The following is a 266,045-nucleotide window of genomic DNA, read 5'->3' as shown; positions in this document are numbered from 1 at the left end:
TAAAATAATACAAAAATTATAATAATATATAAATAGACGAAAACAAAATTACATACATAAATTGATCGTATATAAATTTTATTATTACGTATAAAAACATATTTTGACAAATTTTCATGTAATTCGTGATTACAAAATATATAATTTAACAAATCTATTTTATTAAAGTATTTATAAGTAATATAAAAATAAATATATTTATTAAAATATATATTATATATATAAATATAAAGTATGGAAAAGTATAAATGGGTTTTTATAGCCTCACATGAGGAATTAAAATTTGTTTTAATTTTTAATAAAAGGTAAAGTTGTAATATAATATATATGCATTGCCCAATAACAAGTATTAGGAAACGTATATTAATATAGATATAAAAAAGATAATATTCATCTATATACATGGGAAGTAAGATCATTTAACCATTTATTATTAAGTGAAACCTTTTCCTAGGGTTTCTCAAATAACATTATAGTTTTTATGACACATACTAATATGGTCATAAGTCATCCTAGAAACAAGTTTGTTATTCAATCTACTATTTAAGGAGGGATTTACTATTAAACTATTTGTATTTTTAGTTCAATTTAACTCACTTTTAAATTTAAATTTTTAGTGTAAAGAAAAAATTTAATAACAGCCTAAACCAATAAAATTACAGATCATCTTAAAATTTATGATGTGCAACTCTCCGCTCCTAATTATAATCCATTTATAAGTAAAAAATTATAAGTTCAAGATCAAATCCATTCAAATCCTATCATTAATTTTAAATAAATATAAATAATAAATTTTATATTCAATTCAGTATCAAAGAGTAATTCAATAGTAACAAAGTGAACTGAATTCAACAACGACATAAATTTACCCCATATTTGAAGTTTGAACACTAGAAATTGACTTTTTTAAATTATAGTCTCACCCAATATAAATTATTAGATTCACCTATGTTATTATCTTATTATTTTAGATCTTTCTTTTATGAGATATATAAGGATCAAAACACAATGTATTGGATAGGTGTGCAAAGTTCTCATGTTTGTTTGTTTGTGTGTGTGTGTGTGTGTTTTTTAAAGTTAGGTTTTTCTATGAGAAATAAAGAGAAATTAGGTAATAAGGACACAGTGGGCTAAATATATTTGTAATTTAACAAACTTACTTTTTTCGTATAAACCAATCAAAATGTCTTTTAAGTATACCTGACCTCACCGTATTAAGCTTGGACAGATTTAACTCCAAATTAACTCTTACATACTAAAAAAGAAAAATTTCCCTTATTGGAAGCAATCCGTAAAAACTAAAATTGGTGCGGGATGTGGAAGAGTGACACGATTGCTTCTTTTTGAAGTGAAAAGGCCGCAGTAACGAAAGATGGCCATGGTGGCGGCCAAATGCCAAGGGAATGTGACAGCACGACACTTCCAATCTTAATCAATCACATGGAAAGCTGTCTCATGGCCAAGCATGTGTGCTTCCTTCGCTATGTCCTAGCCCCAAGGCCAACGCCAAGAAGTGCGTTCAGTAGCTGACAAATTGAAGTGATAATGCTAAACGCTAATATATGTATATATTTATGGCGTCAATGGGCCAGCTATCGCTATTCACTATTGCGTGGACCATTTTGCCTCTGGTTGTGGGTAACGGATGCCTACCCAACAACTAGTTCATTAGTTTGCCAATTTTGCCATTCTAAAGGTCGTTGTGCCACAATTTCAACACTTTACAATTCGTTTTAAGTTTTAAGTTTTTTTGTATATAATATCGTAATTATCTATCTAACTAATTGTACCATTAAACTTTGAGGTCGACAATGATGTGAAAAGAATTAATAGGATGATGAGCAACATTTATATTATTAAAAAAAATTAAAAATTGATTATAATTTTTAGTAATTTACTCTAATATGTAATGGGAGTATTTGGCAAAAAAAATCAATTTTTTTTGGTTATTTTCCGTTTAGAATTCAATTTTATTTTGTGTTGATTAGTAATTTCATTTTGTTGATTCTTCTTTCAGCTCCTAATAATGTCTTTCTTTTTAAGGGTGTGGATGGTGGGGTCCAATTTGAAATAATATTAAAATTAAATTATAAATTACAGCTTGAATATATTCCAAATCAAATCAGATTATTTTTAAATAAATTAAATAAAATCATAAAATTAGGATATAGATTGTTTCAAATTGAATATATAAAAAATATTAATTAAAATAATAAATTTAAATAATATTTCTGTTTTTAAATTTGATGAATTACAGTAATCACCATTCATCAACTATGGGGGGGCCAAAGCAGCGCGTTCGGCGGGGCGGGGGAGAGAGTCGTAGATTCGCTTTCATAATTACATAATTACTGAATACTGGCCGTTAATTGAGTGTGATTGGTCGATGTGACATGTAGCCTTATTATCGATTTTCGTTCTTTTTTTATGGGGCAGTACTATAATGCCATTTTATTTAAATAAAAATAAAATTAATCATAAAAAAAGATACCATCAACAAACAAGGTGAATAAATTGTAAAACATATAATTTATTCTCTCCTAAACATAGATTAAACTGTAAAATAAGTGATTAGTCGATATTAGTCAGATGAATTATGAGTTCGATTTTCATATTGTATGATAAGATAAAGTCTCACACTTATAATTTATTTTTTTAACGTAATTAAAAATACAAATATTAAGAATCACATAAAAATAATTATTTTAAAATAGATAATTTATTTAATAAATTTTAAAACCATAACCATCAACATCCAAGTCAACATCCATGTCCGTGTCAGTACCGTAAAAGGGTGGGTTTCTAAACTCAAGTTAATTTTTAATAAATTTTAACATCTAGTAATTCGATTAATATTAATATTTATTAAACAAATTATGACGTCACCAAATTCTATTCTTAAAAGGCCAGCGAAATCGAAATGGTGTATGTATATTTATTATTAAACAGACGGTCCATGTGGGTGTGGGTACGCGGCAACTCAGTTGGAGTTGGAGGTCCACCGCAGTACGGCGGTCGAATATCCCTGTCAGAGTGTTGCGGGTGCAGAATTATTATATAAAAAAGCAAGAGGCAAGTTGTCTACTTATCTGGGTTTTATTTTATTTTTGTACTTGAATCCATGGATGATAATTTATAAAGGCTTTTAAAAAATGTAATAAATCTACTAATTTAGCATTTATATATTAAGTAATTTTTGTCGATGTAGAAATGTAAATTTATAAACAAGTATTACACTCGATTATATCAAAATCCCAACACTACCAACCGTTATAGCAATAGCAAACCAATGATATATATATATATATATACCATAATAGTGTAACTGTAAGTAAGTACAACAACAAGAAAATGCAAATCTAGATTTCGATGAGGCAAGTAGCAACTGGAGAACACGGGTTTGATGGAAACAGCAGTGGAACAGAAACACGATGAGAAGTAGTGAGTAACCGACGATCAAGACACGTTGAAAGTGTTGTTTTGAAGATATTAACATCTTCCTCTAGTCATTGACAAACTCCTGTGACTATCAACACAGATACAATAACCTAATCTGAAGAACGACAACCATGATCGACCGGATCTAGTAGAACTCATAAGAAACTCACTCTTTGTAATAGATTGAACACGAAGGAGAAAATCGAGCACACAAAGACTCTAAAATCGATGACCAAAAAATGAGATTCGACCAGTCTTTTATAGTTGGGTTTAGGCACCGAACAACCTTCGCAATCAAGTTGGCATTGAACATAGGCATAAATGCCTAACACTTGGGGCAATCGAATAGGCAAAAAATTAATAGAAAGTATGTTGAACAGTAGATCGTCTAAAGACGAAGACAAATAAAAATTAAAAAATAATTTTAATTTTTTTATATAAATATATATTTATATAAATTGACCCAATCCACCCGTTCGACCGAACAAACGACGACAAAACACAAGGTTCAAAGGGATTTGTCCGCTCACAAAATCTAAATACCTCTTAAAACTCAAATTCAAGTGAAAGGGAGGAGTATAAATTCTCACTCTCATCCTTTTACACAATCAACGTGGGACACACACCCACACTTACACTTATACTCACACACTTGACTTGAATATACAACAGTTTTTGCTTCTATTTTTACAATTTTTTTTAAAAAATTTATGGCCTTATTTTTACCCCTCCAAGTCCCCAAATATGTAAGGAATTTTTAAGATGTCCTAAGTATGTACTGATATGAAATAATAATACAAAAGATTCATAATATAACAATTTTTATATAATACACAACTTAACTTTTATTATATATCGAATTTTTATTATATAACTTAAACCTTACCTTAAAGATAATGCCCTCGAAGATCGGTGACACGTAACACATAATTTCCTCAATATTTTAATTCCATGATCACCAGAGTTGAAAATTCCAAGGCAATGATATCTCAACGTGACAGGTGCCGTGTCCTTGTCTCGCAATCATCCACCTCTCCCTGCTCTGTTTTCTCCATCAATCTGAAAGACCAATTAGTCTTAGATTTTACTTTTACAAAAATTACTTTTAACCTTCCTCCTTTCTCCCCCATAAATGACGCAACTAACAGCCTACTCCTCCTCGTATTAGAAAAGAAAAATGTTATTGATATATCTTTGTGTACATCTTAAATTATACAAAAATATATCAATGACAAAAATATCTCTTTGAGGTGCATAAAAGCGCGTGAGGCGCATGGAGAAGCGCAGGGTATTTTTGTCATTGATACACTTTGTGTAGTCCAAGATATACAAAAATGATGTACATGTAGCATTACTCATTAGAAAAAATCTTCTTATAAGGGCAAAATAGTAAAAGACGCTATCCTTCTTTCTGGAAAAATAATATTATAATTAATATACTTGAAATATCTAATATTCTTTTTTGTTAATGTTACAACTAAATTTATTTAGGAATCTCCTAAAAGTTGTAAAAGATCATGTATGATATATATTTTTTAAAAAAATTATATTAATCACGTTAGATAACGTAATATTTGCTCGACACAAACAAATTGACAAAGAACATAAGTTTTATTAAAGATGTGAGATCCACACACCCATCTCTACGGCCCGTTGAGCAAGATAACAAGTTTAGTATAGTAACTGCCACAACAAACACCATTATTTAGGCATGAGGGTGTTTTTTATATTTTCTTTATAGCAACAGAAAAAAATTAAATAACGTAATTTATTTACGCATTTGAACTTAGTATTGGGACTAGTAAAAGAATAACTAAAATTTATTGAGATAGTATCTATTAACTAAGATATAAACTAAAACAAATAAGATATATAAAACATTCCAAATAAAAATATTTTTTATCATGTTTATTAAATTTATCTAAAAATAAGTTATATAATTTCTTATTTTAAATTTTTCAGATAAATTTATTTACCTCATCTTTTTAAATAAGTTATCTTAAATTTTATAAATAAATTGTTTTCATTTTAACAAACACTAATTAAATATAAATAATAAACTTAAAGTGAAGTGGACTAATAATATTACTAAATTATTATAGCTCATAATTATCACACTTTCAGTGCTAGCACTCAATTATTACTACGTGCTATCACATTTTCATTGAAAAGTTGAGAAGAAGTCGATAGGGAAAAAATAAAAATAAGACAAAAGTTGGCCATAGATCTGCTCACATGCGGCCCATCCCTTGCGCATAAACATACGATTCGTAATCAACGAGGACGTAAACTAATCTCACTCACACAACAGATGACTCAGCAGCGCGCCCCACTTCACTTATTGCCACTCACGACTGACCTATAATCCTATATAATATTCCAACAACAAAATAATATATAATTTTAAAAATGTTATCAAAGCATTTATTTATTTATATGAAAGAACGTTTTTGTCCGTGAAAGAAAAGGACTTAATATATATTTTAGTCATGTACCAATTAAAAAAATATCTTTTAAGATATTAACTAAATTGTATTCACTATTTATTTATGGACAAAATAATCTTATACACTTTTAGTCCCTGACTTAACCGACGTTAATTGAGACGTTAACTTTGTCTCGTTACGTTGCCACGTCACTCCTCAGCATTGCCACGTCACCACGGTTTAATGTATTTTTTAGTCCCTAGGCTAATAAAAATTTTTTAAGCATATTAACTAAATTATGTTCAGTATTTATCTATGGACAAAATTTTTTTATACACTTTTAGTCTCTGACTTAACTGACGTTAACTGAGATATTAACTTTATCTCGTCACGACTGTCACATCACTGACACGTCATTATCACGTCACTCATAATATCCACGTAGGCTATCCATATTTTAATAATAAAAAAAAATCTACACACACCCAACCATGGCTGCCGGTGGCCATGGGGAGCCCTTTTTTCCCCTTTCTCACTCTCTCCTTGTTCTGGACCGTTCTTGCCTTTGCACTCATTGTCAATTTAGCAATTGCCGGTCGTCTCGGAACGACAGGGGGTTGGGGACCTAAACCCAGCGGTCGGGGAACGGTTGGGGTTTGGGGACTAAGGTTCTGGGGTTTCTCGACCCCCAACAACCGATGACCAGCCGCCTGATTGCTAGGTTCTTGGTCCCAACCACAGTTAGGTCGAGAAACCCAACCTCTCCATGGCTGTGGTTGGGGAGCCCAACTGTGAAGACGTTTTTTTTTTTTTAATAAAAATAAGGATAATAGACATGGATATTACGAGTGATGTGGCAGCATGATGAAGTTTCAGTTAACGTCAGTTAAGCCAGGGACTAAAAGTGTATAAAATTATTTTATCCAGAAATGAACAGTGAGCACAATTTAGTTGATATCCTTAAAGTGATTTTTTTTATTAACCCAGGGACTAAACAATGTATTAAGCCGTGGTGACGTAGTAGTACTGAGGAATGATGTGTCAGTAACGAGGCAAAGTTAACGTCAGTTAAGGCAGGGACTAAAAGTGTATAAAATTATTTTATTCAGAGATAAATATTGAATACAATTTACTTGATATCCTTAAAACTATTTTTTTAATTAATCAAAGTAATAGAATATGTATTAAGCCGAAATAACACCAACGAGGGATGAGGCATAGAAACATTGATTGACCACATGGCATTAACGCCCATGTGCTTGTTAATATTATAGGCCTAACAATTGACAAATTAATAAAGTGAGGTCAAGTTGCACCCAAATATAAATAAAAATACAAAAAAAAATTAATGTATAAATTAAAAAAAAATATTTTGTTTATAAATATAATTTTGAATATAAAAAATATTTAAAACATAATATATTTATCTAAAAATAAATTCTCAAAGTTCACTTAATTCCTACATTCAGATCAAGAGATAACCCTTAAAAAAAGCGTATAGAAACTAAGATTAATGTGAAAGATTTGATCATAAACAACCCACTAGCCATTGTCTTGAACAAGCAAAGCCTCAAGAGCCTGGCAGCCTTCATCGTCGATTAGAACATCCATCTCATCACCAACGAAATCTACTATACCATTGTTTACTAGTCGTCAAACTTGATAAGCCTCTATAAAATCATCAAAGAAATGGTTGCTGTCGACGTTGGCCTCATCCACATCGTTTACAACCTCTCCAAAGGCCAAGGCCTCCCTAGATTCAAGGTCAGCATCGTTTATTCCTACAACCACCCAGTGGTGAAATGCGATTGAAAAATGTTAAGCTTTGGCTTGGTTTCTTTATAGACGTAGCATCTCTTGGTTTCAATGTTCTTCACCGACAATTCATCGACAAATTTTTGATTGGCAGCTTGACAAATTTATGATTTATATATATGGTCGTTGGTTATTCAATCATCTAAAATGCGTTTTTAAAATTTTTCTATAATTTTGAAATGCTCCCAAAACATTTTACAAATTATAGAAATGGTTTGAAAAAAAGGTTTTGCATCGTCTTTATCATTTCTAAAATGAAAAATGTCTCGAAAATTTTGAAATAGCGTCTCTGAACTGTTTTCGTGCATGAGTGATATCAGGTTAAAATTGGGCAATATTGAAATATTATATAAATATTTATATTTAGTGTAAAAACATTAATTATTTGGGCTTTTTCTTTTTGATTTAATGCCAAGGGCAATGAGCGAACGCACACTTCACGCGAGCGGGTCCACAGGTATTATAATAATGATGAGTGATGAAACACAGGCAAAAGCAAAGCTGATCCGAGACAGTTCTAAGATTATGAGAGTTGGTTGGCTAATTCAGATGGCGACGACTGACTTGACTTGGTTACTGGGTACCCAACCCAACCCAACCAACAGCCGCCAGCCAGCAGCATTGAGAGCTTCCTAATTTGTTATTTATTCGTCTCTCTTTCTGTGGCACTGTTTCTTAATCTAAATATATTAAATACTAAAATTTTAATTAAAATTCACTAAATCATAACTTAAGCTTAGAAAACAGCAATATGTCTCCACACTAAATACAAATACTTTGCTTGTTACAGTTAAAATAAATAGAAAGAAAGCTCCCTCCACCAATTAGCTGGCAATGGGCAGTGGGCAGTGGGCAGTCTGCTTTTGCTTTAATTGAAGGAAAGAGAAGGAGAGAGAGAGAGAGAGAGAGAGACTAATTATACTTCGGCAGTAGTTGATGTTTAACTTCACGAGGCAGTGAGTCACTGTCAGTGTAGTGTAAGCCACCTTTGTATGAATATATGAAGAAGATGTGTTTCCTAATATGTCATCTTCCCACTAATATTTTTGAGACTTCAGCACCACCATCTTCTATTTTATTTGTAACCTCACATATATTTGTATCTATTTATTCTATTCTATTAGATAACTAGATATCATATTTTATATTACTAAATATCAAAATTTTGCTAAATTTTTAAAATTTCAATAACACCCTTTGATATTTTTAAAAATAAAAAAGAATGTTATCGACAAGTTTTAAACCAGTGACATTTTGATTTAAAATAAATTTATTTTATTATTACATTAAATTTTATCTTTATTTAAATTTCATTCGTGAAATTAATTAAATTATCTACAACTCCTAATTATTGATATGAGATTGAGTTGTTGGAATTATAAACGAAGTATTAAAACATCTCCTTTAGGCCGCTTAGAATCTAAGAATCTATTAAATTTAAAACTTGTTTTTAGGCTCTGCAAGAACTAACAAAAAGGACAGATAATGTATGCATATATACTTGTGGTTGTGGTTGTGGTTGTGGGTTGGGTACTACTCACTACGTACTATGAATCCTATACTATTATTATAGCCTTGCCATTTGCAGTGCATGTGAGTGTGAAAAAGGTTGATAACTTATTAGTGAAAAAAAAGGAAGAATATGATTATGAAAGGTTGATGAGAAGCTTAAACAAACAAAAAGTAAGGGCCGATGATGTTGAAGAATGTTTGATGGGGTCATGCTTAATTGTACGCAAAAGTTGGCACCCTTTGGCAGCCAGTGTCTGCCCATCACAAAAACTTCACTAGGGTTTTTATTCCGACACCCCATTAGGAAAACATAAAACTAATTGCTTATGGAGAAAAAAAGAGAGAGAGAGAGAGAAGGAGAGAAAACTTACTCGGACTTGAAACCAAACCGCCCCACTAGCTAGCAGGGCAGCAGAGTACGGAGGATGGTATTCCACTTCCACGTTGGAAGCCAGCAATAAATTTATTTATTGCATATTTAAAACATATTGATTATGAGCTTTCATTCATGACATTAAAAAACACACACACACACAACAAAAAAAAAAAAAAAAGGCTTAGCGGTTAGCACTGCAGTTGCAGTTGCAGTTGCAATTTGCAAAAGCAAAGGGGCATCTTGATTTCTGGGGAATGTTAGTTGTTTTCCTAAACCCTAAGAACCACTAAAATTTGGGCACTTTCTTTCTTTTATGTAGTTTTTTTTCTCTCTTACTTTGTAAAACTATAGCATTCTCAGATTTATTATCTTAAAACACTCTGATAGACCAGCTCACATCACTAGATGTTTTCCCTTCAATATATCTGATAATTTAAATCCATAACTAAACCAACGAACAATTTTTGATTCACCATCATTTAGCAGTGGCCGTACACTACGTTCTTTAAAGAGATCTGAAGCGAATAGATTATTAAAAACACACATGAACTCATTGGTCATAGCGTCACGTATATTTCCATTCAACTATCTTCGGTAATCTTTTTAACTTCTTTGTGTAATCGTGGGGGATCAGGATATTTAATATCAGCTGACAGCAGCTGCATCAAACCCAAGTTTAGAAATTGACCCAAGTTGAAGGTCACAGGCAATCTAGGCTTGTGTCAACCTCTTGGATATATATAGAAGCCCTAATGCACATGCAATTTCCGGGTCATGGTTTTAGCTAGCATTTTATCCTCATTGGCCCAATTCATTTTACATCCAGCCCACACCATGCAGGCCGTGCGTGCTATTTTTATTTATTTTTTCAACAAAGGCAGGCCACAGCATAAGGTCTGGACCAGCACGGCCCGTCACTCTTCATGCCGACGCCATTTGGAATGCCTAAGAAACCTTTATCATTCATTTATGCATTTTTAACAAAACACATGACGCCACAATCCGATCCGATATACATTTACATGTTTATGGGTTCTAATCACATTATTCAGGAATATAATACAAAAACATATATCCACACGTTCTTGTTAATCACTGATCTCCAAGTAACAGGAACAGAAAAAGATTGGCAATACGTTCATATAACTGGCATTTTTTTTTTCTTTTTTCTAAAAGACGGATTGGAATAGAAGAAAGTGACCAAAGGGAATGGGATGGTGTGTGGATCAATGAGCGCTGACAAGGAACGGATGCTGACAAACGCTGCACTCTATTGTTTCAGAACCCGACACCGGAACCTGGACCTGCAACAAAGCCAACCCCCAATGAAATACATTACCGTTTTAAGACATTTTGTGATTGTGATCAAAACATACCAACCAACTATTAGAAGAATAAAAGGAGAGCTTTACTGAATTGAGGAGAGATTGATTGGCAAACCTGCAGATGGACTGTGCAAGTTGGACAGGCAACTTCCTTCATCCGCGTTCCAGATGCATCAGATGTTAAACCTGCAAAATCGTGTTTTCTCAGTCTAGCAGAGTGTGAAGTAGTCTTCTGAGATAATAGCATCACTTAGTAGTACAAGCTGTAAGATTAGGGCTTCTGAAAGCCTCATGGCATACTTTTTAGATACATTAGTTTACAGGAGACCCGAGGTTGAAACGGAGGATCAAGCAGCAGCGAGGAAAGGAAACTGGCTATGCGGTTATATCTGACGGGCCCCTTGGCAATTGCCGAGTGCCACTAGGCAGACAAGGAGATGCTATTGCATTAAATTAAACAATATCCACCACAGTTTCCTTTCATTTTTATTTTCCTTTCTATTGATTCCTTTCATCCTTAAAATTATGTTAAGAAATAAAGCAAAATAAAATTATCATGTCCCCCAAGTTTGAAACAAGAATGATCAACAAGAATATTTACCGCTGGAGGCTTTGCGATTCTTTTCCATCTCCTCCTGTCAGATATCATAAACCACATTGGCAAAAAAGTGTTAATTAAAAAACGCATTAATATAATACTGACAGTCTTCCAGAGAAATATAAAAAAGAATTCTTTCACAAACTAATAATAAAAGAAAATATCATAGCAGCTGCACTTAACGCAACAAGAGAAAACTGAGTACTTGCCACCATGCCATGCTACGAATGCCCTCTCATTTCATTCAAAGATTAATAGTAGCAGTATGTTACTACATGGCAGGTTAATCTGAATGCACGAGTTTATCAATACTATTTTTTACAGCCTCTTTGCAAAAAAGAGCATGGAATAGGCTGAGTACATGGATGCTATTTACGTATGTTCTTAGAACAAGAAATGGTAGGTTTGGAAATATTGTAATTTTGGAACTTCAGATGTTAAACATGAGGAATGCTTTATGTTACGCATTTTTTAAATTTTGGATGTTTATTTATGTTTATGTATTTTTGAAAGGGTTAATTACCAGAAAAATTACCAAACTTTGGCCAATGTATCAATTCTACAACAAACTTTTAAAACTTCTCAATTTTACATTTTAAACTTCAACTTTGTATCAATTCTCCAACACCACTAAAACTTGAATGACTAATTCTCTTTTGATGTATTAATTATTGATTTTTCTTCTTATTTTTAAATTTAACCATGCACATAAAATTGACAAGTTTTAAAGCTTGCTACAATGATATACCAGTCAAAGTTTAGTAATATTTTAGTAATTAAACCTTTTTGAAATAGAAGCACTTCAGAAAAATTGTTATTTTGTCAAGTTATGTTGGATTAGCTGTTCAGGAAAAATTAAGCAAAAATGCAAATGTTATCTATGTTTCTGTTGATTAATTGATTTTGAACTATTTTCATTTTATAGTTAAATTTTTTATTTGGGCAAAATTGTTATTTTGTTTAGGTTATGCATGTTAATGTTGAGTTATGCTATTCTTTATTGAAAATTTTATTATGTTTATATTTTATAATAATTTATATTATTAATTTATTATAAATTCAAATCAATACCTTGGTACCACAATACATACCTGCACCAGTGGCAAATCCAATAATCTTGTCTAGTACGATATTAACAACTATGAGTTTAATATATAGTGTTAAACATAACAACTGCAATAGGACCCACCTCTCACCTCTCTATGTGACACCTAAATGGAGTAGGACATGAATCTGTGGTGTGACTTTATATAGTCATAGTCATAGAATTTCCTTAAACCCAAACCCTTAATATAGAGTGTATATGCATCTAAAAGTTGAGCGCATAATAAACATATTGAAATTTTATATACTTAAAAATTACATGAAATTTAGGGGGAGAAGGGGGATTTCAGCCTCCCATCCATATGAGAGGCAAGAACATTTTCTTTGCTGTCAAATGTTAGATTCCTATTTCTCAAATAACGTCAAAGATAAGAGGTTTAGGTTGTCTAATTTGGGTATAGGGGTCCAATACACATTCTACACCCAAACTCATCATATTCTGTCACAGGCACACAAGAAATAATAGAACCATCCATATAACGGGATATACATGCTCCAATGCCAGAAGTTTGTGTAAAACATACACCCATGGTAAAGTCAAATAGGTAATTTAACAGCCGTGTAGGAGATGAAAATGGACTCCAGCTTAATTATAGTTGATAAATAACCCTCCAAAAACCATAAAATAGCAGCACATTTTACCCAGTATAAAATCTCAAACAAGGCACCTATGTGTGCACCCCCCCCCCCCCCCCCCCAAAAAAAAAAATAAAAAAATAAAATAATAATAATAATAATAATAAACACAAACAAAAAGGGCTTTACTACAGAATATTTTGCAGCTTCATTTTTACTTAAAAGAGTTTAGAGACCAACAATACACAATTTTTAATTTCAAGTTAAAGCAAGAACTAGGCTTTATATATGCCCAAGAGCTTGATGTTTGAGAGATCATTTCAATATGAGATTTGGGATTATATTGCTGTCATTATATAATTATTATAAATGGGGCTACACTGTAATTAGGCTTTCTGTATCCATAGCATCCAGAAACATTTGTAGAGCCATAATAAAATCATCACAGATGCAAGTTCACTGAGGGAAGAAGTAGTACAGACAAGAACTAAAACCAATACAGCACCAACTGTGAAAATAAATTGCTAGTGTTGCACTCGCTAGATAGACATAGATCATCTTCCTAAAAATAATAAAACCAGACCATGCACTACTACAAAATCGCATGCCTGCAAGATATATAAGGAAAATGTACTGATTATGATGGCAAAATTTTACGCCACATGTCCCTCCTCATGCAACCCTCTTGTGAGAGAATGTTGAGATAAAATTTCAGCACCATCATCATATGAATTTTTTTTTATGAGATGACAGTGAATGAAGATAATTAATGTGGTCATGCTCCATCATAACAGGGAGGAAAGGCTGAGTACTTACGGATCTAGACAGATGAAATTGGCTCTGTAGTCAATAACTATATGCATAAGTAAAATGCCTATCCTATAATAGAAACATAATATATAAAACAAAACATGAGAAGGAATATTCAAATGATGCTAGACATTATGTAAAAGAAGTATAAGCTTACCTTAAGTTTTTTTGCAAGATCCTCGTGACTTTGTGGTGGAGTTACTTTTCTATTGGGATTAGCCAGCCTTTGAGAAACTTCTGCCTGGAAAAAAGACACAAGGCACGGGGGGAAAAATTAGACAATACAAGACCAACTGTAAAGATATGCAAACTTCAAGTTTTTCTTTTTTTTCAAAAATCATGCTATACAAGTCATGCAGATAAGACAAGCCCATTATAAGAGGATCTAATTAACACCACTAGGAGATTGACCCCCTCAACACTTCGAGTGTTGAAGGTGTTCTACTGTTTCTCTTATTCACAGTTGGTCCCAAGCTTGGATAAAGGAGGGTTCCTTAGGCCTTAGGTTGCCGACAGCCAATGTAAAATTTATTATGTATTATTAGAGCATTTGAATTATTCTGCAGAAAATTAGACCACAAATAAAGAGAGGTTTGATATGCTAGATTGAAATTAAATACAGCCACAGGCATCATCCATGAAGTCTCGGGGGTTCTCACACATTGCATGGCTAGCTATCAATCTTTATTATCATCTGATGGCATCATGGTTTGAACATGATGCATATTATAAAAGAACGTGCCATAGGAGGAAGGATGTTGATGGAGATAGTTGCATCTCTGGTGCGGACATTTCTATTAGCAATCTAGTCAGTTATAGGGCACCCTAAAATACCTTTGTTTGAGGATATGCAACTACAGTGATGTGGGGCTGCCATAAGAAACAATTGGATAGTGCCAGCAGAGGAGTGTAGGATAAGATTAAAGAACTGGAACACATTAGTGACCAATGACAGCATTCAAGCAGTAGTTTGGGTATTTAGTTGCAGGGAGGTTTTTCTAATACAATCTTTTCATTTTAATCCAATTTCATTCTCCCAACAGTCATGAACAACCGAGCAACTTAATAGAATGGGAAACCCCATGAATTAGGGGAAAGAAAGTAGTGTATACCAATAAGAGATACGGATCCATTAGCCAAAAAAAAGGCATAAGGATCTCAAACAGAGACATATTCAACAAAAAGGTGCAGTTTGGGGGAGGAGTGAAACTCAAATTTGAGATAGTGTCATTCATTAAAAGGTTAATTCTGCAAGGATGGATTTCTAGGTCCTAGAATTTATACCAGTTATTTCTGTTTTGTCCTTATCATCTTTTAGCTCCTTTAATTTCAACAATCATTGTCCCAACGTCAAAAATACATGACCAACAAAGAAGATAGATTGAATGCTATGAGATGGCACTGACTTGATGTTGCTCCAAGGATAAGCCAAGAAAAAATATCTGCCAATGCTAAGTAAAACAACAATGATGGAATACAAAATTCACAAGTATGAGAAAGAAACAATAATATATCAAAGAGCCAATATGAAATTTCATGCTTATGTGATTCCAGAAAGTTTAACCAAGATCACTTGTAATGCCACATAATGGTTTGACAAAATACAAAAGGAATTGTAGTAGTTCAGAAACTGTCTTTTGCTCTTCACCTCTCTAGCCATATTTTACGCACAAAACATTTGATCATGTCCCATGACCAACCTAGATCCATAACACATTCAACCTTACCATTCCAACTAGCACATTTACGATTACCATTATAGAGATAGGGAGAGAGATTGATTTTGTTTGGTTCCAGTAATGTAATTTTGAAAAGAACACTTAAAAAAACAAAAGAGCAAGTGTCATATGTGAATACCATGCATCGATCACAAACTCGAACTGGTACTGCATACTGATCTGCTGTGAGAGCAATTCTACCTTGGGTACACTTGTCACAGAAAATATCCCCACAGTTCCTACAGTGATGCTGAAAAGGAAAATGACAAAGAAAAAACAAAACAAAACCAAGAATGGGGCCATGAGTTTCGCTCCAATCAAGCAAGGTAATTATTTTCAACAAAAAGATTTATATTTTATTCTAACCCTTCGGATAAAAGCATTAAATTGTGTCCCACATGACGAGCACTTCACAACTGCTTCATCAGGAACCTACAGGAGGAAAGGAGAGCCATACACACTTGGAATTAGTAATTCCAGCAGTCTATTTGTAAACATAGAAAGCCTAATCAGCAACTGCTAACAACAGAGTAATTAACATGTATAACAAATCTTACCCAGTGATCTTTCTCCTCATTCTGGGGCTTCATTATGTTCATCCAATCAGCAAGGCCCTTCTTCCTCTCAGATGGTTGTTGCTCATATGCATTAAGAATATCAGAAGGTTTATTGCTTCCCCCAATCTCCTTGAACTGATTGCCAGTGGAGAATATAAGTTGCATTTCAAATACAGGAGCGAATATAGTTAGTGTAACCACACTGCACGCATTGATGCATTTGTTATACTGCACGTGTGTGAAAGCTGGCACTATGATGTGTGTGAGTGTGATTGATGCATTAGATGAAATGGGTTGGCAGGGCATTTATATTTGCATGCATGGCTTAATAATGCCTGTTGGAACATGGAAGTAAGCACTGCAACTTGAATTAGTATCACAAATAATGACTGCAGGACAAGTAGTATAGAGGTTCGGGGATGCGCTGCTGGACACCTATGAAACTTAGGACAGCAGGCTGGTTAATGGCCATATTTTCGTATGATAGGAGTTGGCATGTCCAAGAATGGGAAATGGGGCAAGGTTGGGTCCAACCTGATCCTACAGTACCCAAATTTGTCCCATTTAAGCCTTTTAATAGGTATAATGATTAGGTTGTGATGAAAACAGGTACCAACCCTTAATTTTTTGAAACCCCTTTTACCTACTCATGACCCGCGCGAATCAGTTTTGAGAATAACCATTTTTATTTACAAGATTACCACAGGTATAAAACGTCTTGTTGGCACCATCAGGGTTTAGAAATCCTCCCATTCTCTTCAGCCTTAGTCTCTCCTTTGTAACCGTGATGGTTGTTGTTACTGTCATAGTCATTGGACACGATGAGTCGTCATCCTTGACCACCATCACTTGTTGATGATTCATTTTGTGAACATTGACATCAACGATTGACCCCCCTCCACTTGCCTTGGATAATCAAAGAAGAATCAAGCTAATGAAAAATGTTTTTTTAAGCCCCATAGTTTCTGTGGATAGAAACTACAAATATAGGAAGACAAGATCTGTCCCAAATCTGTAGATCTAGTGTCAGCACAATTCTTTTTTTTTTCTTTTTAATCTTAAGATATGTGCTTAAATCTGAGCTGAATATACATATTTTTTTATTATCTTCAGATATGCTCATTCGCTCATCCCCTTCTCTGGGTTGAGCACTTTTTTGTTTTATTTATTTCTAGTTCTCATATCTACTCATCCCCTTCAGCTGAGAATTTTTATTTTATTTTTATTTTTTACCTTAAAACTGAGAATAATTTTATATTCTTATAAGGCATAAGCATATGAAGGAGAGAGAGAGAAGAAGAATAGAGGATAAACTGAACTGAATGCATGAAAATGGCGATTTGAATTTTTATCTTATTGAATTACTATTACGTGCTTATCAATTGACTATTGGTTGTCCTCTAGCTTAGGGTTTTGGCCATTGGTATCTCTGTTATTTTCCTTTCAAATGCTTGATGGATTTGATGGAAAAGCAAACATTGAACCCAATCTCCAATTTTTACATTTCTGATTCAGTTTTATGATACAAACTAATATATGATACAATCAATACCCAATAATCAAAATCAGGAAAAAAGCAAAATAGAATCATGAACATAATAAGGGAGAAACAAAGATCAATCTTACTTACAGAAAAAAAAAAAAGAAACAAAGATCAATCTTAAATTGTTGTTAACAAAAGGAATATGGGAATTTTATGACTTATATAAAACATTCTTCTGTATCATGGTTGCTATTATTTGGTCTCACTTATTTGCCAGGTTTTGCTTAGTTATTTTTTGTTTTAGATATGGAAATCTTCATTCATATTTGAAGATATTTTTTTGGTACTTGTCATTGTAGAGGAAATTTTGGGTTTCTCTTAATGGGAGATTTTGTTTTATATTACTTATTTTCTTTATGGAAAGCATGATATTTAAAAGAATTTTAAATTGTTTGTCTTCTTTGGTAGGATTCTATCATGTACCGCCTAAATAATTGATTGTAATTCGGGAATATTAGGAGGGAAAGGGGGTAACAAACGCACACATGCTTGTTGCAAGGGCACCTGGGTAGTTAGGATGCAAGTTGTTCGTTTGGGTGGGAGATTTCCCATTTGATTGTGGGGGACACCCGATGAAAGGCATGAATGAAATCACTTCCAATTTAGAATTCTCTCCCTCCAATTCTCTCATCCTTTCCCCCTAATTCTATCTCCCCCTCTTTGTTCTATTTCCAAGAATTCTCGAGAAACTCTTGAGAATTCCAGCATCAGATCATTAAGCTCTGACAATGTGAGTAGCCTCCTCTCAAATCTGATTGACCGCTCCATCCAACTTGCGATCAATGGAGATGATCACCTTGTGATTGCAATTGGATACAAGCTCCTTCCAATTGATCTACTCTTGCCTGCAGATCCGACACCGTAGAACCAAATTGCTACAATTGCATCTCCATGTTTTTCATCCGCGTACCCTTCAACATCTTCCAAAATTCATCGTGATCGGAATTGGCCAGAACCTGGCTCTGATACCAAATTGTCAAAGCTTAATGATCTGCTGGAATTCTCAAGAGTTTCTCGAGAATTCTGAGAAATAGAATAGAGAGGGGGAGATAGAATTAGGGGGAAAGAACGAGAGAATTGAGGGGGAGAGATAGCAGAGAATTGGAGGGAGAGAATTCCAAATTGGAAGTGATTTCATTCATGCCTTTCATCTGGTGAGATTAGTCTTATTTATACTGATCTCCCCCACAATCAAATGGGAAATCTCCCACCCAAACGAACAACTTGCATCCTAACTGCCCAACGCCCTTGCAACAAGTATGTGCGCATTTGTTACCCCCTTTCCCTCCTAATTTTCCTAAATTACAATCAATTATTTAGGCGAGATACATGACAGATTCTTTATACAAAGAAAGGATTTTCGGGTACAGATTTGATGTGGGACAACCTACTTAAATAGAGATTTTGAAATATGATTTGCAACTTATGTTATGTTTCAACGTGATTTGCATTAGTATACACACCAAGAAAAGTAGTTCACAAAAATCAAGAAAGGCAAAATAGTTAGTTTTTTTTTTTTAAAAAAAATTTACAATATTGCTTACTCTTAAGGGCCAATAAAGTGCAAAGGACAATTCTAGAGTTTTTTTCTTGACAAAGTGAAGTGCAAAGGAGAAAGCCTCGTGCGCTTTTTTGTTATGTATGATGCCCTTAAGCACACATATTTAGTTGTTTTTTTTACTATTTTACAATTAATAAAAAAGTTGTTATCCCAATAAAAAAGAACACACCCATCTATCATAGCGTCAAAGGTGTGCCTGAAGCGCACCACTAAGGCACAACATCATGCTTGAGGCACTACCTGGGCACATGAGGTGCACATCTCATGCAAGGTGCAAGGCGCATGCTTTGTATATATAAGTGTATTAAAACCTATTTCTTGTCCATTTGTCATCTTAGATCTTATTTCTTGTTGATTTGATTGCACATTCTTGCATGTTGGTGAGAGGAAAACCTAGCAATGTAAGCCTAAGGTCTTTTGGATCTCCCACTCGCGATAGGGATCCTTTGACAGTGTGTTCACTTGTTGGAGAACTACTTATATCTACGTTCTACTTCATTTTTCTTTCAGTCTACTCATTTCTTTTGCAATTTTGAAGAAACTAACTCTTTGGTGTAATTTTTTTCGCTGTGTGTTCTACTCTATTTTTTTTTTTCTTTCTTCTAATTTCAATTGCAATTTAAAATAAACTAATTGCGAAGAAACAAATGTTTTCATTGTGTGTTCTACTAATTTTTTTATCTCTTTCGTAATTTCTTTGGCCATTTAAAAGAAACTATTGCAAAAGAAACTAATTGTTCTGTACCTATTTTGTTGTGTGTTTGCAGTAATTTTATTTTTCTTCTTCTAATTGCAAAAAAAAATTAGGACAAACTAATTGTTTTCTTGTAATTGTTTTTTGCACTGTGTTCTACTATAACTTTTCTTTCCTCTAATCTCTTTTGGAGTTGGAAGAAATTAATTGTTTTTCTAAAATAATATTAGTTGTTATCATAGGGTTGGTTATTTGTCATTTATAATTTTAAGACTTTGCATCTACCTCCTTATAAGTACAAATTGAAAAGAATAGTGTATAAGTATTTTATAAGCATTTTGAATAAATGTGTGCCTCATGGGCTTGAGGCTCGCACTTTGCATTGTGCCTCAAGCCTAGGCCCCAATGACTAATTTGGGCTTCAATGTGCCTTTTATAAGTATCCCGACTATTATATAAATATCTTGGATTGAACAAACATGCTTTGTGGGGGTAATTTTTGTGCACAAATTTACCCTTATTTTGTGAAGAGGCTGTAAATACAATTATTAAATTTTAATGTTTAATATTAGGATTTAGGTTTGATTTGAATTGAATCTGGATTTTGGATTTAAACTTTTTATTACTATTATTAATTTTGTTAGGATAATTGCAGCTAGGGTACCTATAATTGGATATTTAGGGGTTGTCTAGTTGTGGGAAATGATTTCCAGTTTTTTATCTCCAATTTTCTATAAAATTTCTAGTTTTCATTTTCTATAGAAAATTTGAAAAAGGCATTCAAATATTAGAAATACAGAAACTAATTTCCAATCTAGAAAAATAGAGCATATGTTAAAAAAAAAAGAGAGAGAGAAATGTCTTAATTTCTTTGTGTAACTTGTGTTGTCGAAGGAGATGAAGATGATTTGTGAAAATTTTTAGCAAAAAGCATTTTCCAAATCTCCAAATTAACAAGGAAAATTTAGAAAACTGCACGTTTTCAAATCTCCATTTTCCATTTAGAAAATTTTGGGGCATGTTCAGTCGTAGAAAACATTTTCTATTTTCCAATTCCAGTTTTCTATTTAATAATTGAATCTTCCATTAGAAAATAGAAAACTCACTTTTTTAATTTTTCAACTTTATAATATGAATTTAGAAATCATCCTTTTTGTTTTCTAAATTTTCTAAAAATGAATGCTATGGCCTTTTGAATTATAAAATTGGAATTCAAAACAAGAAAATGTTTTCTGAAATTAAATGGGGCCTTTGTATTTGAACAAGTTTCTAGTTTTCCATTTTCTGTGGAGTAATTTTCGGGAAAACTGAGACTGTTTTCCACAACTAAACAACCCCTCAGTTATTCATCTCATTTTATCTTATGGTAGGCAATATGATACACAGATGAATTTGAAGTCATCCTAACTCCAAATCCCCATTTGTAAGTCCGGTGACTTCCTAGAGTTTTGCTTTGATTCACTAGCAGTGGAGAAGAAAAGGCAGAATGAGAAAAAAAAAGAAGAAGAATAACGGTTGGCGATTCTAAATATATGTTTTCAAGATTAAAGAATAAAACAAAAATGAATAAAAAGGACAAAAAATATATGTTGTCAAGATTAAGGGCAGTATTGTCAATATTAATTGAATTATTACATATATTTAATCGTCCAATCAAATAGAGAAAAATTGTAGAAAACACTATATTCAGTTTTTATTTTCAAAATTTTGAAAACAAAACAATGTTATGAAACAGTGTGTCAAGTTTTTATTTATTAACAAAAAAATGAACCCAAAAAAAAAAAAAAAAGAAAGAAAACTGAAAGCTCAAACAGGCTCTTAAAATCCTAATCTTTGCCTCTTCATGAATGTTTCTGCTGATTTAACAGCACTGGTGCCTGTAGAAAATTTAACTGATTATCTTAAAATCTCCAATAGATTAATACCATGAAGTCATTTATTATCTCCCTATATCAAGTAGAAATAGTAAAAGAAATTTACAAAATTCAAAGTCAACGGCTCCAGAACTTGCTACATAACTAAAATACTAAGCTAAACTCAAAAACCATGTTTTACTAAGCTAAACTCAAAAACCATGTCGGCATTTTATATGCTTTGCACATTTGGAAACCTAGGATCCCTGGCTACATTCCAGCAATAAAGAGAACGAAGTTTAAGTCCCATCCATTTTACATTGTAAAAGCATTGACAGTTGCATCTAGGACATCTTGCAGAAATGGACTTCCAATAAACGTGTAAGAAGTCATTATAAATTATAACCAAGCAGAAAAATCCAACAAGAGAATAAACCTGACACCAGGGGGACAGATAAAACATTCCAAACCTGAAAAGTTGCTGCCGTCACTGTGTCCAGGATGTTATTTGAGGTATAGCTGTTTGATTTCAGCCTGATTCGTTTCGGTTCAATGTCAACGGAGCTTTGAGACCAAAAAGCAAATATATATGAATCCAGTATCTGAAAGAGAATGACAGAATTCTCAATGCCAATTCACCAAGTATGTAGTCCTATTATGGATGCTACAAATAAGACAAAGCAAGGAGCTTACTTCCCATCTTGTGACCGTTTCAAGTGTATAAATTCTGAGTGTCCGACTAGTTGCTGGATCAAGAATTCGGATCCCATCCAAACCAACCTGGAAAATCAAGAGGCCGGATAGCAATTTTTTAATTTAATAATTCCATACTTGTTCTTCGAAAAACTTAGACAGACAACCTGTCAAATTCAGTTCATCCTTTACTGCTTCTATATTCTTAACCAGTCTTTGGGAGCAAACAGTAAACGCCAGTATTAATTAAGTTCCTTAATCGGGCCTTCAAGCCTTACAAACACAACTTTATCAAGCAAATGTTTAAAATTCAGCTAATTTTAGAGTAAAACAATATCAAGTGTTTACCTGGCAAAGAACATCCATGTCGCTCTGACCTGCCCCTTCACACAACAGCTTCACGCGAAACTTCTGCACGCCACTGCCCATGTCCTGCGTCGGCTCAGTCTTAGGGATTGCTTTCACAACCTTACCCACTCGTCCCGACCCATTTTGCTCCTTCCCATCTGAAAACCCTAGTGGCCTCCCATAATCATCAAAAATCACACGAGAAGAAGCCTCAGAGCCACTGCCTCGAGCACCGTACGGCTCCTTATTGCCCCCATTGTATGCATACACGCCATCACCACCAACACCATCGCTAAACCCTCCGTATCCCATTGCAACATCCGGCCTCTGCTTACCCGCACCGCCAAACAAGCCTTGTTCGCCATAGCTACCATAATTGGTCCCACTTTCGTACAAACTCTCGTAATTGGCTACTGGTGAATAAGAATTGGCTGGGAATGACGAATTAGGATTGGAATCGGGACCAGGGTTCCCATGATCATAATTCAAAGCCGCTTGATTATGATCATAGGGATAATACGGCGTCGGTTGGGGGTTGAGATGAGGGAAAGCGTAAGGCTGAGGAGAAGGGTTGGAGTAGGACTGAGAGCCAGGGTTTGCTGGGTGCGTGAGGGGAGAAGGATTTGGGGTATGGTCTGCGTATTGGGGATACGAAGAATAAGTGGAATAATCGGACGAAGGGTAATTGGACACAACCGGAGGAGCCGATGCGTGGGTTGCAGGGAAGGGATTGGGATTAGGATTGGAAGGATCATTTGGAGGTGCAAAGCTGGGATTAGGGTTTTGTAGGTGAGGCTGGTAGTATGGATGATACGAAGAGGTATCGCTTTGTTGCATGTTGCGAGCTCGGATTGATCTTCGATTGGCTTCGATCGGTGTTCTTTTGGGATTAAGGTTAGGGAATTAAGGATCGGAAAAGATCGATGCGGAGGACTATTCAGCAAGCTTCGAAGCGATCGAAGGAAGAGGATGGGAAGCAAGAGAAGAAGAAGAAATAAGTTACGAAAAAGAGAGAGAGAGAGAGAGAGAGAGAGAGAGAGAGAGAGATGCCCGCGAAACGGGCAGATTCGGGTCCGGAACCTTATAGGAGTTGGGTCTTGTGCTGTGCCGGGGTGAATTCCAACCCGGTGCCACTTGGTTTCGATTTTTATTTTTTATTTTTTTTAGAGTTCAATAACGATGGTTGAACGTTGGCGACAATTGATCGCCAATGAGGTGCTCTCTTTCACCATCCCCGCCCCCCTCTCTCCCTTTTCTTCTCCTTTTTTTTTTTTTTTTAATTTTCAAATCTTATGCATATATTAGTTTTTTTTGTATATTTTCTATAATTATAAAATATGGCTTTTAAATATGTTTTTAGTTAAATCTATGGTAGATAGATAAGAAATTTAAAATACATTATATAGATTTCAGTAACATTTATCTATTTTTTAAATTTATAAACCGATAGACATAAATTATCAAATCATTATTATAATCTTTTGATGAAAAAATAAAATGTGCTATATGACAAAAAAAAAAAAAGAACACAATAAAATATAGTGTGTGATATAATCAAGTAAAAATTTATCAATATAAACGACCATGATCTTGTCTCAATAAAATATATATATTAAAAGGGTGATTTATATTATGTACGTTTAAAAAAATAAAAATTTATTAGCTAGTGTTTCACAACTACAATTTTTTTAATTTTTAAATAGATTTTTAAACAAAATAAACTTTGATGTAGTAGTCAAATTAATTAATATTTAAAGTTAGATAATAATAATATAAAAAGATGTATAGAAAAGGTGAGTATATATATATATATATATTAAAAGGGCTAAGAAGAAGGCCTGTAATTAGATGCTAAGAGGGTTAATTTGACTGGCCGTAGTAGGCCCAGCCCATTCAATAAATGGGCCAGGCCAAGCCTAGCCCTTTTAAATTGAGGGAGGGCTTTGGACATGGGCTTGATGGGCTTACTCCTTTTGACTTATAAGCTTTCAGCGTTAAATTTTAAATATTATTTACTTAAAAAAATATTTTGGAATAATGTTTCAGATCGCTGAATTTACAAGCTAAGAATCCTTAAGCCCGGCCCAACACCTAATAGCAGGTCGAACTTGGCCCAAAACTCCTTTGCTATCTCTATCTACAATAAAACAACAAATCTAAGTATAGGCAAATAAATCAATCTGAGAGAACAAATTATTATTAAAGAGGGCAATCTTAACTGTTGTCTTAGACAAAGGTTAAATTGCAGCAAAAACATATTATTTATAAATAATATGTAAATAATTGTAATTTGTTTTTTTATTTTAAATTATTTTTATTAATTAACAAAATATTTCAAAACAGAATACATTTAGTTGAAAATAATAAGCAATAAATGTATTTTTCTTAAAAATAAAATATGTTTATTACATTTTAACCATTAACTGTTATCGAAAGACAATAATTAGTAGTACCCTTATTAATTTTCATATTTGAGGTTTCAATGATCTCCTTCTTGCTTATTGATTTTCAAACTTCTTAATCCTTAGAAAGTATATTAAAACATTATCAAAACACTAAAAATTATTTTGAGTTAAGAATGCATCTTCATAAATTATCAACTATTTATTAAAAATTATAAACACTTTAATTTTTAAAAATTAATTAATATTTTTTATAAAAATAATAGTAATTACTTAAAAAATACTTATAATTTTGTAATATATGTCAAACATAATATCAAAACACAATATACAAATAATATTACCATACATTCTATTCATTCAATCAAGACGAGTGGATTACACCTTATATTTATAATATGCAATGTATTAAAATTAAATATAAAATAAAATATTCAAATTTCATATCCAAATATCATTTCTGGTTCCTAATAAGTTAACAGCTTTCATTTGCTTTTCGGCGGGACGGTCATCAAACGCGTATGTGTGCATCAAACGCGCATGTTTGCTTTCCTCCCCCCGCTTGACCGGTTGGCCGTAACATACAGCTAGTCTACGACCAAGTCTAGCCACACAGTGGGAATGAATATATATATATATAAGCTCAGAAAAAGTAGTGGAAGCCCTGCGCGATTGTGATATTTAACCTAACCCTCCTTGAAAAGTAAACAATCAAACCACTGTAGATCTGTGTCTGATGAAGATGTAGCCGACTTTCTCAACAGGCCGCGGTGGCCCATCCAAAGTCGGCTGCTTAATCAAGTGGTTTTAGCTAAAAGACAAGTCGGCTCTGATATTTCCCGGAAAATTCGCAACACCGAGAAAATTAACGGTTTCGACTCATCCTTCTCTCGCCACCGCCCTTATCATCCCATCGCATGGGCCCTCCCCTCTTGCCACCTGCTACTAACTCACAAACTTGATTAAGTGCATGTATTCATGCATTGATGCCCTCTTATCCCTTCGCTAGTTAACGGGTCGCATCGCCATTAGCCAGCAACTTATCAACGCGTAATTTCATCATTGATCTCGCCGCCAATAACACAGAAAAGGCGATTAGGTTCGGACACTGCCGGAGTTAAAACGATGGCGTGGGAGTCTCTCTCGTCCACCTGTACCCATCCCACTCGTGGCAGCTTCTGGCATGCCACGTACTGTCGCTGTTGCGGCTCATCGTCTTTAACTCTATAAATAGAGGATGGCTTTCGTACATTCTCGTCGTTCCCAAACAAGTCAATTAAGCTGCTGGTTTGAAATTCTGCTGTTCGATGGGTGCTTTGGACTATATCTCCGATCTCTTCCCTAGCAGTTACCGTCGACGTGGCAAGAAGCTCAAGAGACGCAATCAACTCCAGGTGTGTATATATACGTATATTAATGTATTAATATATATATGAATGATATTGATCTGTGATTCTAATTAATTAACTAATTATGGGTTTTAATTTGGTGGTGATTTTAGACGGTGGAGATAAGGGTGAAAATGGACTGCGAGGGGTGCGTGAGGAAGGTGAGGAAGTCGGTGGAGGGGATGAAAGGAGTGAGCCAGGTCGATGTGGATCAAAAGCAGCACAAGCTGACGGCGACCGGCTACGTCGACCCGCAGAAGGTGCTGCGGCGGGTGAGGCTCCGGACAGGGAAGAAGGCGGAGATGTGGCCTTACGTGCCGTACGACATGGTGGGGCATCCGTATGCGCCGGGGGTGTACGACAAGAAGGCGCCGGCGGGGTTCGTCAGGAACGTGGACATGCAGGACCCTCGCGCGTCCGGCTTGGCGCGCGCTAGCTCCACCGAAGTCAAGTACACCACCGCCTTCAGCGACGACAACCCGAATGCTTGCTCAGTGATGTGATCGGGTCTAAGTGCTAAATTGCCAATATAATATAATATAGTCTTTTCTGTGTAATATAGTCTTGGGCTTGGCTTAGCAGTAAACGCAGCCTCCCAAGTGATCATATAAGGCAATATTCATATATGTAGTAGGAAGGGAAAAGATCGAGTTATATGTATGTACATAAATAGCATACGAAATGCAATATTACCGTCTTAATTTGTGTATATATCTGTCTTGTTCATGTATGTAAAGAGTGTACACAAGTAGATGACTCAACTAATCAAAAGCTATTATTATGATGTTCTATGTTGAGTTATATTTTCAAATAATTGATAAACATAAATATACAACTTTAAACTTTTTAACATCAATGGGATGAATTAGAGGGATGGAAGGCTAGAATCGCATGGGGTTCATTGCTTGGACATCCCAGTTAAGAAGTGTAAGCTCATCTAATTGATAGATAAGAGGAGGGGCCGGTGATGTGAATGTCCAAATGTTTTGTGTGATTGCGTTCTAGTTCGCTACTACTCACTTCCAACGACAATTGGGTTGGCTTGAACATTAAAAATAACATACTTTGGTTTCTTTTGTTTTTATTAATTGAAAATTTTAAAAACAATGTTTTCACAATTTTTATTTCGTTTTTATTTTATGCTCCTCTCGTAAAGTAAAATTCAATAACACTAGATTATCACCAAAGTGGTCACCAGTAATTAGGTCATTGAATCTGATTTCGTCTAGACCCACACCAGTACAAATAAATTAAGATTCAGACCAGATCCATTTGGTACAAGTTAAATTTGTCAAATCCAATTTTTAAATGGATTAGATGTGAACCACTTTGATAATTTCATGGATTTTTTGTCAAACCCATTTCTTAATTACAGTTGCTTGCAGGTCAATTTCTATCTCCATCTTCATCTTCATTTGTCAAACCCTATGTCTCTTCCCATCCCTATCGATTGGTGTATTTATACCAGCATCATCATTCTTATTCGTATCTCCATTTTAATTTCTCATTTATCATTGATCATCAATAAGTCTCATGTTTATCTTACTCTCTCTAATTGTGTTTACACCTCCTTTATTTTCTCTCACTTGTGTCGTCAACAACTTTGTGGAAGAAGATGTAATGTTAAAAGTCTCATCTTTGTAAGTATGGCAATGGTATAACTAGGGTCTGTTTGATTGGAATTGTTTTCCATGAAAAATGTCACATCATTAATGCAAAATTTTACATGTTTGTATGTTTGATTGCTTAACATTTTCCATAGAAAATTTTCATGGTCATATTTTGACTCATTTTCCATAGAAAATTGCAACTAAAGGGAGGTGAGAATTATTTTCCATAGAATTGAAACATTTTTTTTTATATATTTTTTTTTCAATCAAACACATCCTAAAAATGCTATCTTTCAATTTAGTTCAACGGATTTCTCTATCTCATTTATTGAACTCCACTATGAATTGCTATACTTTTTAGTCTAGAATCTAATGGTTGTCATTAACGGTGGTCCCATCATCAATTTTTTTTTTATTTTTGAATGATTTTCTATTTTTTATTTTTTGAGAATATTTATTTTTAATTTTCAAAAGTATTTCTTTTTTATTTTTTGAAAGGATTTCAGCTTTTATTTTTTATAAATTTCCCTCTTTTCTTTTTCTATTTTATTTGTATGAGAGAAATGAGAGAATAGGGAGAGGGAAAAGATGTGAGAGAGAGGGGGGGTAAATGAGGAAAGATTTTGAAAAGATGTTGGCTCTAAATTTAGTTTAAATCTAGTACATTTTAGTCCAAATAAAAATAAATCTAATTAGTCTATTAATTATTGGATCTGGATTAAAGTTGGTCCATACCCAAATTATTTACAATCCTATATATCGACAATCATTAAAAACCTTGCTTTTGGAGTCACTCTCAAGATAAGTTATAAATATTTTGTTTGTTGCATCATAGATTGATTGAGTTTTCTAAATCTAACAATAATTTACTTGTTTTATGGTTGGTCCAACAAATAATCAAATGATCCAATATAAGCTTTATGTGCTTGTGTGATAGTGCAAAAGTTAACTAGTGAACTAGAGAGAACAACCTAGACAGAGTGAAGTTAGGTGCTTTGGAATTCTTTGTGTTTTTTAATGATCTTAGATGGTGTTATTGTGTTAGCAATAATAATTAATAATGATAAACTTATTGTGGTAAGAGACCTATTAGAATTCGAAAGTCAAGGGTCATAGTTTGTGATCTTCACACCCACTTCAGTTATCCATAATTATAGTAGATGTAAGAGAAAATTAAAATATATCTTTTTTAAAAAATAAAATTAAAATTAAAAGACAAAGAATTACAAATAAAATTTGAAAAATAAAAGGCTAAAGTTAAAATATTGTCCAACGCAAAACAAGCATCTCTCGTGAAAAGAAAAAAGATAAAAGAAAATCAAGGATTTCACGTGGGCTAGTTGAGCAAAGACTTTTTGGTATCATTTTACATACGTTTTGCTACTTTGCCCTTTATTTAGTTGTCACAATAACATGATATCGCCCTCTTTATGTGTTGGTTTAGACACCCTACATTTTTAGTTGGACGTTATGCACAGGGGTGGAGCCACGTGAGGCCCACTGGGCTAGATTTTTTTTATTTTTTTATAATAATATATTATTAGAAATACAAAAATTATATTATATTTTAGTAATTAAAATAAAAATAAAAAGTAAGAAACAAGTTTATAATGATCCAGTAGTAACCATTATAGCATTTTTTACGATTTACTCATGTCGACGTCCTGATTTGATCGACCGTGATTCGTTTTGTCCGTTCAGAGAAATGAATGCGAAAAGGGGAAAGAGAAGACGCACCAAGGAGATTTGAATGGTTCGGTCAGCGTTCCAACGACGGGCACTTACAAGCACTCCGATGCCCAAGTAAGTAAGGGAGTATGTTGTGTATTAGCAAGTCAAAGAGTGAGAGTGTACATTGGCTCTGCAGAGAGCTGGCAAGATATAGGAGGAGGAGATGTCCTCTCCACGTGTCTTGTGCTTTTGCCGGTGATGAGATTGTAGACCGGCGCTGATGAGGTTTCCCAGGTGGCAGGATGACATTGACTGGTCCCTCATTAGTGTGGATGGGATCTGAGATGGGCGCACGAATACCTAGTAAATGCTACAATAATATTGATGGAGGATGGTATGGGGCTAGGATGAGACCGTCATGGGCGGAGAGAGAGGCCAAATTGGGGCCCAGACGACTCAGCTAGAATGATGTCTAGCCCATCATTATTCTGCGATCTCTTCGCTCATACGAGCTGATTAGTCGATCTGCGAGCTGATAGCGTCGCTAGGAACTCGAACTGAATGATCCTGATGTCTGCGAACTGAGAGTGCCATTGAGAGCTCGCATGGTTCGCGATTCGAGCTCAAAGTTAGGTGTCGTGCGACCTGGAACTAACAACCTCGAGCTTGGGCCCGTTGGGCCTCGGGTGATTGGACAGGCCTGCAAGGTCGAGTCCAGCCCGCTTCATGCAAGCAGAAAATATATATAACATAATGTTAATTTTTAAGATCAAATTAGAAAAAATTACTTGCAAAGAGGTTTGTCTCAACCTTAAAATCAATACGATTTATTTCAGCTTAGTTTAATGAATTTAGTAATTAGTTGGAATATAGTATAAGCAAATATGTTGCACTTTGCTTGTACTATTTTTTTTTTTAAATAAATAATGGAGAACAAGGAGATATAATTATTTTGTGAAATAAGGATTTAGTAATTTAAAATAATAATAATAATAAGGACTTTAACTTCATATTGGAGAGGCTAATGATACACACAATTAAGTTTGAAACAATCGTGAAATCTTAATGAATCAATAGTCAAATATTGTGAAATTTTTTTCAAACAATCAAAACAAATACTGTGTGATTATTGAATTTGTTTGAATGCATCAATTGATTATATTTGACTTATTCTACGACAAAACTAGCAATTTTATGACTATGACGAGTCTAAAAATTCAAATAATCAAGATAAATTTCTTGAACAAATACAATTTGTAGTATTAAAAGTCGTAAGATATAATTATAATATTTTTATTTTAATATTATAATTATTATATAATTTTTAAAAATATATATTTTTTATATTTAAATTCGCTCTCACTTAATCAAAATATTGGTTCCGCCTCTAGTTATGCACCATACTCATTTTATATATCCTGGGAAAAATAAAAAATCACAATAAGATAGTTTAGAAATAAGTAGTTAGTGTTGTAATATTGAATTCTCTCCTTCAAATTCCATATTTTTTAGGGCCAAATTAGTCATTTCATATTTTATTGGATTGAGACGAATTAACTAATAAGGACTATATATACTAGAAGCCTTCAAGGTGTTTAACCAAATCATGCTTATCATCATGGATCGAGCTGTATGCATAGTACCCCTTGATCATTCAAATTGTATTTTTTTACCACGCTAAAAAAAAATAAACCACTCAGGTAGTAGCCCAATGGTAAAAAGGTGTGGACGTGCTGAGAAAGTCTTATAATTTCAAGTCCGAATCTCCTCGTAAAATACATCTCGCTTGTGACCTTATGTTTCATCGACCAAAATTCAACAGCCATGAACGATCAAGTGCCCAACTTCAATCCCTCATAAGCGAACCCGTAAGCGCGCCCGTCTGGCTTACGTGGTTAGAGGACAGACAGGCTCGCCGCTTGCCGCTTACAACCCAATTATTTGCGTCAAGCACTAGGATCTGCCAGGGCCAGGGCTCGTATGAGCGAAAGACTTGACGGGCGGTTGAGGGCCAACTGAGGCAACAGGTCAAACTCAATTTCCCTCGATTGCATCTGATCGGCACTCCCAGAGAGAGAGAGAGAGAGAGAGAGAGAGAATGATTCCCGACGGAGTCGAAGACGAAGAGAAATGGCTCGCCGCCGGCATCACCGGACTTCAGCAGAACGCCTTCTACATGCATCGCGCACTTGTAAATCTCATTTCCCTCTTTCTTTTTCTCTCAGTCCCTCCAATTACGCGTGCGTAACCCTAATTTGTATCGATTTGGTGATCAGGACTCCAACAATGTCAAGGACGCCCTCAAGTACTCCGCCCAGATGCTCTCCGAGCTTCGCACCTCGCGGCTTTCCCCTCACAAATACTACGAGCTCTGTAAACTCTTTGCCCTGTTGTTCGATTCGATCCCCTAGATTAATTTTGATTTGGCGATGTCCGACTATACATAGCAGTTTCTGATTGGTGACGTCTGTGTGTGATTGGTTAGACATGCGAGCGTTTGATGAGTTGAGGAAGCTGGAAATGTTTTTTGAGGAGGAGACGAGGCGTGGTTGCTCCATTATCGATCTGTACGAGCTTGTGCAGCACGCCGGTAACATATTGCCCAGATTGTAAGTAGCAATACTTGCTCATACAATTCAATTTGATCTTAATTAGGGGATAATTATTCATTTACCGTGGGTTCTACTGAATGGTGTGGGGAACGACACATTTCGGTTGTATGATTACCCAAACATTTTTCTGTTTTTATAAAGCGTTTCTGCTAATACATGTTCTAAGTTATATTAGGTTTTTGAATAACAAGATGAAAATGAACACTTAAAACCCATAGAAATAAAAGTGACAAAAAATGTGACTGGCCTACTGTAGAGTCCTCTAGTGGCTAAGTTTTATACGACTCATTGGTATTGGAGATTAGCGGGTTTTGGTCCTCATTTTGTGCTTCTTTGCCTAAATTTTGTAGTTCAAAGGCTTCAATAACTTCCAGCAGGAAGCAAGAACCCTGTTTCATTATCCTGGAGTTTTGGAATGGTTCTTAATGTAGCTTTTGAGATGCCGGGTGGCACTCCATGGCACCCTTCCCCTGTGAAGCAACTACTTGCATGCTGTTTTCTCTCTCTTGAATGGGTCACCAAATTCCTTTGCACTGTTGATTGGGAAGGTTTCTTGGGAATCCTCTCAAATCATTGACTCTTGAGTGAGTTGGTTTTTGGGTAAAGACCAAGGCGAAACAATGTTCTAAGGCTCATTAGTATTAAATTAAGCAAGAACTGAAGATTGGGCTAATTCTGGCCTTGAGCGAGCCAAGCCTTGGCCAAGAAAAACTTTGGTTGCCCCCAGGGCATAGGTTCGAGTGGTCAGATGAGCAATATGCCGGTATTAATCTGGTGGGTTGCGAGTTCGATTCTCGCCCTGTACAAGAGCCAAAGGCCCAACCTACGAGTTACCTCCCTGGCATAATCGAGAGCACGAGTATCGGAAGCCGCGCAAAGACGGTCATTCCAAAAAAAACTTTGGTCAGTGCATCCTTGGCCAAGCCCACCTCCATCCAAGTGAGGCCTCAACTGAGCCAACCCTTTGCCACATCAAGTCCTAGCGAAGTGAAAGCTTGAGTCCGGCCTTAGTGAAGGTCCTTGCCTGTTCAAGGATCCACAGCCATGTGGGCCTGGCGCCTTGCACTCCACATACAAGCTTATTTATAGCTTACATAGGTGAAGTTGCTCAAAAGTCTAAATTTGATGCAAATGGACAAACGCAACCAGCTCCAATTCCATGCTCATATCCTTAGGTGTGATTGGAAATGGTTGTCATTGGTGGCTCATCCAACTATCTGTGGCACCTGGAAATAAATTTGGATGGCTTTTCTTATCAACTGAATGTTGTTGAGTTGTATGGTATTAAGGTTTTCATTATTATATGTTGCAAAAAGAGTTGATTGTGTTAAAAGCCTTGCTGTCTCCTAACATGTGGTGGAACAGTGAGGACAAATAAGGATAAACTGGACTTAGTTAGCCTTTATTTACCACTTCAAAATTAAAATACATTGCTGCTTGTGTAATTTATGCAATGGCAATATGAATTTATATTTTAAACTGCCAACCATGAAAAAATTTGTCATGCTTTGCCTTGACTAGCAATGCTCCTGTGGGTCTTCTACGAGAGATCAAAAGTGAATCTCCAACTATGTTGTAAATTTTCCACAATCTAGCATATTGAGTTACGTGCATTTTATTGTTGACTATTAACAGTTTTTGAGTATGTTTACTTTGATTCCTTGACCGGGATTATTTCTGTTTGACTAGCATCCTAAGGCATTAGATAAATAACTTTGGCTTTGTTTGGGAGATATTTAGTAATGGAATGGACTGAAAATAAGTATGCGGTCAGTCCGTGATAGGGTCGTCCACCTAATTCTGATGTGAATTAGGAGGCTCAAGAACAGAACAAGAACAGAGAGAGATAGAAAGAGAAGAAGACAATAGAGAGAGAGAGATTTGAGAAGAGAGAAATTCAGAATTCAATTCAACAATAGTCTCCCAAGAGAGCCTTGGAGAGAATATACACTCAATTGTGGGAGGGTAGGCCCGCCCGCTGCAGCAGATCCTACTCCCTCATTCTATTGTAACCAACGTTTTTGTCTTTTTCTAGCTACTACATGTGGGCCCTAGAGGCTAACTAATTCTCAATAGAAAATGACAGTAAGATAAACTAACAAATTACAATAATAAGGAAATAACAAGAGTTACAGCCATAAAGAAATTAAAGATCAGTAAGCTGGGTTCTTCTTGTGACAATTCTCCCCCCTTAACAGATTTCTTGTCCTCAAGAAATCATGAGGAGACTGGCAACTCTCGAAAATTGTTTGAGCAATTCAAGCAAGTATTCCCATGAGTTGTTCTCTACTAATCCTTCCTTCCATTTTACTAACACTTGAATGAGTGGGGCTCCCTGATTGTAAATTACCCTCCTGTCCAATAAAGTCTCTGGCTCTTCCACCCTATTCCCTTCCCTAGGAAGGGATGGCAATGCTGTATTCACCGGTTCAGTACCCACTTCCCTCTTTAAGAGAGAGACGTGAAAAACGTGGTGAATTTGGGACTCTTTAGGAAGCTGCAACTTGTAGGCCACCTTTCCCACCTTAGCCAATATAATAAAGGGGCCATAATATCGGGGACTGAGCTTCGATACCTTCCCTTGTGTGATTGATTTAAGATGGGAGTGTTTTAGCCTCAAGTACACTTTCTCTCCCATTATAAACTCCCGATCACTCCTCCTCCGATCTGCCACTTGCTTCATTCGGTTATGAGCTGATGCCAACTTTTGTTTCAGTTGCTCTTATACCCCTCTCCTCTATTGTAAATACTCCTCAACTGAGGCTGCAGTGGTATGATTCCCTATAGTAGGTAGGAGAGGCGGTTTATACCCAAAGAGAGCCTCAAATGGTGACATTTTTAGAGATGAGTGGTGATTAGAGTTATACCACCACTGGGCTAAAGACAACCACCTATGCTAGGCCGTGGGTTGTAGGATACACGCACATCTCAAATGTGTTTCCAAACTCTGATTCACCCTCTCAGTTTGCTCATCCGATTGAGGGTGATAAGCTATGGACATATTCAGTTTAATTCCCAATGCCTTCATGAGTTTCTGCCACAACAGGCTTGTAAAAATCTTGTCACGGTCTGAAATTGTCTTAGGAACCCCATGTAATGCTACCACATGATCCAAGAAAACCCTAGCCACCTCTTTGGCTGTGTACGGATGGGCAAGCCCTATAAAGTGGGCAAATTTGGTTAACCGGTCTACAATTACCAAAATGCTGTCCTTCCCTTCTGATTTTGGTAATCCTTCGATAAAATCCATTGATACACTCGACCAAGCTTGTTCGGGTATTGGCAGAGGCTGCAATAGTCCTGGGTAAGTTATATTTTCATACTTGCATCTCTTGCAAGTGTCGCAAGTTAGGACAAACTCCTTTACTTCTGTCTTTAATCTTGCCTAATGGAATAGTTGTTTCACCTGTAGATATGTGTTTTGAATCCCAAAATGTCCCCCCAATGGAGATTCATGTAGGGCTTGCAAAATCTTCCTCTTGAGACTGGCACAATTACCTATTACAATCCTGCCTTCATATCTTAGTAACCCATCCACCAATGTATATCCCTCCAATTCCTCAGATCTCACAACCAATCTTTCCAACACTTCATCCACCTTTTCATGTCCTTCATAGCTGTGTATTACCTCTAGGCACCAATCCGGAATTACAGCAGTCATAGCTGCACTATTGCCTTCTTCATGACACCTCAACAGTGCATTTGCTGCTCTATTTTCCTTGCCCTTCTTATACTAGATTGAGTAGTCCAGACCCATTAACTTGGCCATCCCCTTCTTCTGCAGCTGGGTTTGAAGTTTCTGTTGCAGTAGAAACTTCAAACTTTCGTGATCGGTCTTGATCACAAACCTGCCTCCTTCCAGGTAATGCCTCCATCTATCCACTTCCATTAAGACCGCTATGAATTCCTTCTCATATATGCTGAGCCCTTGATGTTTAGGACTCAGGACCTGACTTAGGAACACCAACGGTCTTCCATCCTGTACCAACACTGCACCAATACCAGTCCCACTTGCATCCTTTTCCAGCACAACGGGTTTAGTGAAATCTGGCAGTCCCAATACCGGCACCTTGCTCATGGCTTCCTTCAACTTCTCAAAGGCTTCCTCCGTTGCAATACCTGCAATACCCCAGCTGAACCCCCCTTTCTTAAGCAACTCGGTTAGAGGTTTGCTAATGGTCCCATAGTTCTGCACAAACTAACGGTAGTAACCGGTTATTCCTAGAAATCCCCTTAGGGCCCTCACTGAGGTTGGCCTTGGCCAAGTTACCATAGCTTCTACCTTCTTTGAGTCAGTGCTAACTCCTTCCTTTGATATAATGTGCCCCAAATACTCCACCTGTCCTTGTCCAAATACACACTTAGATTTCTTAATAAAGAGCTGGTTGAATCTGAGGATTTCAATGGTGATTTTAAGATGAATCAAGTGTTGATCAAAGGTAGGGTTATAGATAAGTATGTCATCAAAGAATACAAAAATAAATTTTCGAAGATGGGGTTCAAAAATTCTGTTTATGAGGGATTGGAAAGTAGTTGGGGCATTGGTGAGCCCAAATGGCATCACCAAGAATTCAAAATGCCCATGGTGTGTCCTAAAAGTTGTTTTGTAGATATTTTCGGGTTTCATCCTAATTTGGTGATAACCCGAATGCAAATCCAGCTTAGAAAAGTATTGAGCATGATGAAGTTCATCCAAAAGGTCCTCCACCAAGGGTATAGGGAACTTATCCTTGATGGTCATGGCATTAAGTTGGCGATAGTGTACACAAAATCGCCATGATCCATATTTCTTTTTAACTAATAGGACTGGAGAAGCAAAAGGACTTTGGCTAGGTCGAATGATGGATTGTTGAAGCATGTCTCTAACCATCTTCTCAATCTCATTCTTTTGAATTGGGGGATAACGATAGGATCTACTGTTAACAGGTTCTATATTGGGTTTTAAATGGATTGAATGGTCAAACAATCTGGTTGGGGGCAAGGATTTAGGTTCAACAAAAAGATCCTCAATACTCTACTAGCAATTTAGTAATAATCTCTAAGTAGTGTACCTGGTTTGGACTTCCCTGGGGTGTGCTAATAGTAAGGCCGATCTCACCCTACATCATTTCGTCTTCTGATCCTTCCTCTATGGCCACCATTGAGAAAAATTGCGCTAGCTGAGTCCACCTTCCTTTGAACACTCTTTGTAGCATTTTTCCAGAGATCATCTTACAAGTTCCAATCTCTTTATTCCCCGATAATGTCATCCTCCTCCCTTCCTTCTCAAAGGATACCTCCATCTTGTTTTGCTGATGGGGCTTACCCCCTTCATCCAATCCACTCCAAGAACCACATCACAACCCCCCAACTGTAGCAATCTCAAATCTGCCTCAAACTTCTCTTCCTGCATCTCCCAGCAAAAGCCATTGTAGGATGACCTGCTCAACACCTTTTGACCATTGGCCACTGTCACGGTCAAGGGAGGTGTTCCTGAGAGTGGACACTTCATTTGCCTAGTGCTTTCATCAAGAAAGCTGTGGGTACTCCCACTGTCAATTAGGATCATGAGATTGCCTCCCTTAACTTGTCCCTCCACCTTAAGGATTTTGTTGTTAGCTACTCCCTTTAAGGCATGAATGGAAATCTCACCATTGTCTTCTTCTTCCATAACCTCACAATCCACTTCCTTCGTTCCTTCTACTTCCTTATCTTCATTCCCTTCTAATAGGAGAATTTGTCTTTTGCACTGATGCCCAATGTGGTATTTATCCCCACAACGGAAACAAAGGCCAACTAACCTCCTTTGCTTCCTCGATTGATCCCCAAACGGTATTGAGCTTGAGCCCATTCCACTCCTACTCCCACCGTTAACCTTCATAGGTTTTCTGCCATTTCCCTTTCCCCCCATATTAGAGGCTCCAACCACCATTCCCTTTGTTTGCTACCTCCATTTTTTTAATAAAGCCTCCACCGCCAATTCTTGTAGACGAGCATTCTCTGCTGCTTGTTCTACAGTTCGAGGCCTCAACACCTTAACCATTGGTCTAAGCTCCTCATCGAGTCCACTTAAATAGCTAGACACGAAGTAGGTTTCTGATAGATGAGGATTGTGCTGGATCATGAAGGACCTTAGCTCCTCAAAACGCACTTGATAGGATTCCACATTCCCGATCTATTTAAGTTTGTTGAACTCTTCTATGACATCCACCATGCTCCTTTCTCCAAATCTTTCACACAATTTCTCTAAGAACTCCTCCCAAGTATAATTCCTCCTCAGCCTTATGCTCCCTTGATATTAGGCATAGGTTGATGCCAATGACACCCTCTGCCCTCTGGGAATGTTATACCACTCAAACATCCTTTCACATTTTCTTAGTCACCAACGGGGGTTCAATCCCTCGAATGTGGGAATTTCCAGCCGAGGCATGGGAAATCCCGGGTGATGTTGATTTACTGGTCCATTTCTTCCCCGGTTCAATAACCCTTCCACTTCTTCCTCTGGGTCAACCTCAACCTCTGAGGTACCCGATTCTCTATCTCTCCTATTTCCTTGTAGGATTGGTTCTGTTCTCTCTCTAGGCGGAAATTCGGGAGATAAACTTACCATGTTCTGGTACTCGAACATTACCATAAATTGTTGCATTTGGGTTGTCAAGTCCTCTCTTACTCGCATTATAAAGCCTTCTAATCTTCGCTCCAGCCCTTCCATGGATCCTTCGACCTTGTGATCCATCGTGACAATTGCTTCATGACTCCGATTGGCTCCTAATTCCAACTGCTCTATCCGATTCTGTGTGTCAGGCATAGTTGAGCTGAACTGATGCAGTTGCGACTCTAAGGCCTTCATGTGAGTTCCTTTCGCCATTGTATTTGTTTCAATGCTCGGCCGAGGATGATGCTCTGATACCAAATTGTCACGGTCAATTCGTGACAGGGTCGTCCTTTTAATTCTAATGTGAATTAGGAGGCTCGAGAACATAACAAGAACATAGAGGGATAGAAAGAGAATAAGACAATAGAGAGAGAGAGAGAGACCTGAGAAGAAAGAAATTCAAAATTCAATTCAACGATAGTCTCCCAAGAGAACCTTGGAGAGAATATACACTCAACTATGGGAGGGTAGGCCCGCTGCAACAGATCCTACTCCCTCCTTCTGTTGCAACCAACATTTTTGTCTTTTTCTAGCTACTACACGTGGGCCCTAGAGGTTAACTAATTCTCAACAAAAAATGATAGCAAGATAAACTAACAAATCACAGTAATAAGGAAATAACAAGAGTTACAGCCATAAAGAAATTAAAGATCAGTAAGCTGGGTTCTTCTTGTGACAATAAGTTGAATGGAAAAGGCTGAAATGCAATGTAAAATATTTTCTCCTCATGAGGAAGAGTAGGGGATGGAAAGTAATGGAAAATGTTTCTTCTTGTTTGGGAGAGCAATGAAAATGGATGGAGTGGAAGGAAATTAATCATCAAATGAACCATTATACACTTTTAATGAAAAGTTAAATTGTGATAAAGTTAAGGATGAATTTGAACCTTTTGCTCCTATTATGAACTCACAAAACATGCCCAATAAAAAGTGCCCTGGCATATGTTGTTTTTGCTTTTGACATTGTCTTAATGGATGAGACAAAGGAAGGCATGAATAATGAACTTGAATTATGGGGAAAAGAACCCTTAGAATCCAAATGTTAAACTAAGTAGGTCAAAGCTTGAGTATGTGGAATGTAAATTTAATAAAAACACAAGTATCAACAATATTATTGTGAAACTTAGAAATCAGGTTATCTAAGAAAAATATCAATTTTGATATCTTGGATCAATTGTTACAAAAGAAAGGGAGAATACTATTGAGGAAATAGACTTAGGATGGTTAAAGTGGAGAAGTGTGCTATTTACATGGACTCTGCATTTTCAAGCATTTTATTGATGTCGACATGACATGGCATTAGTATTGGTATGGGATATACGTCGAACTCTTAATTTTTTAGGCTATGTGTTAATTCTTGGTTTTTATGTATTTAATTTACTTTTAATTTAAAATAGTAAAAATTAACAATTTATTTTGATTTATTATTTTTGTTAATATGTTTTTAGCCTTTTAAAATATATGTTTGTATGAGATCACCCAAATTGCTTACCTATCAATTTATCTTATATGTATAAGTAACATACCCTTATTTTTAGTTATAAAACTAAAAGATAAAAAGATTTGTAAGTGCAGGGGTAGGGTAGTAAGAGTTTTTATTCTCTGCGTTGTATCCCAATACCCATGTCCTACGTTCAAACACATATCCCCATGTCTTAAAATTCATGAAATTGACAAATCCAACCTTTAGGTACATACTCCTATCTAACACCCATATAGGAAGTATGTCCAATATTTTATGTGATTGTAAAATTCCTTCAAAGCTAAAGCCTGAAAGAAAAATTGTATTGGAAGACTGTAAGATCATCTTTGTTGTATATTTTGAAATGTTGGGTAGTTAAGTGCCAACATATGCAAAATATAAGCATAGCTAAGATTATAATGAATTTGTGGCTATACAAGAAAAAATTGGAAATGAGGTTCTAAGTGGAGTGATGCTTATTGAGGTTAAGATGAGGGAGTTATAATTAAGATAGTTTGGACATGTGCAAAAAGAAGGCCAACAGAAGCATTTCTAAGTCAAGTGTGAATGGAGAAAATTTGTAACAAAAGAGGGAGAGAAGATCGAAGAAAACTTGGTAGGAAACCCTTAGACATGACATAGGATATAATGGCCTCTATATGCATGGATGAAATGGTCGAAGATCTACAATTCATGTAGTCAATGCCACTTGGTGGGATTAAGGCCTGTGATTGTTATTGTTTTTGGTACTTTCTTCAATGCACATGTGCTGGAAAAATGATTTATTCATAGGGTGAGCTTCCCAGAGAGGATGTTTACTTAAATTAAAAGGTTATGAGTTAGAAATAGTCTAACAGGAGGAAATTACTAGGTGCAACATGAAACTTGACCTTTATCACTGAGAATTTGATTGTTGGTTTGTTGGGAGTGGAAATTTATATACATACATACATATATATACATATGAACATATGCATGGCACAGCTGTTGCTGATTCCTGCTAATTATGGAAACAAATTTCATGAGTGTATGAGGGCTACAGATTATAATTATATTATTTGTATAGGTGTCAAAGCATAGTTGTTTGTGGTTTCCTGCAATTTTTTAAAATTGTCATGCCATAATTACTATCAGAACTGCCATCTTGATAATCACTGAATCTATCAAATACTTTTGTTGTCTCTAGCTTCATGATTTTAATCGACTGATAGTGTAACATAGACAAGAAGAGATGTGATTATTTTTTAAAACAGGTAATATAACTATTAATTGGACTGTCTTGTTTTTGCTTCTCTATATTATAATTTCCTGAGTGGCCAGTATACTCTGGCGCATGCATGAAGTTTTCAGTGAGGTAATCAACAACACATTTCATTTTCTTAATTCATCTACATGAGCTTTTAAGATTAATGCACTTTTTTTTTTTTCCTGAAATGTGTTCATTATTGGCTGTACTTTTTTACTGTTTTTCCAGATAAACATGAGTTGATCAAATTTCAGTTTACAATTATGTATTTTTACTCAAATCTTGTTATGAGCCAAACCGTAGGTTCTCTTTGTTTCTCAAATATTTGTCTGCACCAAACCCTTAAGTGCTCTGATTTCTTGGTTCTCAGGTATCTTCTTTGTACTGTGGGATCTGTGTATATCAAATCCAAGGAAGCTCCTGCAAAGGATGTCCTTAAGGATCTTGTAGAAATGTGCCGTGGCATACAAAATCCTGTACGTGGGCTTTTTCTGAGGAGTTATCTTTCTCAGATCAGTAGGGATAAGTTGCCAGATATCGGTTCAGAATATGAAGGGTAAGGAGACTAGTTGGTTATATTTTCTGCTTCATAACAAACTTGGGTAAAAGAATTTTGTCAAAATTTTGTTATTTCAGTGAAGGACTATGCTTACCCATGGTGAGATCGTATGGAATGATGGCCATTTTCTGGGCCACTAAAACATTGTTGGGAGTCTGATGGTCTCTCAGCATGATTTAAATGGACTGGCAAGACTGTTTAGCTTTGAAGTTTGGTGCCATTTTTGTATTCATCCAATAGCAGCAAGTGGTATTAATAACATAACTCATTCATGAGAACTTCGAGAAATAAAAAGGGGTTGTTCAGTTGTGAAAAACAGGATTTGTTCCATGAAAATAAAAAACTAGAGAACATGTTCACATGAGAAAATTTCCCTAATAGAAAATAGAAAACTCTAATTTTCAGTTTTCCAAATTTATAATAATGGTGAGAAAACATTATGCCATTTTCCTCTGCTTTCTTCACAAAAAATATGTTCTTTTTTTTTCTGTGATTTCCAAATATAGAAAAAATGAGTTTCGAATCCAATCAAAATAAATATTAATTACTTATATTAATACAATATAAATAGTGAAAATATTTAAAATTTAAAAGTAATATATAATATAATATAAAATATGAACAATCTATTATTATTATTAGTAAAAATTTAAAAAATAGTACAACTAATAATCAATAGTAAAATGTTAATAATAGCATATTAGTATTATAAATTCTAAAATTGTGTTAAAGAATTAGTTATCATTCCTATTATAATATTATAAATATCATAAATATTGTCTAAGTAATTTAATCTTATAACATTATCAATCTAATTAATTTATAATTCTAATATAAAATAGTATTAGTTTTACTGTTTTTATAATTACAATTTTTATTTTAATACTATATTAATATTATTAATAACAAGTTATTGCTTTGATATAACAATTGGATGAAAAACTATGTTAAACATATTTTTCAGTTTTCAAGATGAGATATGTTATTTACAATTAATGATTGAACTCATTCTCCAAATTTTCTATGGTAAAGGACAATGGGAGATCAAGTGGAAAATTGGAGATGAAAAACTAGAAAATGTTTTCCGTAACTGAACAGCTCCAAGATGTCCCATGTGTTTTAATTAATTGAATACCAGAGATGAAAGAAATAGATGGGTCCACATTCATAAGGGTTCAGTATTCTGATTCATGAAATCTTTCTGCCTTCTGTTGTTCATCTTGTAAGATATGTTATTTGGTTGATAATAAGTAGTGTATTATATGTCCTTAATCTGGTGGAAAGGAGTGGACTTCATCTTGAGAAGTTATCTATACTCTGGCAGGGATGCTGACACTGTGGTTGACGCTGTAGAATTTGTACTTCAAAACTTCACAGAGATGAACAAGCTTTGGGTGCGGATGCAACATCAGGTTAGCTGAATATCTGCTGATTGTGTTACCTATCATGCTTAGACATGTATGGGGATTTTCAAAAAGAGCGCAAAAAATAAAAAAAGGCTTAAGAGTTTTATGGTACCACCAGTGCTTGCATGTCGTGGAGGTAAAAAAGAAAAAGAAAAAAGAAATCATGAGGGCATGATTTGTGCTCATGCAGGTGTTATAGTGGTTGTCAATCATTCATACTCTTTGGTGATCTTGAGTTGAGGATAGCAATCGGCCTTTCTGGTCTGCAGGGACCTGCTCGGGAGAAGGAAAGACGAGAAAAAGAAAGGAGCGAGCTTCGTGATCTTGTAATGTCAATACCCTGAAATCAGTTCATATACTTTTTCACGTTGGTGGTAGAGGATTATTGCTATCCACTTACGGAAGGTTATTCTTCTACCTCTTTCGTGTTCTCATAGGTCGGGAAGAACCTCCATGTCCTCAGCCAGATTGAGGGTGTTGACCTTGATATGTACAGAGATACCGTGCTTCCCAGAGTCTTGGAGCAGGTTCAGTCTGTTATTATCTTAATTCATTCTGTTTTTGTGTAAGACTTACAAAATATTTTACCTTAAATGATATTTATCTTCAGTTGAAATTTCGATCTCAAATCACTCGTGCAGGTTGTCAACTGTAAAGATGAGCTTGCACAATACTATTTGATGGATTGCATCATTCAAGTCTTTCCAGATGAGTACCACTTGCAGACTCTTGAGATATTGTTAGGTGCTTGCCCCCAGCTTCAGGTGGGTTGCTTTTTTTTGTTTATAATTGTATTTACAGTACTTGGCATGAGATGAATATTAGAAGCTATGTTCTTGATATATTGGATTAACCTACTACTAATTTGCCATAAATTAGAGGACTTTCGTGTTTGGTCTTTTTTGCTCACTGATCTTATTGTTGGATGTTGGTACAAGTTTTTTCTGATACTTAAAGTCTGTAGCAGATGCATCATGTACATTTCTAAAACACAGAATTTTTTACTTTTTCTGAAAAGTAATAGAAGAAGAAACCACCAAAGAGGGGTGAACTTTATACAATAGAAAGAAAAGCGAAGCAAAAAGAAAACTGGTATATCTGTGCAAAAATTAAAAAGAAAAAGCTTGAGAAAGTAAATTTGAAGGAATGCCATATCTCAACCATCAAAAAAGAGAAAAGAGAACAGTTCTCTCTAGTGACAAACTACATAAAAACTGGACTGATTTTCCAAGTGTGCCTCTATCTCCTACTCGGATGGCTCATACCTGGTGAGAACATTAATTCCAATGCAAGAGTTTAGCATCACTAGTTTAGGTTCTCTAATCTATATTTTTCTTCTTTATGCCTCTTTCGCTCCACTATTTTAGAACAAACAAATTGCATATTGGGAAGGGACGAGCTTTACGTTTTTTTAACCCCACTCTTCCTTCCAGAGTTGTGTTGCATAACTTTTAAAGTGGCAAAACTTCTTCCTAGACCATGCAGTAATATTTAAGCATTAGTGGAAAAAGTCTGCCATCTTGAATTCTGAAAAAAGAGTGTTGAACTTACACCTCAGCTGCAGGATCCTTTGACTCATAAATTTTTTCCGGCATTTTTTGTGTGTCTCAGCCATCTGTTGATATCAAGACAGTGCTTTCACGGTTAATGGAACGGCTGTCAAATTATGCTGCTTCAAGTGTTGAAGTGAGTAATTAACATCCTGGTTTCCTGGCCTCAAACATCCACATAATTGTACTAATTATGATGTTATAATGCAGGTCTTACCTGAATTCTTACAAGTAGAAGCGTTTGCAAAACTGAACAGTGCCATAGGGAAGGTAAATCTTGTTATGCCATCTTGGAAAGAATCTGAGGATATTTCACCTTGGCTATCAAAAAGTTTTTTGACCATGGAGAAAATAGGGGTCCTATACTTTTTGATATATTAACTTGATTTTGTTTGTTTATTTTTCCATCATGGATTAAGTTCAGTATTCGCTGAACTTGCAGAGGTAATGTGCACATTAGGTAGAGGATGGTAGGACTTCTTCCCATTCAGTGTGTGTTTGCATGTCTCTCTACATTTCTATCTCGTTGTTTAAACATGGAGAAAAGGAAGCTTAACTGATTTAGCAGTCACATGGTTGTAAACATGAAATCTGATACTGATTTTTGCTGAAAATGCAGATTAAACTATCCTTATGGAAATGCTAGTTTACATGTTTGTTTAATTAGAAGAACATAAAGCTAGTATCTTGTTCCTTATATTACTTCGACTTCACTATTAAACTTGTAGACCTCTCTCTTCATGCAAATTTGATGTCTCTATGATGATGCAGGTGATTGAGGCACAGGTTGACATGCCGATAGCTGGCGCTGTGACTCTATATTCTTCCCTCCTTACATTTACTCTTCATGTTCATCCTGACAGGCTTGATTATGTAGATCAAATATTGGTATGTGTCTTTTGAAGATTGCTCTTTCTTTATCCATCACACACATGTATTCTAGCGCACAGACAAATGCTGGAAATGAGTCATTTGAGCCCTCTGATCTGGGTCATTTTTTCCCCCCAACATATAGGAAGCAAATTTTAGTAATTGGGTTTTTCCTCTTATAGTGCATTTTTTTTTCATGCTTATGGATTCTGTTCCATACCTGCCAGTACTGATCAATATGTACTGTACTAGCACATATCTGGGTACAAAATTTCTGTTATTCCATTCTGGTTAAAATACCTCTCAGTGCCAGTGGTACCAGAGGCTATCAAACAAAATTATCAGGTCCTGGTGGCACCCACGGTATCATATTTTTTACTTTCTTACACAACCAAACTGGCATTGACTCCTTCACTTAATGTCCTGAGGACGCAAGGGCCCTGCCTCCCTGACATCTGAAGGATGAAAGGTCTCATTTGACAGGGTCCTTGTCCCAATAACATAGTGGGTCAGGATTAAAGAATGTACATCATTCTGAATAAGGTTCTGATTGAATTTTGCAGTGGTTGCATATGTTTGTTCTGTGGAACACGTTGATGACAGGTCTTATGTGGCTGCATCCTCTTTCAGATGAACTCAACACTGAGTGAATTTTTGCTTTCTCTCTTGTACAGGGAGCATGTGTAAAGAAACTCTCTGGGAAAGGAAAGCTGGATGATAGCAAAGCAACAAAGCAGATTGTTGCTCTTCTGAGTGCTCCCTTGGAGAAATATAATGATATTGAGACTGCCCTGAAGCTTACAAACTACCCCCATGTAATGGAGCACCTTGACAATGGAACAAATAAAGTCATGGCTGGTGTTATCATTCAAAGCATCATCAAAAGCAGGATTTGTATTTCTACAGCTGAAAAGGTATGCTGTTATTAACAAATTATTCTGCTCTCTGAAAGCTGCATCTTCAAAATTTGTATTCTTTGTCTTTGTAGGTTGGGGCATTGTTTGAATTAGTAAAAGGCCTTATCAAGGATTTGGATGAGAATCTTCACGATGAGGTAATTCATATTTCTGCTATGTATTGTATGTTTAATTAATGCACTATATTTAAATCTTGTTGGTTACAATTGTATGCCAAGGTTTTGCATTGTTCTCTTAATCAAGTCATCAATTTTGTTGTGACATTGGGTTATGGGAAAATATCCTTTTAGAGGTAATAACTTTTCTTTAAAATGGTTTTGTAGTTATTACATAACTTTTTTTTTTCCTTCAGCTTGATGAGGAGGATTTTAATGAGGAGCAAAATTCTGTTGCACGTCTCATTCAGATGCTGTATAATGATGATCCAGAAGAGATGCTAAAGGTATTAACGTCCATTTTTAAGTTCTTGATAATTTTTTGGATATTTTAATAGCATGTTTATGTGGGCTTGATTCAAATTTACATTGGACCATTCTGGACATCTTTGTTTGATGTGTCTTCTTCACATTTTCCTCCTTGTAAAACTTTCTATGGTAAATTTAGTTCTTATATCAAGGTCCTAATTCTAGGCTCTTATGAGGAGAGTGGATGGAATGAAATAAATTTTTCTATGAAGAGGTAGAGGAAGACCAAGAAAAACTTAGTGGGGAACTCTTTGGTACAGTGCGTCCTTTCAGAGGATATGGCCATAAATAGAAATGATTGGCAAGCCGGAATTCATGTATCGGACCCCATCTAGTAGGATTAAGGCTTGATACATTGTTGTTGTTGTCAAAGTCTTAATTCTCTCTCCTCTACCTAGAAATATGTCCGTGCATATAAATGAGCATGCAGGTAATTGGTACCATAAGGCAGCCTCTGGGATAAGAACAAATGAGGCAGAAATGAGTCCACTTTTTAACTTTTTAGGGTTCAAGCTTGCTAGATCTTAGGGGGCTGTGTGATTTCTGGTTCTAGACATGAGACTAGAGTATTGCTTAGTGCTTTGGTCATGAGAATGAAGCAAAAAATGATCACTTATTTAAATGTGGATGCTCTTTATTATTCAGTGCATGAATAATAGGGATTGATGGCATCTCCTGTGGTTATAGATGTAGAACTGGAGTACAACCTGATGTTCTTATTCAATCTGATGATGATGAGCTGATATTTGAATGGATGATCTTTTTATTCTTTTGATAAGTATTCCTAAAGGGGGTGAATCGTCAAAAAAAGAGTAAATATGGAAGGGAATGCCTAAACATCCACAAAGGCATTCAAATTGGCATGTGCTTTTGTGGTGGCAGTGTAGCCATGCATGCTTGATGTTTCTTTCTGACAGTTTATCTGCGTTCTCTACTCATGTATTCCTCTAGTCCTTGCATATTTTCTCTCTCTGACGGTTGTTGATTTTAACTCATTTGCTTTTTTGGCAGATCATATGTACTGTAAGGAAACATATCCTGACTGGAGGGCCTAAGAGGCTTCCCTTCACTATCCCTCCCCTTGTCTTTAATTCTCTTAAGGTATGCTTATTCAATTTCTATTGTATTTTGATGTCTTCTTACTACCCTAACAAGTTGAAAGTGTGACAACCAATTCTAAAGCATATTTTTGTATTGGATTTCAATAACCAGTTTGCTTCAGGATGTAGCTGCATGTAGTTACAGAAACAACATCTGGAACATTTGAAATTGCACCAGAGAAATTTAAAATAATTGATTATTTTATCCTAATATTCTTTTGTGGCACATAGAAGCTGAGAACCAGATTTAGAATAAAAAAAAATCACATAGAATGCTAGAATAATTTTGCACCCGGTAATGAACTCTCACTTAGATTGTATTTATATTATATTTACATAAGGATTTGATGAATGTGCTTATAATCTGTTGAAAATCTAAGTAATGTTTAAGGTAAATCATCTCCAACTATGATGGACAAAATACCTGTTTGGTGTTTAAATTTCCATAGGCCATGTATGGTTGATGTTATATCTTAATGGGGGAAAAAAGTTACAGTTCATGGGTGTTGCTACCTTAGTTGTCTAAGGCTCAAGGTGCTCTGAGGTGCAAGAGTGCTTGGAGGCCTAGGTGCAAGGCGTAAGCGCGAGTCTTTTGGATGTGAGGCACACATTTATTAGATACCTAATGGGGTGTTTCTATTGTTCTCAATTTCTTTTATTTTTTTCCCTAGTTACTACTAGTTAGATTTTAACAAGTCCATCAAAAATTAAAATAAAAAAAATTATGACAGGTGTAAAAGGCATGCATCCTGCTCTTTAGGGTGAGGCACACAGTTTTGAGCCTAGGCGTGTGCCTCATAGAGTGAGGTGCCCTCAGCTGAGCCTTGAGCCTAGGTGCACTTCAGGTGTGCTTTTGACAACTATGGTTGCTAAAATTCATAAACATTCTGAATTTGTGATACAGTGATCATTTGTTGAATGATAACATCGCAATCGTTTCTGAATGACGTAGGCAGTCTACAGAAATTAGGTGGATGTCTCCAGTTGGAAATCATTAATTTGTCAACTCTTTGTATTGGGTACAATATTTTAAGGCCAGTCATGTTCATTCCTAATATCAAGTGATTGATAGTTTGGGGAATTGGGGGAGAATCAAGTTTAGAAAATTTATAGACTTTTGGATGCTGTGCGTGAAATTGCTTGTGAGGGCAAAATATAAAATTTAATATGATGAAAAATATGAATACATTGCTTGCATGCACAAGGTGAATATCATTTAGCCTATATTCACACTATGTTATTTTATTTGTTATGTCCAGTTGGTTAGACGACTACAAGGGCAGCAGGAGAATGCTGCTGCTGAAGAGGTAGCCCCTACGCCAAAGAAAATTTTCCAGCTTCTGAATCAGGTGATTTAACTTCTTCTTCCCCCATTTTCTTTCTTTTTTATTTTTTTGATAAGTAAACAAATATATGAAAGAAACAGCCAGTGGGGGAAAACCCTATGCAAAGAGTTATCAGAATTTACATAGCAAAAGCTCATCCATAAAAAGAAGTGTCTTGAAAAGAGGTGTTGAGTTGACTTAGGCTGTGTTTGGGCGAGATTTAGTAATGGAATGGATTATAAATGGATGGAATGGAAGATTGTTTCTCTTTGTTTGGGAGAGGATAGGATGAAAAGTAATGGCATTGGATGGAAATAATGGATACGTGAGGCTATTTCCATCTAATCTCCTCCAATTTGGAGGAGACAAAACAAAGAAAATCTGTTTCCATCCAATTCCATTATTTTCCATCCTCCCAAAACACATCCTTAGGTTAAAAGATTTAATCGGGTGATTGACTTCTAGAGATGGGCTTGTATGCATATTTCCCATCTAAGCGGCATTAATATGAACTTGCTACACACTATTGATTGATAGCAACTACAAATTTTTAGCATATAATAGGTTCATCTGTATAGGTTTTTAAATGTTGTACTCCGTTTGATTCCTAGTGTCATGAGGCCAGCCTGTTACCCCATGTGGTGCCCCAGCCCCTCAACAATAGAGGAGCAAAGCCAGCCTTACTCTTACTCTATGGGCAACAAGGAGACCACTCTGAGTGTACGGCTGACCTTCAACAATAGGGAGTCCTGGGACAAAATAGTCACCCACCCACTTCCGCAACACCCTCATCGCACGGCAACCCTTGCCTACTCCTTTCCCTCAAAGCACTTGGCATGTCAATGTTGGGTGGACCCTACCTACTCTTTTTCTTCGGAAGCACTTGGTGTGTCAATACTTCTAGCCCATCACTTCGACTCCTATACAAACCATCAGAGATGCGCACACAGATACTTGTCAACACTTGACACCAAGATCTCGCAGTGCATGCCTCTATGCTGCCCGCATGTTACCCTGCACTGTGCCCCATCCCCTCGACAATAGAGGGGGCAGAGCCAGTGTTATTCCATGTGTGACAAGTATGTAACATGAAACATAAAGCATCCCAATGGCACATACCTACGACCCTAGCAGATATGTCAATAAACCCATGGAAACATTGGAGACCGCCCTTAGGCACTGGGCAGCCACAACCATGAAATTAGCAATGAAACATTCATGTTCTCTCTTCCATTTTTTTCTTGGGTGATTTGACCTTCATCTTGCTATCAGTAAATGTCTTTCGAAGGTGCTTAGACACCTGTGAGCTTGCAACTCGCTGTTCTCTCAAAATAAATTTATTCTGAACTAAAGAAAAAAGAAAAAAGATTATTATGGTTATAATTTGCTTACAGTTCTGTCTTGCTTCCACATATTCTTTTTAAAATTCCTAGTAGCTGTAAGTTCTTTTAGGCTTCTTTAGCTCTGAATTAGTCCATCATGCTGAATGCCAGTCTCAATATCTTGGTTTCAGCATATTTTTTGTTTTCTAAATTACTTATAAGGTTGTGTATTTTACTTTTTTTCCAGACAATTGAAGCTTTATCAACTGTACCAGTACCTGAACTGGCATTGAGGTTGTACTTGCAATGTGCTGAGGTACTAGAAAACGCTTTGCCATTTGCCATTTTCAGGATTGATTGCACAATCATGTTATTGCTGACCTGTGCTTGCCTTTTTTTCAACTTTTTCTTCTTTATCTGGGCTTAAACATCAGGCTGCAAATGACTGCGATCTAGAACCTGTTGCTTATGAATTTTTCACCCAAGCATATATACTATATGAAGAAGAAATTTCGGTACTTGCATACTGAACTGAGTTCTGTTTCTTTGTTTCTGGCTCATTTTGTCCTCTCTTTGGGAACCAAATGTCATTTTCTTGAGGCTTTTTTAAGAATAAAATTATACTTACTTCTTCCTGCATGCATGCCTATTAATGTTTAACAGGACTCCAGAGCACAGGTGACTGCGATACATCTGATTATAGGGACTCTTCAGAGGATGCACGTCTTTGGTGTTGAGAACAGGGATACATTGACACACAAAGCCACGGGGGTAATAATATAATTTTTTCTATTCTGACTGCGTCCCCCTATTTGGTCAAAAAATTGATTGGAACTTTTCCTTTGGAGCAGTATTCTGCAAAGCTTTTGAAGAAGCCTGATCAATGTAGAGCAGTTTACGCATGTTCACATCTCTTTTGGATTGATGACAATGACAGCGTCAAGGATGGAGAGAGGTGCTTACCTATGCACTTACATCATTTATGGAAACCCATAAAAATTCTATACCTGTTCATGGCTAGTTCATTTCATTTGTCAAATATGAGATTCTGAATCAACTCTGGACTTGTTAAATTTTCTGTTTTGAGCGTTGAAATTTCCTGTTGCTTGGCTTTTTGCTAATCTGATGAATTTACAACCTTGATCCAGGGTATTGCTTTGCTTAAAGCGTGCTCTTAGAATTGCTAATGCTGCTCAACAAATGGCCAATGCAACACGGGGTAGCAGTGGATCAGTCATGCTCTTCATTGAAATACTAAACAAGTAAATAATTCCATTCGCCATGTTTCCATTTCCTTAACATCGCTCTTCTTCGGTGATTTGTATGTTATTAGTGAAAATCTTTTCTTTTCTATGAACTCAGGTATCTGTACTTCTTTGAAAAGGGGAACCCAGAGATAAATGTTTCTGCGATCCAGGGTTTGATTGAATTAATTACAACCGAAATGCAGAGTGACAGTATAACACCAGACCCAGCTGCAGATGCTTTCTTCGCGAGTACATTGCGGTACATCCAGTTCCAGAAGCAGAAAGGTGGTGCAATGGGCGAGAAATACGAACCCATTAAGGTGTGATTGGCTGGATGAACGATGACAGAAGCAGTCTGTTTTTTGTTGGTTTGGAGTTTCAGAAACAATATATTCAGCTTTGGGCTTCGTGCACGGTCAGAGAGAGCTGGGCACAAGTCGTGCTATGTTTCTGGTGGGAAGGAGCTTTGCCTTCATGCCCAATTTGATCCAATCTGAAGTTAAGTGAGCTTTGTTCTGTCTGAGGAAAATTCTGTAGTCTGTACCTAATAGAGCTTCTATATTGTCATGTGGAGTTAATGCGTTGAAGTATTCAGAATCATGGCAATAACATCGTTGATTTTAGTGAATAAAGTTTCCTACTTGCCATTCGTAAGTTGTGCTTTCTTCATTTGTTGAATTCAACAGAGCAGAATCCAGTCAACTTCCTTTGCTTATGGAACTCACTCGTACTAGAAGACTTGACTTTTCAGGATAGCAAATTGCTTGTAATAGAATACGCTTTAAAGATAAATTGTCTGATTTACACTGTTTGCAATTTAGCTTTGTTTTTGCGTTCACTTATATTGTGCATTCCAAAAAAGAAAGAAAAAAGAAAAAAAAAGGCAAAAGATGATATGAACTGAGCCATTTGAAGGAAACCGTTTCTAACACACACACACACACACACACACACACATATATATATATGTATATAAACACAAAAAAAAGAAAGCGATTCTTCTTCAAAGTTGGCGAGACTTCTAAGGCCTCCAATGCAGTTTTCTATTCTATTTACTATTATATTATAAATAATTCATTTTTTATTTTAATTTTATCTTGAAAATCACTTCTTATTCTCTTTCTTATTTCACTCCTTATTTTATTTATTTATTAATAAACTTTAATTCTATTTATTTTATCTAACTTATAATTTTTACTATTATAAAAAATTATTATTTATTTTATAATTTAATCAAATACATAAAATAATTAGATACACAAACACAAAATTAATAATTAAATATATAAATTAATAACTAAATACGTAAATACATAATATTATTTATCTAATACACAAATAAATAAAAAATTCAAAAGCACAAACCCAAATCTGTGCAAGATGATGAACAACACGCCACCACTCATCCCTCTGCCCCTCGTCGCCGACGGCGCTTTGCCGCCTCCGCTTCAGCTGCTTGCGGCAGCCACCGGATCCTCGATTTCCTCTTCTACCGCATCTGCAACCCACGTTCCCAGCTGACTTCATCTTTTGCTGCTTATGGTATGGCATCTTTTGGCGTTGATGGCTGTTGTGGGGGAAGAGATGGTAAGGGTGGGTTGGCAGATTTCGCTTGTCAAACTTGGCAAGGGTTTTGGGTTTTGGCGATGGCGAGCAACGTTGGAGATGGGATTTTTCATTTGACGAGCAAGATTTTGGCTTGGTGAGCGATTTAGCTTCCCCGTTAGAGATGGCCTAACAAGGTTTTGCTTTCACGAGAAAATGAAGAATGGTCCTAATATTATTGTGCGAAACAAGTTGTCTGTTTGGTAGTTAATGGACTGTTTAACAACTAACTACGCCCCTTTGGTGTTCTAATTTAGTATCTAGGACCGTAGCGCACAAGGATTCGGACCGATTTCTTTAGGAGAAAAACAATTCCATCACCCAGTAGTTAGTTAACTGGTAAATATTATGTGGATCGGTTGTAGTTGTACCAATGCCATTTGCAATTTCCCTCGCATGTTTTTGTCAAGTCTCGATATTTATGGGCCTTCATTCATTCCTTAATTATCCAGATGATCTTGAACAAAATAATCGCACCTTGTGCCATAATTTTAATGACTATGATGTCTATGAAAGGAGCCAAAAAGGAAACGGAACAAACTAATACATAGATGAATTCAGTATACACTCCAGATATCATAGCCTAGGCATTTTACAGTGACGTAGTGCAACACATGACTTGGAGCAACATCACTCTTTTAACTTTCCATTACCATCAATAACATCTTTTAACATTTCTAGTCCACTGGGCCCTGAGATACAAAACGGAGAAAAAAAAAATACCATTGGATCACGAACATTTCCAACATCTTCAAATTGGATACAAAACAATAAATATAACTGCATCATTGTAACACACAACTTGTTCTCATAACTGGGATCTTCCCGTCAATTACACCAAACAAATTAAAACCGGGTGGGGAGAATGAGCTGTGTACAACATAGCGTGTGTATCTACGAACAATACAGAATAAAATCCTCCAACTCATAGTTTAAGAAGACCCCTAAACTGTAGATGGAGACCACATACCGGGACCTCCTGCTTCCTGAGAATAAAGGACGAAATATTATGAGAATGGCTCCTTTGGCGTCCTCTTGTTCACAATATGGAGCAAGCTTTTTGTGCCTTGCTTTTCTTTTTCTTCTGCTTGGGTGGCTGAAGCACAACTTTGATGGCAGCATCAAAAACGCCCTTCACATTCTGCCATAACAAGGACATTGCTCACAAGTCCTTGAGCAAAGACACAAATTTCTGTAAGAAAGCAAGAGTCCCTAGAAGTCATACCTCCTGTGTTTTTGAACTACATTCAAGGTAATCAGGTGCTCCAATCAACTTCCTTAGCTCCTCCCCCTTAAAGCAGAAGGTAGCAAACAGCAAATCAGAAAGAAATGAAGGAAAATTTGATAGAAAACAAGCTACAATGCAAACCTAATTGACCAATCACTATGAATTTGATAGTTTTTTTTACCTGAGCGGTTGTAATTGGCACAGCACCAGGATGGTCTATAAAGAATTGCTTATCGTCCCGAAGATCTGAGGGCATTATCATCAAAATCATAACAAAGATCTTTATGGTTGGAACTCAGTCAAAATGATATCAGAATAGCCTTAAAACTAAAAGAAAAAGAATAATAAAATTTTGACTAATATAAAGACTGTAACTCCACCTAGTGGAATTAGGTTTGTGATTGCTGCTGTAGTTGCTTGACCAAAAGAAGTTTAGATACAAGGTATAACCGAATGTAAAAAGTCAAACTTAAGTGCATGCTTCATAATGTGCTGATACAGATTTCAATTATTAGAAATGGTATGGTTTTCTCAAACAAATAAAAAATAATAATGTGCTAATACAGATCTTTACTCTGCATTTGAATATAAGTCACGCCAAAAAGTTCACTCTTCAGGTAATATGCAACAAAATCACACTTTCTCGTAGAACTTCATAAACAAGCAATGCCACTGGATTTATATATATATATATATATATATATCTGTTAACTGCACTTTATCAAAAACTCTACCACAAACGTAGCAGACAAGCAAAAGATCAAAGACTATAAAATTCTAGCAAAAGAGATCATCAAAATTGCCACAAAGATCAAGGAAACTTATAATTTGGCCGCCAAACAGATTTTTTCATAAAGAAAACAAAATCAAACATTCATTTCATGAGATGAAAGAAAATTAGATTTTTGGGATCAACACAAATAGATAATCTGAATGAGAATATGAGATAACCGAAGACTAACCAAGTTTTGTTCCAACAAGAACAATTGGGACCCCTGGAGCATAATGCTTCAACTCAGGAATCCACTGAAATACAAGATGTAAAGACAAAAGAATTCATTAAAACTTAACAAAAGTTTTGGTGTTGCATGCAACAATGTTGTGGGTATGAGAAAGAGCGAGGGAGAGCCTAATCACGAGTTTTCACCTTCTTAGAAACATTCTCATAGCTAGCTTTGCTAATGAGAGAAAATGCCAGGATGAAAACATCTGCCCCACGGTAACTCAATGGTCTTAACCTATTGTAATCCTCCTGTCCTGTTCCACAGAATCAGAAACAAAACCCATATCAACAATTTATGTATGGCACTACACATGCCTTACGCTGCCAAAGTAACATTATTATGCAAGAATTAGAGTGCAGAAAAGGAAAATAAACTGGTGAAATTACTAACGTACCAGCAGTATCCCATAATCCAAGGTTAACCGTACTTCCATTGACGACAACATTAGCACTGAAATTGTCAAATACAGTCGGCACATAATCCTGTTCCCCATTAAAAAATAAGTTCCAGTTTCAGGGTATGAAAAGTATGGCCAAACATAATTTCATAATTCCCAGAGGATCACATTGATAAAAATGAATTCACAACACAGTTATGGAAAATATTCCAAAGTCAAATAAATCCAAATTTAATTCCAAGAAAGCTGGCATTGCTTTTCCTTTTCCGTTCTGTGTCCTTCCCGCAATCATTGCAATTATCCATGACAATTATACCAAACAAGATGGCAGTGCAGAATTGATTCCCAAAATAAAGCCAGAAACAGACATGTATGACTTAAGCCAGCAACCAATAAGAGTTATACAATTTACAAATTTATGAGAAAATAAATGGAAAAGAGTGGAAAATCTTGAAATTGTGGAAGAAAAAATAGAAAAGGAGGGACATTAATAAAAGTTTGATTTGAAGGTGAAAAAAGAAAAGGCAAGCCAAAGGGAAAATATACAAATTAATTTATCATAATTTTCCCTTCATTTTCTTCTCTTCTTCCTACCTATTAAATTTTTCCTCCTAACCTTTTGCATCAAAATAGAGAAAATTCGTTTGCCTTCACTTTCTTTTCTTTTTCTTGCCGATAAAAGCAGAAGAAATTTTCCTTTGCCTCCCAACATTTTCCCCCCAGCCACTTTCCGCTCTTTCCATGTAACAATAATTAAAGATTTTTAATATAACGAAAAAGAAAGAAACGAATGAAGTAAAATGGGGACCCAAAAGAAACTCACCGTAGGGAAGGTGTTGCTGGTGTACGAAATCAAGAGACAGGTCTTGCCGACGGCACCGTCACCAACCGTGACGCACTTTATGAACCTCGAAGCACTCATATTTCGGTTTTCAAATGAATCCTCAGATCTTCTTCAGAAGACCTGATCACAGCCCACACTCCAACGCGCGCCCTCCGTTTCTCTCTCCCTCCTCTTCCCGGTTTCCCCAATATTGCAATTCTGACAAATGGGAAAAGGACAACCCTGACAGGAAGGCGACTCAGAGAAGAAACCCTAACCCTAAGTGAGAATCAAGGAAGGAATGGGGAAGCAGCGACATGCAGGAAGAGCTGAAAATTGAAGGAAGAATAGGAATGCGGAAACTTGTAACCCTAGAGAGGAAATTGGGAGATCAAGATCAAGAAGATCTAGAGAGAGAAAGAGGAATAAGTGGTGAAGGGGAGCTCATTTTAGCCGGGAAATATTGCCGTTGAATCGTTCGCTGCCTGCGGCCGACCAACCAAACCACCGTACTGTTTTTACTGGCTTTCATTGGCCATCTTCACGGGATTGTCGCGACCCGCTCTGGGCCCTGCCATTTCGGCCCACCAGCCCCAAAGCCCACTTCGCATCTTTCTAATTTTTTCATTATTTTTACACATTTAAGTAATTACAACAACGCCACTTTATTCTAGCTACTTGTTAAAAGGATTTTAATAAGGATGCGTTTGATTGTAAGCATGAAAATTATATGAAAAAAAAATAAATTTTAGACAATTCAATTACCTATAAATTATTTATATAGAAATGATCAATTGAGAATGTTTGACTACATTTTATTTTCTATAAAATTCTCTCCTCAAAAGCCGTTGGTCTACTCCCTCCTCTTTTCATTTGTCTCTCTCTCTCTCTCTCAAACTCACTTCTCTTTCCTGCTTTCCCTTATTGTCGTTGTAGCGACCATCGTTGTCGCCATCAAAGGTTGTAGCAGCTATCACCACCGCCATAGCAGGTTGCAGCGACCATCGCCCCCTCGCTGTGGCTGCCAATCTCTCTCTCTCCCAAACCCATTTCTACTCCCTGCCTCCCCTCATCGTCGTTGCAGCGACCATCGCCGCCGCTATCAAAGGTTGCAATGGCCATCACCCCCTTGCTGTGGCTGCCCATCTCTTTCCCCTCTCCTCCCAAACTTGCTTCTTCTCCCTGCCTCCTCCTATCGTCACCACCACCGCTTTCTCACTCGCCCTCTCTCTCACTCACTCACTCACTTCGTCAATCCACTTTCGCCTCCTATCACCGACCAATTCCTCAAGTTGACATCACCAGTCAGCACTTCAAAGCCAACATCACCCAGGCGATCCATGTTATTTCTTGTTCCTCAAAGCCACTGGTCCATCCTTTCTTGCTTTTTAACAATTTCTCTGCCCCAAAGAAATTAATTTTTTAGAAAAAGTAAAAAAGAGTCACGTGACCCTAAGTGAGAAAATATTTTCTATAAAAAATTTAACTAATCAAATACTCCAAAAGTTAAAATTTAAATAAAAAATAATCATTTTACATGAAAAAAATAGCCAATCAAACAGGCCCTAATATTCTTTGTGCATAAAATTTCAATGAATGAGTTCCCAAAAACATGTAGTATGATTATTAATAAAAAGTCTTGTCTTTTTACCAATTTAATAGATCCTACTAGGGACAGAGAATACAATTTCACACGATTGATTGGAGATAATTAACAAGTTAAAATTTATGGAATAAAAAAGGAATTAAAGTTTGATAGGATGTTGGATTCAAAACCTAAGAAAGGAGTCAGAAGGTGAAAGAATCACAATTGCATCAACATCTCCCTCTTATTGTAAAGCTCTTAAAAGAGGAAGGTGCAATACGAAAGAATGTACGAGGAGCAGAAAAGTAGAAAACTGTTTATTGATTAGGGCAAAGCCTTAAGAGGGTGACGGGGTAGAGCTACAAAGGACCCAAACAATAGGATTAAACAAGAAAAAGAGGAAACCAAAAACACATGGAAAAACCTCTTAATGCAACATACATATATATAATTACATCAACTAACATTTACTACAACATTTAATAGTTGCCAACATTGTAAGCCACTCAAATTTAGGACTCGCAAAATGCGCCAAGGGTTTCATCCAGAGCCTTTCTGTCATAATCGCCGGTAAAAACACAGTTTCCTAGGGGACCTTTCAGGAGAATAAGCCTTAATAGTCCATCAGCCACCTTCTTATCGACCTATCATCCGAAACAATAATATAACTCAAGAAATAATAAACAGTTAAAAACTTAGCAAATCCACTCTCTCTCTCTTACCGCCATGACAGACTTGAACATCTCGACTGTTATTGTTTCAGGAGGAGCAGTAGGCAATTTAGCTTGCTTTAAGATGCTGTGAACCCGCTTTACAAGTGATTCATCAATCCAACCAAGGCGGTATGACATGTCAACAGCCATAACCTGAAGAGCGGCAAATAATCACCATCAGCATAATCTTTTCTTCCTTACTTGTTCTTTTTCTTTTTTATGAAAAGATGCACTATATTTCATGCGAGACTAGGGAACTCATACCATGCCAGCTGCAACAGCCTCACCGTGAAGCCACTGTCCATAGCCATACCCAGTCTCTATAGCCTGCAAAAATGCACCAGATTATGAAAAAAAGACAGCTCGAATAATAAATATGTCCTAGGACCAAACAAGTTAAAACAATGACTAAAAGCACCAGTGATCATCAAGATTGTTTTAAACAAAGATCAGATAATGTGCACATGAAGTTAAAAAAAAAGGGGGGGGGGGGGGGGGGGGGGGGGAAGTGAAAGAAAAGACAACAAAAGAGTTTAGATCTAGCCATTATGTTTCACTATCCCTTTCCTTTTTGCATTATTTTCTCTGATAGGAATTGTAGCAAAGAAGGATTTAAGTGCTGATAAGTGTCTTTTATACACTTATTTTGGTCTATAAACTTAGCATTTATACATTCAATGAACATGATTTTTACTTGATTTAGTTCTATATGTGGTTATGTAGATGTGGAGCATGTGTTGAAGACAATTGGAGCAAAAAGTGATGATGATGTTGCATTTTTGGAGCTAAACTGGGCATTAAAGGCAAGGTCAAAGGTCCACTCGAGGTCGAGATTGAGGAGGTCGTAAAGCATCGAAAGGAGGACGTCATTGGTGAAGTGTTGGAAAGCAAGGAGAAATGGCTCATGGTGCTATCATGCAAAGCATTGCGTGGTAGGGTCGTGGTAAGAAGTCCTTTCTGTGGCTTACGGTGTTATCACGCAAAACATACCGTGGTAGGGTAGTGGCTGTTAAAACTTTATGTGGCTCACGGCCTTATCACGGAAAACATTTTGTGGTAAGGTCGTGGTTGAAAAATTATTATGTGGCTCACAGTCCTATCGCGGCAAACATTCTGTGGTAAGGTCGCGGTAAAACTCAAAGCTTCGCGAAAAGACTGTTTTAAGCCCGTTTTATTCCAAATCAAGTGGGGATGGACTCCTTGAAGAAGAATTCTTAGAAGATTTGGGAGCTTTTTGGAGAGGGAGAAGACGGCAAGTCGAAGAAGAAGAAAGAGATTTTCTTGAAAATCTTCAGTTTTGATTGTATTTTTCTATTCTTTATTCTCTCTAACATCATGAACTTTGTTTTTATTATTCTTTCATTGGTTGAAACTATGTTAGGCTAAGTACTTTGTGGCTACGCTGATTGATGAAACCTAGTTCAAGGATAGTTTAATTAAAAATATTCGGGTTTTATCATATTCTTGTCTTTCGGATTGATCATTTGTTATGCACTAATTCCGTTTTGATACTTGGCCGCCATTAGAACGTATTTATGATTTATATTGCTTTCGAGAAATTCAATATAGATTAGCAGTTGGTAATAAACGACATAAGGTTCGATAGTAGGTAGAGATACCGTTATGCCTTGTGAAATCTTATTTAGATGATCATTGTGGATAAATGCATATTTGTGTATTTGTCGATTAATTAGAGATAATTAATCTCATATGTGAACATAGATTCGATTGACCATCGAGAGAAACTTTTGATTAACTTAAGATCATCGATTTTCAGCTCAAAACAAGAAGTATAAAACCTGATCACTGGAAGATTAAACCAATTGAAGAACTACGGTGGATTCATGAATCCTAGAGCATTAGATTTCTACATTCAAAAACCTAAAGAATTGTTTTGTGTTTTCCATTTAGTGAATTAGTTTGAATTAATATAATACTTACAGTGAGTATTCTTTTAATTGTGTGTGGCTTATTAAAGTTAGTAGTGGTTAAAGTAGGGATCAAAAGTTAATCCTCGTGGAAACGATACTCTATTTATTATTATATTACTTGTTACGATTTCATTTACTTGCGGGAAAGAATACGTGAATAGGTGCCTAACCCTATCAGGGTCGCTTCACAAATCAAGAGCAATATTGTTGTCCACGAACTTTACTTGGTTGTCACCTCTTTAGTAATGAATAAATGAGAACAAATGCTCAACAAATAATGCAATAAATAACCAGTTTCCTCCCCACATTTTTGTTTTATATTGCAGCTTCCTTCATGGTAATTCAATATAAAGATTAATTCATTTCAAAGAGAAGAAATATCTTTTCCAGAAAATTGAAGGCAGCCAAAGATCATCAAGCAGAGTCAACCATAAAAATGAGAGAAAAATTCAAATAAACCTTCAAACTAAGTTCATCATAGCAGCAAACTGCTTAAGATAAGGCATCAAGAATATGCATAAAAGGAGACAAGTAACTACCCCATCTAGTGAGATTAAGGTCTCAGGAGATAATATTATATATAAAGAATAAAAATAAAATACAGGATGTCACACAAATCCAGGACTTACATGACCAAAAGTGTGACCCAAGTTCAATGTTGCCCTGAGTCCACTTTCCTTCTCATCTAAGGATACAACCTCAGCCTTGTTTTCACACGATCGCTTGATAGCATAAGCTAGAGCACTTGGGTCCCTATAAAGGAGCAAACAATTCTACTTTTGCATAAGATCTCTCAGAAACAAAAATAAGAGCACAATTTATTTCTCTTTTTGTTCCTTTTTTTTTTTTTTTTTTTTTTTTACAAATGATGGTTAACATTTTACATAATGATGATGATGGCATAAAGTGGAACTATTTTGAACTTCATTTCTCACCCTAGGCCCATCAATCTAGTTTCTTAATCTTATTATTATTATTTTTTTATTTTAAGTACATCTAAGCCATCCCCTCAAAAACGAAAATGATCACTAAGAAAGAGTATGAAGCAACATCTGCATTATGATGACATCAATTATTTTCACAATATAACAGTTTCACATATGAATCGTATGGGACAAGGACAAAGATATCTTTTACCTTGCCATCAGTGCCAGCATATTCTTCTCTTGCCACTCAAAAAATTCAGCATCTCTGATGAGCCCATATTTTATAACCTCAGCAAACCCTGACGCTAGTTCTCTATCTGGCAATGTATTTAAAGTGTCGGTATCTACAAGCACGCATTGAGGTTGATAGAATGCACCAATCAGATTTTTCCCAAGACGGTGGTTTATTCCAGTTTTTCCCCCAACAGAAGAATCTACCTGAAAAGAGAAGAATACTATGACGAGACAGCATATGGAAAGACAAGTAAACATGCATGATTCAAGCAATAGAACATGAAACCAGTTTTTCCCCCAACAGAAGAATCTACCTGAAAAGAGAAGAATACTATGACGAGACAGCATATGGAAAGACAAGTAAACATGCATGATTCAAGCAATAGAACATGAAAGGATTTGCGAGCAGCTTTATAACCTGTGCCATAACAGTAGTAGGAATTTGAATAAGATTAACTCCTCGGAGGAAGGATGCAGCAGCAAACCCACACATATCACCAATGACGCCACCACCCAGGGCAACAAACGTACATCGTCGATCCAATCTTGACTCAATAGCCTTGTCAAAAACTTTCATAAGAGTGTCCTTTCAAAGCCACAGCAATAAATCAAGTTAACCAGCATTTCTCCAAAAAAATTTAAACATAATATGCCAGAAAACAGAACCTTGTGAAATGTACCATGTCCTTGTATTTTTCGCCATCAGGTAAAATTACAGTCTCAACCGAAACATTTGGGTTCCCAGATGTTAGAGCACTAATAACTTTATCCAAGTAAATTGGTGCAATTGTGGTGTTAGTGACCACAAGAACTCTCTTCCCATGAACATGCCTGCAGAATACATGCAAGTGGCTAAGAAAATGAAGTTATGAACCAGAAAAGTCATTAAAACTGCAAAACATGAGTTCACAAAAGTTGTCCCACCCTTTATGCCTCCATGTTGAGGAAACAATAAGGACAAAATAAAAGGCATAAACGAATGAGAGAGAGAGAGAGAGAGAGAGAGAGAGAAGAATGCCAAATTTTGATCATAAACTAAAGTTGAAGTCTCAAAATCCCCATATTTCAGTTGTCTAATTCACAGAGAGACAAAATTATAAAAAGGATAAACTTGAGTTAATTAATTACAGCTATTCTTATCTATTCCTTGGCCCCTTAACAAGGGCAAAATAGCAGTAAACCAACAAACTCACGACAAGGACAAAAGAAGAAAATTAAACATCTGAAATTTACAAAGACATCCCACAGTTCAAGTTAACCATGTCTAGGAGCAATAATGCTATGACCAGAAGAGGTGATGTCAAAAAGACCAGAGAAACTATAATCAATAGTCATCTTGTAAATCCTTGTGAATTTGCAGCTTAACAGAAAATAGCAGCTCGTGAAGAGGGCTCCAGACAAGTGTGTCAGGCATCTAGTACAACTACCTAAATAACCTGGCAGGATTTGGAAAAGTAATGCTAAAACCACAAAAATGACTATGCATCTCCCTTAAAAGCCCACACACCAGTTGGAAACATCCATTTCAACATCCATAAGTAAGCCTCCCTCTCGTGTAGAGACCTTGACCATTTAACTGAATTTCAACACACCACTATTTCACCTACCCAATCTCAGGCCAAGCGTTTGATGCTAGCATGACCTGGACGGCATCCTGATTCGGACCTAACTAGTTCAGGGGAAAGATCATCAAAAATAAACTTACAACAGTTATTATAATTTGAGCAGTCCTCCAGGAATGCCAAACAAACTAAAACACATCAGGGCTCACCTTCTGTCCTTGAGTTCTAACAGATAATTTCAAGTGCGTACAACTAATAGCATTCAATCCACTCAAAACTGGCATTACCTCTCGCTTCCTTCATTACTTCCGTTTCTTTTCAACCATAAGGACCAAATAGATTGAACACGCCGCTACCAGATTAACAAGCTCTAATTGAACTGACTAAATGACCATTCGATCAGAGCGTAACCCTAATTGATCATGATTACTACCTATAATTAGCCATCAACAAAAGAAAGCCGAATGGCGACTAAGCGGAAAAAACGAAGACCTCTGAAGAAGATGCGGCTGGTGAAGAAGCCCGGGTCCAATGTAGATCGGGTAGCTCCGGTCACCCAAGTCGGCCTCCACGGTTGTCAGAACGCCCGAATTCGCCTCACTCGGCGACCGGTCCATCACTTGAGGAGCCGAACCCGCCGACGCTCGGGAGGGCACTCTGTATGTCCGGTTCAAATGCGATGACAGAGAAGGACACCGGATACGGTCGAAACCGGAGCTCCGGAGCTGGAGAAAGGAACCGGTGAGGAAAAGAGAGGTGCGGCGGGAAGAGAGAGGAAGAATCTGTTTCAGAGAGAGAGAGGGAGAGGATGAGGAAGCCATGGAAGAGAGAGAGAGAGAGAGAGAAGGAGAGGCGGCGTGGTGGGAAATGGAGGGTAGGTCTGGTTTAACATATTGAATCTGTGAGTTTTGGTTGTTGGGCTTCTACCAGAACCAGAACCAGAAAGCGAGTGTTGTTAGGTGAAACGGGAAGCATCTGGCCGTGGAATTTCTGGTGCCACTCTCCCCACTCTTTTTTTATTATTATTATTATAAAATGCTAAATAACTCATTATATTTTATAAAATAATTAAATAAATTATTTGTATTTTTATAATTGAATCAAAATTTATTATTGTATTTAAAAAATAAATAAATCACTATAATTTCAAATATAATAATGTTAACCTTTTGTCTCCAATCAAAATAATTTCGTAGGATCATGAATTCTTAAATTCATCCCCAAATTCATATGTAATCTTGCATAATTATAATTTGTATATTTTTTAAATATAATAATTAATTTAACTTCAATTTTTTAAATATAATAATTTTTAAAAACATAATAACTAATTTAACCCCAAAATCAACCCACATTAGCCCTTATTGTTAACTTTAGTAAATTTGTATTTATTGCATTTGTAATTATTTAAAAAAATAACTATCTAAATGCAATTATCTACAATGATAAATTTTAATTTAAAAATAAATTATAAAAAATAATCTATTGCTAACAAAATGATATACAAATTATAAAAATGTTTTTAAAAGGGTATTTGTGTTAATGCATAATTCGCAATTCATATAAATTGAGTAATATTTACATAATATATTTATATGATTTGTGTAATATTTTTATGAATATTATAAGTTATTTCACATTTAGACATTATTTGCACAATATTTATATATTAATATGAGGGCAAATTTATAACGTCATATTGTGTTAATATAAGATTTACTTCTCTAATATGCAATTCACAATGTTGGGTTAAGTTACGATTCTAATGTGATAATTATAATAAATTTGAATTACTTCATGTGATTTGGTTTTGAAGAGATTATAAAATATTGTAATATTATCTTTATTTAGAGTTTTGTATACTCAGTAAATAAGTGATATTTATTTAAAAATAATTAATTATTTTTTAAACATTATAGATTTAATTTTTAAAAGATAGTTAATAATTTTTAAAATAAATATTATTAATTCCATATAAATGTAATTATAGAGTGTAATATATTTACTTATGAAATGTGCATCAAAATATATTTATATGAGGTAAGGCTAAGTGTATTTATTATATATTATTTTTAGTTTATAAACAGTTATATTAGTTAATTAAATAATTCAAAATATAATATATTTATTATTAACTAATATAATAATTTGAAGGTTGAAAACAATACAAAATAAATCTATCTAATATAAAAATAAATCAAGTATTTCCCAAAATATATAAATTTATTAATTAAACGTGATAATAAATCACATTTATTAAACATGATAATTATAATAAATTATACAAAGAATAAAATTACTTTCAGTTTGAATTGAATTATTTTTTTTTTTAATTTACACATTTAAAATATTTCATAATCAAAACTACAAGTGTAAACGTAATCCAAATTAAAAATATTTTATATATGATTATGCATAATAATAATATTATTATACAAAATATCGACATATTTATGAAAACTCAATTATATATAATATAAGAATAATGTTATTAGTACATCTTTGTGTACACTTTAGACTACACAAAGGTATACCAATGACAAAAACATTCCTCATGAATCGTACAGAGGTGCATAGAGACAAGGGGTATTTTATTCATAATACCCTTTTGTGTAGCCTAAGATGTACAAAAATGATATGGGAAATTTGATCTCCAGCTCGACAAATTACTCTCTATAGCCCACCCCATGCAAAATTCTATCAAAATTTTAAAATTCTCATTTTAACCCCGTCCATTACTTCCCTTTGACCATCTCAACCGCCACCTCACCTCTCTCTTTTCCTCCCACACTATATGCACACATACACACAAACACATAAAGAGAGAGAGACTGAGAGTGGGTCGGCCATGCACACACACATTTATATATATATATATACACACACGCATGGTCGCGACCATGGACTCAAACCTCTGCAGCCGCGGCCATGCAACCGGCAGCCGCACACACACACACCCCAACCAGGAAGCACACACACACACACCAACTAGGAAGCGCGCACACACACACATATATATACTATATATATATATATACACAGCATGGTCGCGACCATGAAACCTAACACACACACACAAAAGCATGGCTGCGGCCATGAAAACCGCAGCACCTCGCGCACCGTGAGGTGCGGGGATTTCAGCAAACCCCGTATCTCGCGATGTGGGGACACGGTGCGGGAATTTCAGAAATCCCCGCATCGCGAGGTGTGGGGATTTCAGCAATCTCCGCACCTCGCGGTGCAGGGGTTTCTAAAACCTCCGCACCGCGAGGTGCGGAGGTTTTCATGGCCGCGGCCATACTTTTGTGTGTGTATATATAATAAAAATCATGCGTGTGTATATATATATATATGTGTGTGTATATATATATAAATGTGTGTGTGCGGCTATGGCCGACCCACTCTCAGTCTCTCTCTCTCTCTATGTGTTTGTGTGTATATAGTGTGGGAGAAAAAGAGAGAGGTGAGGTGACGGTCGAGATGGTCGGAGGAAGTAGTGGGCGAGGTTAAAATGGAAATTTTAAAATTTTGATAGAATTTTGCATGGGGTGGGCTGTAGAGAATAATTTGTCAGGCTGGGGATAGAATTTCCCAAATGATATACATCTAGCATGATTTATAATATAATATGAATAATGTTATTGGTATACTTTTATGTACACTTTTAGCTACACAAAGGTGTATCAATGACTAAAAAGTTCCTCATGAGACACATAAAGACGCGTGAGGAGCATGAAGACGAGAGATATTTTAGTTATAATATCCTTCAATATAGCTCAAGATATATAAAAATAATGTACAAATAACATGATTTTTCGTATAATATACCCGAAATATGCAAACGTTTTTCCATCGACACTAGCTTCTCCCCTACGCTGGTCTCTTCTTTCGAGAGCCCCCGCGCTTTTCAGAACTCACACGATCGCGCCCCGTTTCCTACTAGGCTACTACGATAGACATTAGAGATGTCTCTTGACTCTCTTCCATTTCGCGCACGTCCATCAGAGCACCACTTCCCGTGACTTACAACTCTGCATCATCACTCGAGCATTATCGGACTAGGGTTTCAACGATTTCCCTTCGGGCTATTGGTTTTGCTCTGGATTTCCTTCGGTTATGGGAAACTTAGCCGCTAATTTCTTCGGTATCAAACCCCTAAGCTAGGGTTGTGTATCGGCGGTGATGGGGAAGAGGAGCGCCATTGTTGTAGTATCATCAGACGACGAGGATGGGGACTTCTCAATGGGTTATAAGTTGAGCCATTCGAGCGCCAAATCAAGGCCGTCCTCGGTTCCACATCCTAGTAATAGAAGGACGAAGAAGACTCGCCTTTCTGATCCTTCTGCTCTGTCGCGCACTGCATCCAATGGGTTTGATGAGGTATTCTTCGGTTGTAGTCGAAAATTCTCGAGTTTTAATGTTCTGTTCGCTGGTGGTGTAACATTTTTGAACTATTGGATGTGTTAGGCAACAAGGATATGCATGGGCCGCCGAATTGGCATTGCAAGTGCATACTGTTTAGCTTAAACCTTTTTTATTTTTTCCTCTTTGCAAATTCCAGTTTCAATGCTCGGATGTGTTCTCAGATTTATCTCTTGAGTAATTTATGTGAAAATGAGAGTGCAAAGTGATATCTGAAAATACACTACTAACTGCATGAACGTGCGTGCGCGTGTGTCACAGAGAGAGAGAGAGAGAGTTGGTTCTTTGTTTGTTTATATATTATTGCAGTTTGGGTATAGCCTAATTCGAGCATGGTTCATTAACCTGAGGGAAGACGGGAGTTTTTGCACTAGTTTGGGCATTCAGGAGCCTGAATTATGCCCTTGAACTTTTATTTTTGTGATCTGATCTTTCCCACATGTATGCATTTTGTTTATCGTGTTCTCTGTCAAGTCACAGTTCTAAAATTATTATTTTTTCCTGCAGCTTAAACTTTTCTACGATGACTTTAAAGAAAGTTTTAGCGGTTTCAAGATATCCACTGGTATGCCGTCAGTATACTTTTTTCCTTTTGTACCAATAGCATTTTGTAGAGACTGTTTTTATTCTCTTCTCATTTACTACTGATCCCTTGGTTTTCTGCATGAACTGGGGCTTAAACCTTATGTTGCACTTGTTCTTTACCATGTCATAATTCTGTTGCCATGAGTGATATTGTTTGTTATGGTACTTCATTGTCTGTATGTGTGTGCAGTTGCATTATGGGCCTGCTAACAGCCAGGAAAAGGATTAGGAAACATTAAAGTGCCTCTTACATTCATTGTTACTCAGTCATGCACTTGCTTTTTTTAGTTACTCTTTTTCTGCCGATACCTTGGATGAAATGTGACATTGGATTTGGGTCCAAAAATAACTTAGCTATACAGGATATCAATTTGACTGTTGAATTCTTTTCAGGGCTAAACACTATAAGTGGCTTTGGGGATATTTTCATTGATATGAATAAATATCTTTGCCCCAATTTTGTCTTTGGCTCATTTTCCTCCCTTTTCATTAGGTAGGGAAATTATATTTCTAGCTCTTAGCTCCCTGAAGATGGGGAAAATGTGGAGTATTCTTCCATCTCAATGTGTCTGTAGCATGTACTGGATTAGGTTTTTGGCCCTAGTAAATAATTATCTAGTTGGATTTCAGGAATTGCTTTAACGAACTTGTGACTTTATTTATCAATATTCCTGGACAGATTTTCAAGGAGCACCATGATTTTGATTATATGTCTTAGAACGGATCTTAATCAATGCTAAAGTCTTGTCTTAAAATTGTCCCCAAATGCCACGCAATCAGGTTGTTAAAGTATATTCCAAATTTACTTGTTTCACTTGTTATAAAACCTAATTATAGCTATGGTTTTCTAATGACATTTGTCTCTTCACTCCTTTTGTTTTCTTATAGTTTCAATGTTCCTTCTTCTGCCGTTATCCTTCTTTCTTATGTTTAGATAGTTTGGCTGCTTCAGTGCTGAGGTGATGTTAAATGGGAATTAGGTTCTGGCAGGAGCAATGAAAAGGACCTATGGGTGGACAAATATAGGCCCCATTCCTTGGAAGAACTTGCTGTTCACAAAAAGAAGGTACAATTTGATGTTAAGTGCTGTTGTGCATTATTTAGAGTGTTATTTCCCTCTTTCTCTGTGCAGGCTGAAGAAGTTAAAGTGTGGCTTGAGGGAAGATTGAGAAAGGACAAGGTACTGTTTTGTCATGAATGCCATGACTCTTAAGGTCTTTTAGAGCAATAAATGTGATCATTCTATATTTTTGTTGAATCCATTAAAGCTGTAGTTGATATATTGCAATTTTATTCTTACCAAAGTGTTGAGAATAACTGTTCACATGCATTAAACTCTGGATATATTTGTTTTCATTTTTCTTTCCCCCTTTTTTGTGTGTTTCTAGAGGCAAATTAAAAGTTGATTGCAATTATAAGGTGGTGGTGATTATTTCTGTTGGAGGTGCTGTTAGCTATATTCCACAAAGATTAGCTATAAAATGTCATTCATGCCTTGGATGTCCTTGGAATCAGGATACCCAAAAAAAGTACAATAAACAACAACAATCACATGCCTTATTCCCACTAGGTGGGGTTGGCTATATACATATTTACAAGTGTCAAGGGGTTAGAGAGAGTTCTTCCATATGCCCATGATGTTAATTTCACATAGAAGGAAGAATTGTAATTGATGCATACTTGCATGAAAGAGCCTTAGGAAGGGTATCCTTACCCCTTGTAAATGGTAAAAGTGGGTTGAATTTATATTTCCCTTGTATCAGCTTGGTGCCTGAAGAAAAAAATCTTTTTTGTTTGAGGTATTTCTTGCTCTACTTTTAAGTTTCTGTTTCTTCCTCTAGTTTTAAGCTTAAAGGGAAGCCCGCACTTGAGCAAAGTGAAGTGCACATAAATGAAATAAATAGTATAACTTTATAAGCATAAAAAATATAAACTATTGAAAATGAAATCATTAAAAAAATCTAAATAAGAATTAGGCTGCAAATTTAACAAATGATTATATGCCATTTTTCATTTATATTTTATACCCGTCTTTATGTTATACAATCATTAAAAAAAAGCATAAGGAAAAAAAGTCATCCATAATTTATACCTATCCCCAAACAATTAACCCCTAATTTACAACAAGCCCTAAACGATCAATCCCTAATTTACAATCAATCAACAATCCATAATTTATAGCAATTAGGAATCAATAATAAATCCCTATTTTACAATAACTAAGAATATATTAGCAATCCCTAATTTACACTTAATTACGTGTTTCCATCAATATTTTTTGCTTGGTCTTCTTCTTCCTTTTTTTTTTTTCTTTGTTTAAATGCATATATGATTTTATCAGATCTTAAACAAATATTTTTGGGTAAGGTTTCCATTCAAGCAACCACATCATTACAAAAATTTAAACAAATCCATCCATTCATATTGTCTTACCCCCCCCCCCCCCCCCCCAAAAAAAAAAAAAAAAAAAAAGTGTATTTCTGCTCTTCAAAGCTCAGGTAAAAGTGCAACTTAAGTGCGCGCAGATAAAGTTGCTGGGCTTCACTCACAAAAAACCCTAAGCATGCTGTGCTTTGGGCTTAAGCATGCTTTTTTAAACACTGGTTGAGTGCGATTAAAGCATGCATAAGTTGCGCTTTTACTTGAGCTTTGAATTGCTATAAGGCATGCTTCAGAGATAAACTTGGTTGTTTTTAATAAACAATATGAATTGCTGGATTTGTTTAAATTTTTGCAATGTTGTGGCTGCTTGTATGGAATCCATACCGAAAAGCTATTATTAAATCTTAGAAAGATCTAAATAGAATCATATATACATTAAAAAAAAAAAGATTCAGCCATATTTAATGAGCAAAAAAATTGAAGGAAACATGTAATTTGGTGTAACTTGGGGTTGCTAATTTATTCCTAATTGCTGAAATTAGAGATTGATGATTGATTCCTGATTGTTGTAAATTAGGGATTGCTGTATATTAAGAGTTGATTAATATAAGGGATTGTTGTAAATTAGGGATGATTTTTTTATCCTTTTTCTTATATGAGATCCTCTGTATAAATAGTCTTAATGACATAGAAGGTTTTTTTGGCCAAACTTTTACAAAAAACAAAGAAGACCGAGCAAAATCTAGAAATAAAAAAGAAGCCTTGGCATATTCAGATCCTTTCAACTAAGCGTTCATACCAGTTTTTCTTTCAAGTTCCATCAGGACCAGCAGCTGACCAAATTGAATCTTTTTATATATCCCCTATCTGATTCTGCCATGGTTGCATGAATATGTAAATGGGTATAAAATATAAATGAGAAAAGTTATCTCATCTTTTGTTAAATTTGCAGCCCTCATTCATATTTATGTTTTTTTTTTTAATGATTGCTTTTTTAATAGTTTATATTTTTTATGCTTATAAAAGTTTATGCTCTTTATTTTATTTATATGTGCTTCACTTCCCTTAAGTGTGCACCTCGCTTTGCACTTAAGCTTCGTAGGCCTCCTGCACTTAGCTCTTTTCAAAACACTGGAACACTGGAATCCTATCAGTTATAGGTATACTGCCAAGCGTTTGTACAATTAAGTGCAAAGCTATAATACAGAAGTGCACATTTTTTCTTCATGCTGTGTATTATTTGCTTTCATGGACACTCCAACTTATATTTTCATTTATTGCAGGAAGAGTTTCCTAATAATGTCCTTGTCATTACTGGACAAGCTGGAGTTGGAAAATCTGTATGTTGTTGCTCTTATTCTTCCATGTATTTAGATCTTTTTAGCAGTAATCATTCACCGCAGGACTGGAATCAACTGGTGCTTTATATTACTAACATCTTTGGATATTGTTTCACCTTTTAGGCGACTGTCCATGCGATTGCATCTCATCTTCAAGCCACTGTGTATGAATGGAAGACACCTACTCCAACAATTTGGCATGAACATTTGTATAACAGCAATTCAGGTACATCAAGTATCATAATATGCAGTGTTGCATTTTTTGCTGGCATGCAGGTGCATAAGAAACATCTCCATCAAAGTGGAGACATCACTCTTTGTTGATTCCCACTTGTCTAATACTGCAAAGGCTTGAATTATGCACAATGAACTGTGTCATTTTGAAATAAATAATTTAAGACTTCATGAGAATAGAGAATTTATAAATAAATTTAAAATTCTAGAAAGAAGTAAACATGTAAAGTCTTGAGTTGTTTCATCTTTATAGCCAAGAACAGAAAATTATTCAATTTGTAGACAAATAAATTTAACACTGCTCTTTCTTCCAAATAACCTAATGGACTGTAATTCAGCACAAATTTTATTTACTGGTTTTTGTCCTATATGTGTATGTTTATCGGTTGGTTGGTTTGATTGGTGGGAACATGCTTTGACACACTCTTGTGCCAGTCTAGAAAAGTTGATTGTTCTTAAAGTTATTGAATTCCAGGTTCTAGGTCCCTTCTTTCTGGTGTCAAGTTATGTGGGAAAGTGCAGCAGTTTCCTAACAACCTCTTCTCTCTTCTCTTTGGATAACAAATTAGTCTGTGTCATCTAATATGCTAACCAGTGTATCCTCCTCTTGGATTTGGATTAGAGGTGTAAACGAGCCAAGCTCTGTGAAGAATGTTCGAGCTTGATTCATTTATATATTTCCATGTTTGCGTTTTGTTTGTTTAACTTAAATGATCCATTTTTTGAGCTTGTTCATGGACAATAAACCAGTGTATTCAAAAGATAAATATCTTCATTGGCAAAAAAATAAAATTGTTCATGAAAAGAGAATATATTATATGTACTATAATATATAAAATATAAGTATATAATATTTTAATGAACAATAAATGATCTTTAAATGAATTATAAACAAGCTTGTTCATGAACATAAAGTAAGCCTGTTCATGAACATAAATGAGCAGAACAAGCCTTTGTTCGAGCTTGGCTCATTTATTAAATGAGCTGGATTTTTTGTTCAAATTCATTTGTTTACTTAATAAAGGAACGTAAACGAGCTCCAACTGACTTGTTGCAGTTACCATATTTGAGAAGGATAAAGATACATAATATGCTGAGAGTTACTCTGATAGATCGTCATCTCTTATCATATTTTTAGAATATGCAGGCCAAGTTAAATTATTGACTTCTTTTTTGTTATGGTAAAATTCCAGACCAAATAGCCGTTTCCTGTTTAGTGGTTATTATATGCTATAGACAAGATTTCATTGTTCTCATTGTACACACATTTTGGCTCTAATCTTGCAATTACTAGGGTTATGCTACACTTCGAAGCTGGATGAGTTTGAAAGCTTTGTTGAGAGGATAAGGAAGTATGGATTATTTCCCTCTTCCTTAAATGGAGGATCACAAACATCAATCATACTTCTAATTGATGATCTTCCTGTAGCAAATGGAAAAGTTGCTTATGAAAGATTAAGCAGGTGCTTGCATCTTCTTGTGCAATCTGCTCCAATTCCAACAGTCATATTGATCACGGAATGTGGAAAGGTGGAGTCTTCGGATATTAGCTCACAGTCCTGGGAAGAAATTCAGTTATCTCTTCAGAAAGCTGGTGCTTCTAAGGTCTAGCATTTTGGCCTGATTGGTTCATAGTTGATATGTTTAGTTTACCCAACACTTATTTCGAAGTACTTTGGGGAATATTTCAGGTGGCTTTCAATCCTATTACAGTAAATTCCATTAAGAAGACGCTTTTTAGATTATGCAGGGAAGAGCATTGTAACTTGAATGCTGAACAGATTGATCTAATAGCAAAAGCAAGTGGAGGAGATATCAGACATGCGATTACATCTTTACAGTACTTCTGTGTGAAACCAAACTTGAGGGTGTCACCCTTTTCCAATGGCACTGACTCTTCTTCAAAAGAAAGATCAGATGAGCTCAACCATTTGGATGACAGGTTTTCTTTACCCTTTGGCAGAGATGAGACTATTTCTCTCTTTCATGCCCTGGGAAAATTTCTTCACAACAAAAGAGAGGCACAAAATTCATTCTCATTGGGTAAGTTCTGAAAGTTATTATTTTAGATTGTAGGCAATATACAAAATTCCGACGGTCTCTGCATTATTCCCCTTTGACAGCAGCTTTAATGCTATTGCACTTGTCTGTTGTGGATGTACCATAAAGATGGAATTTATTGTACATTAAACTATTCAAAGCTTTAATATTGCAGGCGTCTAAAACTTTACGGGATTATAACTATGGAATTTATGGAGATAAAAAAGAAGAATCTATTCCAGTTTATACATGTCTGGTGATAAGATTTTAGATAATAGTGGTGGAAGTACCATTACCCTATTCAAAGCTTGAGCATATCTATTAGAAGCATTTTTGTAGAAAAAAGAGTTTCATCATGCCATGTTAACAGAAAATATGCTAGTGGTAACTCGGTTACTTTTAATAAAGTGCCACCAATTTGTTAAAATACTAGTGTATTGGGATTCCCATGAGAAGTCTGTTCTGATTCTGTTTGTAATGCAGCTTAGTGTTCGAAAATTCGGCCTAGGCGGCCGTTTAGGCGTTGAGTGGCCACCAGCCGCGGCGATTTAGGGCTAATCGGCAGCCCTATGCGCCATGCCCGACTAATCGGGCCGCGGCGCTGCCTAGGCGGACCAGGCGGCGCCTAACCGCCTGGGCAGCCGCCTGGGTCGCACACGACCTGGGCCACCTAGGTCGTGCGTGTCTTGGGCTGACCTTATTTCCCCCTCCCTTTCTCTATTTCCCCTTTCCCTTTCTCTCTCTGGTTGTGTTCATCACGGCTCCTCTCTCTCTCGCCTTCAATCTTCTCTTGGTCGTTCGCCGCCGCCATCGATCTCTTCTCTTGGTCCTGCTCTCGTTGCCGCCAACCTCACCTGTTGGTCGTTCTCTCTCGTTGCTGATCGCGTCTTGCTGTGGTATGTATCCAACTATCCATCTTCCTCCGCCAACGCAAGCTTGCGTTGCTGCTTGTTGCAGCAGCAAGCAGCAACGCAAAGCTGCTCGTTGCTCGCTTGCGTATTGCTTGCTTCAACAAGCAGCAATCAGCCGCAACTTGCTGCTTGCTTGCTGTTTGTTGCAGCAGCAAGCAGCAACGAAAATATCATTTTTCCTAGTCGCCGCCTAGGCGCCCTAGGCGCTAGGCCCCAGCCTGGCACCCGACTAACGCCTAGTGCGTTTTTGAACACTGATGCAGCTACATTTCTATCATGGATCCCCTAGTTTTGTTGTAAAATGCTTTCTAAAACAAAAGGATTGATCCAGCTTAGCTGCAATACCTGAACATGACTTCTAGGTTTATGTGCTTTACTCAAGTAAAATCAATTTCTTACCAAATGTTTTCTGAAAATTTGTGCTAGAAATTCTGGTTCCAATTATGGCTAGAATAAGCATACTTTTTAATATAAAGGTAAGGAAATTAAAAATTAATGGTATTCACATATATTGATTATTGACATTTGAATATATGGTAAAGGTTCACTCCAAGAAACATGTATGCCACAGTCTTCTGTGGGTATTGAAAGACCAAGTTCTCAAGTGTTTATTGAACTTGTCAAACGTGATGACCTTCCTTTGATTTCTCTTACTTTTCTGTTGCAGAGCAAGATACATTTCTTGTGAAGAAGAGATTTGCCAGGCCTGCATTGAAAATGGAAGCCCCAGAAAAGGTTCTCTGTAAAGCATATGGGCAAGCAAGGCCAGTTGCTGATTTTCTACATGAAAATGGTAATATTTCTACTGCTTGTCTTCACCATGGTCTTCTGTTGTTGCTGCTTGGTGTTATTTTCTGTTTGTTATACAGAATGATGTAACGATGTATATGAACTTGCATCTACATGAAAATGGTAATATTTCTACGGCATGCCTTCACCATGGGTGTTCTGTTGTTGCTGCTTGCTGTTATGTTTTGTTTGCTATACACTATGATGTATATGGACTTGCACGACATTTGGTGGTTTCTTTTTTCCTCTTTTTGGCTAGATATTGATGGTTTATAAAGTCAGTAAAATACAAGTACTTGAACCTTATGTCTTACGGGGTCTACTGACTTTTCTAGAATGACTTGGGATTATTGAAGTGATAAATAAGAAGTATATAACTTCATTGAACTATAATCTTTAATTTGGTTCTTTTTCTCCCTGTAAAATAATGGATACCACCACCACTAAGGCAGCTTTGTGACTTTGTTGAACATGTGTTTTGGCATTATCCAAGAAATTATGATGGTGAACTACAATCTTTAATCTGATTCTTTTTCCCTGTAAAATAACGGATACTGCCACCACTAAGGCAGCTTTGTGATTTGGTTGAACGTGTGTTTTGGCATTGTCCTAGGAACGATTTTCATCACCACTAGTTATTTGAACAAAGCTGTGTACCCCTTTTTTTATGTGATTGCATGCCTAAATGAGGCCCATATTCCATGGTTTGCTAGGTAACTCACCAGGAAAATTATTACCCATCCACCTAATAAAAAAAATGTTGAGTTGGAAGGAATGCTCATACATTTGTAATTTATCAATGATTAATTCTGTTACTAGATGAAAGTTCTATGCGCTGGCTGGGGCACTCATGTTCAATTTCATGCAGTTCTGGATTTCCTGAGCGAGGAAGCCATTGATGATGCATGGATTGTGTCTTCATACTTGAGTGATGCTGATTTCCTTCTTGCTTCACTTAGAGGGGTGCTCAACAGAAATTATGAGGCAGAGAATGTTATACAATCTTCAGCTGCTTCAGTAGCCGTGCGAGGGGTACTTTATGGAAATTCTCATCCGTTGCCTTCCAGGTATATATTTATTTGAATGTATTCTTATTTTATTATTGTTCTGAACTTCCAGCTGTGACTTGCATAGATTGAGTATTTTTAATCATGAATTATTGTGAACATTAAGGTGGCACGCAATTCGACGTCCGAGTCTTTGGCAGGCCGAACAATCATTACGGCACAATAAGGTCTGTTTTTAATGTAGGTGCGTTTTTGTCATTTCCAACATCACACGGAAAACTGAGCATTACCTCTATTTGCACCCCTTCAAATAAAGTATCTAATAGGATGTTTTAAATGATCTTGTTTTGTTTGAGTTGCTTCATTCATAAAAAGTGACTTAGTGAGACGTGTCTTTGCTGGGACAAAGGAAAATTGCCAGGAGACAGTCGATCTGTCTGGTCTTTATGTTCGTATGAAGCTTACTTCACTGCCATGCTTGCAAGTTGCAACTACTAGCTATCACGTACTTTATTATCTTAGAATGCCCTAATTTCTCTTGTTTCCATGACTTCTTCCTAAGAAAGAGTGATGAAAATGCCATGTGTTCTTTTGCATCATCCATTCAGTTACTTTCTTTTGCACTTTTGATTTCCCTGCTTACATATATATATATGGTTTTGCTTCTCATCGGATGATCTCTCAGCTGGAGCTGCTAACCAAGAGATTTGTTGCTTACGAGGGCATGAGCTTAACTGACGTGTCGGTTATTGCTACCGACTTTAAACCCGTCCTCAAATGGATCGGTTTTAGAGAATCTGAAGGTCCTGAAGTGGACCGTGTATCAAGAAAGGATAGCAGGACGCCAGACGATGAAATCTGTGTCGGTAGCAATTTGGACAGTGAAGATAGTGAAACCACGGATGATGAAATAGAAGATTGGTGAGTCAAGGTGGGTGGGTTTTGCATTTGTAAATATTGTAAAATTTATTAGATTTTAGGGCGACTTCCCATTCAGCCAGTTTTTTTTATCATTCTAGTGGTTTTTGGAATTTCCGAGTCCCAACTGCCTGGAAATTCTTAATTTTGAAGTGAATAGCAGTTGCCGTCTTCAGTTTTGATATTGCAAATTGCAAATGTTCCCTGTTTGAACTCCCAATTAATGCTGGTTTGTGTCAAATGTCGATATTAGAATATCATGTCAAATACTAATAGAGCAAAAGCCATATAAACTTTTACTATTCAATGTTACCGATAAAATGAATACAAACAACGCACGCGACAAATGTAGTGAATATGTTTTGCTCTTTTACGGTGTGTTTATTTATGTTGCACGGAAATAATAAAGAGAAACGTTTTTTTATAAGAAATAGAAATGTAGGAACGGATATTTTTTTTAATAAATAAGTATAAATAGGGTTTAAAATGAGAATAGAAAATGTTTTAGAAATGAAAAAATGACTCTTATATGATGTTTTCGTGTAATATAGGGGTTTATTATATATATATATTAAAAATGATATCTTTTATTTCAATTTTTTAATAATAAAAAATATAATTCAATTATAGCCTAATTTTTCTTGTGTTTAATTTAGTTGTGGAAAATATTTTATAATCTTTTATAAAATTTTAAATTTTTAATGTTTATAAAAAATTGGAAAAGAGATTTTAAATATCAACTTATAGAAAATTAATTTTTGATATAAAAATTAAAATATATGATAAGAAGAAGAGAATAAGACTTTTTATTTGTTGTAAGTTGTGTAAGAAAAAGGGTGGGGAATGACTTGAAAAATTATTTTGTATTAAATATTTTTTCAAAAAAGTTAAAAAGTATAATATTTGATAACATTATTAATATTTGTTTTAAATGAACAGATTGATCTACGAGTCGATCTTGTTAAATTAATTTATTTAATATTTTTACTAAAACGCAAATTAATGATGATTATTGAATAAATAATTTTTTGTTGGGTAAAAAAAACAAAAATGAGTAATCAGACATAATTTGTATTTTAATATAAAAAATTAAAATAAAAAAATGAATAACAAAAGCAACCGAGCCTAAAACAGAACCTAAATTTATTGTGGAAAGTGGGGCCTGGGCGAGCGAAAGACTTGCTGGGCGCACGTAAGCGAAGTGGAAGGAGCGAACTTCAATTTGTGAAGAAAGCAGTTGCCATTTCCCACAATCAGGGATATGGAATTCGTAGGAGGAATGGGCAACCCAGAAAAGGTTGGTCGGTTGGGGCTCTTCTAAGAGGCGAGTTGTTGATTTGCTGCCCATCTGTTTAACTATTAATTCGTAACCTCGTTCTTATTTCTCTGATCATCTATGCAAGTTTTGGGATTCGGAACCCTGTCGCTTTTATGGGATGCCTTTTGCGTTCCAGTTGTACAGTCAGCTCTCAGATTGTTTTCAGCGAAATAATTATAAATGAAATTAGGGCTTTGATTAGTGAATAGTAAATTTGTTTTTCACTCTTTCTTTTCTGTTTCCTGATTGTTAAATTAATTGTTGGATCAGCGCTGCAGGAAATTTCAAACGCTTCGACGACGAACCATAATGTTTGCGAGCTATTTTGAATTATCTTATCCAATTGATTTTTAGGAAATTTGGGTCTGAATGTGTTGATAAGTACTTTTTAATTTAGGACTTAGAGGTTGCTGGAATTTGCAGGGATACTTAAGTAGCTTGGAATTAGGGGATATAGAAGCTGTAGAAGCTTAATCGGATTGCACTAGAGGATGAGTACTGCAAGTAGTAACTTGGAGGTGATAGTGGAATACTTTGGTTCAAGGATGAGATAAACGTAGATTGGATAGAGGCAGAGAATATTAGGATAATTTTTACAGAATGCCAGTCTCCCTTCTGGTCTGAGCCCTACTATATGCCTTTGTGGGCATGAGAGAACCCTGCATTCATACTGAGCCCTAGTGTACGCTGGCAAGGTGGCAGAGACCTCTGTATTTATATGCCATTCACACATGGGTATCCCAAAAATGTGTCATTGGGACCATGGAATGTTCTAAACTCTAATTTTACCAGGTTGCGCTATGTACAAGGCCAAGAAATCACGGTGCCTCTTCCATGTGAGTTAATGCCTCTATTTGGGCCAATACGATGGGGATTTCCATATCTGACTGGAATAATAAAATTAGTCTGATGCCTATGCTTATACAGAAAACCAACCTGGAGGTGGATGGCAATCTTGGCTAGGGACAAAGTCTGTACTTTGTGGAATATGTTGTCCTCCTCAGGGACAAGACAAACATTTCTGCCTTCTCCTCATTGCCCTTAGCTCATCATCGATCTAATTAAGCTTAAGGTCGTTTCATCTATCCATAAGGATCCAACTCTAGGTTGAGCAGTTATTGGTGACCTTTGGCACAATAGATGCCTTGGTGGTGCAGGACCAAAAGATGATGATAAGGAAAAAGAAAAAGAGAAGAAATAAGGGGAAAGCAGATCTGACAACAGCAGCGGAAGAAGAAGAAGAATTAGAGAAGTTAAAGAAAACCTAGAAAAGGGATTAGAAACTGAAGAATTAGAGAAGAGAGGAAGATAATATAGAAAAAGGGGAAGGAAAAGTATTAGAGAAGAAAGGAAGATAATCTAGAGAAGGGATTGAGGGGCCATCGGCCCCTTTTGGAAGTTCTCAGCCCTTGCCTGAATTTTTTCAACATTGCTGGCATCTAAAATTGAAAGGATTCTTTGATCTATTGGTTAGAGAAAGATGATAGATGCTTCTTTAACCCTTGACCTGGCACATTTTATCAACCCATCAAGACTATGATGATATGTGAAGGGAATATTTCCATGACCCAAGGTCCAGAAATTATGCTTGCTCATTTCTCTTTATTTTACATATATTTCCTCCATAAATTTTAATTGATGTATTTTTTTATTATTTATTGTCATTTATATAATAAAACAAAGAAACTACAAAACTAGCTTATGGCAACACCTTATATCTTACATTCTACGCCTTACACACCTACATGCTTATATCTTACATACCAACACACTTATTTTTTTCACACATACACACTTATTTCTAGCATAAGCTCTCAATATATCTTACACACATTTTCACTTATTTCTATCACACTTTCACACTTCTCTTTCCATTTTTTTAATGGTAGGGGCAATCCCTGGGTAGGGGTCCTTGTTGGTGGCAGTGCTCACATGGCAGTCCAAGAAAGAGAAGTTCAGGGACTAGGAAAGGGGTGACCTAGGTGTAGTAGCAAGAGGGGATGAAATCTCAACTGTGGCATTCTTGCTTTGTTTTTCAGATGTCTTGTCCTGTATGGGAGGCACACTGTCATTTTGAAGTTTGAACCATTGTTCAATTTCCCACATCTGCTTGTATCCAGAATTGGGATCCCCAATGATCAAAATATATTATACTTCCCATTGTTGTCCATTGTCCCACTTGAGAGCACTTATGAGTCCCATGTCAACCTTAGTTAAAACTCGTAGTAACAAAGAATTTTTTTTTGTAAACTTGGCTCTAATACCATCTTTCTTTTACTTTATGAAGGTACAAGCCAAACAGAATGAAAAAGCAAATGAAACATGAATATGGAGAAAGGGATATGACATTGTGGAATGGTTTGCGTTCTTTAAAAATCAGTCATGTAAAGCCACATTAGACTTTTTGTCCAACAATCACATGCTTGTTTCAAGTTTCAACTAAATTGTGATATATCTTTCAACAAGGACAAAAGCAAAATGACTTTCTCTAACACAGCACAAGAGCCATTTATCTTGCAAAATCTCGAGCAACTTTTTAGTTAACATAGCAAGAAGCTGCATCATTAGGATTTTTGAATTTGGTATTGTGGGGCAACTTCCACAATACAAAATGTTCACATTACTGGTGATGCGTAGTGGGTTCTGTGAGTCAACCTTGTTTTGATATCTAACCCTCCTTTATATAATGTTTGAAAATATATAGCTTTGTGATATTTTTGACATGTACTTTCTTTTAAGTGAAGGAGCAACTGAAGATTGGTGTTGAAATCATACAATTGCTAACAAACCCAGCCAAGATGCCCTTCTGCCTCATGTTGACAACCAACCATAATCTGTCATGAAATAGTTGATGAAGAAAACACTAGACAACTCGGAATGGTGGTGCTAATGGTTAGTTCCCTGGCAGGGGGAAAATTGTGGGATGTGCCTGCCTAGAAGGCTAAAGATGCTGAGCAGTAAGTATTTCAGTGTTTAGGTGTCAACCGAGGTTTTAAGATGAGCTACCTGCATTTGGATGATAAGAAGAGATTCTGGGATCTATAAGGTTTCCTTCATAACAGGTTATGAACCAACAACATATCAATCCGTATCACACTATGTGAGGTCGGTTACATAAATTCTAATTTTTCATTCATTTTTATCTGTCGTCATATCTTTTATAAGGCCCATATACTTAATATCAAACCTAAGTATATTCCACCAAGTTTTTTTTTTTTTTTGGGGGGGGGGGGGGGGGGTCGGTCTTCCTTTACGAGCCTAGATTTGTTCCCCCCCCAAAATAAAAATCAGCCACATCACCCAATTAATATACATCATCAAACAATGATTATTCCAAAAAAATTATAAAATCGTATATGTTGATCGTATATGCATTATCTTTTTTTGTTTGATTTTATAATTTTTTTAAAAATAATTACTGTTTGATGATGTGTGTTAATTGGGTGATGTGGCTGATTTTTATTGGGGGGGACAGCAGATCTGGGCTCTTCCTTTACTCTTTTGCTAGCTACTTGTTCCATTTCATCGACTCTCATTAGAGGAGCCTCTATCAGTCTTCTCTCACATGACCAAATCATTTTAATTTTTTCTTCCACATCTTACCTTTAATAAGAGCTACTTCGATCTTATTATGAATAACCTCATTTTTAATTTTATTTTTCTTGTATGGCTCAACATCCATCTTAGAATTCTCTTCTTGATTATGCTCATATTTTGCACATGTTGGTATTTTACTATCCAAAATCATGTGCCATTTAACAAAGCTAGTCTTATAATTGTTTTATAAAATTTCCTTATAGCTTTAGGGGAATCTTACTATCACATAAAATGCCAGATGCTCTTTTCCATTTTGATCAACTAGCTTTAATTTTATGAGTGACACATCCTCATTAATCTCCCCATCTTTTTTGGATGATTTATCAAGATATCTAAATTGGTCTTTTCTTGGTATGATTTAATTTTCCAATTTTACGATAATATCATCCACACATATTAATGTATATTCTTACTAAACTTCCATTCCGTGTATTTAGTTTTCATCTTAATTTAATTCCTTTAGTGAATTCGTCCATTACTAGGGGCCTAGGGCAAATAGGTAAGCATTTAATGCAGATCCTTGATATAATCTGTTTTATTATGAACTAGAACGCTGCATTTTTATTGAAGAGAAGGAAAAGGAAGAGAAAAAGAAGAAGAAAAATTGAAGGAAAAAAAATGAAAAGACAGATATGCCCTTATTGTGTTGTGACTTTCTATCAACTCTAGGATTTTTATTTGTCAGTACAAACAACTGGATATGGTTAGAGTAATCTTATTGTTGATTCATAAAAATAAAAGGTGAAGAAAACTGCTTTCTGAGTGTGTATTCTATAGACCCTTGAGGAAGCTTAATTATGAATCGATTGTTTTCTTTTAAACATCTATTTACTGCTTTGCATATAGTACTTGACATCGGTGATTGTATGGGCTCATTCTTTGCGTTCAAGTTTCTTTATTCTCTGGAAGTCTTTGCTTATTTTCGGGTTACTATGAGTGCTGCATTTATTTCCTATCAAATTTTGTTGTGTGAATATGTAGATGGCTACTCGGTCAACCCGGTTGAGGAGACCACCTCCCCAGCAACAGCCAGAACAACAGTCAAGGGCAAAGTGGACAACACCCCTGACTAAGATACTTGTAGACTTGATGGTCGAGCAGGTTCACAAGGGGAATAGACAAAACCATTCTTTTGGTAAGAAAGCATGGAATTCCATTAGTGATGATTTCTGCCAGAAAACAAGTCTTAAATGGGATAAAGAACAGTTGAAGAACCGGTATGCTGTCTTGAAGAGGCAGTATGGCATTGTGAAGTTGCTTCTTGATCAAAGTGAGTTTATGTGGGATGAAGCCACAGGCACCATCTTGGCTGAGGATGAAGTTTGGGAGAGAGTCCTTAAGGTATATTCCGGCCCTTGTTCTGTTATCACTTACAAATGAAAATCCACACCTGCCTGACTTGGAGGAACAACATCGTGAGCCTCTTAGTCGGCAGCAGACGTTTTTGGTTCCTAAAACCCTTCACTTCATGATATCCGAAGGATTATTCAGAAAAAAAAAAAGTGACAGAACAATTTATTTCAGCGATTTATTTTCACATCAAGTGCTTTAAAATTTGCTCTAGCCGGCTAAGATTGGTGCTTTATTAAGCATCCATGATAAACTTTCGTGGTTTATGCTCTTACCAGGAGCATCCTGATGCCGAGACCGTGAGAAGTTCTGGCTGTCCAATCTACAGACAACTGTGCACAATATTCTCAGAACGAGGGTCAAATGGGCTACACAATGGATCAGCTGAAGCGGAGATTTCTCTTGCAGAACCGTTGACCATGTTCAAGAAGGAGCCCACATCAGAATCAGAGGATGCGGCTGATATGGAAGACGAGCAGGATAATTTGCAAAGCTCAGCCCCTTCGGGCGTTGCTTGTCGTAAGAGAGGGCGGAAGGGGATTGATGATGTTATTGCAAGTGCCATACTGGAGATGGCAGCAGCTTCAAAGCTGAGGACAACTGCCATTCAGCAATACAATGACAGATTCTCCATAACAAATTGCGTCAGGGTTTTGGATGAAATGCAAGGCGTCGAAGAACAAGTCTATTATACTGCTTTGGATTTGTTTGACAATCCTAATGCAAGGGAAACATTTTTATCGCTTCAAGTCGGCAAGCGATTGGCTTGGTTGTGTAGTAAGTGTTCTGCCTTTGCTAGTTTTGTTCAATCATAAGTTACCTGCGTGTGTTGTGAACAGCAGCAGGTCGAACTAGGAGAAACCTGTAAATTCTCTCTGCCTTAGGCTATTTAAAGATGCATTCTATTTCTTGCTCCGTTTTCTTTCTGCTTCCCTTTTACATGGAATCCATCCTTTCAGATTTGTATAGATCTTGGCCAAATAAACACAGCACAAATATCTAAAGCAAAATAAGATAACAAATATACACCGTGGCCTGGAATTTGATTTGGTTGAACAATTTAGCTGGAAAATAGTCGTTGGCTTATCTTGCCGTCTTTATAGTATAATCATGTTCTTCTTGGCGTTGAAGTTACAATTTAGCCATTCTTACAAGACTATCAGAAAATGGTAACACGATAAGATGGGAATTCATCCTCCATAAAGATTTGAAAACATCTAGAATCATTCACAAAGGCACCCCAAAAGCATGGATAAAACCCAATGCCAAAAACAAAACTCCTACTCAGCATCTCTACCAGACAAGGTGATCCACCAATTCTGAGCTACAAGCTTTACCTCCACCGGAGCCTCAAACAACACTGCCCACAGATTTACCTTGTATTTTCTCTTCCATAAGACTTCATTTATCCAGAAACCTGCTTCACAGGTGCATCTTGCCATGATAAATATTTTCTAGGTTCAGTCAGCCCAAATCCAAAGCTCAATGCACACATCTGTACACAAAAACCAATTCTAGATTGCCTGTACTTTCTGGGTCTAGCTACCAAGTCAACAGTATATGGGACAGCAACTTCTAAGGGAGTAGTCGTCTCTTCATATCATGGGCCTCATCGGTATTTTTGGCCTGGTTGCATACCGATTCAAATGCATGGATGCAGACGTTGGCAAAACCCGTTATTGCCTCAAAGACATGCGGCAGCCCCATTTGCAGGTTGTTCAGTGTCATTGCCCTTGTTACACTAACAGACTTTTCATGCTTAGCCTTCTCTTCCTCTGCCTTTGCCCTTAACATCTCCACCTTCGCTCGTTTCACTGCAATTGGATTCTTGTGTCTAGTACTGCTGGAGGATTCGGGCATTGAAAATGGGCCATATTTGCTTTCTGATGATCTAAGCTCACCTGCCCTTTTCTCAAGCTCTTTGCATACTGATTCTGACTTCTTCTTTTGCTTTTGCTCTTCTGCCTGTTGAACTACAATGGCATGGATTACCGTCAAGAAGCTCTTAATCCCTTCAGATGCTACTTTGTCTGGGATGCGATCCACTGCAAGGTGCCATTCTTCACAGAGAGTATAAATTGCAGAATCCTTCCCAGTTTTGGACAGCGAATTGTTGCTAAACTGGAAGAGGCTAAGCCGGAGCCAACCTGTGAGTGACTGGATATAGTCACGTTGAGCCTTCACCAGGTTGCAGAAGGCAATGTGCCATTGCTGGACTTCCAGCTCCAGCTGTAGAGTCGACTGCCGGTGAATTTCAGATGTCGGTTCTGTAGATGGAATGGTCTTCAGGTACTTGAGCTGCTTGACTATGTGTGTCTGCACCTGATGGTATTCATACAAGCTTCTCCACATGCTCATCAATCTGCAATTGAGACAAACAAGACGTAGATAACTGTGATTTCTTTCTTTCAGAATCTTTCTCCTCCTTTATCCTCTCCTTGATTGAGCAAATATAAAATCTGCAAGGCTATACATGAGCTAATATATATGCACTATAACCCATTATAACCCTGACTGAGCAAATTAATGAAAGCAATGATAATATCATGATACCAAAGAGTTTAAAGCAACCAGAATATTTTAAGCTGCCGATCTGCTTTTGGTATATCTTCTGACCCATAATATTACTAGAGCTGGCTGGATCTGAAAGTGTACAAGGATGAAAGCTCCCTCAAGTGGAGCACATTATTGTATCATGAAGGCACTTTTACCTTTTAGGCCTTTTTTTTTAACATCATTTTCTGTAATGACTATGAACTACTGTTTATCCAAGTTCTCAACTGTCCCGATGAGCATTTCTAATTGCCATCAATTTAGAGTTTGGTTGTCCTTTGCAAGCAAAAAATTCATATAGCCAACCCAATATGGTGAAATAAAGACTTGACATGTTGTTAGTAGGCATCTAGGCTTTAAGTTTTGAGAGTCACCTAATCAAATTCCAGCAATACTGTGTGGATCATTTTTCTGAGTCCAAGAAAACACTGAAAAGTATGAATATATTGATGGGCAACAGATGGAAATTTCACGGACTGAAAGCCCTCTAAAGTCTGAACACCTAAGCCATGTGAATGGAGTGACTTGAATTTCTAAGGCACATGCTCTTGAGTGTTAATAGGTAAAAGAAGTCGACTAACCCTTTAACAAGCTCAACAAGTTGGGGGTAGAGTTCCGATTCCCTCAATTTGATAATTTCAGCAGATGTAGTCTCAATGGCCTGTGAAGCGACTATCATTCTCGACTCCAACTTCTCAACCTCTTTCTTTGTTTTCTCTGTCTTCACATAGTCTGCCCTCTTCAGCTCCATCCTCCTCAGCTGCGTACTCCTCTTCTCATGCTCCATCTTCAAAGTCTGGGCATTCTGAAACCCCACCAAAACCCACAAAAAAATATATGTATATATCAATTACCACTCCCATGTCAAATTTTCTTACTTAATTTGCAACTGCGCCACATTCTGTTCGTTGTTTAGCCAATTCTTTACTCCTAACAAGAAGTCCAGCATTTAAGTATAATTCTTGGGCACTTAAAGCAATCAAATTGCAGAATATAATACTACTGACAGAAGAACGATTGCATGTGTTATCAAGGTCATGCCTACATCACTTTGTTGAAGATAATTTTGGAACACAAAGAATACGTACTCAAATTCTGAATCAAGACACGAGAAACTCCAGATTTTTTGGAGCAAATCAATGGAAAAACTGGTTGAGTGAGAGTGTGTTTACCTTGACCTCCAGGTACAATTTCTTCTCCCAAGCATATAGCCTGTCCACAGTAGAACAATGGCTTCCATTGATGGCATCTCCACCGCTCACATTGCTTCCAAAACCATCCAGTTTTTGACAAGATCCCCACGTCCGCAACAGTGGGCTCAAGCTCTTCCCATACCCATAAACCTTACCTGCTGCAAACCAAATGCAATGAACAAATTGATATGATCTAGGAAAATGGGGACCTAGCTCCACATGTAAATTAATGCATATCATAAATATATATATATATATATATATGTACCGTTCGGGTGGCTGTGATACCGCTTGTTAGGATCGTATTTGACTCGTCACAACATATTCAGCTCTCCAGAAAATAGAGAATAATCTCTATGGGATGGGGCCCCTCCTATACCTAATTATTTATATATGACGTGTATGTATAATTTATGAGTACCTGATGATACTTGTTCTGGAAAACCACAAGATGGGATTTCCAAGAGCGACGAGAGTTGGGAACCAGCATCGGCTGCTTTGAGAAAGTACTCGTCGAGCTGTTTGATGATCTCAACCAGATCCTTGCTTGTGGTGGACACCACCAGGGCGAGCTCACTGGTGCTGGCCTTCTTCGAAAACCCACTCACCACAGACGGCGGTGCGGTCACACTCGCCGCCCCGATGGTGTTGGTCACCGCCACATCCGACGCGCTCGTCGCCGCCTCCCATTCCTCCTCGGTAACCGGCCGGGAAACCGAGGGCATAAACGGGTCCCAGAAATCCCAGCTCGACGTCACCGGCGGCGGGGGCGGGGGCGGCAGGGCGGTGGAGGCCGTGGTCGAGGACGTCCACGTGTCGGACGTGGGGCTCATGAGGGGAGGCGGCGGCGGAGGCTGGGGAGTGGCCGGTTGCCGGGTCGGCGAAGGCGGAAGAGGCGGAAGGTGGTGGCGGTGATGGTGGTGGCTCTGATGGCTGACTTCGGCGCCGGCGAACTGAAGCAGAGCCGAACCGGTGCTCCGAAGCGATCTCAAATACATACTGTGCGAAGCCGCAAAGGCTTGTCTAGCCTTCACAAACTGTTTCATGTATCTCTTTCGAGCCCTGCATCTCGAAACTGTTTCCTCTCTCTCCAATCTTGAAAACCAACAACCCATCTCTCTCTCTCTCTAGAACTCCATGCCTTTCATGCGACAGTACCCTACTCTTTCTTCTCTGTTTTTCCCTTGGCTTTCACTTCCTCGTTCCAGATACACAAGGGATTAAGACTGAAGAACCAAAAAGAAGGAAGCCACAGAGAAAAAGCTGCGTGCTTTGCGTTTCTGCAGCATAAGCGTGGCTTTGGGCCTCAGAAGCTTTCACGAAAGAAGTACTAACAGATGCTGCAAAAGTCGCTCTTCTTCTCTCACTCAAACAGTTATGCTGCCAAGCCTTGATGCTGCTTCTGCTTCATCTCTGCCAAACCTCCAAACCCAACCCAACCCTCCCCTTCATTTCTCAATTTCATTTCCCCTCAAAATTTCTCCCCCCCCGCCTGTCTCTCTCTCTCTCTCTCTCTGGGCAAGAGGCAATGGATTGTTGGGAACACAGCCCACAATTTTATATTTGAATTTGGGTGACCAAAATGTCCCAGGTGAGGTCTCAGACGTGTCAAAGGTTTATATGGAAAGTTCGAAGGGTAATTCGGTAACTTCGCAACAATCCACAATTTTATATTTGAATTTGGGTGACCAAACTGTCCTAGGTGAGGTCTCATGTATGTCAAAGGTGGTACTTTGGTAACTCGAAATTTCAACGGCCATCATCTCCTTTTTATGGTAATATCTTCGTAACTGCTAGAGACCATTAAATGCCATTCATGTCTATCCATAAATGGGTTGAATATGAGACTCTTTCGGGGATAAAATGCTTCTACTGATATATATTTTTTTTTTAACGATTTAAATTTTTTTAAATTTATAATATATATATATATATAAATTTTGGTAAATTTATTCGCGCTTACTAAATTTACTCAATGAATTACATATAATAGAGAGCAGTGGTCATAAAATTTTATGTAACAAATATAAAATATATCGTCTCATATGTTATGTAAATAATAAATTCTTATTAAGTTATTATAATTAATATCAAATTTAAGTATCCCATCCTTAATTTTTTTATTTTTTTTTAAATATTTATTTTATTTTATCTATCTGTATTAATTTTTTATGTAATTAAATTGTTTTAATCATATCTTATAAACCATAAATATCTGAATTCAATTTGAATTTTCACACCATTTTGGAATTTCTTTTGGAAAAGGTAACCATTTTAGGAAGTATTATATAAACAGATATATTCTTTTTACCTGAACTGCTGAGGTGGCAGAATTTGGACGTTACTGGAGATTAAATTGTGGGGGGAAATAAATTACTTGGCATTTTCATGGGGAACTGTGACAATGGGATGCCGCCAGGTCATCATCCCATGGCGCATTTGAGGCCGAGTGCCAAATACCAAATAAATCATCTGATATTTGACAAAACTACCCTCCTCTTATTTGGGAAATTGTGGGCAAAAACATCTTGTTTTAAGTTTCTTGGGCGCCATGAATAATTCTCATGAATGGTCTTGTCACCGGGATAAAAAGGTAAAACAATAATTCACATTCACTTCAAAAAAAAAAAAAAAATCTAAAAATGATGCGAGATATAGAGTGGGTGTATTGGTCCAAAGGTGAAATCGCTCACCCCAAGTACTCCACACCCGGCCCGACAAGACGTGAGGGTTAATTATGGTGACCCAGCAAGACGCAGTGGCTAGATTCGGGCTCACCGCGCACAAAGAGCCCCTTCACTTTGGAAAGAAATGCCCTCACACTGTCGCTCGCGAGACTCAATTTTCGATCTTGGTCCAAGATTCATCACGAAAGACATTTTGTGCCTCTCTTCTTGACCAACTAGGCTGCCCATACGAACTAGTAGAGTGGGTGCATTGATCTCACCTCTTAGAGATTTTAACATTTTTTTCATTTTTAACTTATATATATTGAATAAATTTTATATCATTCAATATAAATAACATATAAATTTCTATAACTAATTGAGTGGTGAAAAGATAGATAGATAATTAGTACGATGAAAATTCATCGTACTATGTGGCTCGGTAGTCCAAAAGCATTGAAATAAGGTGTCGGTGTCTGCTGTCTTGATTCATATGGCCTTGTTATTATGTAATTTCACTGTGTACCCCACAAACACAAGGGAACACAATATCTGATGCCAGTTTTGTCCAGTGGTTCCCACGTGGACAGAGCCGCCCCACCTTTTTGCCCCCATTCAATAAGAAAATGTTTCCCTAAATCTGTTGCCCTTCGCCTACTTTCCAGCCTCTGAATTTTGTTTTTCTTATACCTTAATACTTGTAAGGTTCCATATGGTGGTTCCCACATAATGGAGCTTACTATAACTTAGAAGAAACTAACGGCCAAAATTGTACAGTTATAGTGTTGGTGACTTTAAAGCTTATAAGTTTAAATTTTATGAATCTTAATTAATTCTTCACTAAATTCTTAGCATGATCTATCTTATTCTTTAAAAAAAAAAAAGAAAAACCTTAAAACTCCATTTTTGGGCCCAAAATTGCGTGGGGCCCGCCCAATAACGAAACATCACACGGGCAACAAAACCAAGGGGGCCCAAGGGGGACCCCCTTGGTTAATCCATTACATCATCCATGGACCAGACGGACAGAGACCCAAGGGGGATAAGATGGGCCCCGTCTGATGACAAGACCATCTCGAATTTTTTTTTATTATAAATAATATTAGTTTTCCTTAATTATAATTTTATTATTAAAAATTCAGAATGATGTTATCTTACCAAATTGGGATTGGATGTGATTCGAATTTGTATGGAGCAAGACCTCTTTGTTTAACCGATTATTTTTTTATTTTTTCTTGTTTAGTATTGGGACATAGAGAAATTGGAGGGTCTTAATTTAACAAATAAGTCTTTCACCCTTTGTATATCTTAAAAAGACTCTCTAATCTAGTTTAACTAATGAATCTTTAATCTTTATACTTTTAATATTTGATAAAAAATTGATACACTTATTTAATAACGAAATTCTTTTAAAACAATCACTTTATCGATATTGATAGAATAGTATTCAACACACGCTTTGTAACATCTTAACAATATTCAAAACTACGATATGGATAAGAGTATTTGATGTGGCATTACTTAAAATTATCAGAATACCCCTACGCGCTAATAGTCTTGCTCGCCACGTAAATTACCCGAGAGGCTGACATGTGGCAAGTCAGCAATCTTGTGCAGAATCCGAAAGATCCGGGCCGGTCCTCATCAGGTATAAAAAGTTCCACAGCTCTTACATTTAGGACGACTTGCATTTATTCTACTGATTTAAGTGTCGGAGTCCAACCCGGGGGACCCTAGTCCCGCCACTCTGTTGTCTTGTAGGTCCTATCACCGAGGTCTGACATCGCCAAGTCCGAGGTCCGATTCTTGAGGTCTATTCGCAGAGGTGGCACGTGGTGGTCGGTCCCAAAAACCATCATCATTTGGCGCCCACCGTGGGGCCGACGTTTAGACTCGCCAGCATCTTCTTTCCCTACCTCGCGCTTCGGACTTCAACTCCTCACCTTGGACCTCAGTCTTTCCACAGGTATCACACGACTTTCACTCCTGGCCATAACTACCTACATGGCTTCCCGAAGGGATGTGACTCGAAGCCAGGCTAAGGCTAATCTAGAGGCCCCACCGCAAGGGGAGAATCCACCATCTCCGGCCAATCCAATGCCGGAGGATCGACTCACCAGGCTGAAGAATCAGGTCCAACAGTTAACAGAGTTATTGACTGGTTATTTACACCAAAATGAACAACATCGTCTGCACGTGCCCTCTCAGAGGGCGGAGCACCAGTCGCATCCTTCTACTCGGGAGCCTCGTCAATCCAGCCAGTCGGGCCAGGAAATCCACCCCTCTGAGGCGATAGGATTTACTTCTTCCCCCTCACGAGAAGGAGGGACTTTGCAGGAGAGGCGATTGCGTTTTCTAGAGAGGCAAGTTCAGGAACTCAAAAAAGGAAAGGAAGAGCTGCCTCACCTTGGCTCTAACCAACCCTTGAGCAAGGGTATCATGTCGGAGGTCCCACCAGAAAGGTTTCGTATCCCATCCATCAAGCTCTATGACGGAAGCACGGACCCCTATGATCACGTAGAACTTTTCTCCTTTCACATGCTGGTGCAATCGGGGTCCGACGCAATGTGGTGCCGCGCATTTTCAACTACTTTGGGAGGTCATGCTCGGACCTAGTACTCTTGTCTTCCCCATCGTTCCATCAACAGCTGGGAAGAGCTAAAGACCTGCTTCCTAGCCCATTACGCTTTCTTGAAGCGCCACCGGAAGTCTTCCACGGCTCTGGTGAACATCAAGCAAAACTAGGGTGAATCTCTAAGGGATTTCGTGGCTAGATTTAATGAAGAGGCATTGAGCATTGACGAGTTCGATCAGCGGATCACAATGGTGGCTCCAGAATGGCTTGAGAGCGGGACCATTCGCTCAGTCCTTGGCCAAGACTCTACCTCGTACTTTCACAGAAGCCCTTACACGGGCTAATAAGTACATTAATGCGGAAGAGATGATGAAGGTGAAGCGAGCTGAACAACTGATTAGTGGTTAATTTTGTAAAAATTTTGTTATAATTATACCCTTCTTTTGATCTTAAAAATGGTTTAAATTAGATATTAATATATATTTTATGGTTATATGCAAGTTTAAATTGAAAAATGAATGAAATAAAATTTTAAAGTAAAATTTAATAATAATAATAATAATATATAAAATTATATATAATACATATACATCATTATATGCATGCATGTAATATATATATAATATAATCTAATATATATATATGTGCCATGTGTAATACATATATATATAATATAATTTATTAATAACATTAAATTATTTTTTTTAGGCATGAAGAATTCAAGCCCATGAAGACTTAAAATCCATGAAGAATTCAAACCCATGAAGAAATCAAGCCCATGAAAAATTAAAACCCATGAAGAATTCAAGCCCATGAAGAATTAAGGCCCAATTTGAGCAACCCATGGAAGATATTATTTGGAGAAGGCCCAAGAATTATTTTTAATCCTAATGAAGATTAAAAAACCAATTTATAGAAATCTATTTTTATTTTTTATGTGAGAGCTTTATTAGGTGTGTTTTTTAGCTAAAATCCATTTAACTATTAGGTGGATATTATAGCTAAAATCCATTTAACTTTATGAGTGCTTTATTAGGTATGTATTTTAGCTAAAATCCATTTAATATTAGGTGTGTATTATAGCTAAAATCCATTTAACTTCAAGTGTGTGAGTGCCCATTAGATATAATTATGTCTAGTTGAATAATTGAAATTGTGTGGTTTGTATTGTATCTTGTGGCCTATAAATAGGTCACTTGATTGCATTTGTAAGTGTGATTATTATTCTTGAATAAAAGTTTAGTTGTTTCCTTATAATTCTCTTTTTGAGAATTGTTCTTGTTCTTTCTCATTTTCTTTAGTACTTTCTCTTATAATCTTACTTCTTTTTTTTCTTCTTTTAAATTCTTATGTCATTTATTGTCTTTTAATTATTCACCGCCTAAATGGCCGGTTAATTTATGCCTTTAAATTCCTGCAATTTTAATTCTTGTCTTTTAATTATTCATCGCCTAAATGGCCGGTTAGTTTATGCCTTTAAATTTCTGTAATTTTAATTCTTGTCTTTTAATTATCCACCGCCTGAATGGCCGGTTAGTTTTTACTATTTTAATTCATGTCATTTAAATTCTGTTATTTAAATTACGTCATTTAAATTCCTGTCAATTAACTTTCAAATAAAGATGAGTAGCTAAATCTAATCTTGGGTTAAGGCAAGGACAGTGTCCAACGCCAATGATTCCCAAAGAAAGTTGCGCTTTAAATAAATAACATTAATTTAAATTTCAGTATGAATGTGTATTAATTATTGAAAAATCACTAGGTTTGGATTGGAGCGTAAGCCTAACTTAGAGCTTTAATTTAGTTATTTTGTGTATTAATTGCAATTGAATTTATGGTGGTTGCTTAAATTAGAATCCCGCATATCATGTATGGGGATTGCTTAACCTAGAACTATCATCATCTCTAATTGCATTTAATAACAAACCCTCATATTTGAAATTAAATTAATGTTGCTAATCTTTTATGCTAAAATTTGGGAATCAACAGGTTGGTACTGAAATTGTCTTAACTCAAGCACTATCCAAATTCATATTTTTACGTTTAATGTTTATTTCAATTTCTACCTTACTTTATTTTCTAGTATCTGTTGTCTAAAAAAAAAAAACCATAAAAAATCTTGTTGTCAATTTGTCCAAATGCGTGTGCGTGTGTGTGACATTCTTTTTCGTTTGCCATAAATAAATCTCTCAGTGGACGATCTGGACTCATCCAGAAAATATAAATTTAAATTTGGACTATAACTGCACTCGTACACTGGCGAATATAAACCTCTACCTAAATAAAGAAAAAAATATAAAATTTTTATTGTGTTTTGTTTTGTGTTTTAATTGCAGGGTGGGAGTGCAGCCAACAACCAGACAAGAAAGAAAGAGAAAATGAGATGAAAAAGCCGATGGTGGAACAAAAGACGGACTATCACCCCTCCCGAGCTCCTAATTGCTTGGGCTTTGGGGGTGCCCATGGCAACCCGGTGAGTTATACTCCCCTCAACGCCCAATCGAGCAGAAATTTTACTGGCATTAGAGGATAAGGATTATCTGCGGCATCTTCCACCGCTGAGGTCTCCACCCAACACTCGAAGCAAAAGAAAGTATTGTCGTTTCCACTGCGACCATGGTCATGTTACAGAGGACTGCATCCAGTTAAAAGAAGAGATTCAAGAGCTTATCAACCGGGGTTACCTCCGAGATTTCGTTGGCCAAGAAGGCGTGAGTTCGGGTAGAGTTGAGTCCAAGTCAGATAATAGGAGAAGGTCTCCTACTAGGGATCGCTTCCGAGAGCGAAGTTGGACACCGTCCCGGAGAGAAGGAAAACAGCCCGCTGGGGATGGATGAGCTCCGAGACCTATCGTAAATCCGAAGAGCTGCATTACTATGTACTATAATCGATGAGTCCACGCTAGGAGTTTCATGCCATGAGATCTTGTATTGTGACGGTTCGACGTGAGCCATCCTCGAGACGCGAATAAACTAACTCCGAATTGGCAAGGACTGTACCGGGTGATAGAATCCTTAAGTCCGGGGGGCATATCGACTAGAAGACATGGAAAGCAAGTCCTTGAAACATACCTGGAATGTCCAAAACTTAAGGAAGTTTTTTCAATGAGGAGGGGAATTCCTCGAATCTCTTTGTACTTTTTTTTACGACTAATGGCAAGACTTCAGATTCTCTCCATCTAATAGCAATCTCACGAAGGCCAACAGTTCGCCAAAGAAAAATCCAAGGGTTACGAGCCCTAGGTCGTCCCCAAAAGTGGACTAATGGCCACGGAAAAACTCATCCAAGGGTCACGAGCCCTAAGCCGTCCCCAAATGTGGACTAATGGCCAAGGAAAAACTCTAGCCTAACACCCTTCTTCGTGAAGGAGTGGCTAAAATCCAAGGGTCACAAGCCCTAGGCCGTCCATAAGCCAAAAATGGACTAATGGCCAAGGAAAAACTCTAGCCTAACACCCTTCTCCGTGAGGGAGTGGCTAAAATCCAAGGGTCACGAGCCCTAGGCCGTCCACAAGCTGAAGATGGACTAATGGCCAAGGAAAAACTCTAGCCCAACACCCTCCTCCGTGAGGGAGTGGTTAAAATCCAAGGGTCACGAGCCCTAGGCCGTCCACAAGCCGAAGATGGACTAATGGCCAAAGAAAAATTCTAGCCCAACACCCTCCTCCGCGAGGGAGTGGCTAAAATCTAAGGGTTATGAACCCTAGGCCGTCCCTAAAGGTGGACTAATGGCCAAGAAAAAAATTCAGAGCCCAACACCATCTTTCGCATGGGAGTGGCGACAATCCAAGGGTCAATAGCCCTAGGCCGTCTCCAAGAGAAAAAGGGACTAATGGCTGGAAGAAACTCAACACCCTCATTGGTGAGGGAGTGACGAAAATTCAAGGGTCGAGTGCCCTAGGTCGTCCACAAGCCAAAGATGGACTAATGGCCCGAAGAAATTCAACACCCTCCTTCCCGTGGGAGTGGCGACAATTCAAGGGTCAAGTACCCTAGGCCGTCCACAAGCCAAAGATGGACTAATGGCCAGAAGAAACTCAACACTCTCATTCGCATGGGAGTGGCAACAATCCAAGGGTTAAGAGCCCTAGGCTGTCCCCAAGACGAAGGAGAACTAATGGTCGGAAGAAACTCAACACCCTCCTTCGCGTGGGAGTGGCGACAATTCAAGGGTCAAGTACCCTAGGCCGTCCACAAGCTAAAGATGGACTAATGGCCGGAAGAAACTCAACACCCTTATTCGCATGGGAGTGGCGACAATCCAAGGGTCAAGAGCCCTAGGCTGTCCCCAAGACGAAGGCAAACTAATGGTCGAAAGAAACTCAACACCCTCATTCGCGTGGGAGTGGCGACAATCCAATGGTCAAGAACCCTAGGCTGTCCCCAAGACGAAGACGAACTAGTGGCCGGAAGGAAATCAACACCCTCACGGAAGTAGCTAAAATCCAAGGTTTAAGAGCCCTGACTCGTTCTCGAATTAAAGGAATGCAGAAGGTTAGAGAAAAAAAAACCACAGCTAGACACAAAAAAAATGGAGCTCAATAGGCGCGACCTACCTTGGAAAATCTTGAGCCACACCTGCGACAAAGAAAAGCAAAAGAAACGGGTTAGTCAAGTCAAGACTTATTTTGTTATTATTAACAAAAAAAAAATACATATATATTTATATATATTAAAAACAAAAAAAGGGGCAAAAGCCCCAAGGGTCGGCCATGGCCGACCCAATGTGCGCCCATATATATATTTATATATATATATATATCTAAAAAAAAAAAGCAAACAAAAAAAAAAACAAAAAAGTAAGGAATGGGGACAAGAGCCCCAAGGGTCGGTCATGGCCGACCCAATATATCTATATATATATATTTATGTATTAAAAAAAAAAAGTAAAGCGAGTAGGGGGGCAAGCACCCCAAGGGAGGCTGGCCATGGCCGATCTCGGCCAGGCCAGCCCTAGTTGAGGGCGGCCAGGTCAATCCTGGCCACGCCTCAGCCATGGCCGAGCTCGGCCATGCCGAGATCTAGCCTCAACCTTGGCCGAGCTCGGCCAGTCGCTCGACCATGGCCGAGGCTTGGCCAAGCCGACCTCGGCCCCTTTTCCTGGCCGAGGAAGAAGATGCAATTTAAAAAAAAAATAGAAAAAGAAAGATAAAAGCAAAAAATAATAAAATAAAATAAAAATAATATAAATAAATAAAGCAATGGAAGAAATAAAAATAAAAAGAGAGAGGAAAAAACTAACCTCAAGAGTTTGGGGCTTAGTTGTCTCATACTTAAAAATACTCCTGCACATCTCGAGAAAAATTTACAGTTAAATAGCCTCAGAAATTAAGTTACTCTTCGACCCAGCGTGATTCTCAGCTTAGCTCAAGGAGTGGGGGGCAAGTGATGTGGCATTACCTAAAATTACCAGAATACCCCTACACGCTAATAGTCTTGCTTGCCACGTGGATTACCCGAGAGGCTGACACGTGGCAAGTCAGCAATCTTGTGCGGAATTCGAAAGATCCGGGCCGATCCTCATTAGGTATAAAAAGTTCCACAACTCTTACATTTAGGACGGCTTGCATTTATTCTATTGATTTGAACGTCGGAGTCCACCTTGGGGGATCCTAGCCCTGCCACTCCGTTGTTTTGCAAGTTCTATCACCGAGGTCTGACATCGCCAAGTTTGAGGTCCGATTCCCGAGGTCCATTCGCAGAGGTGGCACGTGGTGGTCGATCCCAAAAACCATCATCAATATTCTTAATAATTGAATTAAACAATGTCATTAGATTAGATTAGTTTAGTTTGATTTTTTTTTAAATTTAATTCAATTCTAAATCTAATTTGTTAGACCCAAATAGGATGGTTTGAGTCTAAAATTTTAATTTGACCATCTGTTACAACTAGTTACTTAAATATCTTCACTTAATAATATAACTTTTGATACTATTAATTTATTATATAAAATTTCAAATTAAAAATTTAATTAGATTGATTCATTCATTTAATTATAACTGACCTAGGATGCAAAGGAAATTTGCAAAAATAGGACTCTTAAATTTTTTTTGCAAAATCATGACTTTTGAAAGTTGAATAGACAAAAATGCCCCCACTTTAAAATAGCCCTAGGATCCCTTTGTCTTCTTCTCTCATGCACATCCTAATTCTTTCGTTTTCTTCTCTCATGCGCATCCCAATCGGCCACCAGCCAAAACATCTCTCTTGCTCGGACTCTGTTCTCTGCATTTAGGATTACTGTTTCTTCGTCAGTCGTCGTCTTCAAAGCCGTTGCAAGCATGTATTCATTTTCTTATCTTTGAAAACTTTTGGCCAAAGACGATTGGTATACCGTTTGGGTGATTTCAGTCTTTTACCCTTTTCGATGCTATTTTTGAATAACTAAGTAATGGGTATGCAAATAAGTGTCGCTCTGGTTTTGTATTCTAAAGCTCGATTGAGTGAAGGGTATGTATTTCACTGGTTTGAACATATATCGGCTTACGTACCAGTTAAATATCGATATATGTCAACCGATATAAGTTCAAACCAGAAACATCCCAAAAAATATTTTATGTCGATTACTATATATAAGGATATGTATGCATGTACCGACATCATATATCGGTTGAGAAAGTATACATCGGTTAACGTAAAATTAAAACCGATACAAGTATACCGATATAGTATTTGTCATAGGATATATATCGGTTACTATATATTGATTTATGTTAAATTAAAACCGATACAAGTATACCGATACATGCATACATATCTTTATATATCTTTTCACAACTAATATATGAATCAAACTGATATAAAATATTTTTGGAAATACTTCTAGTTTGAATCTATATCGGTTGACATATATCGATATCTAATCGGTACGTCAGTCGATATATGTTTAAACCAATGAAATGCATACCTTTCACTCAATCGAGCTTTAGAATGCAGAATCAGGGCAACGTTCATTTGCATACTCACCCAAATGGTATACCAATCGTCTTTGACCAAAGGTTTTCAAAGATAAGAAAACGAATACATGCCTGCAATGGTTTTGAAGGCGATGACCGATGAAGAAGTAGTAACCCTAAATGTAGAGAACAAAAGATGAGCAATAGAGATGTTTTGGGCGGCGATCGATTGTGATGTGCATGAGAGGGGAAGACAAAGGGATTGAAATGTGTGTGAGAGAGGAAGACGAATGGATTCTAGGGCCAATTTAAAGCGAGGACATTTTTGTCCATTCAATTCTTAAAAGTCATAATTTTATAAAAAAATTTTAAGTGTCCTAATTTGCAAAATACTTTACCGAAAGTCCAATTTTTGCAAATTACCCAGGATGCAAGTAATATGAAAGCCAAACAGTCCTCCTCCGCATGGACACCGTTGCAGAAAGCCGGCCCAATCTTCCAAGAATCAAAGCAAATCAGTGCCTTTCTTCTTCCCTCGAGCCAGGGCATCCATTTCTTTACTTTCCGGCCAGGGCATTTGCACTTTTATATGTATAATATAGATATGGATCCTCGCTGTGTACCCTACCGTCAATTCTTCACTCGATCGTTCGAGATCAGCTTTGAGGTCTTCCGATGGCTGCACCGGTGGTAGACGCGGAGTACCTGAAGGAGATCGACAAGGTTCGCAGGGACCTTCGAGCTCTCATCTCCAGCAAGCACTGCGCCCCGATCATGCTCCGCTTGGCGTAATCTTCTCTTTATGCTTGTTCTCCAAGTTTTCGCTTACTTGTCTTGTTAATTAGGCCGCGTTGTGGTTGTAGCTTCGATTCCTGTTTTTCTTTGTTGTCTTGTTGGAGAGATCAGGGAAAGAGAAAGCGTGTTTGGCCCATTGTTTCTGGAAAATGTTTTGGAGGAATTAGGAACCGAGGAAGTTCGTTTTCAGAGTTCGAAACTCGTTCGCATGCAAAAATCAAAACAATGAAACAATGACGTTGTCGAATTTCTGATTTCTGTCTCGTTTTCGGTTTCCACATTTTGTTGATATTTCTGGCCGTTTTGATTCACTTATAAACCATTTTGTTACTGCTTGTGCCTTGAAAGGATGAATCGCGTTAGTAAATATGGTCTGTTCAGCATCGGATCGACTGAATATTTTCTTTTCATGCTTAAAATATAATTTTATTCTATCTTTTCTCCATAAGAATCTGATGCTTAATTAATCTGTGTAATTGAATTTTTAAGTTGCTGCAGAAAATTAACTATCTTGACGTCATACATCAGTTTATATTGATTTTGGTATATTGCTGCTATGTCAACAATGAAGCTGCAGGACACAAAAATGCAACCTGCTGATCTAACAAATAAAATGTTCTATTTCTGGAGCACACTGCTTTTCTAGTGTATTTGACTTCATTTCTGCATATGTCTGGAATTGTTATTTATGATGCTTGAAGCACTTATTGATTGTGGCCACATAATCACTTTGCAGGTGGCATGATGCAGGCACTTATGATGCTAAAACAAAGACTGGAGGACCCAATGGCTCGATCAGGAATGAGAGAGAGTTAAATCATAGTGCAAATAATGGCCTTAAAATAGCAATTGAATTTTGTGGTTAGCTTTTTGCTTGATTTGTTTTGCATTAACAAGAGGGCAACCTTTCTTCTTTGAGATACAAGTACAATCACTTCTATTCCAGTACTCAAAAATATTTTTCACCGAAATGTTTGGTTGGATGGTACTAATTTCTCTTCACCTTCCATAGCTAAGTGACCAAGTCTTGTGGTCAAGTCTACCCGATGCTGAGAGCAAACCTGAAAGTGATCCCCTTGATTATGATTTAGATGGCCCTTTTTTGGTAAAGATTGCACAGAGCCTGAATTTAGGAAGAAAAAAAATAACACACATTCACTTTCAAATGTTTCACATACTACAACAATCACAACCCTTATTTTCACCTGGAAATGTTTTACGTAGTCTCTGAAATTCTGAAGCATTATCCTTGCTCTGAAACTTCTCCACCCTCTCTTTATTCCCTTTCAGGAGCACTGAAAAACACCGTCCACAATGCAAGAGGCTTCCGCTTTGCAAGGGTCAACTTGTAGCCTTACCTTTGCTTTATAAAGAGGCTATTGTAACTCGAACTCCTCCTGACCTTCTAGTCATAAAGAAGCATCTTACTGTTGCTACCTAGGCTCCCTTTCTTCTGAGTGTTCATCTCCTGCCAAACTGTGTCCAAGATTAAAATACAAAACCCTAGGTACTTGACATGACCAAGAATTAATATTTTATTCTGTATGATTTTAACTAAATCATTAGAATTCCCAAAGGTGTCTGGTTGTTGTAAAATCTGGAATTAACACATCTTTCAGAGCATGGGAGGAAAATATCCACCACCAACATCCCGCTGTCTTCGATCAAATAAAAGTTTACTTCCCAGTATTAAATCTGACTAAAATCACTGAACTATACCAAATTTGGTTTTACAAGGATTTTTTTGGCACTGTTTGCTCATGAACTAATGTCCTATGCATGTGATGTAATTATCCTGTAATTTGCTCTGAATCAGTACTTAATGTAACCTTTTTATGCATCTATTCTTCATACTTTTATGTACATCTAGCTGGAGCCTACTTTTATCTCTTTTTGAGATGAGTCCTGAACACCTTATTATAATATCTTCGGAAGTCTTTTTTAACTGATTTTTTCTCTTGAATTTTTCTTTTTAACAAAAACACTGCAAAGATTTATTTTCTATATTTTTTTTCTATTTATGATATCAGAAGCAGTGAAGGCTAAGCATCCACAAATTACCTATGCTGACCTTTACCAGGTAATCACAATTACTGAAACATCTAAAGTTTGTTTGTATGTTTGTTTTATTAATCTTTTATCCACTTTAAATCAAATTGAACCTGAAGATAGGTAAATTCTCTGTTTGAAAATCACGATGTCTCTAGAGATGAGAAACAAAGAAATGAACAAAAGAACTCAATAAACAGTATTTGTACAAATGGTTCCTGATGATAGTTATATACTTGGCACATCTGATTTATAGTATTTCGAAGATTGTGTTTTGTGAATTTCTCAATATTGAAAAAAGTTACAAGGGTCTCATTATGGAACAAAAACTTCATGCTAGATAAGGTGTCTAGTGGGTTATGGGTCTCATCCGTACATTGTACAATGATGCTCAAACTAAGCTACACCATGGTCTGTCAAAAAAGAGAGAATTTATGTTTTATTATTATATATTCTCATGTCACACTTTCTATTATTGGGCCAAACATGTGTAAGTATTTCAAATATTCTTTTTTTTTTTAAAAATAGCATTTCAAATATTTGTTCTGGTGTACTTCAATTATTAACCACTAACTCATATCAATGCTTAACCTGCAAGAGGAGTGGTAAATATATATATATATATATATATTTTGTATATTATTACCTGCACTCTCAATTGATATTGAAGGTGTTGGCAATATTGACGATTCTGCCATTTTCCAGGCTGTGGAATATTCTGTTTCCTCTCTTTCTTTTTTAACTTTTTTCTTTTTGCTAGACATGGACCATCCTGTTATCAAATACACCAATCTGCCATCTTTTTTCCTGTTCTCCTGTTGATTTTGGCTTGCATCACATCTAACATGGCAGTCACTTCCTCTAAGTGCAGTAACTGATTTTTGTTGCAATTTGTAAGTTGCTTTATTAAGGTGTAAAGTAAGTCGGAATGAACTGGTGGAGAAGCGTACTAGTTAATGCATTTGACTTCGTGGATGTTACAGACATTGATTTTGAAGTCAAAGTTTAAAATCATTTCTGCTTGATATTGGATTTACAGCTTGCTGGGGTAGTTGCAGTAGAGGTCACTGGAGGCCCCACAGTTGACTTCGTTCCAGGAAGAAAGGTATGCTCGAGGGGGAGGTTTTGTCTGCTTGAACATTTGCATTTTTCAGGAACTCTGTTGTACTATTGGTCAGGATTCAGTGGATTCTCCCGAAGAAGGGCGCCTCCCAGATGCTAAACAAGGTTGGTCATGTAGCAAGGGGAAGTGAATTTTAATAAGTTTTGAGTTGGATGCTGTTTCTTTCCTAGCAAAATTCAGTTGCTTCATCTATTTGTCATTGTTCCTGAACAGAGTACTGGTATTTAACTCTCATAAAGGAAGATTAACACCTGCATATGAAAATCTCTGGGCTCATCCAGCACTCAGGATGTCTTCTTGCTGGCTGTCAATTAAACTTGAAAGCTTACTGTGCCCACGATTTCAAATAGTATAATCAATGAAACTTGCTCTATCTGAACTTCTTACTTCCAATTAACCTTGCTTATTACTTGTTACAGTAATTCTGGAGCTCCCTAACCAAATGGATTCTAATTTTTAATCAATTATGAGAAACTTATGACCTGCTTCATATCTTATACCAATTTATGTTGTTTAGTTGAGTTGAGTACGTTTTGAAGTTAAGCTCTCTATCTCTGTTTGTTTTTTTTTTTTTTTTTGAGGGGGGTGGGGGTGGGGTGGGGAGAGAGAGAGAGAAAGGCTTGTTAGTACAACTTAGTGCTTTATCTTCTATGAGTTCTAAGTAACAAATGGGAGTATCAGGGAGCTAGTAAGCTGCATGCCTAGAGTTTTTAACCCTTGCTCACATAGTCCTGCGTCATCTGTAGCACGGCACGTGATGTGCAACTTCACTATTGCAAATGAAGTGGACAGTGCACAAATAGTTTAATCTCAGATGAGTTCATACTTAGTTTGAGCCCATTTTAAGCAAGGCCTGCTTGTGCCCGACTGTCTGCACACAAACCCAGTTTCGGCAATTTCTCCATAGAGATGAATGGCACAGTGTGCTGTCTAATATGATTGTTATCGTGTTTAATGTACATTTCTTAACATACACACTCACCCTGAGCATTAAGGATATCTAATGGTGGCTCTGAAACTTTATTCCCTGCCTATGTTAGAATGAATTCCAATAAGCCATATAATGTGCTGGCTGAAATTTACCCTAAATTCTATTTTCTTACACCATCATTACTAGTTGTGGGCTTTCTTAAGCGAACGAAATTTAACTGGTGCAATTTTTCCTTGTAGGGCCGCCGCATCTCAGGGCGATATTCTATCGGATGGGTCTGTCTGATAAGGATATTGTAGCACTATCTGGGGCCCACACATTGGTAAGTGTCTTGATAATTTTGCAGCTGTTTCGAATAGTTCTTTATAGGAGGTTAAGTTTACATATTTTGCTTGATTTTGGTGCTGCAGGGGAGGGCACATCCAGAGAGATCAGGCTTTGAGGGCCCTTGGACTCGGGACCCTTTGAAGTTTGACAATTCATACTATGTGTAAGATTATGTGAAGAACTTGACCACTTCCATGTTATAATCATTCATTGGAGGGTTTGTTTTACAGAAAACGCATAATGGTATAATTAAATAGGGAACTTCTGAACAAGGAGTCGAATGGGCTGTTAAAACTTCCAACAGACATGGCTCTAGTCGAGGATCCTGAGTTTCGTCAGTATGTCGTACTTTATGCAGAGGTAAGTCAGGTTCTTATTATTTTTGGTACAAGATGATCATGAGAAAGTATTCATGGCTGGCTATCAGAATGGAAGTTGACTTAAACAGGCTTTTCCTAGGGTTGGCTCTTTGTAAGCATGGCTTATCAGCACTGATATCATTACATTCGTACCATTTAACATATTTTTAACCTATTATTAGAAATTTGCTAATGTAAAATGGAACCTCTTTCTGGGATATGATTGGCTTTTGTACTTTTTTTCTATAAAATGAGTCATTGCTGTTAATTTATTTTGACGCTAGCTAATGCAGCGAATAGTGTGATAAAAAAAAAACACTATTTCTCACATAAGCACAAAGCCTCAAAAACTAGGGAAAATTCTTTCATTTGTATGGAATAAAGTTATGTTATTGACCGAATAAAATAGACTTAAGGCTTTGCTATTTATAGAAGGTTTTATAATTCCTATTCTAAGAGAAAAAAAAATTAATTAAGAAAGGAAAAGTAGGGTCGCAAATGAGCTAAATTGTTCATGAGCGGTTTGATAAAAGCTTATTCGAATTTGTTTATTAAGGTAAACAAATCGAGTTTGATCCTAATTTTAAAACTCAATTTATAAACGAGTTGAGTTTGAATTTAATAAATTTTAATTAGTTAGTTTGTGAGCTGACTCGATTAGATAAATTTGATTAGAAGTTTGTGAATAACACATAAACATGCCCGTTATAATTATATTAATAAGTTTATTCATAATTTTATAAATATATTATTTTATAAATAGGTAATATATGTATATATTAAATATATATTTTATAAATATATTATTTAACATAAATACATATCAAATATCATATTTGTATCAGGCTTAGTGGGGGCGCCTTCGCCTGTTCCTATCTACCTCTCGCCTACGTCTCCTCTTCTTCTCCAGGCAATAGATGCCTTCATTTGTTCCTCTCTTCCTATCGCCTGACTCGCCGGCCAACTAACTCCCGTCTCTGCCAGTGCCGGAAGGAGAAGTTAGTGACGGTTGCGATCGTTTATCTTCTCCGATGATGGCGTGTGACTCTGTGCCTGCTACCGCCCACCTTCTCCAGTGAGGGCGGCCACCTGAGGCTGTGACCATTCACCTTCTCCGACCAAAAAAACACCTGCAACCATACGCTTTTTTTGCTGCTTATGACTGCCTGCATGCCTGCAACCATTCACCTTCTTCGACCGAAATAACCCCTGCAACCATTCGCTTTTTTTGCCGCTTATGACCACTTGCATCTGCCTGCAACCATTCGCCTTCTCCAACCATCTGCATTCGCCACCGACACTATCGCTCGCTGTTGCCTCCCACTGCTGCTGCCGCTTGTCAGCAAGCGCTCGAGGTTGACTTGTCAACCCTGAGCCAAGCTCGAGCTCGATTTACATGAACCGAGTTCAATCTTGAGCTGAGCTTTTAAGGCTCAAGCTAAGCTTGAGCTCAAGCCTAGACACTGACTCAGTGAGCCAAGTCTGAGCTTAGTGAAGCTCAACTCGGCTCGATTGGATTGTAACTCTAAGGAAAAGTAAAGTTAACTCAAAGATAAAATAGAAATCTTAAATATTCTAGAACATGGAAAAAATTAAACCTTCTTACAAAATAGTAAAGTAAGCTCTAAAATAATTAAATTATAAAAATTAATAAAATGAAAACTCTGGGTCAATTTAACATAATGAAAAACTGTAGAATGCCTGTATATATATAGTGGATCTATTGGTTCAGGTAAACAGGCATTTGAATTGGAGAATATCTAATGAAACATGGTCTTTCTACAGCTTTGTTTCAACAGCAAGCCACCAAGTATGTCATGGAATTGTTATTAAATCAGTGATAATTTAAGGGACCTTAGAAGTAATGGTAAGGTTGTTATTTTGTGATTGGAAATTCACAAGTTAGAGTTGTGGAAACATGTTTTTTGAAAAATGATAATAATTATAATAGTAATAAAATAAGGAGAAAATTGTGCATAAATATGACATGCCCTCGATCCTCTTAAAACAGAGAGTCTTTCTCATATACTGAGAACATCCTTTATAATGATAATTTAAAAGTGGTAGAGAACTTGTCCTATTTACGAAGGCAACCAATTTTCAACCATATATATTCATTTATTGTGCATACACCTGTCAGTATTTATCAACCATTTTTGTTTATGTATCCCTGCAATTATCATCATATACATCAAATTGGCATTTCTTTTGATAAAATTATTCCCGGGCAATAATAGAAAAGTAAGAGGCAAGATGGTTGGGAGATGTCCTGTAACAACCATCTTACCTACATAAAACGCTCGCTTGTAAAGTTGCAGTTAAAGACAAAATAATTGTTTATGATGATGATGCACTTGGCACAACATTCATCATTAATTTTTCTTTTGAAGGGTTCTTTCCAATTTTCAATAATTTACCTCTTTCTTCTTTATGCCTCAAGTGGCTTGTGCAGTTGCTGTTGCTTCTTTATGCCTGTCATAATAATCAAGAAAGTCTTCCGTTCATGTGGCAGGATGAAGAAGCATTCTTTGCAGACTACGCGGCATCACACAAGAAATTGTCGGAGCTAGGGTTTACTTCTACTCCGCCTTCTTCTGGCTTCAACCTTGCTGCTATGGGAGTTGCTGTTGCCACTGTTGTCTTGCTCCTCGGTTACGTTTACGAAGTTGGCAGAAGAGTGAAGTAGTAAATGGGAGTAATATGGAACATTTATACGGTTCTTCTGCCGCACATGAGATTATCATATATATTTAAGTTTCTAGTCTTACAACATCATCATGAGTCGAACTTGGGCCCAACTGTATATACGATCACATAAATTAATTTAGGTTTTATTGCTTCTTAATTCTATTTGTTTAACAAAAATTAGAAAACAATGCCTGTTATACGTTATTATTCCTCTTTCCAAGACTAATCGAAAAGAAAATGGAATTTCTAATGTTTCTCTCCGGTTTGGTTTCCTCATTTTGTGTCACAGACTCGTATTATTGACATTTTTGGCCGAATGCAGATACACAGATCACAGACTCATTTCGCTCTTCATATAATTTTTTTGCCCAAGTATTTTTGGAAGGTTGAGTTCACTAGTGAAGGAGGAACTGTCAGTGCATAAATTTGAAACTTCATAGAGATGAATATCAATTGTGTCCTTCCATCTCTCACATGGATCAATACAATTCCATGAAACTAATAAACGTATGAGATTTGCATTCACTTTCTCAGCAAGCAAAGAGAGAGTTATTGAAAAATAAATTATTAAGGCTTAAAAGCTCTTTGCCGCATTTGACAAGGCAAACTGCTGAGTGGACAAACACTAGTACCAGAATCATCCTAAGGCATTAATGTGCTTCTTCTACTCATCTCAACTACAATTACTGGATATGATGCTTCCCCCCATTCCTTGGCAGGGAACAGGAGTTGAGGAGAACAAGTTCATCTCCAATCTAGAACTATGATAAATTAGAGAAAATTAAATTAGTTATTGAAATTATATAATGCCGCCTTCCTTCAGGCCTTTGGACTCAGAGATAATGTTATGTCCTGGAAAACCTTCAGCCTCTTTTCGATCTTTCTCTGAAACATCCCATTGTCCTTGCCTGTTTCCAGCACCTTCTTCTCTATAGCTTCACTACTGCTTGTACCCAAAACCGCTGCAATAATGGCATCTTCAAAGTCCTTGCTATCAGGCAGCACCTCTGCCCAGCTGCTACTCTCCCCTGCTTTCTCAGGCGAAATGGATCGCCTTCTTGTTTTATTTTCGGGTTGCCCCACAAGAGGCTTCCAAAACTCTCCTGTTTCGTTTACTCTCATCGAGTTGGAAGAATTTGCAGACCTTGTTCTCTTGAGGCTCTCGTGGAATGGGTTGCTGATCGGTTCCTTGACAAATTTTGATAAATAGAATGGCGGGGCATCGATGTTCAGTGAGTTCCCTTGGGGAGCCATGGGTTTGACACTTCTTTGCCCCGGGAAAGCCACCGAGTTGGCAGTTATATTAGAGTTGATGTTCTCATCAGCAAATTCATCTTGAGGCCTGAACGAATTATGCAGGGTGGTTGTTATATGATGTTCCCTGCAAGGCTGCGGCTGCCAAATGGAGGAAGAGCCCAGCAAGGCATCAAACAGCTTGCTCTGTTCAACGCGATCGCCGCCCTTATTCATGATATCGGACTCCAGGTCCCTTAGCATTTGCTGTGCCCTCTCATAGGCCTTGAGGTGGGAATCCACTCCCCTCGGGCCATCTGCCACTGCCGGCTTCACTCGCCGAAGGGTCTCTTTGGCCTCCGCGATTCGCCCTTGCTTCATCAAGCAAATACCCAGATTGCACATCTTGTTGTTGTCTGGTGCAATAACCAGAGCCCTCCGGTAAGCATCCTCGGCCTCGATGTAGTTGCTCTGCTGCATCAATGCCCATCCCAAGTTCCCCTGAAACACATTTTTCCTCTCATCACATGTCATCACCCGATTGGGAAGTCTTTTTAAGTATATTAATTGTGGTTCAATGAATCCAAAAGCGAACTAACATTTTTGAGTGAGGACCAGTGGTATTAAAAATGACACATCTTATGATACAGAAAACAGAAATAGAGGTAGATGATCTGAACCAGTACCAGTAATCTAGTGGCTTCTTGCTCCACAGAGACCTGAAATTTCTTCCCCTGGGACCGGGCTGTTTTCGTGCGTTTCCCGTTGAAAGCCATCCCTTGGTGAATCAAGTACAACTTGCGTCTCAACAGAGCAATTTGGTCATCCAATCTCCCACATTTCTGCATCAAGTACCAGCATCTGGATGAGAAATGAAAGATCAGAAGAGAAGCAGTGTAAATCTTGAGAACAGGCAACCTACCTTGTACAGGTCCAGAAGGATGTTATCAAGAGATTCCTGGGCTTGATCCGAACACCGACTTCTCAGAGATTTAATCGCCTCGATGGCTTCTTCAGCCCTATTCTGTTGCTTCATTACAATGGCCATATCCTTGAGAGCACTATCCACTCTATCTCCAGCATTAATTGCTGCCCAGAACAGCGGTATCGCCTTCTCTGGATCCTTATCCACTAACTGAAATAAACAAAACACTCAAAACTCATCAACAAGAAAAACACACAAACCAATAACCAAAATTTGGTGGCACATGGTTGAGATCCACAAATTCACCTGAACATTCTTGGCTCTAACATATGGTGTATCCCCAACTGGGACTTTGTGCGTGATATGGAAGGACTCGGAGCGAGTTCGCGACACCCCGAGAGGCTTCGCTGGTGAAGAAGGAGCAGACTTTGTGGGTCTGAAACCTGGTGGAGCATTCCACATATCCTTCTGCAACATCTTTGAATCTTTTGGGTTTTCTATTAGGAACTCTAAGAGAGGGAAGATATGAATGAATAAAGATAATAGTGCCTCTCTGTGAAACTCTGAAGGCCAAAGAAGAGAGGTGCAGAGATCAGAGAGAGGGAGAGAGAGAGAAGAGACAGAGACAGAGAGGCACTGAAGAGAAGGATGGAATTTAGGGAGGTATAGGGTGGGCGAAAATTTGAAAATTTCGACCGTTGCAGACTTATAGCCGTTGGGTGTCCGGTTTATTTTATCGAAGAAGACGGGCTTATAATACGATTCGCCCGTGCCGTGTGCTTTGCCATATTGTACTTTTGTGCCGCCAACAATTTCGTTTTCCCTGTTAGCGTCTTTATTTTTCTACCGTCTTTTCAGCCGTACCCCCCCCCCCCACCTTGTGTTTTCTTTTATTTCAAATTATTTAGACATACTTGCAAAATTTATGTATTTGTGAATGGTTATTATTATTGTTATTTTTATATTTAAAGTTTAGAAAAAAAATCTCAAAACTTAACTTATGAAATGTTGTATTGATATATATATATTTTTTCTCTTTCTCTCTGTTACACACACGCTATGTTGCACGAAAACATCTTATAAAAATCGTTTTTCCGTTTCTGAAACATTTTCGAACCGTTTCGTATTCCCGTTTCAGACCCTCTTTATATTATTTTTTTAGAAGAATGTTCGTTTCCAATCTCATTTCCGTGCAACATAGCACACACGTATATTTAAAATGAATATCTTAAAAATATGTGAACCTAACAAAATTTTTCAATTGTTGATGCATGAGACAATATGTATATTAAATGTTCAATGTAGTAGGATATGTTTATAGAAAATTTAGTCTAAATCCGTGATTGTCTATCACTTTTTAAATGTTATTAATTTATTTTATTTTTTATTTGACACCATCAAGCTACAATATATATATTGGGCAAGATCATTTAAGCACTTTGGATAATGATACCACTCTTTCTCCTTATGATATATCACTTATAACAATTTCTTGTATTTATAAGATTCTTAAGTCTTTCTAGAGCAAATTTATACATTAATTTTTATATACTCACATGACATACATGATTTTATTAGATGAATTCAAATTTTGTTGTATTTGTTTAAATATCAAATAGTTGTTGACTTTTTGAAATTTAAAAATACTGTCTGAACTAAAATTTGTAACGGGCAGCAAATTTCCTGCATGTTTTCATAAAACAACTTTAGCTAATTATCGTGCAACTTACGAACTTCCAAACTTATATTTGCTTGTGAAAACATGACCACATGCAGCACCCAACTCAATGGCACCCGCATTACTGCCTCTCCGGTAATTCATTTTGATTAAGAGGTGTTTGTTAACTAAGATAAAAGGGAGAAAAGATCAGATATGGGAAGCATTCCGGATGTTTGGTCTTTCCAACGTGTTTGTTAAGCTTATCTGACCATTTCTGAAAAAGACATCACGTGACCTCTTATCTCTCCCTTTCAAGATAAATTTATCCGACCTCCCCCATCGGATAAATTTATCTGGCTCTTTCAAAATAAGCCTCAATTACTTATCTATCCCTTGTAAGATAGTTAATGTCATTTAATGCATTTTAAAGATTTAAATTTATTAAAAAACTTATTTATTTATCTCTTATAATTAATATTATTCAATATATTTTTAAATTATTATATGTTTTGACAATTTTTAAAATTTAAATGACATTATTCATTTAATTAATTTTTAAAATTTAAATTTCTCTCTCTCTCTCTCTATATATTTTATTAACTAATATAATTCATTTCATCAATTTTTTAATTATTTTATTTAATTTTATATTTTATTATCTATTATGAAAATATGTTTTGGCTATTTTTAATTATGTAGGTGGAATTATTGTAATCCTAACAATTATTATTTATACTTTTCAACTCTTTTTAAATTTATTTTTGAACTTGAATTTACAAAATAAAATATTATTTTTAATTTTAATCTTAATTTTTTTGACAATTCATATTAATCATAAAATACTATTTTAATCATAAATTTGGTAATAGGGATATTTTGGTAAAAAAAACCCTTATCTTGGTGCTTATCATATGTATTAACAAACACGTGGAAAGAAAAAATACAGTTACCAATGGATTCTAAAAAATTTAACAAACAGTCTGATAGAAATCTTGGAATGCTTCCCGGCTTTATCTTGATCATTCCATATCTTGGTCTGGAAAGTATCCCAATTTTATCTTGATATCACCGAATCTTGCTCATTTTAACAAACGCCCCCTTAGTATAAAGTCTCTCAGATTTTGCCAGTGGAAGAGAGAGTCGGTAACAACAGAAAGAGCTTCCTTCTTTCCACACGCAAGTCTTAATATTAGTGGCGGGTAAATCACACCAAACCTCACTTAAACTTTGACTCTTTCTTAAATTAGTCACTAAATTTTAATTCTTTACAACGTAATTATTAATATTTAATTTTATTTTTTTTTACAATATAGTCACATTTAAAATTCTCCAAGAGAGCCTTGTTGAGTTTGATGATATGGCTCGAAGGTAGCAATTAGAAATTCCAATTACAACCTTAGAGATGACCCACATGTTGATTGTGTAATGAAAACGAATGAAATGTCGTCACGTGACAATAGAGAAACCATTTTTTCCACATCACCCATCTCTCTCTCTCTCTCTTTGCCCTCAACTTCCTCTCATCTCCTTCTCTTCTATCCCTCTCTTCCACCAAGATTGTCAACCACCATCGTTGCGGTCGCCACTGTCATTAACGCTTACACCTCTTCACACTCCACTGTTTGTCGTTTGCCTCCAATCACTACCTCTCTTTCTTTGCCCATTCTTATTCTGTCACCGTCTCTGTTTCTTCAATTGTTCACCTTCGGTCATCTCTTATTCACCCGCCACCTCCAACTAGCTTTGCTTCGCTTGTTTTTTGCCTTGCAAATCACACACATATGTACATATATTAATCTTTTTAATGATAATATTAATTGTCTTTTTCCAACTGATAATAAAGCTCTATTTTGAATTACGAATAAACCGTGTCAAAACACTTTAAACACACATACACAATGAGTTGAGGGTTTGGTTGGTATTAGCTAATGAATTTCTAGTCATCTAAAACGAATGGAACTAGGAGTTCGTAAGTGACTATTTGCTTTTGTCACCTAGTGGATTAAGTTGCTAAGAATCTCTCTCTCTCTCTTTCTATATATATATATACATATATACAAATTAGAGGGAAAAAACCCTCTTATATTTACTTGCAAGGTGAAGAAATGGGAGGCAGCGGGCGAAGCAAAGGTAGTCGGCAACAACAAATAGGTGAAGAAAGAGGGGCGGTGACCAAAGGCGAACGGCAAAGGAGGGAAGAAGGTAGAGGTGTTGATGATGGCAGTAGAGGAAGTCTAGGGTAGAGAGAGAGAGAGAGAGAGATGAGTGACATGGAAAGAGTGAACCCCTGCCATGTGACAATGTTTTATTCATTATCATTGTACAATCAGCATTTGAATCACCTCTAGAATTGTAATTGAGATTGAATCATGCTAGATGTACACTCATTTTGTATATCTTGGGCTACATAAGGAGATATTATGACCAAAATACCCTATACCTCACATGTCGAGAGATTTTTTTGTCATAATACCCTATTATGTACCCCAAGATGCACAAAATAAGTGTACCAATAACATTTTCCATTGAAATTTCTAATTACCACCTCAACACCACGTCATCAAGTCGGAGCTCTTCTCATAAAATTTTAAATGTGACCACGTTATAAAGAATTGAATTTAGTGACATTGATGTGATTTACCCCCTATTTACCACTAATAACTACTACACTTATTGTCCTTTGCTGCTGTTATTTTTTTCTCCCCTTGCCCCTGTTCTTCAGTTCAGATATCCAGCAGGCCTCTCCCATGCTCCGAGACTCTTTCTGCTCTTTGGTCCCTGCTTCTCTCCTTCTCCCCCTGCTGCTGCATCACTTCATTTATTTTTTTTCGGCGGCGGGGGGTGGTAAATAATGGAAAAATCTAGATAACCTAAGACACAACGTGCTGCCTTCTAATTTGATTCCCGCTTTTCTTTGTCTACAATCTAGACACTGATTCATCAGCAACATGAGACCAAAACAAAAAGACAAGAATCGCGCGCCAGAAGATTCAGAACTTTCAGAAACAAAAATGAGCCCTAGGTCATGCCTACCTCTGAAAAAAAGTTAGGAATACATGTTTTCAATAGGACAAGGCATACGTAATCATAGTGAATACCAGTAATGCGATACACAGATTGATTACCCAACAGCGCTAATGAAGCATATTACTTCAAAAGTCCACACTACACTGCTCGGAAGCTGTCTAATTTCTCAAGTCTGGCTGTGCCGGAGCTTGACGACTCACCCAAAGCATCGGGAGAAGCTTCCCTTTGAGATGACTCCCTCTTTAGAGAAGTTGGTAACCCAGAGATTTCCTGATGAAAAAATAGTAAAGAATGTTAAAAAACTGGAAAATATAAAAACACGCCACAACAAAGAATCAGGTAACAACTAAAATTTGTCTTCGTCTGAATTCACCTAAAACTGCACCAACTTCTTCTGTCCAAGCCCCTTACCAGATGAGCATTGTCAACAAATTTACTTTCCAAATGAAAGTGGATACGAATTTATCTCCCCCCCCCCCCCCCCCCCCAAAAAAAAAAAAGAAAGAAAGAAAGAAAGAAAGAAAGTGGATATGGAAATCAGCCAAAAGGAAAACTTAATTGTGTTAGTTCAAGTTTTCCTTCCATGGTATGATATTATATAAATATCTCAACTTTCCAAATTGAAAAACAAAAAGGAAGAAGAATGGCAGGCAAACCTAGGGTCATTATCATTCACTGCCAACCTCATTGACTTACAGTTACCACCCAGAATACTTTAAGGTAAATTCCAACAGATGTTGAAAACTGTCCACGCATTACTTAGCAAAATCAAAAAAGAAAAATGCAGGCAGACTAGAACTAGCAACTATTGTAAAGAAGAAAACCGAGCATGAATGTATGCATTTACCTTCACTAGATGCAACCTCAAGTCACATGGCCGAACTTGATTTCCTATACATGCCATCACAAACTTTGAATATTGAAACAAAACATCAGCAGCGGCTTGCTTCTTTTCTTCGATCTGCATATGTAGTTTATAATCTCAATAAAACATAGATATTATGAACTACCAATGATAAGGAAATTTTTCTAGGAACAAAATGTAACACAGGGGACCCATGCCCTATCATATTTTCTTAAGTATGAAGTATCTGTCTTCTATAGAATACCACTCCAGAAGTAAACAATGTTCAATGGGGCTGCAAGATAAGAAGCGCAGCTCCATTCTCATTTATCTGTATTCCATTTGAGTTTTCATATCAGTAGTATTACTCATCCATAGACATTTAGTCTCTGTTCACCAAATTTTTTACCTCACCATGCTGATGCAAAGACAGATGCTCGAAACAAATTGTAATCCCGTTTCTATTGGGTACAGCAAGATCAGAAATCATGTTTAAAATTACCCTTTAGCAACCCAAAGTTTCATCTAAAATATATATCTTAAATTTTACAGAATGAAAGACAATAACGCCACATTTGGAACCGGGATTGACAAAATAGAAGGAAAATCGTAATTACTTATTCATGAAATCTTACGGATAATAAAACCAAAAAGAAAAAAAAAGGAAGAGTTCTTTACAAATATAAATTCCTCCACTCATTTTCTAAGGTATTTTCTTTTCCTATCTAACATCTTCCCTTGCCTTTTCCCAACAGAACAATGGTATAACCACTTCTGTAAAGGACAACACTTTCTAAAGAAATGAACAAATCCTGAAAGTCACAACAAAATGGATTAAACTTTTTACACAACTAGCGTATAATCCCCGATCCCAAGCCTTCGCGCAAAAAGAAAACGACTAAATTCCAACCGACCGGCTTCGATGATAACCACTAGACAATCTAGGGTTTACACAATAAGAGGCTAATAAGATTCAGAAATTGGATCTCATTAGAACATCGTACATCCAATCCAATTGAATTTATTGGACGAACCGATAGTGCGAACAGAGAAAATAACAATTGATGTTGGTAGTTGGTGGTGCATGCAGGGAAATGATAAAATATCAAATTTACAAAACCAGATAAGCAATCTGAACAAAAACAGAAATCTAATTAATGTGTTTCGACGAGGAAATTAAGTAATCGGAAGGATAAAAGGAGTAGAATTTGTGTTACCTCGTAGTCTTCTCTCATGGCTCTGTCTAAAGCTGTCTTCTCAAAAAATCTCGGTCGCTCGCCATCAAATAGGGCCGGGAGGTCTGAATTGTTTTATATTAAAATATATATATAATTTATTTATTCCAGCTATAAATCGGTGGCCCATTAGCTCAGTTGGTTAGAGCGTCGTGCTAATAACGCGAAGGTCGCAGGTTCGAGACCTGCATGGGCCAATTTCTTTTTTGCGTTACGGTTTGGAAACGATGTCGTATTGTGTTTGGGCTTTTTGAATATAGTTCATCGTTTTTAGAAAAAAAAATGTTATGATATTACAAATAATGAATAAATAGTATAGACAGAAAATGTTATAATATTTTATATTAAATTTTAATTAAATTATATGAGAAAATTTTAAAAATAAAATTTCACACGAAAATAGCAAATAAATGTCTCCAAGTGTCCAAATTTCATAGGAGAGTTTTAAACATATTCTCACTATAATAAAAGTAACTTTTAAATATATTTCATAATTCTTAAGTTTTTAATATATTTCAAGTAGAAACATGAACTCTTATACATGCAGAAATCAATATTAATTGTATCTTATAATAATATCAATACAAAGTAAAAATATAAATTTAAAATTAATACTAGTTAATATTATAATATAAAAATATTAGCAAAATTAATGAATAACAATAAATGGTAAAAATATTAATAATCACAATATTTAAAATTATAGAAATGAAATATAATAATAAGTAATATTTTAATAATTATCATTAATACTGTAACATTAGTGATACGATGAATTTTATGTTTGTAAGATTAATCTTATGATATAATCAATCAAATTCATTCATAATTAAACATTCTAATATTACAAATAAGTTGTTATCATTAAAATTATAATATTAGCAATACCATAAATATTACACTAAAAGTATTAATTTTATAATAATTTTTTAGTATTACAATTATATTTTCAAGAACAATACATTCACCTATAAAAACTGAACATTTCTCTGATATAATCATTAAAACATTCTTTTTAATTTTCAAATTTTATGACAAAGAAAAATTAGTGATAAAGTGAAAAAGTTAAAAAGGTAGAAAATTTAAAAATACTTGGCTGTAACTAAACACTTTCCTTATTTTGAATTAGGAGGAATTATGGACGGGCAAATTCTAATGCATGCCGCTGGCTGTCGCTGATGCTTCAAGAGAAAACAGAATGAATGCAAACTCCAGCTTAAACAATTCAACTTGCCAATTTCCAACAGAAAATGTAGAGCAATTTGCAGAAAATTAAGATAAAAAGTGCAAATTTCAAAGCACAAACACCGACTGATATTACTCTAATCCACATCCATCGGATTAAACCAGAACAGGACTTTTGACATAACAGAATTTTGCTTAAACAATTCATGGAATCATGACGATGGGAGGGATAAACTATGTTTCCTTGGGAGGGCCCCCCTTCTTTGCAGCCTCAGCAGCTGCTTTCTCTGCTTCAATCTCCGCAACTATGGCATCGATCTCAGCTTCATCAAGTTGACGCAGGCCATGGTCCTTTGTCATTACAGCAACTTCAATGTTCTTTCCTCCACTCTCAACTACCTAGTTAAAATGAACACACTTCACAAGTCACAAATAAAGCTTCACAAAAGTCAAGGCATCAATCACTCATCTAGAGACAAATAAACCCAGGAGAAGAAATCCAAACTACATGAAGATTACTATGATTCAAACAAGCCATTGCAGGAACAGAAAAGTAAGGAAACTATTCTGATTATCTCCTTTTGATTAGTTGGTAGTTCTCCAGTCCGTCTAATTCATCCCTATTCTTGTTTTCTCAGATCTGCTCCTCTCCAGTTCTTGAGAACATGTTAGACTCGAGTCCAATGTCCAAGAGTTCTTATGCCAGTATGGACTTAAATGATTTTCGGAACAATACTTTGGATACTTAAACAAAATCCAAAGTTCAGTAAGCTTTATTTGGTGGGCTGTCAGTAATTCATGCCAGTCTTCTAGGTGCGGCAACATAGATAACATTCAGTGCAATGCATATTTAGTAAGGCTTGATCAGATTCAAGTTTACTTAAAGAGGAGAAACACCCCCCCCCCCCCCCCCCCCCCAATGTGATGATGCTGCACACTTTCATGGCATCACAGATCTCCTTTGTTTACACGATCTTTATTGTACTTACCTCTTCTGTTTCACCAATACCGGATATACATCTAAAATTACTGTTTTTTTTTTTTTATGAGATTTTGAAAATTATATATCGTTGCCTGCACCAAGATAACCTTACCCAGCCATAAATGTCAAACCTATACTACATACAACCTTCTCCTGCTTTATTACCAAGATGATCAACCAGTTGATCCTCTTGTAAGAGCATTCTAGTAGTTTATAACTGAGACAGCATAGGCATGTTGCAACACCCTGGGGGAGAAAGGAGATAAAAAGGGGGTGTTATTGAGTAGAATTTGCCCTCTAAACAGAGTATAGAACTCTCCAAACCCCTCAAAAGTTCTCCTATTTTTTCAGTGCCACATACACCAAAAATAGCAATAAGAGATGAAGCCAAAATTATATGCTAGCTACTCTTTGTGTAACCTGACCTCCAAGAAGGCAAAAATCTAACACATATCCTGACATAACCCACCATACACACAATTATATATAAACAAAACTCCCACACCTTTTATTGAATAGTGAAGGAGGAGATGCTCCATGGACTCAGCACTCTCCTTGGACATAGAAAACAAACAATCACTACCTACTCATACTTTCTCAGGTTGTCAAAAGTAAGAATAGCATCTGGGTGGCAATCAAAATTTAGAAAACAACAGTAGGAGGAACAACAGTGCTCCAAATGACATTGCAAGGGGATTTAAGACTCCTTTGCCACAGAAAGCAATATAATAATGAACAAACAACAATCAGATAGCAATGCAATCATCAGGGTGGCTGGCCATTGACCCAAAGGGTTCATTGGTTTATGATTCCACAAATTGTTTTCTAAGTTAAACTAGATAAACTCTGATGAACACCTTTGGACAGCTAATTCTGCGAACCATTTTAAAGAAATTTGTCTCAAAATACTCCAATTTTAGAAGATAAAAAAATATTTTTTTTATTTCAAAAATCATTTTCATGCAAAATTAAAAAAGCAAACGAAGACAATATTATGTTTAAAATTTCATTCTTTTCATTGTCAATAACATCTTCTAAAACAACTAAACCATAACCAAACAGGACCTAACCCCCCCCCCCCCCCAAAAAAAAAAAAAAAAAAAAAAAAAAAAACCTCCTAACCTTCGAAGGAAAAGACAAAAAACAGAAAAGCAAAGGAAAAATAAAATGCTAACAAGCATCCTGATTTGGACAGGGATCTAATCAAGTGTCACATACCTTTGAAAGTACAACCTCCCCCACCCTCCAACCCTTGAAGGAAATAAAGCAATATTAATAACGTTCTTGAGTTTGTTGGTGCAAGATATATAGTTTTCTTTGTTTCGCCTGAAGAATGAAGAAATGTAGTCACTATATAAAGTCCACAGATGGCACCTCCCAGTCCATCCTTCATCCCTCTTAATATCCTGACAACCTACCTCAACCCTACACTACAGAGAATACAGCATCACCATAATATCCTAATCATTGTGGCCAAAAACATTAGATTCCACCTCCCAAAAAATGGACCTTGCTCAAACACCAACTTGCCATCTCAAGCAGTTTCATATCAAGTAGATACAGATTTTTCATTTGTATTGGAAATGTCATCAAAGCTACAGTATATTTCTTATATCATCACTTTAAATTTCGTGCTTGTGTGATTTTTCTCTACCATCCAGGAAGGTTAACTGGAGTGGGTGACTACCTCTTCAAGCAGCTAACTTGAAATTCCAAAATGCACAAGTTAGTCTGGGATTTCAACCAAAAGAAAGTTATAAATTCTTATATCACAAGAAAACCACACAATATACATCTTCACATCAAACTAAAATGTCTAATTTAGGTGATTCAGAAATTCTATTGGTTTCAAGCAAGAGATTGAGGAAGATCAAGGAAAACTTGGTGGAAGATACTTATGAGATCAGAGGACCGCATAGAAGATAAAACCATACATAAAAATAACTGATAAGCAAAAATTCATGTAGAGACCCCACAGTGGAATAAGGACTTGATATCCTGTTGTTTTATTCTCTCTCTCAATAAAGTTGCAAAAACAATTTTACCGCAGATCTTGGAACTTGGATGTAATTTTTTTTTTTTTTTTTGCCAAGTAAACTTATGAACTTGGATGTGATTTTCTGACGCCATTCCCTTTCCACGGTAGTATGTGTGGGATGAGATATAATTAAGCTTGATGAATTTGTGGCCTTGCAAGTGTGCTGTGGCACCTCCCTGAGTGCCCTCAAGGATTACCAATTGAATTACTAGAAACAGAATTTGGTTTGAGTTTTGGTAGAATAGGAATTCCCATCTTTAAATGATATTAGTAGTTATCACATAATAGTGGCCAATGGGCAGCTTGATCACTTTGGGATCACGAATTCACAATACCAAGAAATGTCAGATAGAAAATAGGGAGCTCCACCAGAAAAAGTAGCTGTTTAGTGCAAGCTTTACAAAAGCACCAAAGGATGCCCCTTAGTAAACAACACATGTATGCTAAAGAACCATTAAAGTTCTCACTTGGGGAAACATCCAAAAACACAAGCGATCATAATTTTAAATTACATCCTAAATCAACATAAATAGACAAATAACTTGGAGAGTTGGGGAAAAAAATTACCAGGCATCTGGACAATGACTCAATAATTATGTGTGAAACAAAAATAATCAGTCTGGAGCAATTAAACAGTTAGAAGTAAATATAAAAATGGAGAATCCATTACCAAGGAATTTTTTTTAAAAAAATGGTTCAAAGATTCTTACTTCTAGCAATGCACGAATTGCAAGCTTCACAGTTTCTTGTCCAGATGTTTCCTTATAGTTTTTCTCCAGAAATTCTCGAATTGAATTAGAATTCCTTCCAGTTGCATTAGCTTTCCATGCAGAAAATGTACCTGAGGGATCTGTCTGGTATAGTGACGGAACACCAGTATATGGGTCAAAGCCCACAATTAAAGTTGAAAGACCAAATGGTCTTACACCACCACTTTGTGTGTACTTTTGTTGAAGACCAGCAATATAACGAGTAATATACTCAACAGTAACTGGATCTTCAACAGTAAGCCTGTGACTTTGACACTCAATACGTGCCCTGTTTACAAGGACACGGGCATCTGCTTTGAGTCCTGCACAGGCCAATGCTATGTGATCATCCAAGCTTACAATTTTCCTGACTGATCTGCATAATGAAGACAAACCGTGAGAATATGAATTGTCTCAGGAAGTATCTAGTACTCAAATAAGGTGAAGGGAGGAACCATAAGGAAAAAAGAAAGAACAGCAAGAAAAAGGGCATACTTTGAATTCATCACAAAAATAAAAGAAAAATATTTGATCAGTGGTTGTGTAAGAGAACATGTCTGGATGGGATGGGATCAATAAGAACCCCTTATTAGCAAAAGAAACATGCTCATGTCTTTGTTGGGTTACTATTAGGAACTCCTTTTGAACATAAACAACATTCTGACTTCTGATGCTTTCCACACCCACATTGACCACAACTTAAAAAACGTCCCAACAACTTTCTTAAATTGTACAATTATGATGAACTACTTTTAGGAGCTGAAGTAACAGAACCGGGTAGATTTCTGGGTTTTACATGTCTGTAGGACAATTAACTAGTCTAATGCGGTTCATGCAAAAATAGCACTTTTCAACTTTGAACTGATTTTATATAAGACTATTAACTATATTTAATTTTAACACTACGCTCACAATCTGCATATATTTTTGGCCCGAAAAATCACTTTCCTATCACAATCAATGTACGTAAAGTACCAAAACAAAACATCAGAATACGTATTTATGAGAATAATGTTACACATTTAGCACATATAGCCACTGTCAGGGCCTGTTCTCCTTGTTTAACATTTGGGCTACCGATCACACCGATAAGCCTGGAAACCGCCACCGCTTCTGAAACCATTTCTAAGAGAAAAACAGAAATCCAATTCCGCAATTTTCACCAAATTACAGTAGCCTAAGTAGAACTCCACATTGGGAAATTCAAGCCAACAGGTCTACTAATAAAAAAATTAACAAAGGAAGCTTTTGCCAATTAAGGCCGTCTCTAATAGTTCTTGAACGAGCTCTTGCCAGAAATAACCAGATCCGAATCTGGCAATGCCATTTTAAGATCATAGCAAAGAGGACAGATGAAAATATGAAGAAATGTAAGACCCAAAGTCCGAACAGATCAAATGTAGGGTTTATGCGGTGCGGACTCGCAGAAGCGAGAAAAGTATTTCAAAACCCTACTCTAACCTCAAAATCAACCAGAAGTAAATCAAGGTACAATAGGATAGATGGAGAGAGGGCGGACCTGGTATCTTGGAGTTTGGCGGTGGACTTCTTCTCGACGCCGAGGACGATGGTGTCGGTGCCCCTGACGCCAACGGCGGCGTTGCCCTTCCGGACAGCTTCGAGGGCGTATTCAACTTGGAAGAGGTGGCCGTCCGGGGAGAAAACCGTGATCGCTCGATCGTACCTGGCCATACTGTAACAGTTTCGCTTTCTTCACTTCGTCGTTGATCCGAGGCTGTGTTGTTCCGTTCCTTTCTTATGCTTGGAGGCGAAGCCGACCTTGGGCTTGGGGGGCAAGCCAGCTTCTGGGACTACTTTGTCATATATTAGGCCTATTTTTGTAATTATGTAAACGGTGGACCCCAACCAATAGTTGTTTTTACCGTAATGTTATTTGGTCTTATATTTAATAGTCTTAAATGATAGTTTTATTTTGTTAAATATCTAAAATAATTTTAATTGTTAAATTAATATAAGGATATATTAAATATTTTATTTTATATAGTACGATTATCATTTATTTTTTAACTTCTTAAAATTGTTTTAAATTTTAATAAATTACAAAAAATTATCCCTGAAATATAATAAAAAAACATAAATACCTTAATATTTAAAAAAATTATAAAATCTTCCTTGACATTATTAACTACTTGTGGCTTTCTCCCTTATAATTAGAAAATAAATTTTGATTTTTTTTAAATTATCAAAATATCTTTCTCTCTTCTTTAATTACGAAAATTTTAAAAAATAATATTGATCACCATAACTTGAATAAATCTAAAACTTCATGACTATTATAAATGAGATTAGCGACATAAATTTTAAAATTTTATTTATCTACTTGTATGTCTAAAGTTTTATCCATTAAATCATATTTTTATCTTATTTTCACTCTTTTTAACTATAAATTTTATCAATTTAATTTATTTTATGTCATAAATACTTTTATCAATTTTCTTTTCACATCTCTAAACTATCTAATTTGTTCTAAAGAAAGAACTTGTAAATGACCCTCCATGTATCAAGCTCCATATAGCATCTTGCAATTCTTGAGCTAAATCATCGCCGAATCTGCACCTCATTTTATCATCAAATTCATCTCTAAACTAATGTGTTCTTACAAATTGCAAGTTAGCCGATCTGCGTTTCTTTCATACATGTCAAACATTAGCTTCGACTTCTCGGCTTTCAGAGGCACCACATTTAGAGGTTAGCCAGCCATTTACCATTGTTGATGCAGCATGGCTGCTATATTATGATAATTAATAATAGTGCACGTACTCAATTCAATGAACTAGAAACTCAAGCTTGAGCAAGAAATCAACTAAGCTTTATAACATAGTTTTGTACAACGCGTGTTAAAATGTTTTCCCTCTCTGCTCTGATGGCTTCCCACATTTATACCCTGCAAAACTATTATGTTAGCTCTGGTTTGTGTGATATGAGATGATGCCATTCTGTTGCAGGAGTAAAAGCTAGGTGATCCTCTTAGTCAGCGAAAGGATAGTCGATACCATCAGCTTGCGATCAATTGGCTTTGTTAGATAAGCATCCATGCCCACCTCCAAGCATTTGGCTTCATCCGATGACATTGCATGGGCTGTCAGTGCCACAATTGGGATGTGTGATCTGGTTCCCTGTTCCGATTTCCTGATTGCTTTGGTCGCTTCATAGCCGTCCATTCTTGGCATCTGGTTTGATATCAAACAGAGAAGACAACATCAGCTTGGAGAAATTTATGGGCAAAAAGTTTTCTGATATTTAGAAGTGCAAGGTGCTCAATATTAGAAGAAACACAATCTGCAGGGGTCAAAAATCCTAAAAGAACCATTTTGCCCCTGTAGTGGGTATGTTTTTGTAACTGAAAGCAAGGAAATATTGCATGATCAACGGTGAAAATAAAGAAAAAAAAGGAAAAAAGGGGCTTCTTGGATAATCTTACTTGACAATCCATCAGGATCAAGTCATATGGAGGGCGGTCCTCAATATTGCTCTGAGTTCTTGCATTTCCATCTTCCAAGGAAGATCCCCTTCTACCCTCACCTGCACCTGGTGTTATCTTTAAAGCATCCACTGCCTGCATTCCATCAGCCACAGCCACTACGGTAGCCCCCAATTTTTCGAGCATGATAGTTGCTACTTTCTGGAGAACCGGTGTGTCTTCTGCCAGCAGTACACGTAGGCCTTCAAGAGATTCCTGTACATTAACAACTTTACTGGAACATAAACCACCTTCCTCTCCTGCATAATTCCCCATCAAACGTTGTTCTATGCATTTTGAATTGTCACTTGATGTGGATCTGATTTGAGTTGGATCAATCGTGTTGAAACTATGGTCTTGCACATATGATTGTCTTAAGTCGACAAAGCAATCATTTACAGTTGCATACTGCGATGGACAAGGTTTAGCCACACATTCTCTTTGCTTCTCAGTATGAGATTCCCCTGTGGAGTTAGAACTTCCTGTTTCTGACTTATCAGAATCATCAGAAGTGATTTCATCATACTGAATGAGATCAATTTCAAGGCATTCATCCAAATCACCTCTATCTGCAGTAGATTTTAAGGCATTCATCCTTTGTAGCTCAAGATTCCTCTCCTTGATTGCAGCTTCCAGAATCTGAATCATTTTTGACTTGTACAGTGGTCTATTAACCATCAATAGATACCCTTTACTGCGAAGTGCCATCTTCACAGTATTAGAGGTTTCATGATTAAGTATCCATGCAAACTTTGCTTTCCCATGGTACTTATCAAGGAAATTTAGCTGTTCTCTCCATATATCTGTGTTCAAGTCAAGTAGACCAATGTCAACAACTATGATTAAAAGTGATTCCTTTGCTTCTTGTACATTCAATGCCTCCGTTTCTGGATATTCTCTGGGTGAACATTGTAAATTACTTTTTGCTTGAAAGAGTTCCTGAAGAATTTGCGTCAGCTCATTCCATTCAGAAGCTTCCCGGGTGAACACTTCATTTTTCTGTAACCATTGGGACATAATCATTCTACCCATTCTGCCATTCAGAGCAAGTAAGACCTGCATTCAGATTTTGGACATGTAAATCATTTACTGCCAAAAGCCGTTCAAAGAGGCATTCAAAGAGATTATTTCACCTGAACCTTACATTGGTCTTGAGAGTCCAGTATTAAGTGTCCTACATATTCATGTGCATGTGCTTTAACGCAGACAGATAGGGAGGGGAAGAAAAAAGAGAACTACACAAACTTTATGCTTTCTAGGCTTCATATTTGTCACAACTGGGTTGGATGGACTGACTGAAGAATTATGAATTTGCAGCAAATACAAGACTCTGAGTGCACCTCTTAGTTTTGAGTAGGGGGATCCATTCTGCAAAGTTTTTCTTCCTCTTTTGTTTTCCCTTGTGCAATGGATGATATTTAAGATTGCACAGAGGGAGTAAGCTCCCAATGAAATAGGGGCAGCAAGGGAAGGTGAGCAGTGAGCACATAACTACACCTTGAAGCATATAGCTAGGGTCAATCTGAGCTAGGATCAAACTCTCCTTTCATGGACTTGATTGATCGCCACTTTTCTAGCATTAAATAGTGTTGTGTCCAAGAAAGTGGGCCTAAGCCCAAGATGGGCTCAAGAGGAAGAAGCCCAAAAATGGAAGTCCATTAGGCCTTCCCAACATAATTGTCCCCGAGACTCTCTTGGAGACCTCTCTCAGGTGCCCCCAAGAGACCCTCCTAGAAGGCTCTCTCGAGTCCAAGAATGTGTTAAACCCACCTCTGATATCTTTGCTTGAAAATTTAGAATAGATGATTCGAAAGACATGGATACTTCTCTACTAGTCAACTTCAACCTCTATAAATAAGAGGTGATTCCTTCTATTGAGATAAGACAAACTCTACTCATACTACAATCTTCTTATTTTCCTACACTCTTCCGCGAAAACTAACTTAAGTATCAAATGGCCCACGTGGGAGACATCCCATACCCCTAACCACTTTCTCTTTCGTTGGTCTCCTAGAGATTAGAAGCTCGAGATGAACACCTACCTGTTGCTATAAATTTATTGTTGTATCTAAACAATAACAATTAGCGTCGTCTGTGGGAAATGATCAAGAGGCCAATTAAAGGACTCAAACATTCTTCGAGAGAGGTTAATGAAGGTTTTTAAAAGAGTTGATAGTCTTCGGGAGACCATCAAAGGAATAAAAAAAAACTACCTACAGGTCTCCAGGAGAGTGAGGAAAGGTCTCTTAGACTGATAGCAAAGGACTAATACTCCGCTGGAGTTGAGAGAGTCTCCCGAACCGACAAGAAAGACTAGGCTCTTTCTTGAAGTTCTAGACTTAGCATATGCATCATTAATTGAGTCAAGCCACAAAAACAACAATGTCTTGTACAAGGTCACAAGCAACCGAAAACCTACAAAGCCAAGAAGGACCTGAAATATAGTCTCCTAAAAACAAACAAAGGCTATGAGAGACCCTTTAACTAGGTGTCTTGGGGACCTCTGGGCCGACTCCGCTCACTGTTCCCCTCGCCAACTATGAAGCTCTTCGGAAGTAGCATGAGGAGAGTGTAAAAGCTCTCGGGAGATGGTGTGCCTATTGCAAAATATTATACCAAATACCCCTCTCCCGCATACCGTATAGAACCTCTTAATAGGGAGACCAGGAGGGTCAGTCCTAATTATTCTCTCGGGGATATAGGAACATCCAGTTCTTCTAGACATCCCCTTAGCAAAAGACTATTGAGAGACTTTCTCAAAGCCATCCACGCTTTGGATGAACAAGCAAGCCACTCGGAAGCCTCCTGCTAAAGAAGAACCTCCTCAGAAGGAGCAATGCCCGAAATTACTAGACAACACGACTACTAGAGAAAGCCAAGCACCACTTAAAAGGCACCTTAGGAGGGTACTAGAAACAAAAAATCCACCCCACACTTAGTGTTCAAGAGACATCAGACATGAAAAAGATGATAGAAGAAATTTTAGAGCAAAAGCAACTGATATCAACTCAAGAGGAGCACCAAAAAAGGAAAATTCCCTTTGCTTCAGAGATAATGGAGAAATCTCTTCCCAGGAAGTTTAAGATGCCTCAATTGGCTACATATTTAGGGAAAAGGGATCCCCATGATCACATTCATAGCTATGAGTCCCTGATGCTGCTTCAAGAATGGGAAGATGCAATCATGTGCTGGGCTTTTCCTTTGACACTAACAAATCATGCTCATGCCTGGTTCAATAACCTTGTTAAGGGATCCATCTCCTCCTCTGATCAATTAAGAGTAGAATTCATCAAAGCCTTCATTATTAATAGGCGCAGAAGAAAAGATTGTACATATATGCTTAACATCTGACAAAATGGCAAAGAAACCCTTAAACAATATATGTTGATCGTTTTAGGAACACGTCATTGGAAATACAAGACTTGCAAATGGGTATGGCAATAGCTACGATGCTCCAATGGACAAAATCGATACGACTACAAGAATCCCTAGCTTTGGATTAGCCTGCATCATTGGTAGACTTGTTTTTCAAGCCAACAAGTACATCTTACAAGCTGAAGTAATGCAAATAGTCGAAGGAAACAAAGAAAGAGATAAGAAGAGAAAAAACAAAGAGATTCTGATGAAGAGATGAGCCAAAGGAATGAGAAGGCCAAAAAATATGATGGTCCTCCCGACTCCAATTTGAGGACTATACCCCACTTACAGAGCCGCGCTCCACTATTTTGGCAACTATTGAAGGATTAAACCTTATTAAATTCCCCAAGAAGACTAACAAATCTATGGGGAGAAAAAAGGATGTCTCCTGCCAATTCCACGATACTCATGGCCACTCCATTGACAAATGCCACGACTTGATGAATCAAATAAAGGCTTTGATTAGGGAGGGGAAATTGGGAGAATTTATGGATGTGGACACAAAAGCCCGAAGGGATGAACAAACCAACTACCTTGGAGGCAAAGGGAATAACTCAAGGCAAGAAGAACAATAAGAGAACAAAAGTTCATATTGATTCAATGAAAGACAGGTTCAAGACACATGTTTCATCACTCAAATGCCTAAAGCCCATAAAAGAATTCAAAATGCATATGCACGCTTCAGGGAAGTATCATAGTCAAGATTAAGAGTGTTAACAGTTATACATGTCATTTAATAATGCCTAACTAAAGTGACTTACCTTGTTGCAATTTCTTTTTTTGTGTATTTTGTTTTTTAAGACAATGAATGTACGAAAAAAGAGCCAAAACTTTGACAAACAAGCGAATCTAGCATTAAAGCGTGGAATATGCAAGAACAATCTAGTCTAAAGCCTAGCATCGAAATGTGGAATACGCAAGAACGATCAAGGGCTCATTATCGAAAACCTAGTATCGAAGCATGGAATGCACGAGAATGATCTAGGAGTCATTATCCAAAAAACCAAAGCACAAAAGCCTGAGAACGATCCAAAAATCGAAGCTCAAAAACGTGAGAACAGTCCCAAAATTGAAAATTAAAAAATCGCAAGAATGATAGAGGAAAAACCTAGCATCAGAAATGCAAAATGCATGAGATTGGAATAAAAACCAAAAACACAAAAGTGCTAGAATGACCTAGGATAACCTAGAATCAAAAGTAATAAATGCGTAAGAATGATCTAGAAAAACCTAGAGTCAAAAAGACAAAATGCATGAGACTAGTTAAAAATCGAAAACGCATAAACACAAGAATGATCTAGGGCCATCATCCACAAAGGATTGGGGAGCAAGCATAATATCCCTCTTCTAAGAAAAAGTGAAGTGTAAGTGTTAAGGCAAGTAAATCTTAAAAGTTTTGAATGATTTATGATTCAAAAGCTAAACTGTGAAATTTTATATGCTATGTGAGTTACTAACATGTTATGTAGAGAAACAAACACAAACATAAAATCAGAAGTGCAAAAAGTGTGAGAACGACATAGAAAATCGAAACGTAAAAAGCGCAAGAATGATCTAGGGCAAACCTAACATCAAAAGTGAGAAAATGAACGAACATGATGTCACAGTTATGCAATGTGACAATAACAATCCTTCTAATTCAATGTGAATGAGAAGAGATAGGTGAAGAACTATGAAAAGAGAGGGAGAGATTGGAGAAAAGAATGAGAACAAAGAGAGAGAGAAGTTTGAGAGAGAGAATAGGATTCTTGATTGAAATCTTTGATAACTCTTACAGGAGCAGCCCCTAGCTTATATAGTTTGCTCTAGGTGCTGCCACAACAGGTTATATCTCTCATAACAAACTGTTTTGTCCTATTCTAGCCACCTTTACATATGGCTGTACTATCTAACTAACTACCAGCTAGAAAAGGAAAATTACAATTAAAAACAGCAAGAGAAAACAGTAAATAGCAATTAAAATCTGCAGCAAAATCGGCCATAATTTGGCCTCTGTTTTGTGACACATGATTTAGAGACCATCATCCAAGACAAACAAGGGTCATGAGAACCAATGGGTTATAGAAAACAAAGACCCACCGAAAGTACAAAATACAAGAATCCTTTAACAGAGTGAAGTCCTCCCAAAATATTGGGGAGCAAAACCTAACTCTATAAGGGAATAACACAAGAAGCAATGAAGGAGAAAATCATTTTACTGCATTCAAAACAAAAAGACCTAAAGTCTATTCTATTAGTGATGTGCCCTAATGCTAGATTTAGATGACGTCTAACAGGCGTAAAACATTTGATGTATTTTTGTATATATTAATGGTAAAGTTATCTTCATTCATTACTCACCAATTTTCTATATAAACGAGTTTCTAGATTTTCTGTTAGAGATCTTATTTTTAAGTTGTTAAAAACATGTGATGAGTTTCTCTAGTAATAAAATTTCTTAAAAGTTCTTGGTCCTTAAATTTTTCAGATGGGGACTTTGATTAATCAATTACAAACCAGCACATAAGTTTACTACTTTGATTAGTATGAGATATTAATTGGTAAATGGTGGTGAGTCACATATCATAGGATATGTGATGTTTGTAGGAAACTTGTGGGTGGTTGTTGGTTGAACAACACACTGGATGTGAAGCCAATGACAAATCATATGACATAGTGGATAATGATTTTGTCATCAAGTTGCGATTGTGTAACTGATCCTTTGACTTAAAACAACACAATTGTCTTGTGTGTTGGTGTGCGAGATTTGTTGATGCGCCAAACTATCCAATTGTGAGGTGGGGACGTTCATCTTATATGGTCTTATATTGTTGGTGCATGGAGGCAGTTGCGTGTAGATAGAACTCGTCACTCTCATGTGATGAGATGAACGTCCTATGTGATCTACTATTAGTATGATAGGAAAGTCCTTGGTCAAGACAATATGAATGATTGAGAAAGAGTTTCTTGATGTGTCATCTAGTCACACTGATGAGATCGAACACATAATTATTGAGTTTGTGAGTTTATCACTCTATGACTCTAGCTCGGTCGAGACGTTAGGTGATGGAAGAATTGTATTACATAGTAATCGTCAACTGTAATAGGTTCACATATGAATAGACTTCATTACCTTTTAGATTATCCTGAAACGTTGCTAGGCGTCACTCAGGACCATCAAAACGTCTCCAGAAGATGGAGACATTCTTGAGATAGGTCGAAGTGTTTGACCGACATCAAAGATGTTTGATGTTGTCTGATTGCTACTTGGCAGTGAACCTAGAAAGTCACACACCTTAAAGTGTGGCATCCTAAATCGAATTTGTGCACCTATTATATTCTCAACGTTGTTAATAGTTAATGGTGGGTCTTGACATGTCATTAAGAGTTAATGACGGGGATCGTTAAGTGTTAATGGATCACAGGCAGCTAAATAAAGGACCATGCAACATGTAGGGCAAAACTGTCTATTGTTTTTGTAGTCAATCAATCGATTTTCCAAGGGTTGGGAAAACGATCGACCGCTTAATAGAAACCATCGACCAATTTTGTATATCAAATAGCCAATGGAAGCCTCAAGAGAAATTGGTTTTTCCTTGTAATTAAGTGGCTTACATGTGGCAGTTACTAAGGCATGCTGAAAGGAGACTTGTGAGGTCCCTATTGGACCTCCAAGACATCATATTAGAATGAGAGATTAGAAGAAGAATTAGATTGTGCAAAGGTTAGTAGTTGCTCTCGGCCACCTTTCTCGTGCCCTCTTGGCTTATTCTCTTCTTCTTGTTGTTGCTTCTCTTGTTGCAGATTTAAGCTTGGTTTCAAAGATCACAGAGAACTTGACAAGTGCTGGTAGCTTAAGGCTCTCTGGCTAGCAACTTGACGGGAGTTGCAAGTTGGTTTTGGAAAGCTTGCTTGGTGCGGACGAACTAGGCCCTTCATAGTTTGAGGAGGATATAGTCTCAGTGTAGAAAGAGTTTCTACACCCACTTGGCGTCAACCAAGAAGGTATGCAATCATTTGATTACATATGATGTAATATTGCATTGCTTAAACATCTAAGTTGCATATGGTTTGTGTAGAATTCCGTTACGCATCTTTGATGTAATTTTTTTTAAAACACACACATCCATATGGCAAATCCAACATATTCCACCAACCTAGAGGAACCTCCAAACGGAAGAATGGGTAAGAACTCCACAAACGAGATTACTGTATCAGTATTATAGCTCTATCTCTTGAGAAGTAATCAAGGTCAAGTTCTCATCAACTGACATGGATCCTTAACATCCAAATCTGTCAATCACCTCAGGGTTCCCTTAGCCATTTGAATAAGGCTTCAAAGGACTATAGAGATTCTCCAAGTCATCAACCAGGATAGCAATAAGCTTTCAAACTCTCAAACTCCGAATCATAACACCCCAACCTGCAACACTAAAATATGCAATTTCAGGTAGAGAGAAACAAAAAATCCACAAGACAAAAAAGATTGGCATCAAGGAAGAACCCTCAAGAAAGTCTCCTAGAAAGGGTAGGTTGATAGTTACTCTTTCCTCTGGGTCCTCTGGGACCCAGAGGAAAGAGTGGGGAGCAATTGTTGTGTCTAAGAAAGTGGGCCTAAGCCCAAGATAGGCCCAAGAGGAATAAGCCGAAAAACATAAGCCTAGGAGGCCTTCTGGACAAAATTATCCCCGAGAGACTCTCCCAAAGGTCTCTCTTAGGTGCCCCTTGGAGACTCTCCAGGAAGCCTCTCCCAGGTCCAAGAATGTGTCAAACCCACCTCCAATGTCTCTGCTTGGAAATCTAGAACATATGATTTGAAAGACATAAATGCTCCTCCACCTATCAACTTCAACCTCTATAAATAAAAGGTGATTCCTTTGATCAAGGTAAGACTAAAACTTTACTCATACTACATTCTTCTTGTATTCCTACACTCTTTCGTGAAGACTAACCTAAGCATCGGAGAGCCCATGTGAGAGACACCCTGCACCCCCCTAATCGCTTCCTCTTTCACAGTTCTCCCGGAGACTAGAAGCTTAAGATGGAAACTCACCCACAGCTATAAATTTATTGTTATATCTAGGCAACAACAATTAGGTTTTTCCTTTGCAACCATGAAATTGAAATTTGACAAGAATAAGGTAGGACTCTAAAGGATGAACAAGGAGAAAGCACATAGTAAACATTGTTTTTTAAGTTATTACTTGCTGCAGATTGCATGTCACCAATATAACTTGTACCTTGTCTAATGCAGATATTGCAAGTAAGGAAGTAATGTTAAAGCTTCTTAGGAGGAAACAAACTTGTGAAAATGGAATAAATTTACTAACCGTCAAGTTATGCCCAGCAAATTTTGGATGCCAATGCTGTCCGGCAGTCTCTGCTGGTGTATTGAGAAGCAAATACAATTGCATTAACGTCCCTTGGCCATTCTTCTTTACCACTTTGATTTCTCCACCCATTTTATTCACCTGTCAGCACACTCATTATAAGAGACAAGAAGGAGATCCAGAATGAGTTGGTGAAGAAAATTATGTAAAAGATCGGTTAAAAAAACAAAAAACTAGAAATTCTTCATTGTAAATGCACTGGTTGGAGCTCAATAAGGTTCACTATGACTTGACACAATTGTGACATCAATTGAAGCTTCTCTAGATGTATGTCTAAATCCTGTAGAAGTTGATAACATGACCTATGCCTTAAGAACTATGGAGTCTGATTATGAAAAGTTAATTAATAACTAGAAAACTTCCTAGGGTGAATGTCTTCAACAACCTTTCCATCCAAATAGTTGGGATGCCTGAGATTAATTATCATTATCATTATTATTATTTTGGTTGTTTTCATGATGATAAAATTTCACAGAAGGAAAATTCCTCACTCACCAATGTCCGCACAATGCACAAGCCAAGACCAGTTCCGCCATGCCTAAAAATGGGAAAAAGTTTAAGAATCATACTTAGAGCTTTATCATAGTATATCAGAAACAGTAATAACAGCTTAATGGGAACTTTTACTTAATATTTGTTTCTTCAAGCAAACATATTTTAATGACTGGTCAATGCAAAACTCATAGAAATCTGCTTACGTGCGAGTTGTTGAGGGGTCAGCTTGCTCAAAGCTTTCAAAAACAGACTCCCATTTACTTGGATCAATTCCTATGGTAAGAAATTAAAGAGAAGAAGGTAAAAGATGAAACATAGTTTGGGAAATTGGATGTATTGCATAGCATTAACCAAGCTAGAAGGTTTATACCACACCCAGTATCATCAACTTCAAACCAAAGAATCACTTTGTTATCTTTCTTGCAGAATCGCTTCTCATAGTTCATATGATGCTTTGGACTTGCTTTATGTGCACACCATGATTCCTTTGGATTGAGGGGAAATTTCCTTGTATTACCATAACTGTTTGGATTCTCACACCATCCTCGCAGAACAATGTAGCCAGCTGCAAACCACTAGGAAAATTAAATCTTGAAGGTTTTAACTTGACTTTCTAGAAACAAGAAATGCATCAAGTTCTGATATTGCAATGAGTTGTCACATATTGGGACATTTACACTTCTTATTTGTTGTGATCCTTTCTGGAGGAAGTTAGGATGATTATAGTATAAGCATAAACTAAACTATGTTACTTGAAGCTTGGAATTTCTAACAAATTAAGATCTGGAATATTCAAATATCAAAAGCTTTGGAGTCAAAGAACACCTAATTAACCGTTGATCTCTTATATTCTTTTAAGGGTGGTATTGGTGTCAGATGACAGAATCAGTTGTGTCTTTTACATAAATGGAAGCATAATTTTTGGATAAATATGGTTTTGCTTGAGGAATTAAAATGACAGTAAGGAGCGCCCCCGCCCCCCCGGGGGGCCACTAAACAAGATGATGAGAACCTAATACAGATTTGGAAAACTTCCATCATATCACATCATCAACTATACCTTATCCTAATCAAGTTTGTTAGTTTTGATGCATAAATTATCAGACAATTTCCTTTAACATAAATGGCTCTTCTTAGTTTCTTCACTATTTAAACTGGAATAAGATTTAAGCTCAACATTATAACTGAACTCACATGTTGTGAACTTGATAGAATTGCTAATTAGGTTTGCGAATATTTGAACAACTCTAGCAGAGTCTCCTTGAACCAATCTTGGCATATCATCTGGAAAAGAAATAGGAAGAAGAAATAGCAGCATTACGTGTCAGAAACTCAAATTAGAAATATAAGGTGAGAAAGAAATTACATTCTTCTTCATTCACTATAAGGAAAATAGTGGGAGATACTACTGTGTTGATCATGGTCATACCAGAGAGATCCAGAACAGTCTCCACATCATGGTTAATGCACTGTACAGAGAACATATCAACTAGTCCTTCAAGTTCTCGTCCCAAGTCAAATTCAGCTTCTTCCAGCACCAGTTTTCCAGACTCTACCTATATAATATATCCACATGATGCTATACATGATTGTGTATGAACTGTGCTTTAAGAAACATTGTTCATTAGGATTTTGGTCATTCTACTGCTAAAAGAATAACATTCTGGTAATGGAAATGAGTTTCAAACTTGAAACCCCCTTCATGACATAAATTTTACTCAAAGAATAAGGTCAGAAGCTAAAAACAATTCTGAAATATGCTAATAGTAGGTTAACTATTTGACTTTATGCAGTCCATGAAAGACCTGGGGTGGGGGGGGGGGGGGGGGTGTTGGAGTTATTTAAGCAGTAACGTGGTTTGTAAGTAGGAAATCACATATTAGGTTTCTTGTACTGTATCATTTGAAATTACATGATATTTACTTTGAAAAAAGAAAATACTTGATTTTTTTTCTGGTACATGTTTATGAGACATCCAGTTTTGCTTCTATTTTTTTCTTTTTGGTACTTAGTTTTGCTTCTATTTTAAAAGTAAATTTGCCAACAAAAGCAAAACTTATATTTCTCAGACCTTACTAAGATCCAAAATGTTGTTGAGAAGCCGGAGTAAAGCGGTTGAGCATTTGCGAATTTGGGTAATTGTTGCATATTGCTCATTTGTGAGACAGTCATCACACAGGAGGATGTCCAGCAGTCCAATCACTGCAGCCATAGGTGTTCGCAATTCATGACTGCCAAAACAGGAGAAGCTTTTATTATCATGGGGTCAGAGCAATATATTAGGCAACACAGTGCAACATTTCAAATGGTTTCACACTAGTTCTTTTTCATGAAGTTGTTTCACACAGTAAATAGAGGGCAACATTTTGTAAAAGGATGGTGCAAGACTTGGACAAATCCCATGCATATCATGGAGTTGGTTTAGAAGTGCACAACATAAAAAAGATGAATGAAGTAGTACACAAAATTATTTTTAGTCTTCTCTATCAAAAATTTGGTTAGTGTTCGAAGAGACAAAAAAAACCATATTCTCAATGTAATCTCCAAATAATCTCTGGTTGGAGAGGCTCAATTTTAAGTTCCCCATTTTCTTTTTAGGTTTTTAGTTGGATAACTTCTTGGGAAATTCTATCTAAATAAATTATCTAATCTCGTAATGTTTACCAATCACATGCTCTCTTGTTTATAACTCCATCTGGTATGAAGCAAAAGAATTCTTGTCTTGAGCTGCTTTTCCCTTGCAAGAGTCTGTCACTTGGTCTTTACTCATTTATTGAGCTTCTTTACACTTAATGCCCACAATGACTTGGATCAGGAACAATCTAAAACTTTATATGCATCTTTCTCAAGCTACTGGTTATATATATTTCTCTAGAACTAGACAGATGCCAAATTTCAAGATGATACTCACCTCATGTTAGCTAAAAACTGGCTTTTGTAGTTGCTGGATGCCTCTGCCTTTCTCCTTGCATCTAACTGGCTAATCAATTCTGCTCTTAGTTTCATTTCCTTTGACACTCCATTTGTCAAGATGAAAATGCAAACACAACCAATGACTAGGATGCATAGTGATGCAGATATCAGGATTACCAATGTGTTAATTGCTCTCTCATCTACCTTCCCCATTATATACTTCCTCGGAATAATGATGACTCCCACCTGTAAAAGTACTTACCATTATAATTACTACCATTTGCAACAAATAGAACATAATTATAAGCACATCAAAACGCAAGCACAGTGGAATCCTTCAGGCTTTCTGATAAAGAATGAAATGAAGTATCTCTTTGTTGGAGTTTTCAGACGTAGTACCTGATGTCCTAACAGTAAAAGGACTGACATTTGTATCAAAGTAAATAAGATAAATAGAACAAAAGACCTTACCATTGGAAGCCTCTTTAAGTTGAGGAAAAATGAATCAATATAATATAACTGGTGTCCAAGCCTAGCATTCTCTACATGAATCTCTTGAGTTTGGGGGAACTTGTCACCATAAACCTTATTTAACCACTCAGCTCCCATTCGTATCACATAATCCTCGGAATCCATAGGCCTTATAAGCTTGGGCCCTGTTGTTGAATTCATCAACAGAGGAGCATTTGTGGAAGTAGCAAGCAACCAGCCTTCTTGAGACGTCAAGTAGATGTGTCCGCTGTGGAACTCAACAAGTTCTTTCATCAACTGACCAACACTATAAAGTGCAGTCGTAACACCAACAACTGCCACTATATTTCCATTGGGAGCATCCCTAACTGGCAATGCTGCTGAAAGCAATGGCGAGTTTGTAGACTTACTCACTGCTACATGCCAAGAAGCTGCACCATCAGGTACTTGCGAAAGGCCCTGCAATATTGATTAACTCATCTGGAGCGATTGCCCTGGCTTTCCCTATCTTTTCACCTGTGACAGGATCAAGTGGTTCCCGATACCAGATAGCAGAGATGTTGCTGCGGATTGATTGGTCATTCCACCCTTGACGAGATGACAGCATCTCGGTGTCATAAGACCCACTGATCGAATAGTTTGCAAGATCAGAGTAAATGTAGAACGTACTGTTGCTCCTGTGATCTCTGTGGAAAGCCTGGACGAAACCATTTCTGTAATTTATAGTTATTGCGTTAAGAGCCTTATGACTTGCAAACAGTGCCCATGTTACATCCTTCATTACTTCATATAGCTGTTAAGAGTCAACAGTAAAGGAAGTTAACTAAACTACTTAAAAGAACAGACAACTTAATTTACTGCATTGAAAACACAAAACAATTCACCTCAACTTGCTGAGCTTGATTAACAGGCTTGCTGTAACGCCTGATGACATACTCCGACAATTTAACTTGAGCTGTAGTTATTTCCACCGTGGAATTCAAAATGTTCCACATGCGCAATATGGGGCGTTGTAGAAGTTCATATCGAAGGCCATATGCTAAATTTTCCAGTGATTTTGCTGTATAGACTCTTGTAAAATGCCATGTCAAAAGGGTTAGCAATCCTATCAAAATTGCTAGCATCACCTGCGTGAAGTCATTGACAAATGTAAAGTACTACATAAGTGATGTCTCTGAGCATACAGGAACTTATTCTCAACAATATGAAATCATCTTTAAATTGCTTAAGTGGAGATTGTTACCGCAACAATTATAACCAGAATTCTCTACTAGCAGCAATGGAAAACCTAAAAGAACATTGAGAGCATGGTGATGAGGATCAAAGGTAATTGGGCATCCAGGCGTGTGATGTCTCGGCAGAATCTGAAGTAGCTATAATGAGGTAACAGTAATTGTAACAATGGCTATTCTCTTGGATTCACTGATAACTCTAACTGGTTAGCTTGATTTTGTTACGACTTCTCCGAAGATAATGAAACAATGGGTTGATATATTGCACTATTCACACCGCTCGGCATGCACACTCAAGGTGATGAAGTTGTTTTTATCAAGTGCAGAGACAAGAATTACAAACCATGATGGCGAGGCGGACTACGAAAACACTGTAGTATGAGGAGAGACAATGATTACTTGCGTACTGGACTTCTTCTTGTTCAACGTCTATATGAAAAGTTCTCCAGCCACGAGGAGATTGTTCACTTTCCGAAGAATTAGCAGAACCAGAGATACTCTTGGAGACCCTTCTCAGAGCTGACGCCATTGGTGTGGTTGGAGTTGGTGAGGATTCAGAGCTTACAGAGGGCCTCATCTCTACTTTGCCATTTTAATCTCCAAAACAGAGAGGTAAGGTGAGATTGCAATTATAGATGCAATTGAGTAGAGAGAGAGAGAGAGAGGTGGGTGTTTAATATTACTACTACTAGTCACTTCCCACTATAGGAAGGCGCGTCCCTTGTAGCTTTCAAGAGTGGGGAGGTCTAGTGTTATTCACTTATTCCTCATCCATATCTCCCTCGCCTTTTTAATAGTCTTTGACAGTACGACCGTTGTATTACATATTTTTGGAATTTTTACAGCACATAGTTTATAAACCATCCTTTTAAGTTTATTCTGATTACTTGCTGACCATTTTTTCCAAACATGCAGCATTGAGCTCTCCAAATTGGCATAGAGTTGGAATTGTGGGTAGAAAATGTAGATTTGTTGTGGAGACAACAGATTTGTGTTGTCGATTGAAGATCCAAGAGCTAGGATCCACAATAAAACCATGCACCCTCCACGAGTGGATTGAATGGAATATGTTTCACCAATATTCTTCAGGACTTTGTGGAGTTTGACAATGGAATAACTAATTGAGCATTGGTCCTGCTGATTCAAGCAGAAACGATAATGCGCCACAAAAGTAAGAATCATATAATCTTTCCTTCTAAAAACAGCCATTAGCTTCAAGATAGTGATTCCCAGAGTGACCACACTTGTTTCCTTCACCCATCAAAATCAGAAAATAATTAAAGAATTTGAAAATGAAATGGAAAACAAAGAAAGAAATTGACCCTGTATTAATGTCAAATGACACGATGGCATTTTCTTGTCATGACCTAACATAACATGTTTCAGGCATTAGAGTAAAGCTGCACAAACTTTATCCAGTTCCTCAAGGAGAGCCAATTTCAAGCTTCCTCCAAATGAGATTTCAATCTTCAAAATCCCAATAGTAGCTCAAAAGCACTTGGCTATAAGGGATTTGAACACAAATTCCAGGGTTGGGTTGTCCATACATGACTAAACGATGAATAAATTTAAGAGGCTTGTGATTATAGTAATTATAGTTTTAGCTTAATTGAAATTTTATCTCTCATGAATTTCAAGGTTTTCAATTTGCTTTCACCCAAAATTCTTGTTTACAAGCATGACAAAAATGCCTAAAGCTTGAAAAGGCAGCAAGGCAAGGATGAAGATAGAAAGTGATGAGCTTATATCTTTGGAGCAAGCGATAGAAACTCTCTCTCTCTCTCAGTCTTGTTGGAGAAACTATAGCTGGGACAGCTATAATCTATGCAAACCAAGGTATCGGTGTGCGCTATGAGCATTATGTACCTTGACTTTGTGTGCTTGATCCTCTAGAACTCTGGATTAGTGACTCCACCTCATTGAAATTCAATCACCACCACCCATTCATTTGCTTGTGGCTCACTTAAACAACCACTAAGGCATATGGCTGAGGTTGTGGCTTAGCTTTAACCCAGCACAAGAGGGTGGAAATGACTCCACACTATTCCATTCCAATAGCTCCCCCTGAAAGATAACACAGTATTAAAAAGCATATCAGTAATGTCTTTATTCACTTGCCATTAGTGATACCTTATTCTCTAATATATAAACATATATATAATATGCGCACATATATCATTTTCTTGTCCTTTCCGTATATATTTATGTACCTCATGTAACAGGTGGCCGAGATTCATTCTTTCTTGACAAGAGCTCTCCCTTTAATTTTCGTTCCCATTAGCTATGCACAAGGGTTGACGTCTCACGAGAGTTGGCCGACACCGTCGCCAATCAGTGAGCATGAGATAACAAACCCAGTAATTAATTGAATTATCAAATAGAGACCCCTTAATCAAGTTGATACCGTTTCCACCTCTCTAAGAAAGATGATCAAACCCTTGGCAATCATAGTCTTTGCAAATCATATCATTCAGGTTTACATACCAAATATATATATATATATATATAAACTCTTTAAATATTTGAGATCTTTCTCTTTGAATAAGATTGCAGTTTCCGCGAAAATCTCATTAGCTGTCTTATACGTACAGGTGAATTGTGTAACATTTACTTGCAAACTCCACAATTTCCCTAGAAAAAGGAAGAAAAAATAATGGTTCGTCACCGTCATGACTAAAATTATCTAAAAATAGTACAGTTAGAAAGTTGCAACACTCAGGAAATATCTGATTGGTTGAGGGCCTAAAAGTTCCATGTCCATTTGAGAGCTAGTGGTGCAAATTGAAAGGGAAGAAGAAGACATCAAATACACATATTTTTGTTGGTGCCTGATTATGCAGAAAGTATTAAGTATTAGAGATGTAGTAAAGGACACTCGTATAGCACTGACTTATCTACAACGTGGCCCTTGCCATGGCCAAGGGCGGGCCACTAGCCCCGTCTCCAGTGGGTTCCCCACCATTAGGATTTTCTGTTCAAGATGGACCGAGAATTGGAGGAGCACCAGCTTTAGGGTAGGTGCCAGCCGAGCAGAGGCCTTAAAATGGAGAACCAAAAATCAAGGCGGTGACAAAACAAAAAGCCCCCAATGCGAGTTAAACAAAGTGCAAGGATTTCAGGGTACCAGCACGACACCCATTTGAGGGCTGATAGATAGGGCGCAGCGATCTTAAAAAAGGGTGAATTATCTCAAGGAGAAGATGATAAGGGATTGGATTATAAAAAGGGATAAAGCTGATCAACTTGCCTCACCTGCTTACAGGTTGATAAAAGTTAAAGAAAGTGATTCATGGAAGAAAACGAAGTTTACCAAACTAATAACATTAAAACAGTCGAAATGGCTGTATTAAACTAACGAAAATTGTAATGGGAAGGGGTGCCCATGAGTCAATGTCACGTATGCAAGTGCGTGCATGCGTGTGTGTGTGTGTGTGTGTTGTGAGAGAGAGAGAGAGAGAGAGAGAGAGAGATCGTCCTTGCCAAAACCCATCATTTTCTGGCCCCTTTTTAGCCCATGGATGAGATCCCTTTGGGAAAGAAACTGCTAGCTTGGCGGCCATTGGAGTCGCAACAAAGTCACATCCCTCACAAACATGAAAATCCATTAACTAATACGTGGTGCCTGCTCTCCAATCTTGATAACATGATCACTAATTTGTATAAATATAACAGTGGAAAGCCACTATGAACCCATGAAGCAGCAAATAACCATTGAACCATGGATTATAGAACAGATTTCTACAGCCCATTAGTCTCTTTAAAGAGCGAATTTCAACTCAAGATCTTTTAAATTTTCAACTCACCCATTTTACAATTGAAAAACTCATAGTGCAAAAGAACTAAAAGCGTCCCCAGCTTAATAAAATCGGTAATATCAACCCGGAGTGCAAAAGGACATGTATTACATCAATCGGAAGCCAAGCAATCTTAATGAAATTAATTAAAGGCTAAGCAAAAACAGATTTTTTGCAAATGTGTTTTCTTTTTATTTTCCTTTGACATGGCCATAACCCCCACATAACACAATCTACCTTCCCCATGTAGGGCTCTTAATTTCTCGTAACACAATCTTTACATAATAAATCCTTTTTCTCCATGGAGCAAAATTCAAGTCACTTCAGAAAAAGGTAAAGATTAGCGGCTTTTGCTGCCGTGTTTACAGTACAAATGATCAAATGTTATAAAAAAAATAAAATAAAATGAGTTATTCCGATAGCTCACCTAAGTCAGCCATATACGTAGATGCTAAGAGAAAATGCTTAATTTTTTTTAATAAAAAGGGAGGGAGGAAGAGAAAATTGGGTTTGCAATCATTTAACAAATCTCCTGTAGAAGTTAAAAAATCACAACAGGGATCTAATTACTTAAAATTCTTAGACTGTGTTTTTTTTACTAAAACATTAAAAACGCATTTATTTTATTATTTTCAAAAACGTATTTTCAAAAATAAGAAATTTTTTTGTAAAGAAAGTGTTTTCAAAAAATTTCAAAATAGATAATCAAAACACAAAATTAAAAATAAATTCAAAACTCAAAACTCAAACTCGAAGAGAACACTATCTTATTTTTTGACATTTTTAGCAGCAGCAGATTTGACCAAGGAGGAGGGTTTTAGAACACTTTTTGGGTTAATACCCTTTCGAATTTTGAAAACAGCCCACGCTGCCCCAACAGCATGTCCGGCAGCATCAAGTCCTTCATTTGTTGCCTTAGCTGCTTCTTCCCCATATCTGCATCATAAGAAAATCCTCCTGCGTTTCATATTATTTTTTTGTACAACAAAAAAAATAGTTGTTCTATTTTAATATTATTCACTTTCTTGCAATTATAATAAAGCACTTCCATATTCTCTTGCAATCTTGCATTAACAAGTGGCAAGAAAATTTACTACATTGCATATCCATATTGAGACGGGTTATCAATACCCAAGGAAGGACCTGGAAGCATATTTCTACCAGGATTTTGTCCATTATTTCATTCTTTGACTAAAGCATCAGCATTAGCTCATTCTCCAGTAATAATGGGGGAAGGGGAACCGAGCAATATTCACCATTATGTTTTCCTTGTCCCCCTATTCCTTTAGCTAATTGTAAATTTAAGATAAATGAAGATTACCTGTGAGAGACAAGTCCAGTTGTCACAGTTGATGAAGTTGACATCACATTCTTTCCAGCTATTTCAACAGCATCACAGACCTTGCCTATTCACAGTAATATGAGTTTAGAGAGGGTGAACTGATAAAGATTATCTTTGCGATGAAAGCTGAATGATGATGCAAAAACCACCAAAGAGAATTTTATCCAAAGGCACTTCTAGAACATTTATATATATCAACAATTTGTACTAAAGAATTCATGCTACAAGACAAATTATATAAAGCTGAACTGATAAAGATGATCTTTAGAAGATGAAAATTAAATGATGACACAAAGACCACCAAGTAGAATTTTATCTTAGCTAAATGCAATTCCAGAACATTTATATATATCAACTATTGGTACTGAAATATACATGCTGCAAGAAAATTGCACAACCTGATCTTATGTCAAGAAATTTCTCATCTGCAGAAGGAAAGAAGACAACCGCCCTTGCATTACAGCAGAGAACCCATACATACCCCCCCCCCCCCCCCAAAAAAAAAAAGGGAAAAAATAATGAAGAGTGAAGAAGAAGAAGACACCTCATGAACTCCACATACATCTTCCCCCATCTAAATTTCAATTGACCAGAAGTATACATTCATTACTCTGAAGCATCACGGACCCATATCTCATACTGCATTGGCATCCCTCTGTGGGTTATCTCATTCGTGGCTCAATGCAAACAACCAAATCACTTTTAATTTCTTAGTCTTATCATTTTAGTTCCGTCACCAGCTTCAGTTTGGTACAATAACAAAGCACGTTTTATGAATTTTGCATCCTCAAGAACAGAAACACCAAGATTGTGGATACCAAACAAAAACCTAAAAAGTACACAATCAATCTGGCAGTCCCTTACTTAACCAGCCTGTTTGTAAATAAGCAGGCCTATGATTAATGGTCATTATCTGTTGTTGGAAATTAAGTCTCAGATTTAGAAGGAATCCCAAGAAGGATGTCTGTGAAAAGAAAAGATCAAAAAATGACCAAGCATAGTAACAGCTTAATCTCGAAGTCAATAAGAGCTTCATGAGTGAAACTTGTGAGATGGCCATCTCCATATCCGTGAGAGCTTGATAAGCCAATCTTGTGAGATGGTAGGAAGATATCTCCACAAGGTCTCCCTTTGGGCCATCACTTAGGTTAACAGTCTATATATCTCCAGCCCAGCAGGACTTTTGGGATCCCATGGATTGAAGGTTAATGTATTACTTCTGCTAAGGCCTTGTTCCCCTCAGTTAAGGGCAGTGCTTTGAAAAGTGCTAACCACACTAAAGCGTAGAAGGTGTATGGAGCTTAAGTGCAAAGTGAAGTGCACACCGTAAAGTGAAGCACATATAAATAAAAAAGAGTCTAAACTTTTATAAACATCAAAAATAAAAATTATTAAAAAGAAATGATTAAAAAAATTAAATAAGAATGAGGGCAGCAAATTTAACAAAAGATGATATACTATTTTTCATTTATATTTTATACCAGTTTACAAGTTTATGCAACCATAGCAAAAACACATAAGGGACATAAAAATGATATGATCTGGTTAGCTGTTGGTCCTAATGGAACTTAGAAGATAAACTAGTTTGAATTCTTAGTTGAAAGGATCTAAATAAGTTAATGCTTCTTTTTAATTTTTTTTATTTTATTTTATTGAGTCTTCTTTTGTTTTTTGTAAAAGTTCGGCAAAAAAAAAACATTCTATTTCATTAACACAATTTATATAGAGGATTGATAGAAGGATAAGGAAAACAAATCATCCTTAATTTACAACAATCCACAATTAATCAACCTCTAATTTATACAATCTCCAATCAATGAATCCCTAATTTGCAATCAATCAACAGTCCCTAATTTACAATAATCAAGAATCAATCATCAATCCCTAATGTACAGGAATAAATTAGCAATCCCTAATTTACACCCAATTACATGTTTCCTTCAATATCTTTTACTTGGTAAATACAACATAGTCTTCTTTCTTTTTTTTTTTTTAACAAATGTATATATATTAAGATCTTTTTAAGATATGATACTAACTTTTTGTGGGTAAGGATTCCATACAAGCAGCCACATTATAACAAAAATTTAAACAAATTTAACCATTCATATTGCTTGATAAAAAAAACTATAGAAAACCATGTGCAGAAATATAGAAACAGTTAGGCAATTAGGTAAAATAATAGAAATAGTTTAATTGATTCATTATACAGTTATTTGTTTTCCTAAGTTAGACAGTTTTTTTCTATATTTAAGTGTCTCGATAGGGGTATTTACCATTTGTAATATATATATGTGTCCAATCCGAATAATAGATCAAGGAATTTTACAATCCAAACTTCTTCATGGAATCAGAGCATTTCCAATTAGAAAATTCCTCCGTTGTCCCAATGGCGTCCTTCACCACAGCAGTCTCTACTTCTTTCTCTCAAGTTCCCGTTGTTCCTAGTTCTAATAGACATTTAGTTATGATGTTCATAAGTGGCAGAGGAAAAGATGACTATCTTAATGGTGAAGCCCCTAACTGAATTCAACAGATTTGAAATACAAGACATGGAAGGCAAAACACAATATGGTAATGTTATGGCTTGTCAATTCCATGACTAATGAAGTCAAAGAAAATCTTATCTTTCATCAGACGGCATAAGAAATTTGGGATGTCGCAAAAGAGACGTATTCCAACACTAAAGATACCACAAAGGCGTTGTCAAATAGACCTCTCAGTCATCCAATATTTTAGTCGTCTAACTAGATATTGGCAGCAACTCAACATGTTCAAAGTGACCTAAATAGAAAAACACTTCATAAAAAAAAAAATTAAAGGTGGATTTCCTGCATACCAAGGATCTACCGAAGACTCAATTTGAAGATGGGAAGATCCAAGCTGGGCTTACTTCATATTTATAGCCCTACTTGAGGGGGCGTGTAGAAAACCATGTGCATAAATATAGAAACAGTTAGGCAATTAGGCAAAATAATAGGGATAGTTTAATTGATTCATTGTACAGTTATTTATTTTCGTAAGTTAGTTTTTGTTGTATTTAACTGTCTCCATAGGGGAAGTTACCATTTGCAATATATGTGTGTCCAATATGAATAATAGATCAAGGAGTTTTACGGTCCAAACTTCTTCAAAAACCATGTGTATTTTTGAAGAGTGCTTTATTGCGCTTCGAAACTCAAGTAAAACCACAACTTCAATGTGTTTTAATCATGCTCAACTAAAGTCGCTGAGCTTCACACAAAAAAAGCCCCAAGCATGCTGCACGTCACACTTTGCACTTAAAGTGCGCTTTTTAAAACACTGGTTAAGGGTAAACTTCTTCACCATGATCAGTCACATAAGAGAGTCCAACTATCAGCATTGTCCACTCAAAATGCATGCTCTGATGTCCAGTCATCATGGTGCTACTCTCATACTAGCTCTCCGATCAGTGAAGTCCCCAAGCTACTGAAGTATTTGGCCACAATAAAAATGCTCTTAATTCCTTTGGACACATAATAGCTCTCCACTAAAGGTAAAGGTCCTGAATCATTATTGGGATGACAGAACAAACCTTCAAGCACTGGTTTGGCCCCTCTCTCTCTCTCTCTCTATATATATATATATATATATTATGACTCCCTAATTCTATCCCTTCCCAACTTCAGTCATCCTTTGACAAACTCATTTTGGAGACATCTATGGTACATTCTAATGGCTGTTGAAAATCCTTGCTGGCAACTTGGAGCTTAACATATCTTCCTCTGACTTCAATTAGCCTGCCCACCAAAGGACCCTTGAGAACTGTTATGATTAGCAGCACTAGGACCACTCTAATCTCAGCCAAAAGTAAAACACACCTTCACCTGAATTCAAATCAATCAACAAAATGTAAAAGCAGAATTTAAAGCAATAATGGAAATAGGGAAAGAGACAACCAAACCACACAAGAGACAAGAATTTATTTTGGTTCAAATTGTTGTGAGCAATCCTACATCCAGCCTTGGTTCGAGAGCAATTCACTAGAAATCGTGTATGAATCAGTACAAGAAACCCTCACACCTCTCTTCACGAGTACACCGTACTTATGAGATTACAAAATACTCGCTATACAAGCCTTTCCTCTCAAATTACAGCACTATCACTCGTTTACAGAATTGAGAATGATCAAGTGATCATGACTGCCCGCCTAAGCCTTCTATTTATAGAGGATTTGAACAGATATTACAAAGGTTTTAAGTTAGACTACACAAAGTCTAAACTACCCCTCATATATACAACATAAGATAGCCTCTTCCTAACTTAGTTTATTTAGCCGCTTCCAATTACTCGAGAGTTATCCTGATTCCTTCTATCCTTCTAGAAAAATACTCAATGCAAAACTCAACAAGAACAACTTTGAAATGGCATATGCTTTTGTTGGCATATGGATTTAGTTAGAGAAACAGAGGGACTGCATCCAGACATTACCACTTTTTCTTGTTTGGTTACAGTAGGAATTATTTGTTTGGGGTTTTGGGGGGGGGGGGGGGTAGAAAATATGACAAGACTAAGCAATATTTTTTGTTCTATTTATTATTTATCTTTATCTTTTTCATGAATTCTGATAATTTCATAACAATTTGTTGATCTACTGTTTCTTAAATTCAAGAGTAAGATTATAGGTTAAACGACCCAGTGACATCTCAACTTTAAGCTTGGTTATTGTCCAAAAGGTTATACCAGCCATGAATTCAAAGTAACTCCAAGAGACAGGAAATAACTATATACATAACATAATGACCTGCACTGGTCCAAAACGTTTAACAAATTAAAGACAGATTGCATTTAGTTACTAGTACACATTCACACAAATGTTGGTCTTGTTCCTAAAGCAAAGACTATGCAGTCACATAGCAAAGAACTAATAGTATGAATAGTTTGGTACTGTAGCTCATGAAACATGAGTTTAGAGGACAATTAAGTTACCAATTAGAAGCAGGTGCAAATAAACAACAGAGTGAAGAACAGACAGCAGGAAACTGGAATCTAATCAGCAGCTTCAGATGTGCATGCAAAACTGAGGGAGAGAACGAAAGGTCTACATACCAAATCCATCCAGGGAAGCAAGAACAATTTCTCCCGGCAGGAGGTCAAAAAATTTCTTGCCCATTTTTGAGTTAGCAACTGAACTCGTGAAGTATCCTGAAACCTTCACAACCCCTGAAAGGACCCCGTTTGCTACCTTTTCTGTCATTTTTGTCATCTTCTTAACTCTACAAGGATAAGCAAGCGGCAAAGATCAGAAACATCCGTTCAGAATTTAGGCATCCTAATTTGACACTGGCCAACAAAATGAAATGACTATTAGAATACCAAGGCTATTTTAGGCACTAGGATTTATCAAGTCAAAGAAAAGGAAAGGAAAGGAAATTGAAGGAAACAGAAAATCAATTGACTGAAGCTAATTTTATTTGTTTGTTGAGTTGGGTGAGAAGACGAAAATAAGACCAGCAGATAATTTCCAAAAAAGATTTTTTTTATTTGATTATTTAAAAAGGTAATACTTTGATCCCAAAACTACATATTTTTATTTGTTTAATCGTAGCACGGTGTGTTCTGTGCTGATGAGCTTTTCTTTTTCCTGTCATTTTCTCCCTAGTTCCCTAAACTGGATCAGAAAATCGCAAAGAAGCATTCCAAAGCTTTAAAAACGAAGCTTACAAAAACATTAACAGAAAAACCATGTACGAGAACAATGTAAATGCTTTCAGTCAAATTCAGGCAACAGAAAAGACAGAAGGAAATCAACAAACCTTTGGATCTTCTTCAAGGTTTCAGGACTGATCTCCTTCGAACCGGGTTCCATCCGGTTCTTCAGAACCTCGTTGCCCCATTTCAATCTCTCAACAGTCACATCTCCGCACCACAGGATCCCCTTGATCAACTGCCCCGACCCTGCCGCAATCAATTTCGCCGCAGTCCCACTATACTCCTCCACATTCGGCGCCAGAGTCGTCCAGTACGCCGCGCACCGCTGCTCCACCAACTCCTTCTTATTCTCCTCCTCCAGATCCGCCGTCGAAACCTCTTTCGCCGCCGTCCCGTCCAGCGCCTCCGACACCTTCCGCACCGAAAACCTACTGTGCCGCTCCAAAATCTTGTCAAACTTCGCCAGCAAACCCTCCTGTCCCTTCGACACAATCGTCAGGCCGTAATTCAACAAACTGTTAGAGCCGTTCGCGGCGTCCTCGTCATCGCTCGAATCCGACGACGAATCGCGTTCTCTGGGAGCGGAAAGCGAGAAGAAATAGTGCCAATCGTCGAGTTTGACTGTGGCCTCGTCCTTGGCGAGGGGCCACTGGATCTCGTCGGCAATGCGGACGAGTATGGCGAGCACGCTGTCGCCCTGTAGGAGCCGGACGATCGACAAGTCGCCGGAGGCGAGCTCGACGCTGTAATGTTTGTCGATCAAGTGGAGGATAGCGCCGGGGAAGGTGAGGAGAACCTCCTCGACGGACTCGGGAGGGGCGGAGGGAGTAGGCTCGGGGGAAATTTGGTAATTTTCGGGGAAGAGATTCTCGACGAGGTCTTTCATGTCGATTTGGGGGTAGAGCGAGGACTTAGAGGAATTGGATACAGAGGGCTCGTTAGGGTTTGATTGAATCACCTCCGGGTACATAGGGGTTCGATTAGGGTTTCCAGACGCCATTGTTTTGTTAATCTGATTTGGGCGGGACGGTGAGTGAAGAAGGCGATGAGGAGATCGCGAGTAACGGTCTCGGGAACTTCCCGCGCAAGTACCGGTACACGTTATTGGTCCAAATTTTTTTGACCAAATTGTCCTCCCCAGCGTTTCTTTTTACGCAATTATAATTTCCGTGCAATTTAATATTTATTAATAAACTCCAAGTCCTAGTCTGACATGAATGTTATCTCCAAATTCAAATCTATTTGTAACAGAAAATTCCACCAAAAATCATTTAATAATTAGTGCAATTATAATATTTTTAATAATTTTTATGCTTTAATATATTATAGTTAACGTAAATGTATAATTTATCAATATACGAGTATTATTAAAAGTATCAAAATTAAATATTTAAATAATATTTTTTATAATACTTTTAGGCGATTATAATTAAGTTAATAGTCAATAATTAGACTTTATTTAAAAAGATAAATTTTCTTTAATATCTTTATTTTTTTTGTAAAATAATAATTAAAACTATTCAAAATTATGTAGAAAAACTTTTAAAATATATTAAAGGAGATCCAATATTTGAAAATATATAAGAGTTGAAAGATAGAAATTTACCTTATCTGAGTGTTTCTAATCTTTTATATACATATTTGACCTTTAAGTCACTTTTATTATAATCACTCATGTAGAGTTATGACATAAAAATTTGTTAGTATTATTGAAATCAGTGTGTAATTATTAAAATAAATGTCTTTCTTATTCAATGCATCGTAAGATATTATTAGATTATAAATGAATGACGATCAATTAAATTACTTTCAATACTTTTTGGATTGTGGGGACTTGCAACTATCATAATTGGTTACGTGAATTGTTAATACGGCATTCTCATTCGCGTGATATCACTACAACTCTATTTTTTTACTATTTAAGTAAGTTTTCATGATACACATTGCTAGATTACGTAAAATTATGCCATCATTTAATGGTTAATTTTAATAAAATGAAATGATATTGTAAAATAGAAAGTCAATACAATTGATAAAATTAAAAGTTGAGTTTAAAATTAAAAATAATGTGAAAATTGAGTATTTTTTGATAAATTATCCTAAAATTTAAAAATATTAAGAAATTTACAAAAATAAACTAAATATGCTTAGCCTTAGATATAAAAACCATACCTAAAATAATGCGGCCTTTTCACCATCCCAAGTCCCAACTGCTGTGGAGGAGAGGTGCATTGCCTATTCGTTAGAGATGAAACAGAGCCATTTTGCAGTGTTGAGCCCCACATGGTCTGTTCTTATGCAATATGACTCTGTCCCTCCCTCTAATTTTTTTTTTTTTGTTTTAATCTTTGTCTTTTTGACTGGCTCTTTGTTATCTGAAATCCAAAGCTAAATTAATTCACTAAATTTGGGTTCATTTGGACAAGCAAAACCAAATTCATATAACCTATAAAAAAACATAATTGTCATGCAAAACTCATTTCTTGAGATACAAGTACCATTTTCCAAACAAGCATTGCTTCAGTCCTCCATTTAGACAGGATTTCAGCAACATAATTAACTGGGAATCGGTTCTTGCGGCTTGGTTGCCAGAAAGTTCTGTCTGTTCTTATAGCTTCACAATGCAATCATTATTTCTTTCATTTTTTGCCTTTATTGGCCACAAGATAACAAGGCAATGAACCAAAAGCATCAAGCATTGGAGATGCACTCTCCAGAAAAAAAAAAAAAAAAAAATCTGTCATTGTTGTCGAGATTTCACTAGAACTGATCATATAAGGAGCAAAGACCCTAAAATGTCAACAGGAAGGTCCGAATCTCCATGGGACCGAGCTCGACAACAAGAGTTGAGCTGTCGACAGGGCCACCTCTAACAGTAGCCGGTTCATCTCCATTGTCCCCTTCAACTTTCCAAGTCATTCTCTTCATCTGAGACTTCTCTTGGTTTGCAGACAAGCTCATTTCCTTGACCTCTTTGATCTGAAAGTTACACAAAGACAATACAAATGAATTGACCATCACCATATCTGTTCTTGTTAGGAAATGGGCTTGGATGCCTAAAAATGTTTAGACATGATCCTAGAGCTTCCCTTTCTTATTTTTTGACATGATCCTGGACCCTCTGAATATATGTTTCCTCTAGTAATCAATGTTTACGTTCACGACTTATCCCAAAATTGTTCAAAAGGAAGAGAATATCAAACAAATCTAGGGAATACATACCGTTTTTTGAGCAAACATCTTCTTCAGTTCAACTTTGGCTAGTGCCGAGTACTCGGCATCTTCCCCGGCCTAAAACAAATGCAGAATGAAATAAGGAAGGTTATAGCTCTCTTATTTTCTGGCCGCTAGATGCATCCAATCTATTTATTTCTGTTCATGGAATATTAAGGGGATTATGGAATTGAATTTACCTCGTATAAATGTGCCAAGCGAAGGAGCACAGTTCCATCACTCAGCTCCTGCAAAGCTGAGGTAAGAAGAGAGGGGAAAAACACACACACAGAAACCAAACGAAATGTGCATTAAATAAAGTACCTGAAGAGTAATTAATGCAACATTAAGAGGTAAAGTGTAGTTTGCATCCATGGGGGTTCCCTTAGTCAAATGAGAAGCTTTCCAATCTACTAATTTCTGTCAGATCAGTTTTCTCATCAGATTATCAGTACAATACACTGTTGATTGTTCAACTCGAATTAAGCATACCTCATGTGTGAAGGCTAAAAGAATGGGTGAGTAAACTTCCTGGCCAGTTGTCCGGCGCCACTGTGATCCAGCACCTTGCTGATTGACGCTAACATAGTACTTTCCTCGAACCTAAAACAACAACATATCAAGCCTTTATCCTACTATTTGGGGTCAGCTAGTAATTTCCTGGAAGACATAAGATGGGGTAGCAGAAACTCTGAAGCCCAGATGAAGCAAACTCTTATCTGAAAAACGCTCAATGATGATGGCCATCTGACTGAATATGGAGCAGTTTAGCAACTGGGAATAACAAGTCCTATCATTTGTTTTGGATACCTTAGGGCTCGTTGGACTACAATTTTATTTTTTGTTTTTGTTTCAATTTTAACTGAAAAAAATGTCCCATCATTTCTTTTCTTGTCTCGAAGAAAGAGAAATACTCTGCCTGCGAAGCACTTCTTTAAACAACTCAAGGCTGGAAATCGGAGAGCAAAGCAGACAAATGAGTACCGTAAGTCCTTCGCAACTGCTTCCAGTGCAGACTGTCTCATCAAGGGCTTCACCAACACCTCTGGAATCATCAAAGAGTATGCGCCTTGCATATGACAAAAGGAGATAATTTCAAGTGGCATATCAACAAAGATACCAGTGGTTCTTAATGACAAGTATAAGAATAATAATGTAAAAAATAATTATGTAAACCTGTGAAGCATTATTTCTACTTGTCCATCTTCAATGCTGGCTCCACCAACAGCTCGATCAACCAAGACCGAGAATTCAGATTTATTGTCTGTTGTATAAATTCCAAGGCTGAGCTGTAAACAGAAGCTAGAATTGTTATTCAGAATAAAATCATCAATTCTATCTTACTCAAATGAAAAGGAAAGCATAGATTCTGTTCGGATTCAAGGATTTGGAAGGATACTATGAATGATTAATTTGTTTGACCCAGAAAATTTATAATATACGCAGGCGAGTTCTCCAATTCTCATTAACTTTTTCTTTTCATAGTGAAACTCTTAAAAAATTGAATTTTGAATCACCTGAAATACTCTGTTCAATCATTACATCTAAATCAACATCTTTTTGGGTTCTTGACATGTAATAAAAATAAAAAGTAAAGATAAATAAAACACAAAATAAACCCCAACCATCTAGGTTATATAAATTGATTGACTTCATGGTGTAAACTCAGAAAAGGCCATGTCAAACTGCCTGCAGAGTCCCACTAATGCATAGCAAAAGCTTGGTCTAAGTTAAAACTACCTGGAAGTGGGTAAAAGCTGCATTTATTTTGGATCTACACCAAAATAAATTCTGCCTGAACATTATAATTTCAACAGAAGTTGAGAACACTACCGGATAGTAATTTCCTGCAACAGGCTGATGAACTTGAAGTGGCCAGTCCTCTCTATGATCTCGAACCTAGAAAAGCATGATATCAGATCCAAATAAGGGCTACATTTAGTGACAGAAAAATATAAATTTTATTGATTCTGAATTCTAGCAGAAACTTGGAAATGTTTCACTCGGAACAAACTGGTGGAACAAGAGAAAAGGATTTCAAAACTATAGCCAGAACCCGTAAGATGTTCGTTGAGGATTTTGTACATAGGTTCACAAGTGACTCAATGTATTAAGTGGATTGAGCTGGACAGACTAGTATGTTTTTTGCTAAACATTTGTAAAAAGTCATGCCTAGCATGTCATCCAATCAAGGCCTGGTCATACTTCTCTTTATGGATTTTATTACCTGTATTATGATTTATAGGCAGCATGTAAATAGGAAAAGAGTTGTCTTTTAGAAAATCTTTTCCATCATTCTATTTATGTAAATGATTACTTAAAACAAGTCAAATTATTCATTGAATTGAGATTATAACTATGGAAAATAAATAAGGAACTTGAATATAGAGGTTTCCATCAGTAATTTTCTGCTCTAACAAAGGCCATATATATAACCACATGAGAACATACAATAAGATATATTATTTAAGAAAGAAAATAGCGGCTTTTATTGAGCACTTTCTAAGGGATTTCAAATTTTCAAGGAGAAGAATTATATGAGATTTACCCGTTCTAGAAAGTCCCTCCCATTGGAATCAGTATAGAACACCTTGTTTGTGACCATATTTGCTGTCATCCGTGTAATGACCTCTTTACCAACACCATCATCCGTAGGTATAGGACCAATCTTGCAATCAGAAATTTGTCAGAACTCAACTATAACATTTTTCTCTTTCTTTTTTCCCCATACAAAAATGTTATTATGAGAAACTCCATGATTAACATGAAAATTTACATGTTTGGCTTACTGTGAATTCAACTTCAGCATGCTCTTTATCTTTGTAAAGTCTGACCACCTGACAAACAACTGTAAGTCAGAAATCAACAATTAACAAGTCAGGGAAGAAAAAAACAAACAAACAAGTTGAACAAATTGAGGACAATGAACAGTATTACTGATACATTAATAAAAATACTGAGCGGCAACTCATACTAATATGATATGAATCTGAAATAAGCTGAATCTCAGGAAAGCTTGCTTGATCTTTTATTGAATTCGAGTATGGGATATACATACATGAGAAACCACCTAAACTCTCTTAAAAATCAGGAACAGATTTGAGTTAGGCTTAGAAGATAAAACAAATCAACTGATATTTAAATTTCTGGAGTTATCTTTTACTTTCAAGCTGCCTTAACCCTTTAATCTTGGAAACCTCTCTTATCTCCTAACAACAACCCTATCCACTAATCTTGGGCATTCCTTTTACCTATTCCAACACTCCCCCTCCCTCGAGCTGGTGAATAAATATTCGTTATTCCTAGCTTGCTAATAAGTGATTCAAAACCTTGTCCTGCCATAGCTTTGGTAAGCACATAAGCAATTTGACTTTTTGTAGGAATATAGGACAAATTAATTCTTCCCTCTTCAATTTCCCACTTTATGAAACTTTAATCAATTCTCACATGCTTCATTCGAACATGCTGTACTAAATTATTGACAATACTAATTGCTGATTTACAATCAATGTACACTTTTGTTTGTTGTGACAAATAAATATGTAAATCTTCCATCAATCTTCCTAACCAAATTACTTCACAAATCCCTTGAGCTATGGCCCGAAACTCTGCCTCAACACTGCTACGAGCTACAACTGTCTGCTTCTTACTTCTCCATGTAACCAAATTTCCCCATAACTTAGTACAATAACCTAAAGTTGACCGCCTACCTTCAATAGACCCGGCCCAATCTACATCGACAAAACCCCCTATTCCTTTTTCTATATTTTTCAAAAATAAAAGTCCTTTTCCCCGTTTCCTTTTTAGATATCTTAGGACATGGATAAAAACATTCATATGTCTTTGGGTAGGAAAATGCACACTCACTGCATAGGCTATATTAGGTCGTGTAAGAAATTAATAATTAATTTTCCCACCAACCAATAATATCTTTCTTTTTCTACTGGTGCATCATCCTTGATTTCTCCAAGTTTCCAATTCTTTTCTAGGGGTGTTCAAGTAGGTCTACACCCTAGCTGTAATGCCCCGCTTCTCCAAACGTTAAATAACTTAGGAATTTTGGGAATATATATATATATTTTTTCAATATAAATCATTTCCCGACAATCCCGTTCTACCTTCCCAGCATACTAAACAAGAATCAGTAAGTTAAGACAGGTAATCATCATACATGCGGAAGCTTAAAAATTGAAACTTGATATGGTACATTCACTTTAATCATAACATAAGAATGCGTACCATTACATCATATCTTCCAAAACCTTAATACATGAATACATGGAGACTAGTCTCCCGAGATAACATCTAAACACCCTAAGTGCAGTCAAACGATACGTTAAATACATAGCCATTTTCCAACTCATCTAAAATATGTGGATAGACAAATTATCGAAACCACCTGCTGAATCATCAGACACGTCACCCCGTGCCGTCATATCACGACTTTCCATGCAATATGACAAAATGAATTATATCTTTCATAAATATCATGCATATATAAGCAATCATATCTTTCATAAATATAATGCATAATAAACAATCATATCTTTCATAAATATCATGCATAATAAACAATCATATTATATAAGATAGGACAACTCACCTTTAGAGATAAACTCAAATTTCTTGAAAAGCGTGCGTAGACTCGATATGCATGCCTGACCATAATTTCCGTGCCAACACTTGAAAGTTGCACCAATCACTTTTCCCCGAGCACATAAATCATAAAAAACATATTTAATCACTAAATATCTCAATATTCCAATTTCTTTTATTTTCCTTTATTTTCTTCCATTTTGCCTTCTAAAAATCCCAATAAATACCCTCGAGACTATTTTCTCGAATCTCTTTCCACAACAATTCATAATATCGAATGAACTTCAGAGGAAAATTACTGAGCTTACCCGGATGTTGTGTTTTCACACAAAACGAGGCTGTTTGGTGAGAAAACCGAGACATCGAGATGTCAAACACCAAAAATTTTTGCACAAACCCCCATAACTTATTTTTCTGGATTTTCTAACATTTTTTTGCATATTTTTCCAAGGCCCCACGCGCTAGGGCGATTGGCGACGCATGAAAGCCAACGCGTGCCGGCCACGCGCCTGTCGTCTTCTCCGGCGATGCAGGCTGACTCCACCGCGATGATCTCCTCAACCAGTCGATCCTTTTGACACATCTTGGAGCTTGAATGGAGCACCGGAAGGCCGTCAACCGGCCGTTTGAAGTCTCGGATCTACCGTCCGCCTCCCTCTTTTCGGCGACCTTCGAAACACCATTAAACCTTAACCAAAATACCTCAAAAGCCCCTTTATTCCCATTGCTCAATTCGTTCGATAAATCCCTCGATTTGAAGCTTCATTTCTCCCCATTTTTGAATCTTCAAACACCCGAGATCGACCAACCCATGTGCCTTAAAGCTTAAACCTACCCTAGATAGACCTCAAATCAACCTTACTCGACCACAAAAGCGAGTTGCAAGCTCGCGACAACCAAACTGAACTTTCAGTCGGTCTTCTTGCTTTTCTGGCCAACCCAGTGGCCGTTGTCGCCTCTTGCCTTTACAAAAGATACTCCCCCGACCATCCCTCGTGCAACCCTATGGCCAAAATTGGTCGTGGACGACCGGCAAGATGCAGTCGGTTTCCCATTGCAAGCTTTTTCCCTTATTTGCACTTTGGCCCCTCAACTTTTGGCTTTCACCCTTTTGCCCATTTCACATTGCCCCTTAACTTTTCATAATTGCATTTAAGACCCTCAAGTCCTAAAACATCCATTTGACCCTTAAAGATTCTAAAAAAACATCGTTTTAACCTCCCTCTGGCAATTTCAGAAAACTGCACTTAGGCCCGAATCCTCGTTTTGACCGCAAATCCATTCGTTTCTTCTTGAAACCGCTGAAAGGTTGTTCCTTATGAAAACCGAAACCCTCTCAAGCTTCCGTTGACTTCCCAAAAGTCGCCTTCAACGATTCGGTTTTGCAGCCTAAGTTGCATTTTTAGCTGTACCGAAAACCGTTCCCGATCCGATTTCTTTTGATACCATAAATCATGCCTCGAAATACTCATCACGGCCATATCATTTTCCTTTAGCATCTCGGCTCCAGGGCACTCCCTGCAGTCAATTCGGTTATTCATACGGTAATAAATTACCCTTATACCCTCAATTTATCTGAAAATCCCCCTTTTGCCTCAAGATAAATTACTTTTGGGTCCTTTAGAATTTCTCGGGTATTACACTAGCATTCCTATTTCTTTCAAAAGTCCAGTGTGTATTTTCTTTGTGAAATGAAAATACCTGTTTTACTTTGAGCCACCTCCATTCCTAGGAAATATCTCATTGTTCCTAGGTCTTTAACTTTAAATTCAGCTCTCAAGTGCTTCTTTAGACTCTCTATTTCTTGTATATTATCCCCTATTACTATGATATCATTCACATATACAATCAAGATAGCCTTATTTCCATTTGTTGAATGCTTTGTAAACAATGTGTCATCCATTTGCCCCTATTGATATCCTAACCAATTAAGAGTCATACTGAACTTCTTGAACCATGCTCTTAGTGATTGTTTCAACCCATATAAAGACTTGTTAAGCTTACATACCTTTCTAGCTTCCACTTCTTGCTCAAATCCAAGAGGAACCCTCATTAGATTTTGTAACACCCCGCTTTTCCCAAGCGTGTGTTAACCCGGGATTTCGGGAATATTTTTTTTCCCAACATACACTCAACATAAATAATTTCCCAACAATCCCAATTCTATCTTCTCAGCATATCAAACTTAATAATCAATAAGCTAAGACATGTAACATCATAAAAATGCAGAAGCAAGATCGAAACCTCAAATAATACATAACTGTAAATGCTTCATTTATAACATAGAAACCGTACCATCGTTTTACATCATATTTCAAAACAAAATACATGATAACTAAACATTTCGCACGTAGTTAAAGACCTACTATAGATCTAATATGTAAATAACGGCTACATCTCGATAACCTCTTTTCCCTTGGCACCACTGCTTTCAACTGGAATGTTTGAATATTCCAGGGACAAAGTCTAAATTAGATGCTGAATCATCTAAGTGAGAGTTCAAAAATATTTTCATAAATATATGTAAGACCGTGAATAAACTTGCATATCCTGACATGTCCCAATCCAAAAGAATCCCATGCAGCACTTATCCCATACCACGGGAAAAAAAAATCTCTCTAAGGGAAACATAATCACATCGACGCAATGGCACAACACAATCCTAGCTTAAGAGGGGCAACATCAACGCATCTCTCCGACACCTCGGGAACAATCGTTACCACTCCCGACATAAGAGGGTCAACATCAACACAGGAACCCGCCTCGCCACAATCACGTCAGAGATTACGTTCCCACTCAAAAGCATTCCGGAAACACTACCCATGTCCCATACACATGCCAATGCCATAACCACAACATGAAATGATGCATTACATAAAATGTAAAATCTCTAGGACAAACTTAATATATTTCATGTCTTAACTATGAACACAAACAGCTCTCTTATAAAGAGAAAATACAACAACAAAAGGAGAGATACAAGAAAGGAAAGATAATCAACAATAAGGAAGAAAGGAAAGATATATATAAGATCCTAATTCTAGTTTAGGAATTAATCCTAACCAAATCTCCATTGCCTTAATCTTGGATTTCCTCATAATCCAACATAAAATGACATTTCAATGCACAAAATTCAATGCACATGTATAAAATATTTTGGGATGAACCTCCCACATGAAACAACCATTCACAGGTTAAACCATTCACATGCAACAAAACCAGTTTTTCGGTAGAACCACTCACCTTGAATACAATTCAGAATGCCTCGAAATTCGAACTCAACCTCGACTCTCGTGTCAGGCTTTTAAATGCTAAATTCTGAGCCCTAGCACATTCCTCGAGCTTCAAATAAATTTCTAGAATTTTTCAAAAATTTTCTACTATTTTTTCCTCTTTTTCCTTCCTTTTCTTTCTTTCTTTTTTTTTTTTCCCGTTTTCTTTTTTCCTCCTTCCTCCACTTCTTCTCTTCCCAACGCCTTCTTCACCTTGCGCCCAAACCTATTTATACCACCTTATTCTTGGGCTCCAAGTATTATATATATTATATTATATTTATCACATATGCTTGCCTTCCACTTCACTTGGGCACCACGCACATACCTTGGCCTCCACCCATTCACATGAGTATATTTGATATATATAATTTATTATATTATATATTAAAATCATAGAAATTATATATAAATTTCTCAATTAAATTCTTAATCCCACTTTAGCATTGCATAATTGTAATTATCCTCAAATATCAATTCCCTTTGGATTAAAACATTGAAATTCAAAAATTAATAACTCAATAGTTACTCAATAAGTACGTTTTTGCCCTGGTGTCCTCTCAGGACTATCATTTCGTCCTATAACCACTTCAGGGCTTATTCTTACATAAAACTGGAGCCCCCTCAAGGTTCCATTGGCTTTCCGGAACTCCCTTACGATCATTCGATTTTTTAGGCTGTATTTTAGTTGTACCGAAAACTGTCTTCGTTTTAATTTCTTTCAGCATCATAAATCTCGTCTTGAGACGCTCGTCAACATCATGTCCTTTTTCTAAGTATCTGAGTTCTGGGGTACTCCTTTTAGTGGATTCAGCTTATTAGACTAACTTCTAATTCTCTGAACTGCTTCATAGTCACTTGGAAAATTCCTAAAAATTCTGAAATTGCTTTCTTTTATTTTGGGGTATTACGAATTTCCTCATCCAATTCTCCATTAATATTTAATTGATGCAGAGTCCATTTGAAATTGACAGCAAGAGAGAGTAATACTCTGATAGAATTTAATTCAGACACGAGAGCAAACGTCTCTTCATAGTCAATCCCATAGGTTTGGGTGAAACTTTGAGCCACCAACCTAGCCTTATATCTATCAATACTCTCATTTGCACGATATTTCACAGTGAATACTCATTTACACTCAACCACCTTTTTTTTCGAGGGTAACTCTACCATCTCCCTAGTATTTTGCTGCCAACCAATGCTTTCATCTCCTTTAAAACAACAGCTTTCCACTTTGGATCTTTCAAAGCACATTAGATGGTCTTAGTAATTTCAATATTGTCTATACTTGCAATAAAGGCCCTGAACTGAACCGTGGTGACAACTTTGAATAAGTCAAATGATTAGAAATAGGGTACTTAGCACATGACCTTACCCTCTTTTGAATTGCTATAGGAATAGCTAGATCATCAACCATGGTAGTGTTATCCTCAGGTGGACTAGGCTCCGGATCCAATGCTTGGTTGTGCTGAGATTGTTGAGGACCTTAGGCCGCCAGGAATAAACCAAAAGTGGGTTTTTAGAAGCTGTAAGGGAGGTGTCAAGAGCTATGAGTTTTCAGGAGCTGTAAGTGGGTTGAGTGGGTTTTCATGAGCAGTTGGCAGTAGGTTTTTAGGAGTTGATGTTGATGCTCCCCCTTGAGAACACACTGATGGCTGGGATTCAATAGGGCCAGACATTGGAAGAGAGATGGTGGGATCTGAATGCCAATCTGCACTTGCAGTCTCCCTCGAAAGAGATGTATTAGGATAGAAAGGTTGATCCTCATAAAAGGTTACATCAGAAGACACAAAAAACTTCTGAGAGGAGGGACAATAGCACTTCTAGCCTTTTTGGGAAGGAGAATACCCAACAAAAATACACTTTAGTGCTTTAGGCTTAAATTTTGTCCAAAAGGGATTGTGGTTGTAAGCATACACAATGCAGCCAAAAACCTTGGGGGAAATAGAAGTAAATAGGCGAATATGAGGAAAAATATCACAATAAGTGCTGGGGGGAGGGGGGGTTCAAAATTGAAGTGCTTTGGTGGGAAGACGATTGATGAGGTAAGAAGCTGTGAGAATGGCTTGCCCCTAACAAGAATTAGGAACATAACTAGTGAACATCATGGCTCGAGCAACCTCTAGAAGATGTCTGTTTTTTTTTTCTTTCAGCCACCCCATTTTGTTGAGGGGTATATGGACATGACCTTTAATGGAATATGCCATGTTCGGAGAGATATTGAGTGAAATCATGAGAGAAATGTTCACAGCCATTGTTAGTTCGAAAGACACAAATGGAAGATTGGAATATATTCAGGATAAGTTTGTGAAATTGTTTGAAAATGCTACTAGCCTCGAAGTTTTCTCTTTGAGATAAACCTAACAAACTCTAGTATGATCGTCAATAAATGTTATAAACCAACGAGTACCTAAGACATTTGAATGCTTGGTAGGACCCCAAATATCACTATGAATAAAAAGAAAAGGTTCACATAGTTTGTAGGACTAAATCGGATAATGAAAGCGAGGTTGTTTAGTAAGAACACACTGCTCACACTTAATAAAAGGTTACTCTTTATTAATGAAAATATGAGAATACAAGAATTTTAGGTATGGAAAATTATGGTGTCCTAGGCATTTATGCCACATCAGTGTATTGGCATTAGAAGTTACAGCAAGAACTATTTTATTTGTGGGAGGATTTTGAATGGCTGCACCATCTCCTGAAACATAGTAGAGGTCATCTTTTTCCTCAACACTGCCAATTATTATCCCTGAAGATTGGTCTTAGAAAACACAGTACGAAGGGAAAAATGTTATACTACAATTCATGTCTCTTGTCAGTTTGCTAACTAAGAGTAAATTACAATTTAATTCCGGTACATGTAGAAGAGATTGCAGCTTTAGTTTCAATAAACTAACTGTTCCATACCCTAAAGCGAGAGATGTAGAGCCATCAGCCATAGAAATATTAATGGTAGTACTACAAGTTGTATAATATGATATAGAATTAACCAAACTTGTCATATGATCGGATGCACCTATATCCACTATCCAAACATGTTTAGGAAGCTTTTGAGATATCAATGAGTACCGAAAAATACCTTGTTGAGCAATTAAGGCTGTTGGCTTAGAAGTAGCAAGACTTGAGAGTTTTGTACCTGTGGTTTGATTTAGTAATTTGTTAAAGGCTTCAATCTACTCAGTTAATAGGTTTAGGTTTGTGTTTTTTTCAATTTCAGTGGGAGCTTCTGTAACATAGGCTAAATGGGTTGTTTCTCATTTATTTCGTGGCTTCCAATTTGCTAGCTTGCCATGAATCTTCAAGCACGTTGCTCTTGTGTGGTATGATTTATTATAGTGGTCACACTGCTGCTTATCCTTGTTTATCTCTAAATAGTGTCTTCTCTTTTGATTGTAGCAAGAACAGAATTTTGGGGGCCTAAGTGTGAGTTTGTAAGTCGAGTGAGCATTACTTTCCACCTACTTTCCTCTCTCCTTAATTCAGCAAATACTTCTCTAAGTGTAGGCAAAGGTTTAGCACCTAACAATCTTCCACGAACTTCATCCAAATCCGAGTTAAAAACCATGGAGAAAATAAAAACATGATCCTTCCCCAACATTTTACTATATTTTATACTTTCAACCGGACAATCCCAACTAATATTGTAGAATAAATCCATCTCATGCCATAATTCTGTCAAAATATTATAGTATTCAGTAACATTACGGTTACCTTGTTGAGTTGTACAAATGGTTGACCTAATTTCAAAGCATTGAGAGGTATTTTCTATCTCCTGTACTACATCCCAAACATCCTTTGCAATCTTGTAGAAAAGATAGGTTCTACAAATCCTCGGCTCCATTGAGTTGATAAGCCACACCATAATAATTGAATTTTCTACTTCCCAAGTGCCATAATTTGCTGCTGTATTTGGTGGGGTAGAAATAGTTCCTATCAAATATCTAACTCTTCCTTTCCCTTTGATCACTAGCAAAACTAATTCAAATCATTCTCTGAAATTACTCCCATTCAGTTTATGTTAAGTAATCTGTAGAGAATGGTTGTCAATGGGATTTGTAGAAAAATTCAGCTGTGGATGAGGGTTAGAAGAACTATTGGCCAAGGCATTGGTTACTGTTGGGGTTGGTTGGTTTCCAGCCATGCTTCAATGATTGAAGAGTCTAGCGCTTAAGATCTAGGCTACCAGGACTTTAGCTCTGATACCATGAAATAAGTTGAATCTTAGGAAAGCTTACTTGATCTGTTATTGAATTCGAGTATGGGATATATATACATGAGAAACTACCTAAACTATCTCCTAAAAATCAGGAACAGATTTTAATCAGGCTTAGAAGATAAAACAAACCAACTGATATTTAAATTTCTGGAGTTATCTTTTTCTTTCAAGCTGTCTCATCCCTTTAATCTCGAAAACTTCTCTAATCTCCTAACTTTATCCACTAATCTCAGGCATTCCTTCTACCTGTTCCAACAGAATCAAATAAAAAATGATCCCATAATGCAATTTTTTTCCTTTTAGTTTCGTAAGGACATGATCATCATCACTGTATCCTCCAAAACTCCTAGCCAAAATGAAAAGGACAACTGGGCAAACCAGAAGCTTCTCCTACCCATGTCATCCAGCAAGTAATCTAGAACACACTTGTTAGACACCTATGCTTCACAGTTTTCCACTTGCAGTAACAGATGCCATATGTTTCTTCTCAATTCTTGTCAGTTTATATGATCATAAAGATGATACGTTAATCCCATACTCTTCCACCTATTACTATCTTTTTACAGGCTACCTATCTTCTTGCATGATAACCATATCAGAACCCTAGACCATCCAAGTTTTTGGCCAAATTGATGGCTAAATTCATTTTGTAAGTGAGCAGGGAAACACTCTAGCAGCAAAGTTCATGAACTTGAATGAAATGCTGTGCAATTGGAAGCTCTTTTGACCTTAAACTAGCATAAAGTATTGATGTAAATAAAGAGTTGGTATTAACAGAATAAAATCAGGGTTAAGGCAAACCTGATAGATCCACGAGCTGAATTGCTGTTGAACTTCATCAACCAGAGTTCCACGCACAACCTTCAAGGGCACCTATAATCACAATAGTTAGCATTACTCTCCAGTGAACAACATATGGAAGCAATAAAAACATCATAAAATTGGCATTTCATTCATCACAACAGCAAACAAGACAGCCTAAGATTTAACAGAAAATCAAGACTCAAAAAAGAACTGAATGCTGAGAAGGGATTTCTATAGCCAACCCGTTGAAGTTGGTACAAGGTTTTATGTATCAAAGAGAAGAGGCTTACAGATCGTGAAACCACAGTAGGAGGGGCTCCATTTGGCCTGAAAATGTACGCACCAGAACACTACAAAGACATTGTACACATTACATGTCAACAACTTACAAGTCAACTTGTGATCAAATCGTAAGAAAAGCATACCTGAGGATCTGTGTCACCAGCGCTTGAGCCATACCACAGATAGCTTTGTTGCACTGGTATATCAACCTGAAAAAAATGTTATGAGTCACGATACATATGCAACTCCATTATCTGTCACAAAACTGGAAACATCTATGTAACCAGAATGGATAAGACACAGCAAGAATAATCTCAGAAACATAAAGTTAACTTTAGAGATCAAATAATGATCCATCTTTGTTGTAAGACTTAGAATGTTGGGCATTTAAGTACCAACATATGCAAAATATGAATGTAACAAAAAAAAGGATGTTATAATGGATATGCAACCATACCAGAAAGAGAGAATTAAAAACAAATTATACATAATAAGGTTGAAGTGGCATCCATTGAAGATAAGATGGGCAAGACGCAATTAAGATGATTTGGAATATGAGAAAAATATCAATAAATACCCATGTAATGGGAATGGATGGAAATGGAAGAAATTTGTGGCAGAAGAGGTAGAGAAAGAACAAATAAAACCTGGTGAAAAACCCTCAGACATGATGTGGGAATAGCTACAGATAGAGATAGATGAAGTGCTAGAATTCATGTTGCTAATCGTTATTTTTCTTGATTATGGACAATGATTTCTCAGTTAGGTAACAAGTTTGACTGTGAGACCTATTATTCAACTATCATCTCCAATGCCAGTTCTCTTGCATCCAGAAAGTGAAACAACTTACCCCCATTTTAGAATTAAACATCCTTTTGAGCTGTCCAGACGCTAAAGAGAAGGACATTTTCAAGTTTCCTGGTCCAATTTCAATGGTGTCATTCTGTGGAACATCCGCCACTGAGACATAAGCACTTCTGCTTTTACCTATATCATTTGGAGTAGAAAACCGCTAAATTAACAGATTAGGGTGAAAGGAAAACAATAAGTCACGTTGTCTAAGCCTCCTGTGATTTAAGATTTTTTTTTCTTTTCCACTTCCCTTCTTTCTCAAAGGAAACTGGAGGTGCTTGTGAAGAAATCCCAGCACACTGAAGTTTGTTTATGGGAAAAAAAAAATTAAATATAATGTACAAGCTACAGCTCAGAAGAGATATTTTGGACAAGTACCTTCTCCAGATGCATTAGAAACAAAATATGTGTTCCAACCCAGAGGTGGCAAAGATACTTGAAACAAGATCCAGTACTTGGGAGCTTGTCCTGGTGAAATTCCCAAATAAGCCCTGGTATAGAAGTTTCTTAAGTTGCTTGTAACGCTATCCAACTCCACATATTGTGCCTCAACTGTATTACCCATGGAATCTTGGACAACAAGATTACTATCATTAACCTGCCATAGTTTACATTCTAAATATCAGACACAGCATTAATTGAGATGAATTTCCTTGCAGAAATTCTGGGACAAGTGCACTTATTTTTTTATTTGGATTAATAGAAGAAATAATAAATAGAAAAACAAGAGTTTTCTAACATCTACCATAAAAAAATAGCTTCTGAATCTTCTATTTAGATAGGTCATAAAAAAGAAAGCTTCAGATTGCATTGATACCATTGAAATGAGAAAAGGACAAATGCAAATCTCAAATCCAAAATCATGTATCCAGACATTCAACTAGTTTTTTTGACAAAGTAACTATCTCCCCCAAAATAATTGGCAAACTACTTGTGTCAAGAAAATAATTGGTAAAATACTATTCTTGCTGACAGACCATAACAAAAACCCACTCAGTCAGTGAGCAGGTCTCATGCCACTGCTTGTAGCCTAGACATGGTTCTAGGCCTGGAAATGTGCAGGCCTATTGCACACAATGGAGTTTATATATATGTTCAATATTATAATATAGATTATAATATATATTTTATACAACAAGTGTAAAATTATATAAATTATATAATATATTACGTTTTAATATATAGTATATTATAATACCTGTTATAGATAAAATAATATACAATATATATTGGTATTGCATATTATGTAATATATGTTCTTATTATACATATTATGTTTATACATATATGATAATATACTATTTTTTAAATAATATATAGTATATAAGGGTAAATTATATTGCTAGTTCGATAGTTTGTGAACTTTTACTTTATAACAAACTAGTCACCGTAGTTAAATTTTTGTCACCACAGCCACTAAACTTTGATTTTTGTTAAAATTCAATCCCTCTTTCAATTTTTTGTCAAACTCTATTAACGAAAATTGACATGGTATACATAAATATAAATCTCAAAATTCTTGAATGTTAAAATTAACCTAAACCCCACAATCAAGTATTTTGGAGTTTATATTAATATATACTGTGTTAGTTTTCATTAATAGAATTTGATGAAAAAAATGAAAAAGGGACTGAATTTTTAACCAAAAAAAAAATGTTTAAAAAAAGTTAAAATACAGCGATCAATTTATTAAATAGTGTAAAGGTGAGGGACTAATATTGTAATTTATCTTAGTATATTATAGCCCTATATATAAAAGTATTGTGTCCCAGTTATTAAATTTTAATTATAGTCCAAATCCAAAACAACTTGATTATGAGTTTAAATCTGTTTAATTATAGGCTGTTTAACTATACATTATATTATTTTTGGCTTGAAAGAAACTCGCCCACTCTGGAAAGGTCTTCCATTGTGTTCAATAGGCATGCACATTTCCAGGTCTAGAATCGTGCCTAGGCTGCAAGCAGTGGCATGAAACCTGTTCATTCAGTGAGCAGGTCTGTCAGCTAGAATAGTATTTTGCCAATTATTTTCTTGACACAAGTAGTTTGCCAATTATTTTGGGAAAGGCAATTACTTTGTCGAAATACTCGACACTCAACTATGTAGTGGACTCAGAAATATGCAGAACACAGCTGATGATATGAGCTACACAAGCATTCTACACAGGAAGAAGCGAAAGCAGAGGTCAGCTTTCCTGTTGCTAACATTCAAAAGAAAAATCAATTAATATATTTGATTGGCATGTTTTATTGAAAGAGACTTAGAAAAGTGTCATGTCTCATGAAACTGCCATACAATAGCAAAATTGACTCTCACGAATAATCAGAATATTGTAGCTGGTAATTGTTAGGGAACTTGATGTTTGGCAGATAAAAACAACTCGCATTTCCAGAAAAGGAAGTTTGTTTGTTGTCTACTTAATGAATTAGTTATTTGAAGATAACAACTATACAGCCTAAGGTTTTTATCTAAAGAAACTCTACAGCCTAAGGCAATGGCCATGATGCAATACATTGTATTGAGTCTGAACATTGCAACCCAGAGTTCTTGAAAAACCATAGCCTTTCTAAAATTCTACTGCTGTAGAAGATGAAACTTACTGGAACTCTTATTGTCTCAGTACGATTCCATCCAAGAGGATTATAGGCCACAACAACCTGCAAGGACATGTTGAAATATGTGAACAAATTTCCTGAATATTCCCAGATAAAAAATAATCCTCAACAATCAACAAAAATTACCAAACTCTTCCCTTCTGGAATATCTTCCTCAGTTGTTGGGCAATAACTTATATTAAGTAATTGACACTGTAAAAGTAAAATTGGCACTAGATCAGACAAGATAATGGAACATCAGATGAGGCATACTTGGCAGACAACTTTCACAAAGCTTGACTAGGGAAAAAAAAATCAGTGAAAACAAGAATACAGGAAATGTCTAGTTACAATTATAGCACCTTTCATTTTTGTGTGTCTTGTAGATCAGACCCCAGAATGGGGACTTGTTGACTTCTAAAGAAACAATTTCAATTATTTATGGTCTTTATTTACAACCATATAATGCTATTCTTCAAAACTTGATTTTCATCAAAAAAAATTTATCAGCAAGCTACTAAGATAAGAAGAGGAGAAGAGTATTCTATGCGAACACCTCTAGAATATGCATTAGCCTCATTACACTAAAGACACATGTAAATACATGTGTGGCACTCCTTTAAATGTGCTCTTTATAATCACATACAAGATCGATCTTGCCGTTGTGATCTTATCACTATTAGTTGATACTATACTAGCAATAATGCTGTCAAATATGCTGGAACATCACCTTGAGGACCATTTTCAAGGTTAACCCTAAACAAAATAGAAAGCAACGCATTTGTTGATAGAGATGACTTGCAAGCTAGAAGCCATTTAGCTGACCTCGCCTAATTACAAGAGGCAGATAGAAAACTTTTCATTATTGCGAAAAGTATAGTTTCTTCATTTCATTGTGTTCTAAAAATACTTGATCTAAGGTATACATTACAAGGTGAATTTGCAACTTCCAATGATAAAGGAACCTATTCATGAAGCATTTTCAATCTGTTATAATTGGAAAAAATCACTCTCTCCCCCAGGTCAAGGTGTATAATGCATTCCCATAGTGTCATTTCAGAAAAGTAAGTAACGCAGGCAATATGTGTATAAGATAACTTTAATAAATTAGATAACTTGGTCCTGGAAGTTACATGGGCCAAGTGATGCTTAATGCTCAAACACATGTGAGAGTGCGCACACACACACCCAGAGTAGCTAGAGTTCATATCCACAGCATTTTTTCCTTCTTTTCTTTAATAGGTTCAGTATTTCCCAAATCCACTAAACGAGACATTATACAAAATGTCTTACCATGTAGTGAATGAACCTGAGATTCCTCAGGACATGGTGCCTATTGAACCAAAATCTCTCACATGAGTGTCATTTCACAGCATATTAACACCTTAACATCTTATTCTCAGGTTAGTGCAATATCAAACAAGATTAGCAAATGGTTCAGAAGTTATTCAGGGAGCTACTGTTTTATGAATCATGGTATCATACCCTCCAATGGTTATCACAGTCCATTCAGGTGATTCCAAAAACAATAGTATCATTTTCTTCTTCTTCTTTTTTTATCAACCATAAGATTTGTCAATTATATATGAAGAAATTATACTTTTAGGCATTTGCTATAGTATTGTATATGAATGGAAGGAAGATAAATATAACCTTTATTCACTCCTGCAGATTTAACACTCATTCACATATTCTTGTCAGAAGGTTACTGTATCTCTTGTTCACAAATAAAGGGCTATATTATACATCTAGCTTCATGGCTAAGTATTTTAGATATGCATTTGCAAAGTAAAACTAAAAGTTAGGTAGAAGAAATACCTGTCTCAATGTCAACAAGGGTGTGGCACATTGGCCTTTTGATGTCGAGTTAGTGAGGCATGACAAAGCTGAATTTATAACAGCTTCTGCCTATGTCGAGTATTGAATTTGAGAATGTAAAGGCAATGTTGGGGGTAAGATAAGTAAATTTGAAGTTCTTGAAATTGTCAGCAGCTTACCTCAGAAGCTCCAATCGCTAAGCGCTTTGCGTAGTCATCTGTTGTGTGTTGTTTAGCAGTACCTGTGATAGCATCATGGTGCTGAGCAATTCCTAAAGCATCTCCTAAACTGTAAGTATTAGGGCCAGCAGCTTTCCTTCCAGCCAGGAATTCTAGTTGGCGTGCAGCCTACATGGGGAAAGGGAAACAACTCATTATCTTTTTTATTTGAATTCAACTCATAAACTACTGTTATAAAGAATGAGCAAGATCATCCAAGGCATGTGCCATGAGAATTTGTCCCCTCTCCTTATGGTACATATTGACCACTCTGGAACTTAGCATGCCAAAAAGGAATGGCAAGTATATTCAATAAGATTTCGTGTTTATAACTGGTGAAGTTTCTTAGGGACTCATCATGATGTTTCAAATGGCAAATAGAGGACCAAAATATTTTGGATTTGACTAATTGATGGGATGGATGATGGCTATTAGCAGCCACAATATCAACTAAATAACACAAAAAGATCTTCATACTAACTTAATGCCAATCTGAATAGAAAAATCATTAACGCCATACCAAATAGTATCCACTCAAAATACGAACATATCCCTTCAAGGCAGGCCGACTAGTAAAAAATCCAGTCCAATAAGCATTGATGTTATCTGCATATCTGAAAATTATTAAAAGACAAGATTATGTCATTGATTAAGGTGATACAATTATTCAGAATAAGGTGAAACCATAAAAATCCATGCTCACGGGAAATAGTCATCAGCTTTCAGTGGCCAAGATACATTTTCCGCATTTTTTGCATCTGTGTAGATAGATGGAGTAGAATATAGTGCATTTATGCGACCATCCTGTAGATTTCAGACTTGCTCTTAAAACAGATGTAGTTAAATAAGTAAATGAAAGGGAAACACAATCACATTCTAAACAAAATATTAGACTGGGATTCAGCATTGGAGTAATTTCAAACTATATGCAGAAGAAACCATAACAACTCATATTTCTTGTTCAGACAAGGTCCCCATAGAACCAAGAGATGCATCAAAGTCTTACATGCCAATTTGTGCACAAATAGATACTACTATACATGCAGAGTATATATAAACTTTTAGCTTAGGGTTGAACAAATCTGATAAATCCTAGTGTTTCTGCTCAATCCAGGGCCTTGCATTATCACATCGAAGACCACACTCCACACATTTGGTACTTAGTTTGATACTCACCTACTTTTTCAAAGCATTTAAAGGAAAATAGGTTATCACATCTGTATCCATTACATACTCTGTTTTCTGATTGCACAGGTAATCCAACCCATTTTAAGCACATATAACGAGAAAAATTAAACTAAAACCGGAAGGTTTAAAATGTTTGGGTATATAAAAAAATTACTTTGTTAACATAGTGAATTAACTTGTCCATTTGTTTGAACCAAGACTCAGCATATTGATACTGGAAGTCATCTCCCATTGTCCACATGATATGATTTGTCCTTGTCACATTTGCCTGCAAACAAAGAGGGTTAAAGGCACTACTGATTAGTATACCTAGACCTTCTAGCTACTTCATATTAGAAGCCAAACGCACAAATGCCATATTTAAAAGCAAAAATATCCAGGGAAATCAGATATTACTTGAGTAACTGCAGCATTAATAAAATCATTTACTCGTTGTTCAACATTGTAGTCGAATAGAAGAGGATTATCCTGCAGTTTGTACCATGCATCAGATAGAGAAAAGTCACCAAATTCACTGCAATAAAATTTTACTGAGATCATGCTTGGTTATTGATATAACCTGAACAGGAAGGAAGTCATCATCCACTTCAAAATGGAATCCATTTGGAGGACTATAATGAACAGGAAATGCATTGGCAAAGATCTGTAGAAGAACCAAAGTGAATGATGAAGAAAGCAATCTATTTAAAAGAAAAAAATCTGGAACAGAAAAGCATTTAAGCTCCAGACCTGAGAGGAAGAACCAAAAGTTTTTGATCCACGCCATACAACTTCAAGAGATTTATCTTCCTTGCGCTTAGCTCTGTCCTGATAATCAATTCTTGCAAAATGCACAGAGTCGAAACCAAGCTAAAGCAACAACAAATAAAGCAAATTTAGAACATATACATTTCAATAAACTAAACAAATGCAACTGAAAATATCATAACTTGTTCAATAATTTTGTTACTATATCTGAAACATGGGACTTTTAAGTTCTAGAAGAATAACAAATCTATAATGTAGCATTACCAATGCAATCAAACCAACTCAACCAGTTGAACTCAATAAACAGACTTATGAGCAGAAACATATAATGATAAGGTGTATCTCCATCTTTAACTCCATAGGTTACTGTCAACTAAGATCAAAAAAAATTTGTACCTCGGCACCCAGTAGGTAAGCTTGCACTGCTGAGTGCCCAAATGGATCTATCTGCCATCCAGCACGAGGTGTTATATTGAATTGAGTTCTCAGTGCACGATGTCCAAGGGTTGTTTGGTCAATCATGTCTACATAATGGGATGCTGCTTCATCATGCATACACCAACCACCATTTCTGTGACAAAGAATCATTTTTGGTGTGAATTAATACCACCATCATTGACAAAGGAAACAGAATAAAAGTAGCTGGTACACTACATACATGAATTCCAATTGGCTTGCATCGACAAGCTTTCTAACTTCTTCTTGTATTTCCACATTCTGTTCTTCCCACCACCTTTGGAAAAAAGCCTACACTTACCATTAGCCTCTGTCAGTAATCACAAGTTCTTCTAGACAGAAAAAAAATGACAATGCTCAAATCGAAAAAGAAGAAGAAGAAGAAGAAGCAAGAAAAAAAAAAAAAGAATTGACATAAACTTCAAGTTAAATAAAATAAAGTTATCTTACACTTTTTTTCTAGAGCATGCCACATGAAAGAGCATAAAGATAAAAAAAAAGCACTGTTTACACTCAGTTGCTTTTGCACCACAAGAACTTAATCAACTGTAATTGTATTTCTGGTTTAAATTGTTGGTGAGCTTACCCATTAAACATATTTCTGAGCAATCATTGCAACTATGACCTTGACAGGATTACAGTAGTGAAAGAGATTCATGCAGTCATGCAACACATTCTTTAGATACTTAGTTTCATGTGGCTCAACTTGAACTCAAGACCTCGAGCTCATGAGCATTCCAACTGAACTACCACTAAGTTGCAACTCTAGTAGTGTTGTGGTTCAAGTCTTCATTAAATAAAAACAGTTCATCTCATTCATCCACCCAATTCCTTACGGTATTGATCGGTACTTAGTGATTGACCTCATTAAAATTTACTAGACACAATGTGGAGATGGAAATAAGTTGCAAATCAAATTGATGGATCGCATTCTTAGAATATCCAGCCATCAGAAAGAACATTCTATATGGAGTTCATCGACACGTACTTGACCAAATCATCAAAATTTACTCGTCTTACCATTTCAGCAAAGACAAACTTCCTATTCGGATCTCTGCGCAAAGACATAACAACCGAGTCCAGCACATTCTCCACACAAGCACCCTGCAAAAAATCAACAAACACCGACACCATTCAGATACCCCGAACTCGTACCCCAACACACTCACATTCAATTCAAGAAAGCAACCTAGAAAAATCCTGATACGTTAATTTTCTATGATGATGTAGTATGAGAGCACGAGTTATGTATGTAGTATGACCTGTATGCTGTTGTTTGATCCAACATAGTACTGATCGATCGTCTTCAACCATCCCACATCATCATGCGAGTGGGGAACCAAATGAACATTCAATTTCCCTTCAACAATAACGCTTGAAGTGTTGTATTTCACGTACCCATCAACAGCTCCGTGGGAACAAAGCAAAACCCATGCCCAAACGAGGGCTGAAGCTGATAGAACCGACATATTTGTTTATATCCCAAAGGGGCCTGGGTTTGCTATACGTACATATATATATGTATATATAGAAGAAGAGTGCAGGCGGGTGAAGTGCTGCAAAAGCTGTGAAACGAAATCTATTGGCAACAAGAGACAAAAGGGGCATTGGTTTTTCCGAGCTTGCGTTGCCGGCCTTGAGAACAGCAACAGCGTTGTCCACGTAGCAGTGGAATGAAGTAATGGTGGGAGGGGCCCCCACGGGCGTAGCACGGTGGTACCCGGGTAGCAGAATTGCAGTCAAGTAATGGTGGGAGGGAGGGAGGGAAGTTCACGTGGGATGCTATTGTCATGGGATTTGAAAATGAGGAAAACTGGCGGGCGGCGGCATCTCTCTCACACTCTCTCTTCCTTGTATTATAAACAATTCATTTTTTATTTTAATTTTATTTCAAAAATTATGCATATTTCAATCACACTCTCTATTTTATTTATTTATTAATAAATTTTAATTTTATTTATTTTACCTTACTTGTAATTTTTATTATTATAAAAAATTATTATTTATTTAATAATTTAATAATAAATATGACAATATTAAATTTTTATAATATTTAATGTATTTACAAAATAAATCTATACATGTATATACAAAATTATTTTTAAACGCTCAATACACAAAATAATCAAATACACAAATCAATGGTCAAATATATAAAATATCAATTATCTAATATAAAAATAAATACAAAATATATATTAAATCACAAACCAAGCTGATCTTGAGCAAAAAGAAAACACTGCCGCCATCGTTGCTAGAGGTGTTCATTGCTACCGTCAACATATATAATTTTGATAATTGTAATTATATATATACAAAATATATATTGAATCACAAATCAAATTGAAACTCAACAAGTGTAATTTGAATCTTAACGAATATTTGACAAGAGACATGATATATACAGAGTAATGTTGAGGTGAATTTTCGAGAATTTACTTTTTATATTTTAACTTGACGAGCAATTTTTGTTCATATTAAAAATGACCTTAGAACTAGAAGTTTAAAAGGAATCAGATTTTTATAAATAAATAAAATAATTATCATGTAATTGTTATGCTTCATAAAGAACGATTACAAAAAAATGAAAAACTTCAAATGCCAAAATTCTAAGTGCATTTAAGGATTGGTTGGTTCATTAGATAGGGATGGGGTTAGGTCAGGGTTGGCCCACCCCATTCAACTCTTGACTTCGTCATATGAATTATCTCACCTAACAAAGTAATAAAAAAAAAATAGTTTTAAGGTTATTATTTTAAAAGTTTTGACTTTCTTTGAGTATCACGACCTTAACTCCTTATTAATGAGTGACAACTGGTAAAACGACTTCATTTTCAAGGCGTGCATGCCATCGTAAGGATGCTGTCCTGTCGTCAAAATGTTGGCTTCACTTCATTTGGTTGAATGCTATTCTCAGCGAGTCTACTTGACTGGTCAAACGGAGAAAACATAACATAACTAGTCAAATACCTTCTTCTTCTTTTTTTTGGCGCAAAGCGAGACAACCCAACCCATTCAATTTCAGTTTAATCACGGGTCTTCTTTTGAGCCTGAATGGTAATTTGTATTTTCTCATCTCAACCTCAATCAACCATAGGAAAGGAGTCGGCTTGGCAAGCCATGGATAATCTTTGAGCTGATGCAAGCAGAGCATATGATAAAAGCCAATAATAGCATATTTGAACTGCATGCGTTCTCAAGCTAAAACGGGAAGCCGCTGCATAATGTCCAATATCCCATATGAATTTACCAATAAAAGGAAAGGCCAAGCACTATATGTTGAAACAGTAAACAGTACATGAGATTGAGCAACTTTCCAACAATGCCCCTAATGTAAAGGAGGACAATTTGCTCTAAATTGTTCTCTTTACTGGACTGGACTGGACGGTAGTCCTCCTATCCACCTTCCACGTCAACAATGGTTACTTTGATCCACGGTGTTACTTCACCCAACAATTATGGTGGATAGGCAAACCTAACCTGCAAGCCAAGTTGCCAGAAGAATTAGTCAAGCCAAAATCTCCAATGCTAGCTACAACTAACATGAGGTTGTTAGTAATCATTTTGCCTTAAGCTGAAATTAGGTGTCATGCATCTGCAAGAGACAAAATTGAAGGTTTGGAAATTACAAGTGAAATTGCGAAATTGGAGGACATCAACACAGGCATCACTTCTTCTCCTCTTCCTTCGGTGCCTTGTCTTCATCCTTCTGCTGGGGCTACAAACAACAACAAACCCACAGCAGTGACAGAATATATGATTGTTTTGCTTTGCTGCTAGTAAGACAGCTCGTTTAAATTCAATTCAAACAATCCCCCAACAGGAACATTATCTTCCCACTGAAAAGCTATGACAATAAACACAAATGAAATGCTTGGTTTTCAAAATATTGCCCTAGTTCAATTAACTTAAAGCTACAACTGAAGGAACAGAGCACTCAAAACTGTGTCTAGCTACACAAGTACAACCTCAGTTGAGTTACTTTCAAGGGTTTTATGCCTCCTACAATTTCAAAGCAATTCTTTACAGAAAAGGAAAACATGCCCGAAAAGAGGGTTACTAGGGAAAGAGGACCCAAACAGCAACCTTACTTCTGAGACAACCAAATAGCAAATTCATGCAGAAAATCCCAGTCCTCAAGAGAGTACCTAAAATGGCCAACTAAATGACAAAAAATTGTAAATTTTGGACCATTCTTTTTCTTGTGGGGTACAAACAATATTTTCATATAAAGAGTAATCAAGGGGGAGCAATCCTCATACACTTTTTTACGTGTAAATGGCCAACCGAAACAATTCAATACGTAAGAGGATGTGAGGAGAAAAACTTCAAATACGAACTTTCAGACTTCAGATAATTTATCTAATTCTATTTTTAGTTAGGAGCAACTTAGAAGGCCTAAGATAAATTGGGAAAAGAAGAATGCTAGAATATGGATGTTCCAGATGAAAGTCAGAGCATCTCCTAGCAGAAATAGAATTAGAATGTCATGCTCTAGTCTAGAGAAATGGCACCCGAATAAACAGAAAAATTACATAAGAGCGAGCATGCTCTGTCTCCCCTCCTTGTCATACTTCGGGCTCAGTTGAGAACAGATATAAAAAAAGCAATTGATGTTGGCTAACTACTTGTACATGACTTAATTTGAGTGGTTGTGCAAATCTACAGAATAGCTAATAGAATCTCCATAGCAAGTTTAAATCTACCCATATGTTTCAAAGTCAAAAAGAATACTGACTCAAAAATATTACAAAACAAATTTAAATCATGAACTCATAAAACAAAGAAGAAGAAGAATAGAAAGTTTTAACTGCAGAGACACTAGTGCATTCAGAATAAGGTACAATTAAAACTAAATATAGAAGAAAGGCCAAGCAAATTAAATCAGAGGAAATATGCACCAGTTTGGAATAAACAATCATTCAGAATTCAGTAGTTCGAATCCTGTGACATGTTGCACTCACCTCAGCCTGATTTTGCATGGAGGCAAGTAAATCTTTGACTGAAGGATCATTAGGATCCACTCCTGGAAGCTGCAAAACCAATAATCCATCATGAAATAAACAAGAGTAATACTTTCTTTCCTTTGCTTTTTAATTTTTGTTTTGTTTTATTCTTTTTGGTGTTGAAGACAGAGCACAGAAATAAACAAAATTTAGTAGAATACATACTGAAGCAAGGATCGATGACACAAATGACTGGTCTGCCAATAGCTTACTCATATCTGTCTGGCTTGCTTGATCTTTTGTACTGTCTTGCACAGACAACTGTAGAGCTGCATGTATCACACAGAAAGGAAAATATCAAGCCCAGAATACAAAGCCAAATAATTGAGATTGGAAAGAAATTAACACTCAAAAAAAAAAATAGTCCTTAAAAATTAATGACATCTGAGAATTTCAAAAATTTAAGTCTGGGCACCCTTTTTGTTGCAAAGATGGCTCAGAAATAAAGATACTCAGTCTAATACTTTCTTCTGAGTAGTAGAGTTTGAACGGCAGTGGATCAAGTCCACTACTCCAATTAAAAATAAATGAAAAAATAACAATAACAGAGGGCAAGCCTTCAAAACAACAGTAAGCTTGCTCATTTGTGACTGGAAGTAACCAGTTTGAGTTGTGGAAACAGATACAGATTTGAGATGTGGAAATAACCTCTTCGCAGAAAGAGGGGGGGGGGGGGGGGGGGGGGAGAAGGTTGCAGACAAAAGAACCTTCACAATGCATGGAACCCATTTAGGGACACCCCACAATAAATAACAATAAAAAGGAAAATAACTGTGCCTGCAAGTTCATCATACAAATGCAGCTAAGGAAGTCCTTTATAGTGTTGCAGTCCCTTTGTCAATTATTCTGAAGTAGGCAAATCAGTAGCTAACTTCCTTAGCCATAGGAGTATTGACAACCAATACTCATGAAAGAATGACTTAAGGGGGAACTTGGCAAACAAAAATAAATCTGGAATATTAAATGATTGGCATAAAATGCGTCACATCTTTGCAAGTGCTTCATCAGATCACAAGGCTGGATGCCAAGCAAATGTGCAAGACACGGCCTCCTACTTCTTAAGCTCAAAAGCATCATACACCAAAGTCATTTCAGGATAACATACAACTTAATCCTGCATGAGTACAACTGAAAGAAAAGGATGACTTAAATCAAGGACCAAATTCCTCCCAGTCAGAAATTCAAAGACGGTGAAAGATGGTATTTGCTGTCTTTGTACAGGTCAGGTGGGGGCTCCGCTTTATAAGCCCTAGTCACTGTCAAGGGCTTCCCACATCTAAACCTGGTAGGCACCTCACACCTGCATGAGTACAACTGAAAGATAAGGATGGCCTAAATCAAGGACCGAAATTCCTCCCAGTCTGACATTCAAAGACAATTACAGATGGTATTTGTTGTCTGGGCTCCACAAGCCCCACTCACTATCAAGGGAATCCCACATCTAAACCTTGCTGGCACCTGCTTTAAGAAAAAGGCCACTGCAGAACTCGGATAAGAAAACCTTAATACAATTTTTTTTTTCCCTGGCAAGTGGGTCCTATACACTGATAATGACATTTAGTTGATGCATTTTTGCAAGGATCAGAAAACCATACGACAGGAGTCAAGAACAGAACAGATTTCCTTACAACCTCAAATTGGGTGGGGCAGAATATTTTGATTTGATGAATCATGCATCTCTATGCAAACAAAATAATAATCAGAAAAACACGAGCGTTTACCAAGTGCTAAGTCCTGATCATCAGCAGTTGCCTCTGACATATCTGTGTCCCGTGTAGCAGCACTAGCAGAAGAATCACCCATTGACATAGCGAGGGCCTGCTGGAGCAAAGCATTCTCATCATCCTGTGAAGAATTCAAGGTAAAGAAAATGAGCATGATCATATTGCCTACTCGTAGCTGTACACCACAAGGGAGCAGAAAAAGAAATCAAGGATGCTTGTATGAATTGTAACAACTTATTTCAAAAAATAATTGGAGAACAGATGAGCACTGTTCACAACTATTCTTCCATTTACTTCCTTGATTATCAAGGATTGGGACAAAATATCATACATCTACAAGTGTATACATGTTATAAGTATATCCATGCATGCACTAAAAACCCACAACAATAGTGGTGAGTTACTATTTCTAGGTAACATATGTTAAATCATTTGTATTAGATTAATTGAGAGTCTCGGGTAGATAGTTATGTCAGGGATATATTCGGTAGTTCATTTAATTAGTCTTACTATTAGTTGGTTAGTTATAACAGTCAAGGTTGTAGGTTCATTAGGTCTTGTTTGGTCCGCCCTTATGTTCTATGCATAAGGGGTCAGGAGCCATTAGTTATATATTCTCCATTTTTTATTCTATATTGGAGAAATCTGTTCTAGTATGTGTTGTGTAAGAGGAAAACTAATGAGTTTGTAATATGTTGTAATCTCTTTATAGCCTAGGTATAGGGTAGTGAGAGAGAGTTTTCAGTACATGTAATTATTCTCATGATTCAAGATAGTGAAGAAGAGGCCTAAGGCAGTCTGGATGTAGGTTTCTAAAAGGGAACTGAACCAAGATAAATTCCACGTCTTCTTGTGTGTGTGTTCTTCTATTTTGTTTCTTTCATATTCTGCCTTTATATTCTTTCATGTGTGGGGTATTTCCAATTATCTTGAGGGCTGAATGTTTGATTAAGTGAGGCGAAAGACTGGGACAACAACTTGGTATCAGAGCTTGAGTGCCTCCATCGATCAAGAAACTCAAGAGGAGACAAGTTCCAGAAGAAAGAAATGGCGTCAACTTCATCAAGATACGATTGTAGAGAAATTTGACGGTAACAATGACTTCTCCCTCTAGAAGATTAAAATGGAAGCCCTCATCAGCAATCTTGGGCTTGAGGAAGCGCTTAAAAAGGAGAAGGAAATGTCAAAAAACCCTCTCGACAGAACAAAAGCAGGAGATCACCAAGGTGGCCTTCAATACTCTAATATTGAGTCTTGGTGACAAAAATTCTCCGGGAAGTATCCAAGATGAAGATGGCAGAAGAAATTTGGAAGAAAATAGGCAGTCTATACCTAAAGAATACCCTGTCCAGCCGTCTCTATCTTAAAATGCAAGACCATCAAAAACTTCAAGATCACATAAATGAATTTAATAAACTATGTCTAGATCTTGAGAATATAGATGTAAAATACGATGGTGAGGATAAAGCCCTACTTTTACTTCACTCATTACCTAGGTCATATGAGACTTTTGTAGACTTTCTAAAACATGATAGGATAAGCTATTCTTAGATGACGTTGTTGGTGCCCTTAACTCAAAAGAATTGAGGTTTAAGCTGGATGAAAAATCCTCCTTTGGAGATGCCTTGATTGTAAGATCTAGAAGCCTTAAGAGAGACTTTAAAGGAAAGGGAAAATCTAGGTCGAAATCTAGGACAGGAAAAAACCCTATAAGATGTTACTACTGTCATGAAGAAGGTCACATTAAGAGAAACTGCCCAAAGAAAAATGACGTTCTTGATAAGGAGAATGTTAATGGGGCTGTAAATATGTGTGAACTACGGTATGACAGTGCTGATGGACTGGTAGTTTTTGAAAGAGCATACAATAATGAGTGGGTCATGGATACTGGCTGCTCATTTCATATGACACCTAAGAAGCATTGGCTACAAAATTATCAAGTAATAAATGGGGGAAAGGTCTTGCTAGGCAATAACTATTGAGTGTAAAGTCCCAGAAGTGGGTGATGTAAGATTAAAATTACATGATGGATCAATAGAACCCTTACTGTAGTCAAGTATGTTCTGAAACTCAAGAGAAATTTGATTTATCTTGGTGAGTTAGATAGGAATGGCCTAAAATCTAAGGGTAAGGTTGGAGTCCTAAGAATATCTGAAGGATCATTAGTGTGCATGAAGGCAGTGCTGCAAGGTGGTATATACCTTCTGTAAGAAACCACCTTAAGTGGTGAAGCTGTAGTAGTAAGCAACAACATCCAAAATAAGGCAAGGTTGTAGTACTTAAGAATGTCACATATAAGTGAGCAAGGGCTCAAAGAACTTGCCAAACAAGGAATTTGGGGTCAAGGCCAGGTCACTGAATTAGGTAAGTGTGAATTCTGCATTTATGGCGAAGCTGCCAAAATAAAGTTTAATAAAACAACCATACACTCATCCAAATCACCCCTAGACTATATTCACTCAGATTTGTGAGGGTCAGCCCAAACCTTAACTCATAGAGGCTCTCGGTACTTCCTATCAATTAATGATGATTTATCTAGAATGCTGTGGGTTTATATCTTAAAGTCTAAGGATAATACCTTTGAAGCATTTAGGACATGAAAAATAATGGTAGAAAACCAAAAGGGCAAATCTGTTAAGGCAATAAGAATTGGTAATGGGCTCGAGTTTTGTAATAGGGAGTTCAATCAAATGTGTCAGGATAGTGGGATTTTAAGACACTTAACTGCCCCAGGAAACCCTAAACAAAATAGGTTAGCCGAAATAATGAATAGGACCCTATTAGAAAGGGTTAGATGTATGTTTTTCTATGCAAATCTACCAAAATTCTTTTGAGGAGAGGTAGTCTCAACGGCTGCCCATGTGATGAATAGATCTCCATCAACAGCCATTGACTTTAAAACTCCCTATGAAAGGTGGGCAGGTCATAAACCAAGTCTAAATCACCTTAGAGTGTTTAGATGCTTAGCCTATGCTCACGTGAAGCAAGGCAAGCTTGAACATAGAGACAAAGAAATGTCTGTTCATTGGTTATCCCACTAGTGAGCTATGGAACCTTGAACCTGAAGGGCCTAGAACAATAGTCACAAGAGATGTGACATTTGATGAATCTTCCACCATGAAACTAGGCACTAAGAAAACCCAACATGATTTAGAACAAAAGAGAGACTATAGATGTGGAAATCCCTGGAATAGGGGTTGATAACTCCATAGAGCCATCTGGAGATGATCAGGACCTGAATGAACAGGTCCAGGAAGGAGATTAAGACCAAAACTCAACTCAATATGAGGAGAGTGAAGGAGGAAGTGATGCAGACTCTAGCCTAGGGGACTAGCTAGACCCTTCTAGATATAGTGTAGCAAGGGATAGGTAGCCCAAGACCCGAAGGCCTCCACAACAATTTGGCTACTCAAACTTAGTAGCATATGCCCTTATTAGTGCATCAGAAAGTGTAGGAGATGAACCCCTTACCTATGAAGAGGTAGTGGCCTCTATAGACTCTGGAAAATGGATAGAAGCCATGAAGTCAGAAATAGCATCCCTTAGGAAGAACTAGACCTGGGATCTAGTTGATAGGCCTAAAGGACAGTGTATAGTGGGCTGTAAATTGCTGTATAAAATCAAGGAAGGTGCTGGAAACAACCCTAAACCTAGGTACAAGGCTAAGTTAGTTGCAAAGGGTTTTACCCAAGTACCAGGAATAGATTTCAATGAGATTTTCCCACCTGTTGTGAGACATACCTCAATAAGAGTATTGTTGGCCATCACTGCTCATTTAAACCTAAAATTAGAGCAAATGAATGTCACAACAGCTTTCCTTCATGGAGACTTAGATGAGAGAATTTTAATGGTTCAACCTAAAGGCTTTGAGTCTAAAGGAGAGGTGGAGAAAGTGTGTTTGCTTAAAAAATTCATTTATGGGCTTAAGCAGTCTCCAAGACAATGGTATAGAAATTTGACATTGTTATGTTAAAGCAAGGGTACCTTAGAAGTTCCTATGATTATTGTGTTTACTTTAAATATATCTCACCTAACATCTCAATTTACTTGCTTCTCTATGTGGATGACATGCTTATAACAAGTCAATCCAAGTAAGAGATTCAGCAACTAAAGCTGAGACCAAAATCTGAATTTGAGATGAAAGAACTAGGTGAAGCAAAGAAAATTCTAGGGATAGAAATTTCTAGAAGTAAACAACAAAGGAAAATTTACATATCTCAAAAATCCTATCTAGAAAAGCCGTTATCTAGGTTTGGAATAGAAAATGCTAAGGTAGTGAGTGTGCCATTTGCCTCTCATTTTAAGTTGTCCTCGAAACAATCCCCAAAGGATGAAGAAAGTAGGAAGGAAATGGAAAATATTCCACACTCCAGTGTTGTGGGAAGTTTAATGTATAGTATGGTATGCACTCAACTAGACTTAGCTCATGCAATGAGTGTAGTAAGTCGGTTTATGGCAAATTTAGGAAAATCCTTATGGAATGCAGTGAAGTTGGTATTTAGATACCTAAAGGGATCATCTAAGAATATTTTGTCTTATGGTGGAGCCAATATAGGAGATCAAGCAAGGATCTTAGGGTTCTCGGATGCAGATTATGCTGCCGATTTAGATAAAAGGAGATCCACATCAAGGTATGTGTTTAAGTTGCGGAACTCTCCAATTAGTTGGAAGTCTAGTCTCCAACATGTGGTAGCTCTATCTACCACCGAAACTGAATACATAGCTATATCAAAAGCTATTAAGGAAGCTATATGGCTTAAGGGTCTAGTCAGCGAGCTCCTAGGGATAGATGTCAAGGCAACTATGATGTGTGATAGTCAAAATGTCATTCATTTGTCTAAAAATCAAGCACATCATGAAAGGATTAAGCATATAGATGTTAGATACCACTTCATTAGAGAAATAATTGAAAAACAAGATGTTATTCTAACCAAAATTTCAGGTGAAGAGAATGCGACTGACATGTTTACTAAAGTTATACCAATCGCCAAACTAAGGCATTGCACGAAGATATTGTAGGTTATTTCAGATGATGATTGTTAATGTTTTACCTGAGTTGTTGTGCTGAAATTCTGGAAGAAATCAGAAAGGAACAGAGATGATCGGTGGCAGCTAGTTTCCAGGATCTAAATATAACTAACTGTAATTAATAAAGGTAGTTTAGACTTTATGTAAGTCAGTTATTTCCCTTGGGAAGTTCCGCCTCTCTAGTTTATAAATAGAAGGGTGCAAAGACCAGAGGTCATTATCAATTAGTTTTCATTCCATTCCCTTGCATAGTTGTTAAATCGATATTCAAATCGAGAATCGAAATCCATATTTTATGAATCGTGAATCAAGAATCAAATCGAATCGTAAGATTTGGTACACATTCTCAATTTCAACTATAAATAATATATATCTATAGAAAATAAATAATGTGTCCACCAAAATCAATTCTTTTAAATATAAATAGATAAATAAACTTCTAAATATATTTGCTAAGTTTAAAATTATACCAAAAGGCAAAAGTGTTGGGTTTTTGCATAGAAGATTAGGTCTAGAAGTTGAAGAGAAGAACCTGTTTTAGAATGAAGATATTTTTTCTAACTGTTTTTTATTCTAATTTAGATTAGATAACTTAGTTATTTTATTATGAGGGGTATGTTGGTCTTTTTTTGTAGAGGCTAAGTTTTAAACCCTTGTAATTGTCGCCTCCCTATAGTTTATAAATAGGAGGAGAGTGCTAGCAGTCGGATATAACATCTCAATCATTCTGATTATTCTCTAGATGTAAGTGATGCTGTCAAGATAGCGAGAGAGAGAGAGAGAGTGAAAGGCTTTGAGATAAAATTAGTCATTGTATTCTCTTGAGAGTGCAGCGAACTTGTGTGAGGGAGACTAAGGAGGTTCTTGTACCTTGTTTCAACTGGTTTCTAGTGGATTTATTCTCGGAGAGAAGGCTGGATGTAGGATTGCTTTAAAACAGTCTGAATCAGGATAATTCTTTGCCTCTTGGATGGTTTGATTGTTCTTATCCTTCATTTACTTTCTATTTTCAATTACTGTAAATATATTCTGTTGTTATCTTGATTTTCGGGTGAGGAGTGTAGAGAGATTGGCAAATCTAAGTCTTGAATCAGTTTCTAAGAGCTCCTAATCCTAACATATTGGTATCAAAGCCAAGAACTCTTTCAAGAATTGCCAAGAACCCTAGAAATCTTTAGTTTTAATCCCTGTTATGGCTTCCACACCTTCTTCCGCTAGGTATGACATAGAGAAATTTGATGGATCAAATGATTTCGGTCTATGAAAAATTAAAATGAGGGCGTTATTGGGAAATTTGGGATTAGAAGAGGCTTTAGAGGCAGATCAGAAACTACCCGAGAATGCCTCTGAAGAACAGAAGAAAGATTACAGTGAGCGTAGGAAAGAAATCAACAAGAGGGCATATAATACTCTAATTCTAAGTTTAGGAGATAAAGTTCTTAGGGAAGTTTCAAGGATGGAAACGTCTGAGGCTTTATGGTCTAAATTAAAGAGCTTGTATATGACAAAAACCCTGTCAAAGAGGCTGTATCTAAAGGCAAAGTTTTTCACATTCAAAATGCAAGTGGGGCAGAAACTGAATAATCACATAGATGAGTTCAATAAAATATGTCTTGATTTAGAGAACATAGATATTAACTATAATGAGGAAGATAAAGCCCTTGTATTATTGCATTCTTTGCCAAAAACATATGAAACCTTTGTTGATATATTAAAACATGGTAGGGAAAAGTTATCCCTAGAAGATGTTTTTGTAGCATTAAACTCTAAGGAGTTGCAACAGAAAGTAGAAGGAAAATCTGCTGGCGATGTCCTTACTGCTAGAAGTAGGACTGAAAAGAGAGTTTAAATCAAAAGGGAAATCAAGAAGCAAGTCTAAAAATGGCAAGAAACAGTTTAAGTGTTATCATTGCCATGAAGAGGGGCATATTAAGAAATTCTGCCCTAAGAGAAAGAAAGACTTTAAGGAGAAATCAAATACTGATATTACATCCTCTATATGCGAGTATGACTATGATAGTGCAGATGCACTAGTTGCATCCTGCCTAGAAGATAAGGATTTGTGGGTGTTAGACTCAGGTTGTTCCTTTCACATGACATCCCATAGAGAATGGTTTTTAAACTATCAAGATATTGGCGGTGGAAAGGTGAGGTTAGGGGATAACCATGAGTGGGTTATAAAAGGGATAGGAGACATAAAATTAAGAATGCATGATGGATTGGTAAAAATATTAAAATCTGTTAGATATGTTCCAGAATTAAAAAGGAATTTGATATCCCTAGGAGAGTTGGATAGAAGTGGTCATTCCTATAAAGGGCATAGTGGAGTCTTAAGGGTATCAATGGGATCCCTTATCTGCATGAAAGCAGCCCTACACAATGGTATATATGTGCTGGAAGCAACCACTTTAAGTGGTGAGGCAGCAGTAGGTGAAAATAAAACCTATGATCAAGTAAAATTGTGGCATTATAGGATGGCTCACATCAGTGAGCAGGGACTTAGAGAATTGTCCAAACAAGGCATCCTAGGAGTTGAAAAATTAACGGATTTGGATCAATGTGAAACGTGTATTTTTGGCAAGTCTTCTAAAGCAAAATTCCCTAAGAAAGCAAATCACATATCGAAAGCCCCTTTAGAATATATTCATTCTGATTTATGGGGCCCTAGTCAATCCTTAACACATGGTGGGGCAAGGTATTTTTTGTCAATCATAGATGACTTCTCTAGGATGGTTTGGGTATTTACAATAAAATCAAAAGATGGAACTTTTTAAGCTTTTAAATCCTGGAAAACCTTAATAGAGAATCAAAAAGGTATGAAAATCAAGATTATTAGAACTGATAATGGTCTTGAGTATTGTAACAAAGAATTTGCCCAAATGTGTAAAGAAAGTGGCATCCTTAGGCATCTAACAGTTCCCGAAAACCCCAATCAAAATGGCCTAGCTGAGAGAATGAATAGGACCCTTTTGGAAAGGGTAAGATGCATGTTAATCCATGCTAGGTTGTCCAAATCTTTTTGGGGAGAGGCTGTTACAACAGCTGCCTATGTAATAAATAGGTCTCCTTCAGCTGCAATAGGGTTTAAAACACCCTATGAAATGTGGCATGGTCATAAGCCAAACTTAGCACATCTAAGGGTATTTGGCTGCATTGCTTATACTCATGTTAAGCAAGGAAAATTGGAGCCTAGAGCCAAGAGGTGTCTGTTCATAGGTTATCCTAATGGAGTAAAGGGATATAAGCTATGGGCCTTAGAAGAAGGACTGCCAAGGACTTTGGTCAGTAGGGATGTGACTTTCAGTGAGGATTCCTTCTTAAAGGAGGATAAGGTAGATATTCAAAAGGATAGGATAGTAAAAGGAAAAGCTGGTGAGATAGATCAGCGAGTCCAGGATACTGCCATGCAAAATCCCATGGATCTGGCAGCAGATCAGCACACTGACAGTGCTGAATATCCTATGCATATGGACCAGCATGATGCTGATCCTTATTCCCCTACCTTAGAGAGCTTTCCGCAGAGTAGCAGTGATGATCCCTCTAGTTCTGAGAGGTTCCAGCCTTCTGACAGTGCTGGACATTCAGGATCAGATAGTTCCCCTAGTGTAGGTAGGTATAATGTGGCAAGGGACTGACAAAGGAGGGAGGTTAGACCTCCTATTAGGTATGGATATTCTGATTTAGTCTCATATGCACTGTTGAGTGCAACAGAGTCAGCTGGTGATGAACCTCTTACATATGAAGAGGCTATGAGATCAAAAGATTCCAAGCTATGGTTGGATGCAATGAGATCTGAAATGGACACTCTAAATAAGAATAATACTTGGGTTTTGGTTGATAGACCCTTAGGTAAAAGGATAGTAGGCTGTAAGTGGCTCTATAAGATTAAAGAGGGGGCAGGTAAAGAGCAAAAACCTAGGTATAAGGCTAGCTTAGTAGCAAGAGGATTCACCCAAGTGGCTGGGGTGGATTTTAATGAGGTTTTCTCACCAGTAGTGAGACATACCTCTATTAGAATCTTGCTTGCTATGACTGCCCATTTAAATTTAAATCTAGAGCAAATGAATGTGACCACTGCATTCCTCCATGGTGAGTTAGAAGAGGACATCCTAATGGATCAGCCTAAGGGATTTGAAGTAAGGGGTAAGAAGGAGCAAGTATGCTTGTTAAAGAAGTCCTTATATGGACTCAAGCAATCCCCTAGACAATGGTATCGAAAATTTGATACATTTATGATCAACCAAGGTTTTAAGAGAAGTGCCTTTGATTGTTGTGTCTATCTTAAGCAAATTTCATCTAAAATTTCTATCTACCTCCTTCTATACGTGGATGACATGCTGATTGCTAGTCAGTCAAATGTGGAGATTCATAGATTAAAGCTGAAATTGAATTCAGCCTTTGAGATGAAGGAGCTAGGAGAGGCTAGAAAGATTTTAGGGATTGAAATAGAAAGAAATAGACAAAAGAGGTTAATCAAGTTATCTCAAAAAGCATACCTAGAGAAATTGATTAAGAGATTTCAAATGCATGATGCAAAGGAGGTAAAGATTCCTTTTGCACAACATTTTAAGCTATCCCACAACCAATCACCTACTGATAAGGAGAGCATAAGAGAAATGAGCAAAATACCTTACTCTAGTGTGGTAGGTAGTCTCATGTATTGTATGGTGTGTACCAGGCCAGACTTAGCTCATGCTATGAGTGTTGCTAGCAGGTTTATGGCAAATCCGAGTAAGGATCATTGGGCTACGGTAAAATGGATTTTTAGATACCTCAAAGGATCAATAAACATGACTTCAGTTTATGGTGGAGCTTGTGTTGAAGATGAGCCTAATATAATAGGATTCACTGATGCCGACTATGCAGCAGACTTAGACAGGAGGAGGTCATCTACCAGTTATGTATTTAAGCTATGGAATGCTACCATAAGCTGGAAAACAAATTTGCAATCGGTAGTAGCCCTCTCAACCACTGAGGCTGAGTACATAGCGGTTACAGAAGCTATGAATGAGAGCTTATGGTTAAGAGATTTAGTGAGTGAACTCCTAGGTAGAAAGGTTAAGGCAATCTTAAATTGTGATAGCCAAAGTGCTATTCATTTAGCTAAAAATTAAGCTCATCATGAAAGAACTAAACACATTGATATTAGGTATCACTTTATTAGAGAAATCCTTGATAGGAAGGAAATAGATTTAGTAAAGGTAGCAGGAGAAGATAATGCTGCAGACACGTTTACTAAAGCAGTTCCAATGTCAAAATTACATCACTGTTTGAGACTCTTACATATTTTTTCTTGTGAATGATTAGTTGTTTTGCAGGTCTGAGAAGATTTCAGTTTGATGGAGCCAAATTCTAGAAGATAATCATGCAAAAATGGTGGAGATTTGTTGGGTTTTTGCATGGAAGATTAGCTCTAGAAGTTGAAGAGAAGAACCTGTTTTAGAATGAAGATATTTTTTCTGACTATTTTTTATTCTAAGTTAGATTAGATAACTTAGTTATTTTATTATGAGGGGTATGTTGGTCTTTTTTTGTAGAGGCTAAGTTTTAAACCCTTGTAATTGCTGCCTCCCTATAGTTTATAAATAGGAGGCAAGTGCTAGCAGTCGGATATAACATCTCAATCATTCTGATTATTCTCTAGATGCAAGTGATGCTGTCAAGATAACGAGAGAGAAAGAGAGTGAAAGGCTTTGAGATAAAATTAGTCCTTGTATTCTCTTGAGAGTGCAGCGAACTTGTGTGAGGGAGAGTAAGGAGGTTCTTGTATCTTGTTTCAACTAGTTTTTAGTGGATTTATTCTCAGAGAGAAGGTTAGATGTAGGATTGCTTTAAAGCAGTCCGAACCAAGATAATTCTTTGCCTCTTGGATGGTTTGATTGTTCTTATCCTTCATTTACTTTCTGTTTTCAATTGCTGTAAATATATTCTGTTGTTATCTTGATTTTCGGGTGAGGACTGTAGAGAGATTGACAAATCTAAGTCTTGAATTAGTTTTTAAGAGCTCCTAATCCTAACAAAAAGTATATTCATGTTGCCTTTAAATTCAAATTGAACCAAACCAAACCACTTTCAAAATAACAAGCTAGGGGGAAAAAAAAAAAAAAAACCTACAACTATAAGGTTACTAATAAACTCCATTGTCCAATCTTCACTGGTTATCAATCATCTTCATCTTCAAGTTCAAAAGCATCATCATCTTCATCATTTTCATCATCTTCTTTGTTTTCAAAGATAGCCAAATCGAACGAATATTTGATTAAAGTGCACATGCAGACGAAGTCACACGAATTGGATGAATCAGACGAATCGTGCTATTCATGCGATTCACGGTCAATTCGTCCAATTCATAGTTGATTCTAAGGGATTTTCAATTCACCCTATAAATTCGACTCGATTTCTATATGAATCGAGTCGAATCGTACGATTCAAATCATGAATCGTAAGATTCTAACAACAATGTTCCCTTGTGTTTGAGTGCAGTGAGAAGCGAGAGAGAGAACTGTGATAAGATAGTTCTTTTAGTCTTCATTTAGAGGATTGTATTTGAGAGGCAAGAGGAGGCGAGTGAGGGATATTCTTGTACTGATTTCCTACGTTCTTAGTGGATTGTTCTCTTCTTGGAGTGCTGGACATAGTGCCATATTTATGGCATGAACCAGGGTAAAACTAGTGTACTGCATTGTGGTTTGCATTATGTTCTCTTTTCAATTCTATCTCTTATCTGTTTTCTGCTTTATACTTGTTTTGTATCTGATTTCGGTGTGATTATTGAGTGATTCTTGAGACATATTAGTGCTTGGTTTTAACAATGATTAAAAAAAAAAAGAGAGAGAGAGTAGCATGGCAGTAAGCAGGGTGCAGGTAGCAATCCTGAGGAAGCCTAATCTAACTCAAATGGGTGGAGAATCTATTAAATCATTTGTATTAGATTAATTGAGAGTCTCGAGTGGATAGTTATGTCAGGGATATATTCGGTAGTTTATTTAATTAGTGTTACCGTTAGTTGGTTAGTATTGTTGTTTTGCTCGAGTTTAGTATGCTGGAAGCTTAGAAGAAATCAAAGGAATCCATAATGATGATCGAGTGGCAATAGTGTGCAGGATATTTCTGTAAATATATGTATTTACTAGGGGTAGAATAGACTTTGTAGAGTCGGTTATGTCCCTAGGATAATCCGCCCAATAGTCTATAAATATGAGGGCAGGGGATTAGTTGTGTGATATCAATCATTCATTCTATATCTCTTATATGAGTACAATGAAAAGAAAGAGAGCTAGGAAAAGAATAGTTCTTGGATTCTTTGAGAGTATTGTACTCGGGTTGTATGAGAGGGAGAGGGATTCCATTGTATTGATTTATATTCATTCTTAGTGGATTGTTCTCTCGGTGGAGTTGCTGAATGTAGTGTCATTTCCGTGGCAAGAACCCAGGTAAAAATCGATGTGCAGCAATTGTGGTTTGATCTTCTTTACTTAATTCAATTCTGTCTTTGTTTTACTTTCTACTTCGTGCATGTACTTGTCATGATCCTAGGGTTTAACCTAGGACTAGAATGGAAATCGGAAGAATCTGATACCATTGAAGTTAAGAACAGAATGTATAAAAGGGAAATTGAAGAAAAACGGGGGAGAAAATTAGAGAGAAATGGGGGAGAATGGCAGAAGAACAAGGGAGAGAGACTAGAGAGAAATTGGAATTTCAATTATCATTCAACATGCCTTTTCCTTTCCCCTACCAACAGACTTTTATAGGCTTCCTCTAATAAAAATAACAGCATCCATGTGCTGTAACAGCATTACAAAATATCTCCTAACAACTTGCTAAGTCTATTACTATAATGCACTTCTATGGAATCTTGAGTCATGACAATACTGTGGGTGTTTCAGTGAGTATATGAGTGAAATATTGAGTATCGACAATACTCAATTTCAACAGTTAGTTATAACAATCCAGGTTCTTGGTTCATTAGGTCTTGTTTGGTCTGCCCTTATGCTCTATAAATAACGGGTCGGGAGCCATTAGTTCTATATTCTCCGTTTTCTTTTCTATCTTGCAGAAATCTGTTCGAGTATGTGCTGTGTAAAAGGAAAGCTAGTGAGTGCTTTGTATAACTTGGGTATAGGGTAGTGAGAGAGAGTTTCTAGTACATGTAATCGTTCTCATGATTCAAGATAGTGGAGAAGAGGCCTAAGATAGTCTGGATGTAGGTTTCAGAAAGGGAACTAAACCAGGATAAATTATGTGTCTTCTTGTGTGTGTGTTATTCTATTCTGCCTTTATATTCTTTCATGTGTGGGGTATTTCCAATTATCTTGAGGGCTGAGTGTTTGATTAAGTGAGGCAGAAGACTAAAACAACAACATATAAAGGAGGAAAACAAAAAAGGTAAAGCAAAGAGAAGATACATTCAGCTACATTCAAAGGAAAAGATTTGTACAGACACACCCACCCTTGCTAAACAAGTTTTTAATTTTTATAACACCCAGAAAATGGTGTCGTGAACAAAGTTATCTGGCAGGCCCCAGATGTAAACCCTAGTCAAAGCCACCCTTGCTAACAAATATTCGGTTTTATAACACCCAAAAACTGGTATTATGGACAGAGTTAACTGCCTGGCCCTAGGTCTAAACCACCATCAGGAGAAAAAAAATGAATATTCTGAATCCTGTTATTCAAGTTTTGCATTGAGTGGCTAGATAGTCTAGAAGAACTCGGTCATATTAGGTTAAATACTCAGCAATGGCAAATTAGGAATAAAAGGCTAATTGCATGTATTTAAGTGAGGGGTAGATAGGGTATTGTATTCCGGGTATTCCCTCTCTTGTAATTAATGCCTCTTATGTCTATAAATAAGAGGCGATAGGCAGTCTGTCGAAGCCCTGAAATCTGATCATTCTCATTGAGTATTGAATGTTGTACTGTTAGAGAAAAGTTTGAGAGAAAACTTTGTAATCTGCAGTGAGGGTTCTCGAGTGTATCAGTGAGCGTTGTGGGGGTGTGTGAGTGATTGATAGTACTATTCTTCATCAAGATCATAGTGGATTGCTCTCTTGAAAGGCTGGATGTAGGACCGGTGTAAACTAGTTCGAACCAGGATAATTCTAGGTGTCTTTTATGTGGTTTGATTGCTCTAACTTTGCCTTTTGTCAATTCTTTAAATTTCTGTTTATGTTGTTTTTGTTGAATCGGTGAGAGAGTGAAAGAGTGGACATATTTGTTGGTTCATTGGGTGATTTCTTAGACTGTCCATGCTCCCAATTATAACAAATCCCAACCATTAAATCAAGTAGTCAAAAGATAACATCATGAAAATTTTTATTTTTCACTAACAACTAAATTACGATAGTTAAACTATATCAAGTAAGAAATGACATATGCATGTTATACTACCATAAATAATGAGAGAAATGCAAGGATAGTCATATGTAAGGATGTAAATGGGTCCCCAATTAACCTCATTCATATACTTGTTTTCTTAAATTTTCAAATAAGCCTTGTGCCTGCGTCCCCCCATTATGTATGTTTTATGCTTGTTTTAATTTTAAACGGCGTCAATTAGGACCTATTTACATCCCTAGACATAGGTGTAAAAAAATTAGAAACATTTATATAAATTATACCAAATTCATTTGTGCATGTGCACCAATAAATACTATACATACGCAAGTTATTGATTATACAAGTAATGCTCAGACATAAGTTCTCCATGTTTTGTATGTTGCAAACTTTATTGATTGTAAATCATGTATATATTTTTACAACTGAACTTAGCAATGAAACTATGCTCATGTATAATAGGAAGAAAATGGAATATTTCCTGATGGTCAACAACAATGTAACGTTTTCAAAAGCATTAAGCACGCTTAAGCACAGAAGACCTATGGAGCTCACGCTTAAGTGAAGTCAAGCGCACATAAATGAAATAAAGGGTATAAGCTTCCATAGGGATGAAAAATATCAACAATCAAAATACAATCATTAAAAAGAATAACTGGTGCTGTTTGAAAATCTTTACAGAAATTTCCATTCCATTTCACCTTTTTCATTTCATTTCATTACAAGAATTTTCATTTAAGTAAAATGAAAACTGAAAATGCTGTTTGATTTTGGTGTTAGTTGTCAAAAGAATGTAAACAGAAACTGAAAACTGTGTTTGATTTTCCTTCTGATGTTCATTTTTGTTTTTGAGAAAACATAATAAGATTAATTTCTTTATTTTGTTATGACAACAAAAATCTTAACATCTTCCATTTTCATCTTCTTCTTTGCCATCAATGTTTTCAGGTCATATATTGAACACAAATTCCTCTTCTTTAACAGAAAATAAGCAAAAAATCACAAAATGTTTGGACATCTTAATATTCATTTTTCTTTGTTGTCACCGTGCATACCTATATACATATATATATATATATATAGAGAGAGAGAGAGAGAGAAATGGCAGATCCGGAACATAGCCCTTCTTCTTCTTCTTTGTTTGCCGTCACTGTGCACATGCATACATAATATATATATATATATATATACAGAGAGAGAGAGAGAGCAAATCTGGGGTTGGGGACCCCAGATCAGGGAGTTCCAACCCCAGACCTAGGTTATATATTTCTACACACACACAGAAGATGACGGGAAAGTGGTGGTCATCGAGAGGACAATGACAGTTGCCAACAGCTGAGGTCGCTGACACTCGTCAGGACAATGGACGGTCAAAAATGATGATCATGACCATGGACAGTTGCCAATGATGGGAGGGAGAGAGGGACAGCGGGAGAGAAACAACTGTTGAATGAAATGGTTTTTGATTCTTCTGTAATGAAATGGAGAAAAACGGAGCGACTCATTTCACTTTTTTCATTTTGTAGTGGAATGCCTACTGGATTTTGAAATGGAAATTGAGTTCTCAAACATCCTTTGGGAAATCTTTCTCACTTTTACCAAAATGAAATGAAAATTTTTGGAATGAAACTGATTTCAAATGGGGCATGAATGAGATCTACAAATCTAACAAAAGATGGGATACCATTTTTTCATTTATACCCATTAACAAAGTTCATGCAATTAGCCTATACTCTACCATAGCAAAAAAGCATAGAGGAAATACAGAAGGATACAAATCTCAGTAGATGCATCCATTGAATATGTTGGACTCTTTTTTTTATGGCAATAATGTATTCATCAAAATATGCTGAAGTCTTCATTGAAAAGATGATAGGGTCTGAACTCTTCTTCTTCTATCAGAAGTCAAGGCATTGGTAGATTCTCTTTTTTTTTTTTAATACATGTAACTGATTTTATTCAGATCCATTATAAAACTGGAACTGCTTAGAAAACCAGAACAGTAACTCATGCTAAAAGAAACCAGAATTGAAGCTGGTGTCAAATCCCTTGCTAAGATGCATGATGACACTTCCTGAAGATGGTTAAAGCCTCCCACTGTGAAAGGGATCCAACAACTCTTATCTCCAGGATTCAACTTAGCTTGGATTCAATCTCGTTCCATGACAGTTTTGCACTAACCGATGGGAACCATGTACTCCTCAACCTCAAGTCTAGATGCCTAATATATGATACTGTTTCCATATATTTTCATTATGAAAGGTTCGATATTTGAAGGCACATCTTTTGGACTTCTTAAGTTATGAATATATTTTGGAATGCCTTTCTAGGTTACAAATGTCTTTTGGAGTTCCTAGTTAATGTATGTCATAATGAATGTTTTTTGGGTGGCCAAGCCTATTGGGTTTCCAACTCATTAATTTACACTAGTGTACTTGATTTAAATAATTTCCAACAATATTTTTTTAAGATCCGATGACAGCTATTTCTAGGCATTTTCAGGTCTAAACTCTTCAGCTTCCATCAGAAGTTTGCGTATTGAATCCTTAACCAGATACAGCTGTCATCACATCTTAATAAGATCTTAATAAAATTGGATATATATTTAAACCCAAAAATAAAAAGAAGACTCAAGATTCCCAGAAATGCCCAGACTTCTGATGGAAGATGAAGAGTTCAAGCATTCCATCTTTTCAGTGAAAAGTTCATCATGTTCAATGGACACATTCTTTTCAATGCATATCCAACGGACACATCTATCAAGATCTGTAACCTTTTGTATATCCCCTATGCTTTTTTACTATAAATGAGTATACGCAGATTGTATGAACTTGTAAATGGGAATAAATGAAAAATGGCATCTCATCTTTTGTTAGATTTGCATATCTCATTCTTATTTAGTTTTCTTTTTAATGATTGCTTTTTATTCGTTTATATGTTTTATGCCTATAAAAGTTTCTACCCTTTGTTTCATTTATGTGGGCTTCATGCATTGTGCTTTGGGCTTTAGCTCCAAAGGTCCTCTATGCTTAGCACTTTTGAAAACATTGCTTCCACCATAAAAGCACCTTGGGAATCCAAGATAACACTCACAATAACTTTCTTAATCCTAAAGGATAAAGCCTTATATAGGATCTTATAATTCTACACACCAAACTGATTGGTCTAAAATCCTCTGAATATTCTATCCCACCTTCCTTAGGAATTAAGAGCAAGGAAGCAAGGAAGAAGGTGTTCAAGCTTTTCTAAACAAACCATACATATCAAAATTGCAAACAAAGACCATGAAGTCATCCCTAATGACATCCAGAATAAATACCACAGTGGTAAAACCAATCAAGTTAAGAGTTTTATCTCCACACGTGCTCTTTAAAACTCCACCCTCCACCACTTCCATTCATAAAGGGTATTCCAACACACCTTTTTTTATATTATATAGTCTCAAAAATCATAAACTCCAGACAAAGGACCGAGAGGATATCCACTGTCATATTCTCCAATTTATACCTAGAAATACCAACTTCCTAACTCACCTCACGTCCACTGGCAACCAGCCTGCCTACATGATTATGGCATCTATGTGAATTATCCATCTTATGAAAGAATTTTGTATTCATGTACCTCTCCTTAACAAAAACACTCTATTTGTTTACCAGGCCTAAGAAGTTTAGTTCTGGTCGAAATATCAAAATATCCTACACTGAAATCCCAATACCATGGTTTGTGAAACAAGTATAATGTCTTATGTTGGAATAAACGCTCAGCTCTCTCTATGACATACGCACTTAGGATCTTAGACTACCAAACCAAGAACCACTCAAGATACAAGTCTCACAGCCTCACACAATAAGAACAGGGACCGAAAACACACAATACAAAAGATTAAGAATCGAAACAGTAAGAAAACACACACACAAGACACCAGATTTTATCCTGGTTCAGTCTTCTAATGAAGACCTACATCCAGACTGCCTTGAGGCGCCATTTCCCACTATCTTGAATGAAGAACAAAATGATTACATGCACTAAAACTCTCCCACAGCCTTATACCCAGAACTGTATAGAGCTTCCCTACCCAAGATTACAAAGATATCCCCTCTTTACTCTCAAGTATAACCTTGCGCATACTCCTCTCTCTTTCTCGACACAAGACAGAACAATAGAATACCTCTAAATGCCTCTCTCCCGATCTCTATTTATAAACCATAGAGGCGGTAACCTGAAAAACAGACTAAGCCGGTAGTTACAACCAACTAACCGGACTAAACCACTAACTAACCCTTCTAGAAGCAAGCCTTCTAGAATAACATAAGTGATACTTAAATGCAACAAACTAACTTACAACATAAAACCCTCCCGAGATAATCTAAGAGCTAATCTAATACAAGTGATTACAACATCTTATATTATAATAATGTTAATCATAAAAACTGAAAATTATTCACATTAAACATTTCAGATAAACTCCTCATGAAGAACAATTCATTGAACGAAATGAACTCCTAACCACGCCAAAATAAAATGGGTAAAGCAACGTCAATAAAACCCTTCACCAAGAGCAATGCCCACTGTTAGCCATGGTTTTTTTCAAATAATCCAAAATCAATGGATTGAATCATTTCAACAAGTGTCTTGTCTAGCCCATTTCCTTAGCATCCCTCCATCATCAACATGGAATATGAAGTGAGAGCTTCTATGAAGAAAAAGAAATAAACTGAAAAGAGAGAACTGAAACTGAAATTTTCTGAAAATGATTCTTGACATTAGAAAGAGAAGAGCAATTGAGTATTTATAGACTGTGAACTCAACTGATTCTGTTAGAGATACAACTAACTTTGATAGCTGCACAAAGACAAGTGGACAAGTCCTAACTAACAAACTTAACTAAACTATAACTGCACCTAACAAAACTGCAGCTAATATTCCTTTGTACATGATGAATACAACTACTTCTCTCAACAGAACAAAGACAAGGAATATTTACAAGGACTAAGACTTCAAAGTGGTTTGCTTCTAATCTCATACATTCCAGTAGTGGTAACTCAATCCTTTTTCCGATATTAATTTACTTTATTCTTTCTTTTTGCAGGACAAACATTACTGAACCACCAAAATTAAAATAATGGATGACACAAGATAGAGTCACAGAAACATTTGCATACTTACTCCTACAGTAATGAAGTCCATTCTCTACAAGGATATCCTCCATCACAATTTTCTTCCTTTTCTAATAATTATAGAGTAAAACGAGATATGGAGTTTGACCAGTGAAAAAGATCCATCGAATAAGATCATGTAATACTGTCCACCAAGACCCTTGTTTCCTTATTCTTTAAAGTTACCAAGATTTGTAAGAAATAAGAGATTCCCACCATAAAAATCTAACAACTGAGCAAAGCCTAGCATTAGGTACATTAGCAACTTCAATATCAGGACACTGACAAATAATCAGACAGATAGCAAGAGCCAAAACGCTTTGCTTTCTCATTTAAATAGTTGAGACAAATTATGGGTAATTCCAATAACTCAAGACACAGCAGTGTTTTGACTTCCTTCCTAATCCATGCACTTCAAAAAAAATACAAATGAAATTCAAGCCTCCTGTGGGCAAAAAGTTTGCAGGCACATGTAATGGACTAACAGGAAAAGGGGCATAAAGTTAGAAATCAAATAGGAAACATACCGTCATATCATTTGACTTATTTTCAGCCTCAGGAGCTGCAGCACTGACAGTCTCAGTCATTGTTGCATCTTGCGTGGAGGATTGTTGTTCCGCTCCTTTTTCCTGTTTTGCAGCTTCCTCTGCAGCCTTTTTAGCAGCCGCTTCTTGCCTTGCCCTCTCCTCTTCCATTGAAACTCGGAGAGCAAGAGCCAGTTCAGGATCCAGATTTGGATCCACACCAAAATCAAAACCAGAAACACCACCCGCAGCTGCAGCTGCAGCTGCTGCTGCGAAACCACTTCCACCCTCACCATCTCCGGTAAAGATAGGGGTACTGCCATAAGGAAGTGCAAAAACTAAGAAATACAATATCCAATTAAGTTTAATATTAACATCAATACAAGGAGGTAAAACTTTAACCAGTAACCTTATTAGAGCATCAGATAAAGCACTTGGACCAGAAGGAATGTGAACAATGTGACTGCTATCATTGTTGTTGACAGCAGCAAGAAGGGCCTCGACCTTTTCTGTTTTACCCTCATCTTCTTCACCAAAGTTAACAATATCAAGTGCAACACTGTTCTTTTTTAACTTCCTTCCAATCATTTCCAACAACTTCTTGTCATACTTGACAGGACTGAAATAAAAAAGTTAGGACTGCTGGAGGAGAAAAAAAATAACTGCACACGACTCAATGGATAAAACTTAAGGGAAGGAAAAGATATTTACCTGCCCACGAATACGATGATCCTTTGTTGCTGCTTTTTATTTTGGCGATGCTTGAGAGCCAACTGAGCCACTTGGATCCCTGCTGCCAAGTTACATTCTCCGCCAACTTCTAAACCTGAATTTAGAGGGACAAACCATATATGTGATATTTCAATAATTCAGAGGACATACCACAGATATCATCCAGCAAATATACGTGATATTGATTAATATTTACCAAATTTGCAAGATAAACGTTGTTGAAATCAATTTCATGCATTATACCATATTGTGGCCAAGTCCGTATGTATCAACCACATTGTATACTAAGTCAATGGTCAAATGGTAAAATTAACATACTACTATTTCAATTGTTGTTCACGGAAAACCAATGTGCCAAGTCATGTACTAGTCACAAATATGCACCAATAAAGCAAGCCAGGTATCAAATCTGCAGATTCAGCACGGGCTGCTAAGCATTCTAACTACCAAATCAGTGGGCAATTAGACAAACAAACTAAAAAAAAAACAGCAGTTAAATTTTCAATTTATTGTCACAAACAATAATACCAATCTATTTAGAAAATGAAGACAAGTGAAGAAGCTAACCGATTTATTGTCACAAACAATAATACCAATCTATTTAGGAAATGAAGACAAGTGAAGAAGCTAACCGTGCATGCAAGCCAGTATCTTGCCAAGATCGCTGGTTGGAGTGACCAAAACGCGAACGCCTTTGCCCGCCATTGTGAGAACCCCCACCGTATTCTCCGGATTAGACTGCGTACACCAAAGCACGCGCATAAATTTCAGATGCATAAAACCCTAAAACAAATATAACTAAAACCGGAAACAACAAAAAAGTATAACTATGAAGTGAAATAGAACTCTCAAATTTAGCCTCGATTATCAGACAAATCAAGAAGAATCAGACAAATCAAGAAGAATGCGAGGAGGATGACCTGGGTTTTGGCTCCGCAAATTAGATTAACAGCGTCGGCTTGAGCTTGAAACCTCGTGGGAGCGTAATCGCCGTTTCGCATCCATTCGGAGTTATCGATGCAAATCATTGTCGCCTGATATAGAACAGAAAACTGTGAATAACATCGATCCGAAACCCTAATTTTCAAGTAAAGCAAAGACTGGGTAGACAATTCTGAAATAGAGAAACGATAGTAGATCGATCGAGAGTTCACCTCGAGCACCATGGTCGGAGATTGGAGATAAACCGCCGGAGAAGAGGGTCAGTCCAACAGAACGTCGTGTATCTAGCCTCTGTATCAACGCAATGAAGAGGAGAAGTGGCCTTTCTTGCCGAAGGGGAGAAGAATTAATAAAGGTACAACTTATAAGCAATAACAGGTTCTACTATTGCCAGTGCTGTTTTTTCCTTTCCCCAGGTTAACGTACGTCCTAATAAGGCATAAGGGATTTGAGGAAAAAATATATATATCGAAGTTCAATTTCCTCAGTAAGTGAGATTTATTGAAATGAATAAATAAGTGTACAAAATTAGAACCTAAAAAAGGTTTAAAGTTAGGATATGTACCCATTACCCAACCAAGCTGAGCAACTTCCACTTATAAACAATATAAACAATAATTCAGGGGTTAAACTCGAATAGTAAAGAATCATATATAATATGTCGATGTTATTTCAGTGGATCATTTGTTTAAATTCTGACCTTACCGAAACATATTATGTAATTTATCTTCTCTAACAAAATTAAGAACTTGAACGTTTGAAATCCTCACAAAAAAAAATCATCCTAATAATTCAATATCTTATAACCATGCAGACGGTAATTGTTTTTTAGAAAGTATGAAAATATATAAAATAATTTTTAGAAATAAATAAATATTTTAAATATGAATCATGCTAGATGTACAATTATTTTGTACATCTTAACCTACATAAGGGGGTATTATGACCAAAATATCTTACGCCTCACACGTCTCTATGCGCCTCATGATGGGCTTTTTTGTCATTGGTATACTTTTATGTAGTTCAAAAAGTACACAAAGGTATACCAATAGTATTTTACTTTAAATAATTGTACATAAATTGATAATAGATAGATTATATTATTAATTTTTTAACTGTGCACTTCGTAATAAACTATCAATTGTATTTTAATTTTTGTCAGTGCAACTTTGTTACAATTTAGTCTGTCTTTTTATTTTTATCAAATTTTGTTAAAAAACTAAAATAATATATATTAATATAAATTTCAAAATCAATTAATTGCAGGGTTTATAATTTTTAAGTGCATATTGTTATATATCACATTAGTTTTCATTGACATAATTTGATAAAAAAAATCAAACGAGAAACTAGATTATAACTAAAATTAAATATTAATAGTTGTGTTGGTAAAAATTAAAGTATTAAAAGTAAAATAAATAAATAAATAACAAAATTATAATCAAAGAGTATTAAGTTAATAACTCATAATTCCGATTCGATATTGTGTTTATTTATACAAATAGTCAGAAATTAAAGGTTGAACATAATGTCTATTTGTGACGTTCAATAAAAACATAGATACAAAAATAGTGATATTTTAGTCCAAATCACATGAGTGAACATAATTTTTGGACTAACAATCACTATCCTAAACCGAATCAAAGCGCCACAGCTTCTGTTTGCTCCGACTTGATCACTGGAAGCCCGTTCTCCACCCACGCAACGTATCCCCCTCCCATGTTATATGCACGCTTGAAATCCTGCCATTTTTATTCATTTGAGTTTGCAAGGGATACATTTGTGAATAGAACACATTTGTTACCACTTACCGAACATCAACATGTAATGTGTCGAGAGTATTAGCAAGTAACTGTTAATAGTTGGAAAATGAGTTTGATGCCAATTATTAGACGTGAACACGGATTGCACGAATTTTGAAAGATTTGGAAATGAATGGACCATAAGATTCAAATTTCAGAATAAATATGGAAGTCATGTAAAGAAATACATGAGATTGAGAAACCCAACTCACGGCATTAAGAAGATCATTTGTTGCAGAGAGAGATCTGACTCCAGATTGGCATCCCTTCAAAGTCATCAAACTAAATAAATAAATAATAATATCCTCCCAAAGAGTTAAAATTCATAGAGTGTTTTCACTATAACAGAGTTGTCTATATATAAGAGTGGCTCAATAATTACTCTATGGAGGAAAATGCTAGAAAGCCCGACAAATTTACCGAAATGGGGCAAAAAGACGAGTTTGCTCCCATGCCATGCTCTCTCCCTCCCCTTTTCATGAATTCCCCCCCGCTCTGGGTGTCTCCCCTATCATGATCGCCGCCATGTCTCTCTGCTGCACCTCGCTACAGTCGTCTTGCCTCGCCTTTGTTACCTCTTTGCCATCGCCGACAGTTGCTACATCGACTGTCGGTGAGGTGAGGCGAGGCGAGGCGAGGCGGTGATGGCAAAGCGGTGACGACAGCGAGGCGCGGCGGAGAGGCAAGGCGACGGCCATGGTAAGGGAGACGCGGAGAGCAAGGGGGGCAGTGGTCCACTTTGCAAATTTACAATGTGGGCGGGGTAACATTGTCTTTTTACCCCCTTTTTGTAAGTCACTCGGTATGCCCGTCGGGTTCTGTAGAACGACTATTCTATAGATATGGTGCAATGTATGTTGCATGAAAACTAAAAACGTTTTCGATAAGAAATGAAAATGCGAAAACATACATTTAAAAAAAAAGCATAAAAAGAGTCTAAAACAAGAATATAAAACATTTCGAAAGCGGAAAAATGACTCTTATTAGGTGTTTTCGTGTAACATAGGGTGCAATGATAAAATACTTCAAATTTTATATAGAGTATTGGGGTTCAAATAAGTGCATCAACTTAAAACTTAAATTTATTATTATAAGGTAACAATAAAACTAAATGACAAGTTTCGCATAAACTATGCTGAATGTTTAACTTTGAGTGTGTATAGACTGTATTCGCATATAGATTTATCTTATAGTGTATTAGGAGAAAAGTCACCTATTCCTAAAGATTAGTCGAGCGAAATTCGAATACCTTAAATAAATTAAAAATAAAAAAAGAGTGACACAATAATAATAAAATTATATAATTTGCTTATTTAATGATTTACCACAACTAGAGGATCATCCCTGTCACAGACCGACAACACCTGCCCCATAAATTCAGGATTCTTCACTCTTCCTGCACACCCAAAATTGCATTTATTATTATTATTATTATTACAAATAAAACTATAAATTAGGGGAAAATGTTGGAAATGAACCTTCGGGACTGTTAAACATGTACGGAATGTTTAGGGGGTTCTCTGCATCCACGCGGCCTTTCTTGAACTCCTCCTCCGTCCTAATAATTCATTTACCATTCTTAATACTAGTAAATAAATAAATACAGTAAAATGAATATCAAATAAATGTTTCCGCCTAACAGAACGACTGATCTTAATTTAACCTTAGAACTAGTTGATTATGCTAATTGCAATTATAATAATATATTTATGCATGAATATTATTATATTATAAATATATATATAAATAACATTTTCGACTTATATATATGTATGTATATAATAAACTCAATTAGTGGGCTAAAAATCAGAGATAGAAACTGGAAAGGGAGAGAGACGCATGGGCATGGGTTGAAATCTGATTAGACCTGACGTCAAGATATCGGTAGCCGGAAGCGACGAGGGCCTTGGCTGCGAAGACATCGACTGTGGGGACTTGTTCTTCGGAGCTGCAGCAAAAACAACTGAGAAGAATCAGAAGCAAGCAAGAGGATCATATATCATCGTCTCCGAAGTCCAATTCTAATTGGGCTTTCTCTGCTCCTAATTAACTACGAACGAAAATACCCACCCTGGTACTGGTTGTGGTTGAGACCCCTCCATGAATCTTCGGAGCTGTGGAATCCACACTGTCTGGGAGCGAAGCGGGCGATGACGATGGCTTTTGTGATATGTGGTGGTGGCACTGGTGGTTGTGTTTGTTTAGGATAATATTCTAATCCCCACACAGGTGCATTATTTGTGTGGTGGGCCCAAATGTAATGTAGGGCCTTTTAACGGTATTATATCAGTTGTATAACGTTATTTTATCGTAAGGCACTAAATTATTATTTTTATTTAATATATTTTATAGCGAGAATGTGACATATCATTTATGACTTTTAGTATTATTTTAAATTTAAGATATTATTAAAGTTAATATAAGTAAATTTATTTTTATAATAATATATAAATGCCATTAACAAACGTTTAAATCAAGTCCACCATAAAAAGTTAATTTGGCTTTAGTTAAAAGTAAAGACTAATTTGTGCATTTATTTTTATTTTTTTATTTATTTAGAGTGTTCGAGATTTAACTTATTAATCCTTAAGGACAATAATTTTCTCTTAGATGTATTTTTTAAATAAATTTGAATATAAATATAATTTATATATACTCAAAATTGAACATTCAGTGCAATTTATATATGATGTAAACCTTTCAGTAAGTCTCAACATTGATTAGAGATATTTTATCTAAAATTTTAGATACTTTATAATTGCATCATATTCGACTTATTTCGTGCATTTATTTATTTATAAACATGACATGAGAAAAGAATAAACATTTAATTGGCGTAAAATTAGAAATTTAGACCTACAAAACCTAATTTGAAGAACGGACAAGACAACGGGAAGCGCAGTCGCCGGCGGCCCACCCGACTGTGCTACGTTGTGTTTTCAAAGGCAAATCGCTTACTCGGTATCTATTTCTTTCTTTCCAATTCTCGCTCTATGGACGGCGAACCGTTATCGAGTTTGCCGCTGCCGGATGCATTTATCGATTTTCTCAACGAGAATGGGCTGGACCCTTCAATCTATGCGGCGAGCGATCTGACTCCTCGTTACGTGAGGTACTCAAATTTATATTGAAATAGTTTTACATGCTTCAGATTATTGAGATTCCAATGCTGAAGGAGTTTGGTTTGATAATTGTTCCCTTTGGTTCTTGCGAAAGGTTGAAGCCTGGTTGTGAAGCGTATATTGAAGAGATTGAAGTCGATATCGAGTGTAAGCTCGAGAAGGTGGATTGGTTGCCAAACTTTTATTCTCTGCCACCCCATGTCCAAATTGCTAATTCCAAGGCATATCGTCAAGGAATGGTTAGGATTTAAGCTTTCTTTTCTCCTCCTGATATTGTTGTCGTTTCAGTTTGGTTGGCTATTGAAATTGGATAAGAATAGCATTTTTATTTTGTTTCCAAACTTCGCATGTTTGACAAAGTGCAAATGATCATTGGCTTTGTTTGTGATGGGTGTTGCTTGTTCATGCTGGATTGTTGGTTTAATTTCTTTTTGGCTCTTTCTTTAGTAAGTGATCACCCCCAGTTCAATTTTCTTCCTCATCACGGCTGCTTTATCAAGATTTAGTTTCCCAGTTTCTACTGGAGGCAGTCCATATACTTTATGCTAGCAAGTGAGCTCCTTTGCTTGAAGTGTGAAGCACAGGAATCAATTGCTTCTTCTCTGCTTGCTGTTCTGTACTGGGTTCATGAACTATAGTGTCAACTACAATGTTTTACCAAAAATTTGGACTTTGGTATGAATAAATATCTTCCAATTTGCTTTGATTTTGTCAATCAGATATATGGAATTGATGCGGCATCTGGAGCTGCTGTTTCAGCTTTGAATATTTCATCAGGAGATCATATCCTTGATCTTTGTGCTGCTCCTGGTAAGTCTATTCTTTAAGTTAGCTTAATAAATCAGATATATTGTTGTTTTAGTCTTTTAGACATGCATTCTTTTTTATTATCAGATAGTTTTAAGCTAATGACTGGGATTGAATAAATGGAGCATAGTAAAATTCGAAGTACCAGACATGTGTATGATCTTTTATTGCTCTGAAATTAGCGGTGGATTAAAGACTCCACTAACAATTCCAAAACAAGTTAGCATGTTGATGTTATGCACATGTGTAACACCCCACTTTTTCGGGAATATATTTTTTTTTCCACAAACACATAACATAAATCATTTCCCAACAACCCCATTTTACCTTCTCAGCATATCAAACTTAGAATCAGTAAGGTAAGATAGATAACATCATCATAAATGCGGAAGTTAGATTAAAATCTTAAACGGTACATAATCGAAACCACTTTATTCATAACATGAAAATCGTACCATCATTTAACATGGCATTATCAAAGTAATGTACATCATAATAAAAAATACATGCTACGAACCACCTACAAATCGCCATCACTCCTCGACAATTCCTTTCCTTTTGGTACTGTTGTTTTCACTTGAAACGTTAGAATATTTAAGGGACAAAGTCTAAATTAGATATTGAATCATCTAAGTAAGAGTTCAAAACAATTTCATGAATGTATGCAAGTCATGAAACAAAACTGACATATTCTCGACATGTCTCAGCCTAAGAGAACCCCACACAGCACTTAACCCTAACCAGGGAAAATGCAATCTCTCTAAAAGCAACACAACCATATCGACATATGAGCACAACACAGTCCTAGCTTAAGAGGACAACATCAACTCCTCTCCCTAAGTCAACGGAAAACTATCGTTACCACTTATGTCACATAATGGTTAACATCAATTCAGGATCTCGGGGAATCACTCCATAATCACGTTAGGGATTATGTTTCCACTCAAAAGCATATCGGATCACATCAACACAAACCCTGGCCACAAGATGATCAACACTATCCCCGGGAATTCACGTCTACCTCGGAAACAATGCTATCGCTCATCCGGGGTGGTGTTCACTCACAACTCCGTCACTCGTCGACTGCCAGGGTGGTGTTCACTCTCAACCCCCATCACAAGTGGGCATTAATCCTTGGCACGCTTCCCTAGTGCTATCACTCAAGTGCCATGTCATAAGTTGACATTTTACATGAACAACCAGTCACCCTAGTGTAACTTCCTTGGCAACCCAACCCGACACGGAACCCTAGGCAGTCATCCCGACAAGCACACACGACATGAGATACCCCTATACATTGTTTTGGCAAATACCCTTGGGGAATTACGACTATACTATCAAGACAACATCCTAGGTTGACATCTCATATGGGCAATACAAAAAACATGCCAATGCCACATACCATGATTTGATGCATCATATAAAACAACATTTCATGTACATAATTTATCACACAAAATTCAATGCACATGCATAAAATGTTTTTGGGATGGACCTCCCACATGCAAACAACCATCACAAGTTAAACCGTTCACAATGCAACAAACAATTTGCATGAAACCAAACACATTTGGGGTAAAAAACACCCAAAATAAAACAAGTTAAGGTAGAACCACTCATAATAAACCAAGTTTTTAAGTAAGAACACTCATTTCGAAAGTATCTCAAAACGTCTCGATTCTCGTGCACGACCTATCTTCTCATGCCAAAACTCAAACAATCGTACTTTTACTCAACCTTGAGCCTCAACGATTCCTAGACATCATATTTATTTAAAGAAACATAAACATCCATTTTTCCCGATTTTTCCATAATTTTCTCTTATTTTCTTCCTATTTTTCCCTCGATAATTCCAAATAAATATCCCCTCAAATATTTTCCCAAATTTTCCAACACCATAATTCATAAAATAATTTTCTAAAAATTATAAACAAAATTCCAATCTTACCCCTAGTCTCACGCGCCGGCACGTGTACTGTGCGTGAATAACTGGCGCGTAAGCTGCACGCACCGGTCGTCTTCTTTGGCTCTGGCCATCGACGATTGCTGGCTTTTCCACCCACCTTGCTCTACTCCTCAAGTCGATCACTATGGTGCCTTTGGATGCTCGAAATAATGGCTGGACGTACCCCAAATGGCCGTTTAAAGCCTCGATTTCCGGCGATACCCGATTTTTCAGCTACCCTCTGAAACCCTCTTAAATCGACACCAAAATGTTTCAAACTCTCTAGAAATGTTCATTGCCACCTCGAGAATAAAAACCCTCTATCCAATCCCTCTGATTTCTCCAAAAACTTGAGAATTTTGATACCCAAAACATGAAGCCTTCAGCCTCTATTTATAGCAAAAAATCGACCATCTCACAGCCAATCACCGGCCAAGACTTGGTCCCTAAGCTTCCCTAGGCCACAAACGACCTTCCCCAGGCCAGCCTCGGTCGTCCCATAGACCGGAATCATGGACTTTTCACCGGCGACCACTAACTTTGCAAGTTTCACACTAGCAGGTTTTCAAAAATTGCACTTTCGCCCTCCCAGCTTTTCCTTTTGCATTTTGGCCATTTCCTTGAAGTCCCTGAGTTTTTCAACAATGCCACTAAGACCCACAAGTTCTAGACTCTCCATTTCACCCCAAAAATTTAGAAAAATATTTTTTAGACCTCCCTCGAGCAAAATTAGAAAATTACACTTAGGCCCCCAAATGAACGATTTGACCATAAATCCTTTTGTTTCAACTCAAAACCATCTTAGGGTTGTTTTACTTACAAAATCAAAGTTTCCTTAGGATTCTGTTGACTTTCCGGAGGTTCCCTATGACTATTCGGTTTTTTAAGCTAAGCCACAGTTGTACAAAAAATTGTTTCCAATCCGACTTTTTTCGATGTCATAAATCATGTCTCGAAATGCTCATTTATACATTACCATTTTCCTTAGACATTTAGAGTTCAGGGCACTCCCTGCAGTTTATTCGGCCACTCATTACTGTGAAAAATTGCACTATAGCTCCAAACTTTTGGAAAATTCCACTTACACCCCAATTAAAATTATACTTAAAACCTTATGAAATTCTTGGGTGTTACAACATGATACTTGGAAAGTTGGAATGTCCTTGCATGCTCAAAAAGAAATTCGATTTTATTCAGAGAAGGTTCTGTAACCTTATCATAAACTGGAAGGGGAAAATGGGAATAAGAGTAAGCTCAGGGATATACCCGCATGGCCTATTAAGAAAACAGCTCCACTAGTTGTGTAGCATCCATGGGGGATTTTTGGATAGAACTTTTCTTGCTGCTTGTCTGTGTGCCCCTCTCTTCTGTGTGTATATGAACTTTAAAACTACTAATAATAGGATTTCCAGTTGATTTACATAAGGGATTTTTTTTTATTTGTAAATTAAACATGCTTCATAATTCCTAGAATCTGACTATCATTGAATGAGGAAAATTTGTATTGGCCATACATATTACTGTGAAAACATCTTGATTTTCATTTGCAATCATGTAGGAAGTACATTAGCCACAAACACATGAATCAAACGTTCTGTATCCATAACGTTTTAACAAAAAGTTACTCAGTTCTCATTTATAATGCATGCTCAGGTGCTAAACTTTGTATGATATTGGACCTTCTTGGGAATTCGGGCTTGGTGACTGGTGTTGATGTTGCAAGGCATCGATTGGCAGCTTGTAGAACTATGTTGCAAAAATATAGTCTTGCTGATCATTGTCGGCTCTTTGTTGCTGATGGAACAACATTTTCCCTACCTCCCATCAGGGCCTATCCAGATTCTAAATCATGTAAAAATTTTGTAAAGATTCTTTTGGAATACATTTGGCTAGCTTATTTGTTCCTATTTACCTGTTTTTGAGCTATTTTCATTCTTTCTAGTGTTAAACAGATGGACATACTTCTGAAGAAAAGGTGTACATATACAAGGAGTGGACATCTAGGAGACCATGGAAAGAAAGGAAAAGGGCCGCTAAAGCAGCTGTTTCTTCACAATTTGCCTTGCCAAACCAAGATCCAGAGCTTATATTTTATGGTCGGAATTCTGGAGTAGTGGGGCTTAGTAAAAGTGAACTGTATCAGAGTTTCCACGGTAGTGAGCTTTTGTACTGTGGGTATGACAAGGTAAGTTATATCATACATGTCAGGATCATTGCTTAACCTAATTTAATGCTGTTTTATTAGATCATTTAGGCCAGACAGTTTCAAGGACCAAATAACAGACCCATAAGTGAAAGTAGATCTGACTTTATTGATCTCAAAAAATTATTTTTATTAAGAATGATACTTGATAAATTAACATAGTTAAACATGCTCATAGTGTTTTCAGGCTAGATCAAATGTCTTTAATTTTGTGTCTCCACAATGTGCAGCTGCTAATAACTACTGGAACTTAAATTAGGTCCTAGTCGATGCAGAGTGCACACATGACGGGTCAATTAGACACATCCAGAAGTTTGAACATTGGGGCTGGACAACTCTCCAGCGTCGAGTTTTGGATGCAGAGAGAACTGATGATTTGGCTGTCCTTCAGGTGTCTAATTCATCTCTAATTACATTCCTAGCTATATCCGCTGCATTTATGAGTTTGTGACTTTGAAGTCCAATGGTCTACTATCATGAAATGAACATTTTTTGAAGGCAAAGGTCATTTGGTTTAAAAATTGGATAAAAAATCTGCGTTGAACTCTAAAACTGTATCGCGAACTTTAACCTCATTAGAGTGGAGCTCAAGGACATCATAGCATCCGCATGTAGCTAAGCCTAACTAGTTGGAGACTTGGAGTTGATGTAACTTTGAGAAAGGGCCAGTAACTTTGTTAAGCAGCCATTCCTAAGCATTTCAATTGACAAGTCTCGAGTAAATGTTTTGTCTTGTTTGTCTGTTTTACCGTTTATATCTATAACAATTAAATATAAAAAGTTTATACCTTCACTTTGAAAACTAATCCTTGAATGCAGAAACATTTTATTCCCATCAAATTCAAAATCTTGCACAGGTGTTGGCTACTTGAGGGTTACCATGCACTGGCTTACCCAATTATGGTTTGAGACCTTATCTTTTGTATGGTCTTTAAACATTAGTTTAGATCTATTTTTTCCTTAGTTTTGTAATAATAGGCCAGCTTTTGTGTACTTACTACTTGTGTGTGTTTGGTTCACATATTATTGATGCACTCCACAGTGGTCATTTTGTATATCAAGAAGCTTTAAGATTATCTTGATTTGACATTTAGGATTTGCAAAGAAACTATGTTGCTTTGGCTGATAGAGCTCGGACATCTCTTTTGTTCTTTCATTTGTAATTTGTTGTTAAAGTGCTCCATATTCTTGTTTGTGCATTTCATCTTAGAAACTCATGGTATAGGTGCTCTTTGGAGTGATAATGGAAGATTTTGGTGCATTTGTATCTTTACTTTTCATATCATCATTTACGGGCTGAAAAGCTATTCTATGTTATCAATACAATGCTTCTTTGTTTCTCAAAGTGGGTCATGATTTCCATCTGACCTTTCCTTTTTCTTCTTCTTGTCACAGTTTTTTGTTAACGATATCTTTTTTCGTTGGTATTGCAGCGCCAACTTTTAACCAATGGTTTTAGATTGCTCAAAGTTGGGGGATCTCTTGTTTATAGCACTTGCAGGTGCATTAAAGTTTCCTATAGTCTTTTCGTTCTCTCCTCCCCCCTTTTGAGAATTAGTTTTTGTTGACTTGCTTTTACCTTCTGGTGGAATAGCTTAACTGTTGCTCAAAATGAAGATGTGGTAGCGAAGTTCCTTTCAGAAAACGCTTCTGCTGGTAAGGGTCTTTGTGCATCTCAATATAGCAGATAGGCTTGTTGTTGCCTTGTGTTTTGGCGGTCTAGCAATATTCATTGATTTTAGCATGACATCACCATCCTCTTCTAGAAGGCTTGGAGTCATTCTGCCAGTGGTGGAAGGTTGTTTGGTTCATGGGAAGGAAGGTTTCTTTAAAAAGGGATACAGGAAATAGGATTGTCAAAATATGATAAAACGTGAGAAACTTGAAAATATCTTCCTCTTTCTTGGTAATTGTTTTCCCTGTTGACCATCAGAGTGAATGAAAATTGAAATGGCTTTTCAAAAACATACTGTTCATGAAACTCTGGATATTAAAAAAAATTAATTGAACTTTTATGAACAAGGTCCTATGCCTTATTTCTTTGTGAGAAGAACCCACAATTCTGTCAGCCCAACCCATTTATAACCAACAAACAAGAATATAGGCCCAAGTCAAATGGAAAGGGAAAGCTGGTTTAAGTTATAGCATCAGTGACATCAGATTTTCATGTTGTACCTAATACTTAATGAATACCTCCTGTGTTGACTAATGTTCACAAGTATTCATCTTCTTAAGAACTAAGAATCAGGCTGCTTAAGAATGTTGCATGCTAAAATAGGTTAAAGCGAATGGTTAAGATGGAAGGTTTTTCTTGAAAGTTAACTGTGCTGACTATTTGGTTCTAATTCAATGTCACTCTACCTGGAGCAGGAGGAATAGCAGCCATCCAAAAAAAAAAAAAAAAAACAAAGGAGATGATTTCGTTTAATATCTTATCATTTGGGTAAATTGAAGTTCATGCTCTAAAGCCAATATCTATATTGAGAGTTTAGATGCATTGTTCTATGCTGCAATCTAATGCTTATGCCATTTTTCTTTGGCTTAATACATCTTAAAGTCCCTCAACTATTATAAAATATGACATTCAATCCCTCACCTAAAAAACCTCAACATTAGATCTTTAAATAATTAAAAAGTTATTCTTTTAGTCCTTGCTGTCAATGCGAGTAAACGGCTCCGTTATATTTGTCCCAAACTTATATATACACACACATATATATATATACAAATACACAAACACACACAAGCCCGCGACCATGGCAGTCACCGCCAGTCGCTATGGCCGCAGCCATCACCCATCCCCCCAACCATGGGCGCGGCCATCACCCACCCCCCAATATACACAAACACACACGCATATGGCTGCTATGAACGCAACCATCACCCACCCGCTATGGTAGCTGCGATAAACGTGGCCATCGTTACAAGAGAGAGAGAGCTGGTCGGGGGTGGGTGATGGACTGTGTATATATATATATATATATATAGAGAGAGAGAGAGAGAGAGATGGTTGGGGTGAGTGATGAGTTGTATATATATATATATATACAGAGAGAGAGAGAGAGAAGGCCACGGCCATGGGGGGGTGATGGCCGCAGCCATCCCTAAATCCAAGAATAGTCCGACTTCACATCATTTCTCAGCCTGTTGTTGAAGCTGAATCATAAAAGCTAGAGATGAAACTGAGACCCAGAACCATGGCACCAAGAGAAAGAATCATGAACATGAAGGGTGTGATTCTATTTCTTCCCTTGCTGCTCTGTTTTCTCAGCAGCTTCATCCCCAGTGTGCTTGGCTCCCCCAGGCTATACAATTTTTGCACCAACACAACCGCTTACACTTCAAACAATGCCTTCGAAGCCAACCTCAACACCCTCTTGTCCGCTTTCTCCAACGCCACCGGCTTCTACAACTCCACCGCCGGAAATAGCACCTCCAACCGAGTCTACAGCCTGTTCCTCTACCGCGGCGATGTCTCAAGCCACGCCTACCAACGGTCTGAGTCTACGGCATGTTCCTCTGCCACGGCGATGTCTCAAGCCACGCCTGCCAACAGTGCGTGGCAATTGCTAGCATAAACATAGTGAAGTTGTGCCCAACTCAGAGAGAAGCCATCGTTTGGTACGATGATTGCTTGCTCCGATACCCGAAGCAGTCCGTCTACTCCAATTAGGGCCTAGTTTACATGTACAATAGACAGGACATTGGCATGATTTGTTATGTCACGCATTTTAAACGGTGCGTGATGTCATGCACAAACGGATGTAAATGGTAAGGACTAAAAATGTATCTTTTTAATTGTTTAAAAATCAAATCTTGAGGTTTTTTAGGTGAGGGATTGAATGTCATATTTTGTAATAATTGAGGGACTTTAAGATGTATTAAGTCTTTTTCTTTTCAATGCTTATTACTCTGTAAAGGAGATTATTACCTTCAGTTGGTACCTTGTTTAGAGCTCTGGTTTTGACTTGTGATGTTTCCCTAACCAAGCTCAAAGCCTTACAATTTATAGTACTAGGGATACACCAAAACTCTTGAATGCAAACACAAGCTATCTGTGTAAACGCCCTCTTGCCTGGTATTCACTTTGAAATGCCATGAGCTCTGTTTTATTATTATTTTTTTCTTGTGATTAATATCTGTCATATAAAAAAGCCCGGGAGGGGGGGTGGGGGGTGGAGAATTCCATACAAAAAGATGACAATGGACCAGAAGTTCACGGAGAACATATGAAAGGAAGAGTGTATTCATAGGGAAGATAGAATGCAACTCTTCAAACCAACAAGGGAGCTGTCTATACACCTTCAAAAGCTCTCCTATTTCTTTCATGCCGTATATCCCAAAAAATAGAAAAAGGGAAATCCAAATTTGAAATACTTGAACCCTGTTGCTTCGATGAGCTTTAATTTCTAAATATGAGCTTTTGTCATGTTAATATCTTTCATATATATATATATATATAATGCATATTCATGGTGGAATGTTATATATGTTCTCTTTCTTGATGCAGAGTTACAGGAGATAGATGCTGCAAAAACTTGGCCTTGCAGAAGTGGAAGAATACCAAAGTCCTTGCGCTTTGATCCCATAACATCCAAAACAAGTGGGCTTTTTGTTGTAAAATTCACAAAATTGGCCATTTAATCTAGGGGTTACTTCTTGTTTATTATTGATTTGGATAGAAGTTGATGTTAACCATATGCTAATAATTAGTTATTGCCAATTAACTATAATTTCATTTTGATGTTTGATTCTACTTCCTATTTGATATTCTACCGGGCTGCACTGATTTAGCCTTTAACCGCAGATGAAAATGTGTTTCTTTTTTCGTATTTTTCTGATGAAATGAAAATGTGTTCCATGCACCACTTCTTTCATCTTCTTGATCCACTTCTCTGTTTCTCAAACTCCTCGTCTTCTTCTTCTTCTTCTTCTTCAATCATCTTTCTGATCCATTTCTCTGCCGATCAGACTCGCATTCTTTATTCAACTTTTGTCAGTTTCTAAATTTAAAAGCTTGAATCATTGCAACGTGTCTGAACCATGGTTTTGATTAAGAGGGTGTTCGGCTTACTGGTCTGACCACTTATAAGCTACTGAATTAATTTATAAGTTATGTAACTTGTTATTTTACGCATTTGGCAATATTTAAGAATTTAAACATTATCAAACTTATAAGTTATTTTAAAAACGTTTGAGATAAACTCCTCCTAACTTTTTCAAATAAGCTCCTAGGAGCTTTTTGTGTTGACTAAGTAAATGATGGATTGCCCTCAAACAACTTCTTAATTTTTAATCTATCCATCTCCTACATTTCATTGCTTCTTTGTCGTCGCCTCCCTCCAACTCTTCCTCGTCGTCACCGCCTCCCTCCAACTACAACAATTGAAATTTGTAGTGAGTGAGAGCTGAGGCAGAGCGAGGTGGACAGCTAGCAAGGGTCTGTTGGTGAGATGGGCGTTGGGTCGTTTCGGTTCTTGATATCCTGGGCGGGGTCGTAGATGGACCTTCGATGGCACTTTTGGTAGTGGGTTTCTCCATTAGACAGTGGTCTCCCGGACACTCGGGGCGTAACTGCGCTCACAAGAACAAGTTAGAAGGCACATGGGAATTCCTCGCACACGTATATCCTTCGATGCTTAAATTAGTATAAGTAGGAAAGTGTTGCAATAAGCAAAGAGATAACACTATCATTGAACATAAGATAATCGTACCTTACCTGACTAAAGAGGGTAGATTACGATATTGTTACAGGGAACCAAGGATGGACATGCACGTCAGTAGCAATCGGACGGGTTTAAGAGGAATCCCTCTCGAAGGGTCGATCAATTTAGGGGGTTGCCTTCTGGGAGAAGATGGGCCTCATGGTGGGCTACCGAACCAGAGTCTCAACCCCAAAGGGAATTGCTCGGACACAACTCCAAACTTAATGGGAGATGCCTCGAGATGAGACTTACTTGATCGTACACATTGCCCATGGGAGACTATTGTGGCACGTGGCCTAATGCCATATATGTATTGTCAAGTAACATGTTTTGGGCTCATATATGTGTATGCGTATATGACACATGTATGTGCTTAGTAAGTGCCCAGCATAGGGGATTATAATGGAAAGCCACATGGAGACTAATTCATGGAGGTGGGGCTCACTATGCAATTAAGAGACATGCCTTACCATTCAAATGCCTTAAAGCCATCCCAACCCAACCAAACCCATAAAGCCATGTCTACATACACACACACATATATATACGCTATATGTTAGTTGCAAGGGGAGAGAAACAGAAAGAGAGAGAGAGATATGGAAATCGATTTTCCCGAAAGGCCTCGGAGAGCACCTTGCCAAGAGGCCTTAGGAAGAAGCTTCCCAAAAGACCACGGCATGAGGCTCGTCAAGGGAAAGCCTCACCAAAAATAGGACTCGCTGAGAAAAGGCCATTGAGAACAAACACGGGCTGACGAAAGAAGAACAGGGCTTGAGGATGATGCTCTTCGAGAGACTAGGGCCTTTCCGAAAGGCTTTGCCAGAAAGAGGCGAGGCCGAGAGAAAGTTGTAGCCACGAGGGGCTTGAGAAGAAGCTGTCACCGAGAGAAAGTCCTCTCAAAGAGACTTTAAGCCTCTCCGAGAGAAATTGCTGAGAGATGCTATCGTTGGAATAGAAGGCTTGCCTTCCCGAGAGACTTGCTGAGAGAGATAGATGGTAGCCTTGAGAGAGTTTCTGGAAGCTATCATCCCTTGAGGAAGAAGAATAAGAAGAAGACCCTTTTATAGCCAATTTCCCGTAGACTAAATTACCCTCCAAACCAAGCCTAATCACATCTTAGCCCTCATCAACATTCTTTAGCCCTTTGATCATGGCTCTTTCTTGGAAAACGTGTCCCGATTAGGGACCACTTTTGGGGTTCGTCTGTCTAAGTCTGTTGACCAAAATATCTCTAGGCGTCTAATAACTAAAATACCCCTAGATGGACACTCAAGAATTATATGGCACAACAACGTGTAATTGTAATGATTTTATAGTTGGATATCAACTTATAATTTATTTTTATTAAAAATTAATATTTTTATAAATTTTATTTGTATTATTTAGCAACATATTTGGTTTTGCCTTTTTGATAAGTTATGATAGCTTATCAGTTTTTTCAAACTAAACACATAACTATTTAGGTAGCGTTTGTTAAAATGAGCAAGATAAGGGAGTATCAAGATAAGGTTGAAAAATTTTCTTGACCAAAATATAGAATGATCAACATAAAGTTGATAAGTGTTATATGTATTTCCCGCATCACCCCGCATGGGCAAAACTCGGTCCGATAGACCGGCCCAATCACCCAAGGCCAAGAAGGCCCGGACGACCTCGTCAAGGAAGGTCTAGCCTCCATCAAAGATCCGGAACTCGTAAAGCGAGCGTATGGCGAGCTCCCGGTAATCCCCCAACGAGCTCGGAGCAATCGACTAACGAGCTCCTGAAATATCCTCCAGATCGCTGGACCATCCAGGTCGCTCGCCTAAAACCTCCAGCTCGCATGAGCGGCAAAGCTGCTGAGAAGTCAGAGGTAGGGTCCGATCACTTTATCTGTAACAGCCCATGCCCCTCGTAATGAGGATCCTACTCCCGGTCTTGCGAAGGCGGTAAGAGCTATTTGTCCCCCATTATACAAACACTGTATTTTTATATATTATCTAGATTGTAAAAGTCCCTCAAGAAAAATGGAAATAAAGGGGGCCATGAGGAGCAAGGAGGGGGGACAGAAAAAGAATAATCAGATACCGCCACTCTGGGAGAATAATCAGATGGCGGCCGTGGACTAGGCATCGTTCTGGCCGAACCACGTAAAAGATTCTGGTGTACACGCTTGGAACTTTGGGGGGAAGGGGTTTTTCTTCCTTCCTTCTCGGTATTTTTTTGGATTGACTCACCGCGGCCCAAAACGAATCACGGTCGGCTGAAATCAAACGTCGACATTTTGGCGCTAGAGGAAGGGGCCGCTCTGATCAATAGCCATGGCTAGAGGAAGGAATACTAGAAGTTCCGAGGCGGCGGTCGACCCACCTGAAAATCACCACGACCGACCACGAGACTTACCACCAAATGGAGGACCCATTGCCCCGACAGCCGATACTCCTTTGCCGCCACCCGCCGGAGACGCTCCCGGCATACCACCACGGATCCCTGTCCAGCCTACTGTCCAAATCACCGGGACAGGGACGATCCGGGACTGGCAACAGCGCCAGGAAGCATTGGAGAATACGGTAATGCAACTAGCTGACGCGGTCAGAATTCTGGCCCAAGCTCAAGCACGGGCTGTCCACGACCCACCGGCGTCGCCTCGCAGGGTCCGCCAACCGCGGGAGGAGAGACACCCACCCGCGGAATAAGATATCGGGGATAACTATCCGTCCCCAATTCACCGCTCCCCAGTCCGAGAAAGAAGCAGGCGATCGCAAGCCCAGCAATCAGTAGGACCGGACTCAACTGTGGAAGAGCTGTATCAGAGGGTGCGACAGCTGGAGGAACGACAAGGAGTCCGCAGCCAGAATAATGGCCGTGGGGATAGGACGCCGTTCGCCAGAGAAATTGAGCTCGAACCCCTGCCCCGGAGGTTTAAGGTCCCGAGCATGCCACAATATAATGGGGACAGCGACCCCTATGATTACCTGGATGCGTACAACGTGCAAATGGATCTACAGACAACCAGCTCGCTGGCTAAATGTCGCGCCTTCCCAGCAATCTTAGGAGACATCCCCCGAGCTTGGTTCAGGAGCCTTCCGCCTCGTAGCATCAACAGCTGGGAGGAGTGCCAACAGAGGTTCCTTAACCAATACAGGGCTCTAAGGAGGCAGCTCGCGCCACCTTGCCACCTCGCCACCGTATTCCAGAAAGCAAACGAACCATTAAGGGATTACATCGCCAGGTTCAGGCGCGAGGTGAGCAACGTCGAGGATCCCTCGGATGAAAGTATCCTAACGGCGATCTCCGCCGGCCTCCGAAAAGACGGAAAGCTCTACGAGAGCATCTACCGAACCCCGGTCAAAGACCTGGGGGAATTCTATGAACGAGCTTCCAAGGAAATCCGATGGGAAGACGCCTTCGGGACGAAGAAGCCGGTCGGGTCGAGAGAAGAAGTTGGGGGCTCCAGCCAGAATAAGAGAAGGCACAACGGAGACGCCGGAAGAGAAGCTCGGGGGGAGCGCTCGAGCAATGAAGTGTTCAAGCGAGCTTGGAAGGCAGAGGGAGATGAGCGACCTCATAGATCACAGCGCTTTGACAGCTACTGTGCCCTGTCAGACCCCCAAGAAAGGATCTTCGCCATCGAAAGGAACAAAGAGGAATTCGGGAAGCCCAACCCGTTAAGAACACCGAACAAATTCCAAAACAAAGAAAAATTTTGCGCGTACCACAACGAGGCGGGTCACAACACCTCGGAATGCTGGGCCCTAAGGGACGCCATCGAAGATCTGATAAGAAGAGGTCGCTTGAAAGATTACGTGGTGCAACCGACTAATCAACCAAGCCAGCCGCCGGTACAGCAGCAGCCTCCCACCGATGACGACCAAGCACCGGCTGTACGAACCATCTACACGATCCATGGCGGGCCCCACCTCGCTGGTTCCTCCCACAAATCCAGCGACAAATACATACGAGAGGCCAACCATGTCTTGCTAGCGAGATCGGGCGAACAGTCGGTTCCCGCGAAGCGGCCTAGGGGTAACCCAATCCCAGAGAAGATGTTTTTCTCGGAAGAAGACGCCAGAGACGTCCATTGGCCGCACAACGACGCACTCGTTATACGAGCCCAGGTCGGCAACTCCGAAGTGCGGAGGATAATGGTGGACACGGGAAGCTTGGTAAATGTAATGTACAGAGCATGCTTCGATCAGATGGGTTTGGGACCGGAACAGTTGAGTTCGTCCCCAGAGCCACTATATGGGTTCACGGGAGACGCAGTGATTCCCGTCGGTCGGATCAGCCTTCCCCTCACCATCGGGGATGCGAACCGCCAGGCCACTACTTTGGCAGAATTCCTAATAATTGACTGCCCCTCAGCATACAACGTCGTACTCGGAAGGCTGGCGATGAACGACCTGGATCTAGTGACCTCAACCAGGTCGCTTACGGTGAAATTCCCGACCCCCGACGGTGTAGGGTGTGTACGAGGCGAGCAGCACCTCGCAAGACGTTGCTATGAGGACGCCCTGAAAATGGGAGCAAAGGGAAAGAAAGTAAATATCATCGCAAAAGTCGGCCCGCGATCAACCGGCCGATGGGAGGACCTGGATCCACGCGAGGTCGACTGCGAAAAGCCCACCGGTCCCATGGAAGAGCTCGAAGATATCTCAGTTGGCAAGGCAGACGAGGAAAGGCACCTCAAGCTAGGCAAGAGTCTAGTCCCCGAGGTAAAATCCCAACTTACAGATTTCCTTAAAGCTAACCTTGATGTATTCGCATGGAACCACGAAGATATGGTGGGAATCGCCCCAGAAGTCATGTCACACAGGCTCAATGTAGATCCAGGCTACAGGCCAGTGCGCCAGAAGAGGAGACCAATGACTCCGGAGCGTTATACCGCTCTTAAAGAAGAAGTGGACAAACTCTTGGCGAATAATTTCATCAAGGAAGCCCACTATCCGGTCTGGGTGGCCAACCCGGTCCTAGTAAAAAAGAAAAACGGGAAGTGGAGGACCTGCATCGACTTCACCGACCTGAACAAGGCCTGTCCTAAAGACAGCTTTCCCCTCCCCAGAATCGATCAGCTCGTAGATGCAACGGCTGGTCACCGCCTCCTCAGTTTCATGGATGCCTATTCAGGCTACAACCAAATCCCCATGAACCCAACGGACCAAGAGCACACCTCGTTCATAACCGACCGGGGGTTCTATTGTTACAAGGTCATGCCCTTTGGATTGAAGAATGCTGGCGCGACCTACCAGAGGCTGGTCAATACGATGTTCGAAACACTGATCGGAAAAACCATGGAAGTATACGTTGACGACATGCTGGTAAAATCCGAGCAAGTGACGGACCACGTTTCCGATCTAAGAGAAACGTTTGGAGTCCTCAGGAAATATCAGATGAAGCTCAACCCGCTCAAGTGCGCCTTCGGTGTAGCCTCTGGAAAATTTCTTGGGTTTATGGTAAACAACAGAGGCATTGAAGCCAACCCAGACAAAATTAAGGCTCTGCTCGACATGAGGTCGCCCATAAGAAAGAAGGAGGTGCAAAGCCTCAATGGTCAGGTCGCGTCTCTGAGCCGTTTCATTTCAAAGGCAACTGACAAGTGTGCCCCGTTCTTCGAGCTTCTAAAAAAGGAGAAAGACTTCAGATGGACAGAAGAATGCGAGTTCGCATTCCAACAACTAAAGGAGTACATGGGACGGGCCCCACTGCTCGCCAAACCTAAGGAGGGAGAGAGGTTGACCTTGTACTTAGGAGTATCCCAACAGGCTCTCAGCGCGGCCCTCGTTCGGGGGGAAGAAGGGGTGCAGCACCCCATTTATTACATCTCCAAAAGCCTAATCGATGCAGAAACAAGGTACGCACCAATCGAAAAATTAGCTTACTGTCTAATAGTGGCGTCAAGGAAGCTGCGACCCTATTTTCAAGCTCATGAGATCGAAGTCCTGACCAAATACCCATTGAAACAAATCCTCCAAAAACCGGATACCTCAGGCCGTTTACTAAAATGGTCTATTGAGCTCGCTCAGTTCGACATAAAGTACAAACCAAGGACGGCGATAAAGGGTTAAGCGTTGGCAGACTTCATTACCGAGTTTACTGGGCCAATTGACGAAGAGCCGGAAAACCTGAAAGGACCGTCCTGGGAACTATACGTCGATGGATCATCGAACGAACAAGGAGCGGGAGCCGGGGTTATGCTAATAAGCCCCGAAGGTCTCAAAATCCTCTGCGCCCTGAGGTTCGGTTTTTTAGCCACCAATAATGAATCCGAGTATGAAGCCTTATTAGCAGGACTCCGCCTGGCAAAGGAAATACGAGCTGAATTCTTGGAGATCTTCAGCGACTCTCAACTAGTTGTCAACCAGGTGCGGGGAGAATACCAGGCCAGAGACACGAAGATGGCAGCATACTTACAGAAGGCACGCGAACTTTTAGCCACTTTCGAAAAATATGAAATGCATCAAATCCCCCGTTCCCAGAACTCTCATGCGGACGCTCTGGCTCGCCTAGCAACTGCCCGGGACGCAGAATTCTTGGGGGACATACCTGTCGATTTTTTGGCCACCCCGAGCACAGAACAACGAGATGAAACGCTACTGATCACGGTGCCCCAAAACTCATGGATGACCCCCATCTTGGAATATCTGCAAGACGGGAAACTACCGGAAGACAAGCTGGAAGCACGTCGCCTGCGAGCTCAAGCCGCCCGATATTGCATCTACGATGAAAGACTGTACAAGAGGGGATTCTCAGCCCCACTCCTGAGGTGCATTGACGGCATCGATTGCCAGTCTGTGCTAGAAGAAATTCATGCAGGCCACTGCGGTAATCATGTAGGGGCACTCTCTCTGGCACAAAAGGCCCTCCGACAAGGGTTTTATTGGCCCACCGTGAAGCAAGATGCCATAGAGACGGTCAAGAAATGCGAGAAGTGCCAAAGGTTCGCCAAGGTTCCGCGAGCTCCGCCGGCTTACCTGCAGCAGATGAGCAGCCCTTGGCCCTTTGCCATTTGGGGCATGGATCTAATCGGGCCGCTGCCCACGGCTCGCGGAGGATGCAAACATGCCATAGTGGCAGTTGACTACTTCACCAAATGGGCAGAGGCCAAAGAGCTCGCACAGATCACCAGTGCGAAGACACAAGCTTTTACATGGGATAACATAATCTGCAGATTTGGAGTGCCACAGCAAATAGTAACGGACAACGGAACCCAATTTACCAGCGAGCAATTCATCCAATTCTGCGAGTCAATGGGGATTCAAAAGAGTTTCACCGCCGTTGATCACCCCCAGGCCAATGGGCAGGTCGAAGCAGTCAACAAAATAATCAAGCAGACCCTGAAGACAAAGCTTGAGGCTAGAAAGGGGGCCTGGGTGGATGAACTGCAAACAGTGCTATGGACCTATCGAACAACAGCCCGAAGCAGCACTGGAGAAACCCCATTCTCAATGGCGTATGGTTCGGAGGCTATGATCCCCGCTGAGAATAAAGTGGCCAGCCACCGAAGGGCCACCTTCAGCTCAGATCGCAATAACGAGCTACTGGCGGCTAATCTGGACCTGCTCGAGGAATCAAGAGATTTAGCTCGCGTGAGGATCGCCATTTATCAACAAAGAGTGGCACGATACTATAACAGGAAGGTCCGAATCCGACGTTACAACGTCGGAGATCCGGTACTACGCCTAGTACTACCAGGAGCACGGGCGGCAAGCGATGGCACCTTAGGGCCTAACTGGGAAGGTCTATTTATCATCAAAGAAAATTTGAATAACGGAGCATATCATCTGGCAAACATGGACGGTCTCCCTCTCCCACGAGCTTGGAACGCAGAACACCTTCGTCCTTACTTCAGATAAATGTAATCGTCCTTGCCTATGCTCCGTCTTTTTCATTACGAATGACTTTCATGATTCTGGTCAGAATTTATGAACTTTCATTACACTTTATTCTTATTGGTATTCGATTGAATGCCCCCGTAACGAGGGGTCGAGAAACCATGGTTTGCGAGCTGAGGCCTAAATAACCTAGCCGCGGCGCTACGGTCAACGGCTTAACCGAGCATTCACCTTGGTCCCTCCCTCAGGTCGTGGTTTGCGAGCTGAGAACCAATCATCTTGACTTTATGTCATGGTTTGGAACCTACTGAGCAACCACTTCCACAAGTAACCCCGAGCTTGGGTTCGCTAGCCGAGGTCCTTTTATCTTGGCTTAAAGCCATGGTCTGCGACCTACCTGGGTGTTCCCTCTCAGTTTAAATAGAACTTGTAGAAGCCACTGGGTGTTAGCTGAGGACGTAACGCGACCTACCTGGACACATATCCCGGCCGTACAAGTCAAACGAAATAACAAGCCATGGTGTGTTAGCTGGGGTCACTCTATGACCCGCCTGAACATATAACTTGGCAGTACAGGCTGCGCTTTCACTAGCTGGGGTCCTCCTATCTTGACTTAAAGCCATGGTCTGCGACCTACCTGAGTGTTCGCTCCCAATTTATTGAAAACTTATTAAAGCCTCAACATGCCGGCCGAGGCCATGGCATAACCTCATACCCTAGCAAACTTTGCGTATTGGACCCTATCAGCTGAGGTCCGTCTTAACTTGGCTAAAAATAAAGCATTCGCGACCGATCAGGCACACGCCCTATAACGAGCTTCTCAGCCACCGCATGTTAGACAAGATCACAAGGCCGTCCGACTTTACATATATCTCGGGAAGGCTCTCGTTATTTCGTCAAAATATGCCGAACGGGGTTTCCTGGAAATTGCCTAGGTATGAGTGTTCGCGCTGATTATTACAACTATCATCAACGAGCTAGTTAAAGAGCGTTAGTCTACGAGCTGATAAAACTCCGGATCTACCTGGACCTATGTTCGACAGTTTATTATCAAGTTACATACTCAAAAGTTCCTTATCAGTGGACCTTTCAAAAATACGGGAGCTTTGTTGAAGAAATTTCAAGTTATACCGTGAAGAAGTTACTTTCAAGTCAAGATTCAAGAATCGTCATCAGAGATAACTTGAATTCGCGAAGAAATCTGAGGCAACGTGCACAAAATGCCAATTTTTTATTATGAGATGAAGGTCACATTACAAATAAAAAAAAAAAAAAATACATGTGGGAATCCTAGCTAAGAGGGGCGTTTGGTTCTGCAGAATCAACCTCGACAGGGCGAGCTTCAGTAGGTATGGTCGGCTGGAGATCGACCTCGACAGTCCCGGCTGGGAAAACCTCGGCAACCTCCACAGGAGGCTCCTTGGCAGTCTCACCAGGCTGAGCCGCGGCGACCCCGGATAGCTCGGCCCCGACCTGAGGAGCTTGCGCTGCGACCAAAAGCGAGTCAAGGGGACTGGCATCATCAGCATCCTCCGCGGCCTCGGCAGCATACCGAGCCACCTCCTCGACAGCCTGCGCACCGAAGAAGGAGAAATCCATCTCAGGATGGTTCACCCAAAGGGTGTACAGAAATGCCGAGCAGGTGTCGGATCTGGTCTCCCTACGAGCCGCGTCCATCCGCTCTCCGACCTCCGCCCTTATATCGTCAATGGTCCTCTTGGCAAGCTCCTCGCATCGGACGGCACGATCATCCGCCCGTGTCCGCTCCTCCTTCGCCGCCCTAAGCTCTGCCTCGGTTGATTTGAGTCGCTCCTCAGCCCTCCGCAACTCCGCCTTCGCTCCATTTAGCTCGCCGGTGAGCCCGGAGTTGGCTTGCTCCCACATGTTCTTCGACCTGCGAAGCTCCTCGTCGAGATCTTTATTCTTCTGGATCTCCATCCTCAGACGCGTCAAGCAACCCTCCACCTCCTTTTGAGTGGCAAGAAGCTCGTCCTGGAGATCTTTCTTCTCGTCCGAGAGCTTCGTTATTTCGGCCTTTTGGGCGTTCTTCTCGTCCTCAAGCTTCGCGATTTCGGCCTGACGGGACATGCTCACCGACTGAAGCTGCTCCTCAAAATCTTTGTACTGAGCTCGGAGCTTCACGGCAGCAAGAGAAGTCTGCAAAAGAAGAAATGTTAGCTCATTAAAAAAAAAAGTAGGTTAAGAAACCAAGGTACGAAGAATTCCTACTTACCACCAGGCTGTGACGGGCGACAAAATCACAAAGGGGGATTCCCTTTAACTTCGGGTCGTCAAGGGGCTTAGAGTTCGGACCCAGGAAATCGGGCACGGAATCCAGGAGGGGACCAACAAAGACCCCTCCGGGCAGGGCCTCCACGGCCAGCTCCTTCTCACGGACCCTGACCCGTTTGGCCCTGATATCCTCCCCCTGTTGCAGCTGGTCCGATCTCCGTTTCGAGCTGGCAGCAGGAGCGTCTCGAACCTCCACTGCGACCTCCTTCCCACGGGCTCCACTCGAACCATGGTCTCGGGAGGCAGGGGGCCGATGCCCCAACTGCAGATGAGCTTGCTTTGACTGTTGGGGCGGACGGGGCAGTGTTCTTTGCCGCTGCTCCTGCTGCCCCCCCCCCCCCCCCGCGACTGCTGGGTTTGCTGCTGCTGGGGGCGTGATTGCGGCTGCGGCTGCTCCGACCTGCCATCCCGCGAGCTATAGCTCGGGGTTATGGAGGACGTAGTGCTCGACCTCGCCCTATGACGCTTCGGTTGGAGGAGCTCGAGATCAACCATATTATCGTCTTGGTCGGCTTCCCCTCTTGAACTGTTCGTCTCAGCGAGCTGTAAGCCGGAAGAGAGAACCTCCGCACCCAAGTCCCTGAAATGATCTCCCTCGATAGTCTCGGTGCCAAGAGGAGGGGCGAGCTCGTATTCGCGAAGTAGCTCGTCCGAAAGTTCAAGAATCTCCGAGCTCGACTCCGCAGCCACAAGTTTGCCAAGGATATCAGTCTCCTCGGCCGATAAAATCGGTTTCTTCCCCCCAAAATCTGCATCAAAGCTTGAGCAAGTTAAAACAAGCACTCTCGGAACAAAGGAAAGATTCGTGAGAGCTCATCTTCTCTTACCAGGGGTCAGTGCGAAGCTACAATTCCTAAGTAGAGAAAGGGAAGGGCAAGACACGAAGAACCAACTGGACTTGTAATCGCCCACGTTGGACTTCCCCTTTGCTTTACCCTGAGGAAGGGCGGCCTTGTACGGAGAAGGACGAGCCGCCAGGTAATACAGCCCGTCCTTGGCATTTTTGAAAGAAAATAAAAATCTTATCAGTTTTGGGGAAGGGAGAGGAAGTTTGTTTATAAGGAATAAAACGGCCAAAGAAGTAAGTTGGGCATACGAATTCGGTGTTAGTTGGAAGGGGGCGAGCTTGACGTCGTTCAAGAGGGCGATAAGGTACGGGGCTATTGGGAACCTAAAGCCAGACTCGAGGTGTTGGGGGCTAATAGCTATGAAATTGGCTGGCGGGTAGGCTGCATGGGAGCTCGATGCAGGGATGTATACTCGGCAGGTCCTGGGGAGACGAAACTCCTGAGCACAAGTCATCACCTCGTGAAGCTTGGCCTTGGACGAGAATCTCTTGAAGACCGCAAGATCAGCACTCCCACCAGCGATCTGATCTTGAACCTTCAGCTCGGTTTCCCGAGAGGTCGGGACGGCGACCTCCCTGCACCCCGAGCTCGCACCCCCAAGATTTTGGCCCTCCATAATGAGACAATCTTCGGAGCTCGAAGTGTCGTTTTCTCCTACGATATAATTGTAGCGCTTTTGACCTGAATTTCCACGGTGTTGGTCGGACATCTACAAAGGAAAAGAGAGAACAGTCAGGTCGCAAGTCGCGAACCAGACCTCAAGAAACTAGAAGAAAAACCCTAAAACGTCCCCTAGGTCTTCTAGGCCGAGCGCTTCGCAAAAGGGGTACCGCCTAGGGCGGAGGGGCTGCAGCCGCAAGCCCGGTGTTCCATGAAAAGCTAATCCTAAGGTCATTGGACCCAAAGGCCCAGCAAACGACAAACCGAATCGTGCCGTTTCTCCAAAAATGAGAACGACATCGACCGACGAAGCCAGAGAAACCACCGACGGCTAACCAACGGTGGACGGCCTCACAAGAAGAAGAAGAAAGTCACGACAAACTTACCTAAAAGCTGCGCTTGACGACTGAATGGGGACTCGTACCAAGCACCGGACGAGAACGGCAGATGTCTGAAAGCACGGCGATAACGGAGGCCTCGAGAGAAAAAAAAAAACGAGAAAGCAGGGAAGCAAAGGTTTGAGGGAGTTTCAAAATAGCGTGAAAGAAGAAGCGGGTGGACACTCCCTACTATTTATACTGACGGCCTGGTCCATCCCAACCGTCGGATCGAATGACGACTTATCACATGCTCCGCATCCAGCGGCCGCACAACAACTTGTGGGTCCCACGAGTTTAATCATGCGCAGAAATGGGGGGGGCGCGCATTAAATGCGCTGCCGACAAAGCGTGCTGCGTGGAACGATGAGACTTAAGGTGATTGGACAGAAGTTGGAGGGATGGAAGAACAGCTGGCACGCGTCAGTTCCCAGCACGAAGATCGTGCCACGAACTGGGGGGCTTATGTTATATGTATTTCCCGCATCACTCCGCATGGGCCAGACTCGGTCCGATAGACCGGCCCAATCACCCAAGGCCAAGAAGGCCCGGATGACCTCGTCAAGGAAGGTCCAGCCTCCATCAAAGATCCGGAACTCGTAAAGCGAGCGTATGGCGAGCTCCCGGTAATCCCCCAACGAGCTCGGAGCAATCGACTAACGAGCTCCTGAAATATCCTCCAGATCGCTGGACCATCCAGGTCGCTCGCCTAAAACCTCCAGCTCGCATGAGCGGCAAAGCTGCTGAGAAGTCAGAGGTAGGGTCCGATCACTTTATCTGTAACAGCCCATGCCCCTCGTAATGAGGATCCCACTCCCGGTCTTGCGAAGGCGGTAAGAGCTATTTGTCCCCCATTATACAAACACTGTATTTTTAAATATTATCTAGATTGTAAAAGTCCCTCAAGAAAAATGGAAATAAAGGGGGCCATGAGGAGCAAGGAGGGGGGACAGAAAAAGAATAATCAGATACCGCCACTCTGGGAGAATAATCAGATGGCGGCCGTGGACTAGGCATCGTTCTGGCCGAACCACGTAAAAGATTCTGGTGTACACGCTTGGAACTTTGGGGGGAGGGGTTTTTCTTCCTTCCTTCTCGGTATTTTTTTGGATTGACTCACCGCGGCCCGAAACGAATCACGGTCGGCCGAAATCAAACGTCGACAATAAGCATTTTATGATTTCTATCAAACTGTTTGTTAAATTTTTTAAAATCCATCAAGAATTGTACTTTTTTTTCATATATTTGTTAAATGCATATGAAAAGTATTAATATAAGGTTTTTTTTAACCAAAATATTCTTATTATTAAATTTATTCAAAACTATATGTTAACATCAACAATAAATTTATAATTAAAATAATGTTTTATGATTAATTTAAATTGTTAAAAAATAAAAATAAAAAATCGTGTTATATTTTTAAAATTCATGTTCAAAAATAGATTCTAAAAAATCTTGCTCCAAGGCTTCACACCAATTCTTCATTGACAGAAAGTATAAATAATTATTGGTAGAATTATACTAATTTTATTTAGATAATTAAAAATTGTCAAAACATATTTTTATATTATATAATAAAATATAAAATTAAATAAAATAATTTAAAAATTGATTTAAGGTATCTGCGAGGAAAATCGAATGAAGGGAAAGATCTGTGGCCAAATGGTAAAGCTAAGGGAGAAGAAATAGACCAACGATTGTCGGATGGTGAAGCGAAGGAGAAAAAGAAACTAACAATGGCTGGACGGTTTGGTGGCGAGAAAGAAGATGAACAATAATTGTAAGGATGAAGATGAACATGTGAGAAAATAAATAGGTGAGGCTTTTATACAAGGGGCATATGGATAATTTATGTTTATCTGTAAAATCTCAAATAAATTTATTTGGAGGGAGGCAAGATAAATTTATTTGTAAAAAGTCAGATTAGAAGTTATATGAGGATTTTTGTAGAGATTGTCAAATAAGTTTAATAAATATATTGGAAATTATAAAAATTTGGAATATTTTTCATATCTCATATTTTTCACCTCATATCTTAGTTAACAAATACTACTTTAAGTGATAGATTAAAACACATTTATCAAAACACGTTATCAACTTAAATGCTATTCAATTTTTAAAATTTACATAGTTTTTAGACTTGCCCTTGAAAAAAAAGACAATTCTACATGTACATAGAGATTACACACAACCTTAGACACACATGATAAAATAACGAAATTGCCATTTTCTCTCAAATCACTTATATGGCACCTCTAGTCTTGAGAAACCCACCAGCACCCCAACTCACACTGTCGTCGCCCTCACTCGCACCTTAACTCACATCACCATCACCCTTACTTACTAGCCACAATTGTCAATTGCACCTACTGTTGCGAATATGATAACTTCATCGCAACTATGGATGAAGTCCAATCGAATTTTGTTCTTTATTTTTTACGCCATTGACATAAACATTGGTCTGAACTAGGTGGGATTCATCAATGGTGTTACCCAAGAAGTCAAAATCGAACTTGTTGCGACTCAGACTATCTGATGACATTTGCCTATATCAAGCAACAAAATAAAAAAAAAAAAAAAAAAACTATAGTTGGGTATACAGAGAAGACCCATAAATGCATGATGATGTTGACTTGAAGCTAATCAAAAAGTAAAGAATTTAATGGTCCACAAACAAAACAATAATGGATAGATTATATTTTGTGCTTTTTTGAAACGTAAACCATATAACATTGAAGTTATAATTTAACAGTGAGGGATAGAAAATGTTTTAATCACTTATTATTTTCTTGTAGTGTTCGTTAACGAGAGAAAGGGCGACAGCGATGCGGCAATCAACACAAGATAATAATTGTCGACACTTACTTGAGGCGTTCATGGGAATGAGAGAGAGATGAGAAAGGAAAGAGGAGCCAATTATGAGAAAAAAAGAGGAAACAATTATAAGTGAAGATATTTTTATTATTTTATCGATCATCTTTTAAATTATTTATCATATATAAGTAATATTTTTTTTAAAAAAAAAAAAGTCCGCCGAACACCCTCTAAATCATTGTTTGTATTGATTAGACTTGTAGTTGATCTAACCTAAGTTATATCATGTCAATGTTCAGGGTGGTCGCTCACGTGTTGGGATACGACTGCACCCCAATTCTTTGCAGCACTCTCCAGCTGTCTCAACGCACTTTAGTTGTGGCCTCCAAAGTTGGTGTATTTTGTTATTAATTTTTAATTTTAACATGTAAAATAATTAAAAATAATATATTACTTATTTTTTTAATATATTTTCAATCATTTTATAATTTTAATTCAAGCCAATTCAAATATTTATCAAACATATAGACATAATTAAACTCATCTTATTCTATTTCATCTCATCTTTGCCCATAATTCATATTACTTGATAAGATATTTGTTAATTATTCTTTACAAATGCAAGTACATTTTAATCTCAATTACTTAAATAATTCATAAACTGTCGACGTTCGATTTCGGCCGACCGTGATTCGTTTTGGGCCGCGGTGAGTCAATCTAAAAAAAATACCGAGAAAGAAGGAAAACCTCCCCTCCCAAAATTCCAAGCGTGTACACCAGACTCTTTTACGTGGTTCGGCCAGAACGATGCCTAGTCCACGGCCGCCGTCTGATTATTCTCTCAGAGTGGCGGTATCTGATTATTCTTTTCGTCCCTTGCCCCCCATGGTCTCTTTGATTCCCATTTATATTGAGAGGATTTTACAATTTAGATAATATATAAAAATACAGTGATTGTATAATGGGGGACAAACAGTTCTTATCGCCTTCAGTGGAATTCTCATTACGAGGGGCATGGGCTGTTACAGATAAAGTGATCAGATCCTACCTCTGACTTCTCAGCAGCTTTGCCACTCATGCGAGCTGGAGGTTTTAGGCCAGCGACCTGGATGGGCCAGCGATCTGGAGGATATTTCAGGAGCTCGTTAGTCGATTGCTTGAAGCTCGTTGGGGGATTACCGGGAGCTTGCCATACGCTCGCTTTACGAGCTCCGGATCTTTGGTGGAGGCTGGACTTTCCTTGACGAGGTCGTCCGGGCCTTCTCGGCCTTGGGTGATTGGACCGGTCTATCGGACCGAGTCTGGCCCAAGCGGGGTGATGCGGGAAATACATATAACACGAACATAATAATCATTAAATTATTCATTTGAATATAATTATTAAATTATAATTAATATATAACAAATACAAATTTATTAAAGTCAATGATAAATTAAGTAAAGAATTTTTAATAAAATTGTGCACGTAACTATGGAGTCTAGAACTTTCAAATTTGGGCATTGACGACATTTATTAGCAAAATTTTAGTGATTTAGGATGTTAAAAATAGTTGTCCAAATTAACTCACTTGAGGTTTAGTAAATTTTTTAAAATATTTATTTAGATGGACAATGTTTTAAATCCAAAAAATCTATTATTTTATTATTAAATAATATAAATAATTATTAAATTTTATATTAAAAAACAAAAAATGACATTAAATTTTAATTTATAGTCAAAATATTATTAAATTTTAATTTAATATATAATTTTATAATTACTGTCAATTATCATTAAAAAATTTATAAAATATTAACATGATTAGCCATATGAACGGATAAATTATATAAATAGTCGCTAAATTTTTTATAAAAATAAAAAAGATAACTAAACTTGGTATAAAGTATAAAAAATTATTAAATTTTATACTAAAATATAATAATGTCAATATTTTATAATTATTTTTAATAATAATTATAAAATTATATATTAAATTATGTTGAATGTTTGAAATAGGCTTCCAAACTTGAAAGGTATTAATGTTTGAAAGGTGGTCCCTTCCACGTTCCAACCATGTCCACCGATTATTTATCAACTCTGATACGGCAATAATGATGATTTGATTGAGGGAACGATTTTCACAATCAACGTAGAAAAACGCCAAGGAACGTTTGAATTTTTGAAGCTTAGTTGGTAGAGAAAGATAGTTGAAAGAGACAAAAAGGAGATCTGAAAGGCCTGATGGGAAGTTGGGAACCCAGAGACATTGGAGAGAGAAGTTCATGGCTCAGGCTTCGAACAGAGACACTTCAATGGCGGGAGTGAGCGAGGAACAAGCAGGAGCAATGAGGATGAGATGGGATCCAGAAATCACAGCTCCACTCAGTAACAATCCGTCCTTCTCACTGTTTTCTCTACTTCTAAGTTGAATTTTCGATCTACTACTTCTTCTGTCTTCTTTCATTAACTGCATCTGCTTCGCCCTTTTGCAATTCATGAATGAGCAGTTCAGAAGAAGAAGGATGCGGGACCGGATGAGAACTCTCCGATCGAGCAAGTGGCGCTGACGGTTCCGGTCACCGACGATCCTGCCCTACCGGTTCTAACTTTAAGGATGTGGATTCTCGGAGCCCTAGCATGTGTCGTGCTCTCGTTCCTCAACCAGTTCTTCCGGTACCGCCAGGAACCGCTCAAGGTCACCGCCGTCTCCGCTCAGATCGCGGTGGTGCCGCTCGGCCACTTGATGGCGTCGGTGATCACGAAGCGCGTGTTCTTCAAGGGCCGGCGGTGGGAGTTCACTCTGAATCCGGGGCCGTTCAACGTGAAGGAGCACGTGCTGATCACGATCTTCGCCAACTCTGGCGCCGGGAACGTGGACGCGATATACGTGGTTAACGCGGTGAAAATATTCTACCGGAAGAACATGACGTTTGTGGTGGCGTTAATGGTGGTGGTAACGACGCAGGTGATGGGGTTCGGATGGGCCGGGTTGTTCCGGCGGCTATTGGTGGAGCCTGCCCAGATGTGGTGGCCTCAGAATCTAGTACACGTCTCGCTTTTCAGGTACGCGCCCCGCCAATAATTCTGGATGCTTGGATCCGACGGTGGCGATGCATTGGCCAAACAGAAATCAACGACCACTTCCTTGTTACAGAAATGCTATTTGCGCACACATTCTATTTTTATAACAAGTAAATATTATAAATTGATAGACAGATAGGTCAATCTTTATTAATTTAGGGGTTTTAAAGAAATATTTTAAATAAGTTAAGTTGAAAAGCATAGTCATTAAAACGTGATGGCTTATCTAACCAGGAAGGCACCGGTTTGTTAGCTCAATAGATGATTTATTGGTCAAATAGCCAGTTTAAAAAATAATATAATAATATCATTGTTTAGGTTATATGAATATATTATTGATAAGTATTAATATTAAAATATGAATCTCTAATTAAATCTTCAAATTTTTAATTATAAATTAACTAAACATATAAAAATTAACTAAGATGCTCAAATCTTACCCTCATAATTCATACAAATAGAGTATTGGGGATAGAGGTAAAACTATGACTAGAGGAAGATGGTTTTTCTTTATCAAGAAAGAGACTAGGGAGAAGCAAAGAATTTGCATTTAATAGATGTTAGGGATTGGTTAGCAAAATAAATAAATAAATAAAAGTAGAGATTTTTAAGAAAATAAAGAGGTTAAATTGTTTAAATCTTCATTGATTTGCTCATAAAAAAATTGTTTAAACCTTTACTTTTTTCACAAAAACTAATTTATCCATCTATTAAAAAAGAAATTTTTAAAAATGGTGAGATATCTAGTATTTTAGGTAAAAATTAGAACAAAGTGTTAATTAAACTATTGTTCTTTGGTCTAAAGACTAAATTTGTTACTGTATTTTAAAGAGAACCAAATAAATCATCGTATTTTCAAAATTAAGACCAAATTAGTCTCTCTACTTTACAAATTACCAAATTGCTAATTTGTATAGTTTTTCAAATCAAGATTTTAAGTTTGATTTGGATAATTGTGATTGCATGGGGCTTATAATTGGGAATAGAGTTGATACCATTGGTAGAATTAAAATGTCATTGAAAAGCATTAAGATAACATCTAACTATAATTGCTAACGTGACTTGGAGGCTTAAAGCACAATGACTTAATTGACAATTTTTTTAAGTATAATGCCCAATTTGGGCCGAGTTTGAAAGCATGGTGACCAACTACCCTTAAGCCAGAACACAGTAGTTTGTAATATAAAAATTAATATGATTTTTGAAAACCACTAAAACCAAACCAATTTTGACTAGTTTATGTGTATCTTCGTATATTTTTTAACTAGACTCGCTTGGTGATTGGTTGATTGAACCAATCAACCAAACTGGTCTGATTTTAATTACAATCTTGCAAAATATGAATGGCTTAACTGGTGAGAATAAATAGGAATTTTATGCTATTTGCTTGTTATTACAGTCTTCTTGTAGTGCAGCTGTTAGCATTCGGAATTTATCGATTACAGGGCATTGCATGAGGAGGAGGAGAGGCCTAGAGGCGGATTAACACGGAACAAGTTCTTCTACATTGCCTTCATTTGCAGCTTTGCTTACTATGCCTTCCCGGGCTACCTCTTTCCAATGCTAACCTCCCTTTCTTGGTTATGTTGGCTTTTTCCTGGTTCTATCCTGGCCCAACAGCTAGGTTCAGGGCTCCATGGCCTCGGCATTGGTGCACTAGGATTTGATTGGTCCAGCATATCCTCTTACCTTGGAAGCCCTCTTGCCAGTCCATGGTTTGCTACTGCCAATATTGCTATAGGGTTTGTGCTTGTCATGTATGTCATTACTCCATTAGTCTATTGGCTTGATATCTACAAGGCCAAGAATTTTCCCATTTTCTCAGATGGCCTCTTCACATCCAGAGGTCAAGAATATAATATAACAGCCATTATAGACCCCAATTTCCATATTGACCTTGATGCATACCAGCGAGAGGGCCCTCTCTATATCAGCACCTTATTTGCCATCGTCTATGGGTTCAATTTTGCCTGCCTTAGTGCCACTGTTGTTCATGTTCTCCTCTTCCATGGGAGGTAAGCGGTCTTCTGGTTGAGCTCTGCCCTAATTTTACATAATGCATTAACTTCACTGGGTCCATATGACTAGGAACCAAATAGGATAGGAAGAGTAAGGTTGTTCATAGAGACTTGAACTTGAGAGCTTTTTCCGGACACACCAATACACTTACCACTTGGTCTTCCACCCTAGTAGTGCCCATCTTATGTTTTTCTAATTTCTTTTGGGTAAGAGAAAAAAATCTGAAAGCTGAGCTCAGAATGCTTGGGCATTTCGAGTCTCAAAAAATTCTTACCAAGCCTCTCTAATTGAGATCATAATCCTTAAAGATCAATGAGTTGGGCATCCATCATCAATGCTTAACTTTGGAATTATGCTTTACTAGAATGTTTCCACAATTTTCTGTTGTCTAGCATATTATTCCAATGAATCTAGCTAAGCTAGCCCTACTCACTCATTCATGCTTCATTCATTCAGAGAAATTGAGTCAATTTGATGGGGGCTAATATGAAACCTAAGTTTTTCAAAGATGTAGTATTGCAGTATGCTTAGTTAAACTGACAAGTCTGTAGAAAATTGTGGCAGCAAAGTAAATCTGCCTTGCAAGACGAGAGGATGGACGTGCACATGAAACTCATGAGAACATACAAGCAAGTTCCTGAGTGGTGGTTTATTTGCATCCTCCTGATAAACATTACAGCAGCGATGTTTACATATGAGCATTACAATGATCAACTTCAGCTACCATGGTGGGGAGTCTTGCTGGCATGTGGCGTTGCCTTTCTTTTCACCCTTCCTGTGGGAGTCATCACTGCCACCACTAACCAGGTTAGCAATCTTTCCATTCGACAAGGCTTACTTCCGTTTCCAGATTGTTGCATATTGTGGCTATTAAAATCATTCCTTCACCACTTTTTTTAGAGCATATCTAATTGGAGTTTCAAGAACTTAGTTTCTGTTCTTATTTTTTCGGATATTGCTAGTTTGAAGATGACATTAACAAAAATCATTTCCTCAAGTTCTTCACTGAGTTCTGTTTTCATCATAGACTACAATTTTGGGATGGACTCAAAATTGGTGCTTAAGAAAAGTCCGTTTGTGCCATCGAACTCATTCTTGATGCAAACAAGTTGATTGAAATTGTCTTGACACGTATATATTTCATCTTGAACACTAAAAAGTTTTTACTGTCCTGATATAGCGATATGCTCTTCTCTATATAGACTCCAGGCTTGAATGTGATCTCGGAGTACATAATAGGATATGTATATCCCGGATATCCAGTTGCCAACATGTGCTTTAAGGAGCTTGGGCAGATGAGTTTGAAACAGGGCATAATTTTCTTGCAAGACTTCAAGCTTGGCCACTACATGAAAATTCCACCAAGAACTATGTTCATGGCCCAGGTTGCTTTCTTTCCTGTTTTCCCTATCAGGAAGAAGAGAATAATAAAACTCTGCATCAGGAAGAACAGAACTACGTTCATAATTTCTTGATCCTTTTTGTGATAATCTTGTGATCAGGTAGTAGGAACTCTTCTATCAGTACTGGCGCATTTGGTAACATCATGGTGGCTCATGGGCACCATCCCGGATTTATGCAACAGGGACCTGCTGCCTCCTGGCAGCCCATGGACCTGCCCAAGCGACCACGTGTTCTATGACGCCTCTGTCATATGGGGCCTGATTGGACCCCGGAGAATTTTCGGAGATCTGGGCTACTACTCCTCAGTCAACTGGTTCTTCCTGGCCGGAGCATTAGCTCCCGTGCTAGTTTGGCTCGCACAGAAGGCCTTCCCGGACCAGCAGTGGATAAAACTAGTCACAATGCCACTAATCTTTGGTGCAACAATTAATATGCTCCCGGCTACCGCTGTCAACTACACAAGTTGGATCATTGTTGGTTTTATCTCAGGATTTGTGGCTTATAGGCGTTACCGCGAGTGGTGGAGGCGACATAACTACTTGCTATCCGGTGCACTTGATACCGGATTAGCCTTCATGGCGGTATTGTTGTTCTTGTGCTTGGGAATGCACAAGATTGATCTCAATTGGTGGGGAAGTGACCCGGATGGATGCCCACTGGCTTCTTGCCCGACTGCACAAGGAATTGCTGTTAAAAGCTGTCCTGTCCCAACTATGTGAGTCAAGTTTGAGGAGCAAAATGAATTTGCTTGTCATGTTTGTGACATTCTTGAAGCTACGCTGTTGGGGAATCCTAAGCCTGGTCCTCAATTATCAAAAGTTAATGCTGGGCATATAGATATAGTCTATATTCTTTAAGATGTTGTTGTTGTAACTGTTGGGGAGAAGAAGAATTATGCTTGCTATTGTTTTGGAGGAAGTATGTATAAATATTATGAATTGAATGGAGCACTATCATTTTACCTCAAACTGAAGGTGAAGGTGAAGGTTCACAAAATTTATTGAATTTCTAACCATCTATTTTTTAAAATTAAATATAAAAATAATAATAAATACTCGTATTAACAATGACTTATCAAATTTATTTTGAATTTAGATATAGAATTTTCTTCAATAGGATGGATGTTAAGGAAAAAAATTTTGACTAAAATTTATTAAATCATTTATACTCGTATTAGGGAAATAATTTATTATTTTATGCAAATCTATTTAAATAATTTTTAATTTAAGGAAATCTACATAAAATTTATGTCTATATCCACAAAAAATTTACAAAAATAATTAAAACATTTTCTGTGACAAAAATAGAATATTATGATTTTTTTTTTTTTTTTACTAAAAGGACAATTTTTGGTGGTATATGACGATTTTTTTTTTAAATAAATAAGATTATAGGATTTGAACTCGAGCAGCTGAAATTATAATTATGGAACAGTATAACAAACCTCATCTCCAATTCCTGGCGTTGAGAATCGCCGACAATCCATACAGAGAAGCAAAGAAGCAATCAATGGAGGGTGGTAACTCATCAACTAAGTCGTCTTCATCTCTGCGTTGGGCAATTCTTAGGCGTGCTCTTCTTCGCCGACCTTCACCCCTTCCTGGTACTCTCTCTCTCTCTCTCTCTCTGTATGCAAATGCATGTATCGCTTTGTGGCCGTTGAACTTCTCCAAACGGGAAATTTATCTGCAGATGAACAATCTCAAACGAATGTCGAGCGAATTTCCAGGAGGGCGACTCATGGATTCAACTTGATACCCTGCCATGTAATGGAGGACGTAGCGGATGAGAATTCGAATTCTCAGTTGGAAACGGATCATGGCAGTTCATCAAGAGATATTCGGTTGTGTTACAGATTACCCATCAGTGGTGCACCGGAAATTTATCTATAGTGAGTGAACAATGCTGGCCTTTTCTTTGTGCTGCTTTGAGTTGTTTTGCTTGTTATCGAACAGTTATTGTGTTACTAATTGGCAATTTGGAAACCCTAATTTTTGGGATTGTTCATTTTGGAAAGGTAATTGGTTTGAGTTCGGTGTGATAGTTGCTAACGAGTGAAATTTGGTGCAGCCAGAGAATGGATGATCGTGCTCATCTTAATGATTTTGAAGTCTCTAATAGATATAACATTGACAACACCGGACTTGTCTGTAAGCTCATTTTTTACTTTTGGGTTTTCTATGGAGAAAGAATCTGCTCACTGCCGTGACTATTTGTTTCTGTTTTCCTTTTTTCTCTTCTCCTTTGCGTTTTTGGGTTGAAGTCATCGAAATATTATGCCACTAGTTGAGGTTCCCAGTCCACGAGACTCCTGCGTTTCAGGCTCTGGGAAAGGTCATTTGTGCGCACACAGCATTACCTTGCTTAGCGAACAGGCAATTTCTTGACTTGAACCTGGGACCTCCAGGTCACAATATAGCAACCTTACCATTGTGAGATATTATTTGTATATGTATATATATCAATCATAGGATAGCCCCATCTCCCTCTAGTTATTATATGGTTGCTTCTAGCTAGGATGATGTTGGTTTCCTTTTGTTTTGGCATGACTGCGGGTATTCAAATTATAGGGCGACACTCTCCCTGCGTCATTACTTCATGTTGAGACTGTTTGTTGTCAATTCAGTTGAATGCCTTTTTACTGCTAATTGAAGTAACGATTGAGGTAAGCTATAATTTGGATGTGCTTCTTGGAGCCATTTATGATACTTTTTGAGGTATGCCATAAAAATTTGAATGGCCTTTTTAGTGACAATTGTGATAACTTTTCTCTATAAGACTTTAGAAGGGCTATCTAGCTCCAATTTTCAAAATGAGCATGGGAATCATATTCCATTAATACTTCACTGAGATCTAAAGATTGTTCCCATTATAATCTCAGCTAGATTTGTCCAAAACTCAAGCAATTTTTTGAAGTCATTTTTGACAATGATGACTTCACTATTTGTCTAAAACACATCATGAAAAGAGCTAAGTATCCCCCAGTTAAAAATACCACGCGTCCTGAAACTTTGAGATCACCATGTTTTAGAAAAACTGCTTTAAGCTTAGGAAATAAGTTTAAATTTGCACGAGTTTGTAACATCATCAAAATCTGCCTGGGTGCAGTTAAAGACTCATAATTGTGTTATAAATAAGTGTTTTATGTCTTCTGGTAATACTCCTTTTGCTTTATATTCAAAATTTTTAGCTATCTTGCAGATTTAGTGCTGAATCCTTCAGAAATGCTTCTTGATAGGTAGTTGGCCATCTGAAGATGTCCTTGCTCATTATTGTTTGTGTCATGCAGACATATTCAGGTTGGTGTTCTGACATCTGGAACTGTGGGTGCTTGCTTATTCAGTTTCTTGATCTCTATGGAACTTATTTTTTGCATCCTTTCTACCTCAGTAATTTAGCTGCTCTCCTTTTAATCTTTCCAGGAACAAAAAGGTTATCGAACTTGGATCAGGCTATGGCTTAGCTGGCTTAGTTATTGCAGCAGCCACGGAAGCATTAGAAGTTTTAATTTCAGATGGAAACCCTCAAGTAGTTGATTGTATCCTCTTGATTTCTTTGATGTGAAAGGTTGTTTGTGTAAAAGAAACAATGTTGACGGCAGATTGGCATTCCCCCTCTCTGCTGAGGTGTAAAATCAGTACCATCTATTTCTTGAGGGGTGGGGCGGGGGGGTTGGTAGGGAGCATGTTCACTTACACAATCCAATCGCAAACTGAAGATGAGTGAGATGAGGTTAGTCACGAGATATACCCCATGCTTCACTCTAAAATTTTGCAAAAAGTATTGTTGAGAAGTGCCTATAAAGATTGACTGTACAAAAGATCAGTAGAGAAACTGATCCATCTATTGTACAAGATGCACTGGAAAATTCAGATAAAGTATGTCTGAAAATATTCAGCAGTGTGACTTCTTTGTTGTACCTTTTAGTTTTTATGTGCTTCAATTTTTATTTATGTTAAGCCTATGGGCAAATGTTTCGCAGAACTTCCCAAGGTCCAGTTGATGTTGTTCAACGTCTTTTCAATGATGATTTCATCTCATTTTATAATATTTCTTCTCTTTTTAAAAAATGTTTTCCAATTTTTTTTTTGCTATTTCAGGTGGTTTATGGTTGTGACTGAACCATCTTAATGTGGGGTGCGGGACCTTCTCACTTTATAAGCAATCTTTGAGACTCTAAGTTGGGTATGTAAATAGCTAAACTAATCCAGTGGTTTTGCACTAGACGCATTTGTGTTTTTGTGGCACATAGATATTATTGAGGAGTGATTCTGTAGGAAAAACATGTTCACTTTGGTTTGATTTATGTAGCTCATGAGTCTGCAGAGGCTGTGCTTCGGGCTCATTTTCTGGTGACGTTATGAATTTGTTGTTATTACTCTGATATAATTTAGATCATGTAATATGATTCCCTCTCACAATTTGAGTTTTTGAATCGCCATGGTTTCACCCAAGTGATTGAACTAATTACAGGGTCACAGGCCCTTGGTCTCACTTAGAAGCTTGTTATGGTTCTGGGATACGGAGTTAGGAATGGGTTTTGTCCAACTTGGTCCGCTCACTTGATGGCATCTTTTATGATTTGCATTCTTCCTTTACAACATTTATTTTCTTTGTAATGTTTTAGCCCTCACAGAAATGTGAACCTTGTGCTTGCTTGCATTTCTGTTGCATCTCCATAGATTTTTTTTTCTTCTGGGCTTAGTTCTGAAGTTCTTAACATCCAGATATCCAGCGTAACATTAATGCCAACTGTAGTGCATTTCGTGGTACACTAGTTAAGTCCATGATTTTGCACTGGGACCGAGCGGAAAGCTTATCTGGTTTTAACAGATTTGATATCATTGTTGCAAGTGATTGGTAATCTCTTTATCAAACTAAATTCCTATATATTGTTGAACTTTCCACTTCCACCCAACTATTCATCAAGCTGTCTTGTTTCTGTTAGTAGCAAGTGATAAAATCATCAAATAAAAATCTACTAAGATTCCCCGGTTGATTTTCAAGATGTAGTAGAACGTGCTTTTTAAACCAGTTGATCTGCTTACTTTTCTCTGGACAAAGAGAGGAGGTTTGGGCATTTTTGGCACTGGGATGGCAGGTCACTATAGTGGGTCCTGGCCATTGTATGACCTTTCTCCTCGTCATTTCTTTCTGGTTGATGCCCAGGATGTCTTTCCCCTTTCAAGTGTCTTACTAATTAAAGTTCGTGCAATGATGAGGCAAAGGAATCTCTGCCCCTATTAATTTTTATTGTCCTGGGAACTCGTAGATTTCTGAGTTCTTGGTAATTAACAAATATCAGCTATCCATAACTCCTTTGTAGAAGATAAGGCTATAAATGAAAATAATTGATGAGTTAGAATTCATATAGGCCACCTCACATAATGGAATTAAGGTTTTGATATGTTTGTACCTATACATAACATGAAAAGCACATGCAAATGATCATTGGCTTGTTTTTCACTCTCTCTCTCTCCCTATTTATATATATATATATATATATTAATTTTTTGTTTCTTAATTTGGCAGCACTTTCTTCAAGGAATTTCACAAAAGCCTTGCTCAAACTGTCAACTTGTTCTTAAGAAAGGAGGGGCCTTCAGAAGCTATATTTTTCAGCCCCAAAAGAGGAGATTCACTGGACAAGTTTCTTGTGGAAATAAAAGAGAGTGGCTTGCATTTCAGCATAACTGAAATCTATGACACAGAAGTTTGGAGGCGTCATGAGGGGTTCATCAGTGGTAATGATGCCTGGCCCAATTATGAGAAGGATCACTGCTACCCATTGTTGGTCAGAATAACACTCTGAAAGTTTTGCTCCCATTTTTATTTAACATATGCTCCAGGCAGTTAAAAAACTCTCAAAAGGTAACTGTTAACTGTTTCTTTCCATACTATAGTGCTTTTAACTCGTGGCTGGCATTGGTTGTATCCTTCCTATCGGATGCATGAATTATGCATGGACACATGAGCTATCAGAATATACTATATTTGCATAAATTACTGGATCCCTACAATATTGCATTTTCTCTAAAAGCCAAGTTCCTACTGCATTTCATGGGTCACTAATTTCTATTTTTCTTGCCAATTGGAAAGGCAAGCCTTATAATAATCGAAATCGGGAAGGTCGAATTGAGAAAACGAAGTCGTTCTATGATTATGAAGCAATGGTAGGATTATATATATGCATGACCTTTTTTTACCCTCATCTCGTGCACTAGAACACCTGTTTTTTTAACTAAAAAGGCAAGCATTTGGTTACCATTCTTGATTTACAATTGGACGAGTGCTTACTTTTCTTTTACTTGATTAATATGGATGGTGTAGCGTACAATGCATGTTAACAACTTTGAGATACGGCTACCAATGAATAAACTAGGACTCCACTAAGAAAGTAATGCAGCAGAATTGTCAAAAAGAAAGAACAATATATGCCGTATAGATCACTTAGATTAATATTTGTTTGGAAGTGGGGAGTTTTTCCCTTTTGCTTTTCACATTTATGTTATAACCTGACACTTTTGGATCCTTGGCCTTCACGAAAATTGAAACATTATTTAATTGGTTGCATATGATTGCATTTACTATGCAAATAGCTGTGATGAACTATGGTTGAATTGACAAGTTGTCGTTCCTACACTTATACATTGTTGTAAATTCATCGCATGATCACTGTCTTAAGAATATAAATAATAGAAATAAATAGACAAATAACTAAATAAAATAAACATAAATGGTTTACAACTTGTTAGAATTTTCTAATGAAGATAACAGCCACAATCGTAAAGTTTTTATTCCACTACATAGTGTTGCCGGCATGAAATTTAACTCTCACCCACCCTCGTTTTATATTTGGGTTTGGCATCAGTTTCGAAGAGAAGAACACGAAGTATTAGAAATGTTGAGAGGATTACAAAAATTAATAAATGGAGTTTAGGATTTTCTAAGAAGATAATTGAAATATTATATACCATAATCACTAATATGGAAATGGGATGCAAATGTCTGACTGCCTTAGAATCATTTTCCATTTCACCCTATATGATAGTACTAATTAGGAGATTGCTGCTTTTGTGAATATCTCTAGGGAAGACTATTTAGAACCCTGTTCTTTCCAAGATTGGAAATAAACAACCACAGCGTGAGCAAAACATGTTTGCAAACCCAGTATGTATCACCTTCTTTTAAGAAGGTTCCATTCACATCTCCTCCCTTCATTTTCTACTTTTTGGCAGGGTAATGGCTGGTCCAGTTACACAGCCTTGCCACTTGGGTGGGTCTTAAAAGTAGAAATGCCCAGCGCCACTGGAAATGGGTGGAGTTCTCTCTCGTCTTGAAGGGAAAAAAGTAGTAGTCCTTGTTAATTTCTTTATATTTGCTTGGTGGGTTCTCCTTCACTCGTTGGTTAAAGAATCACATCTAGCTTTGGCTTCACTGGATGCTTCACATCTGAGTTCCTTTCAAGTTAATATGCACCCGCCATTCACTCTTCATAATTGGCCATATTAGTGTCTCAATAGCATCGCCTAAAACTATGAAAGTTTTGTAAAATGTGCTCTATTTCCGGGTATGCCTGTGATGTGTTTGCCAGTATCAATTCGGGAGTGAAAGAGGCCATCTTTAAAACTTCTCGCCTTACTCCATTTTATTTTATGACAATTATTTTTATATACAGTTTTATTTTTGTCTTATTCCATTTTGTGACTATTGTTTAAAAAATAATTGATGCAAGATGGGATCCTTGACACAGTTTTCAGTGCATAATTGAGCTGTCTTATCCCTTATCTAGAACAATGAAAAGGTTGAATGTTATGTCAAAAATGTTATGATGAACCATTTAGAAGGGGACTCTTGTGGCATCTGTTGGGTAGGAAAATGACACCACACTTAGAACGCAGGCAAGGCATCTCCTCCCATCCCATCATTACATTTTTATATTTTTCTTATGCAAACCTCAATCAAGCAACCGTGGCTACTCACATTGAACCCAGGTAAATTATCTTATAATCCTCGATTAATCTTTGTGTCTCCATCAAATATCTAACGCAAGTTGTTGAAATGTCTCTGCACAGTCCTTGAAATATCATCTCCGATGCCATTATGATAAAACTACTACGGCTCTGAACAGAATCCACTGCATTCGAAGTGTCGTCCTACTATTGGATGGAAGCAAACACCACAGAGAGGTTAGGTTTGGGTCTGTTGATAGTTGAATCATTTTCTTCGTTTTCCCTATTTTGGTTGAAATCAATAACTGCCAACTAAAGATTACTTTGCTGTCTCCTTTTGGCCTTAAATTACAGGGAGGTATATACATAGTATATGATGATTAAAAGAAAAAAAGGTGTTTTAACTTGGAATTTCTGATTTCCGCAGATTCAGATTATAATGAGTGTGAGAGACAAATAGTAGCCAGAAGAATTATTGCAATCTGTAGAAGCTGATGACCAGGCTGCCCCCTGCTCGAATCTCCCGTCGCCAAATTTGCCAGCCACGACCCGTTTGCCAACATCGCCGTCTCACCCGACCCTGACCCTTCTGTCGCTTCACTTGACCTTGCCGGGTCCTTCCAAGATTTTTGGCTGCAATAATAAAAATAATAATAATAATAAGATTTAAAAAACAAAACTGAAAATGAAATATTAAAAAAAGAAAATTCTGTATCGGCGTCGGAACAGAAGTGATGACGTTACCTAGGCACAGACGGACAGAAGGTAACGGTGTAATCGGCGCCAGTACACGTAAACGTGCTGGTGGCGTCGTCGTAGGCGTAGCTGTACGATTTGGGGCACGCCGACTTGAACATCTGGGCGTACACCGACGGTGAGCAGACGGCGGGTGAGTTGTACGCGCCGCTGCAACAATACTGCGGCGTTCCGAACGCCTCACACGCGCTCTTGCACGCGTCGCCCTCCGCCGCCTGCAGCTCCTTCGGGCACTGCCGGTTCAGGTCCACCACGCAACCCGTGGGCGCGCACGAACCCGACCCGCCCCTCACGCCCACGAACATAGGCAGGTTGTACCCGTCCACCAGGCTCACGTCGTAGAAGTCCTGCGAACCCGACCCGAGAGTGAACTCAGCCAGGGTCGCCGGCGGCGTGGCCCCCGCCCCGCCGCACTCGATTTGGCCGGAGCCGCAGTCGCCGGTGGCGCAGGACCCGCGTCCCGACCCGTCGAATTTGCAGCCGGTTCTCCCCCAGAACCGGCCGGACCAGCCGGTCGGCGCCTGAAACGAACGTGAACCGCCCTTCTGGAGCTCGAACCCGGTGCTATCCAATCTCGGATTTCCCAGTATCCCCGGCCAAACCGTGAAATCACACTTGTTGACGAACGTAAATGTAGCTCCTGAAGCGCCTGCCAATCACCATACAGACCAAATACATCAATCCCGAAATTACAAAACAAGGGAATCAGAGAAACGAAGAACATCAAAACCTCTGATGTTACCTCTGGAAAAGAACAAAAGGAGGCTCACAATCATCATCCAGAACAAACCCGCAGACATTATCATGATTTCTTCTCCTTGATTGCTAGCTTTTTTTTCTTTTTTCTTTTTTTTTTATCAATGGCGGTGGCTTTGGCCGGGTCTGAAAATGGCGGCGACAGAAGACGCCTCTGCAGCTGGGAATCGCAGCTTTTTGGGCTGCAGAAAAAAGGCGACTGGAGTGGTAGTGGGAGGACGTGATGCTTCGCGGGGGGCTTCTATTTATAGACAGTGCTGCCAGTATGCAGCGCGGCCTCACCGACCAATTGACGTTGGGCTTAGTGGGAAGCGCTGTGAAATGTTTATTATATATCCCCTTCTTTCTATCTGTGATGTGACGTGGCAAACGGGCATTAAATTAAGTTGTGGCGGACAGATGTCTTCCATGCGCCCCAATGGACAAATTTGGTTGCATTCTTCATGCCTAGAACTTTAAATTGGAATTGAAGAATGTAATTTTAAATCTCATGCTCTCTATTGTTTACAGTCTCCAATTTATCCCAGCATAAAGATAAAAAAAAAAAATTTATAATAATTTTTTTGTTGTCTTGCTTAACGTCTATTGTGGTGTCAGGGGGAGGCCACCTTGGAGCCTACGATTGGCACAGGAGGAACACGAGGCAGCAGGTGTCAGTAGATCGGTTAAACCGGGTGATCTTGTTCTGGGTTTTCTGACGGCACCGACGTTGCCTCAACGGTAAACTCTACTGCAATGTATTATATATTATATATTATATAATACCATGAACTCTTTTTTTTTTTTTTTTTTGAATCAGTTACGTACACCATGAACTTAAGTTTCGTATTTGTTGTAATTTAATTTAATTTTTATTATTATGGAATATTTTATTGATAGCAGGAGAGCGAAAACAAAATGACATTATACTCCGACTATATGTATAAGTAAAATTTTCTTGAAAACAGATTTGTTTACACTTAAACTTTCTTTCTGGTTCGTTCTACTCTTTTTTATTTTTTTGAGTTAAAGTCCTCTTACCTAGCTTCCCTTTGAGGCCTTTTTCACTAAATCGGGTCACTGTTATTTTTGAAGGTTCACATTACTCTTTTTAAGTGTGTCTTAAATAAATAAATTCACGATTACAAGATATTAGTTCACAAATTATGAATATAAAAAACGCAGGCATAAAGATCTAAGCCCTAATTATAGAGGTGACAATTATAGCATCTTATCCTATTTTTGTATGTGTGATTCTTGGAGCTCAAGAATGAGAAAGGGAAAGATGATTAAAATTCACTTTAGACAAGATCACATGGAAACAACCTAAGATAGGAGACAAAGACGGGGTCAATTTTAGAGGAACAAATTCCAAGCAAATGCATATTATGCTTTACTACTTTTGGGCGCATGGAATGCCCATATATCACGCAACACATGGCCTGGCCTTGCCTACTACTAGTAGTAGTTCTAAGTGGTAGATCCCATCGAGAACTTGAAACTAAGGTTGTTAAACTTGCTGACAGTTTCGCAACATTAATTTCAGCCTCACCAACTCAGTCTTCAATCACTTCCTCCTGACCCACTTGAATCAAAACCCCGAAAAGATGACATCTTTATCATTCATATTACATCTTGGCCCCCAATTGTTAATGGATAAAATATATATATATTTTGGAAAAGCATGTTTTCCAAATTAAGACGATATTCAATCAGATCAGTCATCTGTGCTTAAAAGTTGCATCTAACATATCACGTGGGGGATGATCAAGTTTTGATCTTATGGGCTCCATTGCCTCAATCTCTATGCACGGATCATGTCTCACAGTCTCACTCATTTAATTAATTAGTTTGTACACTACTCTTTGATGCAACTTTCCTGCATCTTCTTTGCTGCTTCTGACTAGGCTTTCTTTTTCTACGACTTTCCCAGCATCCACACATCCATCTATTGACTTCCTAGCCAGGTGAAAGTACTAGTAGTATATATATAGCTACTACTAATTAATCTGACCACAAATAACATTGAAACGAAAATTTAGGGTAGACGGTTAGCCATTAGTGGGAGCCCCAGATAGAAACTAAATGCTACCCACAATTTCTCCAAAGGAAAAAAAGGCATCTTAACTTAATTAGGCTGATCCGTGCAAAATGCCATGACTGACAATATGCATGGTTAACTAAGGGCAGCTCCTAAAGAGGATGCTATATGATCATTATTATTAGTTAGTTAAGATAATTGTGCCAAGCCTGTGTGTTTAGAATGGTAGTGCAATAATAGAAGACGAATTAAGGGTGTAATTAAGCCAAAAGATTGGCTTGGTGCATACTAATTAAGAGGTCTAGCAGTCTCTTAATTATATGCAATCAGGGTGCACTTCTTTCTAAAAACGAGATTCTATATACGTACACAAAGTTGTGTACATTTACTTGATACAAATGCCTGTCTAAAAAGTAATGAGAATGGATTCTCATTAATAAATAAAAAGAAAAACTACGCTTACAGCAGCTGATGTGAAATTTTTATGCACCACAGGTCTTATATGTACGTATATAATTAATCTCATTTGCATGAATGATCTTTAAAAACATTTTGAGAGTTTTAACAGTCAGTTGTGAGTTTGAGACCATCGATCTCTTATTGGCAAGATGGCGTGTCGCTTCTCTTTCTCTAGCTAGCTCCATGATTTATAGCAGCAGGTGTTTTAATTAATAAAATAGCAAATTAAAACTCTCCCCGATCGATATCATTTTCTTTTTACGTAGAACAAATTAGAAATGAATGGCTTTGGATGTGCTGGAAGGGTCCAAAAATGCTTGTACATTCCGTATAAAGAAGCATGTGGATAAGATTATAACTTTTGCTTTGTCTACAGCATCATCCTCTCTTTCTCATTCATTTTTTTTGCTTTGCATGCATTCTTCTCCATATCGATCCTTTATTAAAGAAAAGATTTGCGTCACCCCCACTTCTGCACAATTTGATTCTAAAAAAGCATATTCCTTCTCGAAATAGTCTCAAAGAATCCTTGCTTCTTAAGGCTTTTGGCTCCCTTAATTTACTTGCAGTATTTAATTTCATGCAATATTAATAGGCGCACACACATACATATAGGCTTGTATAATTAATTATAATATTGATTCGATGATGACTATATCATATATGTTAACTAGAAAGAAATTTTAGTGAATCATGTATATGACGCGTTAATGATCCTACATTGTATGTATCAGTTATAATGTGTGTTAGTTAATGAATTTTGGGGGTGTTTATGTAGTAGAAAATTAACAAAGTTTTAACTACTAGTAGAGAAAAGCATTGATTAGCGAGGAGAAAGTGGAGAAAAGGGAGGTCAAAGCAGGGAAATCTGAGATGGAAGCAAGCGTGGAGGCGGGGACAAGGTGATGTGGAAACTGCCTTTAATTTGTTGTTTTCCTTATCAAGATATGGTCTTGGAAAAGTGCCTTTTTAGCTTTGTGCTTTCAATTTAATTAATTTACGTAACATTAATTTTACATTTTAATTAATTATTAACCCTCGACACAACAATTTGTAATTAGTTAAAACACACACACACACACAGACACAGTGAAGGAGGAGGAGGAGGAGAAGATGATGATGATGATGATGATGATCTTGGGGTTGCAGCATGCATCCTTAATTATATTGGGGTTGACGTTTTTGTATGAAAATTATATATGTTTCCAAGTATGTATGTATATATATTATACATATTATTGGGGATCTTAATTAATCTGGGCTTCTTCTTTATATCCTTAATGAGGCGGTTGTACGTATTTGTTGGGTAGGTTTTCTTAATTAATTTTTGGTCAGGAAAACGTTAATCTAGTTTTTGGTGGTGCAGTGGACACCTTAATTTGTCCATCGAGTCGCTGTATGGACACATCATTCAGACATGGCGAGGTTTACTTCTGTTGTTGAGTAAATGACTTTGCTAACATTCCCAATTAGTTAATTTAATTAAAGCCGTCAGCTTTGAACAAATGAATTAATTTGGCATGCATATATATATATATTATATATATAAAAGCAAGAGAAATATTCAGGAACACGAGATGTTATAATAATACTACCAACAACAGCTAACTAATACTGTATTAAATGAATGTCCCACGCAGCTAGATTTGATGTGATGACGTGTAAACATTAGAATTCAAACAACTTGAGTTTGATGGTTTGGTGATGACGTACGTTTGGAATTTTGAATATATATATATAGATAGATATAGCTTTATTGATCGATGAACAATACAAAAGATGGAGGTGGAAAGCACAAGTTGATGAATGACAGAGCTATTTGAATTTGATCCCGTAGTAGCAGTATATGCCATAGCAGCCATTTTCCAGATCATTTTCTCTTTTCTTTTCCTTTCTTTTATCTGCTTTTTATCTCCGTTAAAAACAATTTTGAGTCTTTTATTCTTTCTAAATTATTTTTACGTTTATAAAACGTAATAGCATTAGCACGAGAGATTGCTTCTAATTTTAGATAACGTCTAACAAACTTTTAACTTTTACTTAAAAGATGTCAATAAATAAATATAATTTTAATTTTGGATATTTGGACATGAAGTTATTAAATTTGGCGTGATATTCTACTTTAATGTGTAACACATTAATATTAAGGGTGTGTTTGATAGCATTAAGGTGGAAAGAAAATTATTTTTCAACGTACATGAAAAATAAAAACTATCTCCTTTTAGATGAAATTTTTTATGAAAAAGAGGCAAAAATATGTTTTAATGATTGTATTATAGAATTCACTTTTATGAAAAATATAGTGTGTCAAATATTAAAGATTAAATTTAATTTTTTAAATATAATATTTTTTATGTTATCAAACGCAACTTTTTAAGTGTCGCAAGGTAGCATTTTGGACGGACCGTGAAGTCGAGCTAAGCAAATATTGAAGCTTTTGAATATTTGCAGGCATGCACGAAGTAGGAGGCTTTCTCATCTTTTTTTCTCATTTTTTTATTTTTTATTAGTTTGAATCGTTTGATATATATATATATATAATATTAATAATTAATTGTTTGGTGGATTACTCTAATCATTAATTATTAATGTTATCCCGTGATTAGACTTGCCTCAACTAATTTGGGAGTTTTAGACAAATTTATCATATCTTCTTAAGAGTATTCATTTTTTTTTTGTAAAAAAATAAATAACATACATTTTTATTTGAAAATTCCATCAAATTAAAAAAGAGAAAAAGTTAAAGTTCAATCAACTACAAAATATAATAATTTCTTAACGATAGTTAATTTTTAACTAAAATATAATATTTGAAAGATTAAAATAAACTAAATAATCTATTATAATAAATAAAAAATAAAATTGATTTTTTCTTGAAACTCTAAGAAATAAAAAGTGAAGAAAATAAACTCATCTTACAGCGATACAATTTCACGTGCAACTTGCTAATTACGTAAAAATATCAAAGATTCAAGGAAAATCAAATAATGGAAACAAGAAGAATAAGAGCATATGATAATTGTTATTGTTTTTGATTGAAAGTTTGTAATTAAGATATTTTTTTTAGGGTTGTAATTGAAATATTTATAATCAAAAATAAATTTATAGTTTTAAAGTTTATGAGATATTAAAAAAAAATGGTAAAAATTGAAAATATTGAGAAGAAAAAACGTAAAAATTGAGAAGAGAAAGGTCATAAATTGGTTATTAGACAAATTCATTATTGAGTTGAGTGTCATTGTATCTGTACGAAAAAATACTATTGGTATATCATTGTATATATCTTGAGTTACATAATAATGTATCAATATCTAAAATGCCCTCACCTAAAGTGGTGAGACGAGGGGTATTTATATTATTTATGTACTTTATATAGCTCAAAGTGTACATAAATAATGTACAAATAACATGACCCGTCTGTATGACAATTTAAATGATTTGATGATTAGAAAATGTTATTGGTATACATTTGTGTACATCTTGGGTTACATAAAGGTGTATCAATGATAAAAAAATCCCATGAGGTGCATAGAGGTATGTGAGGCGCAGGGTATTTTAATCATAATACCCTCTTATGTAGCTCAAGATGTACAAAATGATTGTACATTTAGCATGATTCTTTATGATTAAGCCAATTTTGCCTGAGATCTAGTACCTAGGATGGCTTTCTTTCTTTTAATGCCTCCCTTAAGCTACAGTCATTAATGGACCGGCTACAGTAAATAATGAATTGTTTGCTACATTAATAGACGTAATAAAAAATGACCAGCTACTTCCCTCTTAATAAAAATCATAACTTCCTTTGAAGGTAATTTTAAAATCTTAAAATAATTATCACAGCTAATATTGCCAATACATAAAAATGAATTTTAATTCATCCATCATCTTCTCATTTAAGAGACAAAAATAAAATAGGATTTTAAAAGTAGATAAATAATTTTTTTAATTAAAATAACAAAAAGTTCAGAAATATCTTAATAAAAATAAATACAAGTATAAAGATTAAAAAATATATATATATATTTTATCAAAAATTGAATGGCACCTAAATGAGAATCAAATTTTGACTCAAAGACCAAAAGTCAAAATTGATCCACGAATAAAATCTTGAGTTAGTTAATGAAGGAGACAATTGAATCTATCTCATGCACACAGAGATATTCTAAAACTAAGAGAGAGAGAGAGAGAATTGTTTCAGAAAGAAAATCAAGAATGTGTAGATAAGATGATACCTAAATCATACCATTGCCAATAAGCTGTCATCAGTCATTTTTATCCTTTAGATTTCAACTTTCGGCATTTTCTTTTTTTAAGTATTGATTCTAGCTATATATGTTATCATAAAACATGACGATGCTAAGATATAAAAGTCGATACTAAATCTTATTTTATTACTAAAAATTCTTTTATCATGTGAGTAGATATACAGACATATTTGGTGATGCACTTAAATATAGTGTTTAATCATGTGACCATAAATCAAAATTAATCGATAATATCGATCACATCTGATTTGTTCAGAGGTCGAATTAGGAGAGAAGGCCAATCTCTATAAGATTAGACGAATGAAATTCGAATACCTAAGTTATAAAAAAATAAATAAAATAATCAATAATACTTGATATTGCACGTCTCATGTGGTGAGAAGAGCTATTAATTAATTTGGTATTAAGCAAGTATTTGGCAAATGGAAATTAGGACATCAAAATCAAGATGACAATCTGCTTTCAATTTCATTCACTCATCTGCCGACGAATGAGACAATTCGCCGACTTTGTAATAATAATCCCAAGAACAGAGCAGAGCAGACCATAAACAAAAACAAAAAATTATTACAAATACAAATTCAACGCTTATGCTCCATCGCCCAATAAAACCGCGATGATCTCAACTACACATCATCGTGTTCCTCAAGACTAACAACTAAGGCGGCCGACGACGCGGACAGTTTGTCCGATTCGTACTGCTGACTGTCTCAGGTTTAAATTTCAATGGCGGTGTGCTTCCGTTCAATCACAACATATTTATCTTACATGCTGCTGATGGAATTAACGGAAATGACGACTGCCACGGCCAAGACAGCGACGAAGCCGGCCACGGACCAGGACGGCTGCGAAGAGCTCGACACCAGCGAGACGTCCGGCTGGCCGGAGTTCTGCCCTCCAGAGGATTTCCGGCTGCTCCGCCAATGATATCACAATTTTCAATAAACAATCAATCAGTGGAGGAACTTAAGAAAGAGACGAAACAATAATAATAAATAAAAAAGAATATAATAATAATCTTATATATGAAGGGCGGTGAAGGTACTTCCCATTAATTATAATTAATTAACATAATAATGGATTATATATTAGAAGAACGTGCAGGGCAGAGTTGAAGCGTTACCAATAAAAAAACAGTAACAAATTTCTGGATTCAAAATAATTGATTTTTCTTTCCAAGAACATGAATATTATTTTATTTATTTATTATATGGGAAGTTACCAAACTACCAAACTTTCGGGTGGGTGGGTGCGCGTACAGAGAAGCCAAACCCAAGTAAGGCAGTTGGCTGGCACTCATAAGGATCGATTTATATAAAATAAAATAAAATAAAATAATTATCTGAAAGGGTAATTTCACCTGGTGGCGGGTGCAGGGCAGAAGGTGATGACATAGTCGGCGGGGGAGCAAGTGAAAGTGCTGCTGCCATCATCGTACGCGTAGCTGTAAGAGCGCGGGCACGCCGTCTTGAAGTACTGCGAGTAGGAGCTCGGCTTGCACGTATCGGGCGTCGCGTACTCGCCGCTGCAGCAATACTGGGGGTCCCCGAACGCCTCACAAGCGCTCTTGCACGCCATCCCCTCTTTCGCGCCGCCGCTCGTCACCTTCAGCTCCGCCGGGCATGACTCATTGAGGTCCACCACGCAGCCCGTGGCGATGCAGTTGGCCCCGGTTCCACCCTGCGGCACCACGAGCATGGCGAGGTTGTAGCCGTCGACGAGGCTGACGTCGTAGAAGTCGAGGTTCCCCGCGCCGTTCAGGGTGAACTCCGCGAGGGTGGCGGGCGGCGCCGCCCCTGCGCCGCGGCATTCAATTTCTCCGGAGCCGCAGTCACCTGTTAAACAGGTTAACTTGCCAGTGATGGAGTCGGTGGAGCAGAGCGTCCGGCCCCATAGCCGACCGGACCAGGAGGCCGGCACGGAGATGGTGGTTTGCTCTCCGGTGTGGAGGGTGAAGCCGGTAGGGGAGAGAGGCGGCGTTCCGGCGCCAGACAATATCCCCGGCCACACCGTATAGCTGCACTGGTTGACTACGGTAAATGTAGCGGGAAATACACCTATGGAATGAAATCAAAGCAAAATGTAACAAACCCAGAAAATTAACATGAAAAGCAGAGAAGAGAACCAAATTTATTTACCTGAAGTGAATAGAAGGAAAGAGATTGAAAACAGAGGAAAACAGAGAAGATGGATTAATCCGGCCATTGGTATATATGTTTGTTTTCGTTTTGAGAAATAATGCTGCAGAGAATGGAAATTATTGTATATATATGTGGATGGAGAGAGAGAGAGAGATGAGGACAGGAAATGGAGAGGTCGGCGTTGGGAGAGGATCTCAAGACGACAAGACACCGCCACTAAGAAGGTCGGTAAACTGTTTGTGTTAATAGAAAACAACTGAATATATATATATATATATATATGGAGTAGTAGTAATGGTTAAGGAAAGGGAAGGGAAATTGTTGGGATTCAGGAGAGGAGAGACGAGGAGGGCAGGGCAGAGGTGGCTAAAATTAATTAATGCACTGTTTGGGAAAACCGAAGGGGAGCAGATTGGGAGTTTAAATAGGGAGTCTGGGCGCTGCAGTGCCGGCGAAAGACGACCGGTTGTGGGAGTGAGTGGGACTCAGGAAGGAAGGATTCGATTCATTCGAGGATAATATTGAGTGCCCATGCGCGCCACATGCGCCATGCGCTATCTAGTGGTTACTCATCTTGATGGCCTTTTTAACAACAATATCAATATGTGTGATCATCAACCTTCCAATTAGTTCCATATTGTTAATTTTAAACTTACCATTCGTTTTTCAAATTAATTGTATTTCTTTTTGATGATTTATGATCCCCTTTTTGACTCCAAGAAAGAATGGTTCTAAAACTTTCCTTCTACTATCTTAAAAATGATATATTTTGAATTTAATTACAACTTTGCTTATATATTGATTGCTCCTACTTCCCCCTCCCTCCCTAGCAAATGTATATATATATATATATATGCATTCAACATCTCTACTCTACAATTCTTTTTTTCTCCTTGAGATCTTGAAAATGATTTAAGTCTATGCTATTAAGTTCCTGTAGCTGTAAGGTTTAATTTTATGTCATTCATTACCCAAGAAAATATAATTATCCTTTTAAGCGTCCAATAGCTCCTTAATTCACATCATCATAATGTAAATACATTTATTTGAATTATCATCATCCTTAATTGCCCCTACTTATTTGCTATTAAAGTTTCTTTTTTTTTTTTAAACAATTTATTTTTCAAATAAAATTACAAAAAAAAAAAAAAAAAAGCTTTGATAACATGTTCATAAAGATGATGAAAGTTGAGACATTGTGCTATCTTATTGTAGAATGCAGATAATATGAATATAATTCTGTTACTAATTTAAATAGGTAATATAAAAAAATATATATATATATACAATAAAACCTGCAAGATCCTTAAAAAAAATATTCTCTTGATATTCTAACACAAATTGATTTTTTATTGCCTCCTAAAATAAAATAAAGGTATTTAACATCAGTTAATTCAAAATTAATTCGTAAAAAAGGCATTAAATTAATAATAATTATAGAATAAGAAACAATTTAAGAAAACCCAATGTGAAAGCTATCTTCATATCGCTTTTGTACTTCACCGAAAGGAATATCGATGGGCATATTACTATAAATAAATAAACATAGGACGGGGCCAAATATCCGAATTGACCGTCTGTTGGTGCACCAGAGAAGACGACGGCGCATCAGACATTGGAACAGGTAATTTTTCTATTGTCCACACAAACACATTTAGGGGGTGATTGGCTCATAATTTTATTCATTTAGCTTATAATTGGTTAAATTTATTTTGTTAAGTGTTCGAGAAACACTAAAAAAAAAAAAAAAAAAGAAACACTTTTAAACTTAAAAACTTCTTTACCAACGTTTTGAAAAAACCCCTACCCCAACTTTTACAAAAACGCTGTGAAAAAACTTATTAGGCTGACCAACGAAATATTAACATAATAATTAACATCAAACAAATTACATAATTTTAAGCATATCCCATCTTTATCTTTTGTCTCTATTTTTGCCGCCACTACCAGACCCATCTCTGGCCATCACTGTTGTCGTCATTCATCACCATCACCGTCACCCCAATCATTCACCTCTTGCTGTCACCTAGCCCTAATCTCTCACCGTCGCCCCAACCATTGTTGTAGCATGTAACACCCTTAATTTTAAAATAACTAATTTATAGATTATATGTAATTTTTATTATATAATAAATTATATAAATTATATATATATATGGCGGTGCATGTGCTTGGAGGCCAAGCATCAAAAATCAAATATTTCCTCTCACATTGAGAGCTTTGGCTGAGAAGTAAAGAAAGGTTGGAAGAGTGAGGGATCGCGCGAGAAAGAGAGAGATGAGAGTTTGGGAGAGAAGAGATAATGATCGACGGAGATGGCCGATTGTAGCACGAGGAGGCGGAGGCGATGGCGACTGCGACTACGTGCTGGTGCGATTGTGGGCGGCCATGGAAGTTGTAGCAGCAGCAATGGGGAGGGCGATCGATGATGGCTTCCAACTACCAGAGGTGTGCAATGGTATGCGAAGACGGCGATGGTGGCCGGAGGCTGTAGCCATGCTTGGGGCAGTGGTGATCGACGACCATGGTAGTAGCAGCTAAAGGTGGCGGTGCAAGCCACGGTGGCATGGGCGGTCATGCAATGGTGAGCAGCAGCCAGCCGGAGGCAGGTAGCGCGGTGGCAGGGTGCGGCCAAACTGGTGCATGCCCAGGAGGAAGAATAAGAAGGAAGAAAGAAAAGAAAAAGGAAAAAAAATATGATAAAATAATTAGAAATTTCTAAAAAATATGAAAAAAAATTTAGAAGTTAATTTGGGACTTGAGGAACATGTCAGAGGCTCGAAAATAGGAATTCGGACATGAGATGGCAGTTTAGAAGGCAACACCAGGTGAATGTTTTCTTGATTTTTTTACCAGATTGATCGAGGTAAGGATTTAATATGCTTTGTGTGTAAATTGTTTTTGTCATGACTTGTATAAGATATTGAGGAAGTGCCTAGGCATGAGGCTATAGATGATGGACCGTGTGAGTCTCGAGATGGGGTCCTAGTTGAAATCGGTGGGGCCACTAAAAGCCGGACTAAGGTGCGGTGGATAGGCTTGCATGCATGTTGCACTTCATTTTTATTTATGATGTCATGCTCATTAATTTATTACATTGCATATTGCCTTTGCTGAGTCCCGGACTTACTCCCTTTACCCCCCACTAACCCAACAGGTGGCTCAGGATCCAAGAAAGAAAGATGATGTTGGTGGAAGAGATATCAGTTAACCGTGATTGCAAACGGTGAGGGCACGGGTTGAATTCATGTGTCACTTATATAATATATAAATGCTTTGTGTTTAACTACCGGTGACGGCTTCGATTTAAATGAAATTTAGCTAAGATCAAGTTAAGGTTTCCACTATGAATAATTCAAAGTGTATGTGTGAATCGATCAGTCACGATCAGAATTAGGTATGCTTGACGGTTGGAGTATTTATTTGAACATGATGGCATTTATTTATTTAAAATTAAATTTATATTTTAAGGGTCCGATCAGGTACAGGACTCGGGTGAATTTTCGTTGTCTATGCATTTTACTCTCGAGTTCTCGACCGGTCGAAGGCGACGAAACTTGTACCCCACCTAGAGCGCTCATATTATTTTAATACTTTATATTAACAGGGACATAATCATCCTTCGAAGTGGGCCGAGATTATAACGTATGTTATGGTGGCACCCGATAGTGGGGTTGGGGCGTCACATAACCCCACCACCTTCTTCGTTCTCTCTCTCTATATATGTTACATACATATATGTTTAACATATATATATATTTTAATACATATTAAATTAATATATTTAACATTTTTATTAAAAATTAATAATTTTATAAATTTTATTTGTAACATTCAACACTGTGCCTATTTTAAACTTTTTGTCAAATTTTAATAGTTTATCAAGTTTTTCAAATCAAACACAACCATTAATTAATAATTTGAAAACACATTTATTCACACATTATTACCTTAAACACTATCAAACTTTTAAATTTTATACAACTTAAAAACTTAATAACTTAAAAGCTACAAAAGAAACAAAAAAGGATAAGCCAAACACGCCCTCATGATCAGCCGCATAACTTATTTGACACATTATTATTATTATTATTATTATTATTCTATTAAGCAAGTTGATTTCAGTTGAATCGGATCCTACCTCACTACCCGTCAATCGCATACATACAGCCGCCGGCTGCTTTGTCTACAAAAAAGAATGGAGCGTCAAATCAAGTAGATTTATTTGGGTTAGTTTAATTTATCAAGTTCATCGTCTCACATTTCAGTCTAAAAATTATCAAACCAAAAACTTCCTTCTCATTTGATTCGGGGCCTACTTCCATCCAAAATAGGTTCGGGTTTGGGGCCATCCCCCCGCGGGGGGGGGGGGGGGGGGGCGGCGCAAATAAACATAAACATATAAATAAGAAGAATTTCTGGTAGTCTTGCCGTGGCCGCCGAACAGGCTGGCTGCTTCTTTTAAGATGTGACGAGGCTACATACACGAGTTGAGTTTAGTCGCGTCCACTTCAGCGTGATGTTTGGTTGGTGGTATCAAGTTTCCCCGTGGCCGCCATGTGCATGTTAAAAGCAAGCAGCAGTTGGATTGGAGGTGTTAAAACATCTCAACTTCCTTCCTTCCTTCATTGTCATCCTTCCTTTCGGTGTGTGTGTTTCAAGTCCCCCACCCAGGCCACACCCCATGTAATGTAAGATCAGTTATGGAAACCAGGAAAGAACGAACTCTCTGGTATTCTCTCTCCATGGGGGATTCAAGTTCAGCCACAACTACCACTCCACTCTACTCTACTCTCAGCTATTCCAAGTTCTTTTTTCGTTCCCAAATAATAATATAGCCAATCAAGCACCCAAAAAGGCTATACAACACACAAAGTTGTCTTCTAAATTAGTGTATGGGCTCCATGCCACGTGCCCAATTGATTGGAGTAAGACACTTGACGGTGCAAAGATCTCAACCAAAAGTAATCCAGCAACCAACCAAAAGATTTGCAGCTACTATCTGGGGATCAGGCCAAAAGATCCCTTGGCCTAGCATCATGGTATCACCAGCATTGTTATAACAAACTGTTATAACAAACAACCCATGTGTAGGTTAGAACAGGAGTGTGCTTGGAGAACCACTACATGACACCTCAAATGATTGACACTTGGAGAACCACTCAAATACTTGAGATACTTGATCTAGAAGTGATCTAAGCATGCTGCCATGCAGCATTTGATAAAATATGTATGTACCTCAAAGAATAAGATTTTCACTCCAGTTCAAGGTCCATCTGAAATTCTCAGCAACAAACTGCACATGCCATCCCTCTAAAATATTATGGCAGCCTTTATAGTCCCATCTTTTTAGCATCAGGATGCACTTTAAAAACATTGACAAGTTGCTATAGGAATTGCTCTAATACTGTGATGAGAGTAATCTATTTCCTAAGTTTGTTGATGAAGAATCAGCTAGTAAAAATTCCTCATTTATCTTTCTAAGAACCTTAGTGGCTAACATCCAGCAGCATCTCTCCAATACCTGATGGACAAAAATTAAGGGCTTGAACTGGTAAGGCAAAAGGGGCTTATCCATGTTATTCTGAAAACAGATTCACTGAATTTCAACCATATCTGGAAAGAGGCTAACTCACTCCACAGCATGTAAACTAGCAGGGGATACCAAGCAGCAAGGGGAGATAAATACACCAGAACTTTAACACTAAAAAGTTGTCTCCGAATTTATGAGCATTCAGACCAAGGAAACTGCTATCAAAACAATAAGTTGGCAGTTGAAAAGGTAGACACCAATTCTGAGTAACACTCAACCATAATTACAATATGAAAGAACTAATTGTTAGTATGGGATTCAGGTAATGAACTTATTCAAAGATCAAGAAACTTACCTCCAGATCCATGCAGAATGAGGGTTGCCAATTGATCCCACAAGCCAGACAAATTTGGTGTCTGAGGCAACTCAAACAAAACAAAGATTCATAGCAGTTCCAAGATATCAACAAGCATTTTTCTTGCAGCAGAAACAGAAGTTTAATCTGACACACATTCTGGCTTGTCATTTTTGACAGAACTGGGACTCATCAGTGCCAACCAGCAGCAGCTTAATCTTAAGCTATATTAACATACCTTTATAGTTATGCTACATATTATGTCTTAAAGCTCCTATAAGCAGGCTATACAAGGACTTTGGACCCTGTTGGAGTAAGCTCGCACCACAAATGTTTGATTACAGTAAGATCCCTTCCAATAAATGTTACC

At 37.4% G+C, this 266,045-nt stretch overlaps 22 protein-coding genes and 1 non-coding gene across 38 annotated transcripts; 9 read left to right on the top strand and 14 right to left on the bottom strand.

The window, feature by feature from the left end:
• Window positions 1–10,557: 10,557 nt before the first annotated feature.
• LOC127803821 (protein FREE1-like) lies at window positions 10,558–24,001 on the bottom strand. Its single transcript, XM_052340356.1, has 10 exons — window positions 22,948–24,001; window positions 22,600–22,686; window positions 22,377–22,508; window positions 16,256–16,390; window positions 16,065–16,130; window positions 15,838–15,948; window positions 14,138–14,221; window positions 11,494–11,527; window positions 11,008–11,078; window positions 10,558–10,871 (listed from the first exon to the last, which is right to left on the bottom strand). Exons 1-10 carry the CDS (start codon window positions 23,782–23,784, stop codon window positions 10,794–10,796), a joined length of 1,635 nt encoding a protein of 544 aa, XP_052196316.1. The 5' UTR covers window positions 23,785–24,001; the 3' UTR covers window positions 10,558–10,793.
• Window positions 24,002–26,373: 2,372 nt separating this feature from the next.
• Window positions 26,374–27,446, top strand: LOC127803231 (heavy metal-associated isoprenylated plant protein 26). Its single transcript, XM_052339316.1, has 2 exons — window positions 26,374–26,743; window positions 26,851–27,446. Exons 1-2 carry the CDS (start codon window positions 26,657–26,659, stop codon window positions 27,238–27,240), a joined length of 477 nt encoding a protein of 158 aa, XP_052195276.1. The 5' UTR covers window positions 26,374–26,656; the 3' UTR covers window positions 27,241–27,446.
• A 4,391-nt stretch (window positions 27,447–31,837) lies between these two features.
• Window positions 31,838–53,385, top strand: LOC127803459 (vacuolar protein sorting-associated protein 35A-like). The gene is made up of 22 exons (XM_052339695.1): window positions 31,838–32,209; window positions 32,295–32,391; window positions 32,504–32,627; window positions 42,342–42,527; window positions 43,855–43,942; window positions 44,206–44,262; window positions 44,374–44,463; window positions 44,578–44,700; window positions 45,548–45,622; window positions 45,697–45,756; window positions 46,258–46,374; window positions 47,031–47,270; window positions 47,345–47,410; window positions 47,626–47,715; window positions 48,749–48,838; window positions 50,097–50,186; window positions 51,732–51,800; window positions 51,919–51,999; window positions 52,148–52,255; window positions 52,336–52,439; window positions 52,633–52,746; window positions 52,847–53,385. The coding sequence occupies exons 1-22, from the start codon at window positions 32,117–32,119 to the stop codon at window positions 53,055–53,057; spliced, it is 2,373 nt and encodes a 790-aa protein (XP_052195655.1). The 5' UTR covers window positions 31,838–32,116; the 3' UTR covers window positions 53,058–53,385.
• A 1,565-nt stretch (window positions 53,386–54,950) lies between these two features.
• Window positions 54,951–58,315, bottom strand: LOC127803466 (rac-like GTP-binding protein ARAC1). Its single transcript, XM_052339702.1, has 7 exons — window positions 57,789–58,315; window positions 56,963–57,050; window positions 56,712–56,821; window positions 56,527–56,590; window positions 55,746–55,810; window positions 55,562–55,627; window positions 54,951–55,477 (listed from the first exon to the last, which is right to left on the bottom strand). The coding sequence occupies exons 1-7, from the start codon at window positions 57,885–57,887 to the stop codon at window positions 55,376–55,378; spliced, it is 594 nt and encodes a 197-aa protein (XP_052195662.1). The 5' UTR covers window positions 57,888–58,315; the 3' UTR covers window positions 54,951–55,375.
• A 1,347-nt stretch (window positions 58,316–59,662) lies between these two features.
• Window positions 59,663–65,699, bottom strand: LOC127803464 (3-dehydroquinate synthase, chloroplastic). Its single transcript, XM_052339700.1, has 8 exons — window positions 65,232–65,699; window positions 63,858–64,008; window positions 63,596–63,763; window positions 63,155–63,381; window positions 62,647–62,770; window positions 60,351–60,413; window positions 60,096–60,239; window positions 59,663–60,017 (listed from the first exon to the last, which is right to left on the bottom strand). Exons 1-8 carry the CDS (start codon window positions 65,558–65,560, stop codon window positions 59,886–59,888), a joined length of 1,338 nt encoding a protein of 445 aa, XP_052195660.1. The 5' UTR covers window positions 65,561–65,699; the 3' UTR covers window positions 59,663–59,885.
• A 2,889-nt stretch (window positions 65,700–68,588) lies between these two features.
• LOC127803461 (cell cycle checkpoint protein RAD17) lies at window positions 68,589–79,587 on the top strand. 2 transcript variants are annotated; one of them, XM_052339698.1, is made up of 12 exons: window positions 68,589–69,119; window positions 69,669–69,726; window positions 70,727–70,812; window positions 70,879–70,926; window positions 73,412–73,468; window positions 73,592–73,694; window positions 74,997–75,307; window positions 75,394–75,745; window positions 77,321–77,446; window positions 78,311–78,509; window positions 78,616–78,676; window positions 79,135–79,587. In XM_052339698.1, exons 1-12 carry the CDS (start codon window positions 68,922–68,924, stop codon window positions 79,372–79,374), a joined length of 1,839 nt encoding a protein of 612 aa, XP_052195658.1. In that variant the 5' UTR covers window positions 68,589–68,921; the 3' UTR covers window positions 79,375–79,587. The 2 variants fall into 2 exon arrangements, with proteins under 2 accessions (XP_052195658.1, XP_052195659.1); XM_052339699.1 differs by having other exon boundaries at window positions 78,616–78,693; window positions 79,135–79,283.
• Window positions 79,588–80,697: 1,110 nt separating this feature from the next.
• Window positions 80,698–86,540, top strand: LOC127803465 (L10-interacting MYB domain-containing protein-like). The gene is made up of 3 exons (XM_052339701.1): window positions 80,698–83,790; window positions 85,264–85,623; window positions 85,911–86,540. Exons 2-3 carry the CDS (start codon window positions 85,264–85,266, stop codon window positions 86,445–86,447), a joined length of 897 nt encoding a protein of 298 aa, XP_052195661.1. The 5' UTR covers window positions 80,698–83,790; the 3' UTR covers window positions 86,448–86,540.
• Window positions 86,541–86,691: 151 nt separating this feature from the next.
• Window positions 86,692–90,861, bottom strand: LOC127803460 (protein ALTERED PHOSPHATE STARVATION RESPONSE 1). 2 transcript variants are annotated; one of them, XM_052339696.1, is made up of 4 exons: window positions 89,800–90,861; window positions 89,358–89,536; window positions 88,767–88,990; window positions 86,692–87,994 (listed from the first exon to the last, which is right to left on the bottom strand). In XM_052339696.1, the coding sequence occupies exons 1-4, from the start codon at window positions 90,491–90,493 to the stop codon at window positions 87,208–87,210; spliced, it is 1,884 nt and encodes a 627-aa protein (XP_052195656.1). In that variant the 5' UTR covers window positions 90,494–90,861; the 3' UTR covers window positions 86,692–87,207. The 2 variants fall into 2 exon arrangements, with proteins under 2 accessions (XP_052195656.1, XP_052195657.1); XM_052339697.1 differs by having other exon boundaries at window positions 89,358–89,533.
• Window positions 90,862–101,954: 11,093 nt separating this feature from the next.
• LOC127803408 (L-ascorbate peroxidase 3-like) lies at window positions 101,955–110,039 on the top strand. Its single transcript, XM_052339608.1, has 9 exons — window positions 101,955–102,303; window positions 103,047–103,171; window positions 104,341–104,390; window positions 105,399–105,464; window positions 105,538–105,586; window positions 106,653–106,735; window positions 106,824–106,903; window positions 106,998–107,100; window positions 109,612–110,039. The coding sequence occupies exons 1-9, from the start codon at window positions 102,191–102,193 to the stop codon at window positions 109,783–109,785; spliced, it is 843 nt and encodes a 280-aa protein (XP_052195568.1). The 5' UTR covers window positions 101,955–102,190; the 3' UTR covers window positions 109,786–110,039.
• Window positions 110,040–110,294: 255 nt separating this feature from the next.
• On the bottom strand, window positions 110,295–112,711 carry LOC127803406 (protein POLLENLESS 3-LIKE 2). The gene is made up of 4 exons (XM_052339605.1): window positions 112,252–112,711; window positions 111,943–112,155; window positions 111,707–111,862; window positions 110,295–111,521 (listed from the first exon to the last, which is right to left on the bottom strand). Exons 1-4 carry the CDS (start codon window positions 112,420–112,422, stop codon window positions 110,607–110,609), a joined length of 1,455 nt encoding a protein of 484 aa, XP_052195565.1. The 5' UTR covers window positions 112,423–112,711; the 3' UTR covers window positions 110,295–110,606.
• Window positions 112,712–116,602: 3,891 nt separating this feature from the next.
• LOC127803407 (uncharacterized) lies at window positions 116,603–118,757 on the bottom strand. The gene is made up of 3 exons (XM_052339607.1): window positions 118,694–118,757; window positions 117,480–117,593; window positions 116,603–116,902 (listed from the first exon to the last, which is right to left on the bottom strand). The coding sequence occupies exons 1-3, from the start codon at window positions 118,709–118,711 to the stop codon at window positions 116,771–116,773; spliced, it is 264 nt and encodes an 87-aa protein (XP_052195567.1). The 5' UTR covers window positions 118,712–118,757; the 3' UTR covers window positions 116,603–116,770.
• Window positions 118,758–118,834: 77 nt separating this feature from the next.
• On the top strand, window positions 118,835–118,908 carry TRNAI-AAU (transfer RNA isoleucine (anticodon AAU)). The gene has a single exon. It is a non-coding gene; the product is annotated as a tRNA-Ile (tRNA).
• Window positions 118,909–119,910: 1,002 nt separating this feature from the next.
• On the bottom strand, window positions 119,911–125,467 carry LOC127803405 (proteasome subunit alpha type-7). The gene is made up of 3 exons (XM_052339604.1): window positions 125,185–125,467; window positions 123,627–124,041; window positions 119,911–120,295 (listed from the first exon to the last, which is right to left on the bottom strand). Exons 1-3 carry the CDS (start codon window positions 125,355–125,357, stop codon window positions 120,131–120,133), a joined length of 753 nt encoding a protein of 250 aa, XP_052195564.1. The 5' UTR covers window positions 125,358–125,467; the 3' UTR covers window positions 119,911–120,130.
• Window positions 125,468–126,473: 1,006 nt separating this feature from the next.
• Window positions 126,474–142,891, bottom strand: LOC127803822 (histidine kinase 1). Its single transcript, XM_052340358.1, is given in 14 exon segments — window positions 126,474–126,856; window positions 127,108–128,202; window positions 135,873–136,013; window positions 136,428–136,470; window positions 136,631–136,700; window positions 136,798–136,992; window positions 137,622–137,711; window positions 137,857–137,983; window positions 138,499–138,658; window positions 139,339–139,586; window positions 139,812–140,270; window positions 140,272–140,604; window positions 140,696–140,938; window positions 141,387–142,891. Coding segments are annotated over 14 exon segments (3,654 nt in total). The 5' UTR covers window positions 141,621–142,891; the 3' UTR covers window positions 126,474–126,640.
• Window positions 140,800–152,904, bottom strand: LOC127803823 (protein EARLY-RESPONSIVE TO DEHYDRATION 7, chloroplastic). Of its 5 annotated transcripts, XM_052340359.1 has the most exons (6): window positions 151,957–152,904; window positions 151,250–151,416; window positions 146,159–146,243; window positions 143,254–145,773; window positions 142,910–143,107; window positions 140,800–140,938 (listed from the first exon to the last, which is right to left on the bottom strand). In XM_052340359.1, exons 1-4 carry the CDS (start codon window positions 152,850–152,852, stop codon window positions 145,605–145,607), a joined length of 1,317 nt encoding a protein of 438 aa, XP_052196319.1. In that variant the 5' UTR covers window positions 152,853–152,904; the 3' UTR covers window positions 140,800–140,938; window positions 142,910–143,107; window positions 143,254–145,604. The 5 variants fall into 5 exon arrangements, with proteins under 5 accessions (XP_052196319.1, XP_052196322.1, XP_052196320.1 ...); XM_052340360.1 differs by lacking the exons at window positions 140,800–140,938; window positions 142,910–143,107 and having other exon boundaries at window positions 145,670–145,794; XM_052340362.1 differs by lacking the exons at window positions 140,800–140,938; window positions 142,910–143,107; window positions 151,250–151,416 and having other exon boundaries at window positions 145,626–145,773.
• Window positions 152,905–154,314: 1,410 nt separating this feature from the next.
• LOC127803659 (alpha-mannosidase) lies at window positions 154,315–179,307 on the bottom strand. Its single transcript, XM_052340064.1, has 30 exons — window positions 179,088–179,307; window positions 177,380–177,570; window positions 177,138–177,221; window positions 176,320–176,408; window positions 176,058–176,232; window positions 175,644–175,763; window positions 175,474–175,557; window positions 175,311–175,382; window positions 175,069–175,182; window positions 174,430–174,530; window positions 174,247–174,340; window positions 173,688–173,855; window positions 173,509–173,598; window positions 171,838–171,903; window positions 171,697–171,753; window positions 169,472–169,691; window positions 169,092–169,228; window positions 168,385–168,450; window positions 168,250–168,309; window positions 167,957–168,028; window positions 157,855–157,902; window positions 157,614–157,733; window positions 156,899–156,964; window positions 156,242–156,354; window positions 156,050–156,134; window positions 155,558–155,668; window positions 155,390–155,485; window positions 155,266–155,313; window positions 155,075–155,143; window positions 154,315–154,831 (listed from the first exon to the last, which is right to left on the bottom strand). Exons 1-30 carry the CDS (start codon window positions 179,305–179,307, stop codon window positions 154,643–154,645), a joined length of 3,225 nt encoding a protein of 1,074 aa, XP_052196024.1. The 3' UTR covers window positions 154,315–154,642.
• Window positions 179,308–179,339: 32 nt separating this feature from the next.
• Window positions 179,340–204,948, bottom strand: LOC127803660 (26S proteasome non-ATPase regulatory subunit 4 homolog). Its single transcript, XM_052340065.1, has 11 exons — window positions 204,781–204,948; window positions 204,547–204,660; window positions 204,259–204,364; window positions 203,606–203,720; window positions 203,304–203,513; window positions 202,898–203,210; window positions 182,845–182,968; window positions 181,289–181,392; window positions 181,082–181,150; window positions 179,747–179,835; window positions 179,340–179,597 (listed from the first exon to the last, which is right to left on the bottom strand). Exons 1-10 carry the CDS (start codon window positions 204,790–204,792, stop codon window positions 179,785–179,787), a joined length of 1,218 nt encoding a protein of 405 aa, XP_052196025.1. The 5' UTR covers window positions 204,793–204,948; the 3' UTR covers window positions 179,340–179,597; window positions 179,747–179,784.
• A 1,071-nt stretch (window positions 204,949–206,019) lies between these two features.
• Window positions 206,020–208,606, bottom strand: LOC127804076 (thiosulfate sulfurtransferase 18). Its single transcript, XM_052340803.1, has 6 exons — window positions 208,441–208,606; window positions 208,238–208,318; window positions 207,849–207,928; window positions 207,696–207,766; window positions 206,583–206,636; window positions 206,020–206,310 (listed from the first exon to the last, which is right to left on the bottom strand). Exons 1-6 carry the CDS (start codon window positions 208,470–208,472, stop codon window positions 206,209–206,211), a joined length of 420 nt encoding a protein of 139 aa, XP_052196763.1. The 5' UTR covers window positions 208,473–208,606; the 3' UTR covers window positions 206,020–206,208.
• A 595-nt stretch (window positions 208,607–209,201) lies between these two features.
• Window positions 209,202–219,258, top strand: LOC127804976 (rRNA (cytosine-C(5))-methyltransferase NOP2C). Its single transcript, XM_052342112.1, has 9 exons — window positions 209,202–209,482; window positions 209,587–209,731; window positions 210,212–210,302; window positions 213,898–214,095; window positions 214,197–214,429; window positions 214,707–214,838; window positions 215,881–215,948; window positions 216,042–216,103; window positions 218,958–219,258. The coding sequence occupies exons 1-9, from the start codon at window positions 209,364–209,366 to the stop codon at window positions 219,089–219,091; spliced, it is 1,182 nt and encodes a 393-aa protein (XP_052198072.1). The 5' UTR covers window positions 209,202–209,363; the 3' UTR covers window positions 219,092–219,258.
• A 17,740-nt stretch (window positions 219,259–236,998) lies between these two features.
• LOC127804199 (oligopeptide transporter 7-like) lies at window positions 236,999–242,406 on the top strand. Of its 2 annotated transcripts, none has more exons than XM_052341003.1 (6): window positions 236,999–237,319; window positions 237,442–237,997; window positions 239,461–240,030; window positions 240,604–240,841; window positions 241,237–241,419; window positions 241,537–242,406. In XM_052341003.1, exons 1-6 carry the CDS (start codon window positions 237,217–237,219, stop codon window positions 242,155–242,157), a joined length of 2,271 nt encoding a protein of 756 aa, XP_052196963.1. In that variant the 5' UTR covers window positions 236,999–237,216; the 3' UTR covers window positions 242,158–242,406. The 2 variants fall into 2 exon arrangements, with proteins under 2 accessions (XP_052196963.1, XP_052196962.1); XM_052341002.1 differs by having other exon boundaries at window positions 237,000–237,319; window positions 240,586–240,841.
• A 462-nt stretch (window positions 242,407–242,868) lies between these two features.
• Window positions 242,869–254,593, top strand: LOC127803569 (calmodulin-lysine N-methyltransferase). 9 transcript variants are annotated; one of them, XM_052339885.1, is made up of 11 exons: window positions 242,869–243,041; window positions 243,131–243,329; window positions 243,509–243,588; window positions 244,677–244,737; window positions 244,861–244,976; window positions 246,166–246,298; window positions 246,971–249,432; window positions 249,514–249,627; window positions 249,818–251,377; window positions 251,500–251,622; window positions 254,192–254,593. In XM_052339885.1, exons 1-7 carry the CDS (start codon window positions 242,948–242,950, stop codon window positions 247,248–247,250), a joined length of 963 nt encoding a protein of 320 aa, XP_052195845.1. In that variant the 5' UTR covers window positions 242,869–242,947; the 3' UTR covers window positions 247,251–249,432; window positions 249,514–249,627; window positions 249,818–251,377; window positions 251,500–251,622; window positions 254,192–254,593. The 9 variants fall into 9 exon arrangements, with proteins under 9 accessions (XP_052195845.1, XP_052195847.1, XP_052195846.1 ...); XM_052339887.1 differs by lacking the exon at window positions 249,818–251,377 and having other exon boundaries at window positions 246,971–247,309; window positions 249,231–249,627; XM_052339886.1 differs by lacking the exon at window positions 249,818–251,377 and having other exon boundaries at window positions 246,971–247,309; window positions 249,174–249,627.
• LOC127803571 (thaumatin-like protein 1) lies at window positions 249,693–251,039 on the bottom strand. Its single transcript, XM_052339891.1, has 3 exons — window positions 250,889–251,039; window positions 250,135–250,795; window positions 249,693–250,023 (listed from the first exon to the last, which is right to left on the bottom strand). Exons 1-3 carry the CDS (start codon window positions 250,950–250,952, stop codon window positions 249,825–249,827), a joined length of 924 nt encoding a protein of 307 aa, XP_052195851.1. The 5' UTR covers window positions 250,953–251,039; the 3' UTR covers window positions 249,693–249,824.
• A 3,499-nt stretch (window positions 254,594–258,092) lies between the features above and the next one.
• Window positions 258,093–260,143, bottom strand: LOC127803175 (thaumatin-like protein 1). Its single transcript, XM_052339233.1, has 3 exons — window positions 259,785–260,143; window positions 259,007–259,703; window positions 258,093–258,558 (listed from the first exon to the last, which is right to left on the bottom strand). The coding sequence occupies exons 1-3, from the start codon at window positions 259,849–259,851 to the stop codon at window positions 258,411–258,413; spliced, it is 912 nt and encodes a 303-aa protein (XP_052195193.1). The 5' UTR covers window positions 259,852–260,143; the 3' UTR covers window positions 258,093–258,410.
• Window positions 260,144–266,045: the final 5,902 nt, after the last annotated feature.

This window comes from Diospyros lotus, chromosome 6 (genome assembly GCF_014633365.1).
Source record: "Diospyros lotus cultivar Yz01 chromosome 6, ASM1463336v1, whole genome shotgun sequence".
Taxonomy (NCBI): domain Eukaryota; kingdom Viridiplantae; phylum Streptophyta; class Magnoliopsida; order Ericales; family Ebenaceae; genus Diospyros; species Diospyros lotus.
This window is presented reverse-complemented; position numbering and strand designations above follow the sequence as displayed.

Coding starts and splice junctions, on each gene's coding strand:
- LOC127803821 (XM_052340356.1), bottom strand. CDS start 23,784: ATGCAACAAAGCGATACCTCTTCGTATCATCCATACTACCAGCCTCAC. Junction 22,509..22,599: donor AAACGGTCACAAGATGGGAA/GTAAGCTCCTTG, acceptor ATTCTCTTTCAG/ATACTGGATTCATATATATT. Junction 15,949..16,064: donor TTAATGCTTTTATCCGAAGG/GTTAGAATAAAA, acceptor TTTCCTTTTCAG/CATCACTGTAGGAACTGTGG.
- LOC127803231 (XM_052339316.1), top strand. CDS start 26,657: ATGGGTGCTTTGGACTATATCTCCGATCTCTTCCCTAGCAGTTACCGT. Junction 26,744..26,850: donor AGAGACGCAATCAACTCCAG/GTGTGTATATAT, acceptor TGGTGATTTTAG/ACGGTGGAGATAAGGGTGAA.
- LOC127803459 (XM_052339695.1), top strand. CDS start 32,117: ATGATTCCCGACGGAGTCGAAGACGAAGAGAAATGGCTCGCCGCCGGC. Junction 47,716..48,748: donor ATCCAGAAGAGATGCTAAAG/GTATTAACGTCC, acceptor CTTTTTTGGCAG/ATCATATGTACTGTAAGGAA. Junction 52,256..52,335: donor TGACACACAAAGCCACGGGG/GTAATAATATAA, acceptor CCTTTGGAGCAG/TATTCTGCAAAGCTTTTGAA.
- LOC127803466 (XM_052339702.1), bottom strand. CDS start 57,887: ATGAGTGCTTCGAGGTTCATAAAGTGCGTCACGGTTGGTGACGGTGCC. Junction 55,628..55,745: donor TGCCAATTACAACCGCTCAG/GTAAAAAAAACT, acceptor TTCTGCTTTAAG/GGGGAGGAGCTAAGGAAGTT. Junction 55,478..55,561: donor GTAGTTCAAAAACACAGGAG/GTATGACTTCTA, acceptor TTGTTATGGCAG/AATGTGAAGGGCGTTTTTGA.
- LOC127803464 (XM_052339700.1), bottom strand. CDS start 65,560: ATGGCTTCCTCATCCTCTCCCTCTCTCTCTCTGAAACAGATTCTTCCT. Junction 64,009..65,231: donor CAGCCGCATCTTCTTCAGAG/GTCTTCGTTTTT, acceptor TGTATTCTGCAG/GCATGTTCATGGGAAGAGAG. Junction 63,382..63,595: donor CTACTACTGTTATGGCACAG/GTTATAAAGCTG, acceptor TTCTCTTTTCAG/GTAGATTCTTCTGTTGGGGG.
- LOC127803461 (XM_052339698.1), top strand. CDS start 68,922: ATGGGGAAGAGGAGCGCCATTGTTGTAGTATCATCAGACGACGAGGAT. Junction 70,813..70,878: donor TTGCTGTTCACAAAAAGAAG/GTACAATTTGAT, acceptor TTCTCTGTGCAG/GCTGAAGAAGTTAAAGTGTG. Junction 73,469..73,591: donor AAGCTGGAGTTGGAAAATCT/GTATGTTGTTGC, acceptor TTCACCTTTTAG/GCGACTGTCCATGCGATTGC.
- LOC127803465 (XM_052339701.1), top strand. CDS start 85,264: ATGGCTACTCGGTCAACCCGGTTGAGGAGACCACCTCCCCAGCAACAG. Junction 85,624..85,910: donor TTTGGGAGAGAGTCCTTAAG/GTATATTCCGGC, acceptor TGCTCTTACCAG/GAGCATCCTGATGCCGAGAC.
- LOC127803460 (XM_052339696.1), bottom strand. CDS start 90,493: ATGGGTTGTTGGTTTTCAAGATTGGAGAGAGAGGAAACAGTTTCGAGA. Junction 89,537..89,799: donor TCCAGAACAAGTATCATCAG/GTACTCATAAAT, acceptor TTTGGTTTGCAG/CAGGTAAGGTTTATGGGTAT. Junction 87,995..88,766: donor CTTGTTGAGCTTGTTAAAGG/GTTAGTCGACTT, acceptor TCTCAATTGCAG/ATTGATGAGCATGTGGAGAA.
- LOC127803408 (XM_052339608.1), top strand. CDS start 102,191: ATGGCTGCACCGGTGGTAGACGCGGAGTACCTGAAGGAGATCGACAAG. Junction 105,587..106,652: donor CCTCCCAGATGCTAAACAAG/GTTGGTCATGTA, acceptor TTTTCCTTGTAG/GGCCGCCGCATCTCAGGGCG. Junction 107,101..109,611: donor ATGTCGTACTTTATGCAGAG/GTAAGTCAGGTT, acceptor TTCATGTGGCAG/GATGAAGAAGCATTCTTTGC.
- LOC127803406 (XM_052339605.1), bottom strand. CDS start 112,422: ATGTTGCAGAAGGATATGTGGAATGCTCCACCAGGTTTCAGACCCACA. Junction 112,156..112,251: donor TTAGAGCCAAGAATGTTCAG/GTGAATTTGTGG, acceptor TGTTTATTTCAG/TTAGTGGATAAGGATCCAGA. Junction 111,522..111,706: donor AAGAAGCCACTAGATTACTG/GTACTGGTTCAG, acceptor AATGTGTTTCAG/GGGAACTTGGGATGGGCATT.
- LOC127803407 (XM_052339607.1), bottom strand. Junction 116,903..117,479: donor TGAGGTTGCATCTAGTGAAG/GTAAATGCATAC, acceptor TTTTTTCATCAG/GAAATCTCTGGGTTACCAAC.
- LOC127803405 (XM_052339604.1), bottom strand. CDS start 125,357: ATGGCCAGGTACGATCGAGCGATCACGGTTTTCTCCCCGGACGGCCAC. Junction 124,042..125,184: donor GCCAAACTCCAAGATACCAG/GTCCGCCCTCTC, acceptor TTCATTATGCAG/ATCAGTCAGGAAAATTGTAA. Junction 120,296..123,626: donor CAATTCGTGCATTGCTAGAA/GTAAGAATCTTT, acceptor CATTTTAACTAG/GTAGTTGAGAGTGGAGGAAA.
- LOC127803823 (XM_052340359.1), bottom strand. CDS start 152,852: ATGGCGTCTGGAAACCCTAATCGAACCCCTATGTACCCGGAGGTGATT. Junction 151,417..151,956: donor ACCTTGAAGAAGATCCAAAG/GTTTGTTGATTT, acceptor TTATCCTTGTAG/AGTTAAGAAGATGACAAAAA. Junction 146,244..151,249: donor TGCTTCCCTGGATGGATTTG/GTATGTAGACCT, acceptor TACTGTGAATAG/GCAAGGTCTGTGATGCTGTT.
- LOC127803659 (XM_052340064.1), bottom strand. CDS start 179,307: ATGCAGTTCAAATATGCTATTATTGGCTTTTATCATATGCTCTGCTTG. Junction 174,341..174,429: donor AAAGCTGATGACTATTTCCC/GTGAGCATGGAT, acceptor AATAATTTTCAG/ATATGCAGATAACATCAATG. Junction 173,599..173,687: donor TAGCGATTGGAGCTTCTGAG/GTAAGCTGCTGA, acceptor TACTCGACATAG/GCAGAAGCTGTTATAAATTC.
- LOC127803660 (XM_052340065.1), bottom strand. Junction 181,393..182,844: donor TGATCAGGACTTAGCACTTG/GTAAACGCTCGT, acceptor TGATACATGCAG/CTCTACAGTTGTCTGTGCAA. Junction 179,836..181,081: donor CCATGCAAAATCAGGCTGAG/GTGAGTGCAACA, acceptor TGTTGTTTGTAG/CCCCAGCAGAAGGATGAAGA.
- LOC127804076 (XM_052340803.1), bottom strand. CDS start 208,472: ATGGAGGGGTCTCAACCACAACCAGTACCAGG. Junction 207,767..207,848: donor CATGTTTAACAGTCCCGAAG/GTTCATTTCCAA, acceptor TTGGGTGTGCAG/GAAGAGTGAAGAATCCTGAA. Junction 206,637..207,695: donor GGGATGATCCTCTAGTTGTG/GTAAATCATTAA, acceptor ATGACTTTGAAG/GGATGCCAATCTGGAGTCAG.
- LOC127804976 (XM_052342112.1), top strand. CDS start 209,364: ATGGACGGCGAACCGTTATCGAGTTTGCCGCTGCCGGATGCATTTATC. Junction 214,839..215,880: donor ATGATTTGGCTGTCCTTCAG/GTGTCTAATTCA, acceptor TTGGTATTGCAG/CGCCAACTTTTAACCAATGG. Junction 216,104..218,957: donor TTCAGAAAACGCTTCTGCTG/GTAAGGGTCTTT, acceptor TTCTTGATGCAG/AGTTACAGGAGATAGATGCT.
- LOC127804199 (XM_052341002.1), top strand. CDS start 237,217: ATGGCTCAGGCTTCGAACAGAGACACTTCAATGGCGGGAGTGAGCGAG. Junction 237,320..237,441: donor AGAAATCACAGCTCCACTCA/GTAACAATCCGT, acceptor ATGAATGAGCAG/TTCAGAAGAAGAAGGATGCG. Junction 240,031..240,585: donor GTTCTCCTCTTCCATGGGAG/GTAAGCGGTCTT, acceptor ACAAGTCTGTAG/AAAATTGTGGCAGCAAAGTA.
- LOC127803569 (XM_052339890.1), top strand. CDS start 242,948: ATGGAGGGTGGTAACTCATCAACTAAGTCGTCTTCATCTCTGCGTTGG. Junction 244,738..244,860: donor TGTCATGCAGACATATTCAG/GTTGGTGTTCTG, acceptor TAATCTTTCCAG/GAACAAAAAGGTTATCGAAC. Junction 246,299..246,970: donor ATCATTGTTGCAAGTGATTG/GTAATCTCTTTA, acceptor TTAATTTGGCAG/CACTTTCTTCAAGGAATTTC.
- LOC127803571 (XM_052339891.1), bottom strand. CDS start 250,952: ATGATAATGTCTGCGGGTTTGTTCTGGATGATGATTGTGAGCCTCCTT. Junction 250,796..250,888: donor CCTTTTGTTCTTTTCCAGAG/GTAACATCAGAG, acceptor GGTGATTGGCAG/GCGCTTCAGGAGCTACATTT. Junction 250,024..250,134: donor TTCTGTCCGTCTGTGCCTAG/GTAACGTCATCA, acceptor TTATTATTGCAG/CCAAAAATCTTGGAAGGACC.
- LOC127803175 (XM_052339233.1), bottom strand. CDS start 259,851: ATGGCCGGATTAATCCATCTTCTCTGTTTTCCTCTGTTTTCAATCTCT. Junction 259,704..259,784: donor TTTCCTTCTATTCACTTCAG/GTAAATAAATTT, acceptor TTCATTCCATAG/GTGTATTTCCCGCTACATTT. Junction 258,559..259,006: donor TGCCCTGCACCCGCCACCAG/GTGAAATTACCC, acceptor TTGGCGGAGCAG/CCGGAAATCCTCTGGAGGGC.